The following is a 288,358-nucleotide window of genomic DNA, read 5'->3' as shown; positions in this document are numbered from 1 at the left end:
ACCCTGTCGAGTTTGCTAGTAGCCTCCTGAGAGAGCTCTCTTTTCAAGGCAGGCAGTGCTCAATCAAGGGATGGGGTATCGGGAAACGTGGTGCTGCTGAAAACCACCCCTTGCCCTGGCATCCGGCAACCCCCTTTCTGTGACCATCGAACAGCCCACACTCACCTGTCTCCAGGGATCCAGTGACGATCCTTGGTGAAGGCCTCAATGCATTACAGATGTCTGGAAGATAGAGCTGCCAGCCTCTGATTGGCCAGCAAGTCTTAGGGGTGGGTTTTCCACCCTACTGTGGACTTAATCCTGTGAGAGACCTGACTGCACTTAAATAGCATTGGGTGCCCCTTGTAGAGGTGACAGAGGTTTGCCACCAATTTTCCCACTGGTGGGCTGAATCCCTGCCATCTACCATAAATTCAATCCAGCATTAATGTGCAAATTCTATTTTACAGTAAACATGAGCAGGGAACACAGTCAAATGGTTGTGGTTGTTGGAGCCAAACAACTCAGCCCCTAGGACATTGTTACACTAGTCCCTCAGGGCAGTAATCTTCAGCTGCTTCATCAATAATGTTCCCTGCATTGAAAGGTTCAGAACTGGAGATTTTGGCTGATGATTGCATGGTGTTCCGTTCCATTCACAACTTTGCATATAATGAAGTAGCCCATGCCACATGCAGTAAAACCTGGACAATGTTCAAGTTCAAGTTGATTATTGGCAAATAACATCCCTGCGCATAAGTACCAGACATCGACCATCTCCAACAAGAACAAAAACAGAATTACCTGGAAAAACTCAGCAGGTCTGGCAGCATCGGCGGAGAAGAATATCTCCAACAAGAATCTAACTATCTTCCCTTGACATTTAACAGCATTACCACTGTTGAAAACCTCACCATCAACATCCTGGGGGCTCTCAATTGACCAGAAATTTAACTGGACCAGCCATATAAATGCAGCTACAAGGTCAGGTCAGAGACTGGGAATCCTGCAGAAAGTAACTCCCCTCCTGATTCCCCAAAGCCCGTCTATTATCTACAAGGTAAAATTCAGGAGTGTGATGGAATACTCTCCACTTGCCTGGATCAGTTGAGCTTCAAAAACACTCAAGAAGCTCAACACCATCGAGGACAAGGCAGCCCACTTGATCAGCATCCTATCCACCACCTTAAGGATTTGCTTCCTTGACTACCAGCGCACCATGGCTGCCATGTGTCCCATTTTCAAGATGCACTTGCCAAGACTCCTTCATCAGCATCTTCCAAACTCACGACCTCTACTACCTAGAAGAATAAGCAGCAGATGCCTGGGAGCACCATCACCAGAAAATTCCCCTCTAAGTCACACACCATCCTGACTTGGAACAATATTGCTGCGCCTTCATCAAAGCGGGGCCAAAATCCTGGAAAACTCTTCCTAGCAGCACTGTACCCATACCATAAGGACTGCAGTGGTTCAGGAAGGCAGCTTGCCACCACCTTCTCAAGCACAAGCATGGATCGGGAGTAAATGCTGGCCTTGTCAATGATGCCACATTACATGAATTGATCAAAGCACATTTTGTCCCATTGCAGAAATTAGCAATCGTTTGACATCTGCAGGGAGATGGTTCCTGCAGTTTGAAGTAGTGTGGCATCATGTGTAGAAAAGGTTGGACAACTTCAACTACTCCTGCAGAAAGTAATTAACTGGCTTCCACAGAAGGACATGTGGGCAGCATATCCCCAAAGAAACATTCTAGCTTTCAGGAATAACATCGGTCATTGGATTGAGTCAGGGACTGCAAAGAAGAAATGAAGAAATGCATTGAATCACTAGAATTTCACAATGAGGTTCTCAATGATGATGCTCCGACACCACCTTCTTGCAGAAACCCTCTTTCAAACAGGCTGTAGAGTCACCTGTAGACCTATAGTGGTTCTATGCAGATTTCATCAATTACATTGTGAAATAAGTGCAGAAAAACCATCATAAGCTGGATGTAGGAATGGAAACAGTTGCTGTGACTTTGGATGACAAGGAGTCACATGACAGCAGAGCTACCAGCAGCTGTACCTTCTGGATTCAGCATTTGTTGCCATGCCTTATTCATCCCATCAAAAATCCTAAGTGAAGCCTTCAGAGTGTGATTGTAGCACTTCCTTTTGACTACTATCAGATTGAACCCCAGACTCAAGCTCTCTGTAGAAGGTTTGCATCGGTAAGACCGTCATTCCAGCTACATGACCAGTGTTACAATTATCTAATTCATGGTTCATGTTAATATTTTAGAGGTAATGTTTAGTTTTGAGAAGATTTTTGTTGTGAAGGCAACTAAAATGCTGGGCTTTAGAGATTGCCAGAACACCTGAAAAAAATGGCAATTCAGGAGGTTACACATGTTTGTTTAATAGACTCAGAATAGAAGAAATGTAACCATAAAACAGCAGGTGGGCTTACTTAGCTGGAGAACTGGAGGTGTGATGTCTACACTGCTTGCAAAGAGGTGCAGTCCAGAGAGATATTTTGTTTTGGGAGTTAGTGCTAAATTAGTTTAAAAGCATTCAGTAAACCCTGAAAGACTACTTCATCATGGAGATGGGTGGAGCTTAAGAAGGTTCTTTGGTTTCAATTTATCTATGTTTGCTGGGAGAGGGGTTGGTTGAAGTTTGGACCTCATGTGTTTTGCAGCTCACAGAGAAACCCTGGGACACTGAAAAGATGCTGCTGTTAGCAGGCTCCAGGTCGTTAGGGCTCAGAGAAGTCCTGGGAGCTAAGGGTGACAGAAGGTCACGGCTTCCATGCTGGGAGGGCCAAAGCCCAGAAGAAGCCCTGTGAGCCATTTATAGCTTGGTGCAGCTGGGAGGCTGGAGTTCTGAGAAACTCAGAGGCAGTACCAGCTTAGCAAATCTATTAGTCTGCAGAAGAGTTGGAAATATGCTGGTACTTAGAGGCAAAAGTGCAACATTGTGAATCCCATGGAGTGAAGTCTCAGGAGGAGAGATTGAACCATTGGGAGGTGAGCAGTCACTGACGCAATCTGAGTTGGAGCAGCTTTTGAGGGAATTCAGAAGCTAGATCTTTGAAAGTGAGAAGTTGAAATCCCTCATCTGGGAGACAGTTTCAACAAGATTCTGTGCTTCATAGTAGTCACTGACATCAGAAGGTGGTTTGCTGAGAAATCTGTGGGATCTATTCTGGTTGTATCTGCCATTTAATGTGCCTTGTGTGTTCGACCACAGTTCTCTGTTAATTCACAATTGCCTCATGTTAATCCTGAATGTTAGAATATAAGACAGATATTGTAGATTGCTTTGCTTTTCTTGCTTTGTATAGTAAAGTTTATTTTACAAACATACAAACCAACATACACATTAGGAGCAAGAGTAGGCCACTAGGCTCCTCAAGCTTGCCCTGCAACTCAATAAGATCATGGTTGATCTGATTGTATCCTTACTCTGCATTCCTGTCTACCCCTAATAACCTTTCACCCACTTGCTGATCAAGAATATATCTATGCCTTAAAAATATTCAAAGACTCTCCTACCATCTTTTTAGGAAGAGAGTTCCAAAAACTCTGAGAGAAAAAGATCTCTCCTCATCTCTGTCTTAAATAGGAGACCTCTTATTTTTAAACCATGACCCCTAGTTCTAGATTTATTTTGTTTGTTTTAAAACTGTGAAATCTTGTAGCTTTATTCTCTCAGTAATTAGCTGGGATTTCAACTATTACCTACTTTAAATAAACAGTTACTGGTCCCTATCTGGGTCTTAACATAAATTGGGGGCTCTTGCAAGATACTGAATCAACAGACAAATACAAAGAATTTGCAGAGTTTATGGCTGATAAGATTTTCATGGTGAATTTTACTACACTTGTTGAAATGTAGAGTGGCTCTGTCAATTGCTGTGACTTTTCTGGGGAGGGAAGATTTATCCCTGAATGATTTGCAAAAATTAACCAAGGTTAGGTTAATCACATTTGCCGAAGAGTTGAAGTTACAGTTAGAAGCAGGGATAAGCAAGCAGACATTGTTGAGGTAATAGCACAGCCTATGGAATTAGAAGAAGAACAGCCTGACACAGGTTTGGCACAACTTGAGTTAGCTAGAATTCAGTTCCAGATGAAGCAGCTTCAGATAAAAAGAAATAGAGAAAAATAAAAACTTGAACTTGAAAAACAAAAAGAAACAAATGAGAGAGCTTGAATCTGAACTTGAGAGAGAAAAGTTGGCAAAGGAAGAAAGAGAAAAGAGACAGAAAGTTTCAATGAGAGAAAGAAATCAGACAGTATGAACTGGCTAAAGAAAAGTTTAGGTTACAGGATGGGACAAGAGATAGTTTGGATGATGAGTCAAGTCCCGCTCCAAACTTTGATATAATGAAGAACCTTCGCCTGGTGTCTAAATTCACTGAAGACGGAGTTGAGTGATATTTTATCTTTTTTGAAAAGCGGCTACAAATCTAGAATGGCTAAAGGACACATGGATTCTCATTTTGCAGAGTGTTTTGGTCGAGAGTGTAGCCCAGCCTTTCAGCAGAACAATCCTCAGATTATAAGACTGTTAAAGCTGTGATATTTAATGCTTACAAGAGTGTTCTCAAAGCATATCAGTTGAAATTTTGGACTTTAAAGAAAAGACCAAAAAAAAATTTGCGGAATTTGCGAGGGAGAAAGAAATGTTGTGGGACTGGTGGTTTCAGGCACTGAAACTTGAACAAAATTTTGAGAATGTGAGCTAGAACTAATGATAATTTTGAATTTTGAAACAGCATCCCAATAGCTATCGTCATATCTGGAAGACCGCAAGGTTTCTAACGTAAGTGAAGCAGCTGTTCAGGTAGATGGGTTTGATATATCACATAGGCGGCTAGGGAGCAGTAGATCTTCATTTGTAAATGCATAGGGAAGCTGGAGGAATAGAAAAGAGTCTAGCTTTGGGGAAAAGGCATAAGTTGTTCCAGTCAATGAAAATGATAGAGGATAAAAATGATGTAAATAACCAGTATGCTTTTATTTACATAAGGTAGTGCGTGTAAAAGCAATTCACAGAATCACAGTGCAGAAGAGGCCCTTCGGCCCATTGAGTCTGCACCGACACAGGAGAAACACCTGACCTACCTAACTAATCCCACTTACCAGCACTTGGCACATTGCCTTGAATGTTATGACATGCCAAGTGCTCATCCAGGTGCTTTTTAAAGGATGTGAGGCAACCCGCCTCCACCACCTTCCCAGGCAGTGCATTCCAGACCATCACCACCCTCTGGGTAAAAAAAGTTTCTCCTCACATCCCCCCTAAACCTCCCACCCCTCACCTTGAACTTATGCCCCCTTGTGACTGACCCTTCAACTAAAGGGAACAGCTGCACCCTATCCACCCTGTCCATGCCCCTCATAAGCTAGTACATCTCGATCAGGTCACCCCTCAGTCTTCTCTGCTCCAATGACAACAACACAAGTCTATCCAACCTCTCTTCATAACTTAAATGTTTCATCCAGGCAACATCCTGGTGAATCTCCTCTGCACCCCCTCCAGTGCAATCACATCCTTCCTATAATGTGGCGACCAGAACTGCACGCAATACTCTAGCTGTGGCCTAATCAGCATTATATACAGTTCCAGCATAACTTCCCTGCTCTTATATTCTATGCCTTAGCTGATAAAGGCAAGTATCCCATTTGCCTTCTTAACTACCTGTCCTGCTACCTTAAGGGACCAGTGGACATGCACACCAAGGTCCCTCTTATTCTCGGTACTTCCCAGTGTCCACCACCAGATGGTGGTGTTCCAATGTGTCTGCTGTCCTTGTCCTTCTAGATCATGGGTTTGGAAAGTGCTGCCTAAGGAGCCTTGGCGAGTTCCTGCAGTACATCTTGTAGGTGGTACACACTGCTGCCACTGTGCATCAGTGGTAAAGGGATTGAATGTTTGTAGATGTGGTGCCAATCAAGTGGGGCTGCTTTGTCCTGGAGGGCGTCAAGCTGCTTGAGTGTTGTTGGAGCTGCACTCATTCAGACAAGTGGAGAGTATTCCATCACATTCCTTACCTGCACCTTGCCAATGATGGACAGGCTTTGAGGAGTCAGGAGGTGAATTACTAGCAGCAGGATTCCGAGCCTCTAAACTGCTCTTTCAGCCACCACCACCTTCTCAAGGGAAATTAGGGATGGGCAATGAATGCTGGCCTAGCCAGCGATGCCCACGTCCTGTAAATGAATTTTTAAAAAAATTATATGGCTAGTTCAGTTTCTGGTCAATGGTGACCCCCCAGGATGTTGATAGTGGGGGATTCAGTGATGGTAACACCATTGAATGTCAAGGGACAATGGTTAGATTCCCTCCTGTTGGAGATGGAGATTGCCTGGCACTTGTGTGGTGCAAATGTTATTTGCCATTTGTCAGCCCAAGCCTGGATATTCTCCAGGTCTTACTGCATTTGGACATGGACTGCTTCAGTATCTGAGGAGTTGGTGTTGAACATTGCGCAGCCATCAAAAAACATCCCCACTTCTGACTTTATGATGGAAGGAAGCTGATGAAGCAGCTGAAGATGTTTGAGCCTAAGACTGTACCCTGAGGACCTCCTGCAGTGATATCCTGGAACTGAGATGATTGACCTCCAACAACACAACCATTTTCCTTTGCACTGGGTACAACTCCAACCAGCGGAGAGTTTTCCCCCGGTTCCCATTGACTCCAGTTTTGCTAAGTCTCCTTGATGCTGCACTTGGTCAAATGCTGCTTGATGTCAAGGGCTGTCGCTCTCACCTCAACTCTGGAGTTCAGCTCTCTTGTTCATGTTTGGACCAAGGCTGTAATGAGGTCAGGAGCTGAATGATCCTGGCAGAACCCAATTGAGCATCAGTGAGCAGGTTATTAGGAACATAGGAACAGGAGAAGGCGATTCAGCTGGTCAAGCCTGCTCCATCATTCAAAACTATCATGGCTAACCCACACTATCCCCATAACCCTTTACATTATTGTTAATCAGAAATTTATCAATCTCTACCTTAAACATACTCAATGATTAAGCTTCCATGGCCCTCTGGGGTAGAGAATTCCAAAGATCCACAACCCTCTGAGTAAAAAAATTTTTCCTCATCTCAGTCCTAAGTGGCATCCCCCTTATTTTGAAATTGTGTCCCCTGGTTCAAGACTCCCCAACCAGGGGAAACATCTTACCTGCATCTACCCTGTCTATTCCTTTAAGTATTTTGTAGGTTTCAATGAGATCACCACTTGTTCTTCAAAACTCTAGAGAATACAGGCCCAGTTTGCCCAACCTCTCTTCATAAGACAGTCCCGCCATCCCCAGAACAAGTCTAGTGAAGCTTCATTGCACTCCCTCTATGTCAATAATATTCTTTCTGAGGTAAGGGGACCAAAATTGGACACAGTACTTCAGGTACGATCTAACCAAGCTTCTTTGCATATGAAGCAAGACTTTACTACTCCTGTACCCAAATCCTCTTGCGATAAATGCTAACATTCCATTAGCCTTCCTAATAGCTAGCTGCACCTGCATGTTAGCCTTCGTTTTCCAGAATTCCATAGAATCTGGAATGGTTCCTGAAGATTGGAAGATAACAAATGTCACCCCACTTTTTAAAAAGGGAGGAAGGGAGAAAACAGGGAACTTCACATCTGTTAGCCTTACATCAGTAGTAGGGAAAATGCTAGCATCTATTATAAAAGGTGTGATAAATGGATACTTAGATAATCATTAAGATAAAAGCAAAAAACTGCAGATGCTGAAAATCCAAAACAAAAATACCTGGAAAAACTCAGCAGGTCTGGCAGCGTTTGCGGAGAGGAGCAAAGTTTTATCCAGCTCTACCTGTCTACCGTCCCCAACCCTTAAACCAGCTTATATTTCACCTCTTTTCTATTTTTACTTAGTTCTGTTGAAAGATCTTCGGACCTTGAAAATGTTAACTGTGTTCCTCTCTGCAGATGCTGCCAGACCTGCTGAGTTTTTTCAGGTATTTTCGTTTTTGACTTGGATAATCATGATCTGATTGGACATAGTCAGCATGGATTTGCGAATGAGAAATTATGTTTGACGAACTTGTTGGAGTTTTTTGAGGATGTTACTAACAAAATTGATAAAGGAGAGTCAATGGACGTAGTATACTTGGATTTTCTGAAGACTTTAATGAAGTCCCCCACAGGAGGTTGATTAGCAAAATAAAAGCACATGGGATAGGAGGCAACAGACTGGCATGGGTTAAGGATTGGCTAACAAGCACAGGCAGTAAGAATAAATGAGCCATTCTCGCTATGACTAGTGGGATACCGCAAGGATCAGTACTTAGGCCCCAGCTGTTCACAATATATATCAACAATTTGGATGTGGGGACCAAATGTAATCTTTCCAAGTTCACAGATGATACAAAGCTTATAGACAAGCACACCCAGGTCCCTTTGTGCATCTACTCTTTCTAATTTCTTAGCATTTAGGAAATACTCTGCACATCTGTTCCTTCTACTGAAGTAGGTACTGGAGGAGAAATATCACTTCTGCAGGGCTTACCTCAGTGACAAGTTATCACTGTCCAGACACGATGCACCTTGAAGGAATGTATATGTGCTGTAAGCTATGTAATAGTTCCTTGAAGATTATCCATTGCCTATGTATTTTCCCAATCCACTTCAGCCAATTTGTCCCTCATGCCTTCATAATTTCCTTTATTCAACTTTAACACCCTTGCTTCAGAGTGAACTACCTCACTTTCAAACATAATATAATATTCTAATATATTGTGGTCACATTGTTAAGTAAGTGCCACTTGATAGTACTGTTGATGACCCCTTCCATCACTTTACTGATGATTGAGAGTAGACTGATGGGGCAGTAATTGGCCGGGTTGGATTTGTCCTGCTTTTCTCATACAGGACACATTGGGGCATTTTTCCACATAGCCTGGTAGATGCCAGTGTTGTACTGGAACAGCTTGGCTAGGGGCACAACAAGTTCTGGAGCACAAGTCTTCAGTACTATCGCCGGAATGTTGTCAGAGCTCATAGCCTTTGCAGTATCCAGTGCCTTCAGCCTTTTCTTGATATCACGTGGAATGAATTGCATTTGCTGAAGACTGGTATCTGTGATGCTGGGGACCTCCAGAAGAGGCCGAGATGGATCATCTACTCGGCACTTCTGGCTGAAGATTGTTGCAAATGCTTCAGCCTTATCCTTTGCACTGATGTGCTGGGCTCCTCCTTCATTGAGGATGGGGTTATTTGTGGAGCCTCCTCCTCCTTAATTATCCACCACCATTCATGAATGGATGTGGCAGGACTGCAGAATTTAGATCTGGTCCATTGGTTGTGGAATCATTTTGCTCCATCCATTGCTTGCGGCAATGTATGGCGCACGAGTGGTCTTGTGTTGTAGCCTCATCAGGTTGACACCTCATTTTTAGGTATGCCTGGTTCTGGTCCTGGCATGCCTCCCTGCACTCTTCATTGAACCAGGATTGTGAAGGTATTGGAGAGAGTTCAGAGGAGAATCACAAGAATGGTTCCAAGGATAAAGAACTGTAGCTTTGAAGATAGATTGGAAAGATTGGGACTGTTTTCCTTGGAGAACAGAAGGCTGAGAGGAGACTTGATAGAGATATTCTGAGGGGTATGGATAGGTGAATGGTGAGTAACTTTTCCCACTCGAGAGCATCAAGAACTAGAGGGCGCAGATTCAAAATAATTGACAAAAGGAGTAAAAGTGATGCGAGGAAAATTTTTTTCACTGAACTTTCTGAGAGGGTGGTGAAGGCAGGTTCGATCGAGGTTTTCAAATGGGAATTTGCTATCTGAAAAGAGAATGTGCAAGATAACAGGATAAAGCAGAGGAGTGGAACTATGTAGAATGCTCTTTTGAAGAGCCAGTGCAGACTTGATGAGCCGAAAAGACTCTTGCGCTCTAAAACTCCTATGATTCTGTGATCCCCTGGCTTGGTGGTAATAGTAGAGTGGGGGATATACAGGGATATGCGGTTACAGATTGTAGTTGAGTATAATTTTGCTGCTGCTGATGGTCAACCACGCCTCATGGTTGCCCAGTCTTGAGTTGCAAGATCTATTTGAAACCTATCCCATTTAGCATGGTGGTAATGCCACACAATATCATGGAGAGTATCCTGAGTGTGAAAACATCTTCACAAGGACTATGCAGAGGTCACTCCTATTGGTATTGTCATGGACAGATGCACCAGTGGCAGGCTGGTAGGTTTAGGATGAGGTCAAGTATGTTTTTCCTTCACCACCTGCCGCAGACCCAGTCTAGCAGCCTATTCTTTAGGTCTCGGCCAGTAGTGGTGCTACCGAGCCACTCTTGGTGATGAACATTGAATTCTCCCACACAGAGTACATTCTATGCCCTTGCCACCCTCAGTGCTTCCTCCAATTGGTGTTCCGCATGGAGGAATACAGATTCATTAGCTGAGGGCAGGGGAGCAGTGACGGTGGGGGGGGGGGGGGGGGGGGTTTACATGTTTGACCTGATGCCATGAGACTTTATGAAGTTAGAGTTGATGTTGAGGACTCCCAGTGCAACTCCCTCCCGACTGTATACCAGTGCGCTGCCACTCTGCTGGGTCTGTTCTGCAGCTGGGATAGGACATACCCAGGGATGGTGGTGGTGGTGTCTGGGGCATAGTCTGTAAGGTATGATTCTGTGAGTATGATTATATCAGGCTGTTGCTTTACTGGTCTGTGAGACAGCTCTCACAATTTTGGCACAAGCCCCCAGATATTAGTAAGGAGAATTTTGCAGGGTCAATGTTTTCAGTGCCTAGGTCGATGTCAACTGGTCCGTCCACTTTCATTGCAGTTTCATTCCTTATTGACTTGTTTTTTGGTGGTTTGATACAACTGATTGGTTTGCTAGGCCATTTTGGAAGGCACTTAAGAGTCAACTACATTGCTGTGGTTCTGGAGTCCAATGTAAACTAAACCAGGTAAGGACGGCAGATTTCCTTCCCTAAATGGCATCAGTGAAGCAGATGAGTTTTTACAACATCAACAATAGTTTCATGGTCATCATTAGACTTTTAATTCCCAATTTTTATTGAATTGAAATCCCACCATCTGCCATGGTGGGATTCGAACCCAGGCCCCCGGAGTATTATGCCCCAGCCAGAAGACAGTAATATATATCTACGTCAACCTGGCCACATTTTAACATTTTTATTTTTAAAACGGACAAGGCTTTCATCCTGACTAGCCCTGACTCATGCCAGAGGAATTTCTAATCTGCAGAAGCCAGCAGTGACCTCTTTATATTTAAAGAGACGCTAATACCCTTTATGACGGCTGACAATCAAATTGCAAAGAAATGCACCAACACCCTTTTTCATTCCTAAGGTAGAACTCTGGCCAACTGAGATACTATGTCTTCAAGGAACAAAAGGGAACCTGACTCCTCTATTAACACCTCAAGATTCCAAACCTGGGAAAAATACATCTTTTGTCCAGCACCCAGGGGAAGAAGTGCGAGGTATGTCACATGACACCCCTGCCCACCAGCCCCAACAAGCTGCTGGAGCCTGTACTGTTGCCGTGTGGAATTGAACCCAGGCAGTCTACCATTTTATCATTTAACAGATAGCAGCAGAAAGATCTGTGTCCGGATGAAGTGCCTGGCTCTCACCTACATTGTGAACTACTGGAACATTGGAACTTCTGTATCCATGCCTTCAAGACTAACTCATCTCTATGAGCCTCCTCCCATCGTAAAAGTCCTCACTTCTGGAAAGTCGGATCACCCTGCAACAGTTTCAGCCTACTAACCTCTGAAGGAATATGCCACTGGACTTTTGATTCTGGACTCTGGACTTACGTGAAACCACAATTCTTATTTTTATTGTGGTCTTGCCCTGTACCCCTTTCTTTCCCTTTACTCTCTTTTATTGTATGAGTACAAAAGGGGCGGATGTTGTGAAACCCCTTTCGTGCGTTTCATGTGTGTGCAAAATAAACCAACATTCTTATTTTACCTTATCTTGAGTTTGCTGTGGGATTATTAATAGAGGATTGGATCACTCCTAAACTGAAGGTTTTGGGAAAATATACCACCACCTATAAAGGTGAAAATCAAAAAAACCTTTCTGTTTACGGACCGGTACTGAGAGGAGAAATCAGGACTGTTCAAATTAATCCTGCTCTGGTCCATAACAATTAGCCTGGGTCTCTGGATTACTAGTCCAGTATCAATACCACCACGCCACCGCCTCCCCAATTGGGAGGTGGATGTCTTTTTTTTTTGGTGGGGAGGTATTACGAATATCTAGTTCATGGTTTATGTGAACGTTTAAAGGCAATGTTTAGTTCTGAGAATATTGTTATTGTGAAGGCAATGTAACTAAAATGCTGGGCTGTAGAGATTGCCAGAACACCTAATAGAAAATGGCAGTTCACAAGGTTATCCATGTTTATCTAATAGAGTCAGAATAGAAGAGATGGGCTTACTTAACTGGTGAACTGGAGGCATGATGTCTACACTGTTTTCAAAGAAGAGCAGTCCAGAGAGAGGTTTTCTTTTGGGACTTAAAGTTAAATTAGTTAAAAAGCATTCAGTGAACCCTGAAAGGCTACATTGTTATGGACATGTGTGCAGCTTAAGAAGATTCTCTGGTTTCAAATTATGTATGTGTTTGCTGGAAGAGAGGTGTTGGCTTCACCTCATGTGGTTTACAGCTCACAAAGAAGCCCTGGGATACTGAAAACGATGCTGCTGTTAGCAGGCCAGGCAGTTAGGGCTCAGGAAGTGTCCTGAGAAGGTGGCAGAAGACCGTTGCTTCTATCTGTGGAGAGGGTTTTGTATTCAGAAGAAGACCTGGGAGCCATTTATTGCTTAATGCAGCTGGGAAACTGGAGTTCAGAGAAACCCAGGAGCAGTGACTGCTTAGTGAAGCTATTGGTCTGTGAAAGAGTTGTAAATTTGCCAGTAATTAGAGGTGGGAATACAAAATTGTGAATCCCATGGAATGCAGTTTCAGGAGGAGAGATTAAACTATTGGGATGTGAGTAGCCATTGAGGCGGTCTGAGTCAGAGCAGCTTTTGAAGGAATTCAGAGACTAGATCTTTGAAAGTGAGGAGTTGAAATCCCTCATGTGGGAGGCAGTTTTAATGAGATTGTGTGACTCTCAATGGTCACTGATGTCTGGGTGGATTGTTGTGAAATCTGTGGAATATGTCTTGGTCGGCACCTGCTTTTAATGTGTATTATGGTATGCTCTAGGAAAGCCTCATCTCATTACCTCATGCTAATTCTGAATGGTAGAGTATAAGATAGATATTGTATATTGTTTAACTTTTCTGACCTTGTGTAGTAAAAGTTTATTTTATTCGTTTATAACCATAGAAACTTGTGTCTTTATTCTCTTAGCAAGTACCTGGGATTTCAATCTTTGTCTACTTTAAACAAACCGTCACTGGTCCCTAGCCAAATCATAACACCAGTCCAATCAATTGTGACTGTATCAATATGGTGTTGATGCTTGGCATGCCAGCTTAGGTGAGCACCTCGGTATTGAGTATTTTGACCTGCCATCTGACTTTTAGCAGCTCCCAAAGGCAGCTTAAGTGAAAGTGGGTGTGTTTCTTGGAATGACACTGGTACACATTCCAGGTCTCACGTGTAGAGCAGAATGGGCAGGGCTATTACTCTATAGCCTTTTAGTTTGGTCGGTTGGCTTACTCCTCTTTGTTCAAAGTCTGATGTTCAAAGTCTCCTGAAGGCCACACTTGCTTTGGCAATTCTTGCATGTGTCTCATCCTCGATATAGACAGCTCAAGAGAGTGTGTTACTGCAAACTTTGCAGTTTAAGCAAACTTATCCACTGCTGAAAGGTTCTGGCCATGGACTGAAACTTTAGGCTTCGAGATAGAGTTTTCCTAGAGCAGGCTGATACACTACTTCAGTGTTCTTCGTGCTGATCATAAGGTCGAAGTTGTTGCATGCATGTCTATGCTACATTGCATATCCAGTTCTGAACTGGTAACTACAGCATAGTCATTGACAAATAGGAAATTGCAAAATATGTTCTTGGAGGTCTTGGTCTTTTCTTAGACATGCTCAGTTTGAGCAGCTTCCTATCCATGTGATATCTGATTTCAATAACAGAATCACCATCATGGAAAACATTGGAGAGCATGGTTGAGGAAAAGATGCTGAAGAGGATTGGTGCTAGCGTGCGGCCCTGTTTAACTCCATTGGTGACTGACAATGGTTCGGAAGACTCACTATCATCTAGGACAGGTGCGGACATGCAGCCATGGAACTGTTGAACCATTGTGATTAATTTCTCAGGGCAGCTGAATTTCTCCATTTCTTTCCAAAGGCCCTCATGGATGACTTTGTCAGGACAATAAATGTGGTATGGAGATCTAGGTTCTGTTCTTGGAATTTCTTTTGGAACTGTTTAACCGCAAACATTATATCAGTGGTTCCTCAACATTTTCTGAAACAGCACTAACTCTCTGGCAGCAGATCCTGGTTGAGATGTTGCACCAAGCTGTTCAAAAGGATTCTGGCAGCAATTTTGCTGGTGATGATGAGGAGTGAGATGCCTCTATGATTGTCACAAGATTGGCAAGTTCCATGCCAATTGTACAGTTGGATAATGGAGGCAACTTTGTATTCTTGCAGGTGTTTCCTTGCTCCCACATAGGCCAAAAGAGTTCAGTGAGTTTCTTGACCAAGCATTGAATTCTAGTCTTGTCGACCTCAGCTGAGCTAGCATCAGCTCCTGGAGCTTTGCCGCTGGGCAGGAGTTTATTGCGTTGGCAATTTCTAACAACGTGGGAGGATCAAGAGAGGAGTTGATGGCAACCTGTGCCAACCTGGTGATTGCTTCTCCATTGATGGATGAAGGCTGATTGAGGATGTAGTTTAAGCGCTTTGCCCATCTTTCTAGAATTTGGGCTTTTATTTTGAGCAGTTTTGACCCACTGGCACCACAGATTAGGTGATGAACTAGTAGTCTGGGCTAGTAGACAGAATTCAGAGCATTTTTGAATCTATTCTAGTCTTTGTGGTCTGCCTATGACTGAAATTTGTCTGCTTTCTGATTCTGCCAAATGTTTTGCATCTCTCTGAACTTGCACTGGACAGTCCTGTGAATCTTTTGGTTGGCATTGTGTTTGGATATTGATGACTCGCCACTGAGGTAAACACTGTAGAGGTGATGTTTCTCCTCCTGTAGCTTCTGGATTGTTTGGTTGTTTTCGTTGAAGCAATCTTGATGCTTACAAGAGGTAGGACTAAGGGTAGAGCAATAGAATACTCTATATACTGAAGGTTGCCCAGTCATCCTCAATGCAGTGAGTGCCCATTTTCACTGTACACAAATGACTCTCGAGTTTCTCTAAGAGAGATTCCTTCATGACTGCCTGTTTGAGTTTTGAGACATTGAGATGTTTCTGGACATTAATGTCTGGGGCTATCTGGGTGATAGATCTTGATGTTTAGCTTTGAAATGATAAGACAGTAGTCAGTCAGGAGTCAGTGTTAAACATGGCTTTCGTTACACACGCCTGTCTCTCTGCCTGGTGATGACCTAGTCAATTAGATGCCAAAGCATAAAATGGGGGTGCATCAAAGAAATCTTGTTGTGATTAGGGAGCTGGAAAACTGTGTTGGCTCATGATTAAGAGCTCATGATCAGCACATATCTTCAGCAAGAGGAGACATTGCTATTACAACTGCCTCTCTCTGAGGGCGGAGAGCTGGACATTGTACCTAATAAGCTGTCTACCAACAAGAGCCATTCTTTTCTCAGGTCTATCGGCTGTGATGTTGCACATGAGGGTGCACATGTCCCATGCACTAGTGGTGACCGGTATCACCTTTACTTTCTCTTTTGAGATTGACTTACGACTGTGTTGATAGGACCCCTGCCAGATGTGGCTTGGTGGTCAGGGAGGTGAAGCAAGGTTCAAGGCATCTTTGCTGGCCCAATCCTCATATTAGGATGGTAAGCAGTGTGGTCCTGAAAAGAGCTGCTCAGTTGCTTGAGGGACTGCCAAGTTCCACTTCTGCTTCCTTCCAGTAAAAAATGACCCAATGGCCTGAGCTGCCTGTGTGCTGGTTCATGGCTGCAGCTCCCAGTGAATTCACACCTGCTGCTACCTTACTTGTCCATCACCACAGGACTTGTGACAGAAAGATCGTAGATGATAGAAAAATGATGGACATGACTTACGCATGAACTGTATTATAATGAGGGAGAGTTGTGCATCATCAGCCTCAATCTTTGTACACCATCTACAAGGCACAAATCAGGAGTGTGATGGAATATTCTCCATTTGCCTGGATGAGTGCAGCTGCAGCAACACTCAAGATTGACACTATCCAGGACAAAGCAGCCCACTTGACTGGTACCCCATCCACCGCTTTAAACATCCACTCCCTCCACCACCGACGCACAGCAGTGTGTACCATCTACAAGATGCACTGCAGCAACTCACCAAGACTCCTTTGACAGTACCTTCCAAATCCGCGACCTCTACTGCCTAGAAAGACAAGGGCAGCGGATGTATGGGAACACTATCACCTGTATGTTCATCTCCAAGCCACACACCATTCTGACTTGGAACTACATTGCCAATCCTTTACTATCACTGGGTTAAAATCCTGGAACTCCCTTCTTAACAGCATTGTGTGTGTACCTACACCGCATGGACTGCAGCGGGTCTTCTCAAGGGCAATTAGGGATGGGCAATAAAAATGTTGGCCAGTCAGTGATGCTCATATCCCATGAAAGAGTAAATTAAGAAAAAAATGTTGCACAGCATGCGTTAAGTACCTCTATGCTGTCCTATCAGATATTCCCAGACTAGGTACGTCATGGTTAAATACAGAATGAAGCTCCCCATAAACTACCTGATCAAACTCTCCCAGGTTATGTACAGTATGGGTTAGAAATAAAGTATTGCTCCCTCTGCAGTGTCCCATTAAATAGCCCCAAACCAGTTATAGGAATGGTTAGCAATAGGATAATGCTATATCTGCACATAAAAAAATGGAATAAAAAGCTCCCTCATGAATCTCCCATCAGGCACTTCAAGGTCAAATCCCGAAAAGGTAAAGTGCTCTCTAAACTTCCCCATTAAGTATTCCCAATGCAGGGAAAGCATATACAGTCTCTACAGCCCCCTCTACAGTCTCTTATTAAGCAGTGCCAAATTATATATGGGATTAGAAACAAAACTCCCTCCAAACCATTCCATTAAACTCCCGTGGATCAGTACTACTGGTTAACTACGGAGTTAACCTCTTCTACACTGTCCCATCAAACAGATCCTGATCTGGTACAGTACACATCAATACAGACTAAATCTCTCTCTACAGTCTCCTGTTAAACATGGGTTGGATATTAACAGTATCTCATCAAAGATAGCCAGGTCCAGCTAGATTTACAGACTAAAGTGCCCTCACGAATCTCTTATCAAACATTTCCAAGTCAGGTATGGAACAGATTAGATACCATATAAATCATCCTCAATATTGTCCATCAGTCATAGATCTGATACAGCATGGGTTATAAACAGAACCAAGCTCCTTCTACACTATCAAACACACCCAGAGCACATACAGAAGGATTTATATACAAAATAAAGTTCCCAGCAAAATTCTATAAACAGCAATAAGATGAAAACCTCATTTTTGCTATGGTGTTGGTTGAAGTCAGAATGGTGGAATAGCCGAGTCATGGGAAAACCCCTGAGTTCTGGTTTAATTTTCAGCAACTATGGGTTAACTATTGTCCATCCATTATGCAGCCCTCCCAATTATATTTTCCATTTTTCAGCAGGCAGGTAGAACAGGCAACTAATCTTCTACCACCAAGGGTTAAAACTATCCCTGCTATTCTTTAAATTGAGCCATGTGATCTTTAACATCTCCTAATCCAGCAGAAGATGTTTTATCTAAAAGCAATTCCCTGGTCAAATAAATTATTCACCAATTGTCGCATGCTGTGCGACATTGGCTGAACAAAGAATGCGAACAACCTGACTTGATGATCGGAACATCCTGTCCAGAACAAGGTAGCAAAATATAATTGGAGGCATGCATTGAAAATCTCTAAACCTCAGAGCATAATTCTAATGAAGGATTCAATACACAGCTGATCTTCCAGAAGGTTGCTATTAATTTAAATATGTTACCGGCCTATTATAAGCATGCAGCACTTTCAAATAAGGCATCAGCCATTTGTGCAATTGGAACAAAGCACGATATTTTGAAGATCTTATTTCTATATGCAAAGGCATCTCGATGGAGATCAAAAGTAGCTCAAGATATTTGACATTGTCCAGTGTGCTGTTGCAACCCAACCCATGCTGGCCAGGCTTCGAATGTGACTAGAGTCTTGGTCCTAACTGGTGGATCATCAGAAGTGACAGTAGAGAGAGCAGCTTCTTCTAAGGGTAAGAGTTAGTTTGATAGAGAAAGTAGGAATTTTGTGACAACCATGAAAGGAACCTGAGCTGGTGCAGCCTATTTTCTGCTTGATGCTGCATGTTCACTTTGCAAATCTAACAGGAGAGAATTTGCCTTGTGCTGTTGACATTGTTGTGGCAGCTCATTGTAGCAAACATTTTGCAATTGAATTTTAGACCTTTACCTAAACTACTGGCAGAGCAATACCCAAAGAATACTTAAAAGGGTATCAGTATTTGGAATCACATGCTGGGAAAGCATTAGAGATGTCCAATTAGAAGTAGGATGGTTAAAAATGAGGGCATTGAACTGCGATGGGTTAATAAAATAAAATCACAAAGTACTCAGAGCACCCCATAATGGATAAGACACTCAGAACTATGGATTGCATTAAATCATGCTCCCAAATCATGCTCACTGTTTTGCTGGCCATTATTTTTGCCCTATTTCGTACAACATTATTAAGGTCTTGGAATTCAATTACTACATAGATTCAATGCATGGTAAAGCTATCTATATAGTGTTTCAATAATGTACATTTGCTTTAAGCTCAGGAGATCAGCTACTGTTGTACGCTAGAGTGTCATTTAAAAAAACTGCATTTAAATGGCCCTATTCACAACCTCAGAATGTGCCCCATATCCTGCAAATGTGAAAACCCAGGATAAACCACAACCTTTGCATGCCCTTGTAATGTTTATCAGTCTTCATGGGGTTCATCATGTCATGCCGAAACTTGGCAGTCCCCAACAAAGGAAATGAAACTTTAGATTCATAAGAACATAGAACATAAATGGAATAGGGCATTTGGCTCTCTGAGCCTGCTCCACTGCTCAATAAGATCATGGCCGATCTCCTACCTCAACTCCATCTTCCCATACTCTCCCTATATCCTTTATTTTTGCCCTATTTCGTACTACGTTATTAAGGTCTTGGAACTCAGTTACTACATAGATTCAGTGCACGGTAAAGCTATCTATATAATGTTGCAATAATGTGCATTTGCTTTAAGCTCAGTACCCAAAAATTTATCGATCTCTGTCTTGAATATACTCAATGACTGAGCGTCCACAGTTCTCTGAGGTAGAGCTCCAAAGATTCAAAGCATTTTAAGTGAAGTAATTTCTCCTTAATGCCGAACACTTTATAATGAGAATGACCATAAGTTCTAGACTTTCCAGCCAGGGAAACATCCTCTCAGCATCTACCCTTAAGAATTTTAATGTTTCAATTCAATCACCTTTCCAAACTCTTGGGAATATAGATCTGGTCTACTCAATCTCTGCTCTTAGGACAATCCCTCATCCTGGATATCAGTCTAGTGAACTTTCATTGCACCCACTGTAAGACAAGTATATCCTTACTTAGGTAAGGAGATGAAAACTGTACAGACTACTCAAGATGTGAATCTCATCAGGACCCTGTATAATTGTAGTAAGGCTTCTTTACTCTTCTACTCTGATCCTTTTGTAATGAAAGCTAATAAAGCATTTGTTTTCATGATGGGACCTCTTTGAGAACCAAAACTCTTGTTTTTGACCTGTTAATAGGTTAATTAAGGGGATTAGATAACAGGCTTGCTTTAGTGGGTTCTCTCACCTAAGTCATGTTCTGATTAATGTGTGGAATATCTTGGAAGCTTCAGTCATACGAAGTTTGCAAGGAAGCTTTCCAATGATGTCAAGATAGAATGAAGGACATGCTGATGGTGGAGGGTATGTATGAATTACTATCATTATATACAGCATATGACTTTATCATTTTACTTATCTTCATTTTATATTTGCTCTATGTGACAATAACCTGAGGCTTCTGTTTATTTGATGATGTGACAACTGCAATGAGGTCAGGTGCCTGATGAGTTTGACGCTGGTGATAGTGGAGAAGCACAGAGCCACTTGGAGAAACTGTTCACAACTCTGGCTATGGGCAAGGAGATTCTCCATTGGCTAAAGTGAAGTGAAGTTCTGGTTCAGCAAGTGAATGCAAACTGTTAGCTAAAAATTTGATAAGTCCTGTTTACAGGCATGTGGATCATGATAAGTACCCAGTACCCAATGGAATTGATGCAGGTAGCACACAAACTGCACAGTGTTGCTCATCTCCGTGTTTGTGACATGCAGCCCAAAGCAGTCTGTGCATTCAGCAGGGGGATCCAGTTTGTGTCTGGCATGAGGAAATATATTTTTACACAGGCAGTGGTTAGGATCTGGAATGCACTACCTGAGAGTGTGGTGAAGGCAGATAGAATTGGAAATTTCAAAATAGAATTGGATAAGCACCTGAAGAGAAAAAAAATTGAGCTACAGGGAAAGGATGGGGGAAAGGAATTTGCTGAGTTGCTCTTGCAGAGAGCTGGCACAGATACCACAAGTCAAATGGCCTCCTTTTATGCTGTAACTATTTAAGAACCAGTTAAAACCTACCTGTAAAAGTGAGGTGTAATCTGGCTGCAGCAGATGCTGCAAGTGGCTGGGAGAAACTTTCTCAGCTCAAGAGACCAGAGCAATGGAGAAGCAAGCCCAAGAGAGGGCTTTCAGGTTCTCAGATTTAGGATTGGAGGTCTTAGTGCAGGAGGTGGAAAGGAGAGAGATCATCTTTCTGCAGGGAGCTAAGAGGCCCACCAGGCAAACACTCAGAAGGGAATGGGAGCAGATAGCCACAGGGGTCAACACCAGAAGTCTGGTCCCATGGACTGACCAGTGCTGGAAAAAGTTCATTGACTTCATACCAATGATCAAAGTTAGTGAATGCATCTTCAAATGCAATCTCCCAATAACTACATTACCAACCTCACAAACTGCTTAATGCACCATGCCTCCATCACCTGCCCATCAGCAATCTCTAAAAATCAGAACTTATCCCTAACCTTCTTGCTCCACCTCACCCTCACACATTTACCACTGTTGCAAGCCTCATAGCCATACCTTGCAGCTTCCACTTCCAGCTATTCAGCTTTTACCCAAATACATTGCAACCTATCCACCGTTCCTTGTTCTTGCAGGACAGGGTGGCACATAACAGGAGGGTAGCAAACAACTGATGGGGGTATGCCCTCAGCCCCTTGGAGGAGACAGTGCTTAGCATTAATGCTGCAGCTGCTACTGAGGCCATTGATGAAACCATCCAGGATGATGATATGTTCTTGCGTTATGCACCTTCTCAAATCCCACTTCATCCTCATCCCAAGATCTGGCATGTAACCATGTACCTCTTCTTTTCCACCTATCTCCCCTGCTTCCCTCACCCTAACCCTCCCCTTGAGTATTAATGTGTTCAGATCGAGTTCTCAGCTGGCCAACCAGTGATGTTTGACAATGAAAGGCAGGAAGAAGAGCACAATTCTGAGAAAGAAGAACCATCTCTTGATCTGGCACTCATCGATACCAGCTCCAATAGTGGCACTGCGAGCCCTTTAGACAATGATATAAGACATGGGCTCAGCACATGGTCAGATGGAAAGGATAAAGCGGGTGCTAGCTTCCTGGATGGCAAGGCTGCAGATGACTTTTGAGGCAGAGGATTTAGATGAAGATTTTAATAGGGTGACATACAGAAAAAGACTGATGGATATACTCACCAAAATGCTTGGCACATTGGCAGATCTGCCAGAGAGCCTATTGTCTTTGTCAAGGAGCACGGAGGAGTGTGGCTCCAACTTACCACAGGGCTCCTTTCAGAGCTTGGAGCCCGTTCCTTCCAATGTGGAAAAGACGGCCAACTCTATGATAACACTTGTGGATCCAGTCGTCATGCGTCTAGTGGTCAATGTCTCAGCTTCCATTGTAGTACAGGCAGAAGCCACTCAAAATCTCAGCAGTGCAGTGGAAGCTCAGAGTGAAGTCATGAGATTCATGCTAGTTGCCATGCAATCCGAGCTTGGTGCCATGCAGGCTCAGACTGCTACCAATGCTCAAAGGGGCTTGTAGATATCTCAGTGATCCAGTAATCTGTCCTCTAGGATTGCTGAGGTGTCAACATAAGGAAGTGGTAGTGGCTGCATGGTGTACAAACCTGCCGTGCTCTCTCAGGATGACAGTCTTCATACTTCCACTACTGCCTCTCCGCCAGTGCCCTTGCTGTTGACTGTCAGCCAAACCGCCAAGACTGCCCATGCCAAGGTGGTGGAATCTGAAGCCAGGGCCTAAAGGCTCAGAGATGTTTGATGGCATTTTACCAGACTATCTGCAGTCTCCTACATTGAATGTCAATCACTGGGGTAGCACAGGAAATGGCCCCTTCAGAATGCTGAAAGCAGAGGGGAGAGAAAAACATGTTTGGGGTGGATTCACATTGGAATTGGCCAGTTCATTGAATGTGAAATATTTATTGCTGGCCTTGCCATAAAACAAAAAATGTGCCCATTATACTGTCTAAATTACAATACTTATTGAATGCGAGACTGATGGGGTGTATGGTGAAGATAAGGGGAACTATATCATGGTCCTGCAATGAGGGGAAAGGGGTGAGAGCAGAAGTGCAAGAAATGGAACAGACACAGTTGAGGGCACCATCAAGCATGGTACGAGAAATTCCTCAGTTGAGGGGAAAGGACATGGTAAGGTATGGAAGGTTGCATTGTCAGAATAGGTGCAACAGAGATGGAAAAACTACTTGATAGAATAAAGTCTTTGCAGGATGATATGAGGGAGTACATACGAACATACATACAAATAAAGAGTAGGCCACTCCGTCCTTCGAACTTGCTCCACCATTCAATCAAATCATGGACGATCTGATTGTAACCTCAACCCCACATTCCCATCTACCCCAATAACCTTTCACCTCCTTGCTTATCAAGAACCTATCTACCTCTGCCTTTAGAAATATTCAAAGATTCTACTTCCAATGCCTTCTGAGGAAGAGAGTTCCAAAGACTCAAAACCCTTCTGAGAGAAAAAATTTCTCCTCATCTCTGTCCTAAATGGATGAGCCTTTATTTTTAAACACTAACCCCCTAGTTCTAGATTCTCCCACAAGAGGAAACATGCCCTCCACATCGACCCTATCAAGATCCCTCAGGGTCGTATATGTTTCAATCAAGTTGCCTCTTACCCTTCTAAGATAAAAGCCTTGCCTGTCCAACCTTTCCTCATATGACAACCCTCCCATTCCAGGCATTAGTCAAGTAAACCCTCTCTAAACTGCTTTCAACATATTTACACCCTTCCTTTATTAAGACCAATATTGCACACAGTACTCCAGATGTGGTCTTACCAATGCTCTGTATAATTGAAGCATACCCTTCGCACTTTTGTATTCAATTTGCCTCGCAATAAATGATAACATTCTATTAGCTTTCATAATTACTTGCTGTACCTACATACTGGCCTTTTACAATTTATGCGCTAAGACACCCAGATCCTTCTGCATCTCCCTCCCTTTTTGAATAAAGGAGTAACATTCACTATTTTCTAATGGAACCTTCCCCGAATCTTGGGAATTTTGGAAAATTAAAATCAAGGCATCACTATCTCACTAGCCACTTCTTTTAAGACCCTGGGATGAAGTCTGTCAGCACTCATGGATTTGTCAGTCCGCAACTCCAACAATTTTCTCAGTACCACTTCCCTGGTGATTGTAATTTTCCAGAGTTCCTCCCTCCCTTCCATTTTCTGATTTACAAGTATTTCTGGGGTGTTAAATTTTTCCTCTATAGTGAAGTCTAATGCAAAATACTGGTTCAATTAATCTACCATCTACTTATTTTTTATTATTAATTCCCCACACTTTTTATAGGACCAAAGCTCACTTTGTTAACTTTTTAAAATATCGACAGAAACTCTTACTATCTGTCTTTATACTTCTAGCTAGCTTTCTCTCATAATGTAATTTTTCCTCCCTTAACAATCTTTTGGCCATTCTTTGTTCTTTTTTATATTTTGTCCAATCTTTGACCTGCCACCCCTCTTCGCGCAATTATATGTTTTTTTTAAAGTTTGATACTATCTTTAACTTTTTTAGTTTACCATGGCTGGTGGGTTTTCCTCTTGGAATTTTTCTTTCTCATTAAAATGTATCGATTCTGTGCATGCTGAAATATTCCCATAAATGTCTGCCACTGCATCTCTATTGACATCTTCCTTAATCTAATTTGTCAGTTTACTTTAGCTAGCTGAGCTTTCATGCCTTCATAATTGCCTTTATTTAAGTTTAAAATACTAGTCTTGGACCCACTCTTCTCTCCCTCAAACTGAATGTAAAATTCAATCATAATATGATTGCTACTACCCAGGGATGCCCTCACTATGAAGTCATGAATTAATCCTTTCTTGCTGCACAAAACCAGGTCTAATATAGCCTTCCCTTCAGTTAGTGGCAGAATGTGCTGTTCTAAGAAACTATCTCGAAAACATTCCATGCATTCCACATCTAGGCTACCTCTGCCCATCTGATTTTCCCACTTTATATGTAGATTAAAATGCCCCATGATTATCAATGTACCACTTTGACAAGCCCCGTTATTTCTTACATTATACCCTGTCCTACTTAATGATTACTGTTAGGGGTGGTACACCGCTCCCACAATTGACTTCTCACATTTATCACTTCTCGTCTCTACCCAAACCATTTCTTCACCCTGGTTTCTCGAACTTAGGTCATCCCTCTCGTCTGTGCTAATACCATCACTCACTAACAGAGCTACCCCTCCACCTTTTCCTAGCTTCCTGTCCTTCCTAAATGTCAATATTCAGGTCCTAACCTACGTCATCCTGCAACTATGTCTCTGTATTGGATATCAGATCATATTTATTTATTTCTATTTGCACTCTCAATTCATCTGTTCTGTTTCAAATGCTATGTGCATTCAGATACAGAGGCTTTAGTTTTGCCCTTTTTTTTTTTTGCAACCTCTAGCCTTATCTTCTGATTTATTCTGAGATTTGTACTTTCTGTTCCTTCCTGTCATGGTCTGTTTATCATTTCCCACATTAATAGTTTTCTCTTTTGTCTTTTCTCCACTCATTGATTTACCATATCTTCCCAAATTTGATCATTTGCCTCCACTATTTAGTTTAAAACCTCTCTACTTACCTAGTTATGTAGCTTGCCTGAACACTGGTCCCAGCATGGTTCAGGTGTACATCATCCCAACAGTAGAGCCCCCATGTTCCCCAGTACGAGTGCCAGTGCCCCATGAATGAAACCCATTTCTCCCACACCAGTCTATGAGCCATGTATTCATCTCTCTAATTTTATGTACTCTCTGCCAATTTGCATGTGGCTCAGATAATAATCCAGAGGCTAATACCTCTGAGGTTCTGCTTTTTAATTTAGTTCCTAGCTCCTCATACTCTATGCAGAACCTCTTTCCTAGTTCTACCTATGTCATTGGTACCAACATGGTCCATGACAATTGGATCCTCCCCCTCCCACTGCAATTTCCTCTCCAACCCTGAGGAGATATCCCGAACCCTGGCACCAGGCAGGCAACACGGCCATCTGGACTTCCATTCTTTGCTGCAGAGAACAGTGTCATTGCCCATCATTATACTGCCCCCTACAATCGCTACATTCCTTTTTGCTGCCTGCACTTGAATGTCTTCCTGTACCAAGGTGCCATGGTCAGTTTGCTCATCCACACTGCAGCCCCAACTCTCATCCAAGCAAGCTGAGAGAACCTAAAGCCTATTGGACAATTGCAAAGTGTAGCTGAGGTAATCATGGGAGTCAGTGGGAGTCCATTGCGTTTATAGTAGATATTGCACCATCATCCCTTTTGTTACTTGATCTTTCCTTCCTTCCACCCTTAAACAGACTCCCTTTGGTTCTCTCCTCCTTTCCCTGCATCTACACTTGCTTGAAACCTATTACATCTGTGTTTCCAGTTCTGATGAAAATTCATCAACCTGAAACATTAACTCTCTTCCTTCACAAATGCTGCTGAGAATTTCCAGAATTTTCTGTTTTCATTTAAGATCTCCAGCATCCACAGCATTATATGCATTATCAGAAATGTTGGATAGAGTTGATATGAAATGATTGGTTTGTGGTGTCATTTATTTTCAGGATTTTGGCCAAGAGGACACTGTGATGTTAGTAACAAAGGGATGGAAACATGGGGATTGCTGGAGCAATAATAATCTGGAGATTTTTTTCAGAGGAAACAGAGCCTGGTGAAACACTCACAAACAGCCGCAAATGTCTCCTCCCTTCCTCCCCTTCCTCCTCCTGAGGTATTCGCTGAAGTCCTGGTGGCAAGGGCCACATCCTCATGATTGCCGAGTTGTGGAGGATATAGATGGCAACAATGAATCACGAGGCATGCTGTGGTGAATACTGCCCCTGATTGGTCCAGTCAGTGGAATCGTTGCATCAGAATGCCGGTGGTCTGCTCCATGATGTTCCTAGCTGCAGCATCGCTATCTTTAAATACTGTCCACGTGCGGTCGGATGGTAGAGGGGAATCATCAGCCGCATTTACAGCGGGTAGCCCATACCATCGAGCAGCCACCCTCTGGTTCAATGTATGGCGTGAATATGGCTGGAAGGGCTGATTGGTGCAGGATGAACGCATTGTGACTGCTGCTAGGATAGCAGACATACATGATGGGCTGGGTATCATTGAGTACCAACTGCATGTTCATGGAATCGAGCCTTTTGTGGTTCTGGTACATCACCCTATTGGTATGCAGTGACCATAGAGTAACATGCATACAATTAATGGATGGCTCCCTACACAATGGGAAGCTTACTGTCCTGGAAAAGCCATATACCTGCTCCTCCTGTTTCTCTCTGCTGAGAGAGTAAACGATGAAGACCCCTCTCCTGGAGTACAGGGCCTCAGTGACCTCCTCTTTGCAGTGAAGGATGATGAACTGAGAAACGTTGGTAATATCACTGGATCCGCTGGTGTAGGCCATGGTGACCTTGAAAACCACTGGCAGCACCATCCTCACACTGCTCTGCAACAGCAGGTCCAATTCAAAGAGGTGGCACAGTTTGGTAACTGTTATGTATTCACCAGTTTGCCGTATATCTTAGATGGCTGATTTATCTCAGAACAAGCAGCGATGACACTAGTTCCAAATCTTCAACAGTTAATTTACAATATTTTAAAACGTCTCAGACATTACAGGATTTCAAAGGAACAGGAGTAGGCCATTCAGTCGAGCCTGCTCCGCCATTCAATTAGATCATGTCTGATCACCTACCTCAATTCCACTTTGCCACACTTTGCCCATATCCCTTGATGTCATTGGTCTCCAGAAATCTGTTGATCCCTGTCTTGAATATGCCCAATGATTAAGCTTCCACATCCCTCTGGGATAGAGAATTCCAAAGATTCACCATCTTCTGAGTGAAGAAATTCCTCCTTATCTCAGTATTAAATAGCCTGCCCCTTATCCTCAAATTATGTCCCCTAGTTTTAGATTCACCAGGCAGGGGAAACATCTTCTCTACATCCAACCTGTCACACCCTATAAGAATTTTGTAAGTTTCAATGAGATCACCCCTCATTCTTCGAAACATGGTCTCAGCTCATTTTCTTTAGAAGTTTTTCTTTTTTTTTAGTTCTCTAGCTCCAGCCACAATTAAATACAGAAATATGGATCAGAGAACAAGATAACATAATCAAACACAGATCAATCAAACTATTGAACATTACAGTGACCACATATTTGGTGAAGCATGCCTGCTGCAGACCTTTATTTTATGGCAAGGCCAGCAATTGTTTCCCACCTCTGACTGTCCTTGAGCAGGTGGTTATGAGTAACTTTCTTGAACCATTTCAGTCTGCATGATGTGGGTATACCATAGCACCTCACCTGAAGGTTGCATGATGATCCTTTCCAATCAACTTTTGACACTGACTGAGATCATGACCTTCCCACTCTTCATGCTCCTGGTTTGTTTCTTTTGCTTATTTACACATTTCGCACCCACCAACGCCCCCCCCCCCCACCCCCAACCGCCCCCCACTTTAGGGAATATTGGTAAGTATTGGAAGGATTAATAGGCTGATTATCAACCTGTTGAACCAAGTCCTGAACACTGCTTTCATGGATAACAAGCCTTGTGTTGTCATAACTGGTGATATAATCTACAACGTGATGCTGGTAAAGCTGACGGCATTATTTTCTACATTAAATTAGGTTGAAAGCATCCTTAACTTAAAATGCAGTTTTTGGAGGTTTTTGTTTTGTCAACACTCGTGATTTCATTAATTATTCATTGATTTTGAACTAAATTCATTTAGATCTGTGTATTTCACTGGCATAGGTAGAGGTAGACAGCGAGAGAGGGAAAAATACTCTAAGCAATAACATCATAATGAAATTGATAGTGTTGGTAAGCATAGTCCTGGTATCCTGGATCTCTTAAAAATTAGACTCTACATTCCAATTACTGCTGCTCCTGATTTTACTAAAAACCTCAATCCTATCGAAAGTAACATACTGAGTGTACTGGGAACCTCACAAAATCTGAAATTGCTGGATATAGTCAGCAGGTCAGGCAACATTTTGGGAGAGAGAAAAAGAGTTATTCCGGTTGGTGACCTTTCATCAGAAAAAGAAACAAATGTAACAGGTTTTAAGCAATGCAGAGGCAGGGAAAGGGGTTGGAGGGGGGAGGAGAAAAGAGAAGGTCTATGGTAGTGTGAAAGGCAGGAGAGATTAAAGAAAAAAGGGAAGGATGCTGCAAGACATAAGGAGATGGTAATGAAACAAAAGATGTGTCTGGAGGAGGTATAAACGGGAATAGCAGAATCATCACCAACAGATACTGGCTGAAGAAATGAGAGCAGAGATTTTAATCTGAAATTATTAAATTCAATATTGAGGCTGGAAGGCATTTTACAACCAAAATTGGAAAATACCAAATCAAAAGATGAGGTGCTATTCCTCCAGCCTTCATTGGAGGAGGAGGAAAGATCAGAGTCACTCCTGCAGAACAAACAGAAGTGTTCTCCAAAGCAGTCACCCAAGCTACGATTGGTCTCCCAACCATAAAGGAGACCATATTGTGAGCAGCGAATACAGTGCATTAAATTGAAAGACATACAAGGTAAAAGAGCAGATGTGGCATCTCCTGCATTGTATGGGAAATTGCCATTGGAAAGGGAAGGCATATTGTGTAGCATAATGGGCGGAATTGTCCCAGATTTGCACAAAGTGGACAGAAAAAAAGAGGTTTGACCTGCCAGCCACAGTAATGGGTTTTCGTGCTGTATCGTCCCATTCCCAGTGCGATCTGCCTCAATAATGCATTCTTGGGAAACACACTGGATTGCTGGCGGGGCAGCCTCTGATTTACCCACCCCACCGTCACCTCAGGCCTTCAGTAGTCTGGGTGCCATATTTAAAGGGCACCCATGCACAGAGCTAGCACTCCCTAAGGGATCGGAAGCTGCTGCAAAGTCACAGCTGTCAAAAGGACGAAATGTGCTGCCCCCAGATTTAACAATGTCTCCCTTGGTCACCTACTGGACACAGTGGAGGCCCGCTATGAAGTCCTTTATCCCCAATCTAGCAAAGACCAGCAAGCAAGCTGACAAATCCAGCATGGGAGGTGGTGGCAGTGGTGGTGAGCACCAATGCCCTGCCATAGGACAGACATCCAGTGCCGAAGTAGGATGAATGATCTCCTCCATTCCGCCAGGGTAACTCAATCTTTTCATCACTCTCAACTCACTTCACTCACTGCCAGTTCAAGGGACATCACTATTCATCTCCCACACACACCTTCATCTGCCCTGTGGATTGTGTCCTCATCCCGTCCATGGCACCACCCACATGCCAGGCATCCTTCTCATCTGGTCTGGCAGGCATCCTGCTTACACTCTCTCCATTTGTTTTTATGCAGGATAAGCTGGCACACAACAAGGTCTCAGACTGGTGGAAGAATGCCTGACATCAAGGTCCTCACAGACTTTGAAAATAGAGTCATCCAGCTGGCCACTGACGAGCTGGACTGTACCTGTGCTGATGGCGATGTTGGCAGCACTCAACCAAGTGAGGATCCAGCAACATCCATCAGGCACCCATGCTGTGAGTCAGTTCCCCTGTTCCTCAGTCCCCTGCCATGCACTAATTAACTTCCCTTGCTTTTTCAGGCATATCTGGGAAGCAACCGAGGGGGTCCACGAGCCAGGTCCATGACTCAAGCCCTGAAGACACCTCGGAAAAAGAACATAATGACATCCTAATTGAAGTCCCGTCACAGCACTCACCCATACCCTCCACCAGTGCAGAGACACACACCTCTGTTGAACCTAGTTCTAGAGTAACCTCAGGGTCACAATCTGATGAGCACATCGCACTGTCTGATCCACAGTAGTTGGCGGCAGGGACTTCCAAAGTTTCTGACACTCGGAGGAATGTGGTGACCAGAAATCTGCTGAGTCCAAGTCAGATGAGAAGCCTCTGGATTTGGTCACACCTCAGTTGCTGGGGCTGCAAAGACAAGCTCAGGAACATCAGGAAGGGCTATCTGCTGCATTCCTCAGATTGCAAGGTACAATGGAGGAGTCCATCTGCCTTCAGTCTGTGGTGACATGTCAATGCACCAAGGTCAACACTGGTAGGATGGCGGCTGCCATGGAGATCTTGGTATAGGCCACCAGTCCTGCACTGCTGCACAGGCTGAGCTCCATCACTGATGCCATAGTTTGGCCTCCAACAGTGTCAACATGAGAGGGGTGCAGGGCAGCCCGATCACACTCCAGCTTCCCCTTCTCCTCAAGGAGTCAGCCAGGGGCCCTTGGGCATCCATAGGCAGGAAAGTCAGCAGGTGTACACCCCGGGGCCACTCACCCAGGTGACTCTGGGAATGACCGGCGCACCCAAATCCCCTCTTCCTGGGACCCCAGCAGCTCCAGCTCCACAGGCTGAGGATGGTACCACTGCCACACAGCAAGACCCTGAAAGCAGATCTCGGTCCTCCAGAGGATGCCAACCAAGGTCATCAGAGACAGGGCTTAGCAGTCAGCAGGCTGTCTCCACCTCCACTCTGGAGGTCGGAGGAATACCGGCAGGACGTAGCAACAGGGTTAAGAAGGCTAAGATGATGTAACTCTTTTATTACAAACCAAACAAACTAAATTAACAAATCAAGGACAAATTAAAAGGCAGCCCCTTAAAGGGAAACTGCAAAAACAAAAGACAAAATTTCAACAAAACTTACAAACTAAATCAAAATGTGATTAAAGGGGTCAATAAAGCACCCCAGTCTCCAGAGTGCCCACTGAGCATGGAAGGCCTCAACGGTGCCAGCAGACAGGGACACCCAACCACGAACGTAGCCCTGGATGAAGGGCAGACAGTCGAGTCAGATGACCTCCTCGATTGTCTGCTGCCTGGACCTGTTGATGGCCAACTTGGCCAGGCCCAGGAGCTGTTTCACAAGGAAGTCTTCCTCCTCCCCCGCACTCACCCATCCTTCCCCTCCGCACTGCATGCCGGTAGATCAGGAGCGTGGGACTGAAGTGCAAAGAAAACAAAGCAAAAGGTTTTTCAAGTAACTAGAAAGGGGGTGCAGCCTACAACAACTTACATCAAGAAGATGTAACTCTTTTGGGATTACAAAGAAATAAACTAAATTAACAAAATCAGGGACAAAGTGAAAGGCAGCCCTTAAAGGGAAACTGAGAAAACCGAAGGCACAATTCAAAGGGAACTTACCAACATTAAATCAAAATGTGATCAAAGGGGTCTATAAGCACCCCAGTCCCCATGGTGCCCACCGAGCATGGAAGGCCTCGATGGTGCCGGCAGATACCGCGTGCTCCCCCTCCAGGGCCACCCGGCCACGAACGTAGCCATGGAAGAGGGACAGACAGTCAGGCTGGATGACCCCCTTGTCCATCCGCTGCCTGGACCTGTTAGTGGCCAACTTGGCCCGGCCCAGGAGCAGAGGTCCTCCTCCTTCCCTGACCCCCTCCGCACCGGGTGCCCGTAGATCAGGAGCGTGGGACTGAAATACAAACAAAACAACAATAAAAGGTATTTCAAGAAACTAAAAAGGGGGTGAAGCCTACAACAATTTACATCAAGAAGTGCAACTCTCTTGTTACAAACCAATTAAACTAAATTAACAAAATTAGGAACAAATTAAAAAGCAGCATCTAAAGGGAAAATGCAAAAACAAAGACAAAATTTAAAGGAAACTTATAAACATTAAACCAAAATGTGGTTAAGAGGGTCAATAAAACATCCCAGTATCCAAAACAAAAACAGAATTACCTGGAAAAACTCAGCAGGTCTGGCAGCATCGGCGGAGATGAAAAGAGTTGACGTTTCGAGTCCTCATGACCCTTCGACAGAACTTGCGTTCGAGTCCAAGAAAGAGTTTTTATCCCAGTATCCATGGTGGCCACCAAGTGCAGAAGGCCTCAACAGTGCCTGCAGCCACCGTGTGTTCCCTCTCCAGGGATACCCGGCCGTGAATGTAGCCACGGAAGAGGGGCAGACAGTCATATGTTAACTCTGTTTCTCTCTCTACAATGCTGCTAGACCTGCTGAGTTTCGGGCAGACCGAGTTGATGATCCTCCAGCTGCAGTTGATGTTTGTCTCGGTGTGTGTCCCTGGGAACAGCCCGTAGAGCACAGAGTCCTGTGTCACAGAACTGCTCGGGATGAACCTCGACAGAAACCACTGCGTCTCTCTCCAGACTTTCTTTGCAAAGGCACAATCTACAAGGAGGTGAACAATGGTCTCTTCCCACCACAGCCACCTCGAGGGCAACGTGCAGAGGGGGTGACTCCTGGCATGTAGGAAGGATCTTACAGGGAGGGCCTTTCTCACCACCAGCCAAGCTACGTCTTGGTGCTTGTTGGAAAGTTCTGGCAATGAGGCATTTTGCCAAATGATTTTGTCAGTCTGCTCAGGGAACTATCCCACAGGATCCACCCTGTCCTTTTCCCTCAAGACCTTTAAGACGTTACGTGCCAACCACTGCCTGATGGACTTGTGGTCAAAGGTGTTTCTCTGCATAAATTTTCCCACGAGGGACAGGTGGTCCAACTACTTGGAGCATCCCGCGGCAGCGTGGCCAGACCCATCCTTCGTAACACTGGGGACAGGTAGAACCTCAGCATGTAGTGACACTTGGTGTTTGCATACTGAGGGTCTACGCACCGCTTGATGCAGCCGCACACAAAGGTGGCCATCAGTATGAGGGCGATGTTGGGGACGTTTTTTCCCCCTTTATCTTGAGGCTTGTATATCGTGTCCCTGTGGACACGATCCATTTTCGACCTCCAGATAAAGCAGAAGATGGCTCGGGTGATCACCACCACACAGGGGTGTGGAATGGGCCAGACCCGCGCCACGTACAGCAACAGCGAGAGTACCTCACACCTGATGACCAGGTTCTAACCCGCAATGGAGAGGGAGTGTCGCTCCCACATGCCCAGTTTCCTTTTCACCATAGACACTCGCTCCTTCCAGTTTCTAACACGTGCCCTGGTTCCTCCGAACCATATCCCCAGCACCTTCAGGCCATCAGCCCTGACAGTGAAGGGGACAAAGGATCGGTCAGCCCAGTTCCCAAAGAACATAGCCTCGCTCTTCTCACGATTTACCTTGACCCCTGCAAATGCGCAATGCCTCTTCCTTGATGTCCTATGGGCAATGTTTGCGAGCGCTGCACAAGGTTGTGTGTACTCAACTCTGAGTTCCCCTCAAGGTTCAGGTCACCAGGTGTTCACCTTTTAAAGGCAGTTATGAAGCACACCATATTTTGTGTGCAGTAAATTTGACAATTTGACTTGTGGAGGGTGGGGAGAATGATTCTGGTGAGCAGGGTTTATAATTAGATGCAAATGCATTAAAATGACGTTCCCGACGTGCAGCAGTGGGAAACACGGCCGGCCATTGATGGGTGGAGCGGACGATTGCAAACTTGTTTCATGAGTACATAAAACTGATTTTTGGCCTTCTCACCACATTGTCCCCACCGCCTGCCTGCCATGACAACTGACACAACAGGGCTGGAAAATTCCGGCCAATGGGTTAATAGTTACGGTAATGATGTGTATCATGATGTAATAGTGACATCAGTAGTCATGTGCTAGAGACTCTAGATCAGATGGAACAATCTATACACAAGAGAGATGTACTTACCTAGTAACTTATCATGTATATAGTGTAAATAAAGTACTTTGGAAGAATCCTACCTGAGTCAGACCCAAGTCACTCTTGAAACCTCCCCAGTATAGATTAGGCCACGAAGAAAACCACAAAACATGGTAGCAGCAGTGGTGACACCAATCTAACGATGTGTGCCATCGACAGAACACCCATGGGAAGAAATGGGAAGCATTCTTCAAAGAAGAATCAGAAGACTTAGCTTGATGAGAGGCATACTGAGAATTTGTAGCGATGTTAGCACCAATCAAGCTGTCGCTGTTCCTTCTGTGGCCTTCAAAAACCTCAAAGGTACACAGAGAGGTCAAGCTTTGGGAGTTGTGGAAAACATGGAGGTATCAAGTAGCATTGAGTTTGCATGTGTAAAAGCAGAAAAACCAGGTTAGTTCATTCCTCTGTGCAGTGGGACCTATCACCGACGATGTCCTCCTGAGACAGGGAGTAGAAGAAACATCTGCAGATTTTGAAACTGCCCTAAAAACATTTGATGCATATTTCAGCCCAAAATGGAACCTCATAATTGAGCGAGTGCAATTCAATCAGTGATCCCAAAGACCAGGGGAATCCATCGAATTGTTTATTAAGACCTGTGTAGGCTAGCCAATGCTTGTGTATATGATGCATTGAAAGACAAAGTTATTCACAACCGCATTGTCATCAGAATCTGTGACAAAAAGCTGTCAGATTTTTTTACAGACAAAAGACAACCTAACACTTGATCAAGTGGTTCAATATGCTAGGCAGGCCAAACCTAGGGAGCAAAATCGACTATAATCCTTTGAGATGCCATGGCTTTAGATGAGTCTGTTAGCTGGCTATGCCCAAAGGCGGCAGTCACACCCACTCAAAAGCCTGCCAAAATGGGCAAAAGAATGGGAAACCTTACAGCAGTCCTCTTGAGATGCTTACGTGGTGATGCTAAAAAGCAGCACAGAAGGCAAGGTTGCCCAGCAGGGGCATAGAGTGTCTCCAATGCAGAAAGACAGGTCTCTTCAAGCAGTTCTGTAAATCTAAAAGTGTCATTAAAGGCAGAAAGCAAGAGAATATTAATGAAATGCAGACAATTCAAGAAATTGACAACATGGAAAGAAATGAGATTACAAATTTCCCAGGAAAAGTAAAGGATCAGGAGCAAGACTTTTGGTCAGTCACTATGGAAGTTAAAGGCTTTAAAACTATCTTCAAATTTGACAGCGGAGCTGGCATTACAATATTGGCTGCTCATTTGGAATGGCTCAAAACAGTACACATTCAGCCATCAAACATTAAATTACAAGGTCCAGGTGGTACAAATCTTCACGTTAAATGTCAGATAACCATTACCCTTCACCACAAGGGGTGACAGATTGTTAAGGCCTTCTAAATCATCTACAATCAAAGCATTTCTTTACTGAGTAGAAATGCATGTATACAACTGGGCATTCTGGAAAGAGCACACAAAGTCCCATTTCAGGACAACTGGATACCATTTATGGAGGAATTTCCAAAGTCGGGTACAGTACCGATGGATTTCCATTCAACATCAGCTGTTGAGGTTTATTCATTGAGTGGCGGATCATTCTCCATCACAGAGACACAGAATCACACTGCAGAAGAGGCCCTTTGGCCCATCGAGTCTGCACCGACACGTGAGAAACACCTGACCTACCTACCTAATCCCATTTACCAGCACTTGGCCCATAGCCTTGAATGTTATGACGTGCTAAGTGCTCATCCAGGTACTTTTTAAAGGATGTGAGGCAACCCGCCTCCACCACCTTCCCAGGCAGCACAATCCAGACTGTCACCATCCTCTGGGTAAAAAAGTTTTTCCTCACATCCCCCCCAAACCTCCTGCCCCTCACCTTGAACTTATGTCCCCTTGTGACTGACCCTTCAACTAAGGGGAACAGCTGCTCCCTTTCCACCCTGTCCATGCCCCTCATAATCTTGTACACCTCAATCAGGTCGCCCCTCAGCCTTCTCTGCTCTAACGAAAACAACCCAAATCTATCCAACCTCTCTTCATAACTTAAATGTTTCATCCCAAGCAACATCCTGGTGAATCGCCTCTGCACCCCCTCCAGTACAATCACATCCTTCCTATAATGTGGCGACCAGAACTGCACACAGTATTCCAGCTGTGGCCTCTCCAAGATTCTATACAACTCCAACATGATCTCCCTTCTTTTGTAATCTATGCCTCGATTGATAAAGGCGAGTGTCCCATATGCTTTTTTCACCACCCCACTAATGTGCCCCTCCACCTTCAGAGATCTACACACGCCAAGGTCCCTTTGTTCCTCAGAACTTCCTTGTGTCATGCCGTTCATTGAATACTTCCTTGTCAAATTACTCCTTCCAAAATGTATCACATCACAGTTTTCAGGGTTAACTTTCGTCTGCCACTTATCTGCCCATTTGACCATTCCGTCTATATCTTCCTGTAGCCCAAGACACTCAACCTCACTGTTAACCACCCAGCCAACCTTTGTGTCATCCGCTGGGCCCCAGGAGGAGAGTGTGGATCTCTCAGTTCTTTTTGATGACAGACCAGAAGGTACAGAAACAGAAGGCACTTCAGCAGGTGGTGACCATCCGCAAGAAGACCTTCTTGACCTAGGTCGGTTCTTTTCTGAAGAAGGTTGTGAGAAAGAAGCCAATGTAGCAATGAGTGATCCATTGGAAGATGAGGTCCTGGATGTTGGTATGCTATTTGAATCTACTGCTGAAGTATAGGATTTTGCTTTTTTTGTGGAGTCAGCTGTGTTTGCTGTCAAAGAGCAGGATTCATGTCTTTGTCCCACTGAACCCACCAATGAGAAGCATTTTCTATTGTTGGCTGACAATAGAGAGTAGTCTAGGGAGAACAAGATGCTTGATTCCAGAGTGGATCACGTTGCCAGAGCATTGGTAGAGCTGGGTGAAAGTAAGTTGATGCCCACAATTCAGTCTCATCAGAAAATCTTCCTCCTACTAATGTTGTCCTTCAGCGCTGAAGCAGAGGCCAATATTATAGCACAGAAGGAGACATTCATCTATGTGCCCATGCTGGGTCTCTGCAAGAGTAACTCAGCTAGTCCTACTACCACTGCTTTTCACCATAGATCTGAATTTGTTTATCTTTTCAGGTGCTTATCCAATTCTCTTTTGAAAGCCAGAATTAAATCTTTCTCCACTACACTCTCAGGCAGTGCATTCCAGACCCTAACCACATTCCCTCTCAGCCTGGTCCACCTGACCTTACTACTTCTTACACTCGTGCTATTTATCTCCCCCAATACTGGGGGTAATACCAGAGGATTGCAGAATTGCAAATGTTACATCCTTGTCAGAAAAGGATGTAAGTAACTACAGGCCAGTCAGGTTAACCTTGGTGATTGGAAAACATTTAGAAACAATAATCCAAGACAAAATGCACAGTGATGGATGAGGGTTTCAGCAACAGATGAACTAAGGCAAGGGTAGAGTCGGGCGATGCTTAGAGGAGGAAATGGCCTTAGTGAGTCTGTGGATTTGTGTTGAATTCTTATCTTGGAGTCAAATATGACATCAAGGTTGTGAACAGTCAATAGGACCTAAATATGTTCGTGGAATGGGCAGATACGTGGCAGATGTAATTTATTGCAGAGAAGTGCAAAGTGATACATTTTGGCAGGAAGAATGAGCAGAGGAAATGGGCAGAATTTTTCGCTTGGCGTACGGACACATGCCTGACCCGCTCAAGTGTGAAATAGCGTGTGATGACGTCGGGTGAGCGTCCCAATGTCATCGCGCACTAGCGCGATATTTCGGTTGGTGGGCCTGCACAAGAGTCGGCAGCACACCCACCGGCAATTAAGAGGCCTATTAAGGCCATTAACATTGTAATTGATTGAGATTTTTCGTTGCCTGTCAAACTTTACGGTTGGCGAGCATGTGAATCGGCCAGGCGGCCTTTGCCTTTTTGAGGAAACCTCATCCAAGGGCGGATGAGGTTTCCAATATTAATTTTAATAAAAATAAAAATGTTTGGACAGGTTTTTTTATCATCCAAACGTGCAGGCGACTGATCCTGATGTGTGGATTTTTTTTGGCATTTCAAAATCTTAATTTATAGTTTTTGGATTCTTCAGCTCCCTGAGGCAGCTCTCTGCTTTCAGGAAGCTTTCATTCCGTGCTCCTCCGCGCCTGTGCTGACCTTAGCGCTCGCCCTCCTCCTGCCCCACCCGGGCAGCACTGAGCATTTCAGTGTGCCTTTCATGCTGGCTGGCTGTTAATTGACCAGCTAGCATGAAATTGCAGTTGGGGGCCGATCGCAGTCAGTGGTCCATTCCCTGGCCGCTCCCGGACCCACCGATCGCGGGCGCCTGCCGCACCAAAAATGCTGCCCAATATAAAATAAAGGGTACCATTCTAAAGGGTCACAGGTGCAGAGGGACCTGGGGGTATATGTGCACAAATCATTGAAAGTGACAGGGCAGATTGAGAAGGTGGATGGGGACCTGTCCTTTGAAAATAGAGACAGCGAACTAGATTTTACACTCCCCCACTGATGGCAGGGGTGGGGGAGCACATAAAATCCATCAGGTGACCTTTCGGTACCCTACCCACCAGCCCCCAACCTGTCTGAAACTTATGAGGGACAGGCGAGGCATTGGCAGCCAATGGCATGAACTAAAAAAGTTCATCAATTTTGCTTCCGAGTTCCTTCCTTTCCTTCCTTCACATTGTCCATCTCTGACTCTTCCCTTTCCTTCCTTGACTTCTGTCTCCATTTCTGGGGATTTCTGACTCCCACGGTTACCTTGACTACACCTGTGAGGACTCTATTCCATTCTCCCATTTCTGTGTCTCTGTTCCTTCTGTTCTGACAATGCCACCTTCCATTGCCAGTGCTTCCGATATGCCTTCCTTTTTCCTCAACTGATGCTACCTTACTTGATGAGTGTTTCCAGCAGTTCTGTTTTTAGCTCCAATTATACCCCTGTTTTAAATGCTCCTCTGTGGCGAGAACAGATTTGTTTTCAATACTCTGTAACCTGCAATCAGTTTTGTTGTACATTGATTTCTTTCTGCCATCTCCATATCTGTTGAGAAGAACAGTGACCACCAGTGGGCACAATGTCACCCATGGTCTCACTAATACTTCTTGGATTGTCCATATTGGTTTCTTGGATTTATATTCTGCAATGCAACCCAACATTTAATTTGTGTTAGTAACTGCTGCTGTACAATGATCACTTTTAGTCAGCCTGTGTTATTTAACTGTGTTATTGTCGTTGACATCTTTTGATGATCTGCTTCTATCACTGCTTGTTTGTCCCTACAACCACACCGCCCCCCCCCCTTCCACCTCTCTCTCTCTCTATCTCTCCGCCCCCCACACACACACCTTAAACCAGCCTATATTTCAACTCTTTCTTGGACTCGAACTCAAGTTCTGTCGAAGGGTCATGAGGACTCGAAATGTCAACTCTTTTCTTCTCCGCCGATGCTGCCAGACCTGCTGAGTTTTTCCAGGTAATTCTGTTTTTGTTTTGTGTTATTTAACTCCTGTACTTTGTTCGTTGATCATACTTTCTATATTTTAATACCGGTATATGTAACCCTACATTTCACAATGTTGTGTAATTCTTCTCGATTTCTTTTGGTCTCCCTCTATTTTATTTTTCCACATAACTTCATCCCATCTCCTTATGCAGACATTCCACTTTTAATACTTCATCAGGATTATGCAGGCAAGCCCGAGATAAGGGGTCATAAATAAAAAGCAGCCACTAATAAATGCAGTAAGAGATTTAGGAGGGAGAATTTTTACCCAGGGCTGTTAGAATGTGGAACTTGCCACTACTGGGAGGAGCTGAGGTGAACAGCATCAATGGGCAGAATCATCCCAGATTTGCACGAAGTGCGATAGCGGGCATAAAAAATAGACGTTTTACCCGGCGTCTCGATCCCGGTGCATCCCGCCTCATTAATAATGCATTCAAGGGAAGCACTCCAGATTACTGACGTGTGGGCTCAGATTCCTCTACCCACCATGACCTCAATGCTTCCTTGCTTTGGGCGCCATATTTAAAATGCACCAGAGCACATGCCTATTTCATGTCTACAAACCAGGACTGCTCCAGGCGACAGATGGCCCCAAAAACAAGGAAGACAGTAGCCCCCAGATTTAGTGACGCCTCTCTGGGGTGCTTACTGGATAAAGTGGAATCCTGCCACAATGTCCTCTACTCCCAGTCTGGCTGCAGGGGGGTCCACCAGAGTCACCAATCCAGCCTGGGGGGTGGGGGCAGTGGCAGTCAGTGCCACAAGAGCACAGAGGAGGTCAGCTATCCAGTGCAGGAGGCAGATGAATGCTCTCATTTTGCCGGGATATGTCAACCGCCTCATCACTCTCAACTCTCACAATCCCAGGTTCATCACACATTCACAGGGATCTCATACCTCAAGGGACAACACCGCTAACTCTCATACACACCCCCACTTCTCCATCAGGGTGATGTCCCCTTGAGCTTGCATCATCATCTCGTCCACGTCTCTGCTCACCACCCAAACATTCCATGCAGGCCTGCTCACACTCTCTCCATCTGTTTTCATGCAGGAGAAGCCGGCTCACAACAGCAGGGAGAGGTCCCAGACTGGGGGTGGAGTGGCCCACATTAGGCCCCTCATTCACTTTGAGCAGCGTGACATTGCACTGACTGGTGAGGATATGGACAGCGCCAGTGAGATTGGTAGCGAACACCCACGTGAAGATCCTATGTCACATCATCCCTCTCTCAACGCAACAGTGAGTGCTCTCTCTCCTGTTTTTGATTCTCCTGCCATGCACTAATTATCTCTATTTTGGTTCACAGGAAGCTCTGCCAAGCAACCAACACCCTCAGCCAGCCAGTCCCTCAGCTCATTTAGGTCCGCACCTTCATCGAACAGGACACCTCCTCCATTAAAGTGCTGGAAATAAGCAGTCCGGAAGACCCTTCACAGCGCTTACCCACACTCTCCACCAGCACAAATACACACATCTCAGCGGGACCTAGATATAGAGTGGGCTCAGGTTCACAATCTGGTGTTCACCACATGGACACAGGTCCACAGCAGCTGAAGGCAGGTTCAGCCAATCTCCCCCGCATGCAGAGGACTTCTGGGAAAGAGGCATCAGTGAGGTCCAAGTTAGATGACGAGCCTCTGAATTCAGCCTTCCAACTCATTGTGGAGAGTTAGCAGGAGGTGGGGAACATCATGCAGAACTGTTGGAAGCCTTCAGCAGAGTGGCATGTGAGTCGGAGGAGTGCATCTGCCTGCTCTCTGATGAAATGGTGCCCACATGTGTATGCATGGAGGTCTCCATGGGAATGATGTCAGACACCATGGTGACCCTGCTCCAGCAGAATGTGGAGATGGGCGCAGACCTACAGTCCATTGGAGTAGCCATGGCTGAGCTCCTGCAGTGGCAATGTGAGAGGGAAATGGGGCACCTCAATGTTCCTCCAGGTGTTCCTTCCCCTCAAGGAGTCAAGCTGGGGCCCTCAGGCACCCAAAGGGAGGAGGAGTGGTAGCTGGACAACCCTGGGCCATCCAGTCACGAATCTCAGAGGTTGTCCACTCCCTCTGAGCCTGCTTTGCCTGTGACCCCCCTCAACCTCGTCCTTTACCACCGCAGAGGGTGCAGCCAAAGCAAGCAAGGGCCCTCAAGACCTTGCTGTCCAGAGGATGCATGCCAAAGTCATCAGAGGCAACAGGTTGTCTCCACCCCTGCTGTGATGTCAGGGCAACACCTAGAATATGTGGTAGCCTAGAAAAGTTAATAAATTCTGATCACAAGTGGTTGCATGGGTGAACACATTTTGTCACTTTATAATCTGAAAAGATATTTACTTCCACTGAATAATGTGTAATTGTGTCTTTCAGCTTCATTGATAGGCTTCGTGAGTCCTTCCACTGCATCCCCCGCAACTCCCTCCACCCACTAGCAGTTCAGCTGCATGCAGCTGAACCACGAGTAATTCTGGAGGGAGAAGTGTGTGTATGGTAGGGCCTTTCGGAGCCTCATGCAAGCACTCTCTCACGCATGCGGAGCCTTGATCCATCAGACTGATCTTACTGTCCCAAACATTTTCAATACTGCCTGCTGGGGTCCATCTGAGTTGAGCTGCATCTTCGCCCACCCAATGATTTCATTCCCATACAGCACCTGTGCCCGTCCAACACGAGGGTCTACTTTCGAATTCGAGAACCATGATAGTAGTGAAGTATACTGTTACCTCCTCCATCCTTTCCCCTGTCATCATGTCCTTTCCCCCATTACTGTCGACCCTCTTAGTATCACCTTCTACCGCCCCATCGTCACCTACCAACCCAAACCCTTATCTTTCCAGGATGTCCAGGTGAACGTGCAAGTTCCCTACCTTCCTGAGAATCCCACCCCCATCCACATTGACCTCCCTGACCACCTCCTTCCCACCCCCAGGGTCGGTGTCTGCCTCCGAGTCTCCACCAACCACTCTCGCTGTCCCGTCTACCGCTACCAATGCACCTTCATCCTCCCAGCCTATCGGCTCCCTCATACTCACCACGGCTCCTACCACCTTCAGTTCACTCCCCAAGAGGCAGTCATTGACTCCACAGACCCCTTCCTTGCACATTCACCTGGACATCCCCAACCATTTACTTCCTCCTCCACCCTTGTTCCCTCTTCCCCCATACACTTTCCCCCTCTAAATTCCCTCCTGCCCCGATACCTTTCTCCCATTACACCTACCTCCCCACTTGCTGCATTGTCCCCTTTACACACCCTTTCCCCCATACTCCCTCTTCGCAACTCCCAACCTCACCCCCCGACACCGTCATAACCCCCATCCCAACCTCACCCTCTGACACCTTTGTTCTCCCCCTCCCAACATCATCCCCCAGGTACACCCTCCTGTCCCACTCACATCTAGATCTTCCTCTCCCCGCCCTTTGCCAATCATCCATAGCAGCCCAAGGTCAAGAACGAGATGTTCCGATGCAGGCCTGAAGCATCAATGGAGACTTACTACCTTCTGAGAGCTGCTTCGTGGAAGAACCATGTGCATAGGAATCCACCAAGCATGCGATGCACGTGTTCCTCCAGGGTCCAGGAGCTGTTGGGCTCCAGCATGTTCTTCTCCTCAGATATCCGCAATCTGATCAAGGCCCTAACGGTAAGTCCTGACTTCTGCATGTCACAGTTGTCCAGATGTGTTCTGAGCCAGCGTGTTTTCCATTACTGGGATGCAAATCGGGTTCACACCGGTATCCAGCAGGATTCGCGTTCTGCCATGGTGGACACCATCAGATGGCCCCACTATACTTTCACGCTGGTGTGAAACCGATTTTTGGCCTTCTCCCTCCACCCACCATGACACCTGCCATCAATGAGGCCGGAGGATTCTGCCCAATGTATTTAAGGGGAAGTAGATATACGCATGAGGAAAAAAGGATTATGTTGATTGGACCAATGTAGAGCACAAACCTGTTGAATTGAATGGCCTGTTTCTGTGTTGCAAATATTTTGTAATTCTCAGACTGAACCTTGGGTAACTGCTGTTCAATTAGAATGACCCTTTATCACTAGTAGTAGTGATCCCCACTTTTCTATATGCTTCAGAGACTTGGATGACAGCAGGCAACTCAAAGCACTGGAGAAGAATCCCCAGCGATGCCTTTGCAAAATCCTCCAAATCTGGTGACAAGAAAGGCAGTCCAACAGCAGCATCCTCTCCCAAGCCAACCTGCCCATCGTCGACGTGCTAATCATTCAAGAACAGCTCCACTGGGTGGGACATGTTGTTTGTATGCCTGACACCAGTTTCCCAAAGCAATTGCTTTACTTGGAACTTGGTCACTGCAGGAGACTCCCAGGAGGACAGCGGAAACACTTTAACAATGTCCTTAAAGCTTTCCTGAAGCATTCAAACATCCCCGGTGATTCATGGGAGACCCTGGCTTGTGACTGACCAAAATGGAGATGCCTCATTAGGGAAGGCACTGAACACATCGAGAGACTTTGTCAAGAACATGCAGAGGTGAACTCGAGGCATCGAAGGGAGTGCACAAACCTCCAAACAGCCCATCTACCCAACCCTACAAGCACCACCTGCCCCACATGTGGCAGAATCCGCAGATCACGCGTTGGACTTACCAGCCATTTCGAACCCATCGAGTCGGAGTGGAAGCAGGTCACCCTCGATCCCGCAGGACTGCCTAAGAAGAAGAAGAAGCTATCTTTTGATTCTTTTTATTTAACCAACTAACTGTGCAGGTTGCTGCTTCATCTCTTATCCTAAGATTTTTGCTCTTTAGCCTCTTGTCTGTATTGAGATACTTCATCAAAGGTCTTCTGCTCCAAGAACTTGCAGCTTATTGGATGGTGACCAGTCTTTGATTGGTGCACAATGGCTCCGATTGCATTTGTTCTATTTGAATGCTCTTCAATTGTTTTTTTTTATTACCGATTCTGCTTTCCACATCACAGATCTAAATCCAACCTGCCTGTAGTTGTTAGGATCAAATTTCTGACCAACAAAACCAAAAGATTTGGAACAACATGTCATTTTCCCATTTATTTGGTATCACTGCCACATTTATCCTATAGAGAAGACTGAGATAGAGGTCCATGCAACTAGTTCACCCGGCTACCCACAAGTAAATGGTGAGGTTGAGAGAGGAGGAAGAATGGTCAAAGCTTTGTTGAAAAAGACTGATGATATCAACTTAGCACTGTTGAGTTACCATCCCACACCACTGCAGAATGGGTTGGCTCCGTCAAAACTTCTGATGGGAGGACAACAACGGACTCAACTTCCTGCTCTTCCTCATTCACTCATGCCATGTCTAAAAACAATCTATGTTGAGAGAGCAAGGGAGAAGGAAGATGAGTACCATGCAAATCAGACCTGATCGAGGTCTTTTACATTACGATTGGGTTTGATAGTGTAAATGTAGAGAAAATGTTTCTAAATGAAGGACATCCAAAACTAAGGGCCATAAATATAAGAGAGTTCTGTTATTATCATTGTGGGCCTTGCATGTGGTAAGACGTCACTGATGATGTAGACTACATACTTACATATTTAACATTAACCCCTTATGCTATATCTCCTCCCCCCAGCCCCCATAAGTCTCTGACTCTTAATAAATACTGTTTACGTAATCTTGCATCTCCCTCCGAAGTCTCAGCCTTCATCTCTGGCTCACAGAGATAAGGGTTGTGGCTTCACCAATCTACCCGACCTTGTTTTCATCTTTGATTTAGTTGTGTAGACAAATCCATAGTTTTCTGTAAACCTCTTGATCCCTTCATTCACAAACTGTGGACCACTGTCTGAAATGACAAAACCTGGAATGCTAAGTGTGGTAAAATTTTCTTTTAGTGAATCAATGACTGCTTCTGAGGTTATACAACTCGTTTAATCTCAATCCAACTGGTGTAATATTCAGCAACTTTGAGCAATATCTTTCCCTTGAGCTTGAAAAGGTCCATTCTGAGATTTCCCCACAGTATGGATGGAAATGGGGATACCATCAGTGGTTCTTCTTGCTGTTGGCAATGAACTCTACAGATAATACAGCTCGAAATCATGTCCACCAGCGATTTTGAAATTCCTGGCCACCAAACTGAATTTCGTACCCTAGCATGACACTTTGTAATGCCTAGGTGTCCCTGGTGTATTCTTTGAAGGATCTAGAGTCTGAGGACTTTTGGTCTGACCAGCTTCTCATCGTAGATTAATAAGTCTTCCACAATACAGAGATGTCTGCGTTGCTCAAAGTATTGTTTGAGTATGAGATTGTTTGGAACATATTCTGGCCATCTATTTTTGCAGTATTCTCTAATTTTATCACATTCTTCATCTGTTTTCTATGCTTGCCTTAATTTGTTCAGCCTCTGTGTGGTTGCTGGTAGGAATGTTGTAGTCAATGAACTGTATGATCCTATCTCCTCAACAAGATTTATGTCTTCCTGTTCAGGCTATTCAACAGGAATACATGACAGTGTATCTGCTGTTGTTTGCTGCTTGCCTTGTACATATTCGCCCTGCTCCTTCACCTGCTGTCCCAGGGAAGTCTTCTGTCTGGTTTCCTCATGGTTTTCAAATTCGTCTCCTTTAAAGATGTGTGGTAGATCTATGCAAGCTTTTCGACTTAACAGTGAATATTCTTGTTTGTGAATCATATATGAAGTTTCTGTGATTTCTCTTCCTTTGTGCTGGAGTTTAGTAGTGAATTGTTCCTTGATTTTCAGCTGAATACCTCCTGAACTGTGGAACCTTATGACTGATGGCTGGAGGAAGTTTGTTTTAACCACTTTTTTGTTTATGAAAGAATTGAAACTCCTGCTCCAGTGCCTAACTTGAAGTCTGTTTTATGTCAGTAGATCATCCTATTTACCAATTTATCCTTATCTTAACATCCTTACTATAAGTAGACCAACTTTTTACCTCAAATAAAGATTTTGTTTTGCTTTCTCCCTTCTGCCTGCCTTGTTATATGTACAGCCTTCAATAAGGTCAAATCTTCCCTCCTCTGCAGAAAATTCGATAGTGTCTCTTCTAAGCTTCCCATAACAATGCGATTCTGAATTAATTTGTCTTTCAAGGCTCCATGTTTGCAATTTTCAGCTAATTGATATAACTTGTCAGTAAAAGAATCTATGCTCTCTCCCAGTCTTTGGGTGCGTCTATTGAATTTTGCTCTCTCTATTTGGTGGTTTTCTGAAAACAAAAATAAGGATTAAAAACTATGATAACTTCCTCGTATATCGCTGTGTCTTTGTTTATGTCCTTTCTGACCATTACATCATCTGCAGTACTTCCTATGGCATAGAGTAAGGCTCTGACCTGCTCCTTGCTAGTCTTTCTGCTTGTCCCAATACTGCTCTGTACGTGGTAAACTTGCGATGCCAGTTCTGCCACCTCTCGACTTGATCCTGGCCTTCCACGTGGTCAAAGCACTGTGGTACAGGTCGGATTTTTTCCATATCTTCCTTTACTGTTGGCTTCTCTGGAGTTTTGTTGAAGGTTTTTCCATGCTGTCCTTGTCCTGCAGTCATTTTTCATGTTGCTTCTTCCAGTTGCTGGGCTCTTCGCTTGTTGCTTTTTTCTTTGTGTTTTTCCGCTGTCACCATCTATTATTATCGTCATGGGTGGTGGTCATGACAATGCTGGAGGCTAGACTGTTGTAAACTCTACCTTTTATTGAACATTATATTCACTATGTACAATGCATACTCAGCGCGAGGCTCTACATAAAATTATCTTTCGCCATGCTCTGTTGTCATGTGATCTTACATCACAGATGATGTAGACTATATATTTACATATGTAACATTAACCCTTTACACTACAATAGCTACCAATAAATCCAATTAATAATTCCCTTTAGTGGTGGGAATGTAGGACACATTGACACATGAAGTGGTTGAGGCAAATAGCATTTGTACATTTAAGGGAAATCTCAATAGATACATGAGTGAAAATGGTGTTGAAGGATATAGTGATAGGGTTAGATGAAGAAGAGTGGGAGGAGGCTCCTATGGAGTATAAACACTACATTGACTAGTTGGGCTGAATGGCCTGTTTCTGTTCCTATGTACCACTCTTTCCTCTATGGATCCACATACCTCTCCTACTTTCTACTGTCAGGAGGTTTTAAAGGAAAAAGTTATTTCCTTTCTCACTATTGTATCATGCTTTGTTTTAGGGCTCTCCTACCCAAGGAAATAGTTTCTCTGTAGCTGCTCCATCATTTCAAACACAATTAGGTCACTTCCAGGCCTTTTAAACTGAAGTGTATGCAAATATACAAGCTGTCCACTTAATTTAACTCTTTTAAATCCCGGTATCATTCTGGTGATTGGTACACGTTCCAAAGCCAATATATCCTTTCCGCGACAGGGTTCCCAGGCAGCATTTGGCTGAGTATGGCATCAAGGAGCACTAGAAAAATTGAAACCAATGGGGATCGGGGGAAAACTCTCCACTGGTTGGCATCATATCTAGCACAGAAGAAGATTGTTGTGGTTGTTGGAGGCCAACCCAGGACCTCATTGCAGGAGTTCCTCAGAGTCGTATCCTCGGCCTAACCATCTTCAGCTGCTCCATCAATAACCTTCCCTCCATCATAAGGTAAGCAATGAGGATGTTTACTAATGATTGCACAGTGTTCAACACAGTTCGCAATTCCTCAGGTACTGAAGCAGTCCATGCCTGCATGCAGCAAGACTTGGCAAGTGACATTTGCACCACACAAGGGCCAGACAATGACCATCTCCAACAAAAGAGAATCTAACCATTTCCCACTGACATTCAATTACCATCGCTGAATACCCACCATCAACATTCTGGGGGTTACCATAGATCAGAAACTTAATTGGACTGGCTGTAGAAATTCTGTGGCTACAAGAGCAGATCAGAGTCTGAGAATTCTGCAGCAAGGAACTCACCCACTGACACCCTAAAGCCTGTCCACCATCTACAAGGCACAAGTCAGGAGTGTGATAGAATACTCTTCACTTGCCTGGATAAGTACAGCTCTCATAACACTCAAGAAGCTCAACACCAAGACAATGCATCCAGCTTGATCAGCATCCATCCATCATCTTGAACATTCACTCCCTCCACAACTGGCACACAGTGACAGCAGTGTGTACCATGTACAAGATGCACTGAGCAACTCACCAGTCTCCTTTGACAGCATCTTCCCAACCCATAACCTCTATTACCTAGAAGCCACGGGCAACAGGCACATGGTAACACCACCACCTGGAAGTTCCCCTACAAGCCACAAACCATCCTGACTTGGAACTATATCACCATTCTGTCATTCTCTCTGGGTCAAAAACCTGGAACTCCCTTCCTAACAGCACTGGGTGTACCTACACCATATGGACTGCGGCAGTTCAAGAAGATGGTTCACCACCACCTTCTCAAGGGCAATTTGGGATGGCAGTATTTGTTGGTTTTGCTAATGACACTCACATCCATGAACAAATTAAAAAACAGAATTAAAAAGAACTGAACAATAATCCAAACGTCATCTGACAAAGTCTCTATACAACTGAAGTATCTCTTCCAATACTTTGTATTCCAGCTCCCTTGGAATAAAGGACAAGTTCCTTTAGCCCTTTTGGTTATATTTTATGATTTGTGCACATGAGCATTTAAATTCCATTGCTCCTTCATAGCTCCTAGTCTCTCATCATCAGGAAAATATTTTAATTTTGTCTTTCTTGGATTCCTGGTTTTCCTTGACCTCACATATTCCTGGTTTTCCTTGACACTGTGTTTAAGTTCTCTTCGTTATTTTATCCGGTATACTGAATTACATGTAAAATTCAATTTACCTGTTGGGCATGTCTCTCAGGCAACCCTTAAAATTTTGGTAGATTTCAGTACTTTCACCACTTGAAACTTCATGCCTTTAAGATCAGTTTCCTTCAAAGCTGAAGCACAGTACAGTATGTTGTTAGTGTTTGTGTGGATATAATGCTTTACAGTTTTGATAATTCAAAGTCAATTATTTTGGTGCTACAGAAATTTTATATTATCTGGTGATTTGAAATAAATAATGTAAGTAACAAAGGAAAGTAGGAATCTAGTGCTTTAAAAAATTGAGTTATCAGTTCATTTGCATTGAGAAACTTTGAATTCAGAAGGATCAACTATAATTATAATTTCCAAAACCTGTCTCTAAACAGTGCCATTTTTCCATCAGTTTTGTACTTGAATCCCTGATGTTTTCACTCCATGGCCACCCACAATTGATAGTGCTGGTGCTTCAAACAGCTAAGCAACCATTCCTGCCACAGTATATGGCTGGACAATCCCCTTCCCAAACTTGCATCTTGTCTTAATATCAGCTATACTTAACATTGATACTCTTTTTTGCTGTTGTTACCTTCATTCAGTGTCCAACTGATAAGTGAGCAGAATGCTGCTCGGCAGTTTAAACAATCATATCGCGCTGTGAGGGCATTAAGACATTAAAACACTATCAACAAAAGTTGCTGTCATTGAGCAGTGTTACCCGGCAGCATTTACCAACTGGTTAGTTATAGGCTACTGGCCGAATCGATTACCATAGCTAGTTTCTCCTGGGTTTCTCCATCTCCTACTCATTTGGTTTAGTGAAAAAGTATTTTGCTAATTATACATTCTGCCTGCTCAGTGTCTGGCCCAGGAGAAAGAGCTGATGGTGATGTGAGGTGGATTATGGGATGTAGTGACTGGGAAGAGGATTGCATGCTGCAAGCGAGCTGTGGAATCAGCGACCGAGAAAGATCTGCAATCCCTGGTCAAATCGTTAACTTCCTTCATTTTCTTCCATATACTGCAGTCAAACCCAATGACAAAGTACCTATCATCTCAAAATTATTGGACAGGAGTAGAACTGAAAGGTGTTACACTTCTCCCTGACTCTGTGTCTTACAAGGATTAGTTACAGGCAGAGAGACCCGAGACATTCAGCTTTCAGAGCTAGTTTTGAATTCAGCCAGGACTGATGAATGAAAATTTGTTCTGCTGGCTGTGATGGTCCTACATGAACTAGGTTTGAGCCTACATGCCCCTGGTGGGCATGAACCTGAATACAGCATAAACCTCCAGTGTAGCTAGAGAACCAGATGAATGTCACTTTGAGAACACCCTGAGGTTATTGCTGAGCTTCGTTGGTGGGTGAAAGGAGAGGAAATTAACTCTGCAGCCAACACTAACCATGCCTGTCCTTGGAATGCATGATTCTGGCACTGAGTGCCCATGGTGGAATTTCCATTCCCTTACACCAACCTCTCTCATCTTGACAAACACATTTCCAAAAGTACTTTAAAAATACTTTAAGATATGGATAAAACATCAAACTGTAATAATAAGAGTTAATTATAATAAAAACAGAAAGTGCTGGAAAAACTCAGCAGGCCTGGCAGTACCTGTGAGGAGAGAAACAGAGTTAACATTTTGAGCCCAAAATGACTCTCCTTTGTTAACTCTATTTCTCTCTGCACAGATGCTGCCAGACCATAGAACCATAGAACACTACAGCACAGAAAACAGGCCATTCGGCCCTTCTAGTCTGTGCGGAAATATTATTCCACTAGTCCAACTGACCTGCACCCAGTCCATAACCCTCCAGACCTCTCCCATCCATGTATCAATCCAATTTATTCTTAAAATTTAAGAGTGAGCCCGCATTTACCATGTCAGATGGCAGCTCGTTTCACATTCTCACCACTCTCTGAGTGAAGAAGGTCCCCCTAATGTTCCCCCTAAACCTTTCCTCTTTCACCCTAAAGCCATGTCCTCTTGTGTTTATTTCTCCTAATCTAAGTGGAAAGAGCCTACTCACATTTACTCTGTCTATACCCCTCATAATTTTGTAAACTTCTATCAAATCTCCCCTCATTCTTCTACACTCCAAGGAATAAAGTCCTAACCTGTTCAATCTTTCCCTGTAACTCAACTCCTTAAAACCCGGCAACATCCTAGTAAATCTTCTCTGCATTCTTTCAATCTTACTGATATCCTTCCTGTAGTTAGGCGACCAGAACTGCACACAATACTCCAAAGTTGGCCTCACCAATACCTTATACAACCTCACCATAACATCCCAACTCCTATACTTAATACTTTGATTTATGAAGGCCAGTATGCCAAAATCTTTCTTTACAACCCTGTCTACCTCTGACGCCACTTTCAGGGAATTATGTATCTGAACTCCCAGATCCCTTTGTTCCTCCACACTCCTCAGTGCCCTGCCATTTACTTTGTATGTCCTACCTTGGTTTGTCCTTCCAAAATGTAACACCTCACACTTTTCCACATTAAATTCCATCTGCCATTTTCTGGTCCATTTTTCCAGTTGGTCCAGATCCCTCTGCAAGCTTTGAAAGCCTTCCTCGCTGTCCACAACACCTCCAATCTTAGTGTCATCAGCGAACTTGCTGATCCAATTTACTACATTATCATCCAAATCATTGATATAGACAACAAACAACAATGGTCCCAGCACAGATCCCTGAGGCACACCGCTAGTCACAGACCTCCAGTCTGAGAAGCAATCATCCACTACCACTCTCTGTCTTCTCCTACACAGCCAATTTCGAATCCAGTTTACAACCTCTCCATGGATACCAAGTGTCTGAACCTTCTGAACTAATCTTCCATGTGGGACCTTGTCATAGACCTTACTAAAGTCCATGTAGACAACATCCACAGCCTTTCCTTCATCTACTTTCTTGGTAACCTCCTCAAAAAACTTTACAATGTTCATTAAACACGACCTACCATGCACAAAGCCACGCTGACGATCCTTAATCAGCCCTTGGCTGTCCAAATAATTGTATATCCAATCTCTCAGAACACCTTCCAATAATTTACCTATTACTGACGTCAGGCTCACTGGCCTGTAATTACCTGGTTTACTTTTGGAGCCTTTTTTAAACAACTGAACAACATGAACTACCCTCCAATCCTCCGGCAACTCACCCATTGCTAAGGACGTTTTAAATATTTCTGCCAGGGCCCCTGCAATTTCTACACTAGTCTCCCTCAAGGTCTGAGGGAATATCATGTCAGGCCCGGGGGATTTATCTACCTTTATTCGCTGTAAGGCAGCAAGCACCTCCACCTCTTTAATCTCTATATGTTCCATGACACTACTGCTTGCTTCCCTTCCTTCCTTTTACACTATGCCAGTTTCCTGAGTAAATACTGATGCAAAAAAAACTGTTTTAGATCTCCCCCATCTCGTGAGGCTCCACACATAGATGACCACTCTGATCTTCAAGGGGACCAATTGTGTCCCTTACTATCCTTTTACTTTTAATATACTTGTAGAAACCCTTTGGGTTTACCTTCACATTATCTGCCAAAGCAACCTCATGTCTTCTTTTTGCCTTCCTGATTTCCTTCTTTAGTATTTTCTTACATTTTCTATACTCTACAAGTACCTCATTTGCTCCATGTTGCCTATACCTGATATAAGCCTCTCTTTTCTTAGTGAGATCGCCAATATCCCTTGAAAACCAAGGTTCCCTATGCTGAATTTTTCCAGCACTTTCTATTTTGATTTCTAATTTCCAGCATCTGCAGTATTTTGCTTTTATAAGAATTATTTGTTTTATTAAGTAGTAACTTCAGGTTGGCCTTAATGTGATATCTACATTTAGCTGACAATCTGAATAATCATTCATCCAGATTGCTGTTCCAAAGATCAAGGTGATCCTTCTTTTCCCAGAGCACAGTGGACCTGAGGAACAGGCTGCTAGGCCATGCAGCGAACATTGATTCACTAAATTCCTTCAAGTGAGAGCTTGTCTGTTTCTGGCTGAGGTGGAGATTACCTTGTACAAGAGGTAAATACTGTATAACATTAGACAGGGCCAGAGTGGTCTGCAGGACTCATTTTGATTGCCAAATGTGGTCGGAGAGGAACTTTCCAGATTTCCCAGATCTTCTCCCTGCTATTTTGCCTGGGTTTCACCTGTTCACTGGATTTATTAACAACTTAGAAGATGGGATAGAAAGTCACATTTCCAAGTTTACTAATAACATAAAAATAGGTAGCATTGTAAGGAGTGTAGTTGAAAGCATAAAATTACAAAGAAATATGGATACATTAAGAGAAAGGGCAAAACTGTGGCAAACAGATTGCAAGGTAGGCAAAAGTGAGGTCATCCATTTCGGAGCCAAAATGGATAGAGCAGGATACTTTGTAAATGGTGAAAATCAGAAACAGTGGAGGACCAAGGGAATGTGGGGATCCATGTGCATAAGATCATTAAAACGTCAAGAGCAGGTACAGAAATAATTAAAAAAGTTAATGGAATGCTGGCCTTTATATCTAGAGTGCTAGAAGACAAGGGGGTAGAAGTCATGTTAGGGTTACTGGCTACTGGTCCTAAGGAAGGATATATTGGCCTTGGAGGGAATGCAGATTTATCGGAATCTCAGAATTGTTACAGCACAGAAGGAGGCCATTCAGCTCATCATGTCTGCCCTGGCTCACGGAATGAGCAACTCACTTAATGCCATTTCCCGCTTCCTCCCCGTAACTCTGCATATTGCATATTCTTCCTTTTTAGATGACTGTCTAATTCCCATTGAATGCTTCAATTGAACCTGCCTTCACCACACTCTTGGGCAGTGCATTCCAGACCTTAACCACTCGTTGCGTGAAAAAGTTTTTACTCATGTCGCTTTTGCTTCTTTTACCAATTACTTTAAATCTGTGCTCTTTTGTTCTCAATCCTTCCACAAGTGGGAATAGTTTCTCTGTATTTACTCTGTCCAGACCTGTCTTGATTTTGAACACCTTTATTAAATCTCTCTCAGCATTCTTTTCTCTAAGGAAAACTGTTCTAACTTCTCCAATCCATCTTCATAACTGAAGTTCCTCATCTCTGGAAGCATTCCAGTGAATCTTTTCTGCACTTCACATCCTTCACATCCTTCCTAAAGTGCGGCACACAGAGCTGGATGCAATACTCCACCTGAGACCAAACTGATGTCCTATACAAATTCAACAAAACCTCCTTGCTTTTGTATTCAGTGCCACCATTGATAAAGCCAAGGATACTGTATGCTTCATTAACCGCTCTCTCAACCTGTCCTGACACCTTCAATGACATGTGGAAAACAGTTGCAGAATCGGACAGAGTCAGCATGGATTTACGAAAGGGAAATCATGCTTGACAAATCTACTGGAATTTTTTGAGGATGTAATAAGTAGATTTGATGAGGGGGAGCCAGTGGATGTGGTTTATTTGGACTTTCAGAAGGCTTTCGACAAAGTTCCACATAGAGATTGGCGTGTAAAATTAAAGCGCATGGGATTGGGGGTAGTGTATTGAGATGGATAGAAAACTGGTTGGCAGACAGGAAACAAAGATTAGGAATAAACAGGTCTTTTTCTGAATGGCAGGCAGTGACTAGTGGGGTACCTCAGGGATTGGTGCTGGGACCCCAGTTATTCACAATATATATTAATGATTTAGATGAGGGAATTAAATGTAATATCTCCAAATTTGCAGATGACACAAAGCTGGGTGGGAGGGTGAGCTGTGAGGAGGATGCAGAGATGCTTCAGTGTGATTTGGACAAGCTGAGTGAGTGGGCAAATGCATGGCAGGTGCAGTATAATGTGGATAAATGTGAGGTTATGCATTTTGGTAGCAAAAATAGGAAGGCAGGTTATTATCTGAATGGCTATTAATTGAGAGAGGGGAATGTGCAACGAGACCTGGGTGTCCCTGTACACCAGTCGCTGAAGGTAAGCATGCAGGTGCAGTAGGTGGTAAAGAAGGCAAATTTAATGTTGGCCTTCATAGCCAGAGGATTTGAGTACAGGAACAGGGATGTCTTGCTGCAATTGTACAGGGCCTTGGTGAGACCACACCTGGAATATTGTGTGTAGTTTTGGTCTCCTTATCTGAGGAAGGATGTACTTGCTACAGAGAGACTGCAGCGCAGATTTACCAGTGATTCCTGGGATGGCGGGACTGACATTTGAGGAGAGATTGAGTCGGTTAGGATTATATTCACTGGAGTTCAGAAGAATGAGGGGGGATCTCATAGAAACCTATAAAAATCTAACAGGACTAGACAGGGTAGATGCAGGAAGGATGTTCCCGATGGTGGGGGAGTCCAGAACCAGGGGTCACAGTCTGAGGATATGGGGTAGACCATTTAGGACTGAGATGAGGAGAAATTTCTTCACCCAGAGAGTGGCAAGCCTGTGGAATTCATTACCACAGAAAGTAGTTGAGACCAAAACATTGTATGTTTTCAAGAAGGAGTTAGATATAGCTCTTGGGGCAAAAGGGATCAAAGAGTATTGGGAGAAAGCAGGAGCAGGCTATTGAGTTGGATGATCAGCCATGATCATATTGAATGGCGGAGCAGGCTCAAAGGGCCTAATGGCCTACTCCTGCTCCTAGTTTCTATGTTTGTATGTTTCATATGCACCCAGGTTCTTCTGCTCCTGCACCCATTTTAGAGTTGTAACCTTTATTTATATTGCCTTCCCCTATTCCTCACTGAATCACTTCAAAATTACTCACTTCACATTTCTACGTATTGACCTTCATCTGCCACCTGTCTGCCCATTCCACCAACTTGTCTGCAACTCCAAGGGTAAAATTACGAAGAGACATTACAAAAAGGGTTGTATTTCCTGGAATTTAGAAGATTACGGGTGATTTCATTAAAGTTTTCAACATATTAAGTGGGTCATATAGAATAGATAGAAAGATTCTATTTCTGCTGATTGGGGAGCCTAGTACTAAAGAGCATAGTCTAAAAATTAGTGTCAGACCTTTGAAGAGTGAAATTAGGAAACACTTCTACACACAAAGGGTGGTAGAAATTTGGAACTCTCCTCCGCAAATGGCAATTGATGCTAGGTCAATTGTAAAACTTCAATCTCAGGTTATTATCTTTTTAAAAGTTTATTCATTCATTGGATGGGAGTGTCATTGGCACAGCCAGCATTTGTTGCCCACCCCAAATTTCCCTTGAGAAGTTGGTGGTGAACCATTGCAGTTCATCTGGTGCAGGTTAGAAAAGGAGCTATTAGAAAGGGAGTTCCAGGATTTTGACCCAAGGACAGTGAAGGTACAATGATATAGTTCCAAGTCAGGATGGTGTGTGGCTTGGAAGGGAACTTGCAGGTGGTGGTGTTTCTATGCATCCCTAGCCCTTGTCCTTCTAGTTGGGTCATGGGTTTGGAAGGTGCTGTCAAAAGAGGCTTGGCGAGTTGCTCAGTGCATCGTGTAGATGGTACACACTTCTGTCAATGTGGGTCAGTGGTGAAGGGAGTGAATGTTTAGGTAGTGGATGGGGTGTTGATCAAGCAGACTGCTGTGTCCTGCATGGTGTTGAACTTCTTGAGTGTTGTTCAAGTTGCACTTTTCCAGGCAAGTAGAGGGTATTCCAACACACTCCTGATGTTTGCATTGTAGATGGTGGACAGGCTTTAGAGAGTCAAGAGATGAGTTACTGCACAATTCCCAGCCTCTGCCCTGCTCTTGTAGCCACAGTATTTATGTGGCTCGTCCAGTTACGTTTCTTGGTCAATGCTGAACACCAGGATGTTGATAGTGGGGGATTCAGCGAAGGTAATGTTGTTGAACATCAAGGGGAAATGGTTATATTCTCTCTTGTAGGAGATGATCATTACCTGGCACTTGTGTGAATGTTGTCCAGGTCTTGCTGCATTTGGACATGAACTGCTTCAGTATCTGAGGAGTTGTGAATGGTGCTGAACATTGTGCAATCATCAGTGAACATCCCCACTTTTGACCTTATGATGAAAACAAGGTAATTGATGAAGCAGCTGAAGATGGTTGAGCCTGGGGCAATACCCTGAGAAAATGTCCTGAGGCTGAGATATTTGGCCTCCAATGATCCCAATTATCTTCTGTTATGATATATGACTCCAACCAATGGAGAGTTTTCCCCCTGATTCCCATTGACTTCAGTTTTGCTAGGGCTCCTTGGTGCCACACTTGGTCAAATGTCAAGGGCAGTCACTCTCACCTCATTCCTAGAAATCAGTTCTTTTGACCATGTTTGGACCAAGGCTGTAATGAGGTCTGGAACCGAGTGCCACTTGATAACACTGCCAATTACATCTGCCATCACTTTTCTGATGATTCAGGGAAGCTTGATGGGGCAGTAATTGGCCGGGTTGGATTTGCACTGCTAATTGTGCACAGAACAATTTTCACACATTGTCAGGTAGATGCCTAGATGCCAGTGTTACAGCTGTACTGGAACAACCTGGTTAGAGTGCGGCTATTTCTGAAGCACAAGTCTTCAGTACTACAGCCAGAATGTTGTCAGGGCCTAAAGTCTTTGCTATATCTAGTGTCTTCAGATGTTTTTTGATATCACATGGGGTGAATTGAATTTACTGAAGCCTGGCATCTCTCGGCGACCTTTGGAGGAGGCCAAGATGGAGACTCCACTTGGCATCTTCTGAAGATGGTTACAAATGCTTCAGCCTTGACTTTTGCGCTGTTGTGATGGACAACCCCATCACTGAGGCTGGTGATATTTATCGGGCCTCCTTCTCTAGTTAGTTGTTTAATTGTTCACCAACTTTCACTACTGGATGTGGCAGGACTGCAGAATTTTGATCCGATCTGTTTGTTGTCGGATCGCTTTGCTCTTTTGCATGCTGCTTCTGCTGTTTAGCAAGCATGCTTGATGGTATTGTTAGAGTGAGAGAAATGCCAGGCCGTGAGATTACTGGTTGTGGTTGAATACAATTCTGCTGAAAGCCCACAGTGTCTCATGGATGCCCAGTTTTGAGCTGCTAGATCTGTTCCAAATCTATCCCATTTAGCTCAGTGGTCACACAACACAATTAATGGATTTTTGTTAGCCAAAGGTACTGAGCGATACAGGGCAAAGGTGGTATATGAAGTTAGCTTGCAGATCAGCCAAGACCTCATGGAATGGTGGAACAGGCATGCGGGGCTAATGGTCTCCTTCTGTGCCATAAATGACTCTATTGCTCCTGTTCCTTTATTCCTAGAGTATTTCACTCCTCCCAGAGGATACTTGATGGGGTGGGGAGTGTATATGCTGCAAAAGTCATCACAATTGCATGGGGCAGGTTGGATAGACCAGCAGGTATTTCCTGCCTGATACTTTTTACATGTTTGTATCTGAAATGTAGAACAATAATGAATCTTCAGGGCTTTTCATTCTGTACATTTCTTCTTTCCGTTCTCCTGTGAAGCTCTCACCACCAATTTTTCCAGCAGGGGGCGTGGTTTGTGCAGAACTGCATCGGTGCCACTCTGATCATCTGCCAAGAGGCACAGTTGAACCCAGGCAGGTCTGACCACGTCAGTTTTTTCTTCTGCCATCATATGGAGCTCCACCTAGAGGTTTATCTGAGAACCACAATATCCACCTGACAGTGATAATTAGAAAATTATGAAGGAAAGAAAGTATTGTATGGCACCTTTCACGGCCTCAGGATGTTCCAAAGTGCTTTACAGCCAATGGAATACTTTTTGAAGTGTAGCCACTGTTAGAATATAGGAAATGCAGATGCCAGTTTGCACAGACCATGATCCTACAGGCAGCAACAATGTAATGACCAGATATGCTTAGTGATGTTGGTTCAAGGATAAATATCGGTCAGGACATTGGGAGAATTCTCCCTGCTCACTTTCTAAAAATGCTGTTGGACCTTTTACCTTTCCCTGAGATGGAAGATGTCATCGGCTGTCCCTCAATTCGAAGACAAGGTCCACTCAGGGTAGCGACTTTCTGCCATGGATCTTCATGTGTCTGAACAGGCCAATTCCTGACCTGCAGATCTTTGGACACATTTGGCAGGATGATCTATGAGGTGGTGGAATCCAGAGTACAGGATTTGCTTCCTTTTATTCCCTCCTCTGTCGTGCTCTAACTCATCATTAAGATGTTGTGACTAAAATTGTGATGCAGCTTGATGGATAGGTTATCATTTTGTACAATTGGAGCAAGTTCCTCCCAGTCATTATGTTAATGTCGCTGCACCTCAAGGAGAACTTCAGAGTGCCTTTGAAGCATTTTCTTTGTCTTCCCCAAAATGTTGGCCACGAGAGAGTTGAGAAAACAGAACCTGGCAGGGAGATGTTTTTCAGCCATCATTGTCCATCCAGTCCATTGAAGTTGATTTTGCAGGAGTTTTGTCTGAAGCTGGTTTCAAGAAGGACACTGGCATTTGTGCGATGATCCTCCCACTGAATCTGGAGGATGCAGTGAAGGCACTGGTGATGGAATTTCTCTAGAGCTCTATGTGCCACTGATGCACAGTCTAGGTCTCACTGCAGTCGTATTGACAACAACTGCTGTTGTTAACTTGCGGAGGTCTTTATCGTCAAACGTTCGCTGCCATAGTTTGCAGAGGTCTGAGCTGGCACAGCTGATCTGGTTTTGGGTCTCTTCATCAAAGGTGGTCTTTTGAGAGAGGTTGCTGCCAAGTCATGTATGGGAAGACAAAGTCTCAGCTGAATGAAAACACTTCTGACAGAGCAACTCTCCTACAGTACTACACTGGCAGTGTCATCCTGTGTTGGATTGGAAATACTCACCAAGTCATGCAGAATCCTGAGTAGAGAGGGAGGTAGGGTTAACATTTCAGTTTTTGTCAGAATCTCCAACTGAGAAAGAATCATAGACCTGAAGTACTCACCCCTACCTTCCTACAGGCACTGCCTAACCTGTTCAGCATTTCCTGTTTTTATTTCAAATTTCCAACATCTGCCATATTTAACTTTGTGTTTTCATAGTGGTAATTAGCCCTGGAACCTAAAGTTCTGCCTGGGCGTTGCTGAGGCATTAGCCTGCCCTTATATTTTTGAAGAACCGAGAAATTTAGCAAATCAGATCTAACCTAGTTATGTTGTCACTGGGAATGATAAGTTTGAGAGGTGACATGATTGCTGATTTCAGGATTCTAAAAGAATGAGATAATAATATCATATGAAATAGGAGCAGGAGTAGCCATTTGGCCCCTTGAGCTAGCTCCACCATTCGATAAGATCATGTTGATATGATTGTGACCTTAACTCCACTTTCCTGCCTGCTCCCAATAACCCTTGACTCCCTTGTCGATCAGAAATCTGTCTAAGTCAGCCTTGAATATATTCAATCACCCTGCCTCCCAAGAATTCCAAGGTCTATTGACCCTCTGAGAGAAAAAATTCCACCTCATTAAATGGGAGACCCCTTCTTTTTAAACTGTGCCCCCTAGTTCTAGATTCCCCCACAAGGGTAAGCATCCTTCCAGCATCCACCCTGTCAAGCCCCTTCCGAATCTTTTATATTTCAACAAAACCATCCCTCATTCTTCTAAGCTCGATGAGTATAGGCCCACCTGTTTGACCATTCCTCATAAGACAAACCCTTCATTCCAGAAATCGGCCCAGTTAACCTTCTCTGAACCACTTCCAATGCAATTATATCCCTCATTAAGTAAGGAGACCAAAACTGTACACAATGTTGATCATGAAAAGTTGTTTCACCTTGTCCAGTACAGTCAAACCATGGACACAGCCTGCAGTTAAGTGTGGGTAAATTTATATCTAATCGGCTAAACATTATTTCAGTGAACAAGTGATCAATCTAAGGAACAGACTCCCTAGGCAGACTGCGAAAGCAGATAGTATTGATTAATTCAAGTGCAAATGAAAGATATTTCCTTCAGAAAAAATATTTTGGGATAAGAACAATAGGACACAAGAGATAGGAGCAAGAGGAGGCCGTACTGTTGGTCGAGTCTGCTCTTTCACTGCAATCATGGTTAATCATGGTTATGGGGAAAAGGCAGGAGATTGGCACCAGGTTCAAGTGCTCAGAGAGCCAATGCAGACACGATGGGCTGAATGGCCTCCTACTACACCATAACAATTCTGTGATTCTGTGATCTTTGGCTTTAACTCCACTTCTCTGCCCACTCCCCATATCCCTTGATTCCCTGAGAGACCAAAAATGTGTCTGCCCCAGCCTTACATATTTATACTATTAAATTATAATATTACATTATAGTGATACAGTATATGAGTAATTTAAGACATGGCATGTGACAGATATGACAGGTTTGGGAGGAACAGGAGACTTTGGAATTAAAGCAGAAAATGCTGGAAAAAGTCAGCAGGTCTGTCAGCATCTGTGGGGAGAGAAAAAGAGCTAATGTTTCAAGTCTTCAACAGAACTGGAGAGAGGTAGAAATATGATGTGTTTAATGCTGTTGAAAAAGACAGGAGGGGAGGAGCAGGTGGAGCAAAATATAAGGTTAGGGTGTTTGGAGGTCAGGAGAGATTGAATGACAAAGATGTCATTGTACACAAGACCAAGGGAGTGGTAAAGATAGTATTAAAGACTAAAGCAAGTGTTAAAAGTGGAATAAAGGTCAGCTTTATCTGAATAGCAGAATGTGTTAACAGCAGAAAAAGGGTCTGTGCTGTTTGAAAGCAAAACATAAGAACAAGATATAGACGGCAGGGGGAAGAGGGGAATCAAAATGGTGGACAGAGTTCATGGTCTGAAGTTGTTGTACTCAATATCTCCTGAAGGCTGTAAAATATCTAACAGATGTTGAGGTGCTGTTCCTCTGGCTTTTAGATCTTTGGTTCCTAAAGCATTTAACCCCTAGGCATGTCCTTGCGTTAAGTCTGGGTCTGTAGTAGGCTTATCCATGGAGTATGGTTGTTAATATTAGTAAACAACTCTCTTATCATTATATAATGTGACCTCCAGGGTGGAATATGTTTTTTTTGTCTAATAATTGCGATACTAACTATAAATGTGCTGTTTGTGGCCCGTGTCAACACTTAAGCTGGTCAGAAGTTTATTTGAAGTCTGCAGCAAATCAAAGATGAAGGGTGGTTCATGAAAAGTATGATTTTTGTCAGTTTTTCTGTTGCTGGATGGAAGATCTGAATTAAAAACCAAGCAGTCAGTTGCTTGAATAGCTGTAAATGAAGAATTGACTGCTCTATGTTATCTCTCTCGCCCTCCCAAACAAAGGTCCAGTGATCTTTGAAGTATATTGTAGATTTTGAGAGTGCGTCGTTTAAATAAAATGTTTTGCGCAAAAGCTGTAATTTGGAAAAACTAATGGCAGTTTTGTAAAATACAAAACTCATATACCTGGCCCTCTTCTAAACAATTGTTTTCAGTACTTGTTCCCTGCAGAATGAGGGCTGAACCCTTTTAACAAAAGCAAGATATTGCAGGTGCTGGAAATAGAAACAGAAAATGCTGGAAATATTCAGCAGGTTTGGCAGCATCAATAGAGAGAGAAACAGAGTTAACATTTCACCTGAGGTGGCTGAGTCAGCTTGTTAATACAGTACATAGGCTATTTAGCAGGCAGGTAAAACTTGGAAAGTCTCTGAACTTCACCACTGAATTCCAACCCAGACAGAGAAATGATGATGGTGGAACTGAGGCAGATGTTTCATTAAACTATTACCCTTTTCCCTTTGAAACGTAAGTTTAGTGTAGGCATCTCTTTGATAGAGATTGGGTGACAGTTTACTGGAAGACTATCTGAGGTTTATCCAAATCTTGACTGAAAGAATGGGATAAAAGTCTTCTTGGGGCCCGCTATAAGTATAGATTGTCTTAACGTGAGACTATAGTACAAAAATCGTCATAAGTGGGGACTAGTAGGATATAGTTTATTTAGAGGCCATAAGCATACCTGGTATCTGGAATGGGTACGCCACATGAACACAGTAAGAGGCATCCCTGAGTTTGAACTAAACATCTAGTGCTTTGCATATAATATTTGCCACAAGGTGATTTTGGATAACTGATCTTGACATGATGGGCAACAAGGGTGAAGATTGCATTTTCCTAACATTATTTCCCCAAACTGACAGACACAAATCCCTGCACAGATCTGACCTTGGCTCAGTTTGCTGGGGTATTGGAGATTGCCTGGACTATGAGGAGCAAGTTTCCTTCACTGAAAATCAAACTCTACTTCTCATCAGGGAGAAGCTTTTTTGTAGTTGAACAGCCAGTGGCTTGATCCCTGAACTGTAATTGAACATTTCTGTTGCATACTACTGTAATTGTGTCAATGGTGAGAGATGCTGGTACAGGCAAAATACTCCTGATGCTGGAAATCTGAAACAAAACAAAAATAGCTGGAAAAACTCAGCAGGTCTGACAGCATCTGCGGAGAGGAACGCGGTTGACGTTTTTAGTCCATATGACTCTTCATCAGAACCAAGCAAATAGAGAAATGAGGTGAAATATAAGCTGGTAGAGGTGGTTGGGACAGGTAGTGCTGGATAGAGGGCCAGTGATAGGGGGAGGCAAAGAAGAGATTGCCAAAGGTGTCATAGACAAAAGGACAAAGGGGTGTTGACGGTGGTGATATTATCTAAGGAATGTGCTAATGGTGACATTAAGGGTAGCAAGCAGGACAAGCAAATGGCAGATAGCTGTATTGGGGGTGGAGTGGGGGGAAAGGATCGAAATGGGCTAAAAGGTGGAGATAAAACAATCGATCGAAATAACTTTAAAAATAGGTGGGAAAAGAAAAATATATTTTTTAAAAATTATAAATTATTGGAAAAAGGGGGATCGGAAAGGGGGTGGGGATGGAGGAGAGAGTTCATGATCTGAAATTGTTGAACTCAATATTAAGTCCAGAAGGCTGTAAAGTGCCTAGTCGGAAGATGAGGTGCTGTTCCTCCAGCTTGCATTGAGCTTCACTGGAACATTGCAGCAGGCCAAGGATGGACATGTGGGCATGAGAGCTGGGTGGTGTGTTGAAATGGCAAGTGACAGGGAGGTCTAGGTCATGCTTGCAGACAGACTGAAGGTGTTCCGCAAAGTGGTCACCCAGTCTGCATTTGGTCACTCCAATGTAGAGGAGACCACATTGGGATGTTGGATTCACTTCCTGATTACCATTTTGTAGCCTGGGGATGCTAAATTGGTCATGGCACTTACTGGTGGTTAATGCATCGTGGCAAGTCTGTGGCAAGTCTGCGGTGCCATTTGGGATTTGGGGCAACTTATTTGGCTTCCAAGTTTGAATATTTCCTTGTCATTTCACAGGAGAGTACAGGAGGGAAAGCAATTGTTTTGTGCATTTAAATTTGTGGTTCTGTAATTCAGAATAGTATAGGTGTCAGCCATGGCTCTGTGGTAGCACAAACACATAACTGTGGATTCAAATTTATCTCCAAAGACTTCTAGGCTGACACTTCAGTGCAGAACTGAGGGAGTACTACACTGTCTTTCAGGTAATAAATCAAACCATTTGACCTCTCAGGTGGATGTAAAAAAATCAATGGCACTATATGAAAAGAAAGATTTGAATTTATAAAGTACCTTTCATGACCATACAATTTCCCAAATCACTTTGCAGCCAATGACATATTTTTGAAGTGTATTTACTATTGAAATATAGGAAGCACAGCAGCAAATTTGGGCACAGCAAACTCCCACAAACAGCAAGGACCAGGTCACTTGTTTTTTGTGAAGTTGATTAAAGGATAAATATTGGGCACGACACTGGGGAATAACTCTCCTGCTCTTCTTCAAAACAGTGGGATCTTTCATGTCCATCTGAGAGGACCAATAGGGCCTTGGTTTAACCTCTCATCCGAAAGGTGCTACCTCTGACAGTGCAGCACTGCCTCAGTACTGCACTGGAGTGTCAGCCTTAATTTTTATGCTCATGTCCTGGATTGGGATTGAACCCCTAACCAAGGTGAGAGTGCTAGCAGCTGAGCCACGGCTGATACTATTGGAAGAAAAGCGGGGGAGTTCTCCTTGATCAAAAACAGAACTCTGAAGAAGGGTCGTACGGACTTGAAATGTTAACTCTGTTTCTCTCTCCACAGTTGCTGTCAGACCTGCTGAGCTTTTCTAGCATTTTCTGTTGTTGTTTCAGATTTCCAGCATCTGCAGTATTCTGCTTTTATCTTAGGGTTCTCATTGATGCCCTGGCCAATATTCATCCCTCAACCAATATCACCAAAACAGATATAAAAACAAAAAATACTGGAACTACTCAACAGGGCTGGCATCATCTGTGGAGAGAGTTGACTAAAACAGATGATCTGATTATTTATTTATCTCATTGCTGTGTATGGGATCTTGCTGTGTGCATTTGGTCGTTTATTCCTACATTACAGAAACTACATTTTCAAGTACTCTGTTAGTTGTAAAGCACTTTAGAATGTTCCCGAGGCTTATTCTTTTATATTATTTGAACCAATAGATGCAAAGCTGAAAGTAACTAGGAAATTTGCTTGAGGTTGTAAAGGAGGCCGGTTTTCTGATAAGCTTGAGTGACGCCCAGGGCAGGTGGTCATCCGGTGATGTGCTCTCTCTGTTCAAATAACATGCACAAAACCTGTAGAGAATCCACATGAAAGCTGATTTGAGCCAATGACAGCCCACTCCGTTCATGTTAGCGAACCATGGCTCCGGCCAATCGCGAGCTTTTTATTTTTCTGAGCATTTCCCAGTGAATGTTCCTGTGCCACTTCCTAGTTTTGATGGTTTGGGGTTAGTTTGGATCAGTAGCACTGCGATAGGGGGTTTTGGGGAGGGCGAGATTTCTCCATCAGACACCCTTTTGGTTCTTTCTGCTAAATCCACACACACACACATCACCTCCGATTTCCATCCCTGGTGTCTTCGCAAAGCACCACGTGGGCTCCAATTTTTTTCTCTGATATTTTTAAGTCTGATTTTATTTAGAGGCGGCGCTTAAACCAAAGGAGCGTCGTAGCGACACTTTGAGTCGGACTCGCTAGCTTTTGTCTTTGGTGCTGGAACAGTTTAGTTGTTTGGAGGCAGACTTGTATGTTGTGTTTTTTATCTCTCATTTTTTGGGGGGAGGGGGAGGGAAGTGTAGAGCGATTAGCTCTTATTTTAATTTATATAATATATTTTTTTTGTTGTTGATAATTTTTCGATTGTGTGTGTGTGTGAGAGAGAGAGAGGGAGGGGGGGGGGTGGTGAGAGAGGGAGTGAGATCATGAATAAGTTGTATATTGGGAATCTGAGCTCGACTGTAACAGCCGCCGATATACAGCAACTCTTTGGGGAGAGGAAGCTTTCAATCGGGCAAGTTCTTCTCAAATCCGGCTATGCTTTCGTGGATTGCCCCGACGAGAATGCGGCTATCAAAGTCATCGAGACATTGTCCGGTAAGTAGAAGTTGGGAGTGGGATCCTTCTCTTTAGATTGGTGGGGGGGTGGGGGGTCGCGGGGGGGGGGGGGGGGGTGGGGGAGGTAGAGAGCTTTCTCCCTAAATCTCTACCCTCCCCAAGAGAAAGGGGGGCGGGGGGGGCGGGGGGAGGTTGAAAGGACAGTCATCCATTGCCATATTGCCTTCATGTTGGCCGGGACAGTTGAGTCTGAGCTTTTCTCCTCTTGACACTTTCAGACTGAGACCTCAAGGTGTGAGAATCACCATTCAACTGAAATACGGCAGCAAAAAACAAACTGCTCCATTGAGGATGAATTTCCTTTTTGGGTTCGAGAGGAGGAGGTTGGTGTTGGAGTAGGGGTGAGATTACATGCCTACCTCTCTCTTCTCCTAACTTAAAAAAAAACAGTGACAGGGCAGAGCCCAGAGCACAGCCCCCATCCCTCTCCCACTCTTATTTTTTCCTGATTTTTTTTGTCTGATTTTATTCATGGACCGCTGGCTGAGCTCACCCCCAGAAAAGCCCGCGCCTGTGTTCCCCGAGAAGGTGCCCATCATTTTACGAGGTGTCCTGTCTCTAGGGGCTGGGGATCGGGAGCAAAGTGTCTGTAAATAGGTAGCGAGGAGGTAGTGGGGATAGGGCTAGTTAGTTGCATCTGAACTGCGCCAGGCCATAGTATCTACACACACACACACACATTAAACATGCTGGAACCTTCTCAACCATTCAAACACAACTTTCACTTCAAAGCACCAGTTCCCCCGGCCCCAGGGGGAGGGAAGGGGGAAGGATGGTAAGAGGTGTTGGCTGGGTGGGGATGGGGGGATTAGAGAGAGCGAGTGGGCCACCTCTGCCCCCCCGGGCTGGGGCAAAGAGCTCAGGGCTGCTTCTCCACCCCCCTCCTTCTCCTTTACCTCCCTGCCCTAGCTTCAGTCCATGACTGAAGATGTGAGGCGTCCCTGGTGGGGCTGCTGGTGTGTCTCCCCCTCTCTCCATTCGCCTGCTGTTTAAAAAGCGGGGTGGGAGGTGGTGAGAAGCATGGCGGCTCCGTCCTTCATTTTGTGAATCAAAAAAAATCTCTTTCCTTTGGCGCCGCTTTTTTGTTTTGTTTTGCGTGTGTTCCTTTAATACACGAGTTGCATTTCTATAAATATTAATAAATGGCCCTTTTAATGATTTAATTCCAGCTTCTTGCAACGAAAAAAATCTAAGAATGGAATATTTATTTTGCTTCTTTTAAAGACCCCCCTCCTTTGCCCATCTCACTGTCCTGCCACAAGTTTAACAGGAGAGCGCGTGGGGGCAACTTGTGCGGGATTGTTACAATTGAATTGTAACATTGAACTGATTACATGGGGTTCCGGGGATGTGTCAATTTCACAGCCCCTCATGGTCATTTCATTTCGCCACCCATTCCATCCCTTTTTTTTAAAAAAAGAATATTAGTTATGCTTTTCTTTTGCTCAGGCAAAGTGGAGCTTCACGGCAAGGTGATCGAAGTCGACTACTCCGTCCCCAAAAAGCAGAGGTGAGCGTTTATATCAATTTTTTAAAAATCCTCGCTGTTTGTGCTGTGTGTTTTTACTGCTGCCCCCCACCCTCCAATCATGCGAGGGCACAACTGTGCGGATATTCCTTAAGACTTTAGATTTGTGTTGAGTATTGCCTGGTTTAATGCGAGTTTCCAAATTTCTGTGTTTGTGCAAAAATAACCCATATTTAATTTGCAATAAACGGCACCCATGTAAGCACTATTAATGCCAGCATACAAGAGTGAAATCTTTATTACTTATTTTAAAACCTCTTTGAATTTAGATGCTCATAAAAGACAGAAAAGAATTGAAGGAAATTATAGTTTGCCATCTCAATAAAAAAACCTTTTGCAATAGTCAATAATCAGTTGGACTTTCATTTTTGGAGAGTTTCCTGTTGTGCAATTTATAAAAACTCTGCTGTTTCTAAGAGCAGTGATCTGAAACTAACTTTGTGCCTTGTTAATTTGTCTAGATTTGTTTTCCTCAAAAAGATTAGGTAATTGATTTCAAAAAAGTTTATGAAATAAATGTTACATATTTCTGACTGTATGTTAGAAGATTCTTCCCTAATTTCCGCACCCTTCAAAAACTAAATCTCATTTATTCTGTATTGCTTTGATAGCAATTTCTGTTATCCAACATAATCAAAAATAAAGCACAAATAATGTGACAGAACTATTGAAACTCAATTTAAACTGGAACTTTTGTCATGAATGTAATATTTTGTGTCGCACGTGATGCTTTAAACTTGATGAGTTTGGCACAAAAGAAAGTTGTAGTCTTCATATTTCTGATATTGGTGCATAATCCTTAATTATTATTATGGACTGCTCCAGGTAAAACACCCAGTCATATTTAAATATGACATTAATATAGAATGCACAAAATGCATCAGAACAATACACCCAAAAGAGAACTGGAGAATAAGTAGAATAACTGTGACAAGGGAAGGTGAGATGGCAATCTGTTGGAGAAAGCTATTCAGCAGTGTGCAGAGAAATGCATTATTGTATTGTTTTGTAAATAATGTTATTGGAAATGCAATTATCATATTTTTAAAAAGATATATGTTTTAAAACCCAAATGATTGGTGCAGGCAGCCATGTTTACAGTCTACTCTTGATGAGGTGTTTGTCTTCATTTAATAGTGGTGTTCTGCGGGTGTCAATTTGTGTGTTTTGTACCATTTACTGTTAAACTGATCTATCAATGTATTCTGATTGATATGTGGCAGATGAATTTTTTAAAGTTGCAAACTAGCTGTTGAAAGAGTGCAGTGCATGCCTTATGTGTGTCAGTTTTTGGGGCATATCTGGATAAATTGCCTTTACTGAGACTGCTCTTCCTAGGATGTTACTATTGGTGCAGAAGGGTTAAGAAAGCTTTCTGTTATACCTATTACTTTTCCTAATTGTATCTTTATATTGTCATTTAACCATTGCCCCCATCACCCTCTTGTGCCTTTCTAAGGGGATATGGGCGGGGTTGGGGGACCACTACAATATTAATATTTGCACTAGTTAGGTGTAAGGTCCTGTAGCTCATTGATTTTAAAAAGGGCACCAGTCTATAGGTGCCGGTTATTCCAAATAATGCGTGTGAGAGAATGATTTTATTTCAAAGTGCTGCAAATATCGGGAGTGAAATGTGAGTTACTGTCAATCCCGTTCTCCTGCTTATCTTTTGCCATAGTGGGAGTAGAGTACTGGGGAGAACAAAGTGCTGGCAATTCTAAATAATAAAACCCACTTTTTTGTTCTGGAGAGACCAAATTGTAGCTGATAAACTTGTTCAGCTGCTGACTAGTGGAGACCTTGAAGCGTCAATAATGCCCCCGCCAACAAAAAATGACTCCCACAATTTTTTAAATATGCTTTTAGACAGAACTGTTGACACGAGTTGTGGTCATCTGTCATGTAAGGTCTTTTGTTGCACAAAACCTGAACCAACTGAAAATGGTGCGGCTAGCGCAAAGCATGGGATGGACTATTGGTGTACATAGGTCAGTCATTGCCCATTTTGCGAAGGTGTAAGATGGGCTATCTCCATGTTGAAATATTAAATAGAAGATATTAGTGCCTTTTTAAAAAGAAACGTGTACTAATGGAATAGCTAATTCCTTAGATTACCTTTGCACTCTTTAAAATTTACCCCTCTTTTTGCACAGGGTAATGTAAATAAAAGGTGTGCTTTTAGTCATGCAATGAAAATTCAGAGGTAAAATATTTATTTCCAGTAATAGGAAAGGGAACTTTCTCGGGTTTTTTTTGTAGAAAATGCATATGGCTGTACTGTCAGAGTAAAACCATAGAGGAGACCTTATTCTTTTAAAGATTGAATCTAGTTACACACTTCCAACAGTAATCTCCAATTAGATCTCAGGTACAACATTCCTCCTTGTACCTGATTTCCCATTTTGTGCAGGAAAAAAGGATTTCACATCACTTTGTTGCTTCATTTGAGATCTGAGGGGTTATTTGGCCAGCGTCCAGTAGTGGAGGGAGGGGGGGGTGGTGGGGGAGGTGGTGCTGCTGCAGAAGTTTAATGTTATTGAAGGGATATCATTTGTGTGGTAGATTTTCTTTTACATGACAGTGACTGAGAAAGAAGCTTTTTGATGGAAAAGGCTCAATGTTGTAATAAAGCACCCAAGGATAGCATACAAGCCTTTCCTTTTGAAGATGAAGTTGGTTTTAATTTTGAGCACATTAATAGGTATCTGACAAAACAGCAGTCAAAAAATATAGGTTTATGCATTATGGTGACTGACTTCCAGAGAAAACATTTTTTTTAGATTTAATGTGTATAGAATACCAGGTTTGTTGGTGGGAGTCCCTTTTGCAAGAGAATTGCACCATCCCAAAACTTCAGGTGAAGATAGATTGACAAATTTATTTTCCTTAATTTAAGGGTTGAAATTGTATTAATGTACATACAGCTTTTCAATAGTTCTCTTTAAATAAGAAAATAATTTCAAGTCCCCAGTATTGTGATCTGTAGTATCACACATTATACAGTAGGTTGTGTATGCGGAGGTATGCAACAAAAATAAAATTCTCATTAGAAAAGTTTTCACTTTTTTTAGTGGAATAATAGGAGCCGACAAGAACAAACTACTGCAAAGGGACATGGTTGGGATATCGGTATAAAGACCTTGCCTGATCTGAGGTTAAGTTTATAAGAGAATCTAATGAATTGTGTTTCTTTGGCTGTGATCACACAGAAGGAAGGTCACACAATAGTTCCCAGATGCCTTTCCTTTGCTGTACTTTTGTTAGCAAGTTGAATAAAAAGGATCAAAATTTGTCGCAATTTGTCCCGTTGCTAAAATAAAATGGGTTATAAAATCATCAAATCCAAGTATAAATCCTGTTCTTGGATACTACAAATTTTATGCTTATTTTATTTTCTGTTGTTTTCATATCTTCTCTAAGCTGTATTGAAGGGCAGTTGAGACATTGGTGAGTGGAAAATAAACAGATTTACTTTGTCTCTATTTTCTTGATTTAAATAATATGATATCTCAGTTTTTTTGCTGTGTAAGAGGCTAGTGTTCAGTGTCTGGCATCACCAGGTAATTTATGGTTATAAATAGTAGAAGAGGGAAAATTTACAGGGCTATGAAAAAGAACAGGAGAGAGGGGCTAATTTGTTAAATTTTTCAAAGAGCCAGCATAGCCACACTGGGCTGAATGGCCTCCATCTGAGCTATATAATTGTGTGTGCAGAGCCCAGCCGATGACTGGTTCTGGTAATGGCTCCTTACTTAGCTGCAAAAAGAAAGATACTTGTTTGTAAAAAAAACCTAAAACTCCCTCTTAATTAAACAAAATAGATGAGTTTTAGAGTTTTGAGTGTGGCCCATTTTGAGGGACAGAAAACCTTACCTTCTATTATTAACTCTTGGTGTTATAGTTTGGAGCAATGAAAAACGCCCAGTCATACAAGTTTAGACTTTGTCCTCTTGATCTGTATCTGGACAAATTGTTTGAACATATATAACATCAAGGAACAGTACTGGTATGCTACATAGCTGTTGGAGTAATTAAAGGGATCACACAAGGGGAGTGTTGGGACCTCACTTTGTTCTATAGTGTGCTGGTACCAGTAGGCTAAAGAAACCTTCATACAGAATTCTAGAACTTGAATGTTAATAAGTTGGGCAGTTGTAGAAAATCACCATGTTGGTATTTCTGTTCCTCAATGCAATGCCAATATCATATTAGAAATTCCCGGACTGTAATGTTCAGAAGTGTTCTGCCTGACACTAGGGGAAAGAATCTAGTGGGAACAAATGTTGAACTGCCTTGTAATCAGTTTGCATTTGATTCAATTCCAGTGCATGCACAACCTGAATCTACAGCTAAATCCCCATCTCCTTTACACTTCCCAGTTAAATGACCCAGTGAGGACCGAGGCTAATGATTCAGCCTGCCCAGCAGTCTTGAGCAAACACTCCAATGCTCCAAATGGCTGGCAAATTTTCTTCCCCTGCCCAGTTTCTTAAAATTAATTTACCATTCATTCTCACCCCTCCCTTAAAATAAATCACAAATGAAGAATGTTGGAGTTGTTAGTTCAATGTTAAATTACAACAAAAATAATTATTGAACTTCCTTCAGAAAAAGAAGAAAAATTCTCATATTGAGACAATCTTATGTAGGGATAACTTGGGTCTCTAAGACTGGACGTATTAAACTTTCCATGAGATTATTAAGCATTTAACAGTTAGGCATGAGAGAAAATTATTTTCTAGATTGTAAACATTTAGTTACAGCTTGCCTTTTATGTGGGTAAATTATTTGCTATTGACTGTCAGCAGCTCAGAGTAAACAATCAGATTTATGCAGGAGGATGAAGTCTTTGACTCATATTTTCTACAGTCTAGACAGTACTGTGACTTGTGTTGAGTGAGTGGATTTGTAGCATATGTGAATGTGTCTGTCTCCTAAATACCAAAAAAAGTTTGGACTGAGCCAGGCCAAGCCCTCCAGTAATAGAGGTTCTCCCAGTGGTTGACATTGTGATAATGCTACTGCAGAATCATGTGCACATTGTAAATGGCCGTGGAAAATTGTTTTCTGAAACATGAGGTGCAAACTTTTAAAATATTTGTTTGACACAGTGTCGATGGTGCAAAGCAGTGCTATTCTACCTTGCCTGACTGTGACTGAAAAATCAGTAGAAAATGAACTATATCGCGGGAGGAATTTGTCACTTCACAAATGATTGGGCTTTACCTGAAGTGAATGCAATGATCAGAGGCAGAAAGTGAATTTCAGGTTGATTTAGAGTATTCACTAACGATTGATGTTGGCTATGTTCGGACATTGTGTTAGCTCATTGTGTTGTAGGGGCAATCTGTTGTAACAGACAGTGAGGGTGAAGTGTGTTCCTGGGACATGTGTTTTGTGGAATCCTCTTCTGTTTGTGTTTAATCAAAGCAGAAAATTCCAGAAAAACACAGAATAGCGAAAACGCAGGTTAGCGTTTCTGGTGGAGAATATGCAATCGAGTTCTGCAATGTTCACACTTGCCAAGTATTTACAAGACCAACAACTTTAATTTCAGATTTCCACCTTTTTAAAATACTTATCTCCCAAATTTTCCCATTCTTGTTCCTTAATATTATTTTGATGTATACGTGTCAAGTTCATAGTTTGTCTCAAGGCAGTGCCCATTCAAAGTTTTGAGCGCTTATTTGTAAGAACGGACAACAGATTTGTTGCACATTAAAGATGTTACACTACCCCACCCAACACACAGTATATAAATGGATCTAAATTCGTTAATATGCATGTAAATGTAAATATTAAATACCTGTATATTAATATAATGTAAAATTTGGAAGGAGTTTTCATGCTTTTGTCAGTGTCTCACCTGTACAATATCTGGTGAGCTTAGGAGACATATGTGTGGTGTGGCAGGTGTTTGTTGAGCTCATCTTTAGCAGTGCTGAAATTGATTGTGAGCTGATATTGTTCCTAAATATGGGGAACATAGGTCCCAGATTTGGCATCATCTAATCAGTAGTTCAGCTGATGAAAGTCATTAAATTTTACGGATTAAATCCTTCCAAAATTTCAGCTAGTGATTTGCAGCATGTGCTGTTCTTGGGTCATTTTTTGATTTCTTTTGTCATCTTAAATTGTGGATTGTTTCCCGGTTCACAAGATAGTTTTGAGGATTCTTGAGTGCACGTTAAATTGAAATAAAATGAAAAGGACTTATTTAATTTGTTGAATTTAAAAATACTGTTGTTTATTTCTAATGTGCTTTCTCCGGATCTTCAAATAAAATTGAGGAATAAGAGTTTTTAAAAAATATTTTTCCCCAAATGTTTGGTTAGAAGTGTCAAAGTGACTTAAGCACCAAGTATTGAAACCAGGAAACAACTCTTGTTAAATGGAGAAAGTTTAATGCCTCAGAATGGATTTTGCAACAAATTGTCTGAAGTTCTCAAAACAATTCACTTATGAAAGTGAAAAGTTTAATTACTGTTTTGTTTGAGAATAGTGTACTGAGAATTACAAGTATTTAGATACATAAGGTGAGAAAATAGATGGTTATTTGTTAGATTTTGATTTTTTGGAAATGGGTGGGATATCTTCAAAATGGGAATGAGTGACATTCTTCAACATTTTTCATTGTTTAATTTCAGGTGAAATGGAAATAATTTTGCTTTAATAGATTTTTTTCTGTTTTAATTCAGATGAAAAGGCATAATTTTATTTCATTGTTGCAGTGCTACACATCTATAGTGAAACTAAATCTATTAATTCAAAATTAAATGAGCATCTTCCGCTCTTTTAGGAGGTTGTATTTTGGTGTTGTGTTCTGATGAAATCTCTTGTTTGCACAATTTTTTTTAACCACCATACAAACGAATTTCATTAAAACATGTCCCTTTTTGAGAGGGTGTGTTCAATGGGAGTGCACAAAATTTAAAACACAATCAGGAAGTTATAATGTGATGTTGCTCTATTTACTGACAGCTTATTTATATTTTCTGTAATTCATAGATTTTGTTATTACTGGCTGTTTAATTGCCAGCTTTTAAAATAACAAAATCAAGCTGAATGCCTACATAAAAACAGTTGCTGCACTTTGCATTGATGGGTTACATGTCTGAGCCTTAATAGGCATTGAATAAATGTGAGAGTATCAGTGTACAGTTCAGTTACTTTTTACACGCCTTCAGTGGAAAAGGCTTGGTTTGTGTGTTCAGTATTCAGAGATTAGTCTGTGGGATCAAATGTTAGTTTTTTGTAAAATAAAATGATGTTGAGGGGTAGGAGAATCCAACTCTTTTCTTGCTCCAGTGCAATGGATGGTTTCTATTCTGTACTTATAAACCTTGTCAAATTCAGGACACAGGAACATCAGAAGTAGGAGCAGACCATATTTTCACAACAGGTTACAGGTGACTGAAGGCAATTGTGGGGGGAGGGATTCATTCACAAGCAATGTTAATGCAGTATGTGGCCACTAAGATTTCAGTACTGTGGAAGAGTGAGTATGTGGAATTTTTACAATTGAACCGAGGAATAGCCAACTGTATAAAGCTAGATTCTCTACTGCCAAACTTGGGTTCTACCTTGAAAGAGAATTTGCGGCTTTATAAGATTAGGGTGCAGTACTCATGGATACAAGGCTGTCACTGTTTAACATGAGAGTTTTAAAGGTCTCACTTTTTAACTGGGGTACAGCATTGGTGGGTATGGGCCTATTGCTGTATAATGCTGGGGTACAGTACTATGGTATAGGCCTATTGCTTTATAACACTGGGATACAGTACTGTGGTTACAGGCCTGTCACTGTATAATTCTGGGGTACAGTACTGGTGAGTAAAGGTCTATCATTGTATAGTACTGATGGTTACAGTACTGGTGGGCACAAGTCTGTCACTGTGTATTGGTCAGTACAGGTCTTTCACTGTATAACATGGGTACAGTACTGGTGGGTACAGGGCTATCTCTGTAAAACACTAGGGAACAGTATTGGTGGGTACAGGTCTATCACAGTAATACTGATGCGCACAGTACTGGTGGGTACAGGTCATTCACTGTATAACATGGGAACAGCACTGGTGCATACAGGCCTAACACTGTATAATACTGGCGTACTGTACTGGTGGGTACAGGTCTATCACTGTGTAATAATGATGGGTGCAGTACTGGTGGGTACAGGTCTGTCACAAAAAAACACTGGTACAGTGACTGCTGTAGCTTTGGTAGTCCTATCACTTCTGAGTCAGAGAGTCATGGGTTCAAGTATCCAGGGATGTGAACACAAATATCTCAGCTGACAGTCCAGTGCAGTACTGAGGGAGTACTGCACTACCAGAGTGTCGTCTTTCAGATGAGATGTTAAACCGATACCCCACATGTTCTTTCAGGTGGACATAAAAGATCCCGAGACACAGATCTAAAGGCAAGCAGGGGACTTATCCCTGGTGTCATGGCCAAGACTTATCCCTTCTTCAACATCACAAAAACCGATTAGCCATTATCACATTACTGTTTCTGTGATCTTGCTGTGTAGAAATTGGCTGTTGTATTTCCAACATTCACCACAGTTACTGCACCTCAGAAGGACTTCATTGATTGTACCGTCCTTTGGGGTGTCTTGAGGTTTTGTTTATACAAATGCAAGTTTTTCTTTCACAGTGCGGGCCTATCCCTGTATAACATTAGGGTACAGTACTGGTGGATACAGGTCTGTCACTATAACACAGGTACAGTACTGGTGGGTACAGATCTGTCACTGTATAACATTGGGGTACAGTACTGGTGAGTACAGGTCTGTCACTGTATAACACTAGGTACAGTACAGGTGGGTATAGGTCTGTCGCTGTATAACACGGCGGTACAGTACTGGTGGGTACAGGTCTGTCACTGAACAACATTGGAGTATGGTGCTGCAGAGTACAGGTCTATATGTGTATCACCCTGGGGTACAGTACCGTCCCTGTAAAACACTGGGTTACAGTATTAATGGGTACAGGTCTATCACTGTAAAACACTAGGGTACTGTACTGGTGGGTGCAGGTCTATCACTGTATAACATGGGAACAGTACTGGTGGGTACAGGCCTGTCACTGTATAATACTGGATTACAGTACTGGTGGGTACAGGTCATCCACCGTATAACATGGGCACAGTGCTGGTGGGTACAGGTCTGTCACTGTGTAACACTGGGGTACAGTACTGGTGGGTACAGGCCTGTCACTATAACACTGGGGTACAATACAGGTGGATACAGGTCTATCATTGTATAATAATGATGGGTACAGTACTGATGGGTACAGGTCTGTCACAAAAAAACACTGGTACAGTGACTGCTGTAGCTCTGGTAGTCCTATCACTTCTGAGTGAGCGAGTCATGGATTCAAGTATCTTGGGATGTGAGCACAACTGTCTCAGCTGACAGTCCAGTGCAGTACTGAGGGAGTACTGCACTACCAGAGTGTCGTCTTTCAGATGAGATGTTAAACCGATGCCCCATATGTTCTTTCAGGTGGACGTAAAAGATCCCGAGACACAGATCTAAAGGCAAGCAGGGAAGTTATCCCTGGTGTCATGGCCAAGAATTATCCCTTCTTCAACATCACAAAAACCGATTAGCCATTATCACATTACTGTTTCTGTGATCTTGCTGTGTAGAAATTGGCTGTTGTATTTCCAACATTTACAACAGTTACTGCACTTCAGAAGGATTTCATTGATTGTAACGTGCTTTGGGATGCCTTGAAGTTTTGTTTATACAAATGCAAGTCTTTCTTTCACAGTGCGGGCCTATCCCAGTATAACACTGGGGTACAGTACTGGTGAGTACAGGTCTGTCACTGTATAACGCACAGGTACAGTACAGATGGGTCCATGTCTGTCCCTGTATAACACTGGGGTACAGTACTAGCGGGTACAGGTCTCCTGTATATCACTGGGGTGCAGCACTGGTGGTTATAGGTCTGTCACTGTACAACATTGGAGTGAGGTGCTGCAGGATACAGCACTGGTGGGTCCAGATCTGTCACTGTATAACACTGGGGTGCAGTGCTGGTGGGTCCAGGCCTGTCACTGTATAACACTGGGGTACAGTGCTGGTGGGTCCAGGCCTGTCACCGTATAACACTGGGGTGCAGTGCTGGTGGGTCCAAGTCTGTCACTGTATAACACTGGGGTGCAGTGCTGGTTGGTCCAGGTCTGTCACTGTATAACACTGGGGTACAGTACTGGTGGGTCCAGTTCTGTCACTGTATAACACTGGGGTGCAGTGCTGGTGGGTCCAGGCCTGTCACTGTATAACACTGGGGCACAGTACCGGTGGGTCCAGGTCTGTCACTGTATAACACTGGGGTACATGCTGGTGGGTACAGGTCTGTCACTGTATAACACTGGGGTACAGTACTGGTGGGTCCAGGTCTGTCGCTGTATAACACTGGGGTACAGTGCTGGTGGGTACAGGTCTGTCACTGTATAACACTGAGGTGCAGTGCTGGTGGGTCCAAGTCTGTCACTGTATAACACTGGGGTGCAGTGCTGGTGGGTCCAGGTCTGTCACTGTATAACACTGGGGTACAGTACTGGTGGGTCCAGTTCTGTCACTGTATAACACTGGGGTGCAGTGCTGGTGGGTACAGGTCTGTCACTGTATAACACTGGGGCACAGTACCGGTGGGTCCAGGTCTGTCACTGTATAACACTGGGGTACATGCTGGTGGGTACAGGTCTGTCACTGTATAACACTGGGGTACAGTACTGGTGGGTCCAGGTCTGTCGCTGTATAACACTGGGGTACAGTGCTGGTGGGTCCAGGTCTGTCACTGTATAACACTGAGGTGCAGTGCTGGTGGGTCCAGGTCTGTCACTGTATAACACTGGGGTGCAGTGCTGGTGGGTCCAGGTCTGTCACTGTATAACACTGGGGTACAGTACTGGTGGGTCCAGTTCTGTCACTGTATAACACTGGGGTGCAGTGCTGGTGGGTACAGGTCTGTCACTGTATAACACTGGGGCACAGTACCGGTGGGTCCAGGTCTGTCACTGTATAACACTGGGGTACATGCTGGTGGGTACAGGTCTGTCACTGTATAACACTGGGGTACAGTACTGGTGGGTCCAGGTCTGTCACTGTATAACACTGGGGTGCAGTGCTGGTGGGTCTAGGCCTGTCACTGTATAACACTGGGGCACAGTACCGGTGGGTCCAGGTCTGTCACTGTATAACACTGGGGTACAGTGCTGGTGGGTACAGGTCTGTCACTGTATAACACTGAGGTACAGTGCTGGTGGGTCCAGGTCTGTCACTGTATAACACAGGTACAGTGCTGGTGGGTCTAGGTCTGTCACTGTATAACACTGGGGTACAATGCTGGTGCGTCCAGGTCTGTCACTGTATAACACTGGGGTACAGTGCTGGTGGGTCTAGGTCTGTCACTGTATAACACTGGGGTACAATGCTGGTGGGTCCAGGTCTGTCACTGTGTAAAACTGGGGTACAGTGCTGGTGGGTCTGGGTCTGTCACTGTATAACACTGGGGTACAATGCTGGTGGGTCCAGGTCTGTCACTGTATAACACTGAAGTACAGCACTGGTGGGTCCAGGTCAGTCATTTTATGTCATGGGTACAGTGTTGATGCATACAAAAGTATTGAAGAGAAATAGTTGTGTTTATTGATTATCCTCAAAGCACATTGATGTCTATGTATTTGACAAACTCTGAGTATGCTGAAAGAGTCATGTTTTTCTATTCGAGCATCTTGGTGTAACTGTTGTAGCTTTGCTTCTTGATGATATAATTTGCTAGTCTGCAGGGATTACATCTTCGGGAATGAAGCGATGTGAACTCGAGCTCGTGTGCTCAGTTTTCCCTGTTTCCTAACTCTCAAAGTCGAGTTCATCCATCACTTTACTTGCAGACTTACATTCACCTCTAGTCCGGCAAAGTCGTGATTTTGAAATTCTCATTTTTTTTTTCATATCCCTCCTTAGTCTCGTCCCTCCCTATCTCTGTAACATGCTTCAGATCTTCCAGCCTCCGAAATCTCTGCGGTCCTGCAGGTCTGGCCCCTTACGCAACCCTGATGTTAATTGCCTCACTGTTGATGGCCGTGTCTTCAGCTGCTTAGACCCTAAGCCCTGGAGTTGCCTCCCTATATCCCTCCACGTCTCCTCTCCTCCTTTAAGACTTCTTTGGAATTTACCCCTTTGACCAAATTTTGGATCACGCCCTAATATCTGCTCATGTGTCTTGGTGTCAGTTATATTTGATAGGTCTCCTGTGAATTGCTTTGGGATGTTTTTCTATATTCGGGGCATTGTAAAAATGGAACTTGTCATTGACAGTTTGATGAGTTGCTGCCAGTGCTTAGTGCCTGGGTGTCGGTGGAGCCTTTCAGCGTGTGTGGTGCATGGTTCTAGTTTTGACTTCTGTTGTGTGTGAAGTTTTGGGTTCAGGGCAGTGCGTTTGCAATGTCATAGTTCCCAGGTGTTGAAACGGAATTAAGTTTTTTGCTGTGAATCTTCTCCTCTGGGACATGTGTGCTGCTGGATTATTTATTTGAGATCAAACCTTGTTGATTTTACCCTGTAATGAACTGCGGATCAATAGGAGGCCATTGACTTGCCTCACACGACTTGCTTGCTTTTTTTTTTCTTGAATTTTTTTTATGCAGTGGAAAATGATTACTTGTAATTGATGTCAAGCAAAGTCAGGTGCGTACTGAGTACTGGTTGGGTTCTCGGTTCTCTACGTTTCAGGGTCCTCACGGTATTTGGACAAAGTATATTTGTCATTACCTGTTGATGCTATTGGGAGCTTAGCATGTTTTTGGGGGAGTGGAAGGAAAGTTTGCTGTGCCTCAATCAGGTGTATCAGGAATCAATAAATTCTTGATGGGTTTGAACACTTTAGGAACGTAGAAACAGGATTAGTCCATTCAGCTCCTCAAGCCTTCGTCATGGCTGATTCATATTTCAACTCAACCTTTTATCTCGGTCTTGAAAGTTCCAATTGTCCCATTGTCCAGAAGCCTGCAGGGAGAGAATTTCAGATTTACACTACATTTTATGTAAAAGAAAAGTTTTCTACATTACACCATCAGCCACCCTCCTAAAAGTACTCTGGTGACTGTAAAGTGCTATGGGATGTTTTGCGGATGTGAAAGGCACTATATAAATGCCAAGAAATTTGCTTTCCTGATATCAGAACGAGGCTGTTTAAGGGATTTTTATATTATATCACTCTTTTCTGGATTCTCCTGCATGAGGGACTAGTTTTTCTCTATCTAACCTGTCGAACTCCCTTAACATTTTAACCAATAACAAGCTACATTAAAGTTAACGTCCAAGTATAATACAATGCCCCAAGGTGCTTCTTGGGAGCATTAGAAAGCAAAATTACACACTGAGCCACAGAAGCTGGTATTAGGGCAGATAACCAAAAGCTTGCACGGAGAGGTTGGTTTTAAGGAGCTATTTAAAGAAACACCTCAACCTTATCACCCCATAGCCTTCTAAACTCAAAGGAATACAAGCCAAGATTGTAATGACTTGTACCAAAATCCTCACAGATGTTTTATTTACTTAGGTATAGTCAGTCCTTCCAGACTATGAATAGTGAATTATTTTGAGAACAATTCACACGCCTCATGAAATCGGTCTTGGCCTCTCTGGGTGAAGTGGGGGAACACAAATGCAAACCTAGACCTTGTTTAAAAAATAAAAAATAAATTAATAAATTGAAGTTTTTTCCATCAAACAAGGTGGTGGAAACATTGAGCAGGAGAAGGAGGAGAAATGTTGTGTTGGGGGTGGGGGGGGGAGAAGGGGGGAAACGGGGTTGGCAGCTGGAGGTAAGATGTTGCCAAACGCATAAGTTTTGTTGTGGGACTTTTGATGATGGAAATTAGTATAGACGGAGAGCCAACAGAGCACAAATAAAGGGGCTTGAATGGCCTCCGAGACTTAGGAACAAGAATTAATCCAGAATGAGAAGCATGAAGAGTGTGGCTAGAGATGAATCATCCAGTTGGGTTTGGAAATGGTCACAGGACCAGGGTTTGAAGATGCAGCGAAGCCTGAGGAAGTCCTCTTAGAGGGAAAACCTCCACAGAGCTTGACCAGATTTGGGGGGTGGTGTATGTGACAGCTGTGCTGATCTTAGCTGTAGGAGCTGCTTTGTTCTGGGCTATTGCGAGTTTGTTGGGGTGGAGGCAGGGAGGTTTGGAGGGGGTTGGGGGGGGAAGTGCATTGAGAGAATCAATCCTCCCATGCCAGGAAGATATGGATTAACATTTCAACAACTGCATCAGGGCTGAAATCAACTAGCCATCAGCCACGATCTCATTGAATGGCAGAACAGGCGTGAGGGGTTAAATGGCTGACTGGTCTTTGTGTTCCTAGATCAAGGCATGAGCTGTAGGGTTCTGGGGGTGAAAGTCATGGCAACTAATTGATTGCAGTCAGACTGGGCACCAGTTCTTTTAGATTGAGAAAGACAATTTTCTGTCTAGGCCACGGAAGGCCAGCCAGTCTCCTCAGCACTCTGGTTCAACCTTGAGGTGAGTTGCTGCTCTTACAAAGGTGCTTTATAACCTGAGCACTTGGTTGTGAAATGTTAGTGTATGTTCTAAAAATGCTGTCTGTGTCAATTCCTTGAGACCCAGTGCAGTTTTTAAACTCATCGGAACTTGGTGATTGCAATACCTTTGTTTACAGAATCATAGAATTGTTACAGTGCAGATGTATCGCTCATCATGTCTTCACCGGCTCTCTGAGTAATTCATCTAGTGCCATTTGATCTGATTCATGTTTCCTCCTATCTCTGTTATCCTCCAGTCTTACAACCGCAACACAACTTTACCCACCCACCCCCGGCATTGGGAGGCATTCTCCTGACTCCCCAAAGCCTGTCTACCATCTACAAGGCATAAATCAGGAGTGACTTGCATGGATGAATGCAGCTGCAACAACATTTAAGAAGCTCGACACCATGCAGGACAAATTAGTCCGCTTGTTAGACACCCAGTCCACCGACTTAAACATTGACTCCTTGCACCCCAACACACAGTGACAGCATGTGTACTATCTACAGGATGTACTGCAGAAACTCACCAAGGTTCCTTCGACAGTACCTTCCAAACAGTGACCTCTACCACCTAGAAGGAAAAGGGCAACAATACATGGGAACATCACTACCTCCGAGTGACATGCCATCCTGACTTAGAACTCTATTGCCGTTCCTTCACTGTCGCTGCATCAAAATCCTGGAACTCACTTCCTAACAGCATTGTGGGTATATCTACAGCAAATAGACTGTAGCAGTTCAAGAAGGCAGCTCACTACTGCCTAGGCATTCGCCCTTTCCCAAACCATTGACGATTGTGTGTTCGGTTGCCTGTGCCTTAAGCTGTGGAATTCCCTCCCTAAGTTTCTCTGCCTCTCCAGCTCTCGCTTTATAAGACACGTCTTAAAACTTAACCCTTTTATCTGCCCTAACATCTCCTAATCTCACTTGATGTTAAATTTCTTTGTGGAGCACCTTTGGAATGTTTTACTATGCTGAAGTTGCTATGTAAATACAAGTTGTTGTTGAATGCACAATTTTTTTTCTGTTGAATCTCTGCGAGGATATGATGTGGAAAGGTAGTGAACAATAGGGCATTCCCAATCTGCCTGGAAATTTTTGCTGCAGTCCAGGTGATGCATTTAAGATCAAGGATCAAGCTGTAGGACCCTCAAGATTAACAAAGAACGGATGAATAAGGTGTAATGTTGTGACACAAAGCTTAGGCTTTGAAAGCTTCAAGATACATGGTAGGAGAAAGGGAAGATTGAGGGATGGGAGGTGTCCAACAGTTTTCAGGCTCTGGGGCAGAGTTAGAGTTGGAGTCTTAATGTCAACACAGTGGGTGGATTTAGAGAGTGTGCAGGGTGAGATTTTGGAGATTGGGAGAAACAAGAGTGGAAAACTCAGGAGAATTGACATCATAATGATGAAAGAGAAAGAAGGTTGCACCGTGATTGGCCACAGTCTAGGTGGGATTAACTGAGTCATCTGATTTCAATGTGTTGACATCAGCGCCTGATTGTAGTTGGCATCCGTTTTGCATCATTCCAGGTCTGAGTTGGACAAGGCTCCTCATTATAAGAAACGGGAGCAGGAGGAGGTCATATGGCCTCTCGAGCCTGCTGCTTCATTCAGTACAATCATAGCTGATCTTTGGCCTTAACTCCACTTTTCCAAACCTTTCCCATATCCCTTGATTCCCTGAGGGACCAAAAATCTATCTGTGTTAAATATACTTGATAATGGAGCATCCAAAACCCATAGTAGAGAATTCCAAAGATTCACAACATTTTGAGCGAAGAAATTTCTCCTCATGTCAGTCCTAAATGATCGGCCCCGTATCCTGAGACTGTGGCCTAGATGGTGGTACTAGATCCCCCAGCGTGGCCTATAACCGTCTGAAATTTGAGCTTGGCTTTTGGCAATGACCCTTGTTGCCGACTTTGAAGAAAGCTGTCCACAAAGATCTAGCGATTTTTCTGGCATGGGCTTCCCCTTGCCTGATGGCAGTTTAAACCTCATGTCAAGGGAATCTCCAGGCATGCAACAGCAGTGATGTTAGTGAGCAGGGTAAGCAGCTAATCACATTGAAGTATTCTCACGTTAAAAGCATGAATTCCTTCACCTTTTTAATTTAAATTTTCAGATAATTTATTGCATAATGCTTGGACTAAGATCGGAGCTAAGATAAAGATAAAGTTTAAAGAAAATATTTTTAAAATATTGGAGCAGTTTAACATTGCACAAATATAAAATTAGCTTAAAAGCAAAATACTGTGGATGCTGTAAATCTGAAATAAAAACAGAATGTGCTGGAAGTACTTGGGTCTGGCAGCATCTGTGGAGAGAGAACCAGAGTTAACGAAAAAGAGTCATATTTGACTCAACGCTAATTTTGTTTCTCTCTCCACAGATGCTGCCAGATCTGCTGAGAATCTCAAGAACTTTATTTTTGTTATATAAAATCAGCTCGATTGTGCCACTGCGTAGTAATGATAATTAACTTAGTATGGTGTTGAAAACCCCAGTTACACCTTGTTCAAAGTAATTTTCCCAAGGGTTTTTACAGTAGGACTAAGAGGGCAAGTTCTCCTCGGTTCACAGATTTTCCCATTGATTGCGGTGTGGGGCTGCCACAGCAGTGTACCTGCTGGAGAAGTGTTGAATCACTGACAGCAACCTCTGGATTTCCATGGGCAGGCTTCCAAAATTGCTCTCCATTTCAGTTGGAATAATGTTCAGCGCTGATGGCTTCACTGTCATTACCATTGCAAAATCTGGCCCTAAAGTTTGGTAACTTCTTGTATTTTTATATTATAAACTGCTCCGTATCTTAGAATCATAGAATGGTTACAGCCCGGAGGAGGCCATCGGCCTGTTGTGTCTATACTGGCTCTCTGAAGGAGCAATTCACCTAGTGCCACTCCCCTGCCATTTCCCTATAGCCCTGCACATTCATTCTTTTCAGATAATGATCCAATTCCCTCCAGACTGCTTCAGTTCCACCTGTCTCCACTACACACAGGCAGTGCATTCTAGATCTTAACCACTTACTGCATAAAAAAACTTTTCCTCATGTTGCCATTGCTTCTTTTGCTAATCACCTTAAATCGATGTCCTCTGGTTCTTAATCCTTCCATCATTGGGAAGTTTCTCCCTAACTGCTCTGTCCAGACCCCTCATGATTTTGAATATCTCTGTTAAGTCACCTCTCAACCTTCTCTTCTCCGAGGAGAACAGTCCCAAGTTCCTCATCCCTGGGACCAATCTTGTGAATCTTTTCTGCACTCTCTCTAACGCCTTCACATCTTTCCTAAAGTGTGGCACCCAGAACTGGGCGCAATATTTTAGCTGAGGCTGGACAAGTGTTGGATATAAAAACAAAAATAGCTGGAAAAGCTCAGCAGGTCTGACAGCATCTGTGGAGAGGAACACAGTTAACGTTTCAAGTCCGTTTGACTCTTCATCAGAACTAAGGAAACATAGAAATGTGGTGAAATATAAGCTGGTAGAGGGGGGGTGGGACAGGTAGAGCTCGATAGGGGGCCATTGATAGGTGGAGGCAAAGAAGAGATTGTCAAAGATGTCATAGACAAAAAGACAAAGGGGTGTTGACGATGGTGATAGTAGCTAAGGAATGTGCTAATGGTGACATTAAGGGTAGAAAGCAGGACAAACAAGTGGCAGACGGCCCGAGTTGGGGTGGGGTGGAAATAAAACGATAGATCGAAATAAATTTAAAAATAGGTGGGGAAAAAATATATTTAAAAAAAGTTATAAATTATTGGAAAGGGGGTGGGGATGAAGGAGAGAGTTCATGATCTGAAGTTGTTGAACTCAATATTAAGTTTGGAAGGCTGTAGAGTGCCTAGTCGGAAGATGAGGTGCTGTTCCTCCAGTTTGCGTTGAGCTTCACTGGAACATTGCAGCAAGCCAAGGACTGACATGTGGGCATGAGAGCAGGTGGTGTGTTGAAATGGCAAGCGACAGGGAGGTCTGGAGAGACCAAACACAGACTGGGTGACCGCTTTGCGGAACACCTTTGGTCTGTTCGCAAGCATGACCCAGACCTCCCTGTCACTTGCCATTTCAATACACCACCCTGCTCTCATGCCCACATGTCCGTCTTGGCCTGCTGTAATGTTCCAGTGAAGCTCAACGCAAACTGGAGGAACAGCACCTTATCTTCCGACTAGGCACTCTACAGCCTTCTAGGCTTAATATTGAGTTCAACAACTTCAGATCATGAACTCTCCTCCATCCCCACCCCCTTTCCAATCCCCCTTTTTCCAATAATTTATAATTTTTAAAAATATTTTTTTCTTTTCCCACCTATTTTTAAATTCATTTCGATCTATCGTTTTAGCTCCACCTTTTAGCCCATTTCGACTCCTTGCCCCCCACCCACCCCGACTAGGGCCATCTGTCACTTGCTTATCCTGCTTTCTACCCTTAATGTCACCATTAGCACATTCCTTAGCTAATATCACCACCGTCAACACCCCTTTGTCCTTTTGCCTATGACATCTTTGGCAATCTCTTCTTTGCCTCCGCCTATCACTGGCCCTCTATCCAACTTTACCTGTCCCACCCCCCTCTACCAGCTTATATTTCACCACATTTCTTTATTTCCTTAGTTCTGATGAAGAGTCAAACAGACTCGAAACGTCAACTGTATCCCTCTCCGCAGCAGATGTTGTCAGACCTGCTAAGTTTTTCCAGCTATTTTTGTTTTAGTTTCAGATTTCCAGCATCTGCAGTATTTTGCTTTGATTTGAGTGTTGCATTCAAGTTTGACATAAAATCTTTGGAAAAATTTTGCATTCTATGTCCTTATTTAAAAACCCCAGAATCCCACATGCCTTATTAACTACATTCTCAACCTACCCTGCCACCTTCAGTAATTTGTGCACATGTATCTGCAGGCCCCTCAGTTCCTGAACTGCCTTTAGAGTTGTATCTTTTACTATATCATCTCTCCCCATATAATGTGAATAAAAGTGTGAAGTTACTCACCTTGGTAGAGGCAGAGTATTTCTTAAATGGTGAGAGGTTGGTAAGTGCGGGTGTCCAAAGAGACTTGGGTGTCCTTGTTCATGAGTCACTAAAAGTTAGCATGCAGGTGCAGCAAGCGGTTGGGAAGGCAAATGGTATTTTGGCCTTCATTGTGAGGGAATTTGAGTACAGGAATTAGGATGTCTTGCTGCAGTTATATAGAGCCTTGATGAGACTACATCTGGGGTATTGTGTACAGTTTTGGTCTCCTTACCTAAGAAAGGATATACTTGTTACATAGGGAGCGCTGGGATTGTTTTATAAAGAGAGATTGAGGAGACTGTATTCCCTAGAGTTTCAAAAAGTGAGGGATGACCTCATTGAACCTTACAAAATTCTTACAGGGCATGACAGGATGGATGTTGATGAGATGTTTTCCCTGGCTGGTGAGTTTAAAACCAGGGGACATAATCTTAAGATAAGGGGTAGGCCATTCAAGACTGAGATGAGGAGGAATTTCTTTACTAAGAGGGTGGTGGATCTTGGAATTTACCTCAGAGGGCTGTGGGAAGCTCAATCATTGAGCATATTCAAGACAGAAATCAATAGATTTCTGGAGACTAATGACATTAAGAGATATATATGGGGATAGTGTGGGAAAGTGGCATTGAGGTAGATGATCAGCTATGATATAATTGAATGGTGGATCAGGCTCAATGGCCAATTGGCCTTCTCCTGTTCCTATACATTCTTTCTACCAAATTTATCACTTCATACTTCTCTGCAATAAATTTCATCTGCTACTTGTTTGCCCATTCTACCAACTTGTCTTTGTCCCTTTGAAGTTCATAATGCTTCCAAAGTTTTGCATTTTTTGCAAATTTTGAAATTGCACCCTGTACACCAATGTCAAGGTTATTAATACGCATAAAAAAACAGACACCTGGGGAACCCCACTGTAAAGCTTCCTCTAGTCTGAAAAACAACCGTTAACCACTGCTATTCCTGTCACTCAGCCAATTTTGTATCCATGTTGCTCATGTCCATTTTATTCTACAAGCTCTAACTTTGGTCTGTTGTGCGGCATTTTATTAAATGCCTTTTTGAAGTCCTTGTACACCATTTCAACAGGATTACCCTCGTCAACCCTCTCTGTTTACCTCATCAAAAAATTTAAGCTGGTAAAACATGATTTTTCCCTTAACAGATCTGTGCCTGCTTTCCCTAATTAACCCATGTTTGCCCAAGTGACTGTTCATTTTCTCCTGTGAGATGACTGAGGAAGGAATAATGTTGGATTAGATTGAAACCTGTACCTACCATATAATGGATTGCGAACTCAATGTTGCATGTATTCCTGGAGGTTTCATGACCTGCGTCCCGTCTCTAACTGTCCCATGCCCAAACTCCTACCACTGGTTACTGGACAGGTCTACCCGATTGCAAAGTGAACAGCCTCTTCATGATCTGATTGGATGATTCTGACTGTCAGTAAGAGAGCTATTTTTTCTCCTTATCTCCAATATTATTATAAACAATAAAGAAAAGTATTTGAAAGAAAATGGATAAGAAAATCTCACAATCTTTTTATTAATGCCCCATGATTTTTCTCCTGGGTTTTCAATGTCCTAGAGTTAAATATTTAATTCCTCGAGACTCTGGGGTAATCCTGAAGGGTTGGCAAGCCTTGGGTGAAGTTGAGCTTGGAAAGTTCAATGAACTCTTGAACAGAAATTTTAAAAATTTAATGCACTCTTTCCCCCAACCCCCACTCCTCAGTCAGCCCCATGATCCTTAGCCACCTACCCTTTGACCCTTCTGTAGTGAAGTCTGTAATGTGAAATTAGCAACAAGTAAACCTGGAGACTACTAGAGCAAAACTCTGGCCTTAAATGGGTTTTCAATTTGATTTGTTTTTGAAAATAGATACCAATTGCCCTAGTGATGTCATCAGTGAATGTCATGTGGTTGGCACAGTCTAGCCTGGAAAACTTATCTTTGTTTCAATGCAAGCTCGTGTTTCTATTCATTGCGTCTGAATGAAACCACGGCTGATTTTTTCCACACACAATCCAAAGCAGGTGTGGAGTAAACATCCAAGTTTTGCTGAAGAGTTTTTGAGTCGCTAATCATTTCCGCACTGTTTGTTTTTGAGTTTCACTTTTTGGCGTCTGCTGACAGAAATCTGAATGCAAAGTTAGCACCTCGAGTGGATCAGCTCAGAGAGCTTTCTCTTCTCTTGTACCGTGTTGCCCAATGCGTCAGCCATTAGCCATGTCTGGCTAATTGGGGAATCCAGAGTCTGGCTAATTGGGGAATCCAGATGTGGCTAATTGCATTTCCGATTAGTAAATAAGAAATGAGTAATAGAAACTGTCAGATGGTCATATGATTGCACACCATTGTTTGCACGGTGTGTGCTTGTGAACTTTAATCTTTTTGTGTGTATTTGGAACAGCAGTTTATGGAAAATAGTGTGTGTGAATGTTTTTTATTACTGTGAATGCTTTACTTCTTTTATACCTTTTACACCTGTATTCTGGAAGTTCCCTCCAAGCCACTCACAAGAAACAAAGACTTGGAACTATATTGCCATTCCTTTACTGTTGCTGGGTCAAAGTCCTGGAACTCCCTTCCTAACAGCACTGAGGGTGTACCTACACCACAGGGACTGCAGTGGTTCAAGAAGGCAGCTCACCACCACTTTCTCAAGGGCAATTACGGGTGGGCAATAAATGCTGGCCTAGACAGTGACACCTAAATCCCATGAATGAATAAAAAAAAAAGTACAGAGATTTCTACTAAAGTTAGTTCATGTGGCTCACTTGGTGCTGCTGTTGCCATGCTTTTCAGCCATTTCTATCTAGCACCGTTTTGGACCTCTCTCCCATCAGTGGGCTATAGCAGCCCTCAAATATTGTCAAAGGTTTATTGCTTCTGGAGCTGTTGTGTTCTCATTCAGAACAAGGGCATAGTTTTAGCACAAGCAAAGCAAAATATTGCGGATGCTGGAAATCTGAAATGAAAACAGAAAATGTGGGAAATACTCGGGCTCAGCATGTGTAGAGAGAAACAAAATTAAAATTTCAGGTGGATGCCTCTTATCCAAACTTCCTGCCACTGCTGAGTGTTTCCAGCATCTTCTGTTTTTGTGATGCCATAAAATTAGAGCAAGGGTGATGTCAGGAAGCACTTTGTCACGCAATGAGTAGTAGAAAGTTGGAACTCTTTGTAACCACCACCATCCCCCCCACTAACTCCCCAGCAAGAGCTGTTGAGGCTGCGGGTTAATTGAAAAAATCAAAACTGAGATGGACAGATTTTTGTTCACCAAGTATATCAGGGAAAATGGATCAGTCATGTTCCATTGAATGATGGAACTAGCTCGAAGGGCTGAATGGCTTTGGCTTGTTACTTTGTTCTGAGTTTTTAAAAAAAAAATGGTGACTTTTTTCTTTAAAGAAATTGAAAGAAAAAATTATAAATAAAAGGTCTTAGGACTGTAGTTGAGTGAGAAAATGATGCTCCTTCTGAGATCCAGACGGTCCTGGAGTTGCTTTCTAATAGGGATTGATTGGTTAGGCTGCTGTTGTTGGCCTTGGATTAGGGAGGGGGGGAGACCCACTGGCCGTTGTTCGACCTTGTTGCAAGTTACATATCTGGATATGGGGTGCAGACCTGATTCAGTTCAGCTGTGATGCCTTTCGCAATTATATAGAAAGGAAAAAAGTCTTGTATTCACACACTGTGACCTGTCACATCTCTAACTTGTTCAACACAAATTTTCACTCTTTTGCAATGCAATCACGATTGCTAATGTAGAAGCCAATTTGTACACAGGAACATCCCACAAATGGCAGCGAACTGAAGAGTGATTTAATCTTGTAATGTTGATAGAGGGAGGAATGTTGGCTAGGGCAGGAGGGCAGCTGTGCTCCCCTTCTAATAGTGCTAAGGTTTTCTTCCTTATATAAACTCCTATACGTTTAGGTGTACGTTCCTGCTATATTTTATGAAGCCGTTGGACAATTATGTGGCGTTGCTGAACTCCAGTTTGTACAACCATCAATCGCAACAGCAACAAGCTACCATTATATAATGCCTTAAACATAGAAAAATGTTCAACTGGACGCTGAGGCAGAGAAGGAGATATTAACAAAGGTTCAAGGGATGTGGGCATCGTTGGCAAGGCCAGCATTTGTTGATTTCCCTTCAACTGAGGGAAGTTAAAAGTCAACTACATCGCTGTGGGTTTGTAGGGCAGACCAGGTGAGAATGACAGATTTCCTTCCCTAAAGGGCATCAGTGAACCAGATAGGTTTTTACAGCAATCAATATTAGTTCATGGCCACCATTACTGAGAGTAGCTTTATAATTCCAGATTTTTTTATGAATTGAATTTTAATTCCACCAGCTGCCGTGGTGGGATTTGAATCCATGTCCCCAAAGCATTAGCCTGGGTCTCTAGATTACTAGTCCAGGGATGTTACCACTACACCACCACCTTCCCATGATAACAGAGATGGGGAAGGGCAAGATCATAGAGAGATTGGAAAACAAGGGTGAGAGTTTTAAATTGGAAGTGAGTGGGGGCCAAAGTAGATACAAGAATAGGGGTGATTGATGAACAGAACATGGTGCGAGTACGCATACGGGTAGCAGCATTTTGGAGATTTGGGAGTTTGCAGAAGGTTGAAGGTGGGAGGATGATCAGGAGAGCGTTGGAATCGTTGAGTCGGGGGTGACAGGTGTGGGTGATGGTTTCAGCAGCAGCTAGGTGGAAGCAGTGGCTTGAGACAGGAGATATTACCGAGGTGGAAGGAATATAGAAGCTGGAATAGACCATTTAATCCCTCGAGCCTGTTCCACACTGGAAGTCAGCGGTCCTTATGATGGGAGAGGATAAGAAGTCAGAAGCTTGGTTCAGTCCGTTCCTGACTAGCTGGGAGTGGGATGGTGGGTGCAGCATTTATGATGGAAACTGATGATAACTGCTGTCTTCCCAAAGTTTAATTGAATGAAATAAAGATCTTAATAAATATTCGATGTGCACTGTGCTTCAAGGCTGTATATAAAATCTAGCCAGTTAACAATTTTGCACACTAATTTTATTTTGTGTAGAATACAGGGACAGGTTCAGGAATGAGTTTTTAGATTCTCAATGAAAAATGTATAGACAATGTGAGCGATATCAAAGGTTACACATGTGGAGTATTAAACTACATATACTGTACACAACAGAGTTAGTGCAAAGTAGTTGTCATTTTATTAACACTTGAAATGTAATTTCTTCATTGCACCTTCCTGTAACTGTGTTAATCTCAGTCACTTTTCTCGGTCTGATGAGCGGTAGTTTCTGGAAGATGATGATGCCACCTGAATCCGATCATCAGATTACTCGTTCTCAGTCCAAAACCGAGCTTTGGGCATCCAGAATTCCTGGAATTAAAACCTGTGAGTCACCAGAGAGATTCATTGTTCTGAAGTGCTGAATATTCAGCTCCAATTCCCATCATGAGCTGCTCTGTCTTATTTTTCCCTGCTGATTTAAAAAATAAGTATCTCTTTACTCTTGTGCTTTTTCAGCTGGCATTTAACATGCCACAGAGAGCAATGATGCTATGATAAGTTACTTGGCTGCATGATACTTGTTTATCCAGGTCTCACCAACTGTCCTCTATGAATGGAACACACCTGGTTATTTCCCACTTTCCTTCCATTTTCTGCTCTGCTGCTATTCCTGATACTTGCTGGAGGGCATGATGTGTGAGGGTCTGCAGGACTGGTGGAGTATTGAGACCACAGCCCAACCCAGACCTAATGCAGGTTCACTACCATAAATCTTACAGCAGAATTTACTAGTTAGCACTCAGGAGCAGGAAGCCTGATATTTCGTTATTCCAAGTATTGGCCACGATCCTGGAGATTAATGATTGCTTTCCTTCTCGGCTATGATCCTGGAGATTGACTGTCAGACTCACTCTCGGCTACAATCCCGGAGGTTAATGGTTGCACTCCCTCTCGGCTGCGATCCTGATCATAAGTGATCGGATTGATGCATAACTGCCCTCTGAACTGACCTGGCAAGGCTCTCAGTTCAAGAGCAATTAACGATGGGCAACAAACGCTGACCTTGCCAGTGAATCAATAAATTGACAAAAATCATCCGTCACAACTATGATCCTGGAAGTTAATTGTCGGATTTCCTCTCAGCCAAGATCCCGGAGGTTAATAGTCGGATTCCCTCTCAGCTACGATCCCGGAGGTTAATAGTTGGATTCCCTCTCGGCTACGATCCCGGGGGTTAATAGTCGGATTCCCTCTCGGCTATGATCCTGGAGGTTAATGGCTGGATTCCCTCTCGGCTATGATCCCGGAGTTCGGTTGATAGTTTGGTTCTGCTGCCATTGACCTTAAAAGCAGGTCATTATCCAGTAGTGATTGGAAATCGGACCATACCTCATCACACCATGTCATTCACTCTCCTAAAACCAGTCAGACGCTGAATTCTCCTTCTATCTATCACATGCTGAAAAAGCACTGATCCCTTTGGGGTGTCAGCGAAGTTTACTCAGTGCTGATTGGATTTCAGTGAATTTAATATGTGTAAAAACACCAAGATTGTGAGAAGCAGCAGCCACACAACTCAACATATTGCCCTCCACACTTGGTTTCTAAAAAAAAATACTTTTCTTCAGGATGTGGGAATTGCTGGCAAGGCAAACATTTAATGCAGGTTCCTAGTTTCTCTGATAAGATGGTAGTGATCCTTCTTGAGCCAATAGTAGCCGTTTCATACAACTGAATGGTATACTGGGCCACTTCACTTGGCGGTTGAGAGTCAGTCACATTTGCTGTGGGGCTGGAGTCACATGGAGGCCAGACTGAGCAACGAAGTGAATAAGTCAGTTGGGATTTTAAGAGAAGCTGACAGCTTGAGGGTCACTTGTTTCTGGGCAGAATGTTTGTTAGAGTTGTGTAACACTGGGGTACAGTACTGGTGGGTGCAGGTGTCTCCCTGTATAACACTGGGGTACAGTACTGGTGGGTGCAGGTGTCTCCCTGTATAACACTGGGGTACAGTACTGGCGGGTACAGGTGTGTCGCTGTATTACACTGGGGTACAATACTGGTGGGTACAAGGCTGTTGCTGTATAACACGGGTACAATACTGGTGGGTACAAGCCTGTCGCTGTATTACACGGGTACAGTACTGGTGGGTACAGGTCTGTCTCTGTATAACGCTGGGGGTACAGTACTGCTGGGTACAGGTCTGTTGCTGTATAACACTGGGGTACAGTACTGGTGGGTACAGGTCTGTCACTGTATAATGCTGGGGGTACAGTACTGGTGGGTACAAGCCTGTCACTCTATAATGCTGGGGTTACAGTACTGGTGGATACAGGTCTGTCGCTGTATAACACTGGTGTACAATACTGGTGAGTACAGGTCTGTCACTGTATAACACTGGTGTACAGTACTGGTGGGTATAGGTCTGTCACTATAACACTGGGGTACAATACTGGTGAGTACAGGTCTGTCACTGTATGACACTGGAGTACAGTACTGGTGGGTACAGGTCTGTCCCTGTATAACACTGGGGTACAATACTGGTGAGTACAGGTCTGTCACTGTATGACACTGGGGTACAGTACTGGTGGGTACAGGTCTGTCCCTGTATGACACTGGGGTACAGTACTGGTGGGTACAGGTCTGTCCCTGTATGACACTGGGGTACAGTACTGGTGGGTACAGGTCTGTCCCTGTATGACACTGGGGTACAGTACTGGTGGGTACAGGTCTGTCCCTGTATGACACTGGGGTACAATACTGGTGAGTACAGGTCTGTCACTGTATGACACTGGGGTACAGTACTGGTGGGTACAGGTCTGTCCCTGTATGACACTGGGGTACAGTACTGGTGGGTACAGGTCTGTCCCTGTATGACACTGGGGTACAGTACTGGTGGGTACAGGTCTGTCCCTGTATGACACTGGGGTACAGTACTGGTGGGTACAGTGTGTATCACTGTGTATTGTTGGGATACAGGCCTATCAGGTCTCGTGGCACAGTTGGTGACATTCCTGCCTCTGAACCAGAAGCTCCAATTTCAAGTCCCACTCCAGGGGCTGGATTTTACATGCCAACTTGGTCGTGTTTTCGGCAGAGGTGGTGGGAGCACATAAAAGCGGACGGGTGCTCAGCTCCCCCCTCCCCCCTCCCCCCCGAGCTTAGTCCCAATACATGGAGGGTAGGTGGGCACTGGAATTAGCAGCCCGCCCACCATATGTAAATAAATAATTCTGGGTCAATTGAGCTTGTTAACAAGTCAATTGACCCGATAATACACTGCCCCCATCATAATACGGTTGGTGTGGGCAATTGGGTGGGAGTGGGCAGGCCATTTTTAAAAAGTAAGTTTTTAACAGGGCAGTAAGGATGGGTGGGTACTATCTTTGGAGAGCACAAGGGTGCCACAGGAGGGACCCCCCATCTGCTCTCCAAAGCCCATCACCTCTCCGCCTCCAACGCCCCCCCCCCCTTTAAGCTGGCCGAACCTCCCTGCCCAATACCCCAGATTTACCTCACTCTGGGATCCATTGAGCCCTTCTTCTAAGGAGCTCTTGGCGCTGCTGGTCAGCTGAAGTTGCCAACCAATCGGATTGGCCAGAGGCTCCCGAGCGGCAGAAGTGCTGCTGTCCACGATTTGGACTGCCTGAAACGTCTCATGGCTGCAAGGTAGGCTGGCATGGAGCAAATCGACTCCTTGCTGTCCGGCCACTGCCACTTCCCCCATAAAAGGAAGGAACGTTCATAATGCAACGAAACAGTTTGAATATCAAGTTGTAAGTCCTTCTAAACACACCAGTGGCAGGCGGCAAGAGTGGGAGAGATTCCTGGTCAGCCAAGTGATGGAAAGAAATTGGAGCCCCTACCATCATTATGCATAGCTCCAGACTACACCAGGCATATAGAAGTGCATATTGCCACAGCAACTCAGACTTCCTGAGTAAGCTGTAACACACCACCACAAGCCTGCCGCTGGGGGTGGGAGTGGGCAGGCCTGCCGCCGTGTACCGCTGAGGGGGACGGGCCTGCTGCCATGTACCGCTGAGGGGGACGGGCGTGCCGCCGTGTACCGCTGAGGGGGATGGGCCTGCCGCCGTGTACCGCTGAGGGGGGGGGACAGGCGTGCCGCCGTGTACCGCTGAGGGGGGGGGGGGGACAGGTGTGCCGCCGTGTACTGCTGAGGGGGGGAGGGGGAACAGGCGTGCCGCCGTGTACCGCTGAGAGGGGGGGGGACAGGCGTGCCGCCGTCTACCGCCTGTGCTGAGAGAAATCTGAAGTGATGAATCAAGAGTATCACAATTACGAAAGCTTGCTAGCTTCTGTGTCCTACGATGTAACAGTGCCAGTTCAGAAACTAAACTCGGGGAACAAATCTGCCCAGCTACTGATCTTATTTGTTTGAAGAATTCCGCTCTCTAATCAGAACTGCACTGGTTGCTTACCTAACAACACAGGATTCCCTGATTCACAGCCAGCTGGTTGCAGTTCATTCTGTCATTGATTTAAATGATGCCTTAAACCTACCCTGACTTGGTCTGAATACTTTACTCAGAAGATGCATAGAATAAATAAATCGTGCAGGTAGTAGTAGATAATTGCCTGTTTTTTTTTTACCTGAAGTGTTGCAACGAGTGTTGATTGTTGCTATTGTTTCAAGTATTTTAGTCTCTGCGTGAGGGGGTGAGGACTGGCAGTGACGGGGGACTGAGGGTTTCCTTATAACAAGGTACATGTAAGCTCACTGTGAGACAGGACGAGGCAGACTAATGTACAGGAGCAACTCTAAATCCTCTGGTTGTATGATAGTGCCCTGACTGAGGGGAACTCGACCTCATTGCGCAATCAGTCTTGATAATTCTCTCAGGTGGTTCCCTCCTGCCTGTGATGTCACCAGTGCTCTTGAGATTAAATCTGAACGAGAGCAATATACCCAGGGTTAGTATTGGTCACAATTCCCAGTAAATATTTAACACTCTGTGGAACCAGATTCCTTTAATAAAGGATCTTGATTTTCAGATATCCAGCTCTCCCATTAAGTTGTATTTTAGTGAATTTTGGAGAACTCTGTAGAGAGAATGATTTGGAGATTCTGGTGTTCTGCCACAGCTGATTCCTGGTGGTGAGTCAAAGAGAATATTGGAAAATCATTTTGTGTCTTCTGTTGGTGTTTATTAAGATGGAAAATTAAGATTCCGACATTACAGCAGTGACTACACTTAACATTGGTTGTGAAGCGTTTCTCAGGTCCTGAGGATGTGAAAGGTGCAAGTAAATGCAAGTCTTCAGGCTTACTTTCTCCTTCCTCCTCTCTGAAGGGGTTTTGACCCTCTGGCTAGGTATTGGATCCACATGTGGAGATTGACAGTAGGTGGCTAAGTGGCCATCATTGCTCTGTGAGCCTATTTGAGAGTTAACAGGCTGCTCCACCACAATGATAGCACCTCAGCTGCATCAGGTTAAGTGCAGGATCCAATAGGAGTTCACCTGAACACAATTGGGAGCTGCAACCTTGGCTTTATTGGGTTTATTAATTCTGATATTGCCACTCCCTAAACACAGGATGGGACAATTTATTGTGTGACTTCAGCACAGGCCAGTGTTCAAATCTGGCACTTTGTAGTAACCTGAGCTGTAATATACCTTTAAATCGAGTATTGTAATGCAAGGGGTCACATGATTCTATTGTCCAATAGCAAAGTAGCGCGGGCTATCTCTGTGAGAGAGTCTGGAGTTAGTCACTAATGAGTGAAGACAAAATTTTATGTGTTGAGCACACAAGTATAGTTGAAGAGTTAGATTGTAAATAAACAGCATGTGTTTATTCTAACACTGATCTCCTGATGTTCTCTGTCTCTGTACTGACTCAGTCAGCCCGAACAAAGCGTGCAACCCTGATTCTTTAGTCCCAGCAAACCAAGGGCGCAGGATCCAACACACCTTCTTGTCACTGACTCAGAAATAGAAACTCAATCAAGCAGCCATTGACGCAGTAAGATGCACTGGCGTACACTCGCTCGCATGCAAAGACACACGCGAGTGTACGCGCCACAGGCACCCACGACCCGATACAGTTAGAATAATCAATAAACTTGGTCTTTAATAGAAAGGAATGTCGGGGGAGGGAATTACTGCTGGCTCTGCTCCACACAATCGGATGCTCTGTTTTGATTTTAGTTGATGCCGACACTCAGCTGCTCATCAAATCTCAGTGATCGACTTGAAACAGGAGGGCTGCAGTCTGGCTGCTTGTTTTTGTTTTCTTGAACATTGTGTGTGGGGGAATTGGAGATGACACTATTCAAAAAGCTTTTGAGGTTTTCAGTGGGAGAGGACAGTCAAAAAATCACGAAGCACCCTTTGCAGCGTTTGCCTGAACTTTAAGAGGGAGATCAAACTGACAGCAATCTGTTCATGTGGGGGAATCCAGTGCTGATTAATATTGATTAATATTGGGATGCTGGAAAAGGAAGCATATTTAGTTGTGTTCTCCTTTTTGACACTATTTCCTTGAACTTAGCCTTTTGTTCACAGATGTAAAAGAAGATTCTTAAATGTAAAAGAAAAAAGAAATAACTCATTTATATAACATCTTTCCCCACCTCAGGATGCCCTAAGACACTTTTTCCAATGAATGAGGCAGCTTGAAGGGCACTCGTTGTTGTAATGCAGGAAACCAATTTACACACAGCAAGCTCCCATCACTAAAAGCCATGTGATAGTGACCAAATAATCTGATTGCGATGTCAATTGAAGGGTGAATGCTGGCCAGGTGGGTGAGGCATGTTGAAAACCTTCCAAACAAGTTTTATGAATGGTTGCAAAGTTAGGGGAAATGAATGTAAGGCCTGAGGGCTTGGGGTGGACCACATAGGATAAGGCAGGTAGAGAGGTATCGGATGAGTTGGAATTCACTTGACTTTTTTTCAGAAAGTAATTCTTTGTGGAGTATTTGAGATGTGTTGAATATCCTTTTTCGGTTTCTCTTTTTTCAACCCTCTGTCTTTCTTTTTCTGTTTCTCTTTTATTTCTTTCTCTCCCCCTGTCTCCCCCTTTCTTTTTCTCTATCTCCTTTTCAGGTAATGCCGGAATTACCAAATTGTTCAGAAGCTGCTAATTCCATACCAGCTCTTGCTTACTCTGCCAGTCCTATGCACCAGAGCCAGCCTAGAAAGAGATTATAGTAATTTTAATTATAATCCAATTGAAAGGCCCATGTTGACTCCACCAAGTTTGAGAGAAGAGAGATGAGGTTAGTCAGCAAGGGGTGATTCTGATATGTCGAGCTTGGGTCTTCAGAGTATATTGAAGGAGAGAAGCTCCATAATGGGGCAGTGAGGACACAGTGAGGAGAAAGAGTGGGATGGGATATTGGAAACTGAGAGGCAAGCTAGGGAGGTTGAAGCCTGCATGTGTGACGTGAAAATTGAGAGTCTCCAATTCAGTTCAAGTGATTGAATTAACTCCCACTGAGTATAGCCTCCAGGATGTGTGAAGATACATCCATGCCCTGTGTGTCTAACTTGTTGACCTGACTTTTCAGATTCTTCATACCATTAATGGAAATGTGACCAGTTTTTGGTGGGAAAGGTGATGATGGAGATGGTTTACTGACAGCTTATCAAAGTAGCATCTGCTGCTTTGCGAGAGGCAGTGACACTGGGTGCTGCTGCAGTATTGTGAGAAAGTGTGTACAGGCAGGTGAAACAACCCAACTGTGAGAGAAGGGTTTGGAGGGCTGGGATGTCATCTCACAGTACTGAACCTGTGAGCGATTCCCCACTTTGCTGGCCCTTTGTTATTGGGAGCACAGCTGTAGTTCCTTTGAAGGGATATGTGTTCAAATGGCCAATAGATGAGTGAGCACCAGCCGGCTGGGAGGGGAGAAATTCCAACCCCGCCCTGACACAAATACACTTCCTGGGGGAGGGTCAGTGCTTTCAGGAGCAGGGATCTAAATGCATCTCTGCTGCTGGCTAATCTCAATTAGGACTGATGCAACCTGACTCCAAAAATGACTGGCAATTGAGTCTGGGACCTTCTAGTCTATAGAGCTTGGAAAAACACTGCATTTACCAGCTGAAACTTTGTTTAATGTTATCATAATGCATAGACACCACTGAGCTACAGGTAGGGAAACTGTAATATTTACTGGAGTGTTTGATGGGACAGTGTGGAGGGAGCTTTACTCTGTATCTAACCAATGGTATGCTTCCCTGGGAATGTTTGATGCTGACAGTGGGCCTGAAATCGCCCAGCAGCAGCTTCCACTTCTTGATGAACACTCCCTCACCATGATCTGGGCAGGTATATTGGGTCAGGTGTGAATTGTTAAGTAGGATAGTGCTGGTCAGAGAAACAATTCAGAAACTGAGTGCGAGGAGAATGGCTCAGACTGAGAGTTTACACTCTCGCACCCACCTGTTACTCATTAATTTACTATTTCCTCATCCTGGCTCTAGAAGGAGAATGGTTGAAATTATTTTCATGTTGATTCTTATTGATTTGTGTATTTTCAGGTTTATTTAGTTCATTCTTAACCAGGCATCCCAGCAATCTCTTTTGTCTGTTGATAATCAATGAAGTGTTTTTTTAGCAAGAAAAGTGTATTTTGATTTGTTACTGAGGGCCTGATTTTTAACTGCAAGTGAATGGGTTTTGAGTGAATTACTATGAGGTCCTAAGTGACCATGAGGGAGCTGGATTAACGTCAGTAGTCAATAATATGGCATTGCGGGCAAGGATTACTGAGTTGAGTGTGTTTGGTGAACTAGTCATTGACACAACTGAGGGTAGCTTTTAGGTTTATTCTCTCCTTTGTTAAATTGTTGGATAGTTTAGAATGGGTTTCTCCTCACTTGGCCTCCTCTTGGGAGAGCAGAGAATCGTAAATGGAGGCTTGTGCAAAGTCATTGACTCTAGTACGCACAAGACAACTGTTCCTATCCAGGTCGTGCTAGACATTGTGCAGCAACAGTATGCTTCTGATCATAAGGAATATATGGTCCACTAATGGGAATGACCAGGGTCACTGATGTTCCAGATGGAAATTTTCAACACTTGGAGAGGTTTGCAGCATGTGGTTGGAAATATTTTGGGCTATACATTGTGGACCATTTTCAGTGGGAAAAATAAATTACCTGCTACCTTCAGTTTGTGATAGGAGTCATCAGCATGGACTCAAAATATTAAGTTCAGTCTCTCATTTTCAACCTGCACAATATTTATAAGTATTGACATTTCTGCAGTGTATTTGGTATGAGGATGTGTTCCAAAGCACTTCATAAACAGAGGGAGAGATTAGGAGGAACTTAGATGAAGGTTTCTAAAGGTGGTAAGAGTAGGCCTGAGTTGGCCGAAAGCTCAGCAACTAAGGGTGGGACTATACACAAGGCCTGAGCGTCCAGTCAAGATTACAGGGATGGTGGAGATTTGTAGAGGGGAGACAGTGATGTAGTGGTAATTCCACTGGACTGGCAATCCAGAGGCCCAGGCTAATGGGCGCATGGGTTCAAATCCCACTACAAAGCTAGTATCAGTAATGGTGACCATGATCTATCGATCTGGCTGACTTATGTCCTTTAGGGAAGGAAATCTACCATTCTTGCCTGGTCTGGTCTGAATGTGGCTCCAGATCCACAGCAATGTGGTTGACTCTGAACTGCCCTCTGAAATGACTTAAACTGAGTGGCTTGCTATTAGGGATGGGCAACAAATGTTGACCGTACCAGCAACACCCACATCACGTCAAAGAATTAAAAAAAAAGGTAGAGAAAGAACGGTGACGTATTTCCAAGTCAGGATGGCTTGGAGGGGAACTTCCAGTTGGTAGTGTTCCCATCTATCTGCTGCCCTTGCCCTTCTAGATGGTAGTGGTCATGGGTTTGGAAGGTGGTTCCAAGGAGCCTTAGTGAGTTCCTGCAGTGCATCTTGTAGATGGTACACACTGCTGCTACTGTGAGTCAGTGGTGGAAGGAGTGAATGTTTGTGGAAGGGGTGGCAATCAAGCGGGCTGCCTTGCCTGGATGGTGTCAAGCCCCTCGAGTGTTGTTGGAGCTACACTCACCCAGGAAAGTGGAGAGTATGCATCTGTGGCAGGCAAGTTGGTGAAGGTGAGGTCAAATATGTTTTCCCCTCTTGTTGGTTACCTCGCCACCTGCCGGACCCAGTCCAGCAGCTATGTTCTTAGGACTCGGCCAGCTTGGTCTGTGGTGGTGTTACCGAGCCACTCTTAGTGATGGATGTTGAAGTCCCCCATCCAGAGTACATTCTGTGCACTTGCCACCCTCAGTGCTTGGATCAACATGGAAGAGTACTGATTCATAAGCTGAGGGGATGGGGGCTGCAGTACATGGTAATTAGCGGGAGGTTTCCTTGCCCATGTTTGACCTGATGCCATGAGACTTCATGAGGGCTGCAGTCGATGTTAAGGATTCCCAGGGCAACTCCCTCCCAACTGTATACCTCTGCCACCACCCTTGTTGGGCCTGTCCTGCGGTTGGACAGGCGATGGTGATGATGGTGTCTTCAGCATTGTGACATTATCTGCGAAGTATGATTCCATGAGTATGACCATGTCAGGCTTTTGCTTGACTTGTCTGTGAGACAGCTCTCCCAGATGTTAGTGAGGAGGACTTTGCAGGGTCGATGGGGCTGGGTTTGCCACCAGGTTGCTTCCAGTGCCAGGTGGCCTGTCAGGTGTCATTCCTTTTCAGCTGTTTGATGCAGCTGAGTGGCTTACTAGGCCCTTCAGAGGGCGTTTACTGTGGATCTGGAGCCAGGTGAGGACAGATGGGTTTTTCCGACAACCAACTGATGGTTTTATGGTCATTATTAGACTTTTAATTCCAGATTTTTATTGAATTCAAATTCCACTGTCTGTCGTGGCAGGATTCGAACCCCAGCATTAACCCTGGTCTTTGGATTTACCAGACCAATGACAATACTGTTATGCCACCACCTCACCACGCTTGAGACTGTGGGCAGAATTTTCTGCCTACTGGGCGGGCGGGCCCGACCCAATCTCCGGTGGGTGGGGAGCCGATCCCCGCCGGGGAAGCGGGTCCCACCGCCATTTTAAGTGGGCAGGCCAATTAAGGCCCACCCAGCGTGACACCTGGCTGGAAGTGCTACGTGCTTCCTGTGCGGGTAGGGGGTGGGGGGATTCACCAAAAGTGAGAGTGTGCTCTTTCGCGCATGCGCACGAAGGAGTGCACATCTCCCTGAGGCTATGTGCTGCCTCAGGGAGATTGCTGACATTTTTAAAAACGTTAAAAAAAGGAAAAAAAACCTTACCATGAGATGGGACATGTTCATAATTTACACTAAAACTTTATTATTTTAAATCGCTGCATGAAACCTCATCCCGCTGGTGGATGAGGTTTCATGTTTTTTCTATTCCCCGCCGGGGCTCCTGGCCTGCCCACCAGCCTTAAGGTTGGACAAGCAGGTCCTTCAATTGTTTCAATGACCCTGTGAATGGCCTCAATTGGCCATTGACAGGTCGGCGGGCCCGCAGCTGATTTGCCTTCCTGAAAATTTAAATGGGTCCCCCCAATTAAATCCCCCCAATGTCACCCTGCGTCATTTTATGCGTCAGCGAGCGGGCCCCGCCCCTTGCTCGCTGACAGCAAAATTCAGCCCTATGTTTTCCAGGACAATCCATCAAGGCACCAACCAGGAAATGGGCTGTTTTATATCTAGTATTGTGTAATGAGACACTGTTAATTTGTGTAACATGATAATAAAGAATTCTCTGGGGAAGAGTGATCCTGAAATAAAATTTCATTAAGTCTTAGAGTGAAGTAGTTAAGTCCAAAACTAGGATCTTAAACTTGAAGCCAATTGCTGAGGTATGAGGGGTGAGCTGGCTAAGTTAGATTGGGAAATTAGGTTAAAAGATAAGTAAGGGCTAATGTTTAAAGAAATAACACTCAAAGAGTATACGTTTCCTTAAGGAATAAAATCTGCATTGGAAAAGTCACACAACTATGGCTAACTAGGGAAGTTAAAGATAGTATTAGATTAAGAGAAAGAGGCTTACATTGTTGCCAAAAAGAGTGGCCGCCCTGAATTTTAAGAAGGTTTTGAAACCAGCAAAGGATGACCACAAAATTGATAAAGTGGGAGAAAATGAGGGAATGAACTAGCAAGAAATATAAAAACAGATTTTAAGAGCTTTTTTGAGTATGTACAAAGGAAGAGATTAGTGAAAGTAAATGTGGGTCCCTTTGAAGCAGAGAAAGGAGAAATTATAATGGAAAATAAGGAAGTAGCAGAGATATTAAACAAATATTTTGTCTGCCTTCGCGGTAGAACTAATGCGAGGGAGGAACTTAAAGGCTATCAATATTAGTGAAGAAAAAGTGCTGGAGTAATTAATTGTCTCAAAAGATGTCAAATCCTTGACCCTGATGACCTGCACCCTAGCTTTTTTCAGAGATAGTGGATGCATTGGTTTTGATTTTGCAACGTTCCTTAGATTCAAAAACGGTGACTGTGGCTTGAAATGTGGCAGATATAACCTTGCTATTCGATAAAGGAGGGAGAGAGAAAATGAAGCACTATCGACCAGTTAACCTGATATCATGGAGTCATAGAGGTCTGCAGCACAGAAAAAGGCCCTTTGGCCCATCGAGTCTGCGCCGGTCAAACAAGTACCTAACTATTCTAATCCAATTTTCCAGCACTAGGTCCATAGCCTTGTATGCCATGGCATCGAAAGTGCACAGCCAAACACTTCTTAAATGTTATGAGAGTTTCTGCCTGTACCACCCTTTCAGGCAGTGAGTTCCAGATTCCCACCACCCTCACATCCCTTCTAAATCTCCTGCCCCTTACCTTAAATCTATGCCCCCTGGTTATTGATCCCTCCACCAAGGGGAAAAGTTCCTTCCTGCCTACCCTATCTATGTCCCTCATAATTTTATACACCTCAATCATGACCCCCCTCAATCTCCTCTGCTCCAGGGAAAATAACCCCAGTCTCTCCAATCTCTCCTCCTAACTAAAACTCTCAGCCCAGGCAATATCCTGATAAATCTCATCTGCACTCTCTCTAGTGCAATCACATCCTTCCTATAATGTGGATTGCAGAACTGCATGCAATACTCTAGCTGTGGCCTAACCAGCATTTATACAGTTCCAGCATAACCTCCCTGCTTTTATATTCTATGCCTCAGCTGATAATGGCAAGTAACCCATATGCCTTCCTAAACACCTTATCCACCTGTCCCACTACCTTAGGGGACTGGTGGACATGAGCACCAAGGTCCCTCTGATCCTCGGTATTTCCCAGGGTCCTACCATTCACCGTGTATTCCTGTGCCTTGTTTGTCTGACCCAAGTGCATCACCTCACACTTATCCAGATTAAATTCCATTTGCCACTGACCAGCCCATCTATATCCTCCTGTAATCTAAGGCTATCCTGCTCATTATTTACCACCCCACCAATTTTTGTGTCATTTGCGAACTTACTAATTGACTCTCCTACATTCAAGTCTAAATTGTTTATAAATACCACAAACAGCAAGGGACCCAACACCGATCCTTGTGGAGCCCCACTGGACACAGGCATCCAGTCATAAAAGCACCCCTCGACCATCACCCTCTGCTTCCTACCGCTCAGCCAATTCTGGATCCAATTTGTCAAATTGCCTTGGATTCCATGGACTCTTACCTTCATTATCAGTCTCCCATGTGGGACCTTATCAAAAGCCTTGCTGAAATCTAAGTAGACTACGTCAAATGCATTGACCCCATCTACACACCTGGTCACCTCTTCAAAAAATTCAATCAAATTGGTCAGACATGACCACCCCTTAACAAAAGCATGCTGACTGTCCTTGATTAATTTTTGTCTCTCCAAGTGTAGATTAGTTCTGTCCTTCGGAATTACTTCCATTAGTTTCCCCACCACTGTGGTTAGACTGACTGGCCTGTAGTTCCCTGGTTTATCCTTTCCTCCCTTCTTGAATAATGGTACAAGATTGGCTGTCCTCCATTTCTCTGGCACCCCTCTTGTGGCCAGAGAGGTATCAATAGTAAGAAAACTGTTAGGAGCAGTTCGTGAAGACATGGTAACAGGGCACATGTAAAATCACAAGAGGGTTGGAGCATCAGAGTAAGGAAATCTTGCTACAGTTGTCCAGCATACTGTGTACAGTTTTTGCCTTCTTACCTAAGGAAGGATAAACTTGCTTTAGAGGACGTGCAACAAGCACGTCTGATCCCTGGGCTTTCTTCTGGAGTTTAGAAGAATAAGGAGTGTTCTCATTGAAACATGTAAGATTCTAAGAAGGCTTGATAGGAAAGATGCTGAGATGCTGTTGCCCCTGGCTGGAGATCAAAAACTAGGGGAAGAGTCTCAGGATGAGGGGTTGACCATTTGGAACAGAGATGAGGAACAATTTCCTCACTCGGAGTGTTGGAATTCTCAGGTTGGAATACTCAAGAACCTGTGGATGCTCATTCGATGAGTATATTTAAGACTGAGCTAAATCGTTTTTTGGGTACTAAGGGAATAGAGGGATTAGGGGATAGTGTGGTAAGTAAGGTAGAGTTGATGTAGAAATTCGCTGTGATCTTACTGAATGGCAGAGCAGCCTCAAGGTGCTAAATGGCCTATTTCTACTCCTGTTTCTTCTTTTCTGCATATCACAGTCTCTGCAAGCGGGCCTGCTGGGTTAAAACCTGCACCCCAGTACGATGTGTATGTGATGTAGTTTCATGGAATGACCAGATGCCCTTTCCTATGCTGGTTGACACTTCATAGTCCACTCTGAAACCTGGTAAATATCATGTCCTCTGGCAGTTCTATTCAGGCTAAAACCACGAATCGGATTTATTTGTAGGTCTGTTAATGACATCAACATACAAGCAGAAACACAAGGCAGTAGTGTTGGACTTGTATCGTACATGAGTTGCTACAAAAATAGTGAGAAGTGCTGAATCTTTACAAGCTAATGCAGATACTTATCAGCCTAGTCCGCTAAACATTTGTGTGGCGATGACTCAATTCGCTGGAATTTTAGCTAGATTGAAGCCTCTCTGATGCTGTAGCCATTTCCTCTTCTCCTGTGGCCTGCGCACTTGTATGTATGAACATTTCAAAGAAGAGGTAATTTCTGATGCAGTTAACTTGTGAATACCTGTAATGTATATTTGCATGGAGCTAGCAGGGCCATGGTGTTCCTTGTAATGTGGATCTCTGGAGGCAATTTGTTTTTTATCCTGATGATAAGACTGTTGTAGTTAATAATGAGCAGGATAGTAGCAAACTTCAGGAGGACGTATGTGTGAAGAGATGCACTTTGGCAGAGGTAGCATAATCTAAATGGTATTATTTTGGGGGTGGCGATGGGTGAAAGAGCAGAGGGATCTGGCGATGCATATTCACAAATCCTTGAAAGCAGCAGGGTAAGTTGAGAAGGTGGTAAAGAAAATACCTGGCTTTGTAAATAGGAGCATTGAATACAAAAACAAGCAAGCCAAAGTGTGGTTTACCAGGATGAGACCAGGGATGAGGAACCTTTAGTTATTTGGAGGGATTGTTCTTCTTTCAGCAGCGAAGGTTAAGAAGTGATCTAATAGTTGTGTTTAAAATCACTAAGGCTTTTGATATAACAAGTGCGGAGAACTGTTTCCTTTAGCAGTCTGTCAGTAACCAGAGATCGTAGATTTAAAATTATTGGCAAAAGAACTAGTTGGTAAATGAGGAGAAATGTTTTCACACAGAGGCTTCTTATGATCAGGAACGCACTACCTGAAAGAGCGGTGGAAGCAGATTGCATAGGAGCTTTCAAAAGGCATTTGGACGTGTACTTGAAGAGGAATAATTTGCAGGGTTTTGGGGAGAAAGCTGTGGTATGGAACTAAATTGTATAGCTCTTTTCAAAGAGCCAGCACAGGCTGATGGACAGATGACTTCCTTCTGTGCTGCAAGATTCTATGATTGAGGCAATTTTAAAATGTCTCATTCCAAATCTAAAGCCACCCAAGCCATGAAATATATCATCCTGTTGATAATTTTATGTTTTGGTCAGTTAAATTGCTCTCTGATTCCCCTTTGTGCAGGAATGATGCCACTTGTAAGCTTCTGGGGGTGTTTTGTTCAAATAGTTGATGCCTGAGCCATTTAAGAATTCATGCAAATGTGAGTCCTGTCTGACTGTTGTGGCATGCTGTCCCTGCCCCTACTCTCACATTCCAGCTGAATCTTCCCCTCCTCTTCCATATCAGGAATTGTCTTTGTTCTAAGGCATTTTGTTTTGTGGGATTTATGGTGTTTGTAGACATTCTTGTGTGTTGTTCTTCTCTGACACTGAGGCAGAACAGGACCAGTTTTCAGAATCACAGAATTGATATGGTGTAGAAGGAGGCCATTCAGCCCATCATGTAACACCGGCTCTCTGAGCATTTTAACTTAGTGCCAATCTCCTGCCTTTTCCCCATAACCCTGCATATTATTTTTATTTAAATAATCATTCAATGCCCCAATTGAACCTGCCTCCACCGCACTTCCAGTCAGTGCATTCCAAACCCTAACTACTCACAGTGTGAAAAACTTTTTCTCACCTCGCATTTGCTTCTTTTGCAAAACACTTCAAAACTGTGCCCTCTGGTTCTCGATCTGTTTATGAGCGGGAACAGTTTCTCTCTATCTACTCTGTCCAGGCCCCTCTTGATTTGGAAACTTCTATCAAGTCTCCTCTTAGCCTTCTCCTTTCCAATGAAAACAGTCCCAACTTCTCCAATCTTTTCTCATAACTGAAAGTCTCATCCCTAGAACCATTCTCGTAAACCTCTTCTGCATTCTCTCCAATGTATTCACATCCTTCCTGTAGTGTGGCGCCCAGAACTGTACACAATACTCCAGCTGTGTGTCTTATATAAATTCAGCATAACCCCCCTGTTCTTGTATTCTATGCCCCTATTAATGACGCCTAAATTATTGTATGCTTTAGAAGCAGCTCTCTCTACTTGTCCTGCCACCTTTAATGACTTATGTACACCCAGTTCTCTCTGTTCCTGCACACCCTCTAGAATAATATTCTTTATTTTATACTGTCTCACCATTTTCTTTGTACCAAAGTGTATCACTTCGCATTTCTCTGCATTGAACTTCATCTGCCACCTACCTGCCCACTCCACCAATGTGTCAATGTCCTTTTGAAGCTCTACACTGTTCTCCTCACAGTTTACAATTCTTCCAAGTTTTGTGTCATCTGCAAACTTTGAAATTGTCCCTTGTAAACCAAGGTCTAGATCATTTGTATGTATCAGGAAAAGCATACCGACCCCTGGGGAACTCCACGACAAACCTTCTTCCAGCCCGAAAAATACCCATTGACCATTACTCTCTGTTTCCTATCCCTCAGCCAATTTTGTATCCATGTCGCTACTATCTCTTTTATTCCATGACCTATAACTTTCCTCACATGTTGTGTGGCACTGTATTGCGCGCATTTTAAAGTTCATATACACCACATACGCCTTGCTCTCATCAACCATCTTTATTACCACTTCAAAAAAACTCCAATTTAGTTGGACACAATTTTCCTTTAACAAATCCATGCTAAATCTTCCAAATCAGTCCACATTTTTCCATGTGACTATTAATTCTATCCTGATAATTGTTTTTAGAAGTTTTCCCACCTCAGAAGTTAAACTCACTGGTCTATAATTGGAGGGCAGATCTTTACAATTGTTTGAACAAGGGCGTAATGTTTGCGTTCTCCAGTCCTCTGGCATCTTCCCCGAATCCAGGGAACATCAAAAGGTTATTGCCAGTGCCTCTGCAATTCCCACTCTCACTTCCTTCGATATTCTTGGATGCATCTCATCCGGTCCCGGTGCCTTAGAGTCATAGAGGTCTACCGCACAGAAAAAGGCCCTTTGGCCCATCGAGTCTGCGCTGGTCAAACACGTATCTAACTATTATAATCTCATTTTCCAGCACTAGACCCGTAGCCTTGAATGCCATGGCATCACAAGTGCACACCCAAACACTCCTTAAATGTTATGAGGGTTTCTGCCTCTACCACCCTTTCAGACAGTGAGTTCCAGATTCCCACCACCCTCTGGGTGAAAAAATTCTTCCTCACATCCCTTCTAAACCTCCTGCCCCTTACCTTAAATCTATGCCCCATGGTTATTGATCCTTCCACCAAGGGGAAAAGTTCCTTCCTGCCTAACCTATCTATACCCCTCATAATTTTATATACCTCAGTCATGTCCCCCCTCAATCTCCTCTGCTCCAGGGAAAATAACCCCAGTCTATCCAATCTCTCCTCCTAACTAAAACTCTCAGCCCAGGCAACATCCTGATAAATCTCCTCTGCACTCTCTCTAGTGCAATCACACCCTTCCTATAATGCGGAATTCCAGAACTGCACACAATACTCTAGCTGTGGCCTAACCAGTGTTTTATACAGTTGCAGCAAAACCTCCCTGCTCTTATTCTATGCCTCGGCTAATAAAGGCAAGTATCCAATATGCCTTCTTAACCACTTATCTGCCTGTCCCACTACCTTAAGGGACCGGTGGACATGAACACCAAGGTCCCTCTGATCGTCGGTACATCCCAGGGTCCTACCATTCTTCGTGCGTTCCCGTACCTTGTTTGTCCTGCCCAAGTGCATTACTTCACACTTATCCGGATTAAGCTCCATTTGCCACTGATCAGCCCATTTGACTAGCCCGTCTATATCATCCTGTATTCTAAGGCTATCCTCCCCACTATTTACCACCCTGCCAATTTTCGTGTCACCTGATCAACCTTCTTACATTCAAGTCTAAATAGTTTATATATACCACAAAAAGCAAGGGACCCAACACCGATCCCTGTGGAACCCCACTGGACACAGGCATTCGGTCACAAAAAACATCCATGGACCGCCACCCTCTGCTTTCTACCACTCAGCCAATTCTGGATCCAATTTGCCAAATTGCCTTGGATTCCATGGACTCTTACCTTTGTTATCAGCCTCCCATGAGGGACCTTATCAAAAGTCTTGCTAAAGTCCAAGTAGACGATGTCAAATGCATTGCCCTCATCTACACACCTGGTCACCTCTTCGAAAAATTCAATCAAATTGGTCAGACATGACCTCCCCTTAACAAAAGCATGCTGACTGTCCTTGATTAATTTTTGTCTGTCCAAGTGTGGATTAATTCTGTCCCTCAGAATTGCTTCCATTAGTTTCCCCACCACTGTGATTAGACTGACTGGCCTGCAGTTCTCTGGTTTATCCCTTCCTCCCTTCTTGAATAATAGTACCACATTGGCTGTCTTCCAGTCCTCTGGCACCTCTCCTGTAGCCAGAGGGGTATTGAAAATTATTGCCAGCGCCCCTGCTATCTCTTCCCTTGCCTTACTGTACAGCCTGGGATACATTTCATCCAGGCCTGGAGATTTATCTAATTTTAAACCTGTCAGACCACTTGGAACCTCCTCCCTTTCTATGCTACTTTCTTTAATTATATCACAGTCCTTCTGCCTGATTTCCATAGCCACGTTGTCCCTCTAACTTGTGAACACCGACACAAAGTATTCATTTAGAACCCTACCTACATCTTCCAGCTCCACACATACATTATCACTATGGCCCTTAATGGGCTGTACTCTTTCCCGAGTTGTCCTCTTACTCTTGATGCACTTGTAAAATAACTTTGGACTTTCCTTTATTTTACCTGCCAATGTTTTTTCATGCCCCCTTTATGCTCTTCTAATTTCCTTTTTAAGATCCCCCCCCTACACACTCTATACTCCCCTAGGGCTTCCGCTGTTTTAAGCCCTCGTTATCTGCCATAAGCCTCCCTTTTTCTCTTCATCCAATCCTATATATCCCTCGACATCCAGGGTTCCATGGATTTGTTGATCCCACCCTTTATCTTTACTGGAATATGTTGGCCCTGTACTCTCCCTATTTCCTTCTTGAATGAGCCCTACTGCTCTGGTGCAGATTTACCTAAAAATAGCTGCTCCCAGTCCACTCTGGCCAAACCATATATGATCTTATTAAAATTGGCCTTCCCCCAATTTAGATCTCTGATTTCTGGCCCATCCTTGCCCTTTTCCATAACAACCTTGAATCTAATAGAGTTATCATCACTACCTGCAAAATGTTCCCCTACCTGTACCACTTGCCCGGCTTCATTCCCTAAAATTAAGTCCAGGACCGCCCCCTCTCTTGTAGGACCTTCTACGTATTGGCTTAAAAAGCTCTCCTGGATGCATTTTAAGAATTCCGCTCCCTCTAAACCTATCACACTAACCCAGTTAATGTTGGGGAAGTTGAAATCACTCACTATTACTACCCTATTATTTTTACACTTATATGAAATTTGCCTACATATCTGCTCTTCTAATTATCTGACTGTTTGGGGGTCTATAGTACACTCTCAGCAATGTGATTGCTCCTTTCTTGTTTTTAAGTTCGATCCATATGGCTTTATTTGAGGAGCCTTCTCAAATGTCATCCCTCCTTACTGCTGTAATTGATTCCTTGATCAATATTGCGACACCCCCTCCTCTTTTACCTCCTTCCCTGTCTTGTCTGAAGACCCTGTAGCCTGGAATATTGAGCTGCCAATCCTGCTCCTCTCTCAACCATGTCTCTGTGACAGCAATGACATCATACTTCCATGTGTTAATTTGTGCCCTTAACTCAGCTGCCTTATTCGTCAGATTCCTTGCATTAAAATAAATGCCATCCAACCTTGCCAAACTCTCTTGTGCCTTAACTGGCCTATAATTTCTATGCCTTTCAGACTCACTTGCTCTCTCTTCTAATTTTGGCTGTGCATCTCCCCCTGCTGAACCTCCTCCCAGGATCTCACCCCACTGCCAAGTTAGTTTAAACCCTCCCCAATAGCACGAGCAAACCTCCCTTATCAACTTTTAAGTACCAACAGCTCATCCAATGTCCCCTTCTTATCAGTTTTAAACCCTTCTGGTGACTGAGTTTCCTCCTCTGCCACCAGTTTTTAGATAGTGAACATTATGTCAGGATGGTTGTTTAGTTTGAAATTGGAAGCGGTTGTTTGCACCCAGTTCTGTGGCAGGTGGTCAGATTCGGAAGGATGTAGGCAGTATATTGCGGGTGGCAGCAACACATTGTGTGCCTGTAAGAGGGGAAGGTCTCAATGGTAGGGAGTGAATGGGTGCAGAATTCAGTTTCTGGAGAGTTTCAAAAGTCATCTCCAGCCATTAATGGCCTTTTGGCAAGTTTGCAGTTATTGAGGTTGAACCAAATATAAGTGAAAGGGGAATGGAAATGAGGCTTAGGTGTGTGAGCAGACCACAAGTCTTTGTGGAAGTTGCGCTGGAGAAGGGTCAGCATGTTTGACATTAACCCCATGGATCAGCAATGCCTGTGGGAAGCTGCAAGTGGCAAATAGAGAAAAATTCCTGTATTTATAAGTGTCTTTCACAGCCTCAAGACTTTTTGCAATACTTTGCAGGCAAGGAAATACTTCTGAAGGAGCAAAAAGCAAAGTGCTAATGACCAGATAATCTGTTTTAAGTGCAAGTTGGGAATTAAATATTGGCCAGGGTCTTGGGGAGAACTCACCTGTTCTTTGTTAAATAGTGCCCTGGGATCTTTTACATGTCTCTTTAATGTCTCTTCTGAAAGATGACACCTCTGTCAGTGCAACGCTGCCTCAGTACTGACCCTCTGGCAGTGCAGCGCTGCCTCAGTACTGACCCTCTGGCAGTGCAGCGCTGCCTCAGTACTGACCCTCTGGCAGTGCAGCGCTGCCTCAGTACTGACCCTCTGGCAGTGCAGCGCTGCCTCAGTACTGACCCTCTGGCAGTGCAGCGCTGCCTCAGTACTGACCCTCTGGCAGTGCAGCGCTGCCTCAGTACTGACCCTCTGGCAGTGCAGCGCTGCCTCAGTACTGCACTGAGATGTCAGTCTGGAATATTGTGCTCATGTCCTGGAGTGGGAATTGAACCCACGATCTGCTAAATTTTAGTGGAAATGCTGGCCTGTGTTTTATCCTCACAGCAGGTAACATTGCCCTCCCTGCTAACCTCAACATCACCTGCTTACTGTTCAGGTAGGTGTAGCAGGGCCTCGAGCAATTCAAGAGCTGGATGGGTATGCACCTGGATGGGTGCACGTGACTGGTGGAGATGGCACTGAAAGCATGTTCAGCGGTGATGGGTTGCTTTCCTAGGGGCATCTCGCATTATGATTGATCAGGCTTTCACTTGGTTGAGGCTGTGGGGGCTTGTGGCCAGAGCTTCCTTCAGGAGAGAGTCATCATAACGAGGACAGAGTGACCAGCATTGATTGAAACCTGTGTGGGTATACAAGTACCATACAGGAGGCAAGAGAACTTGTCTTGAATAGACACAGTTGGATCGGCCTATTCTCTCCCCAGTGTCGGTGACACAGACACAGTGGGGTCGGCCTGCTCTCTCCCCAATTTCAGTGATACAGACACAGTGGGGTCGGCCTGCTCCCTCCCCAGTTTCAGTGATACAGACACAGTGGGGTCGGCCTGCTCTCTCCCCAGTGTCAGTGATACAGACACAGTGGGGTCGGCCTGCTCTCTCCCCAGTTTCAGTGATACAGATACAGTGGGGTCGGCCTGCTCTCTCCCCAGTGTCAGTGATACAGACACAGTGGGGTCGACCTGCTCTCTCCCTGGGGTCAGTGATACAGACACAGTGGGGTCGGCCTGCTCTCTCCCTGGGGTCAGTGATATAGACACAGTGGGGTTGGCCTGCTCTCTCCCTGGGGTCAGTGATACAGACACAGTGGGGTCGGCCTGCTCTCTCCCCGGGGTCAGTGATACAGACACAGTGGGGTCAGCTAGCTCTCTCCCCAGTGTCAGTGATACAGACACAGTGGGGTCGGCCTGCTCTCTCCCTGGGGTCAGTGATACAGACACAGTGGGGTCGGCCTGCTCTCTCCCCAGTGTTAATGATACAGACACAGTGGGGTCGGCCTGCTCTCTCCCCAGTGTCAGTGATCCAGACACAGTGGGGTCGGGCAGCTCTCTTCCCGGGGTCAGTGATACAGACAAAGTGGGGTCGGCCAGCTCTATCCCCGGGGTCAGTGATACAGGCACAGTGGGGTCGGCCTGCTCTATCCCCGGGGACAGTGATACAGACACAGTGGGGTCGGCCTGCTCTCTCCCCAGTGTTAGGGATACAGAAACAGTGGGGTCGGCCTGCTCTCTACCTGGGGTCAGTGATACAGACACAGTGGGATCGGCCTGCTCTCTCCCTGGGGTCAGTGATACAGACACAGTGGGGTCGGCCAGCTCTCTTCCCGGGGTCAGTGATACAGACACAGTGGGATCGGCCTGCTCTCTCCCCAGTGTCAGTGATACAGACACAGTGGTGTCAGCCTGCTCTCTCCCCACTGTCAGTGATACAGACACAGTGGGGTCGGCCAGCTCTCTTCCCGGGGTCAGTGATACAGACACAGTGGGATCGGCCTGCTCTCTCCCCGGGGTCAGTGATACAGACACAGTGGGGTCGGCCTGCTCTCTCCCTGGTGTCATTGATACAGACACAGTGGGGTCGGCCTGCTCTCTCCCCAGTGTTAGGGATGCAGAAACAGTGGGGTCGGCCTGCTCTCTCCCCAGTGTTAGGGATGCAGAAACAGTGGGGTCGGCCTGCTTTCTCCCCGGGATCAGTGATACAGACACAGTGGGGTCGGCCTGCTCTCTCCCCGTGGTCAGTGATACAGACACAGTAGTGTCGGCCTGCTCTCTCCCCACTGACAGTGATACAGACACAGTGGGGTCGGCCTGCTCTCTCCCTGGGGTCAGTGATACAGACACAGTGGGGTCGGCCAGCTCTCTCCCCGGGGTCCGTGATACGGAAACAGTGGGGTCGGCATGCTCTCTCCCTGGGGTCAGTGATACAGACACAGTGGGGTCGGCCAGCTCTCTCCCCGGGGTCCGTGATACAGACAAAGTGGGGTCGACCTGTTCTCTCCCCGGGCTGAGTGATACCAACACAGTGGGGATGGCCTGCTCACTCCCCGGGGTCAGTGATACCGACACAGTGGGGTCGGCCTGCTCACTCCCCGGGGTCAGTGATACAGACACAGTGGGGTCGGCCTGATCTCTCCCTGGGGTCATTGATACAGACACAGTGGGGTCGGCCCGATCTCTCCCTGGGGTCATTGATACAGACAGAGTGGGGTCGGCCTGCTCTCTCCCCGGGGTCAGTGATACAGACACAGTGGGGTCGGCCTGCTCTCTTCCCGGGTTCAGTGATACAGACACAGTTGGGTTGGCCTGCTCTCTCCCCAGTGTCAGTGATACAGACACCGTGGGGTCGGCCTGCTCTCTCCCCAGTTTCAGTGATACAGACACAGTGGGGTCGGCCTGCTCTCTCCCTGGGGTCAGTGATACAGACACAGTGGGGTAGGCCTGCTCTCTCCCCGTGGTCAGTGATACAGACACAGTGGGGTCGGCCTGCTCTCTCCCCGTGGTCAGTGATACAGACACAGTGGGGCCGGCCTGCTCTCTCCCCGTGGTCAGTGATACAGACACAGTGGGGTCGGCCTGCTCTCTCCCCGTGGTCAGTGATACAGACACAGTGGGGTCGGCCTGCTCTCTCCCCGTGGTCAGTGATACAGACACAGTGGGGTCGGCCTGCTCTCTCCCCGTGGTCAGTGATACAGACACAGTGGGGTCGGCCTGCTCTCTCCCCGTGGTCAGTGATACCAACATAGTGGGGTCAGCCTGCTCTCTCTCCAGTGTTGGTGATACAGACACAGTGGGGTCAGCCTGCTCTCTCCCCGGAGTCGGTGATACAGATACAGTGGGGTCGGCCTGCTTTCTCCCAGGGGTCAGTGATACAGACACAGTGGGGTCGGCCTGCTCTCTCCCCAGTGTCAGTGATACAGACACAGTGGGGACTGCCTGCTCTCTCCCCAGTGTCAGTGATACAGACACAGTGGGGACGGCCTCCTCTCTCCCCGGGGTCAGTGATACAGACACAGTGGGGTCGGCCTGCTCTCTCCCTGGGGTCAATGGTACAGACACAGTGGGGTCGGCCTGCTCTCTCCCCGGGGTCAGTGATACAGATACAGTGGGGTCGGCCTGCTCTCTCCCCGGGTTCAGTGATACAGACACAGTGTTGTCGGCCTGCTCTCTCCCCACTGTCAGTGATACAGACACAGTGGGGTCGGCCTGTTCTCTCCCCGGGGTCAGTGATACAGACACAGTGGGGTCGGCCTGTTCTCTCCCCGGGGTCAGTGATACAGACATCGTGGGGTCGGCCTGCTCTCTCCCTGGTGTGAGTGATACCAACACAGTGGGGTCGGCCTGCTCTCTCCCCAGTGTCAGTGATACAGACACAGTGGGGTCGCCCTTCTCTCTCCCCAGTGTCAGTGATACAGACACAGTGGGGTCGGCCAGCTCTCTTCCCGGGGTCAGTGATACAGACACAGTGGGGTCGGCCTGCTCTATCCCTGGGGTCAGTGATACAGACACAGTGGGGTCGGCCTGCTGTCTCCCCAGTGTCAGTGATACAGACACGGTGGGGTCGGCCAGCTCTCTTCCCGGGGTCAGTGATACAGACACAGTGGGGTCGGCCTGCTCTCTCCCTGGGGTCAGTGATACAAACACAGTGGGGTCGGCCTGCTCTCTCCCCAGTGTTCGGTATACAGAAACAGTGGGGTCGGCCTGCTTTCTCCCCACTGTCAGTGATACAGACACAGTGGGGTCGGCCAGCTCTCTCCCCGGGGTCCGTGATGCAGACAAAGTGGGTTCGACCTGTTCTCTCCCCGGGGTCAGTGATACAGACACAGTGGGGTCGGCCCGCTCTCTCCGCGGGGTCAGTGATACAGACATAGTGGGGTCGGCCTGCTCTCTCCCCGGGGTCAGTGATACAGACACAGAGGGGTCGGCCTGCTCTCTCCCCAGTGTTAGGGATACAGAAACAGTGGGGTCGGCCTGCTCTCTCCCCGGGGTCAGTGATACAGACACAGTGGGGTCGGCCTGCTCTCTCCCCACTGTCAGTGATACAGACACAGTGGGGTCGGCAAGCTCTCTCCCCGGGGTCCGTGATACGGAAACAGCGGGGTCGGCCTGCTCTCTCCCTGGGGTCCGTGATACAGACAAAGTGGGGTCGATCTGTTCTCTCCCCTGGCTCAGTGATAGCAACACAGTGGGGATGGCCTGCTCACTCCCCGGGGTCAGTGATACCGACACAGTGGGGTCGGCCTGCTCTCTCTCCGCGGTCAGTGATACAGACACAGTTGGGTCGGCCTGCTCTCTCCCCGGGGTCAGTGATACAGACACAGTGGTGTCGGCCTGATCTCTCCCTGGGGTCATTGATACAGACACAGTGGGGTCGGCCGGATCCCTCCCTGGGGTCATTGATACAGACACAGTGGGGTCGGCCAGCTCTCTTCCCGGGGTCTGTGATACAGACACAGTGGGGTCGGCCTGCTCTCTTCCCGGGTTCAGTGATACAGACACAGTGGGGTCGGCCTGATCTCTCCCCAGTGTCAGTGATACAGACACAGTGGGGTCGGCAAGCTCTCTCCCCGGGGTCCGTGATACGGAAACAGTGGGGTCGGCCTGCTCTCTCCCTGGGGTCCGTGATACAGACAAAGTGGGGTCGATCTGTTCTCTCCCCTGGCTCAGTGATAGCAACACAGTGGGGATGGCCTGCTCACTCCCCGGGGTCAGTGATACCGACACAGTGGGGTCGGCCTGCTCTCTCTCCGCGGTCAGTGATACAGACACAGTTGGGTCGGCCTGCTCTCTCCCCGGGGTCAGTGATACAGACACAGTGGTGTCGGCCTGATCTCTCCCTGGGGTCATTGATACAGACACAGTGGGGTCGGCCGGATCCCTCCCTGGGGTCATTGATACAGACACAGTGGGGTCGGCCAGCTCTCTTCCCGGGGTCTGTGATACAGACACAGTGGGGTCGGCCTGCTCTCTTCCCGGGTTCAGTGATACAGACACAGTGGGGTCGGCCTGATCTCTCCCCAGTGTCAGTGATACAGACACTGTGGGGTCGGCCTGCTCTCTCCCCGGGGTCAGTGATACAGACACAGTGGGGATGGCCTGCTCCCTCCCTGGTGTCAGTGATACAGACACAGTGGGGTCAGCCGGCTCTCTCCCCTGAGTCGGTGATACAGATACAGTGGGGTCGGCCTGCTTTCTCCCAGGGGTCAGTGATACAGACAGTGGGGATGGCCTGCTCTCTCCCCAGTGTCAGTGATTCAGACACAGTGGGGACGGCCTGCTCTCTCCCCAGAATCAGCGATACAGACACAGTGGGGTCGGCCTGCTCTCTCCCCGGGGTCAGTGATACAGACACAGTGGGGTCGGCCTGCTCTCTCCCCGGAGTCAGTGATTCAGACACAGTGGGGTCGGCCTGCTCTCTCCCCAGTGTCAGTGATACAGACGCAGTGGGGTCGGCCTGCTCTCTGCCTGGGGTCAGTGATACAGACACAGTGGTGTCGGCCTGCTCTCTCCCCACTGTCAGTGATACAGACACAGTGGGGTCGGCCTGTTCTCTCCCCGGGGTCAGTGATACAGACACAGTGGGGTCGGCCTGTTCTCTCCCCGGGGTCAGTGATACAGACATCGTGGGGTCGGCCTGCTCTCTCCCTGGGGTCAGTGATACAGACATCGTGGGGTCGGCCTGCTCTCTCCCCAGTGTCAGTGATACAGACACAGTGGGGTCGGCCAGCTCTCTTCCCGGGGTCAGTGATACAGACACAGTGGGGTCGGCCTGCTCTATCCCCGGGTTCAGTGATACAGACACAGTGGGGTCGGCCTGCTCTCTCCCCATTGTCAGTGATACAGACACAGTGGGGTCGGCCAGCTCTCTTCCCGGGCTCAGTGATACAGACACAGTGGGGTTGCCCTGCTCTCTCCCCGGGGTCAGTGATACAGACACAGTAGTGTCGGCCTGCTCTCTCCCCACTGTCAGTGATACAGACACAGTGGGGTCGGCCAGCTCTCTCCCCGGGGTCCGTGATACAGACAAAGTGGGGTCGACCTGTTCTCTCCCCGGGGTCAGTGATACAGACACAGTGGGGTCGGCCTGTTCTCTCCCCGGGGTCAGTGATACAGACACAGTGGGGTCGGCCCGCTCTCTCCCCGGGGTCAGTGATACAGACATAGTGGGGTCGGCCTGCTCTCTCCCTGGTGTGAGTGATACCAACACAGTGGGGATGGCCTGCTCTCTCCCCGGGGTCAGTGATACAGACACAATGGGGTCGGCCTGCTCTCTCCCCGGGGTCAGTGATACAGACATAGTGGGGTCGGCCTGCTCTCTCCCTGGTGTGAGTGATACCAACACAGTGGGGATGGCCTGCTCTCTCCCCGGGGTCAGTGATACAGACACAATGGTGTCGGCCTGCTCTCTCCCCGGGGTCAGTGATACAGACACAGTGGGGTCGGCCTGATCTCTCCCTGGGGTCATTGATACAGACAGAGTGGGGTTGGCCTGCTCTCTCCCTGGGGTCAGTGATACAGACACAGTGGGGTCGGCCTGATCTCTCCCTGGGGTCATTGATACAGACAGAGTGGGGTCGGCATGCTCTCTCCCTGGGGTCAGTGATACAGACACACTGAGGTCGGCCTGCTCTCTCCCCGGGGTCAGTGATACAAACAGAGTGGGGTCAGCCTGCTCTCTCCCCAGTGTCAGTGATACAGACACAGTGGGGTCGGCCTGCTCTCTCCCAGGGGTCAGTGATACAGACACATTGGGGTCGGCCTGCTCTCCCCCCAGTGTCAGTGATACAGACACGGTGGGGCCGGCCTGCTCTCTCCCCGGGGTCATTGGTACAGACACAGTGGGGTCGGCTTCCTCTCTCCCCGGGTCAGTGATACAGGCACAGTGGGGTCGGCCTGATCTCTCCCCGGGCTGAGTGATACAGACACACTGGGGTCGGCCTGCTCTCTCCCCGTGGTCAGTGATTCAGACACAGTGGGGTCGGCGTGCTCTATCCCCGGGGTCAGTGATACAGACACATTGGGGTCGGCCTGCTCTCTCCCCGGGGTCAGTGATACAGACACAGTGGGGTCGGCCTGCTCTCTCTCCAGTGTTGGTGATACAGACACAGTGGGGTCAGCCTGCTCTCTCCCGGAGTCGGTGATACAGATACAGTGGGGTTGGCCTGCTCTCTCCCCAGTGTCGGTGATACAGACTAAGTGGGGTCGGCCTGCTCTCTCCTCAGTGTCAGTGATTCAGACACAGTGGGGACGGCCTGCTCTCTTCCCAGGGTCAGTGATACAGACACAGTGGGGCGGCCTGCTCTCTCCCTGGGGTCATTGATACAGACACAGTGGGGTCAGCCTGCTCTCTGCCTGGGGTCATTGATACAGCCACAGTGGGGTCAGCCTGCTCTCTCCCCAGTGTCGGTGATACAGACACAGTGGGGTCAGCCTTCTCTCTCCCCAGTGTCGGTGATACAGACACAGTGGGGTCAGCCTTCTCTCTCCCCAGTGTCGGTGATACAGACACAGTGGGGTCGGCCTGCTCTCTCTCCAGTGTCAGTGATACAGACACAGTGGGGACGGCCTGCTCTCTCCCTGAGGTCATTGGTACAGACACAGTGGGATCGGCCTGATCTCTCCCCGGGGTCAGTGATACAGACAGAGTGGGGTCGGCCTGCTCTCTCCCTGGTGTGAGTGATACCAACACAGTGGGGTCGGCCCGCTCTCTCCCCGGGGTCAGTGATACAGACACAGTGGCGTCGGCCTGATCTCTCCCTGGGGTCATTGATACAGACACAGTGGGGTCGGCCTGATCTCTCCCTGGGGTCATTGATACAGACACAGTGGGGTCGGCCTGATCTCTCCCTGGGGTCATTGATACAGACACAGTGGGGTCGGCCTGCTCTCTCCCTGGGGTCATTGATACAGACACAGTGGGGTCGGCCGGATCTCTCCCCAGTGTCAGTGATACGGAAATAGTGGGGTCGGCCTGCTCTCTTCCCGGGGTCAGTGATACAGACACAGTGGGGTCGGCCTGCTCTCTTCCCAGTGTCAGTGATACAGACACAGTGGGGTCGGCCAGCTCTCTTACCGGGGTCAGTGATACAGACACAGTGGGGTCGGCCAGCTCTCTTCCCGGGTTCAGTGATACAGACACAGTGGTGTCGGCCTGCTCTCTCTCCAGTGTCAATGATACAGACACAGTGAGGTCGGCCTGTTCTCTCCCTGGGGTCAGTGATACAGACACAGTGGGGCCGGCCTGCTCTCTCCCCGGGTCAGTGATACAGACACAGTGGGGTCGGCCTGATCTCTCCCCGGTGTCAGTGATACAGACACAGTGGGGTCGGCCTGCTCTATCCCCGGGGTCAGTGATACAGACACATTGGGGTCGGCCTGCTCTCTCCCCAGGGGTCAGTGAAACAGACACAGTGGGGTCGGCCTGCTCTCTCCCCGGGGCCAGTGATACAGACACAGTGTGATCGGCGTGCTCTCTCTCCCGTGTTGGTGATACAGACACAGTGGGGTCGACCTGTTCTCTCCCCGGTGTCAGTGATACAGACACAGTGGGGTCGGCCTGTTCTCTCCCCGGGGTCAGTGATACAGACACAGTGGGGTTGGCCTGCTCTCTCCCCGGGGTCAGTGATACATACACAGTGGGGTTGGCCTGCTCTCTCCCCGGGGCCAGTGATACAGACACAGTGTGATCGGCCTGCTCTCTCTCCAGTGTTGGTGATGCAGACACAGTGGGGTCGGCCTGCTCTCTCCCTGGGGTCAGTGATACAGACTAAGTGTGGTGGGCCTGCTCTCTCCCTGGGGTCAGTGATACAGACACAGTGGGGTCGGCCTGCTCTCTCCCTGGGGTCAGTGATACAGACACAGTGGGGTCGGCCTGCTCTCTCCCCAGTGTCAGTGAAACAGACACAGTGGGGTCGGCCTACTCTCTCCCCAGTGTCAGTGATACAGACACAGTGGGGTCGGCCTGCTCTCTCCTCACTGTCAGTGATTCAGACACAGTGGGGACCGCCTGCTCTCTCCCCGGGTTCAGTGAGAGAGACACAGTGGGGTCGGCCTGGTCTCTCCCTGGGTTCAATGGTACAGACACAGTGGGGTCGGCCCATCTCTCCCTGGGGTCAGTGATACAGACACTGTGGGGTCAGGCTGCTCTCTCCCTGGTGTCAGTGAAACAGACACAGTGGGGTGGGCCCATCTCTCCCTGCGGTCAGTGATACAGACACTGTGGGGTCGGCCTGCTCTCTCCCCCGTGTCAGTTTTACAGAGACAGTGGGGTCGGCCTGTTCTCTCCCCAGTGTCAGTGATACAGACACAGTCGGGTCGGTCTGCTGTCTCCCCGGGGTCAGTGATACAGACACAGTGGTGTCGGTCTGCTCTCTCCCCATTGTCAGTGATATAGACACAGTGGGGTCGGCCTGATCTCTCCCCGGGCTGACTGATACAGACACACTGGGGTCGGCCTGCTCTGTCCACGGGGTCAGTGAAACAGACACAGTGGGGTCGGCCTGCTCTCTCCCCGGGTCCAGTGATACAGACACAGTGTGATCGGCCTGTTCTCTCCCCAGTGTCAGTGATACAGACACACTGGGGTCGGCCTGCTCTATCCCCGTGGTCAGTGAAACAGACACAGTGGGTTCGGCCTGCTCTCTCCCCGGGGCCAGTGATACAGACACAGTCGGGTCGGTCTGCTCTCTCCCCAGTGTTGGTGATACAGACACAGTGGGGTCGGCCTGCTCTCTCCCTGGGGTTAGTGATACAGACTAAGTGGGGTCGGCCTGCTCTCTCCCTGGGGTCAGTGATACAGACACAGTGGGGTCGGCCTGCTCTCTCCCCAGTGTCAGTGATACAGACACAGTGGGGTCGGCCTGCTCTCTCCCTGGGGTCATTGATACAGACACAGTGGGGTCGGCCTGCTCTCTCCCTGGGGTCAGTGATACAGACACAGTGGGGTCGGCCTGCTCTCTCCCCAGTGTCAGTGATACAGACACAGTGGGGTCGGCCTGCTCTCTCCCCAGTGTCAGTGATACAGACACAGTGGGGTCGGCCTGCTCTCTCCCTTGTGTCAGTGATACAGACTAAGTGGTGTCGGCCTGCCTCTCCCTGGGGTCAGTGATGCAGGCACAGTGGGGTCGGCCTGCTCTCTCCCTGGGGTCAGCGATACAGACTCATTGGGGTCGGCCCTGCTCTCTCCCCAGTGTCAGTGATTCAGACACAGTGGGGTCGGCCGGGTCTCTCCCCGGGGTCAGTGATACAGGCACAGTGGGGTCGGCCTGCTCTCTCCATGGGGTCAATGGTACAGACACAGTGGGGTCAGGCTGCTCTCTCCCCAGTGTCAGTGATACAGACACAGTGGGGTCGGCCTGCTCTCTCCCTGGGGTCAGTGATACAGACACTGTGGGGTCGGCCTGCTCTCTCCCCTGTGTCAGTTTTACAGAGACTGTGGGGTCGGCCTGTTCTCTCCCCAATGTCAGTGATACAGACACAGTGGGGTCGGCCTGCTCTCTCCCCGAGGTTAGTGATACAGACCCAGTGGGGTCGGTGTGCTGTCTCCCCGGGGTCAGTGATACAGACCCAGTGGGGTCGGCCTGCTCTCTCCCCGGGGTCAGTGATACAGACACAGTGGGGTCGGCCTGCTCTCTCCCCAGTGTCAGTGATACAGACACAGTCGGGTCGGTCTGCTGTCTCCCCGGGGTCAGTGATACAGACACAGTGGGGTCGGTCTGCTCGCTCCCCATTGTCAGTGATACAGACACAGTGGGGTCGGCCTGCTCTATCCCCGGGGTCAGTGGTACAGACACAGTGGGGCGGCCTGCTCTCTCCCTGGGGTCATTGATACAGACACAGTGGGGTCGGCCTGCTCTCTCCCTGGGGTCATTGATACAGACACAGTGGGGTCGGCCTGCTCTCTCCCCAGTGTCAGTGATCCAGACACAGTGGGGTCGGCCTGCTCTCTCCCTGGGGTCATTGATACAGACACAGTGGGGTCGGCCTGCTCTCTCCCTGGGGTCAGTGATACAGACACAGTGGGGTCGGCCTGCTCTCTCTCCAGTGTTGGTGATGCAGACACAGTGGGGTCGGCCTGCTCTCTCCCTGGGGTCAGTGATACAGACTAAGTGTGGTGGGCCTGCTCTCTCCCTGGGGTCAGTGATACAGACACAGTGGGGTCGGCCTGCTCTCTCCCTGGGGTCAGTGATACAGACACAGTGGGGTCGGCCTGCTCTCTCCCCAGTGTCAGTGAAACAGACACAGTGGGGTCGGCCTACTCTCTCCCCAGTGTCAGTGATACAGACACAGTGGGGTCGGCCTGCTCTCTCCTCACTGTCAGTGATTCAGACACAGTGGGGACCGCCTGCTCTCTCCCCGGGTTCAGTGAGAGAGACACAGTGGGGTCGGCCTGGTCTCTCCCTGGGTTCAATGGTACAGACACAGTGGGGTCGGCCCATCTCTCCCTGGGGTCAGTGATACAGACACTGTGGGGTCAGGCTGCTCTCTCCCTGGTGTCAGTGAAACAGACACAGTGGGGTGGGCCCATCTCTCCCTGCGGTCAGTGATACAGACACTGTGGGGTCGGCCTGCTCTCTCCCCCGTGTCAGTTTTACAGAGACAGTGGGGTCGGCCTGTTCTCTCCCCAGTGTCAGTGATACAGACACAGTCGGGTCGGTCTGCTGTCTCCCCGGGGTCAGTGATACAGACACAGTGGTGTCGGTCTGCTCTCTCCCCATTGTCAGTGATATAGACACAGTGGGGTCGGCCTGATCTCTCCCCGGGCTGACTGATACAGACACACTGGGGTCGGCCTGCTCTGTCCACGGGGTCAGTGAAACAGACACAGTGGGGTCGGCCTGCTCTCTCCCCGGGTCCAGTGATACAGACACAGTGTGATCGGCCTGTTCTCTCCCCAGTGTCAGTGATACAGACACACTGGGGTCGGCCTGCTCTATCCCCGTGGTCAGTGAAACAGACACAGTGGGTTCGGCCTGCTCTCTCCCCGGGGCCAGTGATACAGACACAGTCGGGTCGGTCTGCTCTCTCCCCAGTGTTGGTGATACAGACACAGTGGGGTCGGCCTGCTCTCTCCCTGGGGTTAGTGATACAGACTAAGTGGGGTCGGCCTGCTCTCTCCCTGGGGTCAGTGATACAGACACAGTGGGGTCGGCCTGCTCTCTCCCCAGTGTCAGTGATACAGACACAGTGGGGTCGGCCTGCTCTCTCCCTGGGGTCATTGATACAGACACAGTGGGGTCGGCCTGCTCTCTCCCTGGGGTCAGTGATACAGACACAGTGGGGTCGGCCTGCTCTCTCCCCAGTGTCAGTGATACAGACACAGTGGGGTCGGCCTGCTCTCTCCCCAGTGTCAGTGATACAGACACAGTGGGGTCGGCCTGCTCTCTCCCTTGTGTCAGTGATACAGACTAAGTGGTGTCGGCCTGCCTCTCCCTGGGGTCAGTGATGCAGGCACAGTGGGGTCGGCCTGCTCTCTCCCTGGGGTCAGCGATACAGACTCATTGGGGTCGGCCCTGCTCTCTCCCCAGTGTCAGTGATTCAGACACAGTGGGGTCGGCCGGGTCTCTCCCCGGGGTCAGTGATACAGGCACAGTGGGGTCGGCCTGCTCTCTCCATGGGGTCAATGGTACAGACACAGTGGGGTCAGGCTGCTCTCTCCCCAGTGTCAGTGATACAGACACAGTGGGGTCGGCCTGCTCTCTCCCTGGGGTCAGTGATACAGACACTGTGGGGTCGGCCTGCTCTCTCCCCTGTGTCAGTTTTACAGAGACTGTGGGGTCGGCCTGTTCTCTCCCCAATGTCAGTGATACAGACACAGTGGGGTCGGCCTGCTCTCTCCCCGAGGTTAGTGATACAGACCCAGTGGGGTCGGTGTGCTGTCTCCCCGGGGTCAGTGATACAGACCCAGTGGGGTCGGCCTGCTCTCTCCCCGGGGTCAGTGATACAGACACAGTGGGGTCGGCCTGCTCTCTCCCCAGTGTCAGTGATACAGACACAGTCGGGTCGGTCTGCTGTCTCCCCGGGGTCAGTGATACAGACACAGTGGGGTCGGTCTGCTCGCTCCCCATTGTCAGTGATACAGACACAGTGGGGTCGGCCTGCTCTATCCCCGGGGTCAGTGGTACAGACACAGTGGGGCGGCCTGCTCTCTCCCTGGGGTCATTGATACAGACACAGTGGGGTCGGCCTGCTCTCTCCCTGGGGTCATTGATACAGACACAGTGGGGTCGGCCTGCTCTCTCCCCAGTGTCAGTGATCCAGACACAGTGGGGTCGGCCTGCTCTCTCCCTGGGGTCATTGATACAGACACAGTGGGGTCGGCCTGCTCTCTCCCTGGGGTCAGTGATACAGACACAGTGGGGTCGGCCTGCTCTCTCCCCAGTGTCAGTGAAACAGACACAGTGGGGTCGGCCTACTCTCTCCCCAGTGTCAGTGATACAGACACAGTGGGATCGGCCTGCTCTCTCCTCAGTGTCAGTGATACAGACACAGTGGGGTCGGCCTGCTCTCTCCTCAGTGTCAGTGATTCAGACACAGTGGGGACCGCCTGCTCTCTCCCCGGGTTCAGTGAGAGAGACACAGTGGGGTCGGCCTGGTCTCTCCCTGGGTTCAATGGTACAGACACAGTGGGGTCGGCCCATCTCTCCCTGGGGTCAGTGATACAGACACTGTGGGGTCAGGCTGCTCTCTCCCTGGTGTCAGTGAAACAGACACAGTGGGGTGGGCCCATCTCTCCCTGCGGTCAGTGATACAGACACTGTGGGGTCGGCCTGCTCTCTCCCCCGTGTCAGTTTTACAGAGACAGTGGGGTCGGCCTGTTCTCTCCCCAGTGTCAGTGATACAGACACAGTCGGGTCGGTCTGCTGTCTCCCCGGGGTCAGTGATACAGACACAGTGGTGTCGGTCTGCTCTCTCCCCATTGTCAGTGATATAGACACAGTGGGGTCGGCCTGATCTCTCCCCGGGCTGACTGATACAGACACACTGGGGTCGGCCTGCTCTGTCCACGGGGTCAGTGAAACAGACACAGTGGGGTCGGCCTGCTCTCTCCCCGGGTCCAGTGATACAGACACAGTGTGATCGGCCTGTTCTCTCCCCAGTGTCAGTGATACAGACACACTGGGGTCGGCCTGCTCTATCCCCGGGGTCAGTGAAACAGACACAGTGGGTTCGGCCTGCTCTCTCCCCGGGGCCAGTGATACAGACACAGTCGGGTCGGTCTGCTCTCTCCCCAGTGTTGGTGATACAGACACAGTGGGGTCGGCCTGCTCTCTCCCTGGGGTTAGTGATACAGACTAAGTGGGGTCGGCCTGCTCTCTCCCTGGGCTCAGTGATACAGACACAGTGGGGTCGGCCTGCTCTCTCCCCAGTGTCAGTGATACAGACACAGTGGGGTCGGCCTGCTCTCTCCCTGGGGTCATTGATACAGACACAGTGGGGTCGGCCTGCTCTCTCCCTGGGGTCAGTGATACAGACACAGTGGGGTCGGCCTGCTCTCTCCCCAGTGTCAGTGATACAGACACAGTGGGGTCGGCCTGCTCTCTCCCCAGTGTCAGTGATACAGACACAGTGGGGTCGGCCTGCTCTCTCCCTTGTGTCAGTGATACAGACTAAGTGGTGTCGGCCTGCCTCTCCCTGGGGTCAGTGATGCAGGCACAGTGGGGTCGGCCTGCTCTCTCCCTGGGGTCAGTGATACAGACTCATTGGGGTCGGCCCTGCTCTCTCCCCAGTGTCAGTGATTCAGACACAGTGGGGTCGGCCGGGTCTCTCCCCGGGGTCAGTGATACAGGCACAGTGGGGTCGGCCTGCTCTCTCCATGGGGTCAATGGTACAGACACAGTGGGGTCAGGCTGCTCTCTCCCCAGTGTCAGTGATACAGACACAGTGGGGTCGGCCTGCTCTCTCCCTGGGGTCAGTGATACAGACACTGTGGGGTCGGCCTGCTCTCTCCCCTGTGTCAGTTTTACAGAGACTGTGGGGTCGGCCTGTTCTCTCCCCAATGTCAGTGATACAGACACAGTGGGGTCGGCCTGCTCTCTCCCCGAGGTTAGTGATACAGACCCAGTGGGGTCGGTGTGCTCTCTCCCCGGGGTCAGTGATACAGACCCAGTGGGGTCGGCCTGCTCTCTCCCCGGGGTCAGTGATACAGACACAGTGGGGTCGGCCTGCTCTCTCCCCAGTGTCAGTGATACAGACACAGTCGGGTCGGTCTGCTGTCTCCCCGGGGTCAGTGATACAGACACAGTGGGGTCGGTCTGCTCGCTCCCCATTGTCAGTGATACAGACACAGTGGGGTCGGCCTGCTCTATCCCCGGGGTCAGTGGTACAGACACAGTGGGGCGGCCTGCTCTCTCCCTGGGGTCATTGATACAGACACAGTGGGGTCGGCCTGCTCTCTCCCTGGGGTCATTGATACAGACACAGTGGGGTCGGCCTGCTCTCTCCCCAGTGTCAGTGATCCAGACACAGTGGGGTCGGCCTGCTCTCTCCCTGGGGTCATTGATACAGACACAGTGGGGTCGGCCTGCTCTCTCCCTGGGGTCAGTGATACAGACACAGTGGGGTCGGCCTGCTCTCTCCCCAGTGTCAGTGATACAGACACAGTGGGGTCGGCCTGCTCTCTCCCCAGTGTCAGTGATACAGACACAGTGGGGTCGGCCTGCTCTCTCCCTTGTGTCAGTGATACAGACTAAGTGGTGTCGGCCTGCCTCTCCCTGGGGTCAGTGATGCAGGCACAGTGGGGTCGGCCTGCTCTCTCCCAGGGGTCAGTGATACAGACACATTGGGGTCGGCCCTGCTCTCTCCCCAGTGTCAGTGATTCAGACACAGTGGGGTCGGCCGGGTCTCTCCCCGGGGTCAGTGATACAGGCACAGTGGGGTCGGCCTGCTCTCTCCATGGGGTCAATGGTACAGACACAGTGGGGTCAGGCTGCTCTCTCCCCAGTGTCAGTGATACAGACACAGTGGGGTCGGCCTGCTCTCTCCCTGGGGTCAGTGATACAGACACTGTGGGGTCGGCCTGCTCTCTCCCCTGTGTCAGTTTTACAGAGACTGTGGGGTCGGCCTGTTCTCTCCCCAATGTCAGTGATACAGACACAGTGGGGTCGGCCTGCTCTCTCCCCGAGGTTAGTGATACAGACCCAGTGGGGTCGGTCTGCTGTCTCCCCGGGGTCAGTGATACAGACCCAGTGGGGTCGGCCTGCTCTCTCCCCGGGGTCAGTGATACAGACACAGTGGGGTCGGCCTGCTCTCTCCCCAGTGTCAGTGATACAGACACAGTCGGGTCGGTCTGCTGTCTCCCCGGGGTCAGTGATACAGACACAGTGGGGTCGGTCTGCTCGCTCCCCATTGTCAGTGATACAGACACAGTGGGGTCGGCCTGCTCTATCCCCGGGGTCAGTGGTACAGACACAGTGGGGCGGCCTGCTCTCTCCCTGGGGTCATTGATACAGACACAGTGGGGTCGGCCTGCTCTCTCCCTGGGGTCATTGATACAGACACAGTGGGGTCGGCCTGCTCTCTCCCCAGTGTCAGTGATCCAGACACAGTGGGGTCGGCCTGCTCTCTCCCCGGGGTCCGTGATACAGACAAAGTGGGGTCGACCTGTTCTCTCCCCGGTGTCAGTGATACAGACACAGTGGGGTCGGCCTGTTCTCTCCCCGGGGTCAGTGATACAGACACAGTGGGGTCGGCCCGCTCTCTCCCCGGGGTCAGTGATACAGACATAGTGGGGTCAGCCTGCTCTCTCCCTGGTGTGAGTGATACCAACACAGTGGGGTCGGCCCGCTCTCTCCCCGGGGTCAGTGATACAGACACAGTGGCGTCGGCCTGATCTCTCCCTGGGGTCATTGATACAGACACAGTGGGGTCGGCCTGATCTCTCCCTGGGGTCATTGATACAGACACAGTGGGGTCGCCCTGATCTCTCCCTGGGGTCCTTGATACAGACACAGTGGGGTCAGCCTGCTCTCTCCCTGGGGTCATTGATACAGACACAGTGGGGTCGGCCGGATCTCTCCCCAGTGTCAGTGATACGGAAATAGTGGGGTCGGCCTGCTCTCTTCCCGGGGTCAGTGATACAGACACAGTGGGGTCGGCCTGCTCTCTTCCCAGTGTCAGTGATACAGACACAGTGGGGTCGGCCAGCTCTCTTCCCGGGGTCAGTGATACAGACACAGTGGGGTCGGCCAGCTCTCTTCCCGGGGTCAGTGATACAGACACAGTGGGGTCGGCCTGCTCTCTTCCCGGGTTCAGTGATACAGACACAGTGGTGTCGGCCTGCTCTCTCTCCAGTGTCAATGATACAGACACAGTGAGGTCGGCCTGTTCTCTCCCTGGGGTCAGTGATACAGACACAGTGGGGCCGGCCTGCTCTCTCCCCGGGTCAGTGATACAGACACAGTGGGGTCGGCCTGATCTCTCCCCGGTGTCAGTGATACAGACACACTGGGGTCGGCCTGCTCTATCCCCGGGGTCAGTGATACAGACACATTGGGGTCGGCCTGCCTTCTCCCCAGGGGTCAGTGAAACAGACCCAGTGGGGTCGGCCTGCTCTCTCCCTGGGGCCAGTGATACAGGCACAGTGGGGTCGGCCTGCTCTCTCCCTGGGGTCAATGGTACAGACACAGTGGGGTCAGGCTGCTCTCTCTCCAGTGTTGGTGATACAGACACAGTGGGGTCGGCCTGCTCTCTCCCTGGGGTCATTGGTACAGACACAGTGGGGTCGGCCTGCTCTCTCCCCAGTGTCAGTGATCCAGACACAGTGGGGTCGGCCAGCTCTCTCCCCGGGGTCCGTGATACAGACAAAGTGGGGTCGACCTGTTCTCTCCCCGGGGTCAGTGATACAGACACAGTGGGGTCGGCCTGTTCTCTCCCCGGGGTCAGTGATACAGACACAGTGGGGTCGGCCTGCTTTCTCCCCGGGGTCAGTGATACAGGCATAGTGGGATCGGCCTGCTCTCTCCCTGGTGTGAGTGATACCAACACAGTGGGGATGGCCTGCTCTCTCCCCTGTGTCAGTGATACAGACACAGTGGGGTCGGCCTGCTCTCTCCCCGGGTTCAGTGATACAGACACAGTGGGGTCGGCCTGATCTCTCCCTGGGGTCATTGATACAGACACAGTGGGGTCGGCCTGATCTCTCCTAGGGGTCATTGATACAGACACAGTGTGGTCGGCCTGATCTCTCCCTGGGGTCATTGATACAGACACAGTGGTGTCGGCCTGATCTCTCCCTGGGGTCATTGATACAGACACAGTGGGGTCGGCCTGCTCTCTCCCTGGGGTCATTGATACAGACACAGTGGGGTCGGCCTGATCTCTCCCCAGTGTCAGTGATACGGAAACAGTGGGGTCGGCCTGCTCTCTTCCCGGGGTCAGTGATACAGACACAGTGGGGTCGGCCTGCTCTCTTCCCGGGGTCAGTGATACAGACACAGTGAGGTCGGCCAGCTCTCTTCCCGGGTTCAGTGATACAGGCACAGTGGGGTCGGCCTGCTCTTTCCCCGGTGTCAGTGATACAAACAGAGTGGGGTTGGCCTGCTCTCTCTCCAGTGTCGGTGATACAGACACAGTGGGGTCGGCCTGTTCTCTCCCTGGGGTCAGTGATACAGACACAGTGGGGCCGGCCTGCTCTCTCCCCGGGGTCATTGGTACAGACACAGTGGGGTCGGCCTCCTCTCTCCCCGGGTCAGTGATACAGACACAGTGGGGTCAGCCTGATCTCTCCCCGGGCTGAGTGATACAGACACACTGGGGTCGGCCTGCTCTATCCCCAGTGTCAGTGATACAGACACAGTGGGGTCGGCCTGCTCTCTCCCCGGGGCCAGTTATACAGACACAGTGGTGTCGGCCTGCTCTCTCTCCAGTGTTGGTGATACAGACACAGTGGGGTCGGCCTGCTCTCTCCTCAGTGTCAGTGATTCAGACACAGTGGGGACCGTCTGCTCTCTCCCCGGGGTCAGTGATTCAGATACAGTGGGGTCGGCCTGCTCTCTCCCCGGGGTCAGTGATACATACACAGTGGGGTCGGCCTGCTCTCTCCCCGGGTTCAGTGAGAGAGACACAGTGGGGTCGGCCCATCTCTCCCTGGGGTCAGTGATACAGACACTGTGGGGCCAGGCTGCTCTCTCCCTGGTGTCAGTGCTACAGACACAGTGGGGTAGGCCCATCTCTCCCTGCGGTCAGTGATACAGACACTGTGGGGTCGGCCTGCTCTCTCCCCCGTGTCAGTTTTACAGAGACAGTGGGGTCGGCCTGTTCTCTCCCCAGTGTCAGTGATACAGACACAGTCGGGTCGGTCTGCTGTCTCCCCGGGGTCAGTGATACAGACAGTGGTGTCGGCCTGCTCTCTCCCAGGGGTCAGTGATACAGACACAGTGGTGTCGGTCTGCTCTCTCCCCATTGTCAGTGATATAGACACAGTCGGGTCGGTCTGCTCTCTCCCCAGTGTCAGTGATACAGACACAGTGGGGTCGGCCTGTTCTCTCCCCGGGGTCAGTGATACAGACACAGTGGGGTCGGCCTGCTCTCTCCCCAGGGTCAGTGATACTGACACAGTGGGGTCGGCCTGCTCTCTCTGTGGGGTCAGTGATACAGACACAGTGGGGTCGGCCTGCTATCTCCCTAGTGTCAGTGATACAGACACATTGGGGTCGGCCTGCTCTCTCCCCAGGGGTCAGTGAAACAGACACAGTGGGGTCGGCCTGCTCTCTCCCCGGGGCCAGTGATACAGACACAGTGTGATCGGCGTGCTCTCTCTCCAGTGTTGGTGATACAGACACAGTGGGGTCGGCCTGCTCTCTCCCCAGTGTCAGTGATAAAGACTAAGTGGGGTCGGCCTGCTCTCTCCCTGGGGTCAGTGATACAGACTCATTGGGGTCGGCCCTGCACACTTCCCGGGTTCAGTGATAAAGACACTGTGGGGTCGGCCTGCTCTCTCCCCAGTGTCAGTGATACAGACACAGTGGGGTCGGCCTGCTCTCTCCTCAGTGTCAGTGATTCAGACACAGTGGGGACTGCCTGCTCTCTCCCTGGGGTCAATGGTACAGACACAGTGGGGTCAGGCTGCTCTCTCCCTGGTGTCATTGATACAGACACAGTGGGGTGGGCCCATCTCTCCCTGGGGTCAGTGATACAGACATTCTGGGGTCAGCCTGCTCTCTCCCCCGTGTCAGTTTTACAGAGACAGTGGGGTCGGCCTGTTCTCTCCCCAGTGTCAGTGATACAGACACAGTCGGGTCGGTCTGCTGTCTCCCCGGGGTCAGTGATACAGACAGTGGTGACGGCCTGCTCTCGCCCAGGGGTCAGTGATACAGACACAGTGGTGTCGGTCTGCTCTCTCCCCATTGTCAGTGATATAGACACAGTGGGGTCGGCCAGCTCTCTTCCCAGGGTCAGTGATACAGACACAGTGGGGTCGGCCTGCTCTCTCTCCGGGGTCAGTGATACAGACAGAGTGGGGTCGGCCTGCTCTATCCCCGGGGTCAGTGATACAGACACAGAGGGGCGGCCTGCTCTCTCCCTGGGGTCATTGATACAGACACAGTGGGGTCGGCCTGCTCTCTCCCAGTGTTAGCTATACAGACACAGTGGGGTCGGGCTGCTCTCTGGTGTCAGTGATACAGACACAGTGAGGTCGGCCTGCTCTCTCTCTGGTGTCAGTGATACAGACACAGTGGGGTCGGCCTGCTCTCTCCCCGGGGTCAGTGATACAGACACAGTGGGGTCAGCCTGCTCTCTCCCCAGTGTCAGTGATCCAGACACAGTGGGGTCGGCCTGCTCTCTCCCCAGTGTCAGTGATCCAGACACAGTGGGGTCGGCCTGCTCTCTCCCCAGTGTCAGTGATACAGACACAGTGGGGTCGTCCTGCTCTCTCCCCAGTGTCAGTGATACGGACACAGTGGGGTAGGCCTGCTCTCTCCCCAATGTCAATCATACAGACACATTGGGGTCGGTCTGCTCTCTCCCCGGGGTCAGTGATACAGACACAGTGGGGTCGGCCTGCTCTCTCCCCGGGGTCAGTGGTACAGACACAGTGGGGTCGGCCTGCTCTCTCCCCAATGTCAGTCATACAGACACAGTGGGCTCGGCCTGCTCTCTCCCCGGGGTCAGTGATACAGACACAGTCGGGTCGGTCTGCTCTCTCCCCAGTGTCAGTGATACAGACACAGTGGGGTCGGCCTGTTCTCTCCCCGGGGTCAGTGATACAGAAACAGTGGGGTCGGCCTGCTCTCTCCCCAGGGTCAGTGATACTGACACAGTGGGGTCGGCCTGCTCTCTCTGTGGGGTCAGTGATACAGACACAGTGGGGTCGGCCTGCTATCTCCCCAGTGTCAGTGATACAGACACATTGGGGTCGGCCTGCTCTCTCCCCAGGGGTCAGTGAAACAGACACAGTGGGGTCGGCCTGCTCTCTCCCCGGGGCCAGTGATACAGACACAGTGTGATCGGCGTGCTCTCTCTCCAGTGTTGGTGATACAGACACAGTGGGGTCGGCCTGCTCTCTCCCCAGTGTCAGTGATAAAGACTAAGTGGGGTCGGCCTGCTCTCTCCCTGGGGTCAGTGATACAGACTCATTGGGGTCGGCCCTGCTCACTTCCCGGGGTCAGTGATAAAGACACAGTGGGGTCGGCCTGCTCTCTCCCCAGTGTCAGTGATACAGACACAGTGGGGTCGGCCTGCTCTCTCCTCAGTGTCAGTGATTCAGACACAGTGGGGACTGCCTGCTCTCTCCCCGGGGTCAGTGATTCAGACACAGTGGGGACCGCCTGTTCTCTCCCCGGGTTCAGTGAGAGAGACACAGTGGGGTCGGCTTGCTCTCTCCCTGGGGTCAATGGTACAGACACAGTGGGGTCAGGCTGCTCTCTCCCTGGTGTCAGTGATACAGACACAGTGGGGTGGGCCCATCTCTCCCTGGGGTCAGTGATACAGACATTCTGGGGTCGGCCTGCTCTCTCCCCCGTGTCAGTTTTACAGAGACAGCGGGGTCGGCCTGTTCTCTCCCCAGTGTCAGTGATACAGACACAGTCGGGTCGGTCTGCTGTCTCCCCGGGGTCAGTGATACAGACAGTGGTGTCGGCCTGCTCTCTCCCAGGGGTCAGTGATACAGACACAGTGGTGTCGGTCTGCTCTCTCCCCATTGTCAATGATATAGACACAGTGGGGTCGGCCAGCACTCTTCCCAGGGTCAGTGATACAGACACAGTGGGGTCGTCCTGCTCTCTCTCCGGGGTCAGTGATACAGACAGAGTGGGGTCGGCCTGCTCTATCCCCGGGGTCAGTGATACAGACACAGTGGGGCGGCCTGCTCTCTCCCTGGGGTCATTGATAAAGACACAGTGGGGTCGGCCTGCTCTCTCCCAGTGTTAGCTATACAGACACAGTGGGGTCTGGCTGCTCTCTCTCTGGTGTCAGTGATACAGACACAGTGAGGTCGGCCTGCTCTCTCTCTGGTGTCAGTGATACAGACACAGTGGGGTCGGCCTGCTCTCTCCCCGGGGTCAGTGATACAGACACAGTGGGGTCAGCCTGCTCTCTCCCCAGTGTCAGTGATCCAGACACAGTGGGGTCGGCCTGCTCTCTCCCCAGGGTTAGTGATACAGACACAGTGGGCTCGACCTGTTCTCACCCCGGCGTCATTGATACAGACATAGTGGGGTCGGCCTGCTCTCTCCCTGGGGTCAGTGATGCAGACACAGTGGGGTCGGCCTGCTCTCTCCCTGGGGTCAGTGATACAGACTCATTGGGGTCGGCCCTGCTCTCTCCCTGGGGTCAGTGATACAGACACAGTGGGGTCGGCTTGCTCTCTCCCTGGGGTCAGTGATACAGACACAGTGGGGTCGGCCTGCTCTATGCCCGGGGTCAGTGATACAGACACAGTGGGGTCTGCCTGATCTCTCCCTGGGGTCATTGATACAGACACAGTGGGGTCGGACTGTTCTCTCCCTGGGGTCATTGAAACAGACACAGTGGGGTCAGCCTGCTCTCTTCCCGGGTTCAGTGATGCAGACACAGTGGGGTCGGCCTGCTCTCTCCCCGGGTTCAGTGATACAGACACAGTGGGGTCGGCCTGCTCTCTCCCTGGGGTCAGTGATACAGACACAGTGGGGTCGGCCTGCTCTCTCCCCAGGGTTAGTGATACAGACACAGTTGGGTCGGCCTGCTCTCTCCCCGGGGTCAGTGATACAGTCACAGTGGGGTCGGCCTGCTCTTTCCCCAGTGTCCGTGATACAGACACAGTGCGGTCGGCCTGCTCTCTCCCCAGTGTCGGTGAAACAGACACAATGGGGTCAGCCTGCTCTCTCCACAGTGTCGGTGACACAGACACAGTGTGGTCGGCCTGCTCTCTCCCCGGGGTTAGTGATACAGACACAGTGGGCTCGACCTGTTCTCACCCCGGCGTCATTGATACAGACATAGTGGGGTCAGCCTCCTCTCTCCCCGGGGTCAGTGATACAGACATAGTGGGGTCAGCCTCCTCTCTCCCCGGGGTCAGTGATACAGACCTGGTGGGGTCGGCCTGCTCTCTCCCTGTGGTCAGCGTTACAGACACAGTGGGGTCGCCCTGCTCTCTCCCCGGGGTCAGTGATAGAGACACAGTTAGGTCGTCCTGCTCTCTCCCTGTGGTCAGCGATACAGACACAGTGGGGTCGCCCTGTTCTCTCCCCGAGGTCAGTGATTCAGACACATTGGGGTCGGCCTGCTCTCTCCCCGGGGTCAGTGATACAGACACAGTGGGGTCGACCTGTTCTCTCCCCAGTTTCAGTGATACAGACACAGTGGGGTCGACCTGCTCACTCCCTGGGGTCAGTGATAGAGACACAGTTAGGTCGTCCTGCTCTCTCCCTGTGGTCAGCGATACAGACACAGTGGGGTCGCCCTGTTCTCTCCCCGAGGTCAGTGATTCAGACACAGTGGGGTCGGCCTGCTCTCTCCCCGGGGTCAGTGATACAGACACAGTGGGGTCGACCTGTTCTCTCCCCAGTTTCAGTGATACAGACACAGTGGGGTCGGCCTGCTCTCTCCCTGGGGTCAGTGATACAGACACAGTGGGGTCGGCCTGCTCTCTCCCCAGTGTCAGTGATACAGACTAAGTGGGGTCGGCCTGCTCTCTCCCTGGGGTCAGTGATACAGACACAGTGGGGTCGGCCTGCTCTCTCCCTGGGGTCAGTGATACTGACTCATTGGGGTCGGCCCTGTTCTCTCCCCGGGGTCAGTGATACAGACACAGTGGGGTCGGCCTGCTCTCTCCCCAGTGTCCGTGATACAGACACAGTGGGGTCGGCCTGCTCTCTCCTCAGTGTCAATGATTCAGACACAGTGGGGTCGGCCGGGTCTCTCCCCGGAGTCAGTGATACAGGCACAGTGGGGTCGGCCTGCTCTCTCCCTGGGGTCAATGGTACAGACACAGTGGGTTCAGGCTGCTCTCTCTCTGGTGTCAGTGATACAGACACAGTGGGGTTGGCCTGCTCTCTCCCTGGGGTCAGTGATACAGACACTGTGGGGTCGGCCTGCTCTCTCCCTAGTGTCAGTTTTACAGAGACAGTGGGGTCTGCCTGTTCTCTCCCCAGTGTCAGTGATACAGACACAGTGGGGTTGGCCTGCTCTCTCCCCAGTGTCAGTGATACGGACACAGTGGGGTCGGCCTGCTCTCTCCCCAATGTCAGTGATACAGACACAGTGGGGTCGGCCTGCTCTCTCCCCAGTGTCAGTGATACAGACACAGTCGGGTCGGTCTGCTGTCTCCCCGGGGTCAGTGATACAGACAGTGGGGTCGGTCTGCTCTGTCCCCAGTGTCAGTGATACAGAAACAGTGGTGTCGGTCTGCTCTCTCCCCATTGTCAGTGATACAGACACAGTGGAGTCGGCCAGCTCTCTCCCCAGTGTCAGTGATACAGACACAGTGGGGTCAGGCTGCTCTCTCTCTGGTGTCAGTGATACAGACACAGTGGGGTCGGCCTGCTCTATCCCCGGGGTCAGTGATATAGACACAGTGGGGTTGGCTAGCTCTCTCCCCGGTGTCAGTGACACAGACACAGTGGGGCGGCCTGCTCTCTCCCTGGGGTCATTGATACAGACACAGTGGGGTCGGCCAGCTCTCTTCCCGGGGTCAGTGATACAGACACAGTGGAATCGGCCTGCTCTATCCCCGGGGTCAGTGATACAGACACAGTGGGGATGGCCTGCTCTCTCCCTGGGGTCATTGATACAGACACAGTGGGGTCGGCCTTCTTTCTCCGCGGGGTCAGTGATACAGACACAGTGGGGTCGGCCTGCTCTCTCCCCAGTGTCAGTGATACAGACACAGTGGGGTCGGCCTGCTCTCTCCCCAGTGTCGGTAATACGGACACAGTGGGGTCTGCCTGCTCTCTTCCCAGCGTCAATGATACAGACACAGTGGGGTCGGCCTGCTCTCTCCCCAGTGTCAGTGATACGGACACAGTGGGGTCGGCCTGCTCTCTCCCCGGCGTCAGTGATACAGACACAGTGGGGTCGGCCTGCTCTCTCCCTGGGGTCAGTGATACAGACCCAGTCGGGTCGGCCAGTTCTCTTCCCGGGGTCAGTGATACAGACACAGTGGGGTCGGCCTGCTCTATACCCGAGGTCAGTGATACAGACACAGTGTGGTCGGCCTGCTCTCTCCCCAGTGTCAGTGATACAGACTCAGTGGGGTCGGCCTGCTCTCTCCCCGGGGTCAGTGATACAGACACAGTGGGGTCGGCCTGCTCTCTCCCCGGGGTCAGTGATACAGACACAGTGGGGTCGCCCTGCTCTCTCCCTAGTGTCAGTGATACAGACACAGTGGTGTCAGCCTTCTCTCTCCCCAGTGTCAGTGATCCTGACACAGTGGGGTCGGCCAGCTCTCTTCCCGGGGTCAGTGATGCAGACACAGTGGGGTCGGCCTGCTCTCTTCCCGGGTTCAGTGATACAGGCACAGTGGGGTCGGCCTGCTCTCTCCCCGGTGTCATTGGTACAGACAAAGTGGGGTCGGCCTCCTCTCTCCCCGGGGTCAGTGATACAGACACATTGGGGTCAGCCTGCTCTCTCCCCAGGGTCAGTGATACAGACACAGTGGGGTCTGCCTGCTCTCTCCCCAGTGTCAGTGATACAGACTAAGTGGGGTCGGCCTGCTCTCTCCCTGGGGTCAGTGATACAGACACAGTGGGGTCGGCCTGCTCTCTCCCTGGGGTCAGTGATACTGACTCATTGGGGTCGGCCCTGCTCTCTCCCCAGTGTCAGTGATACAGACTAAGTGGGGTCGGCCTGCTCTCTCCCTGGGGTCAGTGATACAGACACAGTGGGGTCGGCCTGCTCTCTCCCTGGGGTCAGTGATACTGACTCATTGGGGTCGGCCCTGCTCTCTCCCCGGGGTCAGTGATACAGACACAGTGGGGTCGGCCTGCTCTCTCCCTGGGGTCAGTGATAGCGACTCATTGGGGTCGGCCCTGCTCTCACCCCGGGGTCAGTGATACAGACACAGTGGGGTCGGCCTGCTCTCTCCCCGAGGTCAGTGGTACAGACACAGTGGGGTCGGCCTGCTCTCTCCCTGGGGTCAGTTATAGCGACTCATTGGGGTCGGCCCTGCTCTCACCCCGGGGTCAGTGATACAGACACAGTGGGGTCGGCCTGCTCTCTCCCCAGTGTCAGTGATACAGACTAAGTGGGGTCGGCCTGCTCTCTCCCTGGGGTCAGTGATGCAGACACAGTGGGGTCGGCCTGCTCTCTCCCTGGGGTCAGTGATACAGACTCATTGGGGTCGGCCCTGCTCTCTCCCCGGGGTCAGTGATACAGACACAGTGGGGTCGGCCTGCTCTCTCCTTGGTGTCAGTGATACAGACACAGTGGGGTCGGCTTGCTCTCTCCCTGGGGTCAGTGATACAGACACTGTGGGGTCGGCCTGCTCTATGCCCGGGGTCAGTGATACAGACACAGTGGGGTCGGCCTGATCTCTCCCTGGGGTCATTGATACAGACACAGTGGGGTCGGCCTGCTCTCTCCCTGGGGTCATTGAAACAGACACAGTGGGGTCAGCCTGCTCTCTTCCCGGGTTCAGTGATGCAGTCACAGTGGGGTCGGCCTGCTCTCTCCCTGGGGTCAGTGATACAGACACAGTGGGGTCGGCCTGCTCTCTCCCCAGGGTTAGTGATACAGACACAGTGGGGTCGGCCTGCTCTCTCCCCGGGGTCAGTGATACAGACACAGTGGGGTCGGCCTGCTCTTTCCCCAGTGTCCGTGATACAGACACAGTGGGGTCGGGCTGCTCTCTCCCCAGTGTCGGTGAAACAGACACAATGGGGTCAGCCTGCTCTCTCCACAGTGTCGGTGACACAGACACAGTGGGGTCGGCCTGCTCTCTCCCCGGGGTTAGTGATACAGACACAGTGGGCTCGACCTGTTCTCACCCCGGCGTCATTGATACAGACATAGTGGGGTCAGCCTCCTCTCTCCCCGGGGTCAGTGATACAGACATAGTGGGGTCAGCCTCCTCTCTCCCCATGGTCAGTGATACAGACCTGGTGGGGTTGGCCTGCTCTCTCCCTGTGGTCAGCGTTACAGACACAGTGGGGTCGCCCTGCTCTCTCCCCGGGGTCAGTGATAGAGACACAGTTAGGTCGTCCTGCTCTCTCCCTGTGGTCAGCGATACAGACACAGTGGGGTCGCCCTGTTCTCTCCCCGAGGTCAGTGATTCAGACACAGTGGGTCGGCCTGCTCTCTCCCCGGGGTCAGTGATACAGACACAGTGGGGTCGACCTGTTCTCTCCCCAGTTTCAGTGATACAGACACAGTGGGGTCGGCCTGCTCTCTCCCTGGGGTCAGTGATACAGACACAGTGGGGTAGGCCTGCTCTCTCCCCAGTGTCAGTGATACAGACTAAGTGGGGTCAGCCTGCTCTCTCCCTGGGGTCAGTGATACAGACACAGTGGGGTCGGCCTGCTCTCTCCCTGGGGTCAGTGATACTGACTCATTGGGGTCGGCCCTGCTCTCTCCCCGGGGTCAGTGATACAGACACAGTGGGGTCGGCCTGCTCTCTCCCCAGTGTCAATGATACAGACACAGTGGGGTCGCCCTGTTCTCTCCCCGAGGTCAGTGATTCAGACACAGTGGGTCGGCCTGCTCTCTCCCCGGGGTCAGTGATACAGACACAGTGGGGTCGACCTGTTCTCTCCCCAGTTTCAGTGATACAGACACAGTGGGGTCGGCCTGCTCTCTCCCTGGGGTCAGTGATACAGACACAGTGGGGTAGGCCTGCTCTCTCCCCGGTGTCATTGGTACAGACAAAGTGGGGTCGGCCTCCTCTCTCCCCGTAGTCAGTGATACAGACACATTGGGGTCAGCCTGCTCTCTCCCCGTGGTCAGTGATACAGACACAGTGGGGTCTGCCTGCTCTCTCCCCGGGGTCAGTGATACAGACACAGTGGGGTCGGCCTGCTCTCTCCCCAGGGTTAGTGATACAGACGCAGTGCGGTCGACCTGTTCTCTCCCCAGTGTCAATGATACAGACGCAGTGGGGTCGGCCTGCTCTCTCCCCGGGCTCAGTGATACAGTCACAGTGGGGTTGGCCTGCTCTCTCCCTAGTGTCAGTGATACAGACACTGTGGGGTCGAACTGCTCTCTCCCTAGTGTCAGTTTTACAGAGACAGTGGGGTCGGCCTGTTCTCTCCCCAGTGTCAGTGATACAGACACAGTGGGGTTGGCCTGCTCTCTCCCCAGTGTCAGTGATACGGACACAGTGGGGTCGGCCTGCTCTCTCCCCAATGTCAGTGATACAGACACAGTGGGGTCGGCCTGCTCTCTCCCCAGTGTCAGTGATACAGACACAGTCGGGTCGGTCTGCTGTCTCCCCGGGGTCAGTGATACGGACAGTGGGGTCGGTCTGCTCTGTCCCCAGTGTCAGTGATACAGAAACAATGGTGTCGGTCTTCTCTCTCCCCATTGTCAGTGATACAGACACAGTGGAGTCGGCCAGCTCTCTCCCCAGTGTCAGTGATACAGACACAGTGGGGTCAGGCTGCTCTCTCTCTGGTGTCAGTGATACAGACACAGTGGGGTCGGCCTGCTCTACCCCCGGGGTCAGTGATATAGACACAGTGGGGTTGGCTAGCTCTCTCCCCGGTGTCAGTGACACAGACACAGTGGGGCGGCCTGCTCTCTCCCTGGGGTCATTGATACAGACACAGTGGGGTCGGCCTGCTCTCTCCCTGGGGTCATTGATACAGACACAGTGGGGTCGGCCTGCTCTCTCCCCAGTGTTAGTGATACAGACACAGTGGGGTCGGCCAGCTCTCTTCCCGGGGTCAGTGATACAGACACAGTGGGGTCGGCCTGCTCTATCCCCGGGGTCAGTGATACAGACACAGTGGGGTCGGCCTGCTCTCTCCCTGGGGTCATTGATACGGACACAGTGGGATCGGCCTGCTCTCTCCCCAGTGTCAGTGATCCTGACACAGTGGGGTCGGCCAGCTCTCTTCCCGGGGTCAGTGATACAGACACAGTGGGGTCGGCCTGCTCTCTTCCCGGGTTCAGTGATACAGACACAGTGGGGTCGGCCTGCTCTCTCCCCGTGGTCAGTGATACAAACAGAGTGGGGTTGGCCTGCTCTCTCCCCAGTGTCAGTGAAAGAGACACAGTGGGGTCAGCCTGCTCTCTCCCCAGTGTCAGTGATACAGACACATTGGGGTCGGCCTGCTCTCTCCCCAGTGTCAGTGATACAGACACAGTGGGGTCGGCCTGCTCTCTCCCCAGTGTCGGTGATACAGACACATTGGGGTCGGCCTGCTCTCTCCCCAGTGTCGGTGATACAGACACAGTGGGGTCAGCCTGCTCTCTCCCCAGTGTCGGTGATACAGACACAGTGGGGTCGGCCTGCTCTCTCTCCAGTGTCAGTGATACAGACACAGTGGGGTCGGCCTGTTCTCTCCCCAGTGTCAGTGATACAGACACAGTGGGGCCGGCCTGCTCTCTCCCCGGTGTCATTGGTACAGACAAAGTGGGGTCGGCCTCCTCTCTCCCCGGGGTCAGTGATACAGACACAGTGGGGTCGGCCTGCTCTCTCCCCGGGGTCAGTGATACAGACACAGTGGGGTCGGCCTGCTCTCTCCCCAGGGTTAGTGATACAGACACAGTGGGGTCGACCTGTTCTCTCCCCAGTGTCAATGATACAGACGCAGTGGGGTCGGCCTGCTCTCTCCCCGGGCTCAGTGATACAGACAGAGTGGGGTCGGCCTGCTCTCTCCCCGGGCTCAGTGATACAGACACAGTGGGGTCGGCCTGCTCTCTCCCCGGGCTCAGTGATACAGACACAGTGGGGTCGGCCTGCTCTCTCCCTAGTGTCAGTGATACAGGCACAGTGGGGTCGCCCTGCTCTCTCCCTAGTGTCAGTGATACAGACACAGTGGTGTCAGCCTTCTCTCTCCCCAGTGTCAGTGATCCTGACACAGTGGGGTCGGCCAGCTCTCTTCCCGGTGTCAGTGATGCAGACACAGTGGGGTCGGCCTGCTCTCTTCCCGGGTTCAGTGATACAGGCACAGTGTGGTCGGCCTGCTCTCTTCCCGGGTTCAGTGATACAGGCACAGTGGGGTCGGCCTGCTCTCTCCCCAGGGTTAGTGATACAGACGCAGTGGGGTCGACCTGTTCTCTCCCAAGTGTCAATGATACAGACGCAGTGGGGTCGGCCTGCTCTCTCCCCGGGCTCAGTGATACAGACACAGTGGGGTCGGCCTGCTCTCTCCCTAGTGTCAGTGATACAGACACAGTGGGGTCGCCCTGCTCTCTCCCTAGTGTCAGTGATACAGACACAGTGGTGTCAGCCTGCTCTCTCCCCGAGGTCGGTGGTACAGACACAGTGGGGTCGGCCTGCTCTCTCCCTGGGGTCAGTGATAGCGACTCATTGGGGTCGGCCCTGCTCTCACCCCGGGGTCAGTGATACAGACACAGTGGGGTCGGCCTGCTCTCTCCCCGAGGTCAGTGGTACAGACACAGTGGGGTCGGCCTGCTCTCTCCCTGGGGTCAGTGATAGCGACTCATTGGGGTCGGCCCTGCTCTCACCCCGGGGTCAGTGATACAGACACAGTGGGGTCGGCTTGATCTCTCCCCAGTGTCAGTGATACAGACTAAGTGGTGTCAGCCTGCTCTCTCCCTGGGGTCAGTGATGCAGACACAGTGGGGTCGGCCTGCTCTCTCCCTGGGGTCAGTGATACAGACTCATTGGGGTCGGCCCTGCTCTCTCCCCGGGGTCAGTGATACAGACACAGTGGGGTCGGCCTGCTCTCTCCTTGGTGTCAGTGATACAGACACAGTGGGGTCGGCTTGCTCTCTCCCTGGGGTCAGTGATACAGACACAGTGGGGTCGGCCTGATCTCTCCCTGGGGTAATTGATACAGACACAGTGGGGTCTGCCTGATCTCTCCCTGGGGTCATTGATACAGACACAGTGGGGTCGGCCTGCTCTCTCCCTGGGGTCATTGAAACAGACACAGTGGGGTCAGCCTGCTCTCTTCCCGGGTTCAGTGATGCAGACACAGTGGGGTCGGCCTGCTCTCTCCCCGGGTTCAGTGATACAGACACAGTGGGGTCGGCCTGCTCTCTCCCTGGGGTCAGTGATACAGACACAGTGGGGTCGGCCTGCTCTCTCCCCAGGGTTAGTGATACAGACACAGTTGGGTCGGCCTGCTCTTTCCCCAGTGTCCGTGATACAGACACAGTGGGGTCGGCCTGCTCTCTCCCCAGTGTCGGTGAAACAGACACAATGGGGTCAGCCTGCTCTCTCCACAGTGTCGGTGACACAGACACAGTGGGGTCGGCCTGCTCTCTCCCCGGGGTTAGTGATACAGACACAGTGGGCTCGACCTGTTCTCACCCCGGAGTCATTGATACAGACATAGTGGGGTCAGCCTCCTCTCTCCCCGGGGTTAGTGATACAGACATATTGGGGTCAGCCTCCTCTCTCCCCGGGGTCAGTGATACAGACCTGGTGGGGTCGGCCTGCTCTCTCCCTGTGGTCAGCGTTACAGACACAGTGGGGTCGCCCTGCTCTCTCCCCGGGGTCAGTGATAGAGACACAGTTAGGTCGTCCTGCTCTCTCCCTGTGGTCAGCGATACAGACACAGTGGGGTCGCCCTGTTCTCTCCCCGAGGTCAGTGATTCAGACACAGTGGGGTCGGCCTGCTCTCTCCCCGGGGTCAGTGATACAGACACAGTGGGGTCGACCTGTTCTCTCCCCAGTTTCATTGATACAGACACAGTGGGGTCGGCCTGCTCTCTCCCTGGGGTCAGTGATACAGACACAGTGGGGTCGGCCTGCTCTCTCCCCAGTGTCAGTGATACAGACTAAGTGGGGTCGGCCTGCTCTCTCCCTGGGGTCAGTGATACAGACACAGTGGGGTCGGCCTGCTCTCTCCCTGGGGTCAGTGATACTGACTCATTGGGGTCGGCCCTGCTCTCTCCCCGGGGTCAGTGATGCAGACACAGTGGGGTCGGCCTGCTCTCTCCCCAGTGCCAGTGATACAGACACAGTGGGGTCGGCCTGCTCTCTCCTCAGTGTCAATGATTCAGACACAGTGGGGTCGGCCGGGTCTCTCCCCTGAGTCAGTGATACAGGCACAGTGGGGTCGGCCTGCTCTCTCCCTGGGGTCAATGGTACAGACACAGTGGGGTCAGGCTGCTCTCTCTCTGGTGTCAGTGATACAGACACAGTGGGGTTGGCCTGCTCTCTCCCTGGGGTCAGTGATACAGACACTGTGGGGTCGGCCTGCTCTCTCCCTAGTGTCAGTTTTACAGAGACAGTGGGGTCTGCCTGTTCTCTCCCCAGTGTCAGTGATACAGACACAGTGGGGTTGGCCTGCTCTCTCCCCAGTGTCAGTGATACGGACACAGTGGGGTCGGCCTGCTCTCTCCCCAATGTCAGTGATACAGACACAGTGGGGTCGGCCTGCTCTCTCCCCAGTGTCAGTGATACAGACACAGTCGGGTCGGTCTGCTGTCTCCCCGGGGTCGGTGATACAGACAGTGGGGTCGGTCTGCTCTGTCCCCAGTGTCAGTGATACAGAAACAGTGGTGTCGGTCTGCTCTCTCCCCATTGTCAGTGATACAGACACAGTGGAGTCGGCCAGCTCTCTCCCCAGTGTCAGTGATACAGACACAGTGGGGTCAGGCTGCTCTCTGTCTGGTGTCAGTGATACAGACACAGTGGGGTCGGCCTGCTCTATCCCCGGGGTCAGTGATATAGACACAGTGGGGTTGGCTAGCTCTCTCCCCAGTGTCAGTGACACAGACACAGTGGGGCGGCCTGCTCTCTCCCTGGGGTCATTGATACAGACACAGTGGGGTCGGCCTGCTCTCTCCCTGGGGTCATTGATACAGACACAGTGGGGTCGGCCTGCTCTCTCCCCAGTGTCAGTGATACAGACTAAGTGGGGTCGGCCTGCTCTCTCCCCAGTTTCAGTGATACAGACACAGTGGGGTCGGCCTGCTCTCTCCCCGGAGTCAGTGATACAGACACAGTGGGGTCGGCCTGCTCTCTCCCTGGTGTCAGTGATACAGACACAGTGGGGTCGGCCTGCTCTCTCCCCAGTGTCAGTGATACAGACACAGTGGGGTCGGCCTGTTCTCTCCCCGGTGTCAGTGATATAGACACAGTGGGGTCGGCCTGCTCTCTCCCCGAGGTCAGTGATACAGACCCAGTGGGGTCGGCCTGTTCTCTCCCCGGGTTCAGTGATACAGACACAGTGGGGTCGGACTGCTCTCTCCCTGGGGTCAATTGTACAGACACAGTGGGGTCAGCCTGCTCTCGCCCTGGGGTCAGTGATACAGACACAGTGGGGTCGGCCTGCTCTCTCCCTGGGGTCATTGATACAGACACAGTGGGGTCGGCCTGCTCTCTCCCCAGTGTTAGTGATACAGACACAGTGGGGTCGGCCAGCTCTCTTCCCGGGGTCAGTGATACAGACACAGTGGAATCGGCCTGCTCTCTCCCCAGTGTCAGTGATACAGACACAGTGGGGTCGGCCTGCTCTCTCCCCAGTGTCGGTAATACGGACACAGTGGGGTCTGCCTGCTCTCTTCCCAGCGTCAATGATACAGACACAGTGGGGTCGGCCTGCTCTCTCCCCAGTGTCAGTGATACGGACACAGTGGGGTCGGCCTGCTCTCTCCCCGGCGTCAGTGATACAGACACAGTGGGGTTGGCCTGCTCTCTCCCTGGGGTCAGTCATACAGACCCAGTCGGGTCGGCCAGTTCTCGTCCCGGGGTCAGTGATACAGACACAGTGGGGTCGGCCTGCTCTATACCCGAGGTCAGTGATACAGACACAGTGTGGTCGGCCTGCTCTCTCCCCAGTGTCAGTGATACAGACTCAGTGGGGTCGGCCTGCTCTCTCCCCGGGGTCAGTGATACAGACACAGTGGGGTCGGCCTGCTCTCTCCCCGGGGTCAGTGATACAGACACAGTGGGGTCGCCCTGCTCTCTCCCTAGTGTCAGTGATACAGACACAGTGGTGTCAGCCTTCTCTCTCCCCAGTGTCAGTGATCCTGACACAGTGGGGTCAGCCAGCTCTCTTCCCGGGGTCAGTGATGCAGACACAGTGGGGTCGGCCTGCTCTCTTCCCGGGTTCAGTGATACAGGCACAGTGGGGTCGGCCTGCTCTCTCCCCGGTGTCATTGGTACGGACAAAGTGGGGTCGGCCTCCTCTCTCCCCGGGGTCAGTGATACAGACACAGTGGGGTCTGCCTGCTCTCTCCCCGGGGTCAGTGATACAGACACAGTGGGGTCGGCCTGCTCTCTCCCCAGGGTTAGTGATACAGACGCAGTGGGGTCGACCTGTTCTCTCCCCAGTGTCATTGATACAGACGCAGTGGGGTCGGCCTGCTCTCTCCCCGGGCTCAGTGATACAGACACAGTGGGGTCGGCCTGCTCTCTCCCTAGTGTCAGTGATACAGACACAGTGGGGTCGCCCTGCTCTCTCCCTAGTGTCAGTGATACAGACACAGTGGTGTCAGCCTGCTCTCTCCCCGAGGTCGGTGGTACAGACACAGTGGGGTCGGCCTGCTCTCTCCCTGGGGTCAGTGATAGCGACTCATTGGGGTCGGCCCTGCTCTCACCCCGGGGTCAGTGATACAGACACAGTGGGGTCGGCCTGCTCTCTCCCCGAAGTCAGTGGTACAGACACAGTGGGGTCGGCCTGCTCTCTCCCTGGGGTCAGTGATAATCTTTTAAATGAAAACCAAATCAACAAAATTGGGATAAATCAGGCACAGCCCCTAATTCAGGTCAGCTGTAAAACCAAGAACAAAGTTTAAAGGAAACTTACAAACTTTAAATCAAAATGTGATTAAAGGGGTCAACAAAACACCCCAGTCCCCGCGGTGCCCACCGAGCACGGAAGGCCTCGAGAGTGCCAGCAGACACCGCGTGCTCCTTCTCCAGGGACATCCGGCAGCGAACGTAGCCACGGAAGAGGGACAAACAATCGGGCGGGACTCCCCCGTCGATCGCCCGCTGCCTGGACCTGTTAATGGCCAACTTCAGTGATAGCGACTCATTGGGGTCGGCCCTGCTCTCACCCCGGGGTCAGTGATACAGACACAGTGGGGTCGGCCTGCTCTCTCCCCAGTGTCAGTGATACAGACTAAGTGGGGTCGGCCTGCTCTCTCCCTGGGGTCAGTGATGCAGACACAGTGGGGTCGGCCTGCTCTCTCCCTGGGGTCAGAGATACAGACTCATTGGGGTCGGCCCTGCTCTCTCCCCGGGGTCAGTGATACAGACACAGTGGCGTCGGCCTGCTCTCTCCTTGGTGTCAGTGATACAGACACAGTGGGGTCGGCTTGCTCTCTCCCTGGGGTCAGTGATACAGACACTGTGGGGTCGGCCTGCTCTATGCCCGGGGTCAGTGATACAGACACAGTGGGGTCGGCCTGATCTCTCCCTGGGGTCATTGATACAGACACAGTGGGGTCGGCCTGCTCTCTCCCTGGGGTCATTGAAACAGACACAGTGGGGTCAGCCTGCTCTCTTCCCGGGTTCAGTGATGCAGACACAGTGGGGTCGGCCTGCTCTCTCCCCGGGTTCAGTGATACAGACACAGTGGGGTCGGCCTGCTCTCTCCCTGGGGTCAGTGATACAGACACAGTGGGGTCGGCCTGCTCTCTCCCCAGGGTTAGTGATACAGACACAGTGGGGTCGGCCTGCTCTCTCCCCGGGGTCAGTGATACAGACACAGTGGGGTCGGCCTGCTCTTTCCCCAGTGTCCGTGATACAGACACAGTGGGGTCGGCCTGCTCTCTCCCCAGTGTCGGTGAAACAGACACAATGGGGTCAGCCTGCTCTCTCCACAGTGTCGGTGACACAGACACAGTGGGGTCGGCCTGCTCTCTCCCCGGGGTTAGTGATACAGACACAGTGGGCTCGACCTGTTCTCACCCCGGCGTTATTGATACAGACATAGTGGGGTCAGCCTCCTCTCTCCCCGGGGTCAGTGATACAGACATATTGGGGTCAGCCTCCTCTCTCCCCAGGGTCAGTGATACAGACCTGGTGGGGTCGGCCTGCTCTCTCCCTGTGGTCAGCGTTACAGACACAGTGGGGTCGCCCTGCTCTCTCCCCGGGGTCAGTGATAGAGACACAGTTAGGTCGTCCTGCTCTCTCCCTGTGGTCAGCGATACAGACACAGTGGGGTCGGCCTGCTCTCTCCCCAGTGTCAGTGATACAGACTAAGTGGGGTCGGCCTGCTCTCTCCCCAGTTTCAGTGATACAGACACAGTGGGGTTGGCCTGCTCTCTCCCTGGGGTCAGTGATACAGACACAGTGGGGTCGGCCTGCTCTCTCCCCGAAGTCAGTGGTACAGACACAGTGGGGTCGGCCTGCTCTCTCCCTGGGGTCAGTGATAATCTTTTAAATGAAAACCAAATCAACAAAATTGGGATAAATCAGGCACAGCCCCTAATTCAGGTCAGCTGTAAAACCAAGAACAAAGTTTAAAGGAAACTTACAAACTTTAAATCAAAATGTGATTAAAGGGGTCAACAAAACACCCCAGTCCCCGCGGTGCCCACCGAGCACGGAAGGCCTCGAGAGTGCCAGCAGACACCGCGTGCTCCTTCTCCAGGGACATCCGGCAGCGAACGTAGCCACGGAAGAGGGACAAACAATCGGGCGGGACTCCCCCGTCGATCGCCCGCTGCCTGGACCTGTTAATGGCCAACTTCAGTGATAGCGACTCATTGGGGTCGGCCCTGCTCTCACCCCGGGGTCAGTGATACAGACACAGTGGGGTCGGCCTGCTCTCTCCCCAGTGTCAGTGATACAGACTAAGTGGGGTCGGCCTGCTCTCTCCCTGGGGTCAGTGATGCAGACACAGTGGGGTCGGCCTGCTCTCTCCCTGGCGTCAGAGATACAGACTCATTGGGGTCGGCCCTGATCTCTCCCCGGGGTCAGTGATACAGACACAGTGGCGTCGGCCTGCTCTCTCCTTGGTGTCAGTGATACAGACACAGTGGGGTCGGCTTGCTCTCTCCCTGGGGTCAGTGATACAGACACTGTGGGGTCGGCCTGCTCTATGCCCGGGGTCAGTGATACAGACACAGTGGGGTCGGCCTGATCTCTCCCTGGGGTCATTGATACAGACACAGTGGGGTCGGCCTGCTCTCTCCCTGGGGTCATTGAAACAGACACAGTGGGGTCAGCCTGCTCTCTTCCCGGGTTCAGTGATGCAGACACAGTGGGGTCGGCCTGCTCTCTCCCCGGGTTCGGTGATACAGACACAGTGGGGTCGGCCTGCTCTCTCCCCGGGGTCAGTGATACAGACACAGTGGGGTCGGCCTGCTCTCTCCCCAGGGTTAGTGATACAGACACAGTGGGGTCGGCCTGCTCTCTCCCCGGGGTCAGTGATACAGACACAGTGGGGTCGGCCTGCTCTTTCCCCAGTGTCCGTGATACAGACACAATGGGGTCGGCCTGCTCTCTCCCCAGTGTCGGTGAAACAGACACAATGGGCTCGACCTGTTCTCACCCCGGCGTTATTGATACAGACATAGTGGGGTCAGCCTCCTCTCTCCCCGGGGTCAGTGATACAGACATATTGGGGTCAGCCTCCTCTCTCCCCAGGGTCAGTGATACAGACCTGGTGGGGTCGGCCTGCTCTCTCCCTGTGGTCAGCGTTACAGACACAGTGGGGTCGCCCTGCTCTCTCCCCGGGGTCAGTGATAGAGACACAGTTAGGTCGTCCTGCTCTCTCCCTGTGGTCAGCGATACAGACACAGTGGGGTCGGCCTGCTCTCTCCCCAGTGTCAGTGATACAGACTAAGTGGGGTCGGCCTGCTCTCTCCCCAGTTTCAGTGATACAGACACAGTGGGGTCGGCCTGCTCTCTCCCCGGAGTCAGTGATACAGACACAGTGGGGTCGGCCTGCTCTCTCCCTGGTGTCAGTGATACAGACACAGTGGGGTCGGCCTGCTCTCTCCCCAGTGTCAGTGATACAGACACAGTGGGGTCGGCCTGTTCTCTCCCCGGTGTCAGTGATATAGACACAGTGGGGTCGGCCTGCTCTCTCCCCGAGGTCAGTGATACAGACCCAGTGGGGTCGGCCTGTTCTCTCCCCGGGTTCAGTGATACAGACACAGTGGGGTCGGACTGCTCTCTCCCTGGGGTCAATTGTACAGACACAGTGGGGTCAGCCTGCTCTCGCCCTGGGGTCAGTGATACAGACACAGTGGGGTCGGCCTGCTATCTCCCTGGGGTCAGTGATACAGTCACAGTGGGGTCGGCTTGCTCTCTCCCTGGGGTCAGTGATACAGACACAGTGGGGTCGGCCTGCTCTCTCCCTGGGGTCATTTGTACAGACACAGTGCGGTCGGCCTCCTCTCTCCCCGGGGTCAGTGATACAGACAAAGTGGGGTAGGCCTGCTCTCTCTCCAGTGTCAGTGATACAGACACAGTGGGGTCGGCCTGCTCTCTCCCCAGTGTTAGTGATACAGACTCAGTGGGGTCGGCCTGCTCTCTCCCCGGGGTCAGTGATATAGACACAGTGGGGTTGGCCTGCTCTCTCCCCAGTGTCAGGGATCCAGACACAGTGGGGTCGGCCTGCTCTCTCCCCAGTGTTAGTGATACAGACTCAGTGGGGTCGGCCTGTTCTCTCCCCAGTGTCAGTGATACACACACAGTGGGGTCGGCCTGCTGTCTCCCCGGGTTCAGTGATACAGACACAGTGGGGTCGGCCTGCTCTTTCCCTGGGGTCAATGGTACAGACACAATGGGGTCAGCCTGCTCTCTCCCCAGTTTCAGTGATACAGACAAAGTGGGGTCGGCCTGCTCTCTCCCTGGGGTCAGTGATACAGACTAAGTGGGGTCGGCCTGCTCTCTCCCTGGGGTCAGTGATACAGACACAGTGAGCTCGGCCGCCTCTCTCCTTGGGGTCAGTGATCCAGACACAGTGGGGTCGGCCAGCTCTCTTCCCGGGGTCAGTGATACAGACACGGTGGGGTCAGCCTGCTCTATCCCCGAGGTCAGTGATACAGACACAGTGGGGTCGGCCTGCTCTCTCCCCTGTGTCAGTGATACAGACACAGTGGGGTCGGCCGGCTCTCTCCCCACTGTCAGTAATACAGACACAGTGGGGTCGGCCTGCTCTCTCGCCGGGGTCAGTGATACAGACACAGTGGGGTCGGCCTGCTCTATCCCCGGGGTCAGTGATACAGACACAGTGGGGTCGGCCTGCTCTCTCCCCAGTTTCAGTGATACAGACACAGTGGGGTCGGCCTGCTCTCTCCCTGCGGTCAGTGATACAGACACAGTGGGGTCGGCCTGCTCTCTCCCTGGGGTCAGTGATACTGACTCATTGGGGTCGGCCCTGCTCTCTCCCCGGGGTCAGTGATACAGACACAGTGGGGTCGGCCTGCTCTCTCCCCAGTGTCAGTGATACAGACACAGTGGGGTCGGCCTGCTCTCTCCTCAGTGTCAATGATTCAGACACAGTGGGGTCGGCTGGGTCTCTCCCCGGGGTCAGTGATACAGGCACAGTGGGGTCAGCCTGCTCTCTCCCTGGGGTCAATGGTACAGACACAGTGGGGTCAGGCTGCTCTCTCTCTGGTGTCAGTGATACAGACACAGTGGGGTTGGCCTGCTCTCTCCCTGGGGTCAGTGATACAGACACTGTGGGGCCGGCCTGCTCTCTCCCTAGTGTCAGTTTTACAGAGACAGTGGTGTCGGTCTGCTCTCTCCCCATTGTCAGTGATACAGACACAGTGGAGTCGGCCAGCTCTCTCCCCAGTGTCAGTGATACAGACACAGTGGGGTCAGGCTGCTCTGTCTCTGGTGTCAGTGATACAGACACAGTGGGGTCAGCCTGCTCTATCCCCGGGGTCAGTGATATAGACACAGTGGGGTTGGCTAGCTCTCTCCCCGGTGTCAGTGACACAGACACAGTGGGGCGCCCTGCTCTCTCCCTGGGGTCATTGATACAGACACAGTGGGGTCGGCCTGCTCTCTCCCTGGGGTCATTGCTACAGACACAGTGGGGTCGGCCTGCTATCTCCCCAGTGTTAGTGATACAGACACAGTGGGGTCGGCCAGCTCTCTTCCCGGGGTCAGTGATACAGACACAGTGGAATCGGCCTGCTCTATCCCCGGGGTCAGTGATACAGACACAGTGGGGACGGCCTGCTCTCTCCCTGGGGTGATTGATACAGACACAGTGGGGTCGGCCTTCTTTCTCCGCGGGGTCAGTGATACAGACACAGTGGGGTCGGCCTGCTCTCTCCCCAGTGTCAGTGATACAGACACAGTGGGGTCGGCCTGCTCTCTCCCCAGTGTCGGTAATACGGACACAGTGGGGTCTGCCTGCTCTCTTCCCAGCGTCAATGATACAGACACAGTGGGGTCGGCCTGCTCTCTCCCCAGTGTCAGTGATACGGACACAGTGGGGTCGGCCTGCTCTCTCCCCGGCGTCAGTGATACAGACTCAGTGGGGTCGGCCTGCTCTCTCCCTGGGGTCAGTGATGCAGACCCAGTCGGGTCGGCCAGTTCTCTTCCCGGGGTCAGTGATACAGACACAGTGGTGTCGGCCTGCTCTATACCCGAGGTCAGTGATACAGACACAGTGGGGTCGGCCTGCTCTCTCCCCAGTGTCAGTGATACAGACTCAGTGGGGTCGCCTGCTCTCTCCCCGGGGTCAGTGATAGAGACACAGTGGAATCGGCCTGCTCTCTCCCTGGGGTCAGTGATACAGACACAGTGGGGTCGGCCTGCTCTCTCCCCAGTGTCAGTGATACAGACTCAGTGGGGTCGGCCTGCTCTCTCCCCGGGGTCAGTGATAGAGACACAGTGGAATCGGCCTGCTCTCTCCCTGGGGTCAGTGATACAGACACAGTGGGGTCGGCCTGCTCTCTCCCTGGGGTCAGTGATACAGACACAGTGGGGTCGGCCTGCTCTCTCCCCAGTGTCAGTGATACAGACACATGGGGTCGGCCTGCTCTCTCCCCGGTGTCAGTGATACAGACATAGTGGCGTTGCCCTGCTCTCTCCCTGGGGTCAGTGATACAGATACAGTGGGGTCGGCCTGCTCTATAACCGGGGTCAGTGATACAGACACAGTGGGGTCGGCCTGCTCTCTCCCTGGGGTCATTGATACAGACCCAGTGGGGTCAGCCTGATGTCTCCCTGGGGTCATTTAAACAGACACAGTTGGGTCGGCCTGCTCTCTCCCTGGTGTCGGTGATCCAGACACTGTGGGGTCGGCCTGCTTTCTCCCTGGGGTCAGTGATACAGACACAGTGGGGTCGGCCTGCTTTCTCCCTGGGGTCAGTGATACAGACAGTGGTGTCGGCCTGCTCTCTTCCCGGTGTCAGTGATGTGGACACAGTGGGGTCGGTCTGCTCTCTCCCTGGGGTCAGTGAAGCACACACAGTGCGGACCACCTGCTCTCTCTCCAGTGTCAGTGATACAGACACAGTGGGGTCGGCCTGCTCTCTTCCCAGTTTCAGTGATACAGACACAGTGGGGTCGGCCTGCTCTCTCCCCGGGGTCAGTGATACAGACACAGTGGGGTCGCCCTGCTCTCTCCCCAGGGTCAGTGATGCAGACACAGTGGGGTCGGCCTGCTCTCTTTCTGGGGTCAGTGATACAGACACAGTGGGGTCGGCCTGCTCTGTCCCCAGTGTCAGTGATGCAGACACAGTGGGGTCGGCCTGCTCACTCCCCAGTGTCAGTGATACAGACACAGTGGGGTCGGCCTGCTCTATCCCCGAGGTCAGTGATACAGACACAGTGGGGTTGGTCTGCTCTCTCCCCGAGGTCAGTGATACAGACACAGTGGGGTTGGTCTGCTCTATCCCCGAGGTCAGTGATACAGACACAGTGGGGTTGGTCTGCTCTCTCCCCGAGGTCAGTGATACAGACACAGTGGGGTTGGTCTGCTCTATCCCCGAGGTCAGTGATACAGACACAGTGGGGTCGGCCTGCTCTCTCCCCAGTGTTAGTGATACAGACTCAGTGGGGTCGGCCTGCTCTCTCCCCGGGGTCAGTGATACAGACAAAGTGGAGTCGGCCTGCCCCCCCCCCCCGGGGTCAGTGATACAGGCGCAGTGACGTCGGCCTGCTCTCTCCCCAGTGTCAGTGATACAGACACAGTGGGGTCGGCCTGCTCTCTCCCCGGGGTCAGTGATACAGACACAGTGGGGTCAGCCTGATCTCTCCCAGGGGCAATTGATACAGACACAGTGGTGTCGGCCTGCTCTCTCCCTGGGGTCAGTGATACAGACACAGTGGGGTCGGCCTGCTCTCTCCCTGGGGTCAGTGATACAGTCACAGTGGGGTCGGCCTGCTCTCTCCCCAGTGTCAGTTTTACAGAGACAGTGGGGTCGGCCTGCTCTCTCCCCGGGGTCATTGATACAGACACAGTGGGGTCAGCCTGCTCTCTACCCGGGGTCAGTGATACAGACACAGTGGGGTCGGCCAGCTCTCTACCCGGGGTCAGTGATACAGACACAGTGGGGTCGGCCTGCTCTCTACCCGGGGTCAGTGATACAGTCACAATGGGGTGGGCCTGCTCTCACCCCAGTGTCATTGATACAGACACAGTGGGTTCGGCCTGCTCTCTCCCTGGGGTCAGTGATACAGACACAGTGGGGTCGGCCTGCTCTCTCCCCAGTGTCAGTGATCCAGACACAGTGGGGTCGGACAGCTCTCTTTCTGGGGTCAGTGATACAGACACAGTGGGGTCGGCCTGCTCTGTCCCCAGTGTCAGTGATGCAGACACAGTGGGGTCGGCCTGCTCTCTCCCCAGTGTCAGTGATACAGACACAGTGGGGTCGGCCTGCTCTATCCCTGAGGTCAGTGATACAGACACAGTGGGGTTGGTCTGCTCTATCCCCGAGGTCAGTGATACAGACACAGTGGGGTTGGTCTGCGCTATCCCCGAGGTCAGTGATATAGACACAGTGGGGTCGGCTTGCTCTCTCCCTGGGGTCAGTGATACAGACACAGTGGGGTCGGCCTGCTCTCTCCCTGGGGTCATTTGTACAGACACAGTGCGGTCGGCCTCCTCTCTCCCCGGGGTCAGTGATACAGACACAGTGGGGTAGGCCTGCTCTCTCTCCAGTGTCAGTGATACAGGCACAGTGGGGTCGGCCTGCTCTCTCCCCAGTGTTAGTGATACAGACTCAGTGGGGTCGGCCTGCTCTCTCCCCGGGGTCAGTGATACAGACACAGTGGGGTTGGCCTGCTCTCTCCACAGTGTCAGGGATCCAGACACAGTGGGGTCGGCCTGCTCTCTCCCCAGTGTTAGTGATACAGACTCAGTGGGGTCGGCCTGTTCTCTCCCCAGTGTCAGTGATACACACACCGTGGGGTCGGCCTGCTGTCTCCCCGGGTTCAGTGATACAGACACAGTGGGGTCGGCCTGCTCTCTCCCTGGGGTCAATGGTACAGACACAGTGGGGTCAGCCTGCTCTCTCCCCAGTTTCAGTGATACAGACAAAGTGGGGTCGGCCTGCTCTCTCCCTGGGGTCAGTGATACAGACTAAGTGGGTTCGGCCTGCTCTCTCCCTGGGGTCAGTGATACAGACACAGTGAGCTCGGCCGCCTCTCTCCCCGGGGTCAGTGATAGAGACACAGTGGAATCGGCCTGCTCTCTCCCTGGGGTCAGTGATACAGACACAGTGGGGTCGGCCTGCTCTCTCCCCAGTGTCAGTGATACAGACTCAGTGGGGTCGGCCTGCTCTCTCCCCGGGGTCAGTGATAGAGACACAGTGGAATCGGCCGGCTCTCTCCCTGGGGTCAGTGATACAGACACAGTGGGGTCGGCCTGCTCTCTCCCTGGGGTCAGTGATACAGACACAGTGGGGTCGGCCTGCTCTCTCCCCAGTGTCAGTGATACAGACACATGGGGTCGGCCTGCTCTCTCCCCGGTGTCAGTGATACAGACATAGTGGCGTTGCCCTGCTCTCTCCCTGGGGTCAGTGATACAGATACAGTGGGGTCGGCCTGCTCTATAACCGGGGTCAGTGATACAGACACAGTGGGGTCGGCCTGCTCTCTCCCTGGGGTCATTGATACAGACCCAGTGGGGTCAGCCTGATGTCTCCCTGGGGTCATTTAAACAGACACAGTTGGGTCGGCCTGCTCTCTCCCTGGTGTCGGTGATCCAGACACTGTGGGGTCGGCCTGCTTTCTCCCTGGGGTCAGTGATACAGACACAGTGGGGTCGGCCTGCTTTCTCCCTGGGGTCAGTGATACAGACAGTGGTGTCGGCCTGCTCTCTTCCCGGTGTCAGTGATGTGGACACAGTGGGGTCGGTCTGCTCTCTCCCTGGGGTCAGTGAAGCACACACAGTGCGGACCACCTGCTCTCTCTCCAGTGTCAGTGATACAGACACAGTGGGGTCGGCCTGCTCTCTTCCCAGTTTCAGTGATACAGACACAGTGGGGTCGGCCTGCTCTCTCCCCGGGGTCAGTGATACAGACACAGTGGGGTCGCCCTGCTCTCTCCCCAGGGTCAGTGATGCAGACACAGTGGGGTCGGCCTGCTCTCTTTCTGGGGTCAGTGATACAGACACAGTGGGGTCGGCCTGCTCTGTCCCCAGTGTCAGTGATGCAGACACAGTGGGGTCGGCCTGCTCACTCCCCAGTGTCAGTGATACAGACACAGTGGGGTCGGCCTGCTCTATCCCCGAGGTCAGTGATACAGACACAGTGGGGTTGGTCTGCTCTCTCCCCGAGGTCAGTGATACAGACACAGTGGGGTTGGTCTGCTCTATCCCCGAGGTCAGTGATACAGACACAGTGGGGTTGGTCTGCTCTCTCCCCGAGGTCAGTGATACAGACACAGTGGGGTTGGTCTGCTCTATCCCCGAGGTCAGTGATACAGACACAGTGGGGTCGGCCTGCTCTCTCCCCAGTGTTAGTGATACAGACTCAGTGGGGTCGGCCTGCTCTCTCCCCGGGGTCAGTGATACAGACAAAGTGGAGTCGGCCTGCCCCCCCCCCCCGGGGTCAGTGATACAGGCGCAGTGACGTCGGCCTGCTCTCTCCCCAGTGTCAGTGATACAGACACAGTGGGGTCGGCCTGCTCTCTCCCCGGGGTCAGTGATACAGACACAGTGGGGTCAGCCTGATCTCTCCCAGGGGCAATTGATACAGACACAGTGGTGTCGGCCTGCTCTCTCCCTGGGGTCAGTGATACAGACACAGTGGGGTCGGCCTGCTCTCTCCCTGGGGTCAGTGATACAGTCACAGTGGGGTCGGCCTGCTCTCTCCCCAGTGTCAGTTTTACAGAGACAGTGGGGTCGGCCTGCTCTCTCCCCGGGGTCATTGATACAGACACAGTGGGGTCAGCCTGCTCTCTACCCGGGGTCAGTGATACAGACACAGTGGGGTCGGCCAGCTCTCTACCCGGGGTCAGTGATACAGACACAGTGGGGTCGGCCTGCTCTCTACCCGGGGTCAGTGATACAGTCACAATGGGGTGGGCCTGCTCTCACCCCAGTGTCATTGATACAGACACAGTGGGTTCGGCCTGCTCTCTCCCTGGGGTCAGTGATACAGACACAGTGGGGTCGGCCTGCTCTCTCCCCAGTGTCAGTGATCCAGACACAGTGGGGTCGGACAGCTCTCTTTCTGGGGTCAGTGATACAGACACAGTGGGGTCGGCCTGCTCTGTCCCCAGTGTCAGTGATGCAGACACAGTGGGGTCGGCCTGCTCTCTCCCCAGTGTCAGTGATACAGACACAGTGGGGTCGGCCTGCTCTATCCCTGAGGTCAGTGATACAGACACAGTGGGGTTGGTCTGCTCTATCCCCGAGGTCAGTGATACAGACACAGTGGGGTTGGTCTGCGCTATCCCCGAGGTCAGTGATATAGACACAGTGGGGTCGGCTTGCTCTCTCCCTGGGGTCAGTGATACAGACACAGTGGGGTCGGCCTGCTCTCTCCCTGGGGTCATTTGTACAGACACAGTGCGGTCGGCCTCCTCTCTCCCCGGGGTCAGTGATACAGACACAGTGGGGTAGGCCTGCTCTCTCTCCAGTGTCAGTGATACAGGCACAGTGGGGTCGGCCTGCTCTCTCCCCAGTGTTAGTGATACAGACTCAGTGGGGTCGGCCTGCTCTCTCCCCGGGGTCAGTGATACAGACACAGTGGGGTTGGCCTGCTCTCTCCACAGTGTCAGGGATCCAGACACAGTGGGGTCGGCCTGCTCTCTCCCCAGTGTTAGTGATACAGACTCAGTGGGGTCGGCCTGTTCTCTCCCCAGTGTCAGTGATACACACACCGTGGGGTCGGCCTGCTGTCTCCCCGGGTTCAGTGATACAGACACAGTGGGGTCGGCCTGCTCTCTCCCTGGGGTCAATGGTACAGACACAGTGGGGTCAGCCTGCTCTCTCCCCAGTTTCAGTGATACAGACAAAGTGGGGTCGGCCTGCTCTCTCCCTGGGGTCAGTGATACAGACTAAGTGGGTTCGGCCTGCTCTCTCCCTGGGGTCAGTGATACAGACACAGTGAGCTCGGCCGCCTCTCTCCCCGGGGTCAGTGATAGAGACAGAGTGGAATCGGCCTGCTCTCTCCCTGGGGTCAGTGATACAGACACAGTGGGGTCGGCCTGCTCTCTCCCCAGTGTCAGTGATACAGACTCAGTGGGGTCGGCCTGCTCTCTCCCCGGGGTCAGTGATAGAGACACAGTGGAATCGGCCGGCTCTCTCCCTGGGGTCAGTGATACAGACACAGTGGGGTCGGCCTGCTCTCTCCCTGGGGTCAGTGATACAGACACAGTGGGGTCGGCCTGCTCTCTCCCCAGTGTCAGTGATACAGACACATGGGGTCGGCCTGCTCTCTCCCCGGTGTCAGTGATACAGACATAGTGGCGTTGCCCTGCTCTCTCCCTGGGGTCAGTGATACAGATACAGTGGGGTCGGCCTGCTCTATAACCGGGGTCAGTGATACAGACACAGTGGGGTCGGCCTGCTCTCTCCCTGGGGTCATTGATACAGACCCAGTGGGGTCAGCCTGATGTCTCCCTGGGGTCATTTAAACAGACACAGTTGGGTCGGCCTGCTCTCTCCCTGGTGTCGGTGATCCAGACACTGTGGGGTCGGCCTGCTTTCTCCCTGGGGTCAGTGATACAGACACAGTGGGGTCGGCCTGCTTTCTCCCTGGGGTCAGTGATACAGACAGTGGTGTCGGCCTGCTCTCTTCCCGGTGTCAGTGATGTGGACACAGTGGGGTCGGTCTGCTCTCTCCCTGGGGTCAGTGAAGCACACACAGTGCGGACCACCTGCTCTCTCTCCAGTGTCAGTGATACAGACACAGTGGGGTCGGCCTGCTCTCTTCCCAGTTTCAGTGATACAGACACAGTGGGGTCGGCCTGCTCTCTCCCCGGGGTCAGTGATACAGACACAGTGGGGTCGCCCTGCTCTCTCCCCAGGGTCAGTGATGCAGACACAGTGGGGTCGGCCTGCTCTCTTTCTGGGGTCAGTGATACAGACACAGTGGGGTCGGCCTGCTCTGTCCCCAGTGTCAGTGATGCAGACACAGTGGGGTCGGCCTGCTCACTCCCCAGTGTCAGTGATACAGACACAGTGGGGTCGGCCTGCTCTATCCCCGAGGTCAGTGATACAGACACAGTGGGGTTGGTCTGCTCTCTCCCCGAGGTCAGTGATACAGACACAGTGGGGTTGGTCTGCTCTATCCCCGAGGTCAGTGATACAGACACAGTGGGGTTGGTCTGCTCTCTCCCCGAGGTCAGTGATACAGACACAGTGGGGTTGGTCTGCTCTATCCCCGAGGTCAGTGATACAGACACAGTGGGGTCGGCCTGCTCTCTCCCCAGTGTTAGTGATACAGACTCAGTGGGGTCGGCCTGCTCTCTCCCCGGGGTCAGTGATACAGACAAAGTGGAGTCGGCCTGCCCCCCCCCCCCGGGGTCAGTGATACAGGCGCAGTGACGTCGGCCTGCTCTCTCCCCAGTGTCAGTGATACAGACACAGTGGGGTCGGCCTGCTCTCTCCCCGGGGTCAGTGATACAGACACAGTGGGGTCGGCCTGCTCTCTCCCCAATGTCAGTGATACAGACACAGTGGGGTCGGCCTGCTCTCTCCCCAGTGTCAGTGATACAGACACAGTGGGGTTGGCCTGCTCTCTCCCCGAGGTCAGTGATACAGACCCAGTGGGGTCAGCCTGCTCTCGCCCTGGGGTCAGTGATACAGACACAGTGGGGTCGGCCTGCTCTCTACCCAGTGTCAGTGATACAGACACAGTGGGGTTGGTCTGCTCTATCCCCGAGGTCAGTGATACAGACACAGTGGGGTCGGCCTGCTCTCTCCCCAGTGTTAGTGATACAGACTCAGTGGGGTCGGCCTGCTCTCTCCCCGGGGTCAGTGATACAGACAAAGTGGAGTCGGCCTGCCCCCCCCCCCCGGGGTCAGTGATACAGGCGCAGTGACGTCGGCCTGCTCTCTCCCCAGTGTCAGTGATACAGACACAGTGGGGTCGGCCTGCTCTCTCCCCGGGGTCAGTGATACAGACACAGTGGGGTCAGCCTGATCTCTCCCAGGGGCAATTGATACAGACACAGTGGTGTCGGCCTGCTCTCTCCCTGGGGTCAGTGATACAGACACAGTGGGGTCGGCCTGCTCTCTCCCTGGGGTCAGTGATACAGTCACAGTGGGGTCGGCCTGCTCTCTCCCCAGTGTCAGTTTTACAGAGACAGTGGGGTCGGCCTGCTCTCTCCCCGGGGTCATTGATACAGACACAGTGGGGTCAGCCTGCTCTCTACCCGGGGTCAGTGATACAGACACAGTGGGGTCGGCCAGCTCTCTACCCGGGGTCAGTGATACAGACACAGTGGGGTCGGCCTGCTCTCTACCCGGGGTCAGTGATACAGTCACAATGGGGTGGGCCTGCTCTCACCCCAGTGTCATTGATACAGACACAGTGGGTTCGGCCTGCTCTCTCCCTGGGGTCAGTGATACAGACACAGTGGGGTCGGCCTGCTCTCTCCCCAGTGTCAGTGATCCAGACACAGTGGGGTCGGACAGCTCTCTTTCTGGGGTCAGTGATACAGACACAGTGGGGTCGGCCTGCTCTGTCCCCAGTGTCAGTGATGCAGACACAGTGGGGTCGGCCTGCTCTCTCCCCAGTGTCAGTGATACAGACACAGTGGGGTCGGCCTGCTCTATCCCTGAGGTCAGTGATACAGACACAGTGGGGTTGGTCTGCTCTATCCCCGAGGTCAGTGATACAGACACAGTGGGGTTGGTCTGCGCTATCCCCGAGGTCAGTGATATAGACACAGTGGGGTCGGCTTGCTCTCTCCCTGGGGTCAGTGATACAGACACAGTGGGGTCGGCCTGCTCTCTCCCTGGGGTCATTTGTACAGACACAGTGCGGTCGGCCTCCTCTCTCCCCGGGGTCAGTGATACAGACACAGTGGGGTAGGCCTGCTCTCTCTCCAGTGTCAGTGATACAGGCACAGTGGGGTCGGCCTGCTCTCTCCCCAGTGTTAGTGATACAGACTCAGTGGGGTCGGCCTGCTCTCTCCCCGGGGTCAGTGATACAGACACAGTGGGGTTGGCCTGCTCTCTCCACAGTGTCAGGGATCCAGACACAGTGGGGTCGGCCTGCTCTCTCCCCAGTGTTAGTGATACAGACTCAGTGGGGTCGGCCTGTTCTCTCCCCAGTGTCAGTGATACACACACCGTGGGGTCGGCCTGCTGTCTCCCCGGGTTCAGTGATACAGACACAGTGGGGTCGGCCTGCTCTCTCCCTGGGGTCAATGGTACAGACACAGTGGGGTCAGCCTGCTCTCTCCCCAGTTTCAGTGATACAGACAAAGTGGGGTCGGCCTGCTCTCTCCCTGGGGTCAGTGATACAGACTAAGTGGGGTCGGCCTGCTCTCTCCCTGGGGTCAGTGATACAGACATAGTGAGCTCGGCCGCCTCTCTCCTCGGGGTCAGTGATCCAGACACAGTGGGGTCGGCCAGCTCTCTTCCCGGGGTCATTGATACAGACACGGTGGGGTCGGCCTGCTCTATCCCCGAGGTCAGTGATACAGACACAGTGGGGTCGGCCTGCTCTCTCCCCTGTGTCAGTGATACAGACACAGTGGGGTCGGCCTGCTCTCTTCCCGGGGTCAGTGATACAGACATAGTGGGGTCGGCCTGCTCTCTTCCCGGGGTCAGTGATACATACACGGTGGGGTCGGCCTAATCTATCCCCGAGGTCAGTGATACAGACACAGTGGGGTCTGCCTGCTCTCTCCCCGGGGTCAGTGATACAGACACAATGGGGTGCGCCTGATCTCTCCCTGGGGTCAGTGATACCAACACAGTGGGGTCGGCCTGCTCTCTCCCCAGTGTCAGTGATCCAGACATAGTGGGTTCGGCCTGCTCTCTCCCTGGGGTCAGTGATACAGACACAGTGGGGTCGGCCTGCTCTCTCCCCAGTGTCAGTGATCCAGACACAGTGGGGTCGGACAGCTCTCTTTCTGGGGTCGGTGATACAGACACTGTGGGGTCGGCCTGCTCTATCCCCGAGTCAGTGATACAGACACAGTGGGGTTGGTCTGCTCTATCCCCGGGTTCAGTGATACAGACACAGTGGGGTCGGCCTGCTCTCTCCCCAGTGTCAGTGATACAGACACAGTGGGGTCGGCCTGCTCTCTCCCCAGTGTCAGTGATACAGACACAGTGGGGTCGGCCTGCTCTCTCCCCAATGTCAGTGATACAGACACAGTGGGGTCGGCCTGCTCTCTCCCCAATGTCAGTGATGCAGACACAGTGGGGTCGGACTGCTCTCTCCCCAGTGTCAGTGATACAGACACAGTGGGGTCGGCCTGCTCTCTCCCCAATGTCAGTGATACAGACACAGTGGGGTCGGCCTGCTCTCTCCCCAGTGTCAGTGATACAGACACAGTGGGGTTGGCCTGCTCTCTCCCCGAGGTCAGTGATACAGACCCAGTGGGGTCGGCCTGCTCTCTCCCCCGTGTCAGTGATACAGACACAGTGGGGTCGGCCTGCTCTCTTCCCGGGTTCAGTGATACAGACACAGTGGGGTCGGCCTGCTCTCTCCCTGGGGTCAATGGTACAGACACAGTGGGGTCAGTCTGCTCTCGCCCTGGGGTCAGTGATACAGACACAGTGGGGTCGGCCTGCTCTCTACCCAGTGTCAGTGATACAGACACAGTGGGGTCGGCATGCTCTCTCCCTGGGGTCAGTGATACAGACACAGTGGGGTCGGCCTGCTCTCTCCCCAGTGTTAGTGATACAGACTCAGTGGGGTCGGCCAGCTCTCTCCCTGGGGTCAATGGTACAGACACAGTGGGGGCGGCCTGCTGTCTCCCCGGGTTCAGTGATACAGACACAGTGGGGTCGGCCTGCTCTCTCCCTGGGGTCAATGTTACAGACACAGTGGGGTCAGCCTGCTCTCTCCCCAGTTTCAGTGATACAGACAAAGTGGGGTCAGCCTGCTCTCTCCCTGGGGTCAGTGATACAGACTAAGTGGTGTCGGCCTGCTCTCTCCCTGGGGTCAGTGAAAGAGACACAGTGGGTTCGGCCTGCTCTCACCCTGGGGTCAGTGATACAGACACAGTGGGCTCGGCCTCCTCTCTCCTCGGGGTCAGTGATCCAAACACAGTGGGGTCGGCCAGCTCTCTTCCCGGGGTCAGTGATACAGACACAGTGGGGTCGGCCTGCTCTGTCCCCAGTGTCAGTGATGCAGACACAGTGGGGTCGGCCTGCTCTCTCCCCAGTGTCAGTGATACAGACACAGTGGGGTCGGCCTGCTCTATCCCCGAGGTCAGTGATACAGACACAGTGGGGTTGGTCTGCTCTATCCCCGAGGTCAGTGATACAGACACAGTGGGGTTGGTCTGCTCTATCCCCGAGGTCAGTGATATAGACACAGTGGGGTCGGCTTGCTCTCTCCCTGGGGTCATTGATACAGACACAGTGGTGTCGGCCTGCTCTCTCCCTGGGGTCATTGCTACAGACACAGTGGGGTCGGCCTGCTATCTCCCCAGTGTTAGTGATACAGACACAGTGGGGTCGGCCAGCTCTCTTCCCGGGGTCAGTGATACAGACACAGTGGAATCGGCCTGCTCTATCCCCGGGGTCAGTGATACAGACACAGTGGGGACGGCCTGCTCTCTCCCTGGGGTCATTGATACAGACACAGTGGGGTCGGCCTTCTTTCTCCGCGGGGTCAGTGATACAGACACAGTGGGGTCGGCCTGCTCTCTCCCCAGTGTCAGTGATACAGACACAGTGGGGTCGGCCTGCTCTCTCCCCAGTGTCGGTAATACGGACACAGTGGGGTCTGCCTGCTCTCTTCCCAGCGTCAATGATACAGACACAGTGGGGTCGGCCTGCTCTCTCCCCAGTGTCAGTGATAAGGACACAGTGGGGTCGGCCTGCTCTCTCCCCGGCGTCAGTGATACAGACTCAGTGGGGTCGGCCTGCTCTCTCCGTGGGGTCAGTGATACAGACCCAGTCGGGTCGGCCAGTTCTCTTCCCGGGGTCAGTGATACAGACACAGTGGGGTCGGCCTGCTCTATACCCGAGGTCAGTGATACAGACACAGTGGGGTCGGCCTGCTCTCTCCCCAGTGTCAGTGATACAGACTCAGTGGGGTCGGCCTGCTCTCTCCCCGGGGTCAGTGATAGAGACACAGTGGAATTGGCCTGCTCTCTCCCTGGGGTCAGTGATACAGACACAGTGGGGTCGGCCTGCTCTCTCCCCAGTGTCAGTGATACAGACTCAGTGGGGTCGGCCTGCTCTCTCCCCGGGGTCAGTGATAGAGACACAGTGGAATCGGCCTGCTCTCTCCCTGGGGTCAGTGATACAGACACAGTGGGGTCGGCCTGCTCTCTCCCTGGGGTCAGTGATACAGACACAGTGGGGTCGGCCTGCTCTCTCCCCAGTGTCAGTGATACAGACACATGGGGTCGGCCTGCTTTCTCCCCGGTGTCAGTGATACAGACATAGTGGCGTTGCCCTGCTCTCTCCCTGGGGTCAGTGATACAGATACAGTGGGGTCGGCCTGCTCTATAACCGGGGTCAGTGATACAGACACAGTGGGGTCGGCCTGCTCTCTCCCTGGGGTCATTGATACAGACCCAGTGGGGTCGGCCTGATGTCTCCCTGGGGTCATTTAAACAGACACAGTTGGGTCGGCCTGCTCTCTCCCTGGTGTCGGTGATCCAGACACTGTGGGGTCGGCCTGCTTTCTCCCTGGGGTCAGTGATACAGACACAGTGGGGTCGGCCTGCTTTCTCCCTGGGGTCAGTGATACAGACAGTGGTGTCGGCCTGCTCTCTTCCCGGTGTCAATGATGTGGACACAGTGGGGTTGGTCTGCTCTCTCCCTGGGGTCAGTGAAGCACACACAGTGCGGACCACCTGCTCTCTCTCCAGTGTCAGTGATACAGACACAGTGGGGTCGGCCTGCTCTCTTCCCAGTTTCAGTGATACAGACACAGTGGGGTCGGCCTGCTCTCTTTCTGGGGTCAGTGATACAGACACAGTGGGGTCGGCCTGCTCTGTCCCCAGTGTCAGTGATGCAGACACAGTGGGGTCGGCCTGCTCTCTCCCCAGTGTCAGTGATACAGACACAGTGGGGTCGGCCTGCTCTATCCCCGAGGTCAGTGATACAGACACAGTGGGGTTGGTCTGCTCTCTCCCCGAGGTCAGTGATACAGACACAGTGGGGTTGGTCTGCTCTATCCCCGAGGTCAGTGATACAGACACAGTGGGGTTGGTCTGCTCTATCCCCGAGGTCAGTGATACAGACACAGTGGGGTCGGCTTGCTCTCTCCCTGGGGTCAGTGATACAGACACAGTGGGGTCGGCCTGCTCTCTCCCTGGGGTCATTTGTACAGACACAGTGCGGTCGGCCTCCTCTCTCCCCGGGGTCAGTGATACAGACACAGTGGGGTAGGCCTGCTCTCTCTCCAGTGTCAGTGATACAGGCACAGTGGGGTCGGCCTGCTCTCTCCCCAGTGTTAGTGATACAGACTCAGTGGGGTCGGCCTGCTCTCTCCCCGGGGTCAGTGATACAGACAAAGTGGGGTCGGCCTGCCCCCCCCCGGGGTCAGTGATACAGGCGCAGTGACGTCGGCCTGCTCTCTCCCCAGTGTCAGTGATACAGACACAGTGGGGTCGGCCTGCTCTCTCCCCGGGGTCAGTGATACAGACACAGTGGGGTCAGCCTGATCTCTCCCAGGGGCAATTGATACAGACACAGTGGTGTCGGCCTGCTCTCACCCTGGGGTCAGTGATACAGACACAGTGGGGTCGGCCTGCTCTCTCCCTGGGGTCAGTGATACAGACACAGTGGGGTCGGCCTGCTCTCTACCCGGGGTCAGTGATACAGTCACAATGGGGTGGGCCTGCTCTCACCCCAGTGTCATTGATACAGACACAGTGGTGTCGGCCTGCTCTCTCCCCGGGGTCAGTGATACAGACACAGTGGGGTCGGCCTGCTCTCTCCCCGGAGTCGGTGATACAGACACAGTGGGGTCGGCCTGCTCTCTCCATGGGGTCAGTGATACAGACACAGTGGGGTCGGCCTGCTCTGTCCCCAGTGTCAGTGATACAGACACAGTGGGGTCGGCCTGCTCTCTCCCCGGGGTCAGTGATACAGACACAGTGGGGTCAGCCTGATCTCTCCCAGGGGCAATTGATACAGACACAGTGGGGTCGGCCTGCTCTCTCCATGGGGTCAGTGATACAGACACAGTGGGGTCGGCCTGCACTCTCCCCAGGGTCAGTTACACAGACACAGTGGGGTCGGCCTGCTCTCTTCCCAGGGTCAGTGATACAGACACAGTGGGGTCGGCCAGCTCTCTTCCCAACGTCAGTGATATAGACACAGTGTGCTCGGCTGCCTCTCTCCTCGGGGTCAGTGATCCAGACACAGTGGGGTCGGCCAGCTCTCTCCCTGGGGTCAATGGTACAGACACAGTGGGGGCGGCCTGCTGTCTCCCCGGGTTCAGTGATACAGACACAGTGGGGGCGGCCTGCTCTCTCCACAGTTTCAGTGATACAGACAAAGTGGGGTCGGCCTGCTCTCTCCCTGGGGTCAGTGATACAGACTAAGTGGGGTCGGCCTGCTCTCTCCCTGGGGTCAGTGATACAGACACAGTGGGTTCGGCCTGCTCTCACCCTGGGGTCAGTGATACAGACACAGTGGGGTCGACCTGTTCTCTCCCCAGGGTCAGTGATACAGACACAGTGGGGTCGGCCTGCTCTCTCCCCAGTGTCAGTGATACAGACACAATGGGGTCGGCTTGCTCTCTCCCCAGTGTCAGTGATACAGACACAGTGGGGTCGGCCTGCTCTCTCCCCAGTTTCAGTGATACAGACACAGTGGGGTCGGCCTGCTCTCTCTCCGGGGTCAGTGATACAGACACAGTGGGGTCGGCCTGCTCTCTCCCCAGTGTCAGTGATACAGACACTGTGGGGTCGGCCTGCTCTCTCCCCGTGGTCAGTGATACAGACACAGTGGGGTCGACCTGCTCTCTCCCTGGGGTCAGTGATACAGACACCGTGGGGTCGGCCTGCTCTCTCCCCAGTGTCAGTGATACAGACACCGTAGTGTTGGCCTGCTCTCTCCCCAGTGTCAGTGATATAGACAGTGGGGTCGGCCTGCTCTCTCCCCGGGGTCAGTGATACAGACACAGTGGGGTCGGCCTGCTCTCTCCCCAGTGTCAGTGATACACACACAGTGGAGTCAACCTGCTCTCTCTCCGGGGTCAGTGATACAGACACAGTGGGGTCGGCCTGCTCTCTCCCCAGTGTCAGTGATACACACACAGTGGAGTCAACCTGCTCTCTCCCCAGTGTCAGTGATACAGACACAGTGGGGTCAGCCTGCTCTCTACCCGGGGTCAGTGATACAGTCACAATGGGGTGGGCCTGCTCTCACCCCAGTGTCATTGATACAGACACAGTGGGTTCGGCCTGCTCTCTCCCTGGGGTCAGTGATACAGACACAGTGGGGTCGGCCTGCTCTCTCCCCAGTGTCAGTGATCCAGACACAGTGGGGTCGGACAGCTCTCTTTCTGGGGTCAGTGATACAGACACAGTGGGGTCGGCCTGCTCTGTCCCCAGTGTCAGTGTTGCAGACACAGTGGGGTCGGCCTGCTCTCTCCCCAGTGTCAGTGATACAGACACAGTGGGGTCGGCCTGCTCTATCCCTGAGGTCAGTGATACAGACACAGTGGGATTGGTCTGCTCTATCCCCGAGGTCAGTGATACAGACACAGTGGGGTTGGTCTGCGCTATCCCCGAGGTCAGTGATATAGACACAGTGGGGTCGGCTTGCTCTCTCCCTGGGGTCAGTGATACAGACACAGAGGGGTCGGCCTGCTCTCTCCCTGGGGTCATTTGTACAGACACAGTGCGGTCGGCCTCCTCTCTCCCCGGGGTCAGTGATACAGACACAGTGGGGTAGGCCTGCTCTCTCTCCAGTGTCAGTGATACAGGCACAGTGGGGTCGGCCTGCTCTCTCCCCAGTGTTAGTGATACAGACTCAGTGGGGTCGGCCTGCTCTCTCCCCGGGGTCAGTGATACAGACACAGTGGGGTTGGCCTGCTCTCTCCACAGTGTCAGGGATCCAGACACAGTGGGGTCGGCCTGCTCTCTCCCCAGTGTTAGTGATACAGACTCAGTGGGGTCGGCCTGTTCTCTCCCCAGTGTCAGTGATACACACACCGTGGGGTCGGCCTGCTGTCTCCCCGGGTTCAGTGATACAGACACAGTGGGGTCGGCCTGCTCTCTCCCTGGGGTCAATGGTACAGACACAGTGGGGTCAGCCTGCTCTCTCCCCAGTTTCAGTGATACAGACAAAGTGGGGTCGGCCTGCTCTCTCCCTGGGGTCAGTGATACAGACTAAGTGGGGTCGGCCTGCTCTCTCCCTGGGGTCAGTGATACAGACACAGTGAGCTCGGCCGCCTCTCTCCTCGGGGTCAGTGATCCAGACACAGTGGGGTCGGCCAGCTCTCTTCCCGGGGTCATTGATACAGACACGGTGGGGTCGGCCTGCTCTATCCCCGAGGTCAGTGATACAGACACAGTGGGGTCGGCCTGCTCTCTCCCCTGTGTCAGTGATACAGACACAGTGGGGTCGGCCTGCTCTCTTCCCGGGGTCAGTGATACAGACATAGTGGGGTCGGCCTGTTCTCTTCCCGGGGTCAGTGATACATACACGGTGGGGTCGGCCTAATCTATCCCCGAGGTCAGTGATACAGACACAGTGGGGTCTGCCTGCTCTCTCCCCGGGGTCAGTGATACAGACACAATGGGGTGCGCCTGATCTCTCCCTGGGGTCAGTGATACCAACACAGTGGGGTCGGCCTGCTCTCTCCCCAGTGTCAGTGATCCAGACATAGTGGGTTCGGCCTGCTCTCTCCCTGGGGTCAGTGATACAGACACAGTGGGGTCGGCCTGCTCTCTCCCCAGTGTCAGTGATCCAGACACAGTGGGGTCGGACAGCTCTCTTTCTGGGGTCGGTGATACAGACACTGTGGGGTCGGCCTGCTCTATCCCCGAGTCAGTGATACAGACACAGTGGGGTTGGTCTGCACTATCCCCGGGTTCAGTGATACAGACACAGTGGGGTCGGCCTGCTCTCTCCCCAGTGTCAGTGATACAGACACAGTGGGGTCGGCCTGCTCTCTCCCCAGTGTCAGTGATACAGACACAGTGGGGTCGGCCTGCTCTCTCCCCAATGTCAGTGATACAGACACAGTGGGGTCGGCCTGCTCTCTCCCCAGTGTCAGTGATACAGACACAGTGGGGTCGGCCTGCTCTCTCCCCAATGTCAGTGATACAGACACAGTGGGGTCGGCCTGCTCTCTCCCCAGTGTCAGTGATACAGACACAGTGGGGTTGGCCTGCTCTCTCCCCGAGGTCAGTGATACAGACCCAGTGGGGTCGGCCTGCTCTCTCCCCCGTGTCAGTGATACAGACACAGTGGGGTCGGCCTGCTCTCTTCCCGGGTTCAGTGATACAGACACAGTGGGGTCGGCCTGCTCTCTCCCTGGGGTCAATGGTACAGACACAGTGGGGTCAGCCTGCTCTCGCCCTGGGGTCAGTGATACAGACACAATGGGGTCGGCCTGCTCTCTACCCAGTGTCAGTGATACAGACACAGTGGGGTCGGCATGCTCTCTCCCTGGGGTCAGTGATACAGACACAGTGGGGTCGGCCTGCTCTCTCCCCAGTGTTAGTGATACAGACTCAGTGGGGTCGGCCAGCTCTCTCCCTGGGGTCAATGGTACAGACACAGTGGGGGCGGCCTGCTGTCTCCCCGGGTTCAGTGATACAGACACAGTGGGGTCGGCCTGCTCTCTCCCTGGGGTCAATGGTACAGACACAGTGGGGTCAGCCTGCTCTCTCCCCAGTTTCAGTGATACAGACAAAGTGGGGTCAGCCTGCTCTCTCCCTGGGGTCAGTGATACAGACTAAGTGGTGTCGGCCTGCTCTCTCCCTGGGGTCAGTGAAAGAGACACAGTGGGTTCGGCCTGCTCTCACCCTGGGGTCAGTGATACAGACACAGTGGGCTCGGCCTCCTCTCTCCTCGGGGTCAGTGATCCAAACACAGTGGGGTCGGCCAGCTCTCTTCCCGGGGTCAGTGATACAGACACAGTGGGGTCGGCCTGCTCTGTCCCCAGTGTCAGTGATGCAGACACAGTGGGGTCGGCCTGCTCTCTCCCCAGTGTCAGTGATACAGACACAGTGGGGTCGGCCTGCTCTATCCCCGAGGTCAGTGATACAGACACAGTGGGGTTGGTCTGCTCTATCCCCGAGGTCAGTGATACAGACACAGTGGGGTTGGTCTGCTCTATCCCCGAGGTCAGTGATATAGACACAGTGGGGTCGGCTTGCTCTCTCCCTGGGGTCATTGATACAGACACAGTGGTGTCGGCCTGCTCTCTCCCTGGGGTCATTGCTACAGACACAGTGGGGTCGGCCTGCTATCTCCCCAGTGTTAGTGATACAGACACAGTGGGGTCGGCCAGCTCTCTTCCCGGGGTCAGTGATACAGACACAGTGGAATCGGCCTGCTCTATCCCCGGGGTCAGTGATACAGACACAGTGGGGACGGCCTGCTCTCTCCCTGGGGTCATTGATACAGACACAGTGGGGTCGGCCTTCTTTCTCCGCGGGGTCAGTGATACAGACACAGTGGGGTCGGCCTGCTCTCTCCCCAGTGTCAGTGATACAGACACAGTGGGGTCGGCCTGCTCTCTCCCCAGTGTCGGTAATACGGACACAGTGGGGTCTGCCTGCTCTCTTCCCAGCGTCAATGATACAGACACAGTGGGGTCGGCCTGCTCTCTCCCCAGTGTCAGTGATAAGGACACAGTGGGGTCGGCCTGCTCTCTCCCCGGCGTCAGTGATACAGACTCAGTGGGGTCGGCCTGCTCTCTCCGTGGGGTCAGTGATACAGACCCAGTCGGGTCGGCCAGTTCTCTTCCCGGGGTCAGTGATACAGACACAGTGGGGTCGGCCTGCTCTATACCCGAGGTCAGTGATACAGACACAGTGGGGTCGGCCTGCTCTCTCCCCAGTGTCAGTGATACAGACTCAGTGGGGTCGGCCTGCTCTCTCCCCGGGGTCAGTGATAGAGACACAGTGGAATCGGCCTGCTCTCTCCCTGGGGTCAGTGATACAGACACAGTGGGGTCGGCCTGCTCTCTCCCCAGTGTCAGTGATTCAGACTCAGTGGGGTCGGCCTGCTCTCTCCCCGGGGTCAGTGATAGAGACACAGTGGAATCGGCCTGCTCTCTCCCTGGGGTCAGTGATACAGACACAGTGGGGTCGGCCTGCTCTCTCCCTGGGGTCAGTGATACAGACACAGTGGGGTCGGCCTGCTCTCTCCCCAGTGTCAGTGATACAGACACATGGGGTCGGCCTGCTTTCTCCCCGGTGTCAGTGATACAGACATAGTGGCGTTGCCCTGCTCTCTCCCTGGGGTCAGTGATACAGATACAGTGGGGTCGGCCTGCTCTATAACCGGGGTCAGTGATACAGACACAGTGGGGTCGGCCTGCTCTCTCCCTGGGGTCATTGATACAGACCCAGTGGGGTCGGCCTGATGTCTCCCTGGGGTCATTTAAACAGACACAGTTGGGTCGGCCTGCTCTCTCCCTGGTGTCGGTGATCCAGACACTGTGGGGTCGGCCTGCTTTCTCCCTGGGGTCAGTGATACAGACACAGTGGGGTCGGCCTGCTTTCTCCCTGGGGTCAGTGATACAGACAGTGGTGTCGGCCTGCTCTCTTCCCGGTGTCAGTGATGTGGACACAGTGGGGTTGGTCTGCTCTCTCCCTGGGGTCAGTGAAGCACACACAGTGCGGACCACCTGCTCTCTCTCCAGTGTCAGTGATACAGACACAGTGGGGTCGGCCTGCTCTCTTCCCAGTTTCAGTGATACAGACACAGTGGGGTCGGCCTGCTCTCTTTCTGGGGTCAGTGATACAGACACAGTGGGGTCGGCCTGCTCTGTCCCCAGTGTCAGTGATGCAGACACAGTGGGGTCGGCCTGCTCTCTCCCCAGTGTCAGTGATACAGACACAGTGGGGTCGGCCTGCTCTATCCCCGAGGTCAGTGATACAGACACAGTGGGGTTGGTCTGCTCTCTCCCCGAGGTCAGTGATACAGACACAGTGGGGTTGGTCTGCTCTCTCCCCGGGGTCAGTGATACAGACACAGTGGGGTCAGCCTGATCTCTCCCAGGGGCAATTGATACAGACACAGTGGTGTCGGCCTGCTCTCACCCTGGGGTCAGTGATAAAGACACAGTGGGGTCGGCCTGCTCTCTCCCCAGTGTCAGTGATACAGACACAATGGGGTCGGCTTGCTCTCTCCCCAGTGTCAGTGATACACACACAGTGGAGTCAACCTGCTCTCTCCCCAGTGTCAGTGATACAGACACAGTGGGGTCAGCCTGCTCTCTACCCGGGGTCAGTGATACAGTCACAATGGGGTGGGCCTGCTCTCACCCCAGTGTCATTGATACAGACACAGTGGGTTCGGCCTGCTCTCTCCCTGGGGTCAGTGATACAGACACAGTGGGGTCGGCCTGCTCTCTCCCCAGTGTCAGTGATCCAGACACAGTGGGGTCGGACAGCTCTCTTTCTGGGGTCAGTGATACAGACACAGTGGGGTCGGCCTGCTCTGTCCCCAGTGTCAGTGTTGCAGACACAGTGGGGTCGGCCTGCTCTCTCCCCAGTGTCAGTGATACAGACACAGTGGGGTCGGCCTGCTCTATCCCTGAGGTCAGTGATACAGACACAGTGGGGTTGGTCTGCTCTATCCCCGAGGTCAGTGATACAGACACAGTGGGGTTGGTCTGCGCTATCCCCGAGGTCAGTGATATAGACACAGTGGGGTCGGCTTGCTCTCTCCCTGGGGTCAGTGATACAGACACAGTGGGGTCGGCCTGCTCTCTCCCTGGGGTCATTTGTACAGACACAGTGCGGTCGGCCTCCTCTCTCCCCGGGGTCAGTGATACAGACACAGTGGGGTAGGCCTGCTCTCTCTCCAGTGTCAGTGATACAGGCACAGTGGGGTCGGCCTGCTCTCTCCCCAGTGTTAGTGATACAGACTCAGTGGGGTCGGCCTGCTCTCTCCCCGGGGTCAGTGATACAGACACAGTGGGGTTGGCCTGCTCTCTCCACAGTGTCAGGGATCCAGACACAGTGGGGTCGGCCTGCTCTCTCCCCAGTGTTAGTGATACAGACTCAGTGGGGTCGGCCTGTTCTCTCCCCAGTGTCAGTGATACACACACCGTGGGGTCGGCCTGCTGTCTCCCCGGGTTCAGTGATACAGACACAGTGGGGTCGGCCTGCTCTCTCCCTGGGGTCAATGGTACAGACACAGTGGGGTCAGCCTGCTCTCTCCCCAGTTTCAGTGATACAGACAAAGTGGGGTCGGCCTGCTCTCTCCCTGGGGTCAGTGATACAGACTAAGTGGGGTCGGCCTGCTCTCTCCCTGGGGTCAGTGATACAGACACAGTGAGCTCGGCCGCCTCTCTCCTCGGGGTCAGTGATCCAGACACAGTGGGGTCGGCCAGCTCTCTTCCCGGGGTCATTGATACAGACACGGTGGGGTCGGCCTGCTCTATCCCCGAGGTCAGTGATACAGACACAGTGGGGTCGGCCTGCTCTCTCCCCTGTGTCAGTGATACAGACACAGTGGGGTCGGCCTGCTCTCTTCCCGGGGTCAGTGATACAGACATAGTGGGGTCGGCCTGTTCTCTTCCCGGGGTCAGTGATACATACACGGTGGGGTCGGCCTAATCTATCCCCGAGGTCAGTGATACAGACACAGTGGGGTCTGCCTGCTCTCTCCCCGGGGTCAGTGATACAGACACAATGGGGTGCGCCTGATCTCTCCCTGGGGTCAGTGATACCAACACAGTGGGGTCGGCCTGCTCTCTCCCCAGTGTCAGTGATCCAGACATAGTGGGTTCGGCCTGCTCTCTCCCTGGGGTCAGTGATACAGACACAGTGGGGTCGGCCTGCTCTCTCCCCAGTGTCAGTGATCCAGACACAGTGGGGTCGGACAGCTCTCTTTCTGGGGTCGGTGATACAGACACTGTGGGGTCGGCCTGCTCTATCCCCGAGTCAGTGATACAGACACAGTGGGGTTGGTCTGCACTATCCCCGGGTTCAGTGATACAGACACAGTGGGGTCGGCCTGCTCTCTCCCCAGTGTCAGTGATACAGACACAGTGGGGTCGGCCTGCTCTCTCCCCAGTGTCAGTGATACAGACACAGTGGGGTCGGCCTGCTCTCTCCCCAATGTCAGTGATACAGACACAGTGGGGTCGGCCTGCTCTCTCCCCAATGTCAGTGATGCAGACACAGTGGGGTCGGACTGCTCTCTCCCCAGTGTCAGTGATACAGACACAGTGGGGTCGGCCTGCTCTCTCCCCAATGTCAGTGATACAGACACAGTGGGGTCGGCCTGCTCTCTCCCCAGTGTCAGTGATACAGACACAGTGGGGTTGGCCTGCTCTCTCCCCGAGGTCAGTGATACAGACCCAGTGGGGTCGGCCTGCTCTCTCCCCCGTGTCAGTGATACAGACACAGTGGGGTCGGCCTGCTCTCTTCCCGGGTTCAGTGATACAGACACAGTGGGGTCGGCCTGCTCTCTCCCTGGGGTCAATGGTACAGACACAGTGGGGTCAGCCTGCTCTCGCCCTGGGGTCAGTGATACAGACACAATGGGGTCGGCCTGCTCTCTACCCAGTGTCAGTGATACAGACACAGTGGGGTCGGCATGCTCTCTCCCTGGGGTCAGTGATACAGACACAGTGGGGTCGGCCTGCTCTCTCCCCAGTGTTAGTGATACAGACTCAGTGGGGTCGGCCAGCTCTCTCCCTGGGGTCAATGGTACAGACACAGTGGGGGCGGCCTGCTGTCTCCCCGGGTTCAGTGATACAGACACAGTGGGGTCGGCCTGCTCTCTCCCTGGGGTCAATGGTACAGACACAGTGGGGTCAGCCTGCTCTCTCCCCAGTTTCAGTGATACAGACAAAGTGGGGTCAGCCTGCTCTCTCCCTGGGGTCAGTGATACAGACTAAGTGGTGTCGGCCTGCTCTCTCCCTGGGGTCAGTGAAAGAGACACAGTGGGTTCGGCCTGCTCTCACCCTGGGGTCAGTGATACAGACACAGTGGGCTCGGCCTCCTCTCTCCTCGGGGTCAGTGATCCAAACACAGTGGGGTCGGCCAGCTCTCTTCCCGGGGTCAGTGATACAGACACAGTGGGGTCGGCCTGCTCTGTCCCCAGTGTCAGTGATGCAGACACAGTGGGGTCGGCCTGCTCTCTCCCCAGTGTCAGTGATACAGACACAGTGGGGTCGGCCTGCTCTATCCCCGAGGTCAGTGATACAGACACAGTGGGGTTGGTCTGCTCTATCCCCGAGGTCAGTGATACAGACACAGTGGGGTTGGTCTGCTCTATCCCCGAGGTCAGTGATATAGACACAGTGGGGTCGGCTTGCTCTCTCCCTGGGGTCATTGATACAGACACAGTGGTGTCGGCCTGCTCTCTCCCTGGGGTCATTGCTACAGACACAGTGGGGTCGGCCTGCTATCTCCCCAGTGTTAGTGATACAGACACAGTGGGGTCGGCCAGCTCTCTTCCCGGGGTCAGTGATACAGACACAGTGGAATCGGCCTGCTCTATCCCCGGGGTCAGTGATACAGACACAGTGGGGACGGCCTGCTCTCTCCCTGGGGTCATTGATACAGACACAGTGGGGTCGGCCTTCTTTCTCCGCGGGGTCAGTGATACAGACACAGTGGGGTCGGCCTGCTCTCTCCCCAGTGTCAGTGATACAGACACAGTGGGGTCGGCCTGCTCTCTCCCCAGTGTCGGTAATACGGACACAGTGGGGTCTGCCTGCTCTCTTCCCAGCGTCAATGATACAGACACAGTGGGGTCGGCCTGCTCTCTCCCCAGTGTCAGTGATAAGGACACAGTGGGGTCGGCCTGCTCTCTCCCCGGCGTCAGTGATACAGACTCAGTGGGGTCGGCCTGCTCTCTCCGTGGGGTCAGTGATACAGACCCAGTCGGGTCGGCCAGTTCTCTTCCCGGGGTCAGTGATACAGACACAGTGGGGTCGGCCTGCTCTATACCCGAGGTCAGTGATACAGACACAGTGGGGTCGGCCTGCTCTCTCCCCAGTGTCAGTGATACAGACTCAGTGGGGTCGGCCTGCTCTCTCCCCGGGGTCAGTGATAGAGACACAGTGGAATCGGCCTGCTCTCTCCCTGGGGTCAGTGATACAGACACAGTGGGGTCGGCCTGCTCTCTCCCCAGTGTCAGTGATTCAGACTCAGTGGGGTCGGCCTGCTCTCTCCCCGGGGTCAGTGATAGAGACACAGTGGAATCGGCCTGCTCTCTCCCTGGGGTCAGTGATACAGACACAGTGGGGTCGGCCTGCTCTCTCCCTGGGGTCAGTGATACAGACACAGTGGGGTCGGCCTGCTCTCTCCCCAGTGTCAGTGATACAGACACATGGGGTCGGCCTGCTTTCTCCCCGGTGTCAGTGATACAGACATAGTGGCGTTGCCCTGCTCTCTCCCTGGGGTCAGTGATACAGATACAGTGGGGTCGGCCTGCTCTATAACCGGGGTCAGTGATACAGACACAGTGGGGTCGGCCTGCTCTCTCCCTGGGGTCATTGATACAGACCCAGTGGGGTCGGCCTGATGTCTCCCTGGGGTCATTTAAACAGACACAGTTGGGTCGGCCTGCTCTCTCCCTGGTGTCGGTGATCCAGACACTGTGGGGTCGGCCTGCTTTCTCCCTGGGGTCAGTGATACAGACACAGTGGGGTCGGCCTGCTTTCTCCCTGGGGTCAGTGATACAGACAGTGGTGTCGGCCTGCTCTCTTCCCGGTGTCAGTGATGTGGACACAGTGGGGTTGGTCTGCTCTCTCCCTGGGGTCAGTGAAGCACACACAGTGCGGACCACCTGCTCTCTCTCCAGTGTCAGTGATACAGACACAGTGGGGTCGGCCTGCTCTCTTCCCAGTTTCAGTGATACAGACACAGTGGGGTCGGCCTGCTCTCTTTCTGGGGTCAGTGATACAGACACAGTGGGGTCGGCCTGCTCTGTCCCCAGTGTCAGTGATGCAGACACAGTGGGGTCGGCCTGCTCTCTCCCCAGTGTCAGTGATACAGACACAGTGGGGTCGGCCTGCTCTATCCCCGAGGTCAGTGATACAGACACAGTGGGGTTGGTCTGCTCTCTCCCCGAGGTCAGTGATACAGACACAGTGGGGTTGGTCTGCTCTCTCCCCGGGGTCAGTGATACAGACACAGTGGGGTCAGCCTGATCTCTCCCAGGGGCAATTGATACAGACACAGTGGTGTCGGCCTGCTCTCACCCTGGGGTCAGTGATAAAGACACAGTGGGGTCGGCCTGCTCTCTCCCCAGTGTCAGTGATACAGACACAATGGGGTCGGCTTGCTCTCTCCCCAGTGTCAGTGATACACACACAGTGGAGTCAACCTGCTCTCTCCCCAGTGTCAGTGATACAGACACAGTGGGGTCAGCCTGCTCTCTACCCGGGGTCAGTGATACAGTCACAATGGGGTGGGCCTGCTCTCACCCCAGTGTCATTGATACAGACACAGTGGGTTCGGCCTGCTCTCTCCCTGGGGTCAGTGATACAGACACAGTGGGGTCGGCCTGCTCTCTCCCCAGTGTCAGTGATCCAGACACAGTGGGGTCGGACAGCTCTCTTTCTGGGGTCAGTGATACAGACACAGTGGGGTCGGCCTGCTCTGTCCCCAGTGTCAGTGTTGCAGACACAGTGGGGTCGGCCTGCTCTCTCCCCAGTGTCAGTGATACAGACACAGTGGGGTCGGCCTGCTCTATCCCTGAGGTCAGTGATACAGACACAGTGGGGTTGGTCTGCTCTATCCCCGAGGTCAGTGATACAGACACAGTGGGGTTGGTCTGCGCTATCCCCGAGGTCAGTGATATAGACACAGTGGGGTCGGCTTGCTCTCTCCCTGGGGTCAGTGATACAGACACAGTGGGGTCGGCCTGCTCTCTCCCTGGGGTCATTTGTACAGACACAGTGCGGTCGGCCTCCTCTCTCCCCGGGGTCAGTGATACAGACACAGTGGGGTAGGCCTGCTCTCTCTCCAGTGTCAGTGATACAGGCACAGTGGGGTCGGCCTGCTCTCTCCCCAGTGTTAGTGATACAGACTCAGTGGGGTCGGCCTGCTCTCTCCCCGGGGTCAGTGATACAGACACAGTGGGGTTGGCCTGCTCTCTCCACAGTGTCAGGGATCCAGACACAGTGGGGTCGGCCTGCTCTCTCCCCAGTGTTAGTGATACAGACTCAGTGGGGTCGGCCTGTTCTCTCCCCAGTGTCAGTGATACACACACCGTGGGGTCGGCCTGCTGTCTCCCCGGGTTCAGTGATACAGACACAGTGGGGTCGGCCTGCTCTCTCCCTGGGGTCAATGGTACAGACACAGTGGGGTCAGCCTGCTCTCTCCCCAGTTTCAGTGATACAGACAAAGTGGGGTCGGCCTGCTCTCTCCCTGGGGTCAGTGATACAGACTAAGTGGGGTCGGCCTGCTCTCTCCCTGGGGTCAGTGATACAGACACAGTGAGCTCGGCCGCCTCTCTCCTCGGGGTCAGTGATCCAGACACAGTGGGGTCGGCCAGCTCTCTTCCCGGGGTCATTGATACAGACACGGTGGGGTCGGCCTGCTCTATCCCCGAGGTCAGTGATACAGACACAGTGGGGTCGGCCTGCTCTCTCCCCTGTGTCAGTGATACAGACACAGTGGGGTCGGCCTGCTCTCTTCCCGGGGTCAGTGATACAGACATAGTGGGGTCGGCCTGTTCTCTTCCCGGGGTCAGTGATACATACACGGTGGGGTCGGCCTAATCTATCCCCGAGGTCAGTGATACAGACACAGTGGGGTCTGCCTGCTCTCTCCCCGGGGTCAGTGATACAGACACAATGGGGTGCGCCTGATCTCTCCCTGGGGTCAGTGATACCAACACAGTGGGGTCGGCCTGCTCTCTCCCCAGTGTCAGTGATCCAGACATAGTGGGTTCGGCCTGCTCTCTCCCTGGGGTCAGTGATACAGACACAGTGGGGTCGGCCTGCTCTCTCCCCAGTGTCAGTGATCCAGACACAGTGGGGTCGGACAGCTCTCTTTCTGGGGTCGGTGATACAGACACTGTGGGGTCGGCCTGCTCTATCCCCGAGTCAGTGATACAGACACAGTGGGGTTGGTCTGCACTATCCCCGGGTTCAGTGATACAGACACAGTGGGGTCGGCCTGCTCTCTCCCCAGTGTCAGTGATACAGACACAGTGGGGTCGGCCTGCTCTCTCCCCAGTGTCAGTGATACAGACACAGTGGGGTCGGCCTGCTCTCTCCCCAATGTCAGTGATACAGACACAGTGGGGTCGGCCTGCTCTCTCCCCAATGTCAGTGATGCAGACACAGTGGGGTCGGACTGCTCTCTCCCCAGTGTCAGTGATACAGACACAGTGGGGTCGGCCTGCTCTCTCCCCAATGTCAGTGATACAGACACAGTGGGGTCGGCCTGCTCTCTCCCCAGTGTCAGTGATACAGACACAGTGGGGTTGGCCTGCTCTCTCCCCGAGGTCAGTGATACAGACCCAGTGGGGTCGGCCTGCTCTCTCCCCCGTGTCAGTGATACAGACACAGTGGGGTCGGCCTGCTCTCTTCCCGGGTTCAGTGATACAGACACAGTGGGGTCGGCCTGCTCTCTCCCTGGGGTCAATGGTACAGACACAGTGGGGTCAGCCTGCTCTCGCCCTGGGGTCAGTGATACAGACACAATGGGGTCGGCCTGCTCTCTACCCAGTGTCAGTGATACAGACACAGTGGGGTCGGCATGCTCTCTCCCTGGGGTCAGTGATACAGACACAGTGGGGTCGGCCTGCTCTCTCCCCAGTGTTAGTGATACAGACTCAGTGGGGTCGGCCAGCTCTCTCCCTGGGGTCAATGGTACAGACACAGTGGGGGCGGCCTGCTGTCTCCCCGGGTTCAGTGATACAGACACAGTGGGGTCGGCCTGCTCTCTCCCTGGGGTCAATGGTACAGACACAGTGGGGTCAGCCTGCTCTCTCCCCAGTTTCAGTGATACAGACAAAGTGGGGTCAGCCTGCTCTCTCCCTGGGGTCAGTGATACAGACTAAGTGGTGTCGGCCTGCTCTCTCCCTGGGGTCAGTGAAAGAGACACAGTGGGTTCGGCCTGCTCTCACCCTGGGGTCAGTGATACAGACACAGTGGGCTCGGCCTCCTCTCTCCTCGGGGTCAGTGATCCAAACACAGTGGGGTCGGCCAGCTCTCTTCCCGGGGTCAGTGATACAGACACAGTGGGGTCGGCCTGCTCTGTCCCCAGTGTCAGTGATGCAGACACAGTGGGGTCGGCCTGCTCTCTCCCCAGTGTCAGTGATACAGACACAGTGGGGTCGGCCTGCTCTATCCCCGAGGTCAGTGATACAGACACAGTGGGGTTGGTCTGCTCTATCCCCGAGGTCAGTGATACAGACACAGTGGGGTTGGTCTGCTCTATCCCCGAGGTCAGTGATATAGACACAGTGGGGTCGGCTTGCTCTCTCCCTGGGGTCATTGATACAGACACAGTGGTGTCGGCCTGCTCTCTCCCTGGGGTCATTGCTACAGACACAGTGGGGTCGGCCTGCTATCTCCCCAGTGTTAGTGATACAGACACAGTGGGGTCGGCCAGCTCTCTTCCCGGGGTCAGTGATACAGACACAGTGGAATCGGCCTGCTCTATCCCCGGGGTCAGTGATACAGACACAGTGGGGACGGCCTGCTCTCTCCCTGGGGTCATTGATACAGACACAGTGGGGTCGGCCTTCTTTCTCCGCGGGGTCAGTGATACAGACACAGTGGGGTCGGCCTGCTCTCTCCCCAGTGTCAGTGATACAGACACAGTGGGGTCGGCCTGCTCTCTCCCCAGTGTCGGTAATACGGACACAGTGGGGTCTGCCTGCTCTCTTCCCAGCGTCAATGATACAGACACAGTGGGGTCGGCCTGCTCTCTCCCCAGTGTCAGTGATAAGGACACAGTGGGGTCGGCCTGCTCTCTCCCCGGCGTCAGTGATACAGACTCAGTGGGGTCGGCCTGCTCTCTCCGTGGGGTCAGTGATACAGACCCAGTCGGGTCGGCCAGTTCTCTTCCCGGGGTCAGTGATACAGACACAGTGGGGTCGGCCTGCTCTATACCCGAGGTCAGTGATACAGACACAGTGGGGTCGGCCTGCTCTCTCCCCAGTGTCAGTGATACAGACTCAGTGGGGTCGGCCTGCTCTCTCCCCGGGGTCAGTGATAGAGACACAGTGGAATCGGCCTGCTCTCTCCCTGGGGTCAGTGATACAGACACAGTGGGGTCGGCCTGCTCTCTCCCCAGTGTCAGTGATTCAGACTCAGTGGGGTCGGCCTGCTCTCTCCCCGGGGTCAGTGATAGAGACACAGTGGAATCGGCCTGCTCTCTCCCTGGGGTCAGTGATACAGACACAGTGGGGTCGGCCTGCTCTCTCCCTGGGGTCAGTGATACAGACACAGTGGGGTCGGCCTGCTCTCTCCCCAGTGTCAGTGATACAGACACATGGGGTCGGCCTGCTTTCTCCCCGGTGTCAGTGATACAGACATAGTGGCGTTGCCCTGCTCTCTCCCTGGGGTCAGTGATACAGATACAGTGGGGTCGGCCTGCTCTATAACCGGGGTCAGTGATACAGACACAGTGGGGTCGGCCTGCTCTCTCCCTGGGGTCATTGATACAGACCCAGTGGGGTCGGCCTGATGTCTCCCTGGGGTCATTTAAACAGACACAGTTGGGTCGGCCTGCTCTCTCCCTGGTGTCGGTGATCCAGACACTGTGGGGTCGGCCTGCTTTCTCCCTGGGGTCAGTGATACAGACACAGTGGGGTCGGCCTGCTTTCTCCCTGGGGTCAGTGATACAGACAGTGGTGTCGGCCTGCTCTCTTCCCGGTGTCAGTGATGTGGACACAGTGGGGTTGGTCTGCTCTCTCCCTGGGGTCAGTGAAGCACACACAGTGCGGACCACCTGCTCTCTCTCCAGTGTCAGTGATACAGACACAGTGGGGTCGGCCTGCTCTCTTCCCAGTTTCAGTGATACAGACACAGTGGGGTCGGCCTGCTCTCTTTCTGGGGTCAGTGATACAGACACAGTGGGGTCGGCCTGCTCTGTCCCCAGTGTCAGTGATGCAGACACAGTGGGGTCGGCCTGCTCTCTCCCCAGTGTCAGTGATACAGACACAGTGGGGTCGGCCTGCTCTATCCCCGAGGTCAGTGATACAGACACAGTGGGGTTGGTCTGCTCTCTCCCCGAGGTAAGTGATACAGACACAGTGGGGTTGGTCTGCTCTATCCCCGAGGTCAGTGATACAGACACAGTGGGGTTGGTCTGCTCTATCCCCGAGGTCAGTGATACAGACACAGTGGGGTCGGCTTGCTCTCTCCCTGGGGTCAGTGATACAGACACAGTGGGGTCGGCCTGCTCTCTCCCTGGGGTCATTTGTACAGACACAGTGCGGTCGGCCTCCTCTCTCCCCGGGGTCAGTGATACAGACACAGTGGGGTAGGCCTGCTCTCTCTCCAGTGTCAGTGATACAGGCACAGTGGGGTCGGCCTGCTCTCTCCCCAGTGTTAGTGATACAGACTCAGTGGGGTCGGCCTGCTCTCTCCCCGGGGTCAGTGATACAGACAAAGTGGGGTCGGCCTGCCCCCCCCCGGGGTCAGTGATACAGGCGCAGTGACGTCGGCCTGCTCTCTCCCCAGTGTCAGTGATACAGACACAGTGGGGTCGGCCTGCTCTCTCCCCGGGGTCAGTGATACAGACACAGTGGGGTCAGCCTGATCTCTCCCAGGGGCAATTGATACAGACACAGTGGTGTCGGCCTGCTCTCACCCTGGGGTCAGTGATACAGACACAGTGGGGTCGGCCTGCTCTCTCCCTGGGGTCAGTGATACAGTCACAGTGGGGTCGGCCTGCTCTCTCCCCAGTGTCAGTTTTACAGAGACAGTGGGGTCGGCCTGCTCTCTCCCCGGGGTCATTGATACAGACACAGTGGGGTCAGCCTGCTCTCTACCCGGGGTCAGTGATACAGACACAGTGGGGTCGGCCAGCTCTCTACCCGGGGTCAGTGATACAGACACAGTGGGGTCGGCCTGCTCTCTACCCGGGGTCAGTGATACAGTCACAATGGGGTGGGCCTGCTCTCACCCCAGTGTCATTGATACAGACACAGTGGGGTCGGCCTGCTCTCTCCCCGGGGTCAGTGATACAGACACAGTGGGGTCGGCCTGCTCTCTCCCCGGAGTCGGTGATACAGACACAGTGGGGTCGGCCTGCTCTCTCCATGGGGTCAGTGATACAGACACAGTGGGGTCGGCCTGCTCTCTCCCCAGTGTCAGTGATACAGACACAGTGGGGTCGGCCTGCTCTCTCCCCGGGGTCAGTGATACAGACACAGTGGGGTCAGCCTGATCTCTCCCAGGGGCAATTGATACAGACACAGTGGGGTCGGCCTGCTCTCTCCATGGGGTCAGTGATACAGACACAGTGGGGTCGGCCTGCACTCTCCCCAGGGTCAGTTACACAGACACAGTGGGGTCGGCCTGCTCTCTTCCCAGGGTCAGTGATACAGACACAGTGGGGTCGGCCAGCTCTCTTCCCAACGTCAGTGATATAGACACAGTGTGCTCGGCTGCCTCTCTCCTCGGGGTCAGTGATCCAGACACAGTGGGGTCGGCCAGCTCTCTCCCTGGGGTCAATGGTACAGACACAGTGGGGGCGGCCTGCTGTCTCCCCGGGTTCAGTGATACAGACACAGTGGGGGCGGCCTGCTCTCTCCACAGTTTCAGTGATACAGACAAAGTGGGGTCGGCCTGCTCTCTCCCTGGGGTCAGTGATACAGACTAAGTGGGGTCGGCCTGCTCTCTCCCTGGGGTCAGTGATACAGACACAGTGGGTTCGGCCTGCTCTCACCCTGGGGTCAGTGATACAGACACAGTGGGGTCGACCTGTTCTCTCCCCAGGGTCAGTGATACAGACACAGTGGGGTCGGCCTGCTCTCTCCCCAGTGTCAGTGATACAGACACAATGGGGTCGGCTTGCTCTCTCCCCAGTGTCAGTGATACAGACACAGTGGGGTCGGCCTGCTCTCTCCCCAGTTTCAGTGATACAGACACAGTGGGGTCGGTCTGCTCTCTCTCCGGGGTCAGTGATACAGACACAGTGGGGTCGGCCTGCTCTCTCCCCAGTGTCAGTGATACAGACACTGTGGGGTCGGCCTGCTCTCTCCCCGTGGTCAGTGATACAGACACAGTGGGGTCGACCTGCTCTCTCCCTGGGGTCAGTGATACAGACACCGTGGGGTTGGCCTGCTCTCTCCCCAGTGTCAGTGATACAGACACCGTAGTGTTGGCCTGCTCTCTCCCCAGTGTCAGTGATATAGACAGTGGGGTCGGCCTGCTCTCTCCCCGGGGTCAGTGATGCAGACACAGTGGGGTCGGCCTGCTCTCTCCCCAGTGTCAGTGATACACACACAGTGGAGTCAACCTGCTCTCTCTCCGGGGTCAGTGATACAGACACAGTGGGGTCGGCCTGCTCTCTCCCCAGTGTCAGTGATACACACACAGTGGAGTCAACCTGCTCTCTCCCCAGTGTCAGTGATACAGACACAGTGGGGTAGGCCTGCTCTCTCCCCGGGGTCAGTGATACAGACACAGTGGGGTAGGCCTGCTCTCTCCCTGGGGTCAGTGATGCAGACACAGTGGGGTCGGCCTGCTCTCTCCCCAGTTTCAGTGATACAGACAAAGTGGGGTCGGCCTGCTCTCTCCATGGGGTCAGTGATACAGACACAGTGGGGTCGGCCTGCACTCTCCCCAGGGTCAGTTACACAGACACAGTGGGGTCGGCCTGCTCTCTCCCCGGGTTCAGTGATACAGACACAGTGGGGTCGGCCTGCTCTCTCCCTGGGGTCAATGGTACAGACACAGTGGGGTCAGCCTGCTCTCTCCCCAGTTTCAGTGATACAGACAAAGTGGTGTCGGCCTGCTCTCTCCCTGGGGTCAGTGATACAGACACAGTGGGTTCGGCCTGCTCTCACCCTGGGGTCAGTGATACAGACACAGTGGGGTCGGCCAGCTCTCTTCCCGGGGTCAGTGATACAGACACAGTGGGGTCGGCCTGCTCTCTCACCAGTGTCAGTGATACAGACACAGTGGGGTCGGCCTGCTCTCTCCCCGGGGTCAGTGATACAGTCACAGTGGGGTCGGCCTGCTCTCTCCCCGGGGTCAGTGATACAGACACAGTGGGGTCGGCCTGCTCTCTCCCCGGAGTCGGTGATACAGACACAGTGGGGTCGGCCTGCACTCTCCCCAGGGTCAGTTACACAGACACAGTGGGGTCGGCCTGCTCTCTCCCCAGGGTCAGTGATACAGACACAGTGGGGTCGGCCAGCTCTCTTCCCAACGTCAGTGATACAGACACAGTGTGCTCGGCTGCCTCTCTCCTCGGGGTCAGTGATCCAGACACAGTGGGGTCGGCCAGCTCTCTCCCTGGGGTCAATGGTACAGACACAGTGGGGGCGGCCTGCTGTCTCCCCGGGTTCAGTGATACAGACACAGTGGGGGCGGCCTGCTCTCTCCACAGTTTCAGTGATACAGACAAAGTGGGGTCGGCCTGCTCTCTCCCTGGGGTCAGTGATACAGACTAAGTGGGGTCGGCCTGCTGTCTCCCTGGGGTCAGTGATACAGACACAGTGGGTTCGGCCTGCTCTCACCCTGGGGTCAGTGATACAGACACAGTGGGCTCGGCCGCCTCTCTCCTCGGGGTCAGTGATCCAGACACAGTGGGGTCGGCCAGCTCTCTTCCCGGGGTCAGTGATACAGACACAGTGGGGTCGGCCTGCTCTCTCCCCAGTGTCCGTGATACAGACACAGTGGGGTCGACCTGTTCTCACCCCGGGGTCAGTGATACAGACATAGTGGGGTCGCCATGCTCTCTCCCCAGGGTCAGTGATACAGACACAGTGGGGTCGGCCTGCTCTCTCCCCACTGTCAGTGATACAGACACAATGGGGTCGGCTTGCTCTCTCCCCACTGTCAGTGATACAGACACAATGGGGTCGGCTTGCTCTCTCCCCACTGTCAGTGATACAGACACAGTGGGGTCGGTCTGCTCTCTCCCCAGTTTCAGTGATACAGACACAGTGGGGTCGGCCTGCTCTCTCTCCGGGGTCAGTGATACAGACACAGTGGGGTAGGCCTGCTCTCACCCTGGGGTAAGTGATACAGACACAGTGGGCTCGGCCGCCTCTCTCCTCGGGGTCAGTGATCCAGACACAGTGGGGTCGGCCAGCTCTCTTCCCGGGGTCAGTGATACAGACACAGTGGGGTCGGCCTGCTCTCTCCCCAGCGTCAGTGATACAGACACAGTGGGGTCGGCCTGCTCTCTCCCTGGGGTCAATGGTACAGACACAGTGGGGTCAGCCTGCTCTCTCCCCAGTTTCAGTGATACAGACAAAGTGGGGTCAGCCTGCTCTCTCCCTGGGGTCAGTGATACAGACTAAGTGGTGTCGGCCTGCTCTCTCCCTGGGGTCAGTGATACAGACACAGTGGGTTCGGCCTGCTCTCACCCTGGGGTCAGTGATACAGACACAGTGGGGTCGGCCAGCTCTCTTCCCGGGGTCAGTGATACAGACACAGTGGGGTCGGCCTGCTCTCTCCCCAGTGTCAGTGATACAGACACAGTGGGGTCGGCCTGCTCTCTCCCCGGGGTCAGTGATACAGTCACAGTGGGGTCGGCCTGCTCTCTCCCCGGGGTCAGTGATACAGACACAGTGGGGTCGGCCTGCTCTCTCCCCGGAGTCGGTGATACAGACACAGTGGGGTCGGCCTGCACTCTCCCCAGGGTCAGTTACACAGACCCAGTGGGGTCGGCCTGCTCTCTCCCCAGGGTCAGTGATACAGACACAGTGGGGTCGGCCAGCTCTCTTCCCAACGTCAGTGATACAGACACAGTGTGCTCGGCTGCCTCTCTCCTCGGGGTCAGTGATCCAGACACAGTGGGGTCGGCCAGCTCTCTCCCTGGGGTCAATGGTACAGACACACTGGGGGCGGCCTGCTGTCTCCCCGGGTTCAGTGGTACTGACACAGTGGGGGCGGCCTGCTCTCTCCACAGTTTCAGTGATACAGACAAAGTGGGGTCGGCCTGCTCTCTCCCTGGGGTCAGTGATACAGACTAAGTGGGGTCGGCCTGCTCTCTCCCTGGGGTCAGTGATACAGACACAGTGGGTTCGGCCTGCTCTCACCCTGGGGTCAGTGATACAGACACAGTGGGCTCGGCCGCCTCTCTCCTCGGGGTCAGTGATCCAGACACAGTGGGGTCGGCCAGCTCTCTTCCCGGGGTCAGTGATACAGACACAGTGGGGTCGGCCTGCTCTCTCCCCAGCGTCCGTGATACAGACACAGTGGGGTCGACCTGTTCTCACCCCGGGGTCAGTGATACAGACATAGTGGGGTCGCCATGCTCTCTCGCCAGGGTCAGTGATACAGACACAGTGGGGTCGGCCTGCTCTCTCCCCACTGTCAGTGATACAGACACAATGGGGTCGGCTTGCTCTCTCCCCAGTGTCAGTGATACAGACACAGTGGGGTCGGTCTGCTCTCTCCCCAGTTTCAGTGATACAGACACAGTGGGGTCGGCCTGCTCTCTCTCCGGGGTCAGTGATACAGACACAGTGGGGTCGGCCTGCTCTCTCCCCAGTGTCAGTGATACAGACACTGTGGGGTCGGCCTGCTCTCTCCCCGTGGTCAGTGATACAGACACAGTGGGGTCGACCTGCTCTCTCCCTGGGGTCAGTGATACAGACACCGTGGGGTCGGCCTGCTCTCTCCCTGGGGTCAGTGATACGGACACAGTGGGGTCGGCCTGCTCTCTCCCTGGGGTCAGTGATGCAGACACAGTGGGGTCGGCCTGCTCTCTCCCCAGTTTCAGTGATACAGACAAAGTGGGGTCGGCCTGCTCTCTCCCCGGGGTCAGTGATACGGACTAAGTGGGGTCGGCCTGCTCTCTCCCTGGGGTCAGTGATACAGACACACTGGGTTCGGCCTGCTCTCACCCTGGGGTCAGTGATACAGACACAGTGGGCTCGGCCGCCTCTCTCCTCGGGGTCAGTGATCCAAACGCAGTGGGGTCGGCCAGCTCTCTTCCCGGGGTCAGTGATACAGACACAGTGGGGTCGGCCTGCTCTCTCCCCAGTGTCAGTGATACAGACATAGTGGGGTCGGCCTGCTCTCTCCCCGGGGTCAGTGATACAGACACAGTGGGGTCGGCCTGCTCTCTCCCCGGGGTCAGTGATACAGACACAGTGGGGTCGGCCTGCTCTCTCCCCGGAGTCGGTGATACAGACACAGTGGGGTCGGCCTGCTCTCTCCATGGGGTCAGTGATACAGACACAGTGGGGTCGGCCTGCACTCTCCCCAGGGTCAGTTACACAGACACAGTGGGGTCGGCCTGCTCTCTCCCCAGCGTCAGTGATACAGACATAGTGGGGTCGGCCAGCTCTCTCCCTGGGGTCAATGGTACAGACACAGTGGGGGCGGCCTGCTGTCTCCCCGGGTTCAGTGATACAGACACAGTGGGGGCGGCCTGCTCTCTCCCCAGTTTCAGTGATACAGACAAAGTGGGGTCGGCCTGCTCTCTCCCTGGGGTCAGTGATACAGACTAAGTGGGGTCGGCCTGCTCTCTTCCCGGGGTCAGTGATACAGACACAGTGGGGTCGGCCTGCTCTCTCCCCAGCGTCAGTGATACAGACATAGTGGGGTCGGCCTGCTCTCTCCCCGGGGTCAGTGATACAGACACAGTGGGGTCGGCCTGCTCTCTCCCCAGTGTCAGTGATACAGACACAGTGGGGTCGGCCTGCTCTCTCCCCGGAGTCGGTGATACAGACACAGTGGGGTCGGCCTGCTCTCTCCCTGGGGTCAGTGATACAGACACAGTGGGGTCGGCCTGCTCTCTCCCTGGGGTCAGTGATACAGACACAGTGGGGTCGGCCTGCTCTCTCCCTGGGGTCAGTGATACAGACACAGTGGGGTCGGCCTGCTCTCTCCCCAGGGTCAGTGATACAGACACAGTGGGGTCGACCTGTTCTCACCCCGGGGTCAGTTATACAGACATAGTGGGGTCGCCATGCTCTCTCACCAGGGTCAGTGATACAGACACAGTGGGGTCGGCCTGCTCTCTCCCCAGTTTCAGTGATACAGACACAGTGGGGTCGGCCTGCTCTCTCTCCGTGGTCAGTGATACAGACACAGTGGGGTCGGCCTGCTCTCACCCTGGGGTCAGTGATACCGACACAGTGGGGTCGGCCTGCTCTCTCCCCGGGTTCAGTGATACAGACACCGTGGGGTCGGCCTGCTCTCTCCCCAGTGTCAGTGATACAGACACCGTAGTGTCGGCCTGCTCTCTCCCCAGTGTCAGTGATATAGACAGTGGGGTCGGCCTGCTCTCTCCCCGGGGTCAATGATACAGACACAGTGGGGTCGGCCTGCTCTCTCCCCAGTGTCAGTGATACACACACAGTGGAGTCAACCTGCTCTCTCTCCGGGGTCAGTGATACAGACAAAGTGGGGTCAGCCTGCTCTCTACCCAGTGTCAGTGATACAGACACAGTGGGGTAGGCCTGCTCTCTCCCCGGGGTCAGTGATACAGACACAGAGGGGTAGGCCTGCTCTCTCCCTGGGGTCAGTGATACGGACACAGTGGGGTCGGCCTGCTCTCTCCCTGGGGTCAGTGATGCAGACACAGTGGGGTCGGCCTGCTCTCTCCCCAGTGTCAGTGATACAGACACAGTGGGGTCGGCCTGCTCTGTCCCCAGCGTCAGTGATACAGACACAGTGGTGTCGGCCTGCTCTCTCCCCAGTGTCAGTGATACAGACACAGTGGGGTCGGCCTGCTCACTTCCCGGTGTCAGTGATACAGACACAGTGGGATCGGTCTGCTCTCTCATTGGGGTCAGTGATACAGACACAGAGGGGTCGGCCTGCGCTCTCCTTGGGTTCAGCGATAAAGGCACAGTGAGGCCTGCCTGCTCTCTCTCTGGGGTCAGTAATACAGACATGGTGGGGTTAGCCTGTTCTCTCCCCGGGGTCAGTGATACAGACACAGTGGGGTCGGCCTGCTCTCTCCCCAGTGTCAGTGATACAGACACAGTGCGGTCAGCCTGCTCCCTCCCCAGTGTCACTGATACAGACACATGGGGTCGTCCTGCTCTGTCCCCTGTGTCAGTGATACAGACACAGTGGGGTCGGCCTGCTGTCTTCCCAGTGGCAGTGATACAGACACAGTGGGATCTGCCTGCTCTCTCCCTGGGGTCAGTGATACAGACATAGTTGGGTCGGCCAGCTCTCTTCCTGGGGTCAGTGATACAGACACAGTGGGGTTGGCCAGCTCTCTTCCTGTCGTCCGTGATACAGACACAGTGGGGACGGCCTGCTCTCTCCCTGGGGTCAGTGATACAGACACAGTGGTGTCGGCCTGCTCTCTTCCCAGTTTCAGTGATACAGACACACTGGGCTTGGCCTGCTCTCTCCCTGGGGTCAGTGATACAGACACAGTGGGGTCAGCCTGCTCTTTCCCCGGGGTCAGTGGTACAGACACACTGGGGTCGGCCTGCTCTCTCCCCAATGTCAGTGATACAGGCACAGTGGGGTCGGCCTTCTCTATCCCCAGTGTCAGTGATACAGACACAGTGGGTTCGGCCTGCTCTCTCCCCGGGGTCAGTAGTACAGACACAATGGGGTCGGCCTGCTCTCTCTCCCGGGTAAGTGATCCAGACACAGTGGGGTCGGCCTGCTCTCTACCCAGTGTCAGTGATACAGACACAGTCGGGTCGGCCTGCTCTCTCCCAAGTATCAGTGATACAGTCACAGTGGGGTCGGCCTGCTCTCTCCCCGGTGTCAGTGATACTGACACAGTGGGGTCGGCCTGCTCTCTCCCCAGTGTCAGTGATACACACATAGTGGGGTCGGCCTACTCTCTCCCTGGGGTCATTTGTACAGACACAATACGGTCGGACTCCTCTCTCCCCAGGGTCAGTGATACAGATACAGTGGGGTTGGCCTGCTCTCTCCCCAGTGTCAGTGATACAGACACAGTGGGGTCGGCCAGCTCTCTCCCCAGTGTCAGTGATGTGGACACAGTTAGGTCGGCCTGCTGTCTCCCCGGGATCAGTGATACAGACACAGTGGGTTCGGTCTGCTCTCTCCCCCGGTCAGTGATACAGGCACAGTGGGGTCGGCCTGCTCTCTCCCTGGGGTCAGTGATACAGACACAGTGGGGTCGGCCTGCTCTCTCCCTGGGGTCAGTGATACAGACACACTGGGGTCGGCCTGCTCTCTCCCTGGGGTCAGTGATACAGACACATTGGGGTCGGCCTTCTCTCTCCCCGGGGTCAGTTATACAAACACAGTGGGTTCGGCCTGCTCTCTCCCTGGGGTGAGCGATACAGACACATTGGGCTCGGCCTGCTCTCTCCCCAGTGTCAGTGATACAGACACAGTGGGGTCGGCCTGCTCTCTCCCCAGTGTCCGTGATACAGACACAGTGGGGTTGGCCTGCTCTCTCCCCAGCGTCAGTGATACAGACACAGTGGGGTCGGCCTGCTCTCTCCCCAATGTCAGTGATACAGACACAGTGGGGTCGGCCTTCTCTATCCCCAGTGTCAGTGATACAGACACAGTGGGTTCGGCCTCCTCTCTCCCCGGGGTCAGTAGTACAGACATAATGTGGTCGGCCTGATCTCTCTCCCGGGTAAGTGATCCAGACACTGGTGTCGGCCTGCTCTCTCCCCAGTGTCAGTGATACAGACACAGTGGGGTCGGCCTGCTCTCTCCCAAGTATCAGTGATACAGTCACAGTGGGGTCGGCCTGCTCTCTCCCCGGTGTCAGTGATACAGACACAGTGGGGTCGGCCTGCTGTCTCCCCGGGGTCAGTGATACAGACACAGTGGGGTCGGTCTGCTCTCTCCCCAGTGTCAGTGATACACACACAGTGGGGTCGGCCTACTCTCTCCCTGGGTTCATTTGTACAGACACAATACGGTCGGACTCCTCTCTCCCCAGGGTCAGTGATACAGATACAGTGGGGTCGGCCAGCTCTCTCCCCAGTGTCAGTGATACAGACACAGTGGGGTCGGCCAGCTCTCTCCCCAGTGTCAGTGATGTGGACACAGTTAGGTCGGCCTGCTGTCTCCCCGGGATCAGTGATACAGACACAGTGGGTTCGGTCTGCTCTCTTCCCCGGGCTGAGTGATACAGACACAGTGGGGTCGGCCTGTTCTCTCCCCGGGGTCAGTGATACAGACACAGTGGGGTCGGCCTGCTCTCTCCCCAGTGTCAGTGATACAGACACAGTGGGGTCGGCCTGCTCTCTCCCTGGGGTCAGTGATACAGACACATTGGGGTCGGCCTTCTCTCTCCCCGGGGTCAGTTATACAAACACAGTGGGGTCGGCCAGCTCTCTCCCTGGGGTGAGCGATACAGACACATTGGGGTCGGCCTGCTCTCTCCCCGGGGTCAGTGATACAGACACAGTGGGGTCGGCCTGCTCTCTCCCCAGTGTCAGTGATACAGACACAGTGGGGTCGGCCTGCTCTCTCCCCAGTGTCAATGATACAGACACAGTGGGGTGGGCCTGCTCTCTCCCTGGGGTCAATGGTACTGACACAGTGGTGTCAGCCTGCTCTCTCCCCGGTGTCAGTGATACAGACACATTGGGGTCGGCCTTCTCTCTCCCCGGGGTCAGTTATACAAACACAGTGGGGTCGGCCAGCTCTCTCCCTGGGGTGAGCGATACAGACACATTGGGGTCGGCCTGCTCTCTCCCCGGGGTCAGTGATACAGACACAGTGGGGTCGGCCTGCTCTCTCCCCAGTGTCAGTGATACAGACACAGTGGGGTCGGCCTGCTCTCTCCCCAGTGTCAATGATACAGACACAGTGGGGTGGGCCTGCTCTCTCCCTGGGGTCAATGGTACTGACACAGTGGTGTCAGCCTGCTCTCTCCCCGGTGTCAGTGATACAGACACAGTGGGGGCGGCCTGCTCTCTCCCCGTGGTCAGTGATACAGACACAGTGGGGTCGGACTGCTCTCTCCCCAGCGTCAGTGATTCAGACACAGTGGGGTCGGCCTGCTCTCTCCCCAGTGTCAGTGATACAGACACAGTGGGGTCGGCCTGCTCTCTCCCCAGCGTCAGTGATTAGAAACAGTGGGGTCGGCCTGCTCTCTCCCCGGGGTCAGTGATACAGACAGAGTGGGGTCGGCCTGCTCTCTGCCTGAGGTCAGTGATACAGACACAGTGGGGTCGGCCTGTTCTCTCCCTGGGGTCAGTGATATAGACAGTGGGGTCGGCCTGCTCTCTCCCCGGGGTCAGTGATACAGACACAGTGGGGTCGGCCTGCTCTCTCCCCGGGTCAGTGATACAGACACAGTGGGGTCGGCCTGCTCTCTCCCCAGTGTCAGTGATACAGACACAGTGGCGTCGGCCTGCTCTATCCCCGGGGTCAGTGATACAGACACAGTGGGGTCGGCCTGCTCTCTCCCCGGGGTCAGTGATACAGACACAGTGGGGTAGGCCTGCTCTCTCCTTTGGGTCAGTGATACGGACACAGTGGGGTCGGCCTGCTCTCTCCCTGGGGTCAGTGATGTAGACACAGTGGGGTCGGCCTGCTCTCTCCCCAGTGTCAGTGATACAGACACAGTGGGGTCGGCCTGCTCACTCCCGGGGTCAGTGATACACACATAGTTGGGGTTGGCCTGCTCTCTCCCCGGTGTCTGTGATACAGACACCGTGGGGTCGGCCTGCTTACTCCCCGGGGTCGGAGATACAGACACAGTGGGGGTCGGCCTGCTCACTCACCGGTGTCAGTGATACAGACACAGTGGGATCGGTCTGCTCTCTCCTTGGGGTCAGCGATAAAGGCACAGTGAGGCCGGCCTGCTCTCTCTCTGGGGTCAGTAATACAGACATGGTGGGGTCGGCCTGCTCTCTCCGCAGTGTCAGTGATACAGTCACAGTGGGGTTAGCCTGTTCTCTCCCCGGGGTCAGTGATAAAGACACAGTGGGGTCGGCCTGCTCACTCCTTGGGGTCAGTGATACAGACACAGTGGGGTCGGCCTGCTCTCTCCCCAGTGTCAGTGATACAGACACAGTGGGGTCGGCCTGCTCTCTTCCCAGTGTCAATGATACAGACACAGTGGGGTCGGCCTGCTCTCTCCCGGCCTCAGTGATTCAGAAACAGTGGGGTTGGCCTGCTCTCTCCCCAGTGTCAGTGATACAGACACTGTGGGGTCGGCCTTCTCTCTCGCCAGTGTCAGTGATACAGACACAGTGGGGTCGTCCAGCTGTCCCCCTGGGGTCAGTGATACAGACACAGTGGGGTCGGCCTGCTCTCTCCCTCGGGTCAGTGGTACAGACAGAGTGGGGTTGGCCTGCTCTCTCCCCAGTGTCAATGATACAGACACAGTGGGGTCGGCCTGCTCTCTCCCCAGTGTCAATGATACAGACACAGTGGGGTCGGCCTGCTCTCTCCCCAGTGTCAATGATACAGACACAGTGGGGTCGGCCTGCTCTCTCCCTTGTGTCAGTGATACAGACACAGTGGGGTCAGCCTGCTCTCTCTCTGGTGTCAGTGATACAGACACAGTGGGGTCGGCCTGCTCTGTCCCCGGGGTCAGTGATACCAACACTGCGGGTTCGGCCTGCTCTCTCCCCAATGTCAGTGATACAGACACTGTGGGGTCGGCCTGCTCTCTCCCCGGGGTCAGTGATACAGACACAGTGAGGTCGACCTGTTCTCTCCCGAGTTTCAGTGATACAGATACAGTGGGGTCGGCCTGCTCTCTCCCTGGGGTCAGTTATACAGACACAGTGGGGTCGGCCTGCTCTCTCCCCAGTGTCAATGATACAGACACAGTGGGGTCGGCCTGCTCTCTCTCTTGTGTCAGTGATACAGACACAGTGGGGTCAGCCTGCTCTCTCTCTGGTGTCAGTGATACAGACACAGTGGGGTCGGCCTGCTCTCTCCCCGGGGTCAGTGATACCAACACTGCGGATTCGGCCTGCTCTCTCCCCAATGTCAGTGATACAGACACAGTGGGGTCGGCCTGCTCTCTCCCCGGGGTCAGTGATACAGACACAGTGAGGTCGGCCTGTTCTCTCCCGAGTGTCAGTGATACAGACACGGTGGGGTCGGCCTGCTCTCTCCCCAATGTCAGTGATACAGACACAGTGAGGTCGGCCTGTTCTCTCCCGAGTGTCAGTGATACAGACACAGTGGGGTCGGCCTGCACTCTCCCCGGGGTCAGTGATACAGACACAGTGAGGTCGGCCTGTTCTCTCCCGAGTGTCATTGATACAGACACAGTGGGGTCGGCCTGCTCTCTGCCCGGTGTCAGTGATACAGACACAGTGGGGTCGGCCTGCTCTCACCCCAGTGTTAGTGATACAGACACCGTGGGGTCGGCCTGCTCTCTCCCCAGTGTCAGTGATACAGACACAGTGGGGTCGGCCTGCTCTCACCCCAGTGTTAGTGATACGGACACACTGGGGTCGGCCTGCTGTCTCCCCAGTGCTATTGACAAAGACACAGTGGGGTCGGTCTGCTCCGACCCTGGGGTCAGGGATACAGACACCTTGGGGTCGGCCTGCTCTCTCCCCAGTATCAGTGATACAGACACAGTGGGGTCGGCCAGCTCTCTCCCCGGGATCAGTGATACAGACACAGTGGGTTCGGTCTGCTCTCTTCCCCGGGCTGAGTGATACAGACACAGTGGGGTCGGCCTGTTCTCTCCCCGGGGTCAGTGATACAGACACAGTGGGGTCGGCCTGCTCTCTCCCCAGTGTCAGTGATACAGACACAGTGGGGTCGGCCTGCTCTCTCCCTGGGGTCAGTGATACAGACACACTGGGGTCGGCTTGCTCTCTCCCTGGGGTCAGTGATACAGACACATTGGGGTCGGCCTTCTCTCTCCCCGGGGTCAGTTATACAAACACAGTGGGGTCGGCCAGCTCTCTCCCTGGGGTGAGCGATACAGACACATTGGGGTCGGCCTGCTTTCTCCACGGGGTCAGTGATACAGACACAGTGGGGTCGGCCTGCTCTCTTCCCGGCGTCAGTGATACAGACACAGTGGGGTCGGCCTGCTCTCTCCCAAGTATCAGTGATACAGACACAGTGGGGTCGGCCTGCTCTCTCCCCAGTGTCAGTGATACAGACACAGTGGGGTGGGCCTGCTCTCTCCCTGGGGTCAATGGTACAGACACAGTGGTGTCAGCCTGCTCTCTCCCCGGTGTCAGTGATACAGACACAGTGGGGGCGGCCTGCTCTCTCCCCGGGGTCAGTGATACAGACACAGTGGGGTCGGACTGCTCTCTCCCCAGCGTCAGTGATTCAGACACAGTGGGGTCGGCCTGCTCTCTCCCCAGTGTCAGTGATACGGACACAGTGGGGTCGGCCTGCTCTCTCCCCAGCGTCAGTGATTCAGACACAGTGGGGTCGGCCTGCTCTCTCCCCAGTGTCAGTGATACAGACACAGTGGGGTCGGCCTGCTCTCTCCCCAGCGTCAGTGTTTAGACACAGTGGGGTCGGCCTGCTCTCTCCCCGGGGTCAGTGATACAGACAGAGTGGGGTCGGCCTGCTCTCTGCCTGGGGTCAGTGATACAGACACAGTGGGTCGGCCTGCTCTCTCCCTGGGGTCAGTGATATAGACAGTGGGGTCGGCCTGCTCTCTCCCCGGGGTCAGTGATACAGACACAGTGGGGTCGGCCTGCTCTCTCCCCGGGGTCAGTGATACAGACACAGTGGGGTCTGCCTGCTCTCTCCCTGGGGTCAGTGATATAGACAGTGGGGTCGGCCTGCTCTCTCCCCGGGGTCAGTGATACAGACACAGTGGGGTCGGCCTGCTCTCTCCCCGGGGTCAGTGATACAGACACAGTGGGGTCGGCCTGCTCTCTCCCCGGGGTCAGTGATACAGACACAGTGGGGTCGGCCTGCTCTCTCCCCAGTGTCAGTGATACAGACACAGTGGCGTCGGCCTGCTCTATCCCCGGGGTCAGTGATACAGACACAGTGGGGTAGGCCTGCTCTCTCCTTGGGGTCAGTGATACGGACACAGTGGGGTCGGCCTGCTCTCTCCCTGGGGTCAGTGATGTAGACACAGTGGGGTCGGCCTGCTCTCTCCCCAGTGTCAGTGATACAGACACAGTGGGGTCGGCCTGCTCACTCCCGGTGTCAGTGATACACACAAAGTTGGGGTTGGCCTGCTCTCTCCCCGGTGTCAGTGATACAGACACAGTGGGGTCGGCCTGCTTACTCCCCGGGGTCGGAGATACAGACACAGTGGGGGTCGGCCTGCTCACTCACTGGTGTCAGTGATACAGACACAGTGGGATCGGTCTGCTCTCTCCTTGGGGTCAGCGATAAAGGCACAGTGAGGCCGGCCTGCTCTCTCTCTGGGGTCAGTAATACAGACATGGTGGGGTCGGCCTGCTCTCTCCGCAGTGTCAGTGATACAGTCACAGTGGGGTTAGCCTGTTCTCTCCCCGGGGTCAGTGATACAGACACAGTGGGGTCGGCCTGCTCACTCCTTGGGGTCAGTGATACAGACACAGTGGGGTCGGCCTGCTATCTCCCCAGTGTCAGTGATACAGACACAGTGGGGTCGGCCTGCTCTCTTCCCAGTGTCAATGATACAGACACAGTGGGGTCGGCCTGCTCTCTCCCCGGGGTCAGTGATACAGACACAGTGAGGTCGGCCTGCTCTCTCCCCAGTGTCAGTGATACAGACACTGTGGGGTCGGCCTTCTCTCTCCCCAGTGTCAGTGATACAGACACAGTGGGGTCGTCCAGCTGTCCCCCTGGGGTCAGTGATACAGACACAGTGGGGTCGGCCTGCTCTCTCCCTCGGGTCAGTGGTACAGACAGAGTGGGGTTGGCCTGCTCTCTCCCCAGTGTCAATGATACAGACACAGTGGGGTCGGCCTGCTCTCTCCCCAGTGTCAATGATACAGACACAGTGGGGTCGGCCTTCTCTCTCCCCGGGGTCAGTGATACAGACACAGTGAGGTCGACCTGTTCTCTCCCGAGTTTCAGTGATACAGATACAGTGGAGTCGGCCTGCTCTCTCCCTGGGGTCAGTTATACAGACACAGTGGGGTCGGCCTGCTCTCTCCCCAGTGTCAATGATACAGACACAGTGGGGTCGGCCTGCTCTCTCTCTTGTGTCAGTGATACAGACACAGTGGGGTCAGCCTGCTCTCTCTCTGGTGTCAGTGATACAGACTCAGTGGGGTCGGCCTGCTCTCTCCCCGGGGTCAGTGATACCAACACTGCGGATTCGGCCTGCTCTCTCCCCAATGTCAGTGATACAGACACAGTGGGGTCGGCCTGCTCTCTCCCCGGGGTCAGTGATACAGACACAGTGAGGTCGGCCTGTTCTCTCCCGAGTGTCAGTGATACAGACACAGTGGGGTCGGCCTGCTCTCTCCCCAATGTCAGTGATACAGACACAGTGAGGTCGGCCTGTTCTCTCCCGAGTGTCAGTGATACAGACACAGTGGGGTCGGCCTGCACTCTCCCCGCGGTCATTGATACAGACACAGTGGGGTCGGCCTGCTCTCTGCCCGGTGTCAGTGATACAGACACAGTGGGGTCGGCCTGCTCTCTCCCTGGGGTCATTGATACAGACACAGTGGGGTCGGCCTGCTCTCACCCCAGTGTTAGTGATACAGACACCGTGGGGTCGGCCTGCTCTCTCCCCAGTGTCAGTGATACAGACACAGTGGGGTCGGCCTGCTCTCACCCCAGTGTTAGTGATACGGACACACTGGGGTCGGCCTGCTGTCTCCCCAGTGCTATTGACAAAGACACAGTGGGGTCGGTCTGCTCCGACCCTGGGGTCAGGGATACAGACACCTTGGGGTCGGCCTGCTCTCTCCCCAGTATCAGTGATACAGACACAGTGGGGTCGGACTGCTCTCTCCCCGGGGTCAGTGATTCAGACACAGTGGGGTCGGCCTGCTCTCTCCCCAGTTTCAGTGATACAGACACAGTGGGGTTGTCCTGCTCTCTCCCTGGGGTCAGTGATACAGACACAGTGCGGTCGGCCTACTCTCTCCCCGGGGTCAGTGATACAGACACAGTGGGGTCGGCCTGCTCTCTCCCGAGTGTCAGTGATACAGACACAGTGGGGTCGGCCTGCTCTCTCCCGAGTGTCAGTGATAGAGACACAGTGGGGTCGGCCTGCTCTCTCCCTGGGGTCTGTGATACAGACACAGTGGGGTCGGCCTGCTCTCTCACTGGGGTCAGTGATACAGACACAGTGGGGTCGTCCTGCTCTCTCCCTGGGGTCTGTGATACAGACACAGTGGGGTCGGCCTGCTCTCTCCCCAGTGTCAGTGATACAGACACAGTGGAATCGGCCTGCTCTCTCCCTTGTGTCAGTGATACAGACACAGTGGGGTCGGCCTGCTCTCTCTCTGGGGTCAGTGATACAGACACAGTGGTGTTGGCCTGCTCGCTCCTTGTGGTCAGTGATACAGACACAGTGGGGTCGGCCTGCTCTCTCCCCAGTGTCAGTGATACAGACACAGTGGGGTCGGCCTGCTGTCTTCCCGGGGTCAGTGATTCAGACACAGTGGGGTCAGCCTGCTCTCTCTCCTGTGTCAGTGATACAGACACAGTGGGGTCGGCCTGCTCTCTCCCCGGTGTCAGTGATACAGACACAGTGGGGTCAGCCTGCTCTCTCCCCTGTGTCAGTGATACAGACACAGTGGGGTCGGCCTGCTCTCTCCCCAGTTTCAGTGATACAGACACCGTGGGGTCGGCCTGCTCTGTCCCCAGCGTCAGTGATGCAGACACAGTGGGGTGGGCCTGCTTTCTCCTTGGGGTCAGTGATACAGACACAGTGGGGTCAGCCTGCTCTCTCCCCAGTGTCAGTGATACATACACAGTGGGGTCAGCCTGTTCTCTCCCTGGGGTCAGTGATACAGACACAGTGGGGTCGGCCTGCTCTCTCCCTGGGGTCATTGATACAGACACAGTGGGGTCGGCCTGCTCTCACCCCAGTGTTAGTGATACAGACACGGTGGGGTCGGCCTGCTCTCTCCCCAGTTTCAGTGATACAGACACCGTGGGGTCGGCCTGCTCTGTCCCCAGCGTCAGTGATGCAGACACAGTGGGGTGGGCCTGCTTTCTCCTTGGGGTCAGTGATACAGACACAGTGGGGTCAGCCTGCTCTCTCCCCAGTGTCAGTGATACATACACAGTGGGGTCAGCCTGTTCTCTCCCTGGGGTCAGTGATACAGACACAGTGGGGTCGGCCTGCACTCTCCCTGGGGTCAGTGATACAGACACACTGGGGTCGGCCTGCCCTCTCCCCGGGGTCAGTGATTCAGACACAGTGGGGTCGGCCTGCTCGCTCCTTGGGGTCAGTGATACACACACAGTGGGGTCGGCCTGCTCTCTCCCCAGTGTCAGTGATACAGACACAGTGGGGTCGGCCTGCTCTCTCCCCAGTGTCAGTGATACAGACACAGTGGGGTCAGCCTGCTCTCTCCCCAGTGTCAGTGATACAGACACAGTGGGGTCAGCCTGCTCTCTCCCCAGTGTCTGTGATACAGACACAGTGGGGTTGGCTAGCTCTCTCCCCGGTGTCAGTGATACAGACACAGTGGGGTCAGCCTGCTCTCTCCCCAGTGTCTGTGATACAGACACAGTGGGGTCGGCCTGCTCTCTCCCCAGTGTCAGTGATACGGACACAGTTGGGTCGGCATGCTCTGTCCCCAGCGTCACTGATACAGACACAGTGGGGCTGGCCTGCTCTCTCCCCAGTGTCAGTGATACATACACAGTGGGGTCAGCCTGTTCTCTCCCTGGGGTCAGTGATACAGACACACTGGGGTCGGCCTGCTCTCTCCTTGGGGTCAGTGATACAGACACAGTGGGGTCAGCCTGCTCTCTCCCTGGGGTCATTGATACAGACACAGTGGGGTCGGCCTGCTCTCTCCCCAGTGTTTCTGATGCAGACACAGTGGGGTCAGCCTGCACTCTCCCTGGGGTCATTGATACAGACACAGTGGGGTCGGCCTGCACTCTCCCTGGGGTCATTGATACAGACACAGTGGGGTCGGCCTGCACTCTCCCTGGGGTCATTGATACAGACACAGTGGGGTCGGCCTGCACTCTCCCTGGGGTCATTGATACAGACACAGTGGGGTCGGCCTGCTCTCTCCCTGGGGTCATTGATACAGACACAGTGGGGTCGGCCTGCTCTCTCACTCGGGTCAGTGATACAGACACAGTGGGGTCGTCCTGCTCTCTCCCTGGGGTCTGTGATACAGACACAGTGGGGTCGGCCTGCTCTCTCCCCAGTGTCAGTGATACAGACACAGTGGGGTCGGCCTGCTCTCTCTCTGGGGTCAGTGATACAGACACAGTGGTGTTGGCCTGCTCTCTCCCCAGTGTCAGTGATACAGACACAGTGGGGTTGGCCTGCTCTCTCCCCGGGGTCAGTGATTCAGACACACTGGGGTCGGCCTGCTCTCTCCCCGGGGTCAGTGATTCAGACACACTGGGGTCGGCCTGCTATCTCCCTGGTGTCAGTGATACAGACACAGTGGGGTCGGCCTGCTCGCTCCTTGGGGTCAGTGATACAGACACAGTGGGGTCGACCTGCTCTCTCCCCAGTGTCAGTGATACAGACACAGTGGGGTCGGCCTGCTGTCTCCCCTCTGTCAGTGATACAGACACAGTGGGGTCGGCCTGCTGTCTTCCCGGGGTCAGTGATTCAGACACAGTGGGGTCGGCCTGCTGTCTTCCCGGGGTCAGTGATTCAGACACAGTGGGGTCGGCCTGCACTCTCCCTGGGGTCATTGATACAGACACAGTGGGGTCGGCCTGCTCTCTCCCCAGTGTCAGTGATACAGACACAGTGGGGTCCCCTGCTCTCACCCCAGTGTTAGTGATACGGACACACTGGGGTCGGCCTGCTGTCTCCCCTGTGCTATTGACAAAGACACAGTGGGGTCGGTCTGCTCCGACCCTGGGGTCAGTGATACAGACACCTTGGGGTCGGCCTGCTCTCTTCCCAGTATCAGTGATACAGACACAGTGGGGTCGGACTGCTCTCTCCCCGGGGTCAGTGATTCAGACACAGTGGGGTCGGCCTGCTCTCTCCCCAGTTTCAGTGATACAGACACAGTGGGGTTGTCCTGCTCTCTCCCCGGGGTCAGTGATACAGACACACTGCGGTCGGCCTGCTCTCTCCCCGGGGTCAGTGATACAGACACAGTGGGGTCGGCCTGCTCTCTCCCGAGTGTCATTGATACAGGCACAGTGGGGTCGGCCTGCTCTCTCCCGAGTGTCAGTGATAGAGACACAGTGGGGTCGGCCTGCTCTCTCCCTGGGGTCTGTGATACAGACACAGTGGGGTCGGCCTGCTCTCTCACTGGGGTCAGTGATACAGACACAGTGGGGTCGTCCTGCTCTCTCCCTGGGGTCTGTGATACAGACACAGTGGGGTCGGCCTGCTCTCTCCCCAGTGTCAGTGATACAGACACAGTGGGGTCGGCCTGCTCTCTCTCTGGGGTCAGTGATACAGACACAGTGGTGTTGGCCTGCTCTCTCCCCAGTGTCAGTGATACAGACACAGTGGGGTTGGCCTGCTCTCTCCCCGGGGTCAGTGATTCAGACACACTGGGGTCGGCCTGCTCTCTCCCCGGGGTCAGTGATTCAGACACAGTGGGGTCGGCCTTCTCGCTCCTTGGGGTCAGTGATACAGACACAGTGGGGTCGACCTGCTCTCTCCCCAGTGTCAGTGATACAGACACAGTGGGGTCGGCCTGCTGTCTCCCCTGTGTCAGTGATACAGACACAGTGGGGTCGGCCTGCTGTCTTCCCGGGGTCAGTGATTCAGACACAGTGGGGTCGGCCTGCTGTCTTCCCGGGGTCAGTGATTCAGACACAGTGGGGTTGGCCTGCTCTCTCCCTGGGGTCTGTGATACAGACACAGTGGGGTCGGCCTGCTGTCTCCCCGTTGTCAGTGATACAGACACAGTGGGGTCGGCCTACTCTCTCCCCTGTGTCAATGATACAGACACAGTGGGCTCGGCCTGCTCTCTCCCCGGTGTCAGTGATACAGACACAGTGGGGTCAGCCTGCTCTCTCTCCTGTGTCAGTGATACAGACACAGTGGGGTCGGCCTGCTCTCTCCCCAGTTTCAGTGATACAGACACCGTGGGGTCGGCCTGCTCTGTCCCCAGCGTCAGTGATACAGACACAGTGGGGTGGGCCTGCTTTCTCCTTGGGGTCAGTGATACAGACACAGTGGGGTCGGCCTGCTCTCTCCCCAGTGTCAGTGATACGGACACAGTTGGTTCGGCATGCTCTGTCCCCAGCGTCACTGATACAGACACAGTGGGGCTGGCCTGCTCTCTCCCCAGTGTCAGTGATACATACACAGTGGGGTCAGCCTGTTCTCTCCCTGGGGTCAGTGATACAGACACAGTGGGGTCGGCCTGCTCTCTCACTGGGGTCAGTGATACAGACACAGTGGGGTCGTCCTGCTCTCTCCCTGGGGTCAGTGATACCAACACTGCGGATTCGGCCTGCTCTCTCCCCAATGTCAGTGATACAGACACAGTGGGGTCGGCCTGCTCTCTCCCCGGGGTCAGTGATACAGACACAGTGAGGTCGGCCTGTTCTCTCCCGAGTGTCAGTGATACAGACACAGTGGGGTCGGCCTGCTCTCTCCCCAATGTCAGTGATACAGACACAGTGAGGTCGGCCTGTTCTCTCCCGAGTGTCAGTGATACAGACACAGTGGGGTCGGCCTGCACTCTCCCCGCGGTCATTGATACAGACACAGTGGGGTCGGCCTGCTCTCTGCCCGGTGTCAGTGATACAGACACAGTGGGGTCGGCCTGCTCTCTCCCTGGGGTCATTGATACAGACACAGTGGGGTCGGCCTGCTCTCACCCCAGTGTTAGTGATACAGACACCTTGGGGTCGGCCTGCTCTCTCCCCAGTATCAGTGATACAGACACAGTGGGGTCGGACTGCTCTCTCCCCGGGGTCAGTGATTCAGACACAGTGGGGTCGGCCTGCTCTCTCCCCAGTTTCAGTGATACAGACACAGTGGGGTTGTCCTGCTCTCTCCCTGGGGTCAGTGATACAGACACAGTGCGGTCGGCCTACTCTCTCCCCGGGGTCAGTGATACAGACACAGTGGGGTCGGCCTGCTCTCTCCCGAGTGTCAGTGATACAGACACAGTGGGGTCGGCCTGCTCTCTCCCGAGTGTCAGTGATAGAGACACAGTGGGGTCGGCCTGCTCTCTCCCTGGGGTCTGTGATACAGACACAGTGGGGTCGGCCTGCTCTCTCACTGGGGTCAGTGATACAGACACAGTGGGGTCGTCCTGCTCTCTCCCTGGGGTCTGTGATACAGACACAGTGGGGTCGGCCTGCTCTCTCCCCAGTGTCAGTGATACAGACACAGTGGAATCGGCCTGCTCTCTCCCTTGTGTCAGTGATACAGACACAGTGGGGTCGGCCTGCTCTCTCTCTGGGGTCAGTGATACAGACACAGTGGTGTTGGCCTGCTCTCTCCCCAGTGTCAGTGATACAGATACAGTGGGGTTGGCCTGCTCTCTCCCCGGGGTCATTGATTCAGACACAGTGGGGTCGGCCTGCTCTCTCCCCGGGGTCAGTGATTCAGACACAGTGGGGTCAGCCTGCTCGCTCCTTGTGGTCAGTGATACAGACACAGTGGGGTCGGCCTGCTCTCTCCCCAGTGTCAGTGATACAGACACAGTGGGGTCGGCCTGCTGTCTTCCCGGGGTCAGTGATTCAGACACAGTGGGGTTGCCCTGCTCTCTCCCTGGGGTCTGTGATACAGACACAGTGGGGTCGGCCTGCTGTCTCCCCGGTGTCAGTGATACAGACACAGTGGGGTCAGCCTGCTCTCTCCCCTGTGTCAGTGATACAGACACAGTGGGGTCGGCCTGCTCTCTCCCCGGTGTCAGTGATACAGACACAGTGGGGTCAGCCTGCTCTCTCCCCTGTGTCAGTGATACAGACACAGTGGGGTCGGCCTGCTCTCTCCCCAGTTTCAGTGATACAGACACCGTGGGGTCGGCCTGCTCTGTCCCCAGCGTCAGTGATGCAGACACAGTGGGGTGGGCCTGCTTTCTCCTTGGGGTCAGTGATACAGACACAGTGGGGTCAGCCTGCTCTCTCCCCAGTGTCAGTGATACAGACACAGTGGGGTCAGCCTGCTCTCTCCCCGGGGTCGGTGATTAAGTCACAGTGGGGTCGGCCTGCTCTCTCCCCAGTGTCAGTGATACGGACACAGTTGCGTCGGCCTGCTCTCTCCCCAGTGTCAGTGATACATACACAGTGGGGTCAGCCTGTTCTCTCCCTGGGGTCAGTGATACAGACACACTGGGGTCGGCCTGCTCTCTCCCCGGGGTCAGTGATTCAGACACAGTGGGGTCGGCCTGCTCGCTCCTTGGGGTCAGTGATACACACACAGTGGGGTCGGCCTGCTCTCTCCCCAGTGTCAGTGATACAGACACAGTGGGGTCGACCTGCTCTCTCCCCAGTGTCAGTGATACAGACACAGTGGGGTCGGCCTGCTGTCTTCCCGGGGTCAGTGATTCAGACACAGTGGGGTTGGCCTGCTGTCTCCCCGGTGTCAGTGATACAGACACAGTGGGGTCAGCCTGCTCTCTCTCCTGTGTCAGTGATACAGACACAGTGGGGTCGGCCTGCTCTCTCCCCGGTGTCAGTGATACAGACACAGTGGGGTCAGCCTGCTCTCTCCCCTGTGTCAGTGATACAGACACAGTGGGGTCGGCCTGCTCTCTCCCCAGTTTCAGTGATACAGACACCGTGGGGTCGGCCTGCTCTCTCCCCAGTGTCAGTGATACAGACACAGTGGGGTCAGCCTGCTCTCTCCCCAGTGTCAGTGATACAGACACAGTGGGGTCAGCCTGCTCTCTCCCCAGTGTCTGTGATACAGACACAGTGGGGTCAGCCTGCTCTCTCCCCAGTGTCAGTGATACGGACACAGTTGGGTCGGCATGCTCTGTCCCCAGCGTCACTGATACAGACACAGTGGGGCTGGCCTGCTCTCTCCCCAGTGTCAGTGATACATACACAGTGGGGTCAGCCTGTTCTCTCCCTGGGGTCAGTGATACAGACACACTGGGGTCGGCCTGCTCTCTCCTTGGGGTCAGTGATACAGACACAGTGGGGTCAGCCTGCTCTCTCCCTGGGGTCATTGATACAGACACAGTGGGGTCGGCCTGCTCTCTCCCCAGTGTTTCTGATGCAGACACAGTGGGGTCAGCCTGCACTCTCCCTGGGGTCATTGATACAGACACAGTGGGGTCGGCCTGCACTCTCCCTGGGGTCATTGATACAGACACAGTGGGGTCGGCCTGCACTCTCCCTGGGGTCATTGATACAGACACAGTGGGGTCGGCCTGCACTCTCCCTGGGGTCATTGATACAGACACAGTGGGGTCGGCCTGCTCTCTCCCTGGGGTCATTGATACAGACACAGTGGGGTCGGCCTGCTCTCTCACTCGGGTCAGTGATACAGACACAGTGGGGTCGTCCTGCTCTCTCCCTGGGGTCTGTGATACAGACACAGTGGGGTCGGCCTGCTCTCTCCCCAGTGTCAGTGATACAGACACAGTGGGGTCGGCCTGCTCTCTCTCTGGGGTCAGTGATACAGACACAGTGGTGTTGGCCTGCTCTCTCCCCAGTGTCAGTGATACAGACACAGTGGGGTTGGCCTGCTCTCTCCCCGGGGTCAGTGATTCAGACACACTGGGGTCGGCCTGCTCTCTCCCCGGGGTCAGTGATTCAGACACACTGGGGTCGGCCTGCTATCTCCCTGGTGTCAGTGATACAGACACAGTGGGGTCGGCCTGCTCGCTCCTTGGGGTCAGTGATACAGACACAGTGGGGTCGACCTGCTCTCTCCCCAGTGTCAGTGATACAGACACAGTGGGGTCGGCCTGCTGTCTCCCCTCTGTCAGTGATACAGACACAGTGGGGTCGGCCTGCTGTCTTCCCGGGGTCAGTGATTCAGACACAGTGGGGTCGGCCTGCTGTCTTCCCGGGGTCAGTGATTCAGACACAGTGGGGTCGGCCTGCACTCTCCCTGGGGTCATTGATACAGACACAGTGGGGTCGGCCTGCTCTCTCCCTGGGGTCATTGATACAGACACAGTGAGTTCGGCCTGCTCTCACCCCAGTGTCAGTGATACAGACACAGTGGGGTCCCCTGCTCTCACCCCAGTGTTAGTGATACGGACACACTGGGGTCGGCCTGCTGTCTCCCCTGTGCTATTGACAAAGACACAGTGGGGTCGGTCTGCTCCGACCCTGGGGTCAGTGATACAGACACCTTGGGGTCGGCCTGCTCTCTCCCCAGTATCAGTGATACAGACACAGTGGGGTCGGACTGCTCTCTCCCCGGGGTCAGTGATTCAGACACAGTGGGGTCGGCCTGCTCTCTCCCCAGTTTCAGTGATACAGACACAGTGGGGTTGTCCTGCTCTCTCCCTGGGGTCAGTGATACAGACACACTGCGGTCGGCCTGCTCTCTCCCCGGGGTCAGTGATACAGACACAGTGGGGTCGGCCTGCTCTCTCCCGAGTGTCATTGATACAGGCACAGTGGGGTCGGCCTGCTCTCTCCCGAGTGTCAGTGATAGAGACACAGTGGGGTCGGCCTGCTCTCTCCCTGGGGTCTGTGATACAGACACAGTGGGGTCGGCCTGCTCTCTCACTGGGGTCAGTGATACAGACACAGTGGGGTCGTCCTGCTCTCTCCCTGGGGTCTGTGATACAGACACAGTGGGGTCGGCCTGCTCTCTCCCCAGTGTCAGTGATACAGACACAGTGGGGTCGGCCTGCTCTCTCTCTGGGGTCAGTGATACAGACACAGTGGTGTTGGCCTGCTCTCTCCCCAGTGTCAGTGATACAGACACAGTGGGGTTGGCCTGCTCTCTCCCCGGGGTCAGTGATTCAGACACACTGGGGTCGGCCTGCTCTCTCCCCGGGGTCAGTGATTCAGACACAGTGGGGTCGGCCTTCTCGCTCCTTGGGGTCAGTGATACAGACACAGTGGGGTCGGCCTGCTGTCTCCCCTGTGTCAGTGATACAGACACAGTGGGGTCGGCCTGCTGTCTTCCCGGGGTCAGTGATTCAGACACAGTGGGGTCGGCCTGCTGTCTTCCCGGGGTCAGTGATTCAGACACAGTGGGGTTGGCCTGCTCTCTCCCTGGGGTCTGTGATACAGACACAGTGGGGTCGGCCTGCTGTCTCCCCGTTGTCAGTGATACAGACACAGTGGGGTCGGCCTACTCTCTCCCCTGTGTCAATGATACAGACACAGTGGGCTCGGCCTGCTCTCTCCCCGGTGTCAGTGATACAGACACAGTGGGGTCAGCCTGCTCCCTCTCCTGTGTCAGTGATACAGACACAGTGGGGTCGGCCTGCTCTCTCCCCAGTTTCAGTGATACAGACACCGTGGGGTCGGCCTGCTCTGTCCCCAGCGTCAGTGATACAGACACAGTGGGGTGGGCCTGCTTTCTCCTTGGGGTCAGTGATACAGACACAGTGGGGTCGGCCTGCTCTCTCCCCAGTGTCAGTGATACGGACACAGTTGGTTCGGCATGCTCTGTCCCCAGCGTCACTGATACAGACACAGTGGGGCTGGCCTGCTCTCTCCCCAGTGTCAGTGATACATACACAGTGGGGTCAGCCTGTTCTCTCCCTGGGGTCAGTGATACAGACACAGTGGGGTCGGCCTGCTCTCTCACTGGGGTCAGTGATACAGACACAGTGGGGTCGTCCTGCTCTCTCCCTGGGGTCAGTGATACCAACACTGCGGATTCGGCCTGCTCTCTCCCCAATGTCAGTGATACAGACACAGTGGGGTCGGCCTGCTCTCTCCCCGGGGTCAGTGATACAGACACAGTGAGGTCGGCCTGTTCTCTCCCGAGTGTCAGTGATACAGACACAGTGGGGTCGGCCTGCTCTCTCCCCAATGTCAGTGATACAGACACAGTGAGGTCGGCCTGTTCTCTCCCGAGTGTCAGTGATACAGACACAGTGGGGTCGGCCTGCACTCTCCCCGCGGTCATTGATACAGACACAGTGGGGTCGGCCTGCTCTCTGCCCGGTGTCAGTGATACAGACACAGTGGGGTCGGCCTGCTCTCTCCCTGGGGTCATTGATACAGACACAGTGGGGTCGGCCTGCTCTCACCCCAGTGTTAGTGATACAGACACCTTGGGGTCGGCCTGCTCTCTCCCCAGTATCAGTGATACAGACACAGTGGGGTCGGACTGCTCTCTCCCCGGGGTCAGTGATTCAGACACAGTGGGGTCGGCCTGCTCTCTCCCCAGTTTCAGTGATACAGACACAGTGGGGTTGTCCTGCTCTCTCCCTGGGGTCAGTGATACAGACACAGTGCGGTCGGCCTACTCTCTCCCCGGGGTCAGTGATACAGACACAGTGGGGTCGGCCTGCTCTCTCCCGAGTGTCAGTGATACAGACACAGTGGGGTCGGCCTGCTCTCTCCCGAGTGTCAGTGATAGAGACACAGTGGGGTCGGCCTGCTCTCTCCCTGGGGTCTGTGATACAGACACAGTGGGGTCGGCCTGCTCTCTCACTGGGGTCAGTGATACAGACACAGTGGGGTCGTCCTGCTCTCTCCCTGGGGTCTGTGATACAGACACAGTGGGGTCGGCCTGCTCTCTCCCCAGTGTCAGTGATACAGACACAGTGGAATCGGCCTGCTCTCTCCCTTGTGTCAGTGATACAGACACAGTGGGGTCGGCCTGCTCTCTCTCTGGGGTCAGTGATACAGACACAGTGGTGTTGGCCTGCTCTCTCCCCAGTGTCAGTGATACAGATACAGTGGGGTTGGCCTGCTCTCTCCCCGGGGTCATTGATTCAGACACAGTGGGGTCGGCCTGCTCTCTCCCCGGGGTCAGTGATTCAGACACAGTGGGGTCAGCCTGCTCGCTCCTTGTGGTCAGTGATACAGACACAGTGGGGTCGGCCTGCTCTCTCCCCAGTGTCAGTGATACAGACACAGTGGGGTCGGCCTGCTGTCTTCCCGGGGTCAGTGATTCAGACACAGTGGGGTTGCCCTGCTCTCTCCCTGGGGTCTGTGATACAGACACAGTGGGGTCGGCCTGCTGTCTCCCCGGTGTCAGTGATACAGACACAGTGGGGTCAGCCTGCTCTCTCCCCTGTGTCAGTGATACAGACACAGTGGGGTCGGCCTGCTCTCTCCCCGGTGTCAGTGATACAGACACAGTGGGGTCAGCCTGCTCTCTCCCCTGTGTCAGTGATACAGACACAGTGGGGTCGGCCTGCTCTCTCCCCAGTTTCAGTGATACAGACACCGTGGGGTCGGCCTGCTCTGTCCCCAGCGTCAGTGATGCAGACACAGTGGGGTGGGCCTGCTTTCTCCTTGGGGTCAGTGATACAGACACAGTGGGGTCAGCCTGCTCTCTCCCCAGTGTCAGTGATACAGACACAGTGGGGTCAGCCTGCTCTCTCCCCGGGGTCGGTGATTAAGTCACAGTGGGGTCGGCCTGCTCTCTCCCCAGTGTCAGTGATACGGACACAGTTGCGTCGGCCTGCTCTCTCCCCAGTGTCAGTGATACATACACAGTGGGGTCAGCCTGTTCTCTCCCTGGGGTCAGTGATACAGACACACTGGGGTCGGCCTGCTCTCTCCCCGGGGTCAGTGATTCAGACACAGTGGGGTCGGCCTGCTCGCTCCTTGGGGTCAGTGATACACACACAGTGGGGTCGGCCTGCTCTCTCCCCAGTGTCAGTGATACAGACACAGTGGGGTCGACCTGCTCTCTCCCCAGTGTCAGTGATACAGACACAGTGGGGTCGGCCTGCTGTCTTCCCGGGGTCAGTGATTCAGACACAGTGGGGTTGGCCTGCTGTCTCCCCGGTGTCAGTGATACAGACACAGTGGGGTCAGCCTGCTCTCTCTCCTGTGTCAGTGATACAGACACAGTGGGGTCGGCCTGCTCTCTCCCCGGTGTCAGTGATACAGACACAGTGGGGTCAGCCTGCTCTCTCTCCTGTGTCAGTGATACAGACACAGTGGGGTCGGCCTGCTCTCTCCCCGGTGTCAGAGATACAGACACAGTGGGGTCGGCCTGCTCTCTCCCCGGTGTCAGTGATACAGACACAGTGGGGACGGCCTGCTCTCTCCCCTGTGTCAGTGATACAGACACAGTGGGGTCGGCCTGCTCTCTCCCCAGTTTCAGTGATACAGACACCGTGGGGTCGGCCTGCTCTCTCCCCAGTGTCAGTGATACAGACACAGTGGGGTCAGCCTGCTCTCTCCCCAGTGTCAGTGATACAGACACAGTGGGGTCAGCCTGCTCTCTCCCCAGTGTCTGTGATACAGACATAGTGGGGTCAGCCTGCTCTCTCCCCAGTGTCAGTGATACGGACACAGTTGGGTCGGCATGCTCTGTCCCCAGCGTCACTGATACAGACACAGTGGGGCTGGCCTGCTCTCTCCCCAGTGTCAGTGATACATACACAGTGGGGTCAGCCTGTTCTCTCCCTGGGGTCAGTGATACAGACACACTGGGGTCGGCCTGCTCTCTCCTTGGGGTCAGTGATACAGACACAGTGGGGTCAGCCTGCTCTCTCCCTGGGGTCATTGATACAGACACAGTGGGGTCGGCCTGCTCTCTCCCCAGTGTTTCTGATGCAGACACAGTGGGGTCAGCCTGCACTCTCCCTGGGGTCATTGATACAGACACAGTGGGGTCGGCCTGCACTCTCCCTGGGGTCATTGATACAGACACAGTGGGGTCGGCCTGCACTCTCCCTGGGGTCATTGATACAGACACAGTGGGGTCGGCCTGCACTCTCCCTGGGGTCATTGATACAGACACAGTGGGGTCGGCCTGCTCTCTCCCTGGGGTCATTGATACAGACACAGTGGGGTCGGCCTGCTCTCTCACTCGGGTCAGTGATACAGACACAGTGGGGTCGTCCTGCTCTCTCCCTGGGGTCTGTGATACAGACACAGTGGGGTCGGCCTGCTCTCTCCCCGGAGTCGGTGATACAGACACAGTGGGGTCGGCCTGCTCTCTCTCCGGGGTCAGTGATACAGACACACTGGGGTCGGCCTGCTCTCTCCCCAATGTCAGTAATACAGACACAGTGGGGTCGGCCTGCTCTCTCCCCAGTGTCAGTGATACCGACACAGTGGGGTCGGCCTGCTCTCTCCCCAGTGTCAGTTTTATACAGATAGTGGGGTCGGCCTGCTCTCTCCCCAGTGTCAGTGATACAGACACAGTGGGGTCGGCCTGTTCTCTCCCCGGGGTCAGTGATACAGACACAGTGGGGTCGGCCTGTTCTCTCCCCAGTGTCAGTGATACAGACACATTGGGGTCGGCTTGCTCTCTCCCCAGTGTCAATGATACAGACACAGTCGGGTCGGCCTGCTCTCTCCCCGGGGTCAGTGATACAGACACAGTGGGGTCGGCCTGCTCTCTCCCCGGGGTCAGTGATACAGACACAGTGGGGTCGGCGTGCTCTCTCCCCTGGGTCAGTGATACAGACACAGTGGGGTCGGCCTTCTCTATCCCCAGTGTCAGTTTTATACAGATAGTGGGGTCAGCCTGTTCTCTCCCCGGGGTCAGTGATACAGTCGCATCAGCTTTGTTTTCATTTCTCCTGTACTGTGTAATGCTGTGCATGCTTCAGTACCAAACACAGGTATCAGTAGGTTGACACGAAGCTTGTGTTGTGTAGCCTGTCCCTCCTGTCACCGCTTCTGAGCTCCTCTGTTTTTATAAAATATAAAATATTTTCTTGATTTGGGCAAGGCCGACATTTGTTGTTCACACTTTAGTGCCCTAGATAATATAATAGTGGGAGTTCTGCTGATTTTGATACAATTGTGTGACTGCTGAAAAGGGCAGTTAAGGGTCAACCTTGTTGGTGTGGGACTGAAGTCACCAGCTGAGGCCAGCAGGTTCCCTCCTGTAATGTTATCAATTGGATTTTTATGACAATGCTATAGCTTCATGGTCACTTTTACTGATAACCTGATTATTACTTATTTCCAAATTTTTGTTTAAATTGATTCGAAACTCTGGATCTGTCATGGTACGATTTAAACTTGTGTGTTTTAGATTATTTGTCCAGTAACCTAATTACTACATTATCCTCTGCCAATCAAGTCAGCTGGAAAGGAATTCTGTTTGGAGAGCCCAGTGGTGGAGGAGTGGGGGCATGAAACTTGGCACCAAGATCCCAAAGTGTGAGGGTGTGTGCATAAGCGTGTGTGGGTCACTGCATGTGTGGGTGTCTCAACTGCCTCCATTTTGTTTGTCGCACTAGTCTTGGTTGCTATGACACCGACTGAGTAGTGTGTTCTGCATTCTTCAGTAAGAAGCATGGCTTAGTTACGGAGGGGATTTAACTATCCTGTAAATATGCCGTAGAATCTTCTGAAGCAGCTTTTGTTGTCGGCAGTAAACATTGGGTATTAGAAGCACCTGATTATATTTGCTTTAAAGCTACAGGCTAGTCTCTTGCAGGGGCGTACAGCTGCCTGTGGCAGTGCCCACGGTGTTGGCCCTGGGTTAATTCAGAATAACAGTACCATCATGTTAATTCGTAAGTAAAGCGCCCCAGATTACCACAGATGACACCATGCATTCATACTGCACCCCAGTGTTATACAGACCTGTAACGTAACCAGCTGTACTATACCCTAGTTTTACAATGGTAGGCTTGTACTCAACAGCACTGCACCCGCAGTGTTACAGCGACTGACCTGAACCAATCTAACCATGTAACTGAAGTTCCTCGCCCCGGAACCATTCTTGTGAATCTTTTCTGCACAATCTCTAATCACCTTCACATCTTTCCTGAAGTGTGGTGCCCAGAACTGGATGCAATACTTGAGTGAGTCTGAGCCTGTTCTATACAAGTTTAACTTGACTGCCTTGCTTTTATACCCTGCTCTAATTAATAAAGCCTGGGATGCTGTTTGCTTTATTAACCACTCTCCCAACCTGCCCTGCCGTCTTCAATAATTTATGCACATGCACCCAGGTCCTCCGCCCTTTTTCTGCAACTATGTTTGCGCCTGGGTGTCCCTGGAGAGGGAGCACATGGTGTCCACTGGTATGCTAGAGGCCTTCCGCAACTAGTGGGCACAGCAGCGGTTGAAATGCAACATCAGCCCTGGAAACATTAATTTAATCTGAAAAGTTTGCTTTAAAATTTTGTCTTTTTGTTACAGTGCCATTAGGGGGTTGTAAATTAGTTCATTATTAATTAGCTTTATTATCGGTAGGCAAAAGGTCCTTCTGCTCCTGTATCCTCTTTAGAATTATACCCTTAATTTTATATCGTCTCCACGTTCTTCGCACCAAAATGGATCACTTCACACTTCTCTGCATTAAATTTCACCTGCCATTTGTCGCCTATACCACCAACCTGCCTATGTTCTTTTGAAGTTCTAAACTGTCCTCACAGTTCACAATGCCTTCAAGTTTTGTATCCTCTGCAAATTTTGAAATTGCGCCCTGTACAGCAAGGTCTTGGCCATTAATATATATCAGGAAGAGCAGGGGAACTATCACTGACCCCAGGGGAGCTCCACTACAAATCTTCTGCCAATCTGTAAAACATTCATTAACCTGTACTGTCTGTTTCCTGATATTTAGCTAATTTTATATCCACATTGCTACAGTCCCTTTTATTCCATGAGCTCTGGCTTCGCTCACAGGTCTGTTGTGCGGCACGTTATCAAATGCTTTTTGGAAGTCCATGTACGTCACATTGACAGCATCACCCTCATCAGCCCTCTCTGTTACCTCATTAACAAACTGCAGTATGTTAGTTAAGCATGATTTGCCTTTAAGAGATTTGTGCTGGCTTCCTTAATTAGCCCTCATTTGCCCGAGTGACTATTAATTTTGTCCTGAATTATTGTTTCTAGAAGTGTTTTAATCACTCATGGGATGTGGGCTTCGCTGGCTGGGCCAGCATTTATTGCTTCATCCCTAGTTGCCCTTGAGAAAGTGGTGGTAAGCTGCCTTCTTGAACCGCTACAGTCCATATGGTATAGTTACATCCACACTGCTGTTAGGAAGGGAGTTCCAGGATTTTGACCCAGCGACAGTGAAGAAACGTTGATATATTTCCCAGTCAGGATGGTGAGTGGTTTGGAAGGGAACTTGCAGGTGATGGTGTTCCCATCTACCTGCTGCCCTTATCCTTCCAGATGGTTATGGTCATGGGTTTGGTAGATGCTGTCGAAGGAGCCTTGGTGAATCCCTGCAGTGCATCTTGTAGATGGTACACACTCCTGCCACTGTGCGTTGGTGTTGAATGGAGTGTATGTTTGTGGATGTGGTGTCAATCAAGTGGGCTGCTTTGTCCTCTACGGTGTCAAGCTTCTTGAGTGTTGTGGGAGCTGCACTCATCCAGACAGTGGGGAATATTCCATCACACTCCTGACCTGTGCCTTGTCGACGGTGAACAGGCTTTTTGGAGTTAGGAGGTGAGTTACTCACGCACTATCCTGAGCCTCTGACCTGCTTTTGTAGCCACAATATTTATATGGCTAGTACAGCTCAGTTTCTGGTCATTATTAACCCCCAGGATGTTGTTAGTGGGGGATTCAGTGATGGTAATGCCATTGAACGTCAAGGGATGATGGTTGGATTCTCTCTTGTTGGATATGGTCATTGCCTGACACTTGTGAGGCACAAATGTTACTTGTCACTTGTCAGCCCAAGCCTGGATATTGTCCAGGTCTTGCTGCATTTGGACATGGACTGCTTCAGTATCTGAGGATTCGCGAATGGCTCTGAACGTTGTGCAATCATCAGCGAACTTGCCCACTTCTGACTTTATGATGGAAGGAAGGTCATCGATGAAGGAGCTGAAGATAGTTGAGCCTAGGACACTACCCTGAGGAACCCCTGCAGTGATGCCCTGGAGCTGAGATGACTGACCTCCAACAACTACAACATGTTCCTTTGCACCAAGGTATGACTCCAACCAGTGGAGAGTTTTCCCCCTGATTCCCATTGACTCCAGTTTTGCCACAGCTCCTTGATGCCACACTCGGTCAAATGCGCCCTTGATATCAAGGGCAGTCACTCACCTCGCCCCAGGAGTTCAGCTCTTTTGTCCATTTTTGAACCAAGGCTGTATGGAGTCAGAAGCTGAGTGGCTCAGGCGGAACCCAAACTAGCCATTAGTGAGCAGGTTATTGCTAAGCAAGTACCACTTGACAGCACTGTTGATGCCCCCCCTGCCGAGCCATTACTTTGATGATGGAGACTGATGGGGCGGTAATTGGCTGGGTTAGACTTGGCCTGCTTTTTGTATGCAGGACATACCTGGGCAATTTTCCACATAGCTGAGTAGATGAGAGTGTTGTAGCTGTACTGGAACAGCTTGGCTAGGGTGCGCGGCAAGTCTGGAGCACAAGTCTTCAGTACTATTGCTGGAATATTGTCAGGGCCCATAGCCTTTGCAGGATCCATTACCTTCAGCCGTTTCTTGATGTCATGTGGAGTGAATCGAATTGGCTCAAGACTGGCACCTGTGATGCTGGGGACCTCTGGAGGAGGCCGAGATGGATCATCTACTCAGCACTTCTGGCTGAAGATTGTAGCAAATGCTTCAGCCGTATCTTTTGCACTGATGTGCTGGGCTCCTCCATCATTGAGAATGAGGATATTTGTGGTGCTGCCTCCTCCATTGAGTTGTGTAATTGTCCACCACCATTCACAACTTGATGTCGCAGGACTGCAGAGCTTAGATCTGATCCTTTGGCTGTGGGATCTATTACTTGCTGCCTATGCTGTTTGGCACACAAGTAGTCCTGTTTTATAGCTTCACCAGGCTGACACCTCATTTTTAGGTATGGCCGGTGCTGCTCCTGGCATGTCCTCCTGATGTCGTCATTGAACCAGGGTTGATCACCTGGCTTGATGGTAATGGTAGAGTGGGGGATATGCTGGACCATGAGGTTACAGGTTGTGTTTTGAGTACAATTCTGCTGCTGCTGATGGCCCACAGCGCCTCAAGGATGCCCAGTCTTGAATTGCTAGATCTGTTCGAAATCTACCCCACTTAACATGGTCGCTTCTCCACTGCTGATGTTAAACTGACTGGCTTGTAGTTGGTGGGCTTATCTTTACACCCTTGTTTTTTTATTGTAACATTTGAAATTCGCCAGTCCTCTGGCACTGCCCCTGAGTCCAAGGAAGACTAGCGTTGCCAGCTGTGATTAAATGTATTCCTAGAGGTTTCATTTCATGACTTACTGCATGCTCCAGCCATTGTGAAGCACCACTTTCCTACGTCAGTTGGAAAGCAAAAAGACTCATTGTCCAAGAAGATGGTGCTTGACTGTCAGCCAAACAGCCTTTTTTCCCCATTTTCAAAATTTTTATATCCAATAAAGAGAAATGTTCAAAAAAATTACAAAAAGAAAAATATCTTTTTTGATGTCCCAGTGATTTTTCTCCAGAGTTGCACACGGCTGTGTCCTGGGGATTGATTTTCAATTTCTGGAGACTCCAGGCCAATCCTGGAGCGCTGACAACTCTTAAGGAAGACTAGAAAATTATGGCCAGTACCTCCGCAGTTTCCATTCTCATTTTCCTTAGTATCTTTGCTTCTCATCTCACCACCATCTCTCTCAACTCCTCCACTGTTGCTAAAACATCAGTGCTGGATGAGTAGATATTTGCTCTGATTAATTATTGGGAAGACTGAAGCCATTGCTTTTGGCCCCCATTCCAAATGTCTTCCCTAGCTACCTGCTTTATTCCCCTCTCTGGCAACAGTCTGAGATTAAACCAGTTTGTTCCCCACCTGGTGATGTATTTGCTCCAGAGATGAGCTACCAAGCACATATTTGTCCCATCATTAAGACTGCCTATTTCCACCTCCATAACGTTGCTCGACTTCGTCTCTCTCTCTCAGCTCATCTGCTGCTAATTCATGCTTTTCTCTAGACAGTATCTCTAGACTTGAATATTCAAATGCGCTCCTGGCTGGTCTCCCACATTCCACCCTTCATAAACTTGAAGACATCCTAAACTCTGCTGTCCGTATCTTAACTCACAGCAAGTCCCATTCATCCATCGCTTCTGTGTTTGTTGACCTACGTTGGTTCCTGTTCAAACCATATCTTGGTTTTAAAGCTCCCATCATTTGTTTTTAAATCTCTCAATGGCCTCACCTCTCCCCATCTCTGTAATCTCAGCCCCACAACCCTCCGAGAGCACTGCGCTCATCTAATTCTGGATTCTTGAGCATCCCTGATTTTAATCACTGTGCCTAGTTGCCGAGGCCTTGGACTTTGGAATTCCCTCCCTACATCTCTCTGCCTCTCTATCTCACTTTCTTCCTTTAAGATGCTTCTTAAAACCTGCCTCTTTGACCAAGCTTTTGGCCATCTGACCTAATACCTCCTTACATGAGTAGGTGTTTTATTTTGTTTTATAAAGCTGCTCTGAACTGCCTTGGGACATTAATTATGTTAAAAACACTATATAGATACAAGCTGTTGTTGAATGAGGCATAACTAGGTTTTCAACAGTGTACTAACTTCATAATTACTGCTAAAAACTGACCCTGAAAAGCTAATTTATATTTGTGAAATGTAATTTCTCCATTACTATTAAAAAATTCCAAATTTTAAAAAATATTTTATTTAAAGCTTATTTTAACTTCTACCTTAACCGGATTGTAATCATTGATTTCACTATCTGGAAATGTATATTAAAAGTGAAGGGATTCAGTGTTTTTAACTTTCGGATTTGATGCCTGTGAGAATATTTCATTGTGATTGGCTGCTTACCCTGCTTGCTGATATCATTGCTGCTGAACACCTGGAGATCCTCTTGACTTGATGCCATTGGGAAAGGGGAAATGCAAACCACAGGAATCACTAGATCTTTGTGGGCAGCTTTCTTCGAAGTCCGTGGTGAGCACGTTGCTTCAGAGTTCCCTGCAAAATTCAGCCCAGTGCATCCGAGGATGTACGTACGATGGGATTTGATGAAAGGAAATCCAATTCTTGACTAGCCCAATCTTCAGCGCCAAAATCTCCATCAGATTCGGCACCTAGAATGTCCAAGCACCCTCCAGTGTGGGAAGATGTCCCGGGTATTGAGAGAAATGAGAACCTATCAACTTGACATCTTAAACATCTGCAGTGGACAAGCCAAGGACGAATCAGCAATAAGGGCATGACAATCCTGTGCCCTGGGCAGTGAGAAAACCACACCCATGGAGTTTGCCCCTCATACTCAACAGCTGCACAGCACAAGCGTTGGTGGGGTGGAAATCAGTAAATCATTGCATCATCACTGCCAGATTCCACACATGGCACACCAATGTCGTGCAGGTTTACGCATTAACAGAGACAGACACAGAGGAGGAGAAAGATAAATTCTCAGATCATTTGCAGGAAACACTGGATGAGGTACCCAGCAATGATATTAATCTATTGATGAGTGACCTCAATGATAAGCTCGAACTCAGCTGAACAGTACGATCGGCCCCATGGGTCAGCAAGCATGCTGAACAGAAACGGCGAGCATCTGTTGGCCTTCTGCAACATCAATGGGCTAAGCATTGGGAATGTCTTCATCAAATGTAAGGACATCCACAAAAAGACATGGAAGTCTCCAGATGGTGACACCCTGAATGAGATTGACTATATATGTATCAGTAGCAGATGGAGGACATCCTTACAAGATGTCTGGACATGTGGAGGTGTTGTAGGATCTGACCACTACCTTGTGTTAGGCAAGTTCAACCTGAAGTTGAAGAAAGCAACAACTATGAAGTCACAGCAGTCATTTTCAACAGAGAAACTGAAGGATCAGGACACGTCAGACAGTTTCCAGCTGGCCCTCTACAACAGATTCGAAGTACTAAAGAGGTCAGGCAACATTGCAGAACAGTGGAAAATCTTCAAAAGAGGGATTTTAAGAGTGCAGAAGACATCATTGGGTGGAGGAGAGGAACCAAGCTGATTAATGAAAGAAAGCTGGCAACGAGCAAGAGGGACCAGGAAAAGAACATTGAACAAAGTTGATTAGAAGCACAGAAGACTGGATAAAGCTGTGAAGAAGAGCTGCAGGAGAGACAAACGAGGATGAATAGAGTTAAATGGCAGGGAGGTATAAGAAGCAGCAAATCGCAAGGACTCCAGGACACACCACAGGATTGCACTGGTACAAGAAGCAATACGACTGTACTAATCAAGGATGTGGATGGTAGGATGCTATTGTTGGACAAGGAGCAGGAGACAAGGTGGCTGGAGCACTTTTGGAGACCCTTAACCAGCTCAACCCCTGTTTCATGTTAGAGTTTAATGACAGCTCTGCACCTCAACAATTGCACGTCAAACTGGGAGAAATTGTTAGATTGAAGGTCTGAAGAATCATCAAGAGCCTGAAGAACAACAAGGCACCTGGGATCGATGAGATACCAGTGGAATGATTGAAACATGTCAAGAACACTGTCACAACAGAGCTCACAGACCTGTTCCAGAAGGTTTGGACTGCAGGAAGTGTCCCAGATAACTGGAGGTGAGGAAACATATCATCGTTCCCTAACTGTTGATGTGTCAATATCCTGGAACTCCCTTCCTAACAGCACCTTGAGTGTACCTACACCACATGGACTGCAATTCACCCTCACCTTCTCAAGGGCAACTAGGGTTGGGCAATAAATGCTGGTCCAGCCAGTGAACCCCACATCCCATGAATGAATTTTTAAAAAGTAATCATCAGAAAGAAAGAGAACCTCAGCGACTGCAACAACTTAACACTGCCAACAGTAGCTGGCAAGGTCTTCAGCACGGTGCTCCTCAAGAGATTGGATGCAGAAGTGGACGGTATGCTTGACAAAGAGCAGGCAGCTTTCCAGGATGACAGATCATGCTGTGATCAGACCTTTGCTCTCAAGAACATTGTTGAGCAGAGCCTGGAGTATCAGAAGCCACTTGTTATCAATGTTGATTTTGAGAAGGTTTTTGATAGCGTCGATCAGCAGTCACTCTGGTACATCACAAGACAGTACTGCATCCTGGAGTAGTATAACGTCTTCAAAGCCTTGTACCGCGACTGCAACAGCTGCACCAAGATCAGCACAGGCATCATGGATTCCTTCAACATCATCACATGAGTACGGTACTCTTCCCCATTCCTTTTTGTCTTTGCTATTGATTTTATCATGAGGAAGGAGTTGGTGGGGACAGACTTTCACCTTCTGTGGCAGCAGCACCACTGGTTATCGGGCCAAGTTTTCACAGACAACATTGTCATGCTGGCCAAAGAATCACGTGTGCTCCAAGACACGAGCACCAGCATTGAGAGTAATGGCGTCAAGGTTAGAACTGTAGAAAAGGTACCGTGCAGAAAGAGGCGATTCAGCCCATCGTGTCTGCACCGGCCAAAAAGAGGAAAAAGAAACTACCCACTCAATTTAATCCCACTTTCTAGCACCTGGTCTGTAGCCTTGCAAGTTGCATCATTTCAGATGCAGATCCAGGTACCTTTTTAAATGAGTTGAGTGTTTCAGCCTCAACCACCACCTTAGGCAGTGAATTCACCCTTTGGGTGAAAAAGCTTTTCCTCATGCCTCCTCTAAACGTTGTACTAATCACCTTAAATCAATGCCCCCTGGTAATTTATCCATCAGCTAGGGAAAACAAGTCCTTTCTGTCTACCCTATCTCGGCCTCTCATAATTTTGTACTCCTCAATTAGGGCACACCTCAATTAGGCCACTTCTCAGCCCCCTCTGTTCTAAGGAAAACAACCCAAGCCTATCCAATCGCTCCTCATAGCTGCAATTTTCAAGCCTGGCAACGTTCATCTAAGTCTTCTCTGCACTCTTTCCAGAGTAATTATATCCATCCTGTAATGTGGTGACCAGAACTGTACACAAAATTCCAGCTGTGGCCTGACCAGCGTTTTATACAGTTCCATCATTACATCCCTGCTTTTATATTCAATACCTCGCCCAGTAAAGGAAAGCATTCCATATGCTTTCTTGACCACCTTGCCCACCTGTCCTGCCACCTTCAAGGACCTGTGGCCAAGCCCTCCAAGTTAGTCTACGCATCAGCTGCGAGAAGACCAAGACAGTGAAAGCTGGATGATAACAAGGCACTTCATCAAGCAACAGAACATTGAGGACATCAACCACTTCCCATACTTAGGAAGAAACATCTCTGGGGGTGGGGTGTGCAATGTCGAGACTGATGTCCACACAAGAATTGGAAAAGCAGCAATGGCCTTTCAGCAACTCCACATGGCCTGGGCATCCAAAACCATCAACACAGTCATGAAGCTGCATCTTTACATGTTCATAGTAGCACCAACTGCAATCTATGCCAGCAAGACTTGGAAGAGAACAGCAAAGGTGTCACATAAGTTGGATGTCTTTCACCAGCATTGCCTACATAAGATCCAAGGCAGCAGCATCACCGAAGAAATGCCCGCAGGACATCATGATAGAGAGACGGCTGAGAGTGGCAGGACAAATATCTCGCCTCCCGAGCTGCCAGAGTGGCAGTAGAATGGCCACCAGCTGGAAAAAGATGATGATGGGTCCAGCCAAAGAAGACCTGGAGTAGTACATTTAAGGAAGAGTTTCAAGAGCAGGACACCAGCTGGGCTTGAGCGAAAGAAACTGTCATGGATCAGAGATGGTGGCAGAATCTTGCTACCCATTACCCTGCACTGGACCAGATGAATTAACTCTCAAATCTGTGGGCTCAAGTCGCACTCCAGAGACCTGAGGACATAATCCAGGCTGACAGTCCAGTGCAGTACTGAGGGAGTACTGCACTGTCAGAAATGATGCCTTTTTGTTGAGACATTAGACTGTGGCCCAATTTGTGTTCTCAGGTGGGTGTGAAAGATCCCCTGGCACTCTTTGAAGAAGGGCAGGGGAATGATCCCTGGTGTTCCAACCAATATTTATTCCCTCACCAGTATCACCAAAATAAATTACCTGGCCATTGTCACAATGCTATTTGTGGGAGCTTGTTTGTGCAAATTGACTTATTTCCCAAATTACAACAGTGACTACACATGGAGGTATCAAATTGGGCTGTGAAACACTTTGGGATGTCCTGAGGTTGTGATAGACGCTATATAAATACAAGCCCTCCTTTCTTTGGACAGTAGGTGGGTGGAGATGGCAGTAGGTTTAATGTCCTTTTGCACCAGGGTGATGGTGTTCTCTTCTCCCTTCAGCCAGTGACTCCTGTTCAGCCAGCGATCTTTTCTAGGAAGAATTTTGGAACAAACTGCCCGCTCCGAGCTCCATCTAGTGGCCTGAGTGAGGAAATGCCCAGGCTCACCCCAGGAAACCAGTTACACCAGCGAGTGTGGCAGGAAGAGTGGGTGCATGGGCCATAACACCCCCTCTCCCCTCCCTAGGTCAGGGCCCAGAGGCTCCAGGGACTTACTCTGCATCACTCTTGTGCTTTTCTCCAAATAGAACAAGAATATCTTGAAGTGAAACCAGCAGCCAGATAAAACACAAACACACACACATGCTGTACAAGAGGGGAGTTTCCAAAGTCCTAATCACAACCATCTCTTGCTTTCAGTTTCAGTTTTGATCCTTTATCCTTCCAATCTCTGCATGCAGCCTTGTATTATCAAAAAGGTTTTTGAAATTGGTTGACACTCCACTTTCCACTTGGCTTTTAAAAATAATTCATTTTCATTTTTTTCGCCTTGTCTCTTTTTGAGTGTCTCTCTCAAGCTGTCTGTCTGTCTGTCTCTCTCTCTCTTTGCCTGTCTCTCTGTCTCTTTGCCTGTCTCTTTCTCTCACTCAGTCTATCTTTGTGTATGCTTGTCTCTCTTTCTCTGCCTCTCTCTCTCTCTCTCTCTGTGGGAGTGGTCATGCTGAAATTGCTGGCTACCCTTTTATTTTGCTGTGAGATGGGTGGAATTCTCTAATAAGTATTGGTGGGCAAATTGCGGATGCTGTGGTTTACATATTCTTCTGAAACTGCCAACAACTTCAAGACTAAAATTAAAACTTTGCTGCTCCAAAAGAATCCATCTAGATGGCAGCTGCAAATGGCAGTACAGTGACCTTCCCGGCAATAGCATACTTGCTCAGGTGAGCATCAGACGTGTGATGCCTGCTGTGGTTAGCCAGTCTGTTGACACTGGCTCCAGAAGGTGAAGAATAGGCAGCCGAGATGTGGGAGAGGTGAGGGGCAGGGGTCGGGGGACTTAGGTGGGGAAGCTGGAGTGAGGGAGGTGAAGGAAAGTGAGGGGATGGGTGAGAGTGGAGGTGGTAGAGAGGGGAAAGGATATGGGGAGCAATGGTGCGAAGGGGAGGGGGAGCAGGGGGTGGTGGAGGCAGAGTGAGTTGAACACTGATTCGTGCTATTGACATTGTGCCAGTTCTCAGGCTGGTACCGAGTGTGTTGGTCTGTGATACTGTTTCATCTACCCAAAGGAGGAGATAGGCGGAGAATTGGCTGGGTTTACTTCCCGGCATTCAGGACCACACAGGCACTTGTAGAGCTAAGCCCAATGCAGTTGCCACACAGCGATGTGTAGGTACAGAGACAGACACTGTGGAGCCCTTTCTGATTGGCATGTTAGTCATTAAAGATACAGCAAAACCAGGTCTGAGTGTAGTAGGACAGACACGTGTGCCTGTGTCTGTGTATGTGTGCACGCACACCAACATCTTCAGGGCATTACACTTATCGGGAAGGAGAGCTGTCCTGATACCACGCTGGTTTAACATGTTCAGAACCGCCCTCTCCCAGATTATTTGCTCGATGAACATCAGAGGTTGAGGAATTAAACTGGTTCCAATGCTAGGATTGTGGCAGCATCAGGTCAGCCACAACGTTCTGTTGTATGATGTATTCTGAATGCACCCTCCCATACCCACCAGTACTGTATCCCAGTGTTATACAGTAACAGACCCATATCCATCAGGACTGTACCCCAGTGCTATACAGTGACAGGCCTGTGCCCACCAGTACTGTATCCCAGTGTTATACAGTAACAGACCCATATCCCCCAGGACTGTACCCCAGTCTTATACAGTGACATACCTGTTCCTAGCAATACTGTACCTCTGTTTTACAATGACAGATCTGTATCCACCAGTACCGTACCCCAGTGTTATGCATTTGCAATTCCAACTCAGCTTGTCTATATAAGGTTTTACGCATCAACAGTTTAATCAAATATTTGAACAATTCTGACAGTCATAGATCGGAGATCACAGTCTCACAATGATTTCAGAGGTCCACTGTACCCTGCTGACTAAATACTCTGTTTCTCCAGATTATGTTGATCAGCCACTATGTAGGTTGACTGCCCCACTGATGAAACACAAACTCCAATTGTTGATCCTGGTGCAGTCACCGGATCCACTGTTGAGGATACGAAGGGGATAGTGGATCATTCTGAGCTGTATTCTGCATGTATCAAGCAGCCACTGACAGTCTGGCTGTCCTTGTGTACAGGACAGGGACCTTTACTTGAGCGGCAAAGTTCCTGTGGCTCTGAGAAACAGCTGAAAGGTGGACAAAGTAATTTATTTGATGGATACTGGTGGTGTTTGATAGAACAGCATAGAGAGAGCTTCATTCTGTAACTAATCCATGCTGTTCCTGACTGAGGAGTGCTTCTCCTGATGACATGGTGTGCCTTGAAAAGAAAGTGCTTTTCTCCTAGACTCACTCAGGGAGCAATGATGAGTTGGTCAGTTTGTGCCTGTCACAGTCCTCTTAATGGGATTCTCATACACAAAAAAGAGAATTGAGCTTCTTGAGGCAGTCGCAGTGATAGAGGTGGCCTTCATAGAGATTTGAAATAAGAAAGAGTCAAGCCTTGCATTATTTTGGGTTAAATCATGATTGCTGGTGAAGGGGCCATGGGTCTAGGTTGGGGAAAGTGCAACTTCAGGTGAGATGTTAGCTGTGGCTCAGTTGGTAGCACTCTTGCCTCAGTGTCACAAGATTCCAGGTTCAAATCCCACTCCACAACTTCAGTGTACAAATCAAGGCTGAAAGTCCAGTTCAGTGCAGCACTGAGGGAGTCCTGCACTGTTGGAGGTGCTGTTTTTCAGATGAGATGTTAAACTGAGACCCCTTCAGATGGATGTAAAGATCCCTTGGCACTATCCCAAAGAAAGATCAGGGGGATTATGCCTGGCCAATATTAACCTCCCAATCAATGTCACAAGAACAGATTATCTGCATTGCTGTTTGTGGGATCTTGCTGTACACATATTGGCTGCAGTGTTTCCTGAATTACAAGTGTCACTTGTGGTTGTGGAAAACACAATATGAATACAAGTCTTTCTTTACTTTCATGCACTGTCATCAATATGTGGTGTGGCCATTCAAGAGGCAATCGGGTACTTCACACAGGGGTTTGATCATGTTCATATTCGAATGGAGTCTGTTATACCAGGGATTGGTGTGTAACAAAGGGAGTGTCATTGCCAGTGTTTAGGAACTTTTGTTTCTATGTCCTTTCTGTTTTCCTGCCTTGTTAATGAGTGATCAAGATGGTGAGAGTTGTGTATGCTGATGCTCTGACACTAAATGTGTCAGCCCCATGAGTTCTTCTTGTATAAACGGGTGAGCTTCACAGTCAGGCCGTCACTATCAGCAGCAGCACAACGGCATTGCTCAAGACACACAGCTTTTTACAGAGGAAGTGAGTGCTGGGCTCTGACAGTGCAATTAGTCATCGTGTGAATAGTATATGGAGCCAGTATGGGGGAGGGGTACATCTGTAACTCCATTTCCAAAATGTGCAAAAAGATCAAACCTGCCTCACTAACCCCCCACACCCCTTCCACCAAACACCTGCCCAATTTCACTTACTGCTGTAGTGCACTATTGCCTGTCCTCCCTATCCCTTCATGTTTGGTCCTCTCTTGTCATAGAATTATACAGAAGAGAAAGAGATCATGCTGCCCATCATGCCTGTGTTGGCTCTTTGGAAGAGCTCACAATTAGCCCCATTCCCCGTCCTTTGCTAATTGCTCTGCAAATTTTGTGCTTCAAGTATTTATAAAACCTAATGTGTCATGAAGAGATATTGATGTCTAAAATGTTATTGGAAATTATTTTTAAAATGGAGTTGTAGTGGGGTCTGTGTCTATGTGTTTGTGTGTGTCTTAATTAGATTAAAGCCAGCTAGCTGGTTGCTTTGATGTGTAGTAGTTTGAGATGTTAATTGGGTAAACATTAAGGAAGTTAAAAGGTAAAATGTACATTTGCATTTGTCCAATAAAGCATTCAAGAATGGGAGTAAAATCTAGCTGAGACACGCCAAGCAATGTGTTTTTATTACTAATAAAATTAGTGGGATGAAAATGTTATTGTTAGAAGATGTGAAGTTAAAAGCCTAGTGATATCATGGAAACCCAGCCTGTAAGCCTCGAACTGTGCCTGCAAAGGAACCAAATTGCAAGGAACCTCATTTTGAATTCGTACGGTCAAATGTGCTTTGCTGGTGTCTGTTTAAAGTCTATGGGTTACTGTTGCCTTGGTGGAGATTTACCTGGGAGTGATTAATTTGGGGGTTTGTTTAAAAGTTATGGTAGTAATTTGTAGATGTATATGTGTTTAATTTGTTGTAAATTAATAGATGTTTAATTTAGTTTTATATAAATAACCTCTAGAGGCTCAGTGGCCTTATTCCTGAATCCAGAGCTGCATCTCAAACATACCAAAATAGGTTATGACAGTTGTTTCAAGTTTCCCTCTGGGATTTAAACAACTTAGCCATTACCAGCTGCTGTGTCATAACACATGTGACATCAGCATGCAATTTAATTGAGATTAGAAATTCCACTTGGTCTCTTGGGCCGCCTGTTTGCACCACTCTGCTCTGTCAGGCCCCCCTAACTCTCTGCAGATCACTGACTGCCCCCCCGCACCTTCCACCCCCTGCTCATGTTCTCCCCCTGGTTTCTCGCACTGTCTGCTTGTGCCTGCCTAACGCCCGGTCTCTCGGGCAGCTCGCTCACATTGTGCGCTGGTCGTTTACTGTCTGCTCACAGCTATCTCCAGGAGTCTGAGGATAGCGTAGTGACTGACCAGGAAGGGAGAAGGAGATTTAGAAGTCCTGATAAAGAGTAAAGTTAATGGGAGCAGAGGAGGGGGCTGAGCTACCAACTGATCCTGGATGCTACCGAATGCCCCACGTGACTTCATGCTTTGGTGAGGAATGCTGATTGACAGCTGATTATCTTGAGCTGTCTGTCCTTTTTCTATCCTATTAATTTCGAGTGACATTGGACATTTGAATGAGGTGAAAACCCTCCTTTCCCAGATCCACTTTCATCCCAATGAGACATGGGCAGGTAGCTCATAACTGGTGTTACAGTAAAACCCCTCCCCAGACTGAACTGCAGCTATAAGCCCCTCTAGGCAGTCTCCAGAAGAGCTGGGCCTGGCTTTCAGTGAGAATTCCAATCAGCGCTCAGCCCCCTCACCCCACCCCATCACCACCACCACCACCACAACCACCTCCAACATATGGCCTTGTGATTATAAAGGACTAAGAATAGAGGACAGATGGAAGGGGGCTTCTTCCACTGTGTCAACAGCTGAGCTGCAGATTTTGGGCTGGCACTGGGCTACCCCATTCTCCAGCCCTCCTCGTGCCATTGCAGTCTTTGGTCAGGGAGTATGCATCAGAGTCAGGTTAGGGAGGATGTTGAACAGCATGACAGCAGCGAGGTGCCTGCTGTGCACACGGCAACCCCACTACCCCACACACATCCTGACACGTGGAGTGAGGCCAGGTGGGAGCAATGCATGAATAAATGTTTGGATAATATTTATCATTTAAGTAACAAAAACAGGATTTTATAAGGTCATGATTTTTGGGATTCCCGTCCGTTCCACTCAACTCTCACTGTAGCTGTAGTGCCCAGTGCCCAGTGTAAGGATGGGCACCAACAATCTCTGTGCCCTGCCCCTCTCCCTGTGCCTTACATAGTGGGCTGCTGCTAATCCACATGCACAATTTGGTATATTCCTTGGGCGCCAAACTGGATCTGACCTGTTCAGGTCATTCGAGATCCCACAACGACTAGGAGAGAAGGGGAGTTCTCCCGGTGTCTGGGCCAACATCGTTTACATCCGCCTGAGAAGGCAAGTGGGGGTTCGGTCAAACTTCTCATCCAAAAAACTGCTTCTGTGGCACTGCGGCCCTCCCTTGGTACTGCACTGAAGTATTGGCCTGGATAACATGCTCAAATCTATGCAGTGAAACTTGAACCCACAACCTTCTAGCTATGAGATTAGAGTGACATTGAGCTCAATGCTGTTCCTGGGGAAGTTGAACAGTTGATGTTTAGGAGCACTGTAATATTTATTCTACTCATCATGGGAGCTTTACTCTGTATCTAACCTGTGCTTTACCTGCCCTGGGAGTGTTTCAGTGCATGTGGATCGGTTGCCATCAAAGTGCTGATATGTTTCTATTTAGCCCTGTAATGTAACTGAAGCTGTTGCTATATTTAGTCACTGACATGTTGGATAGGTGTTGCAATATCCAGGGAGCAGAGTGACTGGATTGCTGAGTCTGTCCAGCTGGAGTGTTCCTGCTCATTTAACTGAGAGACTGAGCACCCCTTGCGAATGGACAGTTCCCCAACTTTCCCCCCCACCCCGAAACATCCTCTATGACCTCTAGTGCCTCTCACCACCTCGTCATGATCTTGAGAACTGGACTGGGCTTAGTTCCCTCAGCTCCTGTCCAGTCTGTGTTTATCACCTTTTCAGTTGAAGACGGAAGGGAAAAAACTTGCATTTCACAACCTCAAGGTATCCCAGGTGCTTCACGGCTAGTCAAGTGCTAGTGCCATTGTAACATTGGAAATTTGTGCACTGCAAGCTTCCATGAGTGTGGTAATAACCACATAATCTGTTTCAATGATGTTGGGTAAGTTACCATCGATAGCTCCCCTGCTCTTTGAATAGTGGCATAGGATCTGGTACGTCTACCTGAGAGCAGATGGGGCTTTTGTCTCAACTGAAAGAGGGCTCCTCTCAGTGCTGCACTCTACTGGGCTGTCAGCCTGGATTATGTGGTCAGGCTTTTGGGTTGGAACTTGAATCTATGACCTACTAACTTGAGTGAGAGCCACCCATTCAGCCACAACCCACTTCAATCATTGAATTGTGAGGGGTTATGGTTATTTCGACATGTTTCAACAGTGGAAGCGAGTACTTAAAAGGAACCTTGATTTTTTGTCAAATGGCGTTTGCCGAACTTTATTTGGGTGACATCTTCAGAAAGCAGGAGCTGTAGTGAACTGTGGTGAAACCTAGCAACAGGTGCCTTAGGGCAGGTTGTTCCCCATATTCACACTTGGTTCTCCTGCATTGGTGCCCCTTCAACTGAAAAGTTGAGGTGAAGTAACAGTGTGTAAGGAGAGTTGGACTGGTTCGTGAACATTATCTGAAGCCAGGATTTAAATTGCAACCCCAAACTCGCCGTTTAGCACTTAAACCCTCATTAATGGGTGACGCAGAGCCTGGCTTCTGATGGCTGCAAGAAGATTGGAGTGAACTTGATTGAAGAGTGCAGAGAGTTTGTGATATCAGTGCTGTGCAGTGACGCAGTCAATGGGAAATAGGTTTCAGCTTGGGAGGAAATGTTGAATTGTGGGGCGCTCTATTTTTCTGTGAACGCTTGGGGTTGCCATCCACTGCTGATGAGTTGTAGCTTCGCTCAAATCTCCTGCTTATAGTGATGGTGTGCCCTCACTCCACATTGTGACAGAGAAGGGCTGAGACTGACCATGCCCATGGGTAGTTCTAATAAATGAACAAATTTGCATAATCACAGCACGTTGTTGGGTGAAGATGAGCTGTTGGTCAGCCGCCTGCAGGTTCTGTCAGAAGGTGAAGCAAAATGTAATCCAAATAGAAAATGAAAATTATTGGATAGAGCTGATGTCTCAGTATCAGGCAGTCCTGCTTGTCTTCTGTAAAGTGTACACGTGAGAAATGGAGGATTTTGCACCAATTGCTAGTGTAATGTGACTTTTGAATAATGTGCACACTCAACTAGGTGAAGTAGGAGTGAGAGTGACTAATACGTTGCTGTTACTTGGCAACAGGCTATTCATGTGGTATAATTAAAGCTTGCATTTTCTTAATTTTTTTTTATTGTTCATTGAGTGTCAGAGCGAAGAAAGGGGAACTTTTGCCAAAAGTGTTGATGATCAAGTATCCACCTTTCTCTCCGTATCTTTCGGTTGATGCTGACTCGCCATCTTCTCCAGTTCGTTGCCAGATGCTCAAAACTCTGCCACTCTTTGTGATGGTTTTGTTCATTTTCACACACTGATTTCAAATAACACTAATTCAAATGGAGACTAATCAAACTGGATCTAATTTCAAACTAGAGGCCGAGGTGAGGTGCCCAGGAGGTCAGAGCAAATTGATTGATCTAGAAATGGTCAGAATACTGTTAATTTGTTATAGTGGGTCAAAGCATGAGTAGTTACATGAACCCTGGTTGGTATGTAACATTCCCATTAGCATGATGATTCATATCTCCTTATCTATTGTGTCTTGGATCATGAGTAACTGACATGGAATTCTTTGGATTTTGAGGGCTGGGGATGATCCATCATTGAGTATATTCAAGACTGGGCATGATAGATGTTTTGGATGTTAAGGGGATCAATGGATATAGGGATAGGGTGGGACATTGGAGTTGATGTAGGAGTTCGGTCGTTATTGAATGGCAGAGCAGGCTTGAGGGGCCACACAGCCTGTTCTTGCTCCTATTTCTTATTGTCTTAGGCTGTGCCATTGTACAAGTAGGGCACTTTGGACCTAGGTAATTACTGGAGAACTCTGGTACCTTTAGTTTCCTTGGAGACCGAAACTCTGGATAAAACGAGGTCTATATTGTCAAGTACAACATTTTAGCATGAGGGTCTGATAAGCCATTTCATCCAAGATATTTGCTGCTCATCAAACAGAAGGAAATAAGTTGGGAGATGAGTGCTGCAGCCTTGTGGCCAAATTCAAAATGTTTCCCTGCTTCGCACCTTGCTCTGCCTCAATGCTGGATTTCCGCAAATCATCTTGTTTGGCTTTTGATAACTTCAATGTCTCAAATCTGTGGCTTTTCTTTAGACATCTGTGAAATCACTTTGCTTTCACACAATCTGTTCATCCTCAAATCCTTTGTGAAGAAAGAAAGTATGAAACATCCAAAAACTTGACATTTGGCATGATAATCCACTGATTCTGGGTTTTCCTTACGACTGCAGATTTTTGCAGCCTTTTGAATGTTCCAAGGGCTGTAGATCCTGGTGGTACTCCTACATTTCTCAATAATAAGCATATCGTGGAGTTTCTGTTGAGTTTAACATTTCAGGAATTAAATGGAAGTATTTGCATTTCCTTGCATGTTAATGTGAATTGTTGCCTCCAGTTGTTCAATTGAATTTACTGTGATCTGGCAAAACCTTAAAAAAACAGACATTCTTGAGTGTCTTCTGTGGAATATGACTGAATAGTGGCCTTCAAAGCTGGCATGGTGGCTACTTGAGGCAAGAGAGAAGTCATTTCGCGGGGGAGTGACCATGATGAGAAAAGTACGTATTGAGTTACCAGATGTGTCAGTGACCGAGATGGAGCAGCCGTTTGTTTCTTCAGTATTCATTTTTTTCTAATAATTTCTCTCCTTACACGCTAATTTGAGTAGTTATTCTTTATTCTCGCATTCATTTATATTAATAACTCGCCCTTGTGAGGAGTTTTTCCTCTCTCGTATGTATGTATGTCTCTTTTTCTTGACCTCTGTGTCCCTATCCCTCTCTCCCTTGTCCTCTGTGTGTATGTGTGTCTGTCTGTCTCTGTCTGTCTGTCTGTGTCTCTCTCTCTCCCTCTCTTCCTTGTCCTGTGTGCTTGTTCGTGAGCCTGTCTGTCTTGTGCTCTCACTTTCGCTTACTTACCACTGGCTGTTAAAAAGAGAGTACTTGGCAGACTCTATTGAGCAGGCTGTGAGTATCACATTAGGGTTTGCCTCATGGTATGTAAATATTTCCATTGGTACATTATTGTCTAACTCTTTCATGAGTGATTTGAAACCTGGAAATGGACAGAATAAAATAATAGACTGACTGGGAGATCAACAGATGACATAAAATAAAAATCTTGTTGAAGATTCTTGGACTAGGATTAGTTTAATACAAACTGAATCATAGTATTGCTGCATTCATCCTGTGGCATGAGTGCAGCTGCCTGGTGAACAGGTCATAGGTCCAGCTGCCTAGTGATTTGGTGCAGAGTTCGTATTGCACCATGGCCAAACAAGAAACTGGAGTCACTATATTGGGTAATCTGTGAACTGGCATCAGAAGAATGACCACCCAATAAGTGCGAGGAGCTCATGTACCTCTATCATTAAGATTCTGATCCAATTGGCTACTTCTGCCACTTCCCTCCCTTCCATCAGCCCGTTGGGCCAAATTTCCAGTAAAGTTCCCCCTGCTTTACCCTGAAGTTGCATTTTCTTGAGTTTTTCAAGTTTGCAAAGGGTAGAATGTGGGAGACCAGCCAAAGTGCGTTGGAATAGTCAAGTCTAGAGATAACAAAGGCATGAAGGAGGATTTCAGCAGCAGATGAGCTGAGACGGGCGAAATCAGGCAATGGTGAGCTTAGTGATGGTGCATATCATGTGTTTGGAAGCTCATCCCAAGGCCAAATATAACAACCCCCCTGGTCCCCATGTTAGCCAATATTGTTAATGGTTCTCCCCCTTCAGGTACTGTCCCCCTCTTTCAAATCTGGCACTATCACCCCTCTCCTCAAAATAAACCCAAACTGTCTTCGCAAACTACCGCACCATCACCAACTTCCCTTTCCTCCATCAAGCCCTATAACATGTTGTCATTTCCCAAATCCATTCCCATCTTGTCCAGAACTCCATGTTTGAATCCCTCCAATCAGATTTCCACCCTGGCACAGTGCTGAAATGAATCTTACCAAAGTCACAAATGACTGTGACAAAGATAAGCTTTCTCTCCTCCTTTTTCTCACTCTTTCTGCAGCTTTTGACATGGTTGACCCACACCGTTGTCCTCCAACACTTCTTCACCTTTGTCTGGCTGGGTGGGACTGAACTCACGATTCCATTCTTATCTATCGAATTGTAGCCAGTCTTCCTGCTCCCACATGCCTGGTGTCCCCCAGGGATCTTGGCCCCCTTCTATTTCTCATCAACATGCATCGACATCATCCGAAAACACAGTCTCAGTTTTTAGGTATGCACTGATGTCATCCAGCTCTACCTTGCCACCACCTCTCTCGCCTCTTCCACTGTTGCCAAATTATCAGACTGCTTATCTGACATCGGTACTGGATGAACAGAAATTTCGTCCAATTAAATGTTGGGACGACTGAAACCATTGTCTTCAGTCCCCTCTCGAAACTCTCTTCCCTAACTACGAATTCCATCCCTCTCCCTGGCAACAGTCAGAAATTCAGTCAGATTGTTTGCAACCTTGTTATATTTGGCCCTGGGATGAGCTTCTAAACACAATGAAATGAATGAAAGTTGCCGTAGTCCCAGAGGACCATAGGCTGCTCTCTCATTAGAGAGACAACTGGTGGCGAGGTTGAGAAGGATGACCTCAGCAGGTACGGGAATTGAATCTGCACTGTTGATGTCACTCTGCATCTCAAACCAGCTGAACAGTCAGCAGAGCTAACCAACCCTCTACCCCCACATGACTGCACCATCACTAAGCTCGCCTATTTCCACCTCCATAACATTGCCTGATGTCGCCCCTGCCTCAGCTCACCTGCTGCTGAAATCCTCCTTCATGCCTTTGCTATCCCTTGGACTTGACTATTCCAGCGTACTTTGGCTGCTCTCCCACATTCCACCCTCTGTAAACTTGAGGTCATCTAGAACACTGCCCATGTCCTCACTTGCACCAAGTTCCTTTCTTCCATCACCCCTGTGCTTGTTGACCTACATTGGCTCCCGGTGAAGCAGTGCCTTGATTTTATGATTCTCAGCCTTGTTTTCAAATCCCTTAATGGCCTCGGCCTTCCCTATAACTGTAATCTCTTACAACCCTCCAAGATCTCTGCATGCCTCTGATCCAGCCTCTTAAGATCCTCCATTTTAATTGCTCCAAAGTGCTGGTTATGCATTCAGCTGTCAAAACCCTAAGCTCTGGAATTCCTTCTGCCTCTCTACTCCTCTGTCCTTTTTAAGACAGTCCTTAAAACCTACTCCTGACCACACTTCTGCCCATCTGCCCTAATATTATCTGGGGTGGTTTTTCTCATTTCTTGCTGTGTAATGCTCCTGTGAAGCATCTAGGAATGTTTTACAAGCGCTGTGTGAACATAAGTTGTTGTAACATTGTCGGCTGGTTCACTACATTCCAGGACGTGAACCTGCCACCCTTCCTGGTATATCCTATGTGAGACACCATTATGTGGATGATACTGAGCGATGTCAGGGCAACTCAGGGTGGGCAGTCAATGCTGCATTTCCAGTACTGCCCATATTTCAGGAACAAACATTTTTAAACAAAAAGAGACGTGTTATGTCATTGGCACTGGTGGTGTACCCTGTCGGTGCCAATCTATTGTTTTATTTAGAGTATTCCCAATCTCCCTTTCCCTTCTGAACTTGCTCACGCGCTAGCACAGTGCAGATACAGATATGTGCTTTACAAATTTCTCAATTTTTCTGCTCCTCTCACCCACTCTAACCTGTCTCTCTCTGAACTTGCTGCACTCCGTTCTCTCAGGTCCAACCCTGACGTTGTCAACAAACCTGCTGACAAGGGTGGTGCGGTTGTCTGGTGCACTGACCTCTACCTCGCAGAGGCTGAGTGTCAACTCACAGACACTCCCTCTGGTCCATGACCCCACCACTGATCATCAAGCCATTGTTTCCAGCACTGTTACTGACCTCATCTCCTCTGGAGAACTTCCTTCCACAGCTTCCAACCTCATAGTCTCCAACCTCGGACGGCCCGGTTCTACCTACTACCCAAAATCCACAAACAGAACTGTCCCGGTAGACCGATCGTGTCAGTTTGCTCCTGCCCCACGGAACTCATTTCACGTTATCTTGACTCCCTTCTCTCTCCCCTTGTCCAGTCCCTTCCCACCTCTGATACCCTACATCATATCAACAATTTCCAATTCCCTGGCCCCAACCGCCTCCTCTTCACCATGGACGTCCAATCCCTCTACACCTCCATTCCCCACCAGAATGGTTTGATGGCTCTCCGCCTCTTCCTTGAACAGAGGCCCGAACAATCCCCATTGACCACTACTCTCCTTCGTCTGGCTGAACTTGTTCTCTCACTGAACAATTTCTCCTTAAACTCCTTTCACTTCCTCCAAATAAAAGGTGTGGCTATGGGTACCCTCATGGGCCCGAGTTATGCCTGGCACTTTATGGGGTATGTGGAATATTCCTTGTTCCAATCCTACTCCGGCCCCCTCCCACAACTCTTTCTCCGGTACATCGATGATTGCTTCGGTGCTGCTTCATGCTCTTGTCGGGACCTGGAAAAATTTATTAATTTTGCTTCCAATTTCCACCCCTCTATCATTTTCACATGGTCCATCTCTGACACTTCCCTTCCCTTCCTTGACCTCTCTGTCTCTATTTCTGGTGATAGACTGTCCACCAATATTCATTACAAGCCTACCGCCTCCCACAGCTACTCCGACTACAGCTCCTCACACCCTGCTTCCTGTAAGGACTCCATCCCATTCTCCCAGTTCCTTTGCCTCCGTCTCATCTGTTCTGATGATGCCACTTTCAAAAACAGTTCCTCTGACATGTCTTCCTTCCTTCCTTCCTTAACCGAGGTTTTTCACCCACGGTGGTTGACAGGCCCCTCAACCGTGTCCGGCCCATCTCCTGCGCATCCACCCTCACACCTTCCTCTCCCTCCCAGAACCATGATAGGGTCCCCCTTGTCCTCACTTATCAACCCGCTAGCCTCCGAATTCAAAGGATCATCCTCCGCCATTTCCACCAACTCCAGCATGATGCCACCACCAAATACATCTTCCCTTCACACCCCCCCCCCCGCCCCGCGGCGGCATTCCGCAGGGATCGTTCCCTCTGGGACACCCTGGTCCACTCCTCCATCACCCCCTACACCTCAACCCCCACCCATGGCACTTTCCCATGCAATCGCAGAAGGTGCAACACCTGCTCTTTTACTTCCCCTCTCCTCACCGTCCAAGGGCCCAAACACTCCTTTCAAGTGAAGCAGCATTTCACTTGCACTTTCCTCAATTAAGTCTACTGAATTCGCTGCTCCCAATGCGGTTTCCTCTACGTTGGAGAGACCAAACACAGACTGGGTGACCGCTTTGCGGAACACCTTTGGTCTGTCTGCAAGCATGACCCAGACCTTCCTGTCGCTTGCCATTTCAACACACCACCCTGCCCTCATGCCCACATGTTTGTCCTTGGCCTGCGGCAGTGTTCCAGTGAAGCTCAACGCAAACTGGAGGAACAGCACCTCATCTTCCGACTAGGCACTTTACAGCCTTCCAGACTGAATATTGAGTTCAACAATTTTAGATCATGAACTCTCTCCTCCATCCCTACCCCCTTTCCGATCCCCCTATTTTTCCAATAATTTATATAGATTTTTCTTTGCCCACCTATTTCCATTATTTTTAAATGTATTTCCATCCATTGTTTTTATCTCTTATCTTTTAGCCTATTTAGATCCCTCACCCCCCCACTAGGGCTATCTGTACCTTGCTCGTCCTGCTTTCTACCCTGAATGTCACCTATTAGCACATTCCTTAGATAATATCACCACTTACAACACCCCTTTGTCCTTTTGCCTATGACATCTTTTAGCAATCTCCACCTATCATTGGCTATCTATCCAGCTCTACCTGTCCCACCTCCCCCCCCCCCACCACCCCCCAGCCTCCTCCCCAAACCAGCTTATATTTCACCTCTTTTCTATTTTTCCTTAGTTCTGTTGAAGAGTCATGCGGACTCGAAACGTTAACTGTGCTCCTCTCCGTAGATGCTGTCAGACCTGCTGAGTTTTTCCAGGTATTTTTGTTTTTGTTTTGTGTTTTACGCTGATGGGTTTTGTGTTTTTCTTTGCAGGAGTCGGAAAATTCAAATCCGCAACATCCCGCCTCATCTGCAGTGGGAGGTGAGTTGGTAACTACTCATTTATTTGCTCATCTTCTTAAATGGCTAGAGTTCATAGTGACTCCATTGCACTCCGCAGACACCAACCTTGACGCCGTGTCTCGGCTCCGCGTTACCACCTCCAGGTGTGCTTAACTATAGATCAGATGGTGATTCGACGTTGGGGCGGGGTGGCAGGACGTGGCACAGTTTGGATTCAATACCTGTCGTGGAAAATGACTGGGGAGTTCCTGCAATTTAAGATATCTGAGAAATTAGTGAGGTCAGATCTGTGATATGACCTGTGATGAAATGGAAGGTTTCTTTGCCAAACAGCAGGTTTGGCCTTCTTCTCGCTGTGCTGCCTGTTGTATTTTTTTTTCAAAAATGTATAGCATTGACTGCAATCAACATTTGCAGCCAATTGCAAAGTATCACAAGGTGGGAAACTGATGACTCAATTGGGGTGGGGTTAAAAAGCTCAGCAAAGTAATTGAAGAAAGACACGTGGAGGAAAAGATGGCACCCGCCAGTAAGAGTAGCTTCCTGTCCAGCACAGGGGGCCCTGATACAGGCAGGGAAAAAAAATTATTAATTCGTTCCTAGGATGTGGGTGATGTGGCAAGACTGGCATTTATTGCGCATCCTTAGTTGTCTCAAGAAGGAGCTGGTGGATCTTTTTGAGCAGTTGCCGCCCTTTGTAGCCGTTTGATACAACTTGCTAAGTCACTTCAGTGGGCAGTTAAGAGACAACCACAAAACAACTAGACCTGGCCACGACAGTAGTTTACTTTCCCTGAAGCGTATTAGTGATCCAGTTCGGATTTTTAATGACACTATGACAACTTTGTGGTCACTTTCACTAAAGCAGGTTTTTGATTTCTAGATTTGCTCTTTAAAGGGAATTGAAATCTTAAACTGCTGTAGCGGGAATCAAATCTGTTTCTGTAGTGCGGTAATACAACCTCTATATTACTGTGTGTCCTTGTAACACTTTTCAAACTGCTACTCTGCGAATGTAAGGCCTGACTGATGTGCCTGAAGAATAACCCCAGATTATAGCTCCAGAATGAAGTCCCCTGAGGCATCCTCTTTTAGAATTTGGTTTTGTCCTAATATTTGGTAATTTGTCATCTTAGAGAGTTCCTCGATCATCTTACCTTTGACTCAGCTTATGGTCGGCTGTCGGGTGTCTTATATTATTGTTCATATTCCCTAGCTACCAACTCCATCTCCACCATTCCCCCCGCACCCCCATCAAGAGCCTGAGATTAAGCCAGTCTGTTTGTATCCTCAGTGTCACACCTGATCCCGAAATGAGCTACCAACCTCACATGCGGCCATCACTAAGCCCGCCTATTTCCACCTCTATGACATCATCCAACTTCGCCCTGTCTCAGCTCATCTGCTGCTGAAACCTCCTTTCATGCCTTAATTACCTCGAGACTCAACTATTCCAACATACTCCTGGCTGGTCTTTTTTTTTAATTGATTTTTTCACAAGGCATGGGCCTCGCTGGCTAGGCTAGCATTTTTATTGCCCATCCCTAACTGCTGTTGAGAAGGTGGTGTTGAGCTGCTTTCTTGAACTGCTACAGTCCATGTGGTGTAGGTCACAGACTGCTGTTAGGGAGGGAGTTCCAGGATTTTGACCCAGTGACAGTAAATAAACGACGATAAAGTTCCAAGTCAGGATGGTATGTGGCTTGGAGGGGAACTTCCAGGTGGTGGTGTTCCCATGCACCTGCTGCTGCTCTTGCTCTTCTAGGTGGCAGAGGTCACAGGTTTGGAAGATGCTGTCGAAGGAGCCTTGGTGAGTTGGTCGCCCACATTCTGTGCTCCATAAACTTGGATCTCATCCGAAACTCTGTTCCCCAGGTTTTAACTCTCACCAAGTCCTGTTCCCCTATTATCTCTATGCTAGCTGACCCACATTGGCTCTCAGTCAAGCAACTTTTGATTTTAAAATTCTCATCCTTGGTTTCAAAGTAAGAGAATAACTAGGGAAAGAGTAGGGCCCACAAAGGACCACAGTGGTAATTTGAGTGTGGAGCTGGAAAACGTAGGGAGGGTTCTAAATGAATACTTTATGTTGGTGTTCACAAATGAGAGGGACAACATGGATATAGAAATCAGGCAGAAGGATTGTGATATAATGAAATAAATTAGCATGGAAAGGAAGGAGGTTCCAAGTGATATGACAAGCTTAAAAGCCGATAACTCTCCAGGCCTGCATGAAATGTAACCCAGGCTGTTGAATGAGGCAAGGGAGGAGATAGCACTAGCAATAATTTTCAATACCTCTCTGACCACAGGAGAGGTGCCAGAGGACTGAAGGACAGCCAATGTGGTACCGTTATTCAAGAAGGTGGGGGAAGGGATAAACCGGGGAACTACAGGCCAGTCAGTCTAATCTCAGTGGTGGGGAAACTATTGGAAGCAATTAATTCAGAATTGATCGATACTTGGAGAGGCAGGGATTAATCAAGGACAGTTAGCATCATTTTGTAGGGGAGGCCATGTCTGACCAATTTGATTGAATTTTTCGAAGAGGTGACCAGGTGTGTAGATGAGGGCAATGCATTTGACATCGTCTACTTGAACTTCAGCAAGGCTTTTGATAAGGTCCCGCATGGGAGACTGATAACGAAGGTAAGAGTCCATGGGATCCAAGGCAATTTGGCAAATTGATCCAGAATTAGCTGAGTGGTCGGAGGCAGAGGGTGATGATCCAGGGGTTTTTTTGTGACTGGATGCCTGTGTCCAGTGGGGTTCCACAGGATTCGGTGTTGAGTCCCTTGCTGTTTGTGGTATATATAAACGATATAGACTTGAATGTAGGAAGGTTGATCAGTAAGTTCGCGGATGACATGAAAATTGGTGGGGTGGTAAATAGTGAGGAGGGATAGCCCTAGATTACAAGAGGATATTGACGGGCTGATCAGTGGCAAATGGAATTTAATCCGGATAAATGTGAGGTGATGCACTTGTGTGGGACAAACAAGGCACAGGAATACACGATGAATGGTAGGACCCTGAGAAGTGTTAAGGATCAGAAGGACATTGGTGTTCATGTCCACCAGCCCCTTAAGGTAGCAATTCAGGTAGATAAGGTGGTTTAGAAGGCATATTGGATACCTGCCGTTTTTGGCCGAGGCATAGAATATAAGAGCAGGGTGGTTTTGCTGGAACTGTATAAAACGCTGGTTAGGCCACAGATAGTGTATTGTGTGCAGTTCTGGAATCCACTTTAGAGGAAGGATGTGATTGCACTAGAGAGAGTGCAGAGGAGATTTACCAGATGTTGCCTAGGCTGGAGAGTTTTAGTTAGGAGGAAAGATTGGATAGACTGGGGTTATTTTCCTTGGAGCAGAGGAGATTGAGCGGGGAGATGATTGAGGTGCATAGATAGGGTAGGCAGGAAGGAATTTTTCCTCTTCGTGGAGAGATCAATAAGCAGAGGGCATAGATTTAACGTACGGGGCAGGAGGTTGAGGGGATGTGAGGAAGAAATTTTTCACCCAGAGTGTGGTGGGGATCTGGAACTCACTGCCTCATAACATTTAAGAAATATTTGGATGTGCACTTGCGATGCCATGGCATACATGGCTATGGGCCTAGTTCTGGAAAATGGGATTAGAATAGTTAGGTACTTGTTTAACTGGCGCATACTTGATGGGCCAAAGGACTTTTTTCTGTGCTGTAGATCTCTACGACTTTGATTCCCTCCATGGCCTCACCAATCTCTCTCTCTCCTCCAACCTCACTTAGTTTTATAATGCTCCTATTGGATGTATTAACATCTTTTATTATGTTAAAGTTGCTATGTAAATATAAGTTGTTTTAATCACCGTCACAGGGGCCCATTCGTTCAGACTTTGTCAGTTCATTTATTGGTCCAGCATTCTAATTGGCATTTTAAGCAATTAAGTGTTGGGAATTTGCAGCACTTAAAAAAGGTTTGTGCGCTAATTGTAGTGATAGCAAAAGTCAAGTAAAAGTTGAAAGCAAAATACTGCAGATGCTTAAAATCCGAGATAAAAACAGAAAGTGCTGGAAATACTCAGGTCTGGCAGCATCTGTGCTGAGAGAAACAGAGTTAATGCTTGGAGTCGAATATGACTTTTCTTCCGAATAGTAATATTCAACTCTAAGCATTAGCTCTGTTTCTTTCTCCGCAGAAGCTGCCGGATCTGCTGAGTATTTCCTGTTTTTACTGCAAACACACGTTGATTTTGTTAAATTCTGTTGGGAATTTTGAATTCTCCAAATAAAGCATTCATCATCCTAGAGCATAAAAGTAAGGTGGTAATGTTTACTTTGTATTAAACTGGTTCAACCTCATCTGGAGTATTGTGTCCAATTCTGGGCGCCGCACTGTAGGAAGGATGTGAAGGCATTGGAGAGAGTACAGAAAAGATTCACGAGAATGGTTCCTGGGATGAGGACCTTCAGTTACTTGGACGGATTGGAGAAGTTGGGACTGTTTTCCTTGGAGAAGAGAAAGTTGAGAGGAGATTTGATAGAGTTATTCAAAATCATGATAGAGTACTTAGGGAGAAACTATTTCCATTGGTGGAAGGATTGAGAACAAGAGGGCGCAATTTAAAATAATTGGCAAAAGAAGTAAGGGTGACATGGGGTGAAACGTATTTTTTCTGAGTCTAGGTGTCAGAATATCTTGTGGCGCAGCGGGTAGTGTTCCCTACCTCTGAGCCTGAAGCTCTGCGTTCGAGTCCCATTCCAGGACTTGATGGCCATGGAAGGTGTGTTCATGACATGGTCAAACAGGTTAATTATCAATCTGCATATCCTTCAAATATGTCTATGGCAGATCATAAGAGCGGGAGAGTCTCCTGTTCAATCAGAACGTGCAGAAGGTAATGGCAAACCACTGTAGTACTTTGTCAAACATAACCATGGGCCAGCACATGGAGGTCCATGGTCACCAACACCCTCTTAGGGCATGGTACCTGAACAGAGAGAGTCCACATGTTGTTCTGGCAAATTTATGCTGCATTCCCTCCAAGAAAAGAAAAGAAAAGTACAGCACAGGAACAGACCCTTCGGCCTTCAAGCCTGTGCCGATCATATTGCCTGTCAACTATAACATTTTGCACTTCGGGGTCCGTATCCCTCTATTCTCATCCTATTCATGTATTTGTCACGCTGCCTCTTAAACACCTCTATTGTACCTGCTTCCACCACCACCTCTGGCAGCGAATTCCAGACACTCACTAGCCTCTGTGTAAAAAACTTGCCCGGCACATCTCCTCTATAGTTTTCTCCTCTCACCTTAAATCTATGTCCCCTAGTAATTGACTCTTCCACCCTGAGAAAAAGCTTCTGACTATCTATTCTGTCCATGCCACTCATAATTTTGTAAACTTCTATCAAGTTGCCCCTCAATCTCCGTCGCTCTAGTGAGAACAATCCTAGTTTCTCCAACCTCTCCTCATAGCTAATAACCTCCAGACCAGGCAGCATCCTGGTAAACCTCCTCTTCACCCTCTCCAACACCTCCATATCCTTCTGGTAATGTGGTGACCAGAATTGCATGCAATATTCCAAGTGTGGCCTAACCAAGGTTCTATACAGCTGCAGCATGATTTCCCAGCTTTTATACTCAATACCCCTACAGATGAAGGCAAGCATGCCATATGCCTTCCTGACTACTTTATCCACCTGTGTTGCCACTTTCAGTGACCTGTGGACCTGTACACCCAGATCCCTCTGGCCCATCAATGCGATTAAGGGATCTGCCATTTACTGTGTAATGCCTGCCTGTATTAGACCTTCCAAAATGCATTACCTCGCATTTGTCCGGATTTAACTCCATCTGCCATTTCTCCGCCCAAGTCTCCAGCGATCTATATCCCATTGTATCCTTTGACAATCCTCTTCACTATCTGCAACTCCTCCAAGCTTGGTGTCGTCTGCAAACTTGCTAATTAGCCCAATTACATTTTCCCCCAAATCATTTATGTATACCACAAACAGCAAAGGTCCCAGCACTGATCCCTGCGGAACTCCACTAGTCACAGCTCTCCATTCAGAAAAGCACTCTTCCGCTGCCTTCTATGACCAAGCCAATTCTGTATCCATCCTGCCAGCTCACCTCTGATCCCGTGTGACTTTACCTTCTGTACCAGTCTGCCATGAGGGACCTTGTCAAAGGCCTTACTGAAATCCATTTATATAACATCCACTGCCCTTCCATTGTCGATCATCTTTGTCACTTCCTCGAGAAACTTGATCAAGTTAGTGAGACACGACCTCCCCTTCACAAAACCATGCTGCCTCTCACTAATACGCCCATTTGCTTCCAAATGGTAGTAAATCCTGTCATGAAGAATCTTCTCCAATAATTTCCCTACCACTGACGTAAGGCTCACCGGCCTGTTATTTCGTGGATTATCCCTGCTACCCTTCTTAAACAATGGAACAACATTGGCCATTCTCCAGTCCTCTGGGACCTCACCCGTAGCCAGTGAGGATACAAGGCCAATATATTATTCTTAACGAGTGGTGCCCAGTATTGAATATGGGTGTGATCTAACCCAGGGCTCTGTACAGGTGCAGCATGTCTTCTATCCCTTGTATTCTGGTCCTCTAGATGTAAAGGCCAGCAGTTCCCCTTGAATAAAAGCAAAATACTGCAGATGCTGGAAATCTGGAACAAAAACAAAAGTACCTGGAAAAACTCAGCAGGTCTGACAGCATCTGCAGAGAGGAATACAGTTGACATTTTGAGTCCTTATGACCTTTCATCAGAACAAATCATAACGTTCTGATGAAGGGTCATAAGGACTCGAAATGTCAACTGTATTCCTACACGCAGATGCTGTCAGACCTGCTGAGTTTTTCCAGTTCCCCTTGAATGCCTCACTCAGTCGGCAGAATACTCTATCTATACCAGATGTCTTATTAATCCATGGTTGTTTTGACGTCCGCCTTGACCTTGGGTGGTATGTGTTGAAGCACGATCTCAAGTCAGGTGACCTGAAGTTGCATGAGCATCAAGCAAAATACTTGCAGGTGACTTAACCCACAATTCCCCTGTGTGGCAGGCAGCTGGTTAGCGAGTGGTTAGGGTCTGGAATGCACTGTCTGAGAACATGGTGGAGGTGGATTCAATCAAGGTATTCAAAAGGGATTGTTATCTGGAAAGGAAGAATGCAGAGCTATGGGGTGAAGGTGAGGGAGTGGGACTAGGTAAATTGCTCCTATGTAGAGCCAGCTGAATGACCACCTTCTGCGCTGTAACAATTCTGTGACCTTGTGAAATGCGTCACTAAGTTCAATAAGAGGCTTCTATCTTCCGGGGGAACCAATAGCTCTCCATTGAACGCACACCCAAATTGTCCTGAAGGTCTTTTGGTGAAGGTGTACACTGATTCACCTGGGTCAGATCTTGCTGCATGTGCCGCATTGGGGTCAGGTCTCTGCGTGTCATTCTGCCAACCCTTCGGTTGGGGTCTCTGCGTGTCGTTCCCCACTCCGTCCCATCCTCTGGGCAGGGTCAGGTCGCTCTGTGTGTTGTTCCTTCCCCCAACCCACCTAAGCTGGGGTTGCTGTGTCTGTTGCTTATCCATCTGTTCACCCCCAGCCCCCAGTCGGGGTCATGCCTCCTCCTGTTGGGATCATTATGTGCATCACCCCCTGCCATTTTTTATGCTACCATCAAAAATTTCTCCCTCTGTCCTCTCCTTTCAGAATTCCTCTGCAACACTCTGGTTCACTCTTCAGTCATCCCTAACATCCTCCCTTTCCTATGACACCTTCTCATGCCAGCAACATCTGCCCTTTAACCTGCTCCCTTCTCACTATCCAAGGACCCAAACACTTCTTCCAAGTGAAGCAACAATTTATTTGTACTTATTTTAATTTAGTATACTGTATTCACTACTCGCAATGTGGCCGCCTCTTCACTGGGGTGACCAAATGCAGACTGGGTGACTGTTTTGTGGAACATCTCCCTTCAGTCCACAAGCATGATCCCGAACTTCCTGACGCTTGTTGTTTAATTCTCCATCTTGCTCCCACTCTGACCTTTCTGTCCACGACCTGCTAGTGTTCCAGTGAAGCTCAACACAAGCTTGAGGAATAGCACCTCATCTTTCATCTCTGCACTCTACAGCCTTCTGGACTCAACATTGAGTTTGACAACTTTAGATAATAACCTCTGCCTCCATGTTGTTCTGTGTGTTTTTTTTTGCTGCATTGTTTCTTTCTTTATCTCTTCATGTTGCATTCAGATGGTTTTTAAGTAGCCATTCACACCTCATCTGGACACAACCTTTGTTTCTTTACTAAGTCCATTACTATCTCTTTGGCTTTTGCATCTTTGTTAGTTAATCCCTTCTGCCCATCATTGATCTTCCCTTTTGTCCTTCCTACCCCCTACCCTCTTCTACTGGTTTAAAAACTCTTAGACTGCTATCTCCCTTATGTTCTGATGAAAGATCACCAAGCTGAAATGTTAACTCTGTTTCTCTCCACAGATGCCCCCTGACCTGTTGAGTATTTCTGGCATCTTTTGCTTTTATCCAGGTTTTCAAACATCCGCGGTGTTTTGCTTTTATTCTCATTGTATGCCTAGTATAAATACGGACATGATTTCAGGACAGAATGATGAACCATGTTATTCATGGGTAATCCTTGTCGTCCAGTAGCCAACGTTTGACTGCTGTGGTGCTTCAAATATGGATGGAATGAAGGAATTGTGATCACTTCCAGGATAAAATGCAATGATTTCCATGATGAGCTGCCTGTGGTCACATGTTAGCTGCACACGAAGGGAGTGGAGTCCCTTTTTGTTCATGAGAATGGCAGAGCTGGCATAAGGTGCATGCATGTCAATGGCACTCTGCACTGCAGGGAAGCCTGCAAACCCTCATGCTCGCAGAGTCAACTTATCGCTGGCAAGAGAAAATGAAATTAGGGTGTGTCTCTGTGTATAGAGAACCTCTGTTCACCTCCCTCATGCAGCAGTGTACTGCAAACTGCAAAAATGTGCTTATGTCTCCAACAGCAACCTGTGGAGCCAGAGGCATAAAAATTAAGAGCCGTGGTCACGTCTTCAGCCACAGGCAATGTAGTCCTTGCCTTGCTTCAAAGTTGCAGTTGTGCCTGCAACAATTGGCAGATTTCAATCGCAACATCTTGTGTGAAGTGAAAATGTTTCAAACATTGGTCATCATTGAGATTGAGGCGGCAAGCCTTCAACACTCCTGAGCTTCCATCTGACAGCCATTCTTCCCACCTCCTACCATCAGCTTGTCCTGCTCTATGTGACCTCTCTTCATTCTTCCAGTCATGCTCAATCCCAAGAGGAAGACCTGCCAAGCCACCCATGTCTAGAGGCAGCTTGTTTTAGCACAAGCTTTTAAATTAACATTTGACACCATCCAGAACACTTCCTGAAAGCTATTGAAGCTTCAGGTGGTTTTAAGAAAGCTTCAAAAATGCACGCAATTGCATCAGATCCCAGAAAAGTTACCCAACAGCTAACCTATTAAGCCGCTCATGTTTCCTTTAAGTTGCAATGATTTTGGGGACTGGCAAGGAGGGGGAGTTCCTTCGTGCTGTTTACTATTTTTTCAGCTGCACAAGGTTAAGAAATGACATAGGCTGGAACATGGTCCTTGAACGTGGCATTGTTAGCATCAAATAATCGATGCAGACTGATTTGCATCATCATCTGCCTGCTCTGCATGCTGCCACTATCATTAGTACCCAAGCAAACCCCTTCACCATTCTGTGTACTTCCTGTCTCTCGAGGGAGCAGGCAACAAGGATATGAGGTTTGATCAGGAAGAAGCCACGATTTGCTAACGAAATGGACTTTAGAGCCCATATGTTTCCCCTATCCATCTGGGTTACATTGTGTATATCTTTGTTTCGACTACTCTGTGCTGCACCCGTCTGTCTGGGCGACGGGGCGTGGCGCTCCCCGTCCGTCTGGGTCACATGGTGTGATGCTTCCGTCTCTTTATTGTTTTCAGGTATTGGATGGACTCTTGGCTCAACATGGCACAGTGGAGAATGTGGAGCAAGGTATGGAGATAACATGAATATAACCCAGTATTGTTTTCTTTGTGGTTTTTCATTATAATGGAATATTGGATCTTTAGAAACAGGAGGAGTCCTTCAACCTCTCTGGTCTGCTCTGCCTTTCAGTTAGATCATGGCTATTTGTATCTTACCTCCATCTGCCCACCTAAAGTCTGTGTTCTTAGATTTCTGTTCAGTAATTATATAAGTTAGTCTCAGCCAAGAAGGCGCTAATTATTCCAGCAGCCACAACCTTTTGGGGGAAATCTTCAGATTTTCACTCACCTTTTGTGTGGAAAAAGAACTTCCCTGATTGTGCTCCTGAACGGCCTAACTCCAATTTTAACATGATGTCCTTTTGTGCTTGTTGCCTCCCATCAGTGAAAATTATTTCTCACTATCATCTTTACTGAATTCTTTTAACTTTTTAAATGTCTCTATCATCTCGTTCAATCTCATAGACTTGAGCAAGTTCAAACCAAGTTTATGCAACCTATTCTCTTGATTTAACCCTCTAATCCCTGGTTTCAGTCTGGTGAACCTGTGCTGCACCGTCCTCCCCATCCCCTGCCCCAAACCCGCCTACCCGAAGGCCACTATGTCCTCCTTGAAACGTGGTGCCCAGAACTGAATGTGATAGTCCAGATGGGGTCTGACTGAGATTCTCTGCAATTCGAGCATAACTTCTCTCCTGTATATTCCAGCCTCCTTGCAATAAAGGCCAGCATTCCATTAATCTTTTTGAGGAGTAAACTACCTTATTAGTGACCACCTCAAAAAATTCAACCCGATTAATCAGCCATGACTTACCCTTAACGAAGCCTTAATGGCTCTCTTTGATCAACTCCTATTTGTCCAAATGCTCAGTCACGATCCTAATGACAGATTCCAGTAGCTTTTCCATAACAGACTTTAAATTGACAGGCCTCTGGTTTCTTTCTCCCATCCTTCTAAATGGAGTGACACTAGCAATTTTCCAATTTAATAGTACAGTTCCCATATCAAGGGAATGTTGAAAGATTATGACTAACACTTTTACAATTCCCTCACCTACAACTTTTAATATCCAGTGGGTAGAACTCATTCACTATGTGCGTATGAAAACACGTAGTAAACTATGGGGAACAAGTTTAGTTTAAAAATCCTGTTGGCTTAGGAGGAAGATGTAGTAAGGAGTTTCATGTTGATATGTTAGGAAAGAGACTGTGAGAAATAGAATTACACAATATATGGCACGGAAACTCTCCATGCCAGTGTTTATGCTCCACTCAAACCTCCTCCCATTCTTTCTCACCTGTTCTCTGCTCCCTTGTATATTTATCTAGGTTCCTCTTTAAATGCATCTATACCACTCTCTGTGTAACGAAGTTTCTGTTTTACATTGTTGGCCTCGAGTTTCATTGTCCCCACAAATGGAAATATTCTCTCCATACCCAATTCTTGATCAAAACCTTTCATCTTTTTAAAGTCTCCTCCTTGGTTACCTTCTCAGCTTTCCCCTCTGAAGAGAACAGAGACTCGGCTTGTTTGTCCTTCCCCGATAAGTATAATCTCTCAGTTCTGTTATCATGCTTGTAAGTTGTTTTAAAACCCTTGGCAATGTCAATATGACGACCAGAACTGTATGCAGTACTCCCCAAGTGTGACTAATGCAAGGTTTGATACAAGTTTAGCAGAACTTCCCTCCTTGCTGGTTCTATTCCTCCTAGAGATAAATCCCAATACTTGGTTTGCTTGGTCATTCCTTTCATTGCTTTGTGCATTTATATTCCCAGATTCCTATTTCCCTCCACCCCTTTTAGATCCTTATATTCCAAAGACTGTAATATGTGATCTTATTTTTCTCGGCTAAGTGTGAGGTATTACATTTTGATAATGTTGACGTTTATTTGCCTATTATATGCTCATATAGTAAGTTTATTAATGTCTACATGTAATTATTTGGAGTCCCCCTGAATATTGACTATCCCAGTGCATGTTTCCCCACCTCCTCCAAATTGTTGTTGGCTGAAAGTTTAGAAATTGTGTTTTTGATTCCAAAGCCTAAATTGTTGGTATAAGTTGGGAACAATAGCTGTCTCAGCACTGATCCTTGAGGAACCCCACTTCCCATCTTCTGCTGTTCTGAATAACCCTCCCCTTTTACCCCTACCCACTGCTTTCTGCCTTACAGCCAGCAAGCTATTTGTTCTGCTAATTATCTGCTGACTCACAATTCATTAGTGTACCAGGCAGTACCTTTATTGGGTGTCTCTTGGTAAACTAGATCTATTACATCTATTACACTTCCCTTGTCTACTTTCTGTTACCTTGTCAAAGAATTCAGTGAGGTTGATCCAGCACTACTTTCCCTTTTGATATCCATGCTGAGTATTTATGTTATATTTTTTGGTTTCTAGATTTTTTTTCTACTTTCCCCTTTAGAAATGATTCCATTATCTTTCCTAACTCCAATGTTAAGCTGACTGATATAAGTATGGCATAATATTCCTAATATAGTTATGGCATTACCTACCTGCCAAATCTCTGGCACCACACTTTTCTCTGACAAATTATTAAACATGTGTAATTTGGATCTCTGCTATCTCTTTTCTAGACTCTTTTAAAATATACAGATGCAATCTGTCTGGATCTACTTTGAGTTTGCTTTGATTTATTTTAAATGCATATTATATAATTTCCAACTTTGTTGTCCGATGGCCTTGTTCACCTGATACTGAAATACTGAAGTATGATAGCCATTTAATATAAGAACATAAGAAATGGGCGCGGGAGTTGACCGTTCAGCTCTTTGAGCTTGCTGCGCCATTTAGTGAGATCATGGCTGATCTACTACTTAAATAACGTTTTCCTGCACTATCCCTGTATCCCTTGATGTTTTTAATATGTAGAAATTTATTGATCTCAGTTTTGAACATACTCAGTGACTGAGCCTCCACAGCCCTGGGGTGGGGGTGGGTGGGGGGTGCAGAGAATTCCATAGATTCACCATCTCTGCCGCTCTGCCATCACTGTCTGTGATTTTATTCTGACCGTCCTTGGATGGTCCAATTCCCATCCTGAACTTTCTTTTATTCTTTCTGTGCCTGTAGAATTTTTTGGTTTACTATTTTGTTTTCTGTTCCATGATAATTTAATTTTGCAGTTTAAAGAACCAAGAAACCTTTGTGTAGTAAGAGTGCAGAGAGGAGCGCAGGCTATTAGGTGGGGAATTGCAAATTGGGAGGAACAGTAGAACAGAGATCTACAGGACATAGGGTAGGATTGAAAACAGAGTGTGTAGAAGTGTTGCCACAAGAGAGAAGAAGCTGGAAGCTTGAGCTAGCTGTTTAAGTTGTGGCAGTTTACTTTTATTATACCTGCTGGACTCGTTTCTGGGTAGGTTCAAGGGAGCAAGTTCCCACCTTTTTTTCTTTTCAAATTGGCTTGGGCTTTTCTATCTGTTTTTTTTTTAACCCCTCCCAGGAAATCACATGGTTTTTTGGTGGGCGTGGAGTGTATATATCATCATTTGTACCTTGTCCTGATCTGCTCAGTCCATCTCAAAAGACGGGAACAACTTTCAGATTTTCTTTAGCAAACTTGAGTTTAATTTGGATTTGAAAGCTGTTGAGCAGAGAAGTGAAGTGTTTGCCTGGGAGGTAACTGAGATGCTGGGGGAAAGATGAGTCAACATTTGAAATCTGAGGGGATGAAGGGGACAAGGCAGTGGAATTGGAAGTTGTTAATTCAAGATAGAATGCTGCAAGAGGGCTGGAGATGTACCAAACACCGAATGTCTGTACCTTTGAGTCGGGGTGAATGTCATGTGATTGTCTCCACCTTTACATGAGCAGCTTGCTCCTCATGAAGCCTCTCTTGGGAATGGGAATGTGTGAAATGTTAATGAGGCAGTGTAAGCAGCCGATAACCTGGCAACTTATAGCAACAATGTAACTTTCGATGTATAAAGTCCCTTGAACTGTCCGCTGCGGTGAGATTATGCGTTAATCTTGTTAAATGCTGAGAATTTGTGTAAAAGTTACAAGGGCCAAATGGCATTATTAATTTGGTTTAACCAGACTTGATGGGAGGGAAGGTATCCTCAAAAGATTGCGCTGCGCCCCCAGCTCGCCAGTTTGCCTGTGGAGTCTGAATCTAGAAATGCAGAAGAAGGCACCATTTTGAAGGATCACCTGTCAATCATCTATCATCAGTAAGTAATAATTATTGCACAGAATGCGAATGATCAATTTATCACGCATTGTCTAAGTTTCAGATACTGGCTAAAGCTTTGACGATGTAAAGTTAAATTTGTTCCACAGTATGCTGGCTAATTTCCAGGTCAAACGATTTGGCTGAGGCCCCACAGATAACTGACCTTCCATTGCCCGTCCTCCATGTTGAAAACTGGTGAGAGAGGCCAGCTTACATTTTAACTCCAGCCATTAGTGCATCATTTCAAATGTCCCGATTTTCACTGAAGAACCACAGGTCAGAAACTGGAATCCTCACTTTTAATAAACAAAATGAGCATTTCCCATCACCTGGTTGATGCTGGGGCCTGTCTGAAGGAGTTTAATTGCTGAACTATGCTGGGAAAGTTAGCATCTTGGGCTCAGTGGGATAAGTTGGTTCATGTTTTGCTGCCCGCAGTCTGGGTGCTGACTGATTCTTTTCCATCTCTCAGTTAACACCGACAGTGAGACGGCAGTTGTGAATGTGACGTACGAAACAAAGGAACACGCAAAAACGTGAGTGATGACAGGGCCTCTAAACTTTGATAGGACTTTCCTGTTGTCACCAGATTGTTTTGTATATTAGTGCCCAGTGTATACTATTCACCTTAACATGTGGCATCGTTCTTCTGTGATTCCCTTATCACCACAAATTTCTCTCTGCCTCTGCACCAGTAGAGACCAGCAACTTTGAGGAAGACCTGTACCCACCAGTACTGTACCCCAGTGTTATACAGTGACAGGCCTGTACCCACCCATACTGAACCACAGTGTTAGACAGTGACAGGCCTGTACCCACCAGCATGTACCCCAGTGTTATACATTGACAGGCCTGTACCCACCCATACTGAACCACAGTGTTAGACAGTGACAGGCCTGTACCCACCAGCACTGCAACCCAGTGTTATACAGTGACAGACCTGTACCCACCCATACTGTACCCCAGTGTTATACAGTGATAGGCTGTACCCACCCATACTGAACCACAGTGTTAGACAGTGACAGGCCTGTACCCACCAGCACTGCAACCCAGTGTTATACAGTGACAGACCTGTACCCACCAATACTGTACCCCAGTATTACACAGTGAGAGACCTGTACCCACCCATACGGTACCCCAGTGTTATACAGTGACAGACCTGTACCCACCCATACTGTACCCTTGTTATACAGTGACAGGCCTGTACCCACCAGTACCGTACCCCAGTGTTATACAGTGACAGACCTGTACCCACCAATACTGTACCCCAATGTTACACAGTGAGAGACCTGTACCCACCAATACTGTACCCCAGTGTTATACAGTGACAGACCTGTACCCACCAATACTGTACCCCAGTGTTATACAGTGACAGACCTGTACCCGCCAGTACTGTACCCCGGAGTTAAACAGTGACAGACCTGTACCCGCCAGTACTGTACCCATTATGCAGTGACAGACCTGTACCCACCAGTACTGTACCCCAGTGTTATACAGTGGCAGACCTGTACCCACCAATACTGTACCCGTGTTATACAGTGACAGACCTGTACCCACCAGTACTGTACCCCAGTGTTGTACAGTGACAGACCTGTACCCACCAGTACTGTACCCCAGTGTTGTACAGTGACAGACTTGTACCCACCAGTTATTTACCTCAGTGTTGTACACTGACAGACCTGTTCCCACTAGTACTGTACCCCAACGTTATACAGTGACAAAGTTGTACCCACCAGTTATGTACCCCAGTGTTATACAGTGACAGGCCTGTATCCACCAGTTATGTCCCACAAATAACAAACAACAAAGAGAACAAGAACGAGATGGAACCACAGCACAAAACAACATAGTTAGATGACGCACAATAAGCTGACTGTTGAAAGTCCCAGGCAGCTCTCCTTATGTCACTGCTGTGACTGTTGGATGTTCTTCTGTAGTTTGTGGTATTAAAGTTTTGCACATCACTGAAATGCAATTAACAGCTTTGAACCTATTGGTTGTAGTTGCCTGTTCTGAAGGGTGGGATTCTATGTTCTGAACTAGCTTTTTTGATTTAATTTTACTTTCAGTTTTTCTTTCAGTCTTCCTGCAATGCACTTCATGGCTGATGAGACAGGTTGTATAGATAATGATTGGACAGACAGTAGAGCCTGTATCAGGTCTCTGACAGGGCGGAGTGTGGAGCCTGTAGCAGGTCTCTGACAGGGCGGAGTGTGGAGCCTGTAGCAGGTCTCTGACGGGGCGGAGTGTGGAGCCTGTAGCAGGTCTCTGAGAGGGCGGAATGTACAGGCTGTAGCAGGTCTCTGACAGGGCGGAGTGTGGAGCCTGTAGCAGGTCTCTGACAGGGCGGAGTGTGGAGCCTGTAGCAGGTCTCTGACAGGGCGGAGTGTGGAGCCTGTAGCAGGTCTCTGACAGGGCGGAGTGTGGAGCCTGTAGCAGGTCTCTGACAGGGCGGAGTGTGGAGCCTGTAGCAGGTCTCTGACAGGGCGGAGTGTGGAGCCTGTAGCAGGTCTCTGACAGGGCGGAGTGTGGAGCCTGTAGCTGGTCTCTGACAGGGCGGAGTGTGGAGCCTGTAGCAGGTCTCTGACAGGGCGGAGTGTGGAGCCTGTAGCAGGTCTCTGACAGGGCGGAGTGTGGAGCCTGTAGCAGGTCTCTGACAGGGCGGAGTGTGGAGCCTGTAGCAGGTCTCTGACAGGGCGGAGTGTGGAGCCTGTAGCAGGTCTCTGACAGGGCGGAGTGTGGAGCCTGTAGCAGGTCTCTGACGGGGCGGAGTGTGGAGCCTGTAGCAGGTCTCTGACGGGGCGGAGTGTGGAGCCTGTAGCAGGTCTCTGACGGGGCGGAGTGTGGAGCCTGTAGCAGGTCTCTGAGAGGGCGGAATGTACAGCCTGTAGCAGGTCTCTGACGGGGCGGATTGTGGAGCCTGTAGCAGGTCTCTGACGGGGCGGAGTGTGGAGCCTATAGCAGGTCTCTGAGGGGGCGGAGCGTACAGCCTGTAGCAGGTCTCTGACTGGGCAGAGTGTGGAGCCTGTAGCAGGCCTCTGATGGGGTGGAGTGTGGAGCCTGTAGCAGGCCTCTGATGGGGTGGAGTGTGGAGCCTGTAGCAGGTCTCTGACAGGGCGGAGTGTGGAGCCTGTAGCAGGCCTCTGATGGGGCGGAGTGTGGAGCCTGTAGCAGGTCTCTGACGGGGCGGAGTGTACAGCCTGTAGCAGGTCTCTGATGGGGCGGAGTGTGGAGCCTGTAGCAGGTCTCTGACGGGGCGGAGCGTACAGCCTGTAGCAGATCTCTGACGGGGCAGAGTGTGGAGCCTGTAACAGGTCTCTGACGGGGCGGAGTGTGGAGCCTGTAGCAGGTCTCTGACGGGGCGGAGTGTACAGCCTGTAGCAGGTCTCTGACGGGGCGGAGTGTGGAGCCTGTAGCAGGTCTCTGATGGGGCGGAGTGTGGAGCCTGTAGCAGGTCTCTGACGGGGCGGAGTGTACAGCCTGTAGGAGGTCTCTGACGGGGCGGAGTGTGGAGCCTGTAGCAAGTCTCTGACGGGGCGGAGTGTGGAGCCTATAGCAGGTCTCTGACAGGGAGGAGTGTGGAGCCAGTAGCAGGTCTCTGACAGGGCGGAGTGTGGAGCCTGTAGCAGGTCTCTGACGGGGCGGATTGTGGAGCATGTAGCAGGTCTCTGACAGGGCGGAGCGTACAGCCTGTAGCAGGTCTCTGATGGGGCGGAGCGTACAGCCTGTAGCAGGTATCTGACGGGGTGGAGCGTACAGCCTGTAGCAGGTCTCTGACGGGGCGGAGTGTACAGCCTGTAGCAGGTCTCTGATGGGGCGGAGTGTGGAGCCTGTAGCAGGTCTCTGAAGGGGCGGAGGGTACAGCCCTAGCATGTCTCTGACGGGGCGGAGTGTGGAGCCTGTAGCAGGTCTCTGAAGGGGCGGAGGGTACAGCCTGTAGCAGGTCTCTGACAGGGCCGATCGTACAGCCCTAGCAGGTCTCTGACGGGGCGGAGCGTACAGCCTGTAGCAGGTCTCTGACGGGGCGGAGCGTAAAGCCTGTAGCAGGTCTCTTAGGGGCGGAGCGTGGAGCCTGTAGCAGGTCTCTGACACGGCGGAGGGTGGAGCCTGTAGCATGTCTCTGACGGGGCGGAGCGTACAGCCTGTAGCAGGTCTCTGACGGGGCGGAGCATACAGCCTGTAGCAGGTCTCTGACGGGGCGGAGCGTACAGCCTGTAGCAGGTCTCTGACGGGGCGGAGCGTACAGCCTGTAGCAGGTCTCTGACGGGGCGGAGCGTACAGCCTGTAGCAGGTCCCTGACGGGGCGGAGCGTACAGCCTGCAGCAGGTCTCTGACGGGGCAGAGTGTGGAGCCTGCAGCAGGTCTCTGACGGGGCAGAGTGTGGAGCCTGCAGCAGGTCTCTGATGGGGCAGAGCGTACAGCCTGTAGCAGGTCTCTGATGGTGAGGAGCGTACAGCCTGTAGCAGGTCTCTGACAGGGCGGAGTGTGGAGCCTGCAGCAGGTCTCTGATGGGGCAGAGCGTACAGCCTGTAGCAGGTCCCTGACAGGGCGGAGTGTGGAGCCTGTAGCAGGTCTCTGACGGGGCGGAGCGTACAGCCTGTAGCAGGTCTCTGACGGGGCGGAGTGTGGAGCCTGTAGCAGGTTTCTGACGGGGCGGAGTGCGGAGCCTGTAGCAGTTCTCTGAGAGGGCGGAATGTACAGCCTGTAGCAGGTCTCTGACGGAGCGGAGTGTGGAGCCTGTAGCAGGTCTCTGACAGGGCGGAGTGTGTAGCCTATAGCAGGTCTCTGATGGGGCGGAGCGTACAGCAAGTAGCAGTTCTCTGACTGGGCAGAGTGTGGAGCCTGTAGCAGGTCTCTGACAGGGCGGAGCATACAGCCTGTAGCAGGTCTCTGACAGGGAGGAGCGTTGAGCCTGTAGCAGGTCTCTGACGGGGCGGAGCGTGGAGCCTGCAGCAGGTCTCTGACAGGGCAGAGCGTACAGCCTGTAGCTGGTCTCTGACGGGGCGCTGTGTGGACCTTTAGCAGGTCTCTGATGGGGCGGAGTGTGGAGCCTGTAGCAGGTCTCTGACGGGGCGGAGCGTACAGCCTGTAGCAGGTCTCTGACAGGGCGGAGTGTGGAGCCTGTAGCAGGTCTCTGACGAGGCGGAGTGTGGAGCCTGTAGCAGGTCTCTGACGAGGCGGAGTGTGGAGCCTGTAGCAGGTCTCTGACGGGGCGGAGGGTACAGCCTGTAGCAGGTCTCTGACGGGGCGGAGCGTACAGCCTGTAGCAGGTCTCTGACAGGGCGGAATGTACAGCCTGTAGCAGGTCTCTGACAGGGCGGAGTGTGGAGCCTGTAGCAGGTCTCTGACAGGGCGGAGTGTGGAGCCTGTAGCAGGTCTCTGACGGGGCGGAGTGTGGAGCCTGTAGCAGGTCTCTGAGAGGGCGGAATGTACAGCCTGTAGCAGGTCTCTGACGGGGCGGAGTGTGTAGCGTATAGCAGGTCTCTGACGGTGCGGAGCGTACAGCATGTAGCAGGTCTCTGACTGGGCAGAGTGTGGAGCCTGTAGCAGGTCTCTGACGGGGCGGAGTGTGGAGCCTGTAGCAGGTCTCTGACGGGGCGGAGTGTGGAGCCTGTAGCAGGTCTCTGACAGGACAGAATGTACAGCCTGTAGCAGGTCTCTGACGGGGCGGAGTGTGGAGCCTGTAGCAGGTCTCTGACGGGGCGGAGTGTGGAGCCTGTAGCAGGTTTCTGACAGGGCGGAGCGTACAGCCTGTAGCAGGTCTCTGATGGGGCGGAGTGTACAGCCTGTAGCAGGTCTCTGACAGGGCAGAGTGTGGAGCCTGTAGCAGGTCTCTGACGGGGCGGAACGTACAGCCCTAGCATGTCTCTGACGGGGCGGAGTGTGGAGCCTGTAGCAGGTCTCTGAAGGGGCGGAGGGTACAGCCTGTAGCAGGTCTCTGACGGGGCCGATCGTACAGCCCTAGCAGGACTCTGACGGGGCGGAGCGTACAGTCTGTAACAGGTCTCTGACGAGGAGGAGTGTACAGCCTGTAGCAGGTCTCTGACGGGGCGGAGCGTACAGCCTGTAGCAGGTCTCTTAGGGGCGGAGCCTGGAGCCTGTCGCAGGTCTCTGACACGGCGGAGGGTGGAGCCTGTAGCAGGTCTCTGACGGGGCGGAGCGTACAGCCTGTAGCAGGTCTCTGACGGGGCGGAGCATACAGCCTGTAGCAGGTCTCTGACGGGGCTGAGCGTACAGCCTGTAGCAGGTCTCTGACGGGGCGGAGCGTACAGCCTGTAGCAGGTCTCTGACGGGGCGGAGCATACAGCCTGTAGCAGGTCTCTGACGGGGCGGAGCGTACAGCCTGTAGCAGGTCCCTGACGGGGCGGAGCGTACAGCCTGTAGCAGGTCTCTGACGGGGCGGAGTGTGGAGCCTGCAGCAGGTCTCTGGTGGGGCAGTGCGTACAGCCTGTAGCAGGTCTCTGACGGGGCGGAGCGTACAGCCTGTAGCAGGTCTCTGACGGGGCGGAGCGTACAGCCTGTAGCAGGTCTCTGACAGGGCGGAATGTACAGCCTGTAGCAGGTCTCTGACAGGGCGGAGTGTGGAGCCTGTAGCAGTTCTCTGACAGGGCGGAGTGTGGAGCCTGTAGCAGGTCTCTTACAGGGCGGAGTGTGGAGCCTGCAGCAGGTCTCTGACGGGGCGGAGTGTGGAGCCTGTAGCAGGTCTCTGACAGGGCGGAGTGTGGAGCCTGTAGCAGGTCTCTGACAGGGCGGAGTGTACAGCCTGTAGCAGGTCTCTGACAGGGCGGATTGTGGAGCCTGTAGCAGGTCTCTGACGGGGCGGAGCGTACAGCCTGTAGCAGGTCTCTGACAGGGCGGAACGTACAGCCTGTAGCAGGTCTCTGACAGGGCGGAGTGTGGAGCCTGTAGCAGGTCTCTGACAGGGCGGAGCATACAGCCTGTAGCAGGTCTCTGACAGGGAGGAGTGTGGAGCCTGTAGCAGGTCTCTGACGGGGCGGAGCGTGGAGCCTGTAGCAGGTCTCTGACGGGGCGCAGCGTGGAGCCTGTAGCAGGTCTTTGACAGGGCAGAATGGACAGCCTGTAGCAGGTCTCTGACGGAGCGGAGTGTGGAGCCTATAGCAGGTCTCTGACAGGGCGGAGTGTGGAGCCTGTAGCAGGTCTCTGACAGGGCAGAATGTACAGCCTGTAGCAGGTCACTGACGGGGCGGTTTGTGGAGCCTGTAGCAGGTCTCTGACGGGGTGGAGTGTGGAGCCAGTAGCAGGTCTCTGACAGGGCGGAGTGTGGAGCCTGTAGCAGGTCTCTGACGGGGCGGATTGTGGAGCATGTAGCAGGTCTCTGACAGGGCGGAGCGTACAGCCTGTAGCAGGTCTCTGATGGGGCGGAGCGTACAGCCTGTAGCAGGTATCTGACGGGGTGGAGCGTACAGCCTGTAGCAGGTCTCTGACGGGGCGGAGTGTACAGCCTGTAGCAGGTCTCTGATGGGGCGGAGTGTGGAGCCTGTAGCAGGTCTCTGAAGGGGCGGAGGGTACAGCCCTAGCATGTCTCTGACGGGGCGGAGTGTGGAGCCTGTAGCAGGTCTCTGAAGGGGCGGAGGGTACAGCCTGTAGCAGGTCTCTGACAGGGCCGATCGTACAGCCCTAGCAGGTCTCTGACGGGGCGGAGCGTACAGCCTGTAGCAGGTCTCTGACGGGGCGGAGCGTAAAGCCTGTAGCAGGTCTCTTAGGGGCGGAGCGTGGAGCCTGTAGCAGGTCTCTGACACGGCGGAGGGTGGAGCCTGTAGCATGTCTCTGACGGGGCGGAGCGTACAGCCTGTAGCAGGTCTCTGACGGGGCGGAGCATACAGCCTGTAGCAGGTCTCTGACGGGGCGGAGCGTACAGCCTGTAGCAGGTCTCTGACGGGGCGGAATGTGGAGCCTGTAGCAGGTCTCTGACAGGGCGGAGTGTGGAGCCTGTAGCAGGTCTCTGACAGGGCGGAGTGTACAGCCTGTAGCAGGTTTCTGACAGGGCGGATTGTGGAGCCTGTAGCAGGTCTCTGACAGGGCAGAGCATACAGCCTGTAGCAGGTCTCTGACAGGGCAGAGCGTACAGCCTGTAGCAGGTCTCTGACGGGGTGGAGCATACAGCCTGTAGCAGGTCTCTGACGGGGCGGAGTGTACAGCCTGTAGCAGGTCTCTGATGGGGCGGAGTGTGGAGCCTGTAGCAGGTCTCTGAAGGGGCGGAGGGTACGGCCCTAGCATGTCTCTGACTGGGCGGAGTGTGGACCTTTAGCAGGTCTCTGATGGGGCGGAGTGTGGAGCCTGTAGCAGGTCTCTGACAGGGCGGAGTGTGGAGCCAGTAGCAGGTCTCTGACGGGGCGGAGTGTGGAGCCTGTAGCGGGTCTCTGACGGGGCGGAGTGTGGAGCCTGTAGCAGGTCTCTGACGGGGCGGAGTGTGGAGCCTGTAGCAGGTCTCTGACGGGGCGGAGTGTGGAGCCTGTGGCAGGTCTCTGACGGGGCGGAGTGTGGTGCCTGTAACAGGTCTCTGATGGGGCGGAGTGTGGAGCCTGTAGCAGGTCTCTGACAGGACAGAATGTACAGCCTGTAGCAGGTCTCTGACGGGGCGGAGTGTGGAGCCTGTAGCAGGTCTCTGACAGGGCGGAGCGTACAGCCTGTAGCAGGTCTCTGATGGGGCGGAGTGTACAGCCTGTAGCAGGTCTCTGACAGGGCAGAGTGTGGAGCCTGTAGCAGGTCTCTGACGGGGCGGAACGTACAGCCCTAGCATGTCTCTGACGGGGCGGAGTGTGGAGCCTGTAGCAGGTCTCTGAAGGGGCGGAGGGTACAGCCTGTAGCAGGTCTCTGACGGGGCCGATCGTACAGCCCTAGCAGGACTCTGACGGGGCGGAGCGTACAGTCTGTAACAGGTCTCTGACGAGGAGGAGTGTACAGCCTGTAGCAGGTCTCTGACGGGGCGGAGCGTACAGCCTGTAGCAGGTCTCTTAGGGGCGGAGCCTGGAGCCTGTCGCAGGTCTCTGACACGGCGGGGGGTGGAGCCTGTAGCAGGTCTCTGACGGGGCGGAGCGTACAGCCTGTAGCAGGTCTCTGACGGGGCGGAGCATACAGCCTGTAGCAGGTCTCTGACGGGGCTGAGCGTACAGCCTGTAACAGGTCTCTGACGGGGCTGAGCGTACAGCCTGTAGCAGGTCTCTGACGGGGCGGAGCGTACAGCCTGTAGCAGGTCACTGACGGGGCGGAGCGTACAGCCTGTAGCAGGTCCCTGACGGGGCGGAGCGTACAGCCTGTAGCAGGTCTCTGACGGGGCGGAGTGTGGAGCCTGCAGCAGGTCTCTGGTGGGGCAGTGCGTACAGCCTGTAGCAGGTCTCTGACGGGGCGGAGCGTACAGCCTGTAGCAGGTCTCTGACGGGGCGGAGCGTACAGCCTGTAGCAGGTCTCTGACAGGGCGGAATGTACAGCCTGTAGCAGGTCTCTGACAGGGCGGAGTGTGGAGCCTGTAGCAGTTCTCTGACAGGGCGGAGTGTGGAGCCTGTAGCAGGTCTCTTACAGGGCGGAGTGTGGAGCCTGTAGCAGGTCTCTTACAGGGCGGAGTGTGGAGCCTGCAGCAGGTCTCTGACGGGGCGGAGTGTGGAGCCTGTAGCAGGTCTCTGACAGGGCGGAGTGTGGAGCCTGTAGCAGGTCTCTGACAGGGCGGAGTGTACAGCCTGTAGCAGGTCTCTGACAGGGCGGATTGTGGAGCCTGTAGCAGGTCTCTGACGGGGCGGAGCGTACAGCCTGTAGCAGGTCTCTGACAGGGCGGAGTGTGGAGCCTGTAGCAGGTCTCTGACAGGGCGGAGCATACAGCCTGTAGCAGGTCTCTGACAGGGAGGAGTGTGGAGCCTGTAGCAGGTCTCTGACGGGGCGGAGCGTGGAGCCTGTAGCAGGTCTCTGACGGGGCGCAGCGTGGAGCCTGTAGCAGGTCTTTGACAGGGCAGAATGGACAGCCTGTAGCAGGTCTCTGACGGAGCGGAGTGTGGAGCCTATAGCAGGTCTCTGACAGGGCGGAGTGTGGAGCCTGTAGCAGGTCTCTGACAGGGCAGAATGTACAGCCTGTAGCAGGTCACTGACGGGGCGGTTTGTGGAGCCTGTAGCAGGTCTCTGACGGGGTGGAGTGTGGAGCCAGTAGCAGGTCTCTGACGGGGCGGAGTGTGGAGCCTGTAGCAGGTCTCTGAGAGGGCGTAATGTACAGCCTGTAGCAGGTCTCTGACGGAGCGGAGTGTGGAGCCTGTAGCAGGTCTCTGACAGGGCGGAGTGTGTAGCCTATAGCAGGTCTCTGATGGGGCGGAGCGTACAGCAAGTAGCAGTTCTCTGACTGGGCAGAGTGTGGAGCCTGTAGCAGGTCTCTGACAGGGCGGAGCATACAGCCTGTAGCAGGTCTCTGACAGGGAGGAGCGTGGAGCCTGTAGCAGGTCTCTGACGGGGCGGAGCGTGGAGCCTGTAGCAGGTCTCTGACGGGGCGGAGCGTGGAGCCTGCAGCAGGTCTCTGACAGGGCAGAGCGTACAGCCTGTAGCTGGTCTCTGACGGGGCGCTGTGTGGACCTTTAGCAGGTCTCTGATGGGGCGGAGTGTGGAGCCTGTAGCAGGTCTCTGACGGGGCGGAGCGTACAGCCTGTAGCAGGTCTCTGACAGGGCGGAGTGTGGAGCCTGTAGCAGATCTTTGATGGGGCGGAGTGTGGAGCCTGTAGCAGGTGTCTGACAGGGCAGAATGTACAGACTGTAGCAGGTCTCTGACGGGGCGGAGTGTGGAGCCTGTAGCAGGTCTCTGACGGGGCGGAGTGTACGGCCTGTAGCAGGTCTCTGACAGGGCCGAGTGTGGAGACTGTAGCAGGTCTCTGACAGGGCGGACTGTGGAGCCTATAGCAGGTCTCTGACAGGGCGGAGTGTGGAGCCAGTAGCAGATCTCTGACAGCGCGGAGTGTGGAGCCTGTAGCAGGTCTCTGACGGGGCGGAGTGTGGAGCCTGTAGCAGGTCTCTGACGGGGCGGAGTGTGGAGCCTGTAGCAGGTCTCTGACGGGGCGGAGTGTGGAGCCTGTAGCAGGTCTCTGACGGGGCGGAGTGTGGAGCCTGTAGCAGGTCTCTGACGGGGCGGAGTGTGGAGCCTGTAGCAGGTCTCTGACGGGGCGGAGTGTGGAGCCTGTAGCAGGTCTCTGACGGGGCGGAGTGTGGAGCCTGTAGCAGGTCTCTGACGGGGCGGAGTGTGGAGCCTGTAGCAGGTCTCTGACGGGGCGGAGTGTGGAGCCTGTAGCAGGTCTCTGACGGGGCGGAGTGTGGAGCCTGTAGCAGGTCTCTGACGGGGCGGAGTGTGGAGCCTGTAGCAGGTCTCTGACGGGGCGGAGTGTGGAGCCTGTAGCAGGTCTCTGACGGGGCGGAGTGTGGAGCCTGTAGCAGGTCTCTGACGGGGCGGAGTGTGGAGCCTGTAGCAGGTCTCTGACGGGGCGGAGTGTGGAGCCTGTAGCAGGTCTCTGACGGGGCGGAGTGTGGAGCCTGTAGCAGGTCTCTGACGGGGCGGAGTGTGGAGCCTGTAGCAGGTCTCTGACGGGGCGGAGTGTGGAGCCTGTAGCAGGTCTCTGACGGGGCGGAGTGTGGAGCCTGTAGCAGGTCTCTGACGGGGCGGAGTGTGGAGCCTGTAGCAGGTCTCTGACGGGGCGCTGTGTGGACCTTTAGCAGGTCTCTGATGGGGCGGAGTGTGGAGCCTGTAGCAGGTCTCTGACGGGGCGGAGCGTACAGCCTGTAGCAGGTCTCTGACAGGGCGGAGTGTGGAGCCTGTAGCAGGTCTCTGACGAGGCGGAGTGTGGAGCCTGTAGCAGGTCTCTGACGAGGCGGAGTGTGGAGCCTGTAGCAGGTCTCTGACGGGGCGGAGGGTACAGCCTGTAGCAGGTCTCTGACGGGGCGGAGCGTACAGCCTGTAGCAGGTCTCTGACAGGGCGGAATGTACAGCCTGTAGCAGGTCTCTGACAGGGCGGAGTGTGGAGCCTGTAGCAGGTCTCTGACAGGGCGGAGTGTGGAGCCTGTAGCAGGTCTCTGACGGGGCGGAGTGTGGAGCCTGTAGCAGGTCTCTGAGAGGGCGGAATGTACAGCCTGTAGCAGGTCTCTGACGGGGCGGAGTGTGTAGCGTATAGCAGGTCTCTGACGGTGCGGAGCGTACAGCATGTAGCAGGTCTCTGACTGGGCAGAGTGTGGAGCCTGTAGCAGGTCTCTGACGGGGCGGAGTGTGGAGCCTGTAGCAGGTCTCTGACGGGGCGGAGTGTGGAGCCTGTAGCAGGTCTCTGACAGGACAGAATGTACAGCCTGTAGCAGGTCTCTGACGGGGCGGAGTGTGGAGCCTGTAGCAGGTCTCTGACGGGGCGGAGTGTGGAGCCTGTAGCAGGTTTCTGACAGGGCGGAGCGTACAGCCTGTAGCAGGTCTCTGATGGGGCGGAGTGTACAGCCTGTAGCAGGTCTCTGACAGGGCAGAGTGTGGAGCCTGTAGCAGGTCTCTGACGGGGCGGAACGTACAGCCCTAGCATGTCTCTGACGGGGCGGAGTGTGGAGCCTGTAGCAGGTCTCTGAAGGGGCGGAGGGTACAGCCTGTAGCAGGTCTCTGACGGGGCCGATCGTACAGCCCTAGCAGGACTCTGACGGGGCGGAGCGTACAGTCTGTAACAGGTCTCTGACGAGGAGGAGTGTACAGCCTGTAGCAGGTCTCTGACGGGGCGGAGCGTACAGCCTGTAGCAGGTCTCTTAGGGGCGGAGCCTGGAGCCTGTCGCAGGTCTCTGACACGGCGGAGGGTGGAGCCTGTAGCAGGTCTCTGACGGGGCGGAGCGTACAGCCTGTAGCAGGTCTCTGACGGGGCGGAGCATACAGCCTGTAGCAGGTCTCTGACGGGGCTGAGCGTACAGCCTGTAGCAGGTCTCTGACGGGGCGGAGCGTACAGCCTGTAGCAGGTCTCTGACGGGGCGGAGCATACAGCCTGTAGCAGGTCTCTGACGGGGCGGAGCGTACAGCCTGTAGCAGGTCCCTGACGGGGCGGAGCGTACAGCCTGTAGCAGGTCTCTGACGGGGCGGAGTGTGGAGCCTGCAGCAGGTCTCTGGTGGGGCAGTGCGTACAGCCTGTAGCAGGTCTCTGACGGGGCGGAGCGTACAGCCTGTAGCAGGTCTCTGACGGGGCGGAGCGTACAGCCTGTAGCAGGTCTCTGACAGGGCGGAATGTACAGCCTGTAGCAGGTCTCTGACAGGGCGGAGTGTGGAGCCTGTAGCAGTTCTCTGACAGGGCGGAGTGTGGAGCCTGTAGCAGGTCTCTTACAGGGCGGAGTGTGGAGCCTGCAGCAGGTCTCTGACGGGGCGGAGTGTGGAGCCTGTAGCAGGTCTCTGACAGGGCGGAGTGTGGAGCCTGTAGCAGGTCTCTGACAGGGCGGAGTGTACAGCCTGTAGCAGGTCTCTGACAGGGCGGATTGTGGAGCCTGTAGCAGGTCTCTGACGGGGCGGAGCGTACAGCCTGTAGCAGGTCTCTGACAGGGCGGAACGTACAGCCTGTAGCAGGTCTCTGACAGGGCGGAGTGTGGAGCCTGTAGCAGGTCTCTGACAGGGCGGAGCATACAGCCTGTAGCAGGTCTCTGACAGGGAGGAGTGTGGAGCCTGTAGCAGGTCTCTGACGGGGCGGAGCGTGGAGCCTGTAGCAGGTCTCTGACGGGGCGCAGCGTGGAGCCTGTAGCAGGTCTTTGACAGGGCAGAATGGACAGCCTGTAGCAGGTCTCTGACGGAGCGGAGTGTGGAGCCTATAGCAGGTCTCTGACAGGGCGGAGTGTGGAGCCTGTAGCAGGTCTCTGACAGGGCAGAATGTACAGCCTGTAGCAGGTCACTGACGGGGCGGTTTGTGGAGCCTGTAGCAGGTCTCTGACGGGGTGGAGTGTGGAGCCAGTAGCAGGTCTCTGACAGGGCGGAGTGTGGAGCCTGTAGCAGGTCTCTGACGGGGCGGATTGTGGAGCATGTAGCAGGTCTCTGACAGGGCGGAGCGTACAGCCTGTAGCAGGTCTCTGATGGGGCGGAGCGTACAGCCTGTAGCAGGTATCTGACGGGGTGGAGCGTACAGCCTGTAGCAGGTCTCTGACGGGGCGGAGTGTACAGCCTGTAGCAGGTCTCTGATGGGGCGGAGTGTGGAGCCTGTAGCAGGTCTCTGAAGGGGCGGAGGGTACAGCCCTAGCATGTCTCTGACGGGGCGGAGTGTGGAGCCTGTAGCAGGTCTCTGAAGGGGCGGAGGGTACAGCCTGTAGCAGGTCTCTGACAGGGCCGATCGTACAGCCCTAGCAGGTCTCTGACGGGGCGGAGCGTACAGCCTGTAGCAGGTCTCTGACGGGGCGGAGCGTAAAGCCTGTAGCAGGTCTCTTAGGGGCGGAGCGTGGAGCCTGTAGCAGGTCTCTGACACGGCGGAGGGTGGAGCCTGTAGCATGTCTCTGACGGGGCGGAGCGTACAGCCTGTAGCAGGTCTCTGACGGGGCGGAGCATACAGCCTGTAGCAGGTCTCTGACGGGGCGGAGCGTACAGCCTGTAGCAGGTCTCTGACGGGGCGGAATGTGGAGCCTGTAGCAGGTCTCTGACAGGGCGGAGTGTGGAGCCTGTAGCAGGTCTCTGACAGGGCGGAGTGTACAGCCTGTAGCAGGTTTCTGACAGGGCGGATTGTGGAGCCTGTAGCAGGTCTCTGACAGGGCAGAGCATACAGCCTGTAGCAGGTCTCTGACAGGGCAGAGCGTACAGCCTGTAGCAGGTCTCTGACGGGGTGGAGCATACAGCCTGTAGCAGGTCTCTGACGGGACGGAGTGTACAGCCTGTAGCAGGTCTCTGATGGGGCGGAGTGTGGAGCCTGTAGCAGGTCTCTGAAGGGGCGGAGGGTACGGCCCTAGCATGTCTCTGACTGGGCGGAGTGTGGACCTTTAGCAGGTCTCTGATGGGGCGGAGTGTGGAGCCTGTAGCAGGTCTCTGACAGGGCGGAGTGTGGAGCCAGTAGCAGGTCTCTGACGGGGCGGAGTGTGGAGCCTGTAGCGGGTCTCTGACGGGGCGGAGTGTGGAGCCTGTAGCAGGTCTCTGACGGGGCGGAGTGTGGAGCCTGTAGCAGGTCTCTGACGGGGCGGAGTGTGGAGCCTGTGGCAGGTCTCTGACGGGGCGGAGTGTGGTGCCTGTAACAGGTCTCTGATGGGGCGGAGTGTGGAGCCTGTAGCAGGTCTCTGACAGGACAGAATGTACAGCCTGTAGCAGGTCTCTGACGGGGCGGAGTGTGGAGCCTGTAGCAGGTCTCTGACAGGGCGGAGCGTACAGCCTGTAGCAGGTCTCTGATGGGGCGGAGTGTACAGCCTGTAGCAGGTCTCTGACAGGGCAGAGTGTGGAGCCTGTAGCAGGTCTCTGACGGGGCGGAACGTACAGCCCTAGCATGTCTCTGACGGGGCGGAGTGTGGAGCCTGTAGCAGGTCTCTGAAGGGGCGGAGGGTACAGCCTGTAGCAGGTCTCTGACGGGGCCGATCGTACAGCCCTAGCAGGACTCTGACGGGGCGGAGCGTACAGTCTGTAACAGGTCTCTGACGAGGAGGAGTGTACAGCCTGTAGCAGGTCTCTGACGGGGCGGAGCGTACAGCCTGTAGCAGGTCTCTTAGGGGCGGAGCCTGGAGCCTGTCGCAGGTCTCTGACACGGCGGGGGGTGGAGCCTGTAGCAGGTCTCTGACGGGGCGGAGCGTACAGCCTGTAGCAGGTCTCTGACGGGGCGGAGCATACAGCCTGTAGCAGGTCTCTGACGGGGCTGAGCGTACAGCCTGTAACAGGTCTCTGACGGGGCTGAGCGTACAGCCTGTAGCAGGTCTCTGACGGGGCGGAGCGTACAGCCTGTAGCAGGTCACTGACGGGGCGGAGCGTACAGCCTGTAGCAGGTCCCTGACGGGGCGGAGCGTACAGCCTGTAGCAGGTCTCTGACGGGGCGGAGTGTGGAGCCTGCAGCAGGTCTCTGGTGGGGCAGTGCGTACAGCCTGTAGCAGGTCTCTGACGGGGCGGAGCGTACAGCCTGTAGCAGGTCTCTGACGGGGCGGAGCGTACAGCCTGTAGCAGGTCTCTGACAGGGCGGAATGTACAGCCTGTAGCAGGTCTCTGACAGGGCGGAGTGTGGAGCCTGTAGCAGTTCTCTGACAGGGCGGAGTGTGGAGCCTGTAGCAGGTCTCTTACAGGGCGGAGTGTGGAGCCTGTAGCAGGTCTCTTACAGGGCGGAGTGTGGAGCCTGCAGCAGGTCTCTGACGGGGCGGAGTGTGGAGCCTGTAGCAGGTCTCTGACAGGGCGGAGTGTGGAGCCTGTAGCAGGTCTCTGACAGGGCGGAGTGTACAGCCTGTAGCAGGTCTCTGACAGGGCGGATTGTGGAGCCTGTAGCAGGTCTCTGACGGGGCGGAGCGTACAGCCTGTAGCAGGTCTCTGACAGGGCGGAGTGTGGAGCCTGTAGCAGGTCTCTGACAGGGCGGAGCATACAGCCTGTAGCAGGTCTCTGACAGGGAGGAGTGTGGAGCCTGTAGCAGGTCTCTGACGGGGCGGAGCGTGGAGCCTGTAGCAGGTCTCTGACGGGGCGCAGCGTGGAGCCTGTAGCAGGTCTTTGACAGGGCAGAATGGACAGCCTGTAGCAGGTCTCTGACGGAGCGGAGTGTGGAGCCTATAGCAGGTCTCTGACAGGGCGGAGTGTGGAGCCTGTAGCAGGTCTCTGACAGGGCAGAATGTACAGCCTGTAGCAGGTCACTGACGGGGCGGTTTGTGGAGCCTGTAGCAGGTCTCTGACGGGGTGGAGTGTGGAGCCAGTAGCAGGTCTCTGACGGGGCGGAGTGTGGAGCCTGTAGCAGGTCTCTGAGAGGGCGTAATGTACAGCCTGTAGCAGGTCTCTGACGGAGCGGAGTGTGGAGCCTGTAGCAGGTCTCTGACAGGGCGGAGTGTGTAGCCTATAGCAGGTCTCTGATGGGGCGGAGCGTACAGCAAGTAGCAGTTCTCTGACTGGGCAGAGTGTGGAGCCTGTAGCAGGTCTCTGACAGGGCGGAGCATACAGCCTGTAGCAGGTCTCTGACAGGGAGGAGCGTGGAGCCTGTAGCAGGTCTCTGACGGGGCGGAGCGTGGAGCCTGTAGCAGGTCTCTGACGGGGCGGAGCGTGGAGCCTGCAGCAGGTCTCTGACAGGGCAGAGCGTACAGCCTGTAGCTGGTCTCTGACGGGGCGCTGTGTGGACCTTTAGCAGGTCTCTGATGGGGCGGAGTGTGGAGCCTGTAGCAGGTCTCTGACGGGGCGGAGCGTACAGCCTGTAGCAGGTCTCTGACAGGGCGGAGTGTGGAGCCTGTAGCAGATCTTTGATGGGGCGGAGTGTGGAGCCTGTAGCAGGTGTCTGACAGGGCAGAATGTACAGACTGTAGCAGGTCTCTGACGGGGCGGAGTGTGGAGCCTGTAGCAGGTCTCTGACGGGGCGGAGTGTACGGCCTGTAGCAGGTCTCTGACAGGGCCGAGTGTGGAGACTGTAGCAGGTCTCTGACAGGGCGGACTGTGGAGCCTATAGCAGGTCTCTGACAGGGCGGAGTGTGGAGCCAGTAGCAGATCTCTGACAGCGCGGAGTGTGGAGCCTGTAGCAGGTCTCTGACGGGGCGGAGTGTGGAGCCTGTAGCAGGTCTCTGACGGGGCGGAGTGTGGAGCCTGTAGCAGGTCTCTGACGGGGCGGAGTGTGGAGCCTGTAGCAGGTCTCTGACGGGGCGGAGTGTGGAGCCTGTAGCAGGTCTCTGACGGGGCGGAGTGTGGAGCCTGTAGCAGGTCTCTGACGGGGCGGAGTGTGGAGCCTGTAGCAGGTCTCTGACGGGGCGGAGTGTGGAGCCTGTAGCAGGTCTCTGACGGGGCGGAGTGTGGAGCCTGTAGCAGGTCTCTGACGGGGCGGAGTGTGGAGCCTGTAGCAGGTCTCTGACGGGGCGGAGTGTGGAGCCTGTAGCAGGTCTCTGACGGGGCGGAGTGTGGAGCCTGTAGCAGGTCTCTGACGGGGCGGAGTGTGGAGCCTGTAGCAGGTCTCTGACGGGGCGGAGTGTGGAGCCTGTAGCAGGTCTCTGACGGGGCGGAGTGTGGAGCCTGTAGCAGGTCTCTGACGGGGCGGAGTGTGGAGCCTGTAGCAGGTCTCTGACGGGGCGGAGTGTGGAGCCTGTAGCAGGTCTCTGACGGGGCGGAGTGTGGAGCCTGTAGCAGGTCTCTGACGGGGCGGAGTGTGGAGCCTGTAGCAGGTCTCTGACGGGGCGGAGTGTGGAGCCTGTAGCAGGTCTCTGACGGGGCGGAGTGTGGAGCCTGTAGCAGGTCTCTGACGGGGCAGAGTGTGGAGCCTGTAGCAGGTCTCTGACGGGGCGGAGTGTGGAGCCTGTAGCAGGTCTCTGACGGGGCGGAGTGTGGAGCCTGTAGCAGGTCTCTGACGGGGCGGAGTGTGGAGCCTGTAGCAGGTCTCTGACGGGGCGGAGTGTGGAGCCTGTAGCTGGTCTCTGACGGGGCGGAGTGTGGAGCCTGTAGCAGGTCTCTGACGGGGCGGAGTGTGGAGCCTGTAGCAGGTCTCTGACGGGGCGGAGTGTGGAGCCTGTAGCAGGTCTCTGACGGGGCGGAGTGTGGAGCCTGTAGCAGGTCTCTGACGGGGCGGAGTGTGGAGCCTGTAGCAGGTCTCTGACGGGGCGGAGTGTGGAGCCTGTAGCAGGTCTCTGACGGGGCGGAGTGTGGAGCCTGTAGCAGGTCTCTGACGGGGCGGAGTGTGGAGCCTGTAGCAGGTCTCTGACGGGGCGGAGTGTGGAGCCTGTAGCAGGTCTCTGACGGGGCGGAGTGTTCAGCCTGTAGCAGGTCTCTGACGGGGCGGAGTGTGGAGCCTGTAGCAGGTCTTTGGCGGGGCGGAGTGTACAGCCTGTAGCAGGTCTCTGACAGGGCGGAGTGTGGAGACTGTAGCAGGTCTCTGACAGGGCGGAGTGTGTAGCCTATAGCAGGTCTCTGCCAGGGCGGAGTGTGGAGCCAGTAGCAGATCCCTGACGGGGCGGAGTGTGGAGTCTGTAGCAGGTCTCTGACGGGGCGGAGTGTGGAGCCTGTAGCAGGTCTCTGACGGGGCGGAGCGTACAGCCTGTAGCAGGTCTCTGACAGGGCGGAGCGTACAGCCTGTAGCAGGTCTCTGACAGGGCGGAGTGTGGAGCCTGTAGCAGGTCTCTAACAGGGAGGAGTGTGGAGACTGTAGCAGGTCTCTGACGGGGTGGAGTGTGGAGCCTGTAGCAGGTCTCTGAGAGGGCGGAATGTACAGCCTGTAGCAGGTCTCTGACGGGGCGGAGTGTGTAGCGTATAGCAGGTCTCTGACGGTGCGGAGCGTACAGCATGTAGCAGGTCTCTGACTGGGCAGAGTGTGGAGCCTGTAGCAGGTCTCGGACGGGGCTGAGTGTGGAGCCTGTAGCAGGTTTCTGACGGGGCGGAGTGTGGAGCCTGTAGCAGGTCTCTGACGGGGCGGAGTGTGGAGCCTGTAGCAGGTTTCTGACGGGGCGGAGTGCGGAGCCTGTAGCAGTTCTCTGAGAGGGCGGAATGTACAGCCTGTAGCAGGTCTCTGACGGAGCGGAGTGTGGATCCTGTATCAGGTCTCTGACAGGGCGGAGTGTGTAGCCTATAGCAGGTCTCTGATGGGGCGGAGCGTACAGCAAGTAGCAGTTCTCTGACTGGGCAGAGTGTGGAGCCTGTAGCAGGTCTCTGACAGGGCGGAGCATACAGCCTGTAGCAGGTCTCTGACAGGGAGGAGCGTTGAGCCTGTAGCAGGTCTCTGACGGGGCGGAGCGTGGAGCCTGCAGCAGGTCTCTGACAGGGCAGAGCGTACAGCCTGTAGCTGGTCACTGACGGGGCGCTGTGTGGACCTTTAGCAGGTCTCTGATGGGGCGGAGTGTGGAGCCTGTAGCAGGTCTCTGACGGGGCGGAGCGTACAGCCTGTAGCAGGTCTCTGACAGGGCGGAGTGTGGAGCCTGTAGCAGGTCTCTGACGAGGCGGAGTGTGGAGCCTGTAGCAGGTCTCTGACGAGGCGGAGTGTGGAGCCTGTAGCAGGTCTCTGACGGGGCGGAGGGTACAGCCTGTAGCAGGTCTCTGACGGGGCGGAGCGTACAGCCTGTAGCAGGTCTCTGACAGGGCGGAATGTACAGCCTGTAGCAGGTCTCTGACAGGGCGGAGTGTGGAGCCTGTAGCAGGTCTCTGACAGGGCGGAGTGTGGAGCCTGTAGCAGGTCTCTGACGGGGCGGAGTGTGGAGCCTGTAGCAGGTCTCTGAGAGGGCGGAATGTACAGCCTGTAGCAGGTCTCTGACGGGGCGGAGTGTGTAGCGTATAGCAGGTCTCTGACGGTGCGGAGCGTACAGCATGTAGCAGGTCTCTGACTGGGCAGAGTGTGGAGCCTGTAGCAGGTCTCTGACGGGGCGGAGTGTGGAGCCTGTAGCAGGTCTCTGACGGGGCGGAGTGTGGAGCCTGTAGCAGGTCTCTGACAGGACAGAATGTACAGCCTGTAGCAGGTCTCTGACGGGGCGGAGTGTGGAGCCTGTAGCAGGTCTCTGACGGGGCGGAGTGTGGAGCCTGTAGCAGGTTTCTGACAGGGCGGAGCGTACAGCCTGTAGCAGGTCTCTGATGGGGCGGAGTGTACAGCCTGTAGCAGGTCTCTGACAGGGCAGAGTGTGGAGCCTGTAGCAGGTCTCTGACGGGGCGGAACGTACAGCCCTAGCATGTCTCTGACGGGGCGGAGTGTGGAGCCTGTAGCAGGTCTCTGAAGGGGCGGAGGGTACAGCCTGTAGCAGGTCTCTGACGGGGCCGATCGTACAGCCCTAGCAGGACTCTGACGGGGCGGAGCGTACAGTCTGTAACAGGTCTCTGACGAGGAGGAGTGTACAGCCTGTAGCAGGTCTCTGACGGGGCGGAGCGTACAGCCTGTAGCAGGTCTCTTAGGGGCGGAGCCTGGAGCCTGTCGCAGGTCTCTGACACGGCGGAGGGTGGAGCCTGTAGCAGGTCTCTGACGGGGCGGAGCGTACAGCCTGTAGCAGGTCTCTGACGGGGCGGAGCATACAGCCTGTAGCAGGTCTCTGACGGGGCTGAGCGTACAGCCTGTAGCAGGTCTCTGACGGGGCGGAGCGTACAGCCTGTAGCAGGTCTCTGACGGGGCGGAGCATACAGCCTGTAGCAGGTCTCTGACGGGGCGGAGCGTACAGCCTGTAGCAGGTCCCTGACGGGGCGGAGCGTACAGCCTGTAGCAGGTCTCTGACGGGGCGGAGTGTGGAGCCTGCAGCAGGTCTCTGGTGGGGCAGTGCGTACAGCCTGTAGCAGGTCTCTGACGGGGCGGAGCGTACAGCCTGTAGCAGGTCTCTGACGGGGCGGAGCGTACAGCCTGTAGCAGGTCTCTGACAGGGCGGAATGTACAGCCTGTAGCAGGTCTCTGACAGGGCGGAGTGTGGAGCCTGTAGCAGTTCTCTGACAGGGCGGAGTGTGGAGCCTGTAGCAGGTCTCTTACAGGGCGGAGTGTGGAGCCTGCAGCAGGTCTCTGACGGGGCGGAGTGTGGAGCCTGTAGCAGGTCTCTGACAGGGCGGAGTGTGGAGCCTGTAGCAGGTCTCTGACAGGGCGGAGTGTACAGCCTGTAGCAGGTCTCTGACAGGGCGGATTGTGGAGCCTGTAGCAGGTCTCTGACGGGGCGGAGTGTACAGCCTGTAGCAGGTCTCTGACAGGGCGGAACGTACAGCCTGTAGCAGGTCTCTGACAGGGCGGAGTGTGGAGCCTGTAGCAGGTCTCTGACAGGGCGGAGCATACAGCCTGTAGCAGGTCTCTGACAGGGAGGAGTGTGGAGCCTGTAGCAGGTCTCTGACGGGGCGGAGCGTGGAGCCTGTAGCAGGTCTCTGACGGGGCGCAGCGTGGAGCCTGTAGCAGGTCTTTGACAGGGCAGAATGGACAGCCTGTAGCAGGTCTCTGACGGAGCGGAGTGTGGAGCCTATAGCAGGTCTCTGACAGGGCGGAGTGTGGAGCCTGTAGCAGGTCTCTGACAGGGCAGAATGTACAGCCTGTAGCAGGTCACTGACGGGGCGGTTTGTGGAGCCTGTAGCAGGTCTCTGACGGGGTGGAGTGTGGAGCCAGTAGCAGGTCTCTGACAGGGCGGAGTGTGGAGCCTGTAGCAGGTCTCTGACGGGGCGGATTGTGGAGCATGTAGCAGGTCTCTGACAGGGCGGAGCGTACAGCCTGTAGCAGGTCTCTGATGGGGCGGAGCGTACAGCCTGTAGCAGGTATCTGACGGGGTGGAGCGTACAGCCTGTAGCAGGTCTCTGACGGGGCGGAGTGTACAGCCTGTAGCAGGTCTCTGATGGGGCGGAGTGTGGAGCCTGTAGCAGGTCTCTGAAGGGGCGGAGGGTACAGCCCTAGCATGTCTCTGACGGGGCGGAGTGTGGAGCCTGTAGCAGGTCTCTGAAGGGGCGGAGGGTACAGCCTGTAGCAGGTCTCTGACAGGGCCGATCGTACAGCCCTAGCAGGTCTCTGACGGGGCGGAGCGTACAGCCTGTAGCAGGTCTCTGACGGGGCGGAGCGTAAAGCCTGTAGCAGGTCTCTTAGGGGCGGAGCGTGGAGCCTGTAGCAGGTCTCTGACACGGCGGAGGGTGGAGCCTGTAGCATGTCTCTGACGGGGCGGAGCGTACAGCCTGTAGCAGGTCTCTGACGGGGCGGAGCATACAGCCTGTAGCAGGTCTCTGACGGGGCGGAGCGTACAGCCTGTAGCAGGTCTCTGACGGGGCGGAATGTGGAGCCTGTAGCAGGTCTCTGACAGGGCGGAGTGTGGAGCCTGTAGCAGGTCTCTGACAGGGCGGAGTGTACAGCCTGTAGCAGGTTTCTGACAGGGCGGATTGTGGAGCCTGTAGCAGGTCTCTGACAGGGCAGAGCATACAGCCTGTAGCAGGTCTCTGACAGGGCAGAGCGTACAGCCTGTAGCAGGTCTCTGACGGGGTGGAGCATACAGCCTGTAGCAGGTCTCTGACGGGGCGGAGTGTACAGCCTGTAGCAGGTCTCTGATGGGGCGGAGTGTGGAGCCTGTAGCAGGTCTCTGAAGGGGCGGAGGGTACGGCCCTAGCATGTCTCTGACTGGGCGGAGTGTGGACCTTTAGCAGGTCTCTGATGGGGCGGAGTGTGGAGCCTGTAGCAGGTCTCTGACAGGGCGGAGTGTGGAGCCAGTAGCAGGTCTCTGACGGGGCGGAGTGTGGAGCCTGTAGCGGGTCTCTGACGGGGCGGAGTGTGGAGCCTGTAGCAGGTCTCTGACGGGGCGGAGTGTGGAGCCTGTAGCAGGTCTCTGACGGGGCGGAGTGTGGAGCCTGTGGCAGGTCTCTGATGGGGCGGAGTGTGGTGCCTGTAACAGGTCTCTGATGGGGCGGAGTGTGGAGCCTGTAGCAGGTCTCTGACAGGACAGAATGTACTGCCTGTAGCAGGTCTCTGACGGGGCGGAGTGTGGAGCCTGTAGCAGGTCTCTGACAGGGCGGAGCGTACAGCCTGTAGCAGGTCTCTGATGGGGCGGAGTGTACAGCCTGTAGCAGGTCTCTGACAGGGCAGAGTGTGGAGCCTGTAGCAGGTCTCTGACGGGGCGGAACGTACAGCCCTAGCATGTCTCTGACGGGGCGGAGTGTGGAGCCTGTAGCAGGTCTCTGAAGGGGCGGAGGGTACAGCCTGTAGCAGGTCTCTGACGGGGCCGATCGTACAGCCCTAGCAGGACTCTGACGGGGCGGAGCGTACAGTCTGTAACAGGTCTCTGACGAGGAGGAGTGTACAGCCTGTAGCAGGTCTCTGACGGGGCGGAGCGTACAGCCTGTAGCAGGTCTCTTAGGGGCGGAGCCTGGAGCCTGTCGCAGGTCTCTGACACGGCGGAGGGTGGAGCCTGTAGCAGGTCTCTGACGGGGCGGAGCGTACAGCCTGTAGCAGGTCTCTGACGGGGCGGAGCATACAGCCTGTAGCAGGTCTCTGACGGGGCTGAGCGTACAGCCTGTAGCAGGTCTCTGACGGGGCTGAGCGTACAGCCTGTAGCAGGTCTCTGACGGGGCGGAGCGTACAGCCTGTAGCAGGTCTCTGACGGGGCGGAGCGTACAGCCTGTAGCAGGTCCCTGACGGGGCGGAGCGTACAGCCTGTAGCAGGTCTCTGACGGGGCGGAGTGTGGAGCCTGCAGCAGGTCTCTGGTGGGGCAGAGCGTACAGCCTGTAGCAGGTCTCTGACGGGGCGGAGCGTACAGCCTGTAGCAGGTCTCTGACGGGGCGGAGCGTACAGCCTGTAGCAGGTCTCTGACAGGGCGGAATGTACAGCCTGTAGCAGGTCTCTGACAGGGCGGAGTGTGGAGCCTGTAGCAGTTCTCTGACAGGGCGGAGTGTGGAGCCTGTAGCAGGTCTCTTACAGGGCGGAGTGTGGAGCCTGTAGCAGGTCTCTTACAGGGCGGAGTGTGGAGCCTGCAGCAGGTCTCTGACGGGGCGGAGTGTGGAGCCTGTAGCAGGTCTCTGACAGGGCGGAGTGTGGAGCCTGTAGCAGGTCTCTGACAGGGCGGAGTGTACAGCCTGTAGCAGGTCTCTGACAGGGCGGATTGTGGAGCCTGTAGCAGGTCTCTGACGGGGCGGAGCGTACAGCCTGTAGCAGGTCTCTGACAGGGCGGAATGTACAGCCTGTAGCAGGTCTCTGACAGGGCGGAGTGTGGAGCCTGTAGCAGGTCTCTGACAGGGCGGAGCATACAGCCTGTAGCAGGTCTCTGACAGGGAGGAGTGTGGAGCCTGTAGCAGGTCTCTGACGGGGCGGAGCGTGGAGCCTGTAGCAGGTCTCTGACGGGGCGCAGCGTGGAGCCTGTAGCAGGTCTTTGACAGGGCAGAATGGACAGCCTGTAGCAGGTCTCTGACGGAGCGGAGTGTGGAGCCTATAGCAGGTCTCTGACAGGGCGGAGTGTGGAGCCTGTAGCAGGTCTCTGACAGGGCAGAATGTACAGCCTGTAGCAGGTCACTGACGGGGCGGTTTGTGGAGCCTGTAGCAGGTCTCTGACGGGGTGGAGTGTGGAGCCAGTAGCAGGTCTCTGACGGGGCGGAGTGTGGAGCCTGTAGCAGGTCTCTGAGAGGGCGGAATGTACAGCCTGTAGCAGGTCTCTGACGGAGCGGAGTGTGGAGCCTGTAGCAGGTCTCTGACAGGGCGGAGTGTGTAGCCTATAGCAGGTCTCTGATGGGGCGGAGCGTACAGCAAGTAGCAGTTCTCTGACTGGGCAGAGTGTGGAGCCTGTAGCAGGTCTCTGACAGGGCGGAGCATACAGCCTGTAGCAGGTCTCTGACAGGGAGGAGCGTGGAGCCTGTAGCAGGTCTCTGACGGGGCGGAGCGTGGAGCCTGTAGCAGGTCTCTGACGGGGCGGAGCGTGGAGCCTGCAGCAGGTCTCTGACAGGGCAGAGCGTACAGCCTGTAGCTGGTCTCTGACGGGGCGCTGTGTGGACCTTTAGCAGGTCTCTGATGGGGCGGAGTGTGGAGCCTGTAGCAGGTCTCTGACGGGGCGGAGCGTACAGCCTGTAGCAGGTCTCTGACAGGGCGGAGTGTGGAGCCTGTAGCAGATCTTTGATGGGGCGGAGTGTGGAGCCTGTAGCAGGTGTCTGACAGGGCAGAATGTACAGACTGTAGCAGGTCTCTGACGGGGCGGAGTGTGGAGCCTGTAGCAGGTCTCTGACGGGGCGGAGTGTACGGCCTGTAGCAGGTCTCTGACAGGGCCGAGTGTGGAGACTGTAGCAGGTCTCTGACAGGGCGGACTGTGGAGCCTATAGCAGGTCTCTGACAGGGCGGAGTGTGGAGCCAGTAGCAGATCTCTGACAGCGCGGAGTGTGGAGCCTGTAGCAGGTCTCTGACGGGGCGGAGTGTGGAGCCTGTAGCAGGTCTCTGACGGGGCGGAGTGTGGAGCCTGTAGCAGGTCTCTGACGGGGCGGAGTGTGGAGCCTGTAGCAGGTCTCTGACGGGGCGGAGTGTGGAGCCTGTAGCAGGTCTCTGACGGGGCGGAGTGTGGAGCCTGTAGCAGGTCTCTGACGGGGCGGAGTGTGGAGCCTGTAGCAGGTCTCTGACGGGGCGGAGTGTGGAGCCTGTAGCAGGTCTCTGACGGGGCGGAGTGTGGAGCCTGTAGCAGGTCTCTGACGGGGCGGAGTGTGGAGCCTGTAGCAGGTCTCTGACGGGGCGGAGTGTGGAGCCTGTAGCAGGTCTCTGACGGGGCGGAGTGTGGAGCCTGTAGCAGGTCTCTGACGGGGCGGAGTGTGGAGCCTGTAGCAGGTCTCTGACGGGGCGGAGTGTGGAGCCTGTAGCAGGTCTCTGACGGGGCGGAGTGTGGAGCCTGTAGCAGGTCTCTGACGGGGCGGAGTGTGGAGCCTGTAGCAGGTCTCTGACGGGGCGGAGTGTGGAGCCTGTAGCAGGTCTCTGACGGGGCGGAGTGTGGAGCCTGTAGCAGGTCTCTGACGGGGCGGAGTGTGGAGCCTGTAGCAGGTCTCTGACGGGGCGGAGTGTGGAGCCTGTAGCAGGTCTCTGACGGGGCGGAGTGTGGAGCCTGTAGCAGGTCTCTGACGGGGCGGAGTGTGGAGCCTGTAGCAGGTCTCTGACGGGGCGGAGTGTGGAGCCTGTAGCAGGTCTCTGACGGGGCGGAGTGTGGAGCCTGTAGCAGGTCTCTGACGGGGCGGAGTGTGGAGCCTGTAGCTGGTCTCTGACGGGGCGGAGTGTGGAGCCTGTAGCAGGTCTCTGACGGGGCGGAGTGTGGAGCCTGTAGCAGGTCTCTGACGGGGCGGAGTGTGGAGCCTGTAGCAGGTCTCTGACGGGGCGGAGTGTGGAGCCTGTAGCAGGTCTCTGACGGGGCGGAGTGTGGAGCCTGTAGCAGGTCTCTGACGGGGCGGAGTGTGGAGCCTGTAGCAGGTCTCTGACGGGGCGGAGTGTGGAGCCTGTAGCAGGTCTCTGACGGGGCGGAGTGTGGAGCCTGTAGCAGGTCTCTGACGGGGCGGAGTGTGGAGCCTGTAGCAGGTCTCTGACGGGGCGGAGTGTGGAGCCTGTAGCAGGTCTCTGACGGGGCGGAGTGTGGAGCCTGTAGCAGGTCTTTGGCAGGGCGGAGTGTACAGCCTGTAGCAGGTCTCTGACAGGGCGGAGTGTGGAGACTGTAGCAGGTCTCTGACAGGGCGGAGTGTGTAGCCTATAGCAGGTCTCTGACAGGGCGGAGTGTGGAGCCAGTAGCAGATCCCTGACGGGGCGGAGTGTGGAGTCTGTAGCAGGTCTCTGACGGGGCGGAGTGTGGAGCCTGTAGCAGGTCTCTGACGGGGCGGAGCGTACAGCCTGTAGCAGGTCTCTGACAGGGCGGAGTGTACAGCCTGTAGCAGGTCTCTGACAGGGCGGAGTGTGGAGCCTGTAGCAGGTCTCTAACAGGGCGGAGTGTGGAGACTGTAGCAGGTCTCTGACGGGGTGGAGTGTGGAGCCTGTAGCAGGTCTCTGAGAGGGCGGAATGTACAGCCTGTAGCAGGTCTCTGACGGGGCGGAGTGTGTAGCGTATAGCAGGTCTCTGACGGTGCGGAGCGTACAGCATGTAGCAGGTCTCTGACTGGGCAGAGTGTGGAGCCTGTAGCAGGTCTCGGACGGGGCTGAGTGTGGAGCCTGTAGCAGGTTTCTGACGGGGCGGAGTGTGGAGCCTGTAGCAGGTCTCTGACGGGGCGGAGTGTGGAGCCTGTAGCAGGTTTCTGACGGGGCGGAGTGCGGAGCCTGTAGCAGTTCTCTGAGAGGGCGGAATGTACAGCCTGTAGCAGGTCTCTGACGGAGCGGAGTGTGGAGCCTGTAGCAGGTCTCTGACAGGGCGGAGTGTGTAGCCTATAGCAGGTCTCTGATGGGGCGGAGCGTACAGCAAGTAGCAGTTCTCTGACTGGGCAGAGTGTGGAGCCTGTAGCAGGTCTCTGACAGGGCGGAGCATACAGCCTGTAGCAGGTCTCTGACAGGGAGGAGCGTGGAGCCTGTAGCAGGTCTCTGACGGGGCGGAGCGTGGAGCCTGCAGCAGGTCTCTGACAGGGCAGAGCGTACAGCCTGTAGCTGGTCTCTGACGGGGCGCTGTGTGGACCTTTAGCAGGTCTCTGATGGGGCGGAGTGTGGAGCCTGTAGCAGGTCTCTGACGGGGCGGAGCGTACAGCCTGTAGCAGGTCTCTGACAGGGCGGAGTGTGGAGCCTGTAGCAGATCTTTGATGGGGCGGAGTGTGGAGCCTGTAGCAGGTGTCTGACAGGGCAGAATGTACAGACTGTAGCAGGTCTCTGACGGGGCGGAGTGTGGAGCCTGTAGCAGGTCTCTGACGGGGCGGAGTGTACGGCTTGTAGCAGGTCTCTGACAGGGCCGAGTGTGGAGACTGTAGCAGGTCTCTGACAGGGCGGACTGTGGAGCCTATAGCAGGTCTCTGACAGGGCGGAGTGTGGAGCCAGTAGCAGATCTCTGACAGCGCGGAGTGTGGAGCCTGTAGCAGGTCTCTGACGGGGCGGAGTGTGGAGCCTGTAGCAGGTCTCTGACGGGGCGGAGTGTGGAGCCTGTAGCAGGTCTCTGACGGGGCGGAGTGTGGAGCCTGTAGCAGGTCTCTGACGGGGCGGAGTGTGGAGCCTGTAGCAGGTCTCTGACGGGGCGGAGTGTGGAGCCTGTAGCAGGTTTCTGACGGGGCGGAGTGCGGAGCCTGTAGCAGTTCTCTGAGAGGGCGGAATGTACAGCCTGTAGCAGGTCTCTGACGGAGCGGAGTGTGGAGCCTGTAGCAGGTCTCTGACAGGGCGGAGTGTGTAGCCTATAGCAGGTCTCTGATGGGGCGGAGCGTACAGCAAGTAGCAGTTCTCTGACTGGGCAGAGTGTGGAGCCTGTAGCAGGTCTCTGACAGGGCGGAGCATACAGCCTGTAGCAGGTCTCTGACAGGGAGGAGCGTGGAGCCTGTAGCAGGTCTCTGACGGGGCGGAGCGTGGAGCCTGCAGCAGGTCTCTGACAGGGCAGAGCGTACAGCCTGTAGCTGGTCTCTGACGGGGCGCTGTGTGGACCTTTAGCAGGTCTCTGATGGGGCGGAGTGTGGAGCCTGTAGCAGGTCTCTGACGGGGCGGAGCGTACAGCCTGTAGCAGGTCTCTGACAGGGCGGAGTGTGGAGCCTGTAGCAGGTCTCTGACGAGGCGGAGTGTGGAGCCTGTAGCAGGTCTCTGACGAGGCGGAGTGTGGAGCCTGTAGCAGGTCTCTGACGGGGCGGAGGGTACAGCCTGTAGCAGGTCTCTGACGGGGCGGAGCGTACAGCCTGTAGCAGGTCTCTGACAGGGCGGAATGTACAGCCTGTAGCAGGTCTCTGACAGGGCGGAGTGTGGAGCCTGTAGCAGGTCTCTGACAGGGCGGAGTGTGGAGCCTGTAGCAGGTCTCTGACGGGGCGGAGTGTGGAGCCTGTAGCAGGTCTCTGAGAGGGCGGAATGTACAGCCTGTAGCAGGTCTCTGACGGGGCGGAGTGTGTAGCGTATAGCAGGTCTCTGACGGTGCGGAGCGTACAGCATGTAGCAGGTCTCTGACTGGGCAGAGTGTGGAGCCTGTAGCAGGTCTCTGACGGGGCGGAGTGTGGAGCCTGTAGCAGGTCTCTGACGGGGCGGAGCGTGGAGCCTGTAGCAGGTCTCTGACGGGGCGCAGCGTGGAGCCTGTAGCAGGTCTTTGACAGGGCAGAATGGACAGCCTGTAGCAGGTCTCTGAAGGAGCGGAGTGTGGAGCCTATAGCAGGTCTCTGACAGGGCGGAGTGTGGAGCCTGTAGCAGGTCTCTGACAGGGCAGAATGTACAGCCTGTAGCAGGTCACTGACGGGGCGGTTTGTGGAGCCTGTAGCAGGTCTCTGACGGGGTGGAGTGTGGAGCCAGTAGCAGGTCTCTGACAGGGCGGAGTGTGGAGCCTGTAGCAGGTCTCTGACGGGGCGGATTGTGGAGCATGTAGCAGGTCTCTGACAGGGCGGAGCGTACAGCCTGTAGCAGGTCTCTGATGGGGCGGAGCGTACAGCCTGTAGCAGGTATCTGACGGGGTGGAGCGTACAGCCTGTAGCAGGTCTCTGACGGGGCGGAGTGTACAGCCTGTAGCAGGTCTCTGATGGGGCGGAGTGTGGAGCCTGTAGCAGGTCTCTGAAGGGGCGGAGGGTACAGCCCTAGCATGTCTCTGACGGGGCGGAGTGTGGAGCCTGTAGCAGGTCTCTGAAGGGGCGGAGGGTACAGCCTGTAGCAGGTCTCTGACAGGGCCGATCGTACAGCCCTAGCAGGTCTCTGACGGGGCGGAGCGTACAGCCTGTAGCAGGTCTCTGACGGGGCGGAGCGTAAAGCCTGTAGCAGGTCTCTTAGGGGCGGAGCGTGGAGCCTGTAGCAGGTCTCTGACACGGCGGAGGGTGGAGCCTGTAGCATGTCTCTGACGGGGCGGAGCGTACAGCCTGTAGCAGGTCTCTGACGGGGCGGAGCATACAGCCTGTAGCAGGTCTCTGACGGGGCGGAGCGTACAGCCTGTAGCAGGTCTCTGACGGGGCGGAATGTGGAGCCTGTAGCAGGTCTCTGACAGGGCGGAGTGTGGAGCCTGTAGCAGGTCTCTGACAGGGCGGAGTGTACAGCCTGTAGCAGGTTTCTGACAGGGCGGATTGTGGAGCCTGTAGCAGGTCTCTGACAGGGCAGAGCATACAGCCTGTAGCAGGTCTCTGACAGGGCGGAGCGTACAGCCTGTAGCAGGTCTCTGACGGGGTGGAGCATACAGCCTGTAGCAGGTCTCTGACGGGGCGGAGTGTACAGCCTGTAGCAGGTCTCTGATGGGGCGGAGTGTGGAGCCTGTAGCAGGTCTCTGACAGGGCGGAGTGTGGAGCCAGTAGCAGGTCTCTGACGGGGCGGAGTGTGGAGCCTGTAGCGGGTCTCTGACGGGGCGGAGTGTGGAGCCTGTAGCAGGTCTCTGACGGGGCGGAGTGTGGAGCCTGTAGCAGGTCTCTGACGGGGCGGAGTGTGGAGCCTGTGGCAGGTCTCTGATGGGGCGGAGTGTGGTGCCTGTAACAGGTCTCTGATGGGGCGGAGTGTGGAGCCTGTAGCAGGTCTCTGACAGGACAGAATGTACTGCCTGTAGCAGGTCTCTGACGGGGCGGAGTGTGGAGCCTGTAGCAGGTCTCTGACAGGGCGGAGCGTACAGCCTGTAGCAGGTCTCTGATGGGGCGGAGTGTACAGCCTGTAGCAGGTCTCTGACAGGGCAGAGTGTGGAGCCTGTAGCAGGTCTCTGACGGGGCGGAACGTACAGCCCTAGCATGTCTCTGACGGGGCGGAGTGTGGAGCCTGTAGCAGGTCTCTGAAGGGGCGGAGGGTACAGCCTGTAGCAGGTCTCTGACGGGGCCGATCGT

At 51.5% G+C, this 288,358-nt stretch overlaps 1 protein-coding gene across 1 annotated transcript; it reads left to right on the top strand.

The window, feature by feature from the left end:
- The first annotated feature begins 67,007 nt into the window (after positions 1-67,007).
- Positions 67,008-257,516, top strand: LOC121285318 (insulin-like growth factor 2 mRNA-binding protein 2). The gene is made up of 5 exons (XM_041201784.1): positions 67,008-67,193; positions 68,664-68,724; positions 242,687-242,735; positions 252,721-252,772; positions 257,439-257,516. The coding sequence occupies exons 1-5, from the start codon at positions 67,022-67,024 to the stop codon at positions 257,504-257,506; spliced, it is 402 nt and encodes a 133-aa protein (XP_041057718.1). The 5' UTR covers positions 67,008-67,021; the 3' UTR covers positions 257,507-257,516.
- Positions 257,517-288,358: the final 30,842 nt, after the last annotated feature.

This window comes from Carcharodon carcharias, chromosome 12 (assembly GCF_017639515.1).
Source record: "Carcharodon carcharias isolate sCarCar2 chromosome 12, sCarCar2.pri, whole genome shotgun sequence".
In the NCBI taxonomy this organism is placed as follows: Eukaryota; Metazoa; Chordata; class Chondrichthyes; order Lamniformes; family Lamnidae; genus Carcharodon; species Carcharodon carcharias.
This window is presented reverse-complemented; position numbering and strand designations above follow the sequence as displayed.

What these genes read in the sequence shown, in the direction of transcription:
- LOC121285318 (XM_041201784.1), top strand. Translation starts at nt 67,022, where the DNA reads ATGAATAAGTTGTATATTGGGAATCTGAGCTCGACTGTAACAGCCGCC. An exon ending in TCCGTCCCCAAAAAGCAGAG is followed by an intron (nt 68,725 to 242,686) that starts GTGAGCGTTTAT and finishes TTTTCTTTGCAG; the next exon opens with GAGTCGGAAAATTCAAATCC. An exon ending in AGTGGAGAATGTGGAGCAAG is followed by an intron (nt 252,773 to 257,438) that starts GTATGGAGATAA and finishes TCCATCTCTCAG; the next exon opens with TTAACACCGACAGTGAGACG.